At 38.7% G+C, this 268,283-nt stretch overlaps 14 protein-coding genes, 3 long non-coding RNA genes, 1 other non-coding gene and 19 gene segments (V, D, J or C); 14 read left to right on the top strand and 23 right to left on the bottom strand.

Annotated features, from left to right (window-relative positions):
• Nucleotides 1-820: 820 nt before the first annotated feature.
• On the bottom strand, nt 821-35,168 carry LOC122786303 (solute carrier family 45 member 4-like). Its single transcript, XM_044052502.1, has 14 exons — nt 34,221-35,168; nt 15,333-15,521; nt 12,197-12,376; nt 11,844-12,034; nt 11,563-11,749; nt 10,251-10,706; nt 9,143-9,414; nt 8,508-8,669; nt 7,918-8,017; nt 7,738-7,818; nt 7,523-7,653; nt 6,839-6,907; nt 6,590-6,744; nt 821-5,658 (listed from the first exon to the last, which is right to left on the bottom strand). The coding sequence occupies exons 1-14, from the start codon at nt 34,522-34,524 to the stop codon at nt 5,475-5,477; spliced, it is 2,661 nt and encodes an 886-aa protein (XP_043908437.1). The 5' UTR covers nt 34,525-35,168; the 3' UTR covers nt 821-5,474.
• Nucleotides 35,169-35,186: 18 nt separating this feature from the next.
• Nucleotides 35,187-51,601, bottom strand: LOC122786301. Its single transcript, XR_006362429.1, has 3 exons — nt 51,465-51,601; nt 49,972-50,052; nt 35,187-35,415 (listed from the first exon to the last, which is right to left on the bottom strand). It is a non-coding gene; the product is annotated as an uncharacterized LOC122786301 (long non-coding RNA).
• A 1,608-nt stretch (nt 51,602-53,209) lies between these two features.
• On the bottom strand, nt 53,210-102,677 carry LOC122786588 (DENN domain-containing protein 3-like). Of its 2 annotated transcripts, none has more exons than XM_044052993.1 (30): nt 102,520-102,677; nt 77,014-77,106; nt 76,675-76,830; nt 76,397-76,532; nt 75,186-75,301; nt 74,967-75,115; nt 74,746-74,857; nt 74,485-74,604; nt 73,305-73,403; nt 73,080-73,199; nt 72,332-72,447; nt 71,372-71,527; nt 71,192-71,288; nt 71,003-71,106; nt 69,890-70,095; nt 69,641-69,800; nt 69,387-69,543; nt 68,196-68,418; nt 65,447-65,526; nt 64,714-64,893; nt 64,380-64,550; nt 63,064-63,193; nt 62,752-62,859; nt 60,119-60,216; nt 57,451-57,605; nt 56,703-56,769; nt 56,123-56,195; nt 55,907-56,025; nt 55,652-55,789; nt 53,210-55,097 (listed from the first exon to the last, which is right to left on the bottom strand). In XM_044052993.1, the coding sequence occupies exons 2-30, from the start codon at nt 77,092-77,094 to the stop codon at nt 54,903-54,905; spliced, it is 3,822 nt and encodes a 1,273-aa protein (XP_043908928.1). In that variant the 5' UTR covers nt 77,095-77,106; nt 102,520-102,677; the 3' UTR covers nt 53,210-54,902. The 2 variants fall into 2 exon arrangements, with proteins under 2 accessions (XP_043908928.1, XP_043908929.1); XM_044052994.1 differs by having other exon boundaries at nt 74,967-75,097.
• On the top strand, nt 93,836-94,689 carry LOC122786590. Its single transcript, XR_006362460.1, has 3 exons — nt 93,836-93,847; nt 94,163-94,297; nt 94,570-94,689. It is a non-coding gene; the product is annotated as an uncharacterized LOC122786590 (long non-coding RNA).
• A 1,350-nt stretch (nt 102,678-104,027) lies between the features above and the next one.
• On the top strand, nt 104,028-104,099 carry trnah-gug. The gene has a single exon. It is a non-coding gene; the product is annotated as a tRNA-His (tRNA).
• A 2,373-nt stretch (nt 104,100-106,472) lies between these two features.
• Nucleotides 106,473-108,625, top strand: LOC122786086 (transcription termination factor 1, mitochondrial-like). Its single transcript, XM_044052109.1, has 2 exons — nt 106,473-106,535; nt 107,348-108,625. Exon 2 carries the CDS (start codon nt 107,398-107,400, stop codon nt 108,547-108,549), a length of 1,152 nt encoding a protein of 383 aa, XP_043908044.1. The 5' UTR covers nt 106,473-106,535; nt 107,348-107,397; the 3' UTR covers nt 108,550-108,625.
• A 1,702-nt stretch (nt 108,626-110,327) lies between these two features.
• dus3l (dihydrouridine synthase 3-like (S. cerevisiae)) lies at nt 110,328-117,086 on the top strand. Its single transcript, XM_044052007.1, has 16 exons — nt 110,328-110,345; nt 111,424-111,526; nt 111,632-111,902; nt 111,996-112,344; nt 112,593-112,660; nt 112,782-112,877; nt 113,084-113,125; nt 113,260-113,412; nt 113,544-113,660; nt 113,954-114,019; nt 114,207-114,317; nt 114,433-114,529; nt 115,310-115,385; nt 115,818-116,006; nt 116,318-116,446; nt 116,536-117,086. Exons 2-16 carry the CDS (start codon nt 111,450-111,452, stop codon nt 116,606-116,608), a joined length of 1,914 nt encoding a protein of 637 aa, XP_043907942.1. The 5' UTR covers nt 110,328-110,345; nt 111,424-111,449; the 3' UTR covers nt 116,609-117,086.
• Nucleotides 117,087-117,919: 833 nt separating this feature from the next.
• LOC122786715 (zona pellucida sperm-binding protein 4-like) lies at nt 117,920-121,091 on the top strand. The gene is made up of 10 exons (XM_044053192.1): nt 117,920-118,176; nt 118,889-119,242; nt 119,334-119,456; nt 119,530-119,702; nt 119,914-120,011; nt 120,114-120,262; nt 120,371-120,548; nt 120,638-120,773; nt 120,894-120,968; nt 121,040-121,091. The coding sequence occupies exons 1-10, from the start codon at nt 117,990-117,992 to the stop codon at nt 121,046-121,048; spliced, it is 1,482 nt and encodes a 493-aa protein (XP_043909127.1). The 5' UTR covers nt 117,920-117,989; the 3' UTR covers nt 121,049-121,091.
• A 1,435-nt stretch (nt 121,092-122,526) lies between these two features.
• On the top strand, nt 122,527-130,186 carry cndp2 (carnosine dipeptidase 2). The gene is made up of 12 exons (XM_044053346.1): nt 122,527-122,659; nt 123,765-123,845; nt 123,954-124,097; nt 124,240-124,402; nt 126,111-126,199; nt 126,684-126,884; nt 127,010-127,094; nt 127,228-127,388; nt 128,217-128,381; nt 128,651-128,792; nt 129,729-129,876; nt 130,052-130,186. Exons 2-12 carry the CDS (start codon nt 123,786-123,788, stop codon nt 130,116-130,118), a joined length of 1,425 nt encoding a protein of 474 aa, XP_043909281.1. The 5' UTR covers nt 122,527-122,659; nt 123,765-123,785; the 3' UTR covers nt 130,119-130,186.
• A 1,142-nt stretch (nt 130,187-131,328) lies between these two features.
• On the top strand, nt 131,329-142,668 carry ptpn2b (protein tyrosine phosphatase non-receptor type 2b). Its single transcript, XM_044052913.1, has 10 exons — nt 131,329-131,567; nt 132,363-132,453; nt 132,576-132,676; nt 134,561-134,659; nt 136,053-136,190; nt 136,770-136,979; nt 137,055-137,216; nt 138,032-138,240; nt 138,747-138,842; nt 141,762-142,668. The coding sequence occupies exons 1-10, from the start codon at nt 131,511-131,513 to the stop codon at nt 141,781-141,783; spliced, it is 1,185 nt and encodes a 394-aa protein (XP_043908848.1). The 5' UTR covers nt 131,329-131,510; the 3' UTR covers nt 141,784-142,668.
• A 402-nt stretch (nt 142,669-143,070) lies between these two features.
• Nucleotides 143,071-146,261, top strand: LOC122786034. Of its 2 annotated transcripts, XR_006362392.1 has the most exons (4): nt 143,071-143,177; nt 145,352-145,484; nt 145,857-146,008; nt 146,118-146,261. It is a non-coding gene; the product is annotated as an uncharacterized LOC122786034 (long non-coding RNA). The 2 variants fall into 2 exon arrangements; XR_006362391.1 differs by having other exon boundaries at nt 143,073-143,177; nt 145,857-146,261.
• psmg2 (proteasome (prosome, macropain) assembly chaperone 2) lies at nt 144,724-148,076 on the bottom strand. Its single transcript, XM_044052031.1, has 7 exons — nt 147,849-148,076; nt 147,043-147,214; nt 146,416-146,474; nt 146,110-146,228; nt 145,845-146,024; nt 145,350-145,470; nt 144,724-145,172 (listed from the first exon to the last, which is right to left on the bottom strand). The coding sequence occupies exons 1-7, from the start codon at nt 147,903-147,905 to the stop codon at nt 145,092-145,094; spliced, it is 789 nt and encodes a 262-aa protein (XP_043907966.1). The 5' UTR covers nt 147,906-148,076; the 3' UTR covers nt 144,724-145,091.
• Nucleotides 148,077-148,656: 580 nt separating this feature from the next.
• On the bottom strand, nt 148,657-155,005 carry zgc:136493 (uncharacterized protein LOC692276 homolog). 5 transcript variants are annotated; one of them, XM_044051970.1, is made up of 7 exons: nt 154,792-155,005; nt 154,596-154,719; nt 150,893-151,271; nt 150,206-150,377; nt 149,813-149,991; nt 149,622-149,718; nt 148,657-149,235 (listed from the first exon to the last, which is right to left on the bottom strand). In XM_044051970.1, the coding sequence occupies exons 2-7, from the start codon at nt 154,710-154,712 to the stop codon at nt 149,079-149,081; spliced, it is 1,101 nt and encodes a 366-aa protein (XP_043907905.1). In that variant the 5' UTR covers nt 154,713-154,719; nt 154,792-155,005; the 3' UTR covers nt 148,657-149,078. The 5 variants fall into 5 exon arrangements, with proteins under 5 accessions (XP_043907905.1, XP_043907904.1, XP_043907907.1 ...); XM_044051969.1 differs by having other exon boundaries at nt 154,596-154,717; nt 154,789-155,004; XM_044051972.1 differs by having other exon boundaries at nt 154,596-154,713; nt 154,789-155,004.
• Nucleotides 155,006-156,489: 1,484 nt separating this feature from the next.
• LOC122786725 lies at nt 156,490-157,113 on the bottom strand. The segment is given in 2 exon segments: nt 156,490-156,935; nt 157,038-157,113. Coding segments are annotated over 2 exon segments (411 nt in total).
• Nucleotides 157,114-158,431: 1,318 nt separating this feature from the next.
• LOC122786734 lies at nt 158,432-158,956 on the bottom strand. The segment is given in 2 exon segments: nt 158,432-158,786; nt 158,881-158,956. Coding segments are annotated over 2 exon segments (399 nt in total).
• A 67-nt stretch (nt 158,957-159,023) lies between these two features.
• Nucleotides 159,024-160,783, top strand: LOC122786797. The segment is given in 3 exon segments: nt 159,024-159,042; nt 159,340-159,474; nt 160,307-160,783. Coding segments are annotated over 3 exon segments (477 nt in total).
• Nucleotides 160,784-162,326: 1,543 nt separating this feature from the next.
• LOC122786732 lies at nt 162,327-162,823 on the bottom strand. The segment is given in 2 exon segments: nt 162,327-162,653; nt 162,748-162,823. Coding segments are annotated over 2 exon segments (399 nt in total).
• A 1,783-nt stretch (nt 162,824-164,606) lies between these two features.
• Nucleotides 164,607-165,130, bottom strand: LOC122786731. The segment is given in 2 exon segments: nt 164,607-164,960; nt 165,055-165,130. Coding segments are annotated over 2 exon segments (399 nt in total).
• Nucleotides 165,131-167,122: 1,992 nt separating this feature from the next.
• LOC122786727 lies at nt 167,123-167,660 on the bottom strand. The segment is given in 2 exon segments: nt 167,123-167,490; nt 167,585-167,660. Coding segments are annotated over 2 exon segments (411 nt in total).
• A 1,808-nt stretch (nt 167,661-169,468) lies between these two features.
• Nucleotides 169,469-170,031, bottom strand: LOC122786722. The segment is given in 2 exon segments: nt 169,469-169,836; nt 169,931-170,031. Coding segments are annotated over 2 exon segments (411 nt in total).
• A 391-nt stretch (nt 170,032-170,422) lies between these two features.
• LOC122786739 lies at nt 170,423-171,889 on the top strand (the record flags this gene model as incomplete). The annotated part of the segment is given in 2 exon segments: nt 170,423-170,564; nt 171,413-171,889. Coding segments are annotated over 2 exon segments (465 nt in total), but the record flags the coding sequence as incomplete, so codon positions are not given.
• Nucleotides 171,890-173,236: 1,347 nt separating this feature from the next.
• On the bottom strand, nt 173,237-174,361 carry LOC122786738. The segment is given in 2 exon segments: nt 173,237-173,829; nt 173,982-174,361. Coding segments are annotated over 2 exon segments (363 nt in total).
• A 618-nt stretch (nt 174,362-174,979) lies between these two features.
• LOC122786735 lies at nt 174,980-177,434 on the bottom strand. The segment is given in 3 exon segments: nt 174,980-175,304; nt 177,163-177,280; nt 177,383-177,434. Coding segments are annotated over 3 exon segments (375 nt in total).
• Nucleotides 177,435-178,532: 1,098 nt separating this feature from the next.
• Nucleotides 178,533-179,720, bottom strand: LOC122786737. The segment is given in 2 exon segments: nt 178,533-179,023; nt 179,176-179,720. Coding segments are annotated over 2 exon segments (363 nt in total).
• Nucleotides 179,721-180,247: 527 nt separating this feature from the next.
• LOC122786728 lies at nt 180,248-180,793 on the bottom strand. The segment is given in 2 exon segments: nt 180,248-180,615; nt 180,718-180,793. Coding segments are annotated over 2 exon segments (411 nt in total).
• Nucleotides 180,794-183,163: 2,370 nt separating this feature from the next.
• Nucleotides 183,164-185,611, bottom strand: LOC122786796. Its single transcript, XM_044053294.1, has 4 exons — nt 185,536-185,611; nt 185,122-185,441; nt 183,700-183,784; nt 183,164-183,605 (listed from the first exon to the last, which is right to left on the bottom strand). Exons 1-4 carry the CDS (start codon nt 185,609-185,611, stop codon nt 183,286-183,288), a joined length of 801 nt encoding a protein of 266 aa, XP_043909229.1. The 3' UTR covers nt 183,164-183,285.
• A 486-nt stretch (nt 185,612-186,097) lies between these two features.
• LOC122786740 lies at nt 186,098-187,548 on the top strand (the record flags this gene model as incomplete). The annotated part of the segment is given in 2 exon segments: nt 186,098-186,227; nt 187,072-187,548. Coding segments are annotated over 2 exon segments (453 nt in total), but the record flags the coding sequence as incomplete, so codon positions are not given.
• Nucleotides 187,549-189,781: 2,233 nt separating this feature from the next.
• LOC122786736 lies at nt 189,782-190,280 on the bottom strand. The segment is given in 2 exon segments: nt 189,782-190,134; nt 190,229-190,280. Coding segments are annotated over 2 exon segments (372 nt in total).
• Nucleotides 190,281-192,296: 2,016 nt separating this feature from the next.
• LOC122786733 lies at nt 192,297-192,822 on the bottom strand. The segment is given in 2 exon segments: nt 192,297-192,652; nt 192,747-192,822. Coding segments are annotated over 2 exon segments (399 nt in total).
• Nucleotides 192,823-194,639: 1,817 nt separating this feature from the next.
• Nucleotides 194,640-195,185, bottom strand: LOC122786726. The segment is given in 2 exon segments: nt 194,640-195,007; nt 195,110-195,185. Coding segments are annotated over 2 exon segments (411 nt in total).
• A 1,327-nt stretch (nt 195,186-196,512) lies between these two features.
• LOC122786730 lies at nt 196,513-197,040 on the bottom strand. The segment is given in 2 exon segments: nt 196,513-196,870; nt 196,965-197,040. Coding segments are annotated over 2 exon segments (411 nt in total).
• Nucleotides 197,041-198,992: 1,952 nt separating this feature from the next.
• On the bottom strand, nt 198,993-199,534 carry LOC122786729. The segment is given in 2 exon segments: nt 198,993-199,356; nt 199,459-199,534. Coding segments are annotated over 2 exon segments (411 nt in total).
• A 923-nt stretch (nt 199,535-200,457) lies between these two features.
• Nucleotides 200,458-200,962, bottom strand: LOC122786724. The segment is given in 2 exon segments: nt 200,458-200,792; nt 200,887-200,962. Coding segments are annotated over 2 exon segments (411 nt in total).
• Nucleotides 200,963-208,050: 7,088 nt separating this feature from the next.
• Nucleotides 208,051-224,048, top strand: LOC122786618 (neurocalcin-delta B-like). 2 transcript variants are annotated; one of them, XM_044053057.1, is made up of 5 exons: nt 208,051-208,259; nt 219,397-219,493; nt 220,593-221,034; nt 222,353-222,458; nt 223,508-224,048. In XM_044053057.1, exons 3-5 carry the CDS (start codon nt 220,657-220,659, stop codon nt 223,600-223,602), a joined length of 579 nt encoding a protein of 192 aa, XP_043908992.1. In that variant the 5' UTR covers nt 208,051-208,259; nt 219,397-219,493; nt 220,593-220,656; the 3' UTR covers nt 223,603-224,048. The 2 variants fall into 2 exon arrangements, with proteins under 2 accessions (XP_043908992.1, XP_043908991.1); XM_044053056.1 differs by lacking the exon at nt 219,397-219,493.
• A 4,885-nt stretch (nt 224,049-228,933) lies between these two features.
• Nucleotides 228,934-252,383, bottom strand: grhl2b (grainyhead-like transcription factor 2b). Its single transcript, XM_044053286.1, has 16 exons — nt 252,200-252,383; nt 249,267-249,456; nt 248,199-248,266; nt 246,778-247,144; nt 245,460-245,518; nt 245,204-245,357; nt 244,049-244,160; nt 239,764-239,858; nt 236,485-236,643; nt 235,612-235,669; nt 235,203-235,342; nt 234,334-234,371; nt 234,088-234,182; nt 231,000-231,085; nt 230,837-230,901; nt 228,934-229,854 (listed from the first exon to the last, which is right to left on the bottom strand). The coding sequence occupies exons 1-16, from the start codon at nt 252,217-252,219 to the stop codon at nt 229,740-229,742; spliced, it is 1,821 nt and encodes a 606-aa protein (XP_043909221.1). The 5' UTR covers nt 252,220-252,383; the 3' UTR covers nt 228,934-229,739.
• Nucleotides 252,384-261,336: 8,953 nt separating this feature from the next.
• znf706 (zinc finger protein 706) lies at nt 261,337-264,418 on the top strand. Its single transcript, XM_044052864.1, has 3 exons — nt 261,337-261,452; nt 263,149-263,294; nt 263,450-264,418. The coding sequence occupies exons 2-3, from the start codon at nt 263,160-263,162 to the stop codon at nt 263,543-263,545; spliced, it is 231 nt and encodes a 76-aa protein (XP_043908799.1). The 5' UTR covers nt 261,337-261,452; nt 263,149-263,159; the 3' UTR covers nt 263,546-264,418.
• Nucleotides 264,419-266,613: 2,195 nt separating this feature from the next.
• LOC122786503 (14-3-3 protein beta/alpha-B-like) overlaps nt 266,614-268,283 on the top strand; it is a 6,716-nt gene continuing 5,046 nt past the window's right edge. The window contains exon 1 of the mRNA XM_044052863.1: nt 266,614-266,703. The gene's annotated coding sequence lies outside the window, so the exon portion shown is untranslated. The remainder of the gene's footprint in view (nt 266,704-268,283) is intronic.

The following is a 268,283-nucleotide window of genomic DNA, read 5'->3' as shown; positions in this document are numbered from 1 at the left end:
AGGTCAACTTTGGGTTACATAAAAACTTTTGACATGAATTTGTTACTTATTGTTATTAGTAATAATATCTGAACTGGGACTGCAACACTTAATCAGTTTGAGTGTTTTTCATAAACAAAATTATTTGATTTAAGTTTCTTAGTTGTGAATATTTTCTGGATTTCTTTGTTCCTATATTACAAAGAACTATTAGTTATAATTAGTTTATACATAAAAACAACACATTTGAGGTGTCATCATTTTAAGGTTTAGAAAAACTATAATCACTGTTTTCTGACATTTTGTGGACCAAATGAACAGATAAATAAATCATGAAAATAATGTTTTTTTGCAGCATTAATCTGAATAATCTTCCTGGATATACGCGTAAAGTAATTATATACAAAGTAGTTCCACAATAAAACAACGTGAAGGTTTATATCATGTTTTTGACGTGTGGTTGAGAGCGGGTAAATAATGCAACGAGTCACTGTCGGGTTAACTTCTGAGTAGATTTTTTTTTTTTTTTAGAGGTGAGTTTCATACAGTGTTCATCCAGAGTCCTACATATGGAGGCTCAAGCATATTTACAGAACACAAGATTTATATATATATATATGTATATATGTACAGTCTTTATATAGAAAACAAAAACCTCCTAACAAAAATAATCATCTTTTTTATAGCAGCAAAAAAAGAAGAAACTAAAAGAGAAGTATGTATATGTACATTGTTTTTACCAAATAACAAGGCATATATATATATATATATATGCATATATATATATACACATATATATATATGTATATATATACACTTTGCATACTTGCTTTTCCCAATCTTTAAATATATACGCATCTCACTCCTCCATCATTAACACAGTTTACAAGAGGCAGAGCCACACACACACATACACACACATACACACTAACTGACACTGCTGCCACTGACAGCTGCTGGCTGGAAATAATAAAACTGCGTCACCACAATGGCCACATTCATTCATTCAGTGATCGGGACAGTGGAGCCAAAATGGCTGCCAATGAAACCAGGGTAAAGGCCAATCTGCTGCGTGTGGCCCTGCCTCAAGTTACAAGAAAAGATTAAAAATAATAACAATAATAATCATAATAAAGACATTTACTAGTTGAGTTAAAACACCAGAGCAGACAGACAGAGTGGAAAGAAACCTCAGGTATTGCAGCCATTGATTCCGGAGTGAAAGTGTAAACCAGGTGATTTGCAGAGAACAGAAACGCAAACACTGAGATGACATTTTGAAACACACCTTTGCTTCTTTTTTTTTTGCTTTACACGTGAAAAGCTGTGACGTGACTGCTCACACAAACACACTGTTCCATCTGTGACAGCGCACAGCATAACGTTTAAGTGTGAAAATTGTCCTTTTCAGGCAAGAAAACTCAAAAATAAATATCCACACTTAGTTTGTTTTCTTTCGCAACAAAGCTCTACTGACTGGTTGCCTTTTGTCTCAACTTAAAAATGTGCAAGTTCTGTGCAATGTCAGACTCCCCCTGGCATGTCATACATGAAAACAATAAATGACTTCCACTGAAATCATCTCACATTCATTGACCTTTTTTTTAAAAAAAAGAAGAAAAAAAATGAAAGAAATATCTTAAGTGTTTAAGTCACCAGATGGAATCAAAGGTAAGAACTCAAATCTCCTCCGAAGCAGGCCAAGCGAGTGGCCGCGGTGCCAGAACATTCCAGAGACACAGACGAGTAAGAAGGCTTGGGATATTAAGAACAACCCCCTCAAAAAAAATGAAAAGAGAAAAGTTTTCCACTGCATTGGAACAGAAACACTCAAGTTGCACTTCAAGTATTCACGGCTTGGGAGTTTCTCACCGATGCTTTTCCATCCACACGTGCGTTCAAAAAAAACAAGATGAGTGCAGCCTGGAACTTTACAACCCACAAATGTGCAAAAAAAAAAAGTCCGAAAAGTCACACGATGCTTGTTAAGAGTGAACTGAGCCGGACCCAAGCACGATGCTTCAAGAGAACAAGTTGGTCTTTTTTTTGTTTGTTTGTTTTACACACTTAAGTTTCAAAACAAAACAAAAAAAGGACATAAACATCCAGCCATGCATTAGAAAATACATCCCTGACCTGATTAGGCCAATAAAGGAAAGAGCTTGAGTGATTATACTTTGGTGTTCCACACATGCATTATCGCTGTTCTTGCATGCAAACCATCCATAAACCAAAGAGAAAAACTTCACGTTTGTCCAGTCAAACTGAAGTTTCTGTGTCCATTTTTTTCAATCCAGAATATTTTATTGCCCCAGTGGTCACAGAAGCCGTGCAAAACCAAGGCACCTGTACCTCCTTGTCTTTTGTTCCGTCCCCTATTTTTTTTTTTTTAACTGACCCAGAATCACAGTCAACCCAAGAAGCTTCTCTTCTCTTTACTCTGCTCTGGAACTAACTGAATGTACCTGAAATTCTGGAAGGAATTTAACTTGTTTGAACATAACAACCCCCCAAAAAAACAATAAAACAGGGTTAAACTGTACAGCAACACCTGCTCATATGAGGGAAAAAAAGCATCATAAGTCAGTAAATTGTTTTCAAAAACTCCCCCAAAAACATCCTGCACTAAATTCTAACATAATGCTTTTTCTTTTAATAAATGAACCCTTCACCTTTTACATGTCCATTCCTTTCAATTTGTATGGTTCAGCTGATTGAGCTGAAAGGAAAACTGACCCCGAATCCACAGCTTTTTATCCTGAAAAATGCAGGAAAAACAACAAAGAAACCCTGCTCTTCCCGCCACAAAACCTCCCACAGCTCACCTGATTCACAGAGGCCGATATTTGTCACAATACAAACAATCAAATCTTTCATTTCACTCAAGATTTTTTGTTCTTTTTAAACATCCAGCTTTGTCAGCTAAGAAACATTCTGAAGATTAAGATTATATAACCTCAGGCTCGAGACTTTAATATCCATTTTCTTTACCACGTCTCCTTCTGAGGGTCACAGGAGGAGACAGAGGCTGCACTTGAATGAAAAATGACTTTGATTAATATGTGTTTTAAATCGCTGTAGTTTTACTTCCTCATCGTTGTCTCTGCTGAAAAAGTCAAACTGAGTGAAGCTGTAATTGTTCTGGGTCTGCGTTGACTTTGTGACAACAGTAGTGTCAAATGTTCTTGAGTTTGAACATTTAAAGCAACTCTTATCAAGTCTACGATAAATATGCAGCTAAAACCAGCGGCCCATTAGCTTAGCTTAGCTTATCTTAGCATTAAGACAGCCGGTATCTGCCCAAAGACAACAAAACTCTGCCGACCAGCACCTTAAAGTATTACTGATTAACACCGTTTTAAATTAGTTTTTTTTAAACATGCATAAAGACCAAACATGTGTTGGTGGGAGGACGTTGTTATTGTTGGACAGAACGAGCTCATGTGACTGGCGATAGCGTCATATTTACCACGCAGACAAGCAGAGTGGTAACAAGTTTCTCCACTAACCACAGAGCAAAATAAAGCACATTTTTAAGTGTCAAACTACTGTTGTCTTTAAGTAAATACATTTCTTCACATCTATTCCCTCTTAAACTCCAGTTCACCAAACCACACACTGCAGTAACTGGCAGTTAAACCACTACTTTATTCGATTCTCTTTTAAAGTTCAACCAAAGCAGGACCACAGTCCTCCACCGAGGCTGAAGCAACAAGGCCCTAAAACAGTGACGATCTCTTTTTTTTTTTTTCTCCAAATAACCAGGATCCATTTATAAATATGATGGTGTCCATTTGAGACACTGGTCATTTCTGGTATATTTACTGGATCCACTGGAACAGCGCAGTGTCAGGGAACTCCGCCCCGCTGCTCACGCACATAAGACAAACAAAACCAAGACGCTAAAAGTCCTCAGATGCTTTTCTGATTAAACGCCGCAACGCTTTCATCAACAACGGCTCAGCTAACGTGCGATTAGTAACAAACTTTGTGTTAACAGCTTTTCATGTTAAAAAAAAAGAGAGAAAGAGAGAGAGAAGAACTCCACATCTCCATTCTCCTCTGCTGTTTGGTTTGTTTTTCTCCGCTCCTCTAACATGCAGCAAGTAGGTTTGTCTGATTTTTCAAAATAAACAGAAGCATCGTTGTCATTATTGTCTCTGACTGCTCCAAAACAACACACATGAAAATAGTATTTGGGATTTTAATGCCCTGTATGCCGCAGATATTGCATCTTTGCTCTTTCACTCGATAAACATCAACCTAACACTCACAAAGAGAGCTTATTTAACGCTGTCCATTTCTTTTTTTTGTCCTGGATTCAAAGCTAAATGAAAAACGCTAGGTCTTCTGTTTTGTGACGAAAGGCAAAAACAAAACACCTGTGATCTGCAGAATCTCCTCCAGGAACCAGACTCCGGGGCCTTAGTTTCACAATTTGCCGTTTTCCAAAAGTCTCGAGAGTCTTAAAGCTACTGCAAAGTCGAGTGTGTTCGATTTATTTTGGTGAACGCTGTGACTCCAACTTGAGATGTCAAAGTCAGTGATCAGACGCACACACACTCTCTCTCTCGTCCAAAAGTGTCCACATCACGAGGCAAAGATTCGATTGAAGCCGTTCCACAGCGAGGAAGAACCTTTTTTTTTTTTAAGTGATTGCAGCTTCAAAGAGTAATGTTCATCAACAGCGTTCATTATTTAGGCGTTCATACGATTCAGATGTAGAGGTGTGCGCGTGTGCATGCGCGTGTGCATGCGTGTGTGTGTGGGTGCGTGAGAGTTTGTATAAGTGTGAATCCCCTGAAGTTTTGTGTCCAGGCGGCTGCTCAGTAGCACCTCCTAGAGGCCCTGAGAGACGGAGTAAACCTCACCTTAAAGCAACATTATGCAACTTTGTTTTAAGTTAAAATAACAGGTTTCAAATAATGTTGTCTTGACTTGTTATAGGGAGAATGGTGTTTTTCCTCATTCTCAAACCAGGCCCGTGAACGCCTCTTTTCACTGCACTGAGTAACTTCATCTCCAAGTATGTAACTTAATGATGTTGAGAAGATTGTAAACTGATTAGAAAGTAGCTTTCATCTTTGAAATTAAGCGAGGAAACCTAAAACTATGAAGGGATTAATAGTCTTTGTTTTAAGTGTCTTACGTGTCTGGATGCTGAGGAGCAGAGGAAAAGTTACATAGTGTTGCTTTAAAACAATGACCCGTGAGTGACTCACTTATCGTCGATGTGAGGTTTAAGTGGAAGGAATTTTCAGAGACAGCTGAAACAGCAGCGCTAGGACCAGAATGATTTCTTCTTTTTTTTGCAGGGCACGAGGGTCTGGTATGACACTGGTCCCATGTCGGATTGAGTTGTTTACTGCGGCAAAGTCCGAATTATAGAAAGCAAGGACAGACTTAAAGAGAGCTCCATCTCTTTGTTTTTTTGTGGGTCATCCTTGTGTCTTTTTCCAGCAGCACTGGTGATGAAAGTGAATTCAGCCAGCCAATCACAGGGCAGACTCGTTTTCAGTGTGACAGGAAGTGGTGGTGGTAGTGGCTTTGCCCTTCTTGTTGAGTTTCAGAAAGCTGGGTTTCTCTATCGCCACGGCAACAGCCGCTTCACCACTGCTTGGATTTTCCGCCGTCGTCGCCAGGGCTCGCTTCTCGGACGCTTTGGCTGAGTTCCCCTCCCTGCCAATCACAACAAGAATCACAACTGTAACAAATGGAAAAGTTCCACATTTGGCTTATTTCTTCACTTTCTTCATCAGGTGATTATCATCTGTGCAGGTTCATAGGCTCATTGATGCTGTCGCTCAAGTCACGTGATGTAACACAAGTGTTTTCCGATCTCAGATCTCAGAGGCAGAAAGGACCGATCAGATTAAACACAGCCTAGGTAACGCTGCTCTGTGCTGGGCACTTTGAGCACCGAGCGTCTACATTGGCGGAGCTGCACGCCTCCGACAACATCGCTGGTGCAAAAACCACATTTTAAAATTCTAAATGATTCATTTCTTGCCTCAAATGATCTTAAAACTACATTCCGCGACAGAGAAAAAGTTGTATAAGTATATACTAAGTCCCGCCTCTAAAATCAGAAGAAGTTGGTATTATGGTCTGTATTTATATAGAGCTTTTCTAGTCTTGATGAACTGCTTTACACTATAGTTTTCACCCATTCACTCATTCACACGCTGCAACATGGGGTTTAAGTGTCTTGCTCAAGGACAAGGACTAGCAGGGCCAGGAATTGAACCTGCCACCTTCCAATTGAAAGACAAATCACCTAACCACTGATCCACCATGGCTCAATGCTCACTCTTCTCTTTTTTAATACTTTTACTCCTAAAACTTAAGTACATTTTATATCAGTAAAATGACTTTGGATACCGTCATATACTTGAAGACTTTAACTTAAGTAATATTATAAAAAGTGACTTGTAACATACTTGTTTTTAATCAAGTGTCCTTAAGGCAGTGTTAAATAAGCCTTAAGCCTTTAAGAATGATTTGCATGTGGGTCAATAACTGTATAATAACTGTTGACCTTGGAAATTAGCCTAAAGGTCTACATTCAGTTTCCACAAAGCAAATGACTAAGACCAGGTGGTGTTCTCACCCGCTGTTGGGAGATGGGTAAATGACCAAAAAGCACGCAGTGAAGAATCCAAGGAGGGAGCCCCCAGAGGCGACAAGGGGAATAACACGGACGCTGCCAACAGCTTCCACCACTGCACCCAGAGCTGAGGCCACCAGGATCTGACTGATGTACACCTGCACAAACACACCAGGTGAACTGAAATCAGACAGACTTCTTAGCCAGTACACAGTTAGTGAAACCTTCTATAGAGACAATGTGAACACACACCTGACATGATAAGATGGCACAGTCGATACCAAAGCCTCGCCGGGAGTTACCAGGACTGTGATGGATGTACTGCAGCACGCAGAGAAACATTAACTCAAAACTAATACGAGTTAAGAACAAAGATTATTTCAAAGTTTTAACATATCACCACCATAGTATGCTTTAAAGCAGAGTTTCCCAACCCCCGCTAGAACACACCTGATTCAAATGAATGGCTCGTTATCAGGCTTCTGCAGAGCTTGATTGAATCAGGTGTGTTGGAGCGGGGCAACGTCTAACGCATGCAGGGCAGTGTTCACTGAGGACCAGGGTTGGGAAACACTGCTTTAAAGGTCCAGCGTGTAACTTTTAGGAGGGTTTATTGGCAGAAATTGAACAAACTAACCAAAAGCATGTCTGTATGTGAGTGTGTAATCGCTTAAAAATAGAAAATGTTGGGTTTTGTGTAGCCTTGGAACCAGCCAGAGTGCATTTTGCCTTTGAAGGGGAAGTTTACAACACAAACAAAGCAGAACAACATGTTTTCTCATGTGTGACGGCCAACACAATGCTTAGGTAAAGTTCTCCATTTGTTACAATCTACAGTCTCACCATTAGGTGTCAATAATTCTTACACACTGGACCTTTAACACACATATTTGCGCACACTAATGATCAAACATGTGATACCAATTCTGCCAGTACCTCTTTCATTTCGTGATACTGTCCTAGCAGAGCGTAAGGGCAATAGGAGATACTCATGGAGATGATGCCCATACTACTGATCATCACCATGGCAACATACACGTTAGGGAAGATTGCCATGACAGCGGTTCCTGTAAAGGGGAAAAAACACTTATTAGCTGCTCATATGTATTAATACAGATATTTTTCTTTCTGTACTGTGCAGTGGTTTGTACCAATAGAGAATCCAAGTGTTCCAAGGATGTAGATGATCTTGATGCTCAGGTCAAAGTTGTCAAGGTACTTCTGAAGGAGAGCTGGAAACAAAAAGCACTAGTTGTTATTTTCACAACTTTACAGCCAGAGAATGAAAATAATTGCAATTTAACATGACAAGTGAGACTGTGAGCTGTTACCTGAGCACGTAGCAGCAGTCATGGCATATATAACCAGTCCCCAGCATCCCATCTGAACGCCTCTGTGATAGTTATCCAGCAAAGTAGAGTTTGTAGGAGCCTGAGAGAGAGAGAGAAACAGACATCTCTATATGATGAGCCAACTTCTATCCTACTTTGCCAAAAAAGTCATTAGCTCATTGTGGATTTTCCAAAGAAACTGATGTCACTCCACCTGCAGTGATATGAGACATCATCAGCTTGCTGATATAAATCAAGTTTATCCAGTATACAGTACAAGGTGACTCTTCTGTTGTTTTTTCCTGAATCTGTAGTGGGGTGAACACTGACATGGCACTTTTTCTTTTAAACTTTGCACCACTGAAGTATAGAGGAAGTGAATGTCCTTATTCTGTCAGACACAAACACATTTGAAGGTGTCTACTGAATTCAAGTCAATTTTCAAACTACTCTGAATTCATTCAAATGTGGAGAGCAATGTAATCAAGTACAAACCACACAATTCCACTGTATTGTGTTTTTATACACAACACACTTCTCACAAACTGACACATATAAGCTTGATAAGTATAAGCTTTAAATGCTCGTACGGTGGGATCTCCGTGGTAAATGACTTGTCCCATGAAGTCGGTGAAAAACACGGCCTCGGCGATGATGGAGAACCAGGTGAACAGGTGACAGGCGCACAGTCGTAGAAGCTCCGGAGGCATCTTCAGCATGGAGAGCCACAGCAGCCGCACAGTGGTCTCAACCTAAAGTCGGAGAAAGAGAGGAGAATGATTGTTACATTAGGCAAAATCTTTTTATGAAAAATCTTTAAATGGTGAAAAGATGCCTCTTGAATTGATGGTGCGTTCTACTTGTAATCGTAAATTGAAATTCCCAATTTGGGAAAGTCATGGCAACCTCTAACCTCAATAATTTCAGTGTTAATTGTGTTTCTGTCTTATTTGTTACACATTTTGATTTCTATTGTGTTATTGACAGGTGCTGAACAACAACGGCTAACTAATAATGGCAATGTTTTCTTGCGACTTCTCAATTGGAACGCGGTCGCCTTGGAGGTGACGCCAGCCCCCGTTCTGACTTCTGGCATAAATGGAACGCACCATAAATGAGTCTAACCTCCACTATGAGGACGACTGCCTGATTACCAGTACATTACCAGTAGCAGCAGTAGTATTAATAGCACCAAAGTGTGTTATTCGGCTTGTGAATCCCTCACCTCGCCCTCTTCACTCTCTGTGTCTCCGCTGGAGGAGTTGGTGTTTCCACTGCGGTGTCTGTTCCTCTGTCTGCTCCTCCTCCTGTGTCTGGCCTCCACTTCGTACAGGTCGTTCATGCTGCGAGACGGCTTGATGAGAAGCGCGGCGTTGGCGCGGCGGTAGCGGTAGCGGTGGCTCCCCACTCGGCCGTAGTAGGAGAAGGTGCATGACGGCTGGCGGTAGAAGGTGTGTCGGTAACGTGACTGCCTCGTCGGAGCTCCAGTGCTGGCAGCTGGAATAAAAGATAAGATTACTGAGATGAGTAATTCAGACAACATTTTTTTTTACCTTTAGCAACAAACTTTGACATATTTTTCATCGTTGCTTCACATCTACATACATATTATTGTAAATATATTGAATCATTTTTTGACAGGGCAGGAACATCCTTGGGAAATTGCTGCGGGAATAATACACAACTCCTTATATGGACATCCTGGGGTGTGTGTGTGTTTATAGGTCACATCTCCAGGCTTTAAAAAATGTTTTTTTTGTCTTCTTATGTGTTTACGACGAAGTATTAGTTCCACATTGAGGGAAAAAAAAATTCACAGACTTAATTTACGAGATAAAAGTTGTGAGAATAAAGGCTTAATTTAAGAGATTAAAGTTATACATTTAGGAGAATAAATTCATAATATTCTAATATGTTGTTTTAGAAGAGGAAAGCAAGAAAATCTACCTATTCTAAAGTACAATTCCACGGAATGCTCCACAGCCCTCATTTTAACAACTCTCCTATTAAACAAAAGTTTAATAATTGTACAGAAGTCACAAAATAAACTATATTTCTTTTATAACTTCTTTTAAAACTTTGACGAATATCCAAATTTAAGAAATTCAACACTCAGGTGTGTTATTATGAAATGAAAAGAAATGTTTTTCTTCATTTCGCTATAGGTTGTGCTGAAAAAAAGGATATAAAAATCTCTATATTGCACATTTAACATAATAATCGGAAAAAAGCAAATTAAATGCTCTGTGTTCTAAGGGTTAATAATTCATCAAAATTGTTATTATTATTATTATAAAAAACAAAACCAAAAAAAATACTCAAAAGATACCAACCTTTGACCATCCCAGCCCGATGGGCCTGTCCTTTAGAGCTCAGGCTGTTAGTGTGAACTCTATCAGCGTTGGTTCCACTGGCTAACAGCTGCCCATTCATGGCACGCTGCTCATTGAGCTGGTTGTGAAGCAGAGCCTCCTGTCTGTCTTCATTCTCCATTTCTTGTAAGAAAGAGGTGAGACGGGAAATCCTGGGAGTGACGGCGTGTGTTTGGTGGTTGTCGATTTGAGCGCGGAGAAGGTCCTGGCTTCCCGCGCTGCTGCTGCGTCTGATGTTGCTATACCTGGAGGGAGTGTGATTGGGGTGGAATAAGTAGGATGTCGGCGGCGGCGAGCCGTGATAGGGCGAAAGGCGGTCGGCAAAGATGGACGGCTCAAGGTGGCACAGGAAAAACGGATCATGGTCCAAGTGGTCGAGAGTGCAGTCTGCCATGGCGAGAACGCTGTCACTTTTACCTGAAGACAGACGAGGAGAAGACAGTTTAGAAGAGAGCAAACGAGCGGAGATACGACTGTAACAACATACTCATACTGTGAGATGCTTGAGAACCATTTGTAAAACTACAAATATTCTCTGTTTTATTAGGTTTTGTGCTTCATCAGAACATTTTGGTGATTTCTATTTATTATTCTGCTTCTGTTTGGCCTGTTGTGGTGAACAGAAGTGATCAAGCAATACTATCAGACCTGACTAAGAGAGCCCTTGTGTGTATAGCATGTCTATAGCAGCAGTGCAGGGGCAGGAAGCATTTAACCTGTGAAACTGCTCAACAACCGGGTATTTTGAGCAATAGAATCCACTTCTGACTTCTTGAGCACTTGTTTTTGTTTTCGGCCATACCTTCAGTAGTTAGCTGTAGGCGACAGGACGTGCTTGAGTTAAGCTGATGACAGAGGGGTGAACGATCAACTTAACGACTCTCTAGACAGAATTCAGCCTCAGAGGTTTTTTCAGAACTGAAGAAGCCTCTTGGATGAGAGGTGAAACATCTTTAACTTAACTCAAGCAGGTTCAGTCGCCTCCAGCTGACGACAGGAGAAAACCATGACCTGGATCTATGACCTACACTGATATTCCGTCATACCTGTTTGCAGTCGTCTCACTTTACTAGCACAATATTCCTGTTGCTGTTGTCTGTCTTAACATAAAACACATGGGCTACGTGGGAATGTCGCCAGGCAACTCACTCGAAATGGAAATGTGTTTATATTCAAAGGTTAAACACTACATTTTTAAATACTACTTTAAATGACAACTGTGACCACACATTCCATGTACAACATGAAGGAGTTTTCCTTTTCTCAGACTTACTTCTCACGAGCTCCACCTCTAGAAAGTCCATGTCCATATCACCTGGCTCTGAATGGTCATCTTCATAGGGGTCATAGAGGTTGTAGCTGTCCATCGTGTCATCTTCTCCGATCATTTCCAACTTGGGAGCGAGAAGTCCAGTCCTGCCGTTGGCTGATAGTTGCTGGTTGGCGGGATCTGGACTCTCCTGGTGAGAGAGGAGGGTGTTTTTGTGTGATGTTAAGGAAACCAGGACAAGTTTTTTGTGTGATTTACTTTACATTTTGACGACATTGGATTACCTGGTCCAGTCTGTCATTTTGGGGAGAGTATTGCTGCTCTTCGATGCTGAAGAGATGCAAAACCACAGACGCAGAGAAGAGGATGGCAGCAAAGAAGAACAGGATCTGCTCCTGGGACTTGAAGGCTGCTCCGAGGAAGGTGTGAGTCCAGTCTAAACCGCCAAGAGCGTAGCCAACTGCGCCGCCAAGACCTGCACATAGAGTCCAACACACAGGTTGAGCCGACATGAGCCCAAACATACTCCACACTGGTTTTTACTTTTACCTTCTGTACATTCAGTGGCTACAGGACTGTGAATGTATTTAACAGGGTAAAAAAAGTGAAAGATGTACGTGTCAGACATCAGCCATACCCGCTGAAGCGGCGTGGATGTTGAGCGCCATGTCTTGCTCCTCTGTGTCCGCCACGTCTAGCAAATACGCTCGGATTGGTCCCTCTGTGGCGTCTGCACAAAAGTCCAACACCACGACTCCCAGCACGGTGAGAACAATGCCAATCGGTTGACTTCCTGGCTCATCGCCAAAAGACAGACCTGATGGAGAATGACGGAACATTATTTCATCGCCTGTAGAGCGATTAAATAGTCTGGGTCCCAGGCAACACAGAAACAGAAAATACTATTGACAGCATAGAGTAAACTGCTCAGATCAGAAACACTATGTGATCATCAGATCATAATTATGAGAGCATTTTATGTTTTAAGATATTTTTACAGTAGCTATATATTATTATTATTATTATTGCTTCTAACAAACTGAAATGTAAATGTTAAACCTTTATGTAAACAAATTGATGCAAAGAGCAAATACAACAACACAAGTGTAAAGGTGCTGTCACTGCGCTCAGAGCTGTACATTTGATCAATACATTATTCCTGAGGTCACATTTTCCACTTTACTGCCTTGCCGTGTACTGTGTGTGTGTGTGTGTGTGTGTGTGTGTGCGAGCGAGAGCGAGAGTAGTAGTAGAAATATTCGACAGTGTGACACACAACATGCTTCAGAATCTGAAATCAATTAACATAAAGGAGACATGTGTGTTTTATGTGTGTGTGTGGGGGGGACACAATGGAGTCACACTACTCACTAGCAACTAGGCAGACAGACAGGAAGTGAATTGTGATTGGCTGTGAAGGAGAAGCAAACAGGAAGCATTTCCCTGTGAACTGCCTGCTCCTGTGTTCCCATGTCAATACACACACACACACACACAGACACACACACACACTTATTCACAAACATATACAGGTTAGACCTCGTTTCCCATGTCAACCCATGTCGTTCACACACATTCAGATATACACAATCATGGAAATGTGCACGTCACGTCATTGTATCACCTTATTTCTCATATCCAGGTCATTGATTCACCCGTTCCCATCTCTCCCTCTCTCTCTTCCATGTGTATGTGCACATGCACACACACACACACACACACACACACCCTAAAGTGACCTGAGTACCAACCTCTGGGCAGAAGAATGAGGTGGAACATAAATGAATAGAAACCAAATTCAATTTGGTGAGAGAAAAAAAACAGTTCACACAGTCTTATTGTTATTTATAGCTTTACTTTGTTCTATTAAAAGTCATTTAAAAGGTCCGGTCTGCTATTGTGGCACAGCAGACGTTTGACCCATGTGGTTCACATTTGAAAATGGAGCACGTAGAGTCATTTACGTCATTTAATTATGTGGGAAAAAGCTCAAAATCAGCAGAGTCTAAAGTCTAAAATTGAGGACAATATCTCAAGGTAGGGCTGCAACTCAAGGTCATTTTTATTATCAATTAATATGTACACAATACACAGTATTTGATGGTTTAACTGTAGAGTTTTACTGAAATGTCACAGCGACTGTGTGCGCACGCATTCGCATGTGTGTGTGTGTGTTTGTACAGTTAATCTGTAACAGTAGTGATCCACTGATTACACAAACCTTCCCTAATGAGCGTGTGTGCATGTTTACACGTGAGCAGCAGCAACACACGGCTAATGACAACGCAATCCGGAACTACGCTGATAAAGTTAGTGCTCGATCAATATCCGTGTTGGCAGCTGATCAATTTACTTTGATTAAATGAGATGAAAATGACCTTGTCATGACATTTGAGTGACACAATAAGCCAAGGGCTTGACTGAGGGCAATGTCCCCACAAGGATAGGACACTCAGATTGCGATGCTTTGCAATGTTCTATTTCGGATTCATTTTTTATCTTTTTAAAGTGTGTTTCAACAGTTTTAAAACTGTGTTAACTGCAATGTCACAACGTCATTTTAACTTCTCCTGCTGTGTTTAATCATTTCTTGTAAAGCACAATGGATTGCCTCACTGCTGAAATGTGCTATAAATGTGCCTTAGGGAGGAGAGTCACGATGTTACTTCTGTGGGATGAAAGCAACATTGTTGTTATTGTTTTTCCACTGCGGTGCTGTCAAACTATTAAACAAGTTAACCAGCACATTCAAGCAAGAATGTAAAAACAATATTTATGGAATCAGAGCGTCATTTCTTGGCATTCATTTGATCCCCAAGTTACATTGTTAACATAGATTTTAAAACTGCTGTGAATTGCAAATCGAATTGCAAATTTAAACATGTGATACATTTGTGATTAAATTTGTGATTACGTATTTACATATGCTACTGTTTGAAAATGAAATATGTCTCGATTTGTCTTTCTGAAAACAATTCCCGTCAGTAGCACGGCTCTCAGTAAACTGCATGTAACATGTTACTCATCCCACGTGCAATAATCTGTAATTTCAATATACATGTTCAATCCTGTTTATACTGTGAATATCAAGCCCAAGCTGTATGCTGGTAACTTAATGTCTATAACGTTCTATTTTGTACCTTTTTGTAGTCTTATAGTTGTACATTCACAGATGTGAAAACGCATGTTTATTATTTATTACCTTTAACTTTACTGTCTTTGCTGCTGTGGAACTATTTTATCTTATCCCTGAATGCTTTTTAAGAGTGTAGTGGTTAGCACTCTTGCCTTTGCAGCAAGAAGAACAAGGGTCTTCCTGCATGGAGTTTGCATGTTATCCCCGTGAGTGTGTGGGTTTTCTCCGGGTTCTCCGGGTTCTCCGGGTTCTCCGGCTTCCTCCCACATTCCAAAAACATGCAATATGGGGATTAGGTAAATTGGACACTCTAAATTGACTGTAGGTGTGAGAGTAGGTGGTTGTTTGTCTCCATGTGTCCCAGTGATGGACTGGCGATCTGTCCAGGGTGTGATCCCACCTATCACCCTAGGATAAAGCGGTAGAAGATGGATGGCTGGATTTTTAAGAGTGTGGATTATTAATCACTGTGATTAAACTAGGATATTGTGCATGTGAGATTTAGCACCATCCAGAGCATCTTGTCAAAGAGTAATGCAGAAAAAGTGGCGACAATTAAAAGGGACAATAATCAGGACAAAGAAACACACACTACACCGTTGTGTACGTTCTCACAGACACGCGCACACACACTCACCTATCAGTGATCCATTGAGAAACAGAGCCACTCCTAACAGCGTGCCGATACAGAGAGCCAGGATGAACGGTCTCCTCCTGCCCCATCGCAGAGTGCAGCGGTCGCTGGCCGAGCCGATCAGAGGAGTGAACATGAGGCCGAGCACTGGGCTGAGGAACCACGTCAGGCTGTAGTACTGCTCTGGAAGACCTGGGGACACAAACAGAGAGTCTACGTGTCAGAAAATAACCAGTACACACCATGAGTTTGTATGTTGTCCACAAGGGGGTGCAAGTTACATCCACAGTATTTGATCAGAATAGATTGAGGTGAATAAACAATGGTAGAATCATCAGCCTTTAAGACAAAAACAATTAAATTAATTAACCAGGAAAACTACTGTTTAGTAATATTACTTTATTCTGCAATACTAACTATATGTATTTTTTTATTGGATAAGCTACTTTATTATCCTCTTGGGTCACTCCATGTACCATGTATCCATGTACACCCTTATCTTTGCATTTAGATGTTAACTATCTAAATAGTTGAGTTCTACGTCGACAGGTGTCACATGACGAAAACAACATCAAAAGGTTTTAAATTTCATTGATATTGATAATTAGCACTATAATTAAAGACTGATTTTGGCTGCTTGAAGAATCCACTTAATACTTATTTTCAAACTTCTTTATGGACAGAAAAGACTTCTTATTAAACACAGACATTTCCCACATTTGTGTGTTACATCTCAAAGTGTGTATGGACAATTCATTATTTATATAGCAAAAGTTCAATATGTCGATATAATATTTATACACTGTACGTTGGTTGTTTTCTTTCAAATAGTGTCAGAACTAAAATTTACTTTGTCTTCCAATTTCACTCTAAAAACTAATTTTCTTCGGATTTATCCTCCACATGATGGTGACGTGATCATGATCGTGAAGTTTCCAGTCTTTATCATCCAGTGTCGCTGCAGGTCTATAAATACAGAGCAACACACTGTATATTGGCCATTGTGTTTGTGTTTGTGTTGTCACCTCAGTTACCTACTTGTCTGACTTCTGTTAAAACCCCAAACAAAGACAAAGAGAGAGAGGGGAAAAGCCATGGCAACCGTGCAACACACCAGGATTTAGCTCAGGTCTATTGAACGTAAGTGTGTGAATGTTCACCCTGGATTATCGCACAAAAGGACAGCAACATCAACTCCCGTGTAAAGGTTAATGAAGAGAAGGAGAGTAGACATTCAGCGATCATGTTTCCTAGAGGGTTTTTGTGAGTAACAGAGACGATTACAGGGGGATTTGCCTTAAGAGCATGAAAGCAAAGGCTCAATCAACATCTAACTGCTTCAATTGTGAGACCAGGTTTCCCTGAAACGCTTGCAAAAAAGAAAAAAGATGATCTAGGATCAGGTATAATAAAGACAGATAGGTTTTTATATTCCATCATACACACTTATGATGCCTCAGAGACACAGAACCATGGTTTTTACTGAGCTGCTGAAAAGAGAGAGAGAGGAGTGGGAGGCAAAGTGAAGTCAGCTGAGTCACACATTATTGGATCAGAACTTTATCATCGTCTCACTGTCAAACTGTCACTTAATGCAGCTTAATGAAAATATATTGACTGACCATTTGGCTGCCGCACAATCCAGACAGGAAGAGAGACGGACACATAAAGCGCTTCTAATGGAGTCCATTTAAATGTTTTATTCAATCTGCAGCATCGAGACAGCAGAGATGTGGAAATGTTGAAGAATAATGTGAGGAATATGACACTGATGATTAACGTCTTAGGGAATAAAAGAAAGTGATGGAACTGAAGACTTCAGATTAGGACCTGGTAATAACATCTGTCTCATGTGATCATAACAGGGCAGATGTGTGTACAGGTATGAACCCACTTAAAATGCAGTGAAGAGCCATTTGAGACACTTTGAATTTACATTATAGTGTGAATTTAAAGAAAAGCACCTTTTGCTTGCTCAACAGCACAAAAGACAAAAAAACTTATTTGGTTGGTAAATGCAGGAAAATCTGTCCTTGAGCTTGAAGCTGATGAAGCTAAAAATGTGTGTGGGGGGTTCCCAGGGAGACTGGACGTTTGTCTGGACAGTTGTTTGTGTCTGTCATGTGAAATCCTAACTGCTGCAATCACGGTATTCCTCGTGTTTTTACTGCAGTCGATGAATCACATGTTTCTCTCAGTCAACAACTTGAAGTGAAGCGAGTGAAATATGTCTGCGGCAAACACACCTATAAAAACACACTGAACAAAAGACATGTACCTGCCCTGTACTTGAGAGCAATGCATTTTCATGCATGGCAAAGTGTTCAGATTGTGTGGCGCACAGGTGTTCGGTAAACAGATTAATGGTTTTGACAAGCATTGTTTTCAGGAAGGCAAACCCGTCGTCAGCATTAACTCAACTGGTGGTTATGCAGAAGTGTCAGGCCACTGTGACGTCAGGGTTGGTAACAGAAGGGTTCATCGTTTTCTGCTTTTTCAGCTTCTTATAAGTGAATATTCTCTAGTTTCCTGCTCCGTATAACAATAACAATGTAAGAAATCATAAAACAAGACATTTTTGTTTGTCGACAAAACAACACATTGGAGAACATCATCACTTACAAGTTTGGTAAACACTGATCAACATTTTTTAACATTTTACGGACCGAACGATATCCGATGAATTGAGAAAATGATTGAGAGATTAATCGATTAAATGAAAATGATGGTTAGTTGCAGCCCTATAGACCATACCATCATTAAATATCTTTTTAAATAGACAATCTGAAACTACAGATTGTCATATTGTCCACTCATACATCTATTTACCGCTAAATCGGAACAAAATTTACGAAACTGACATCATGTTCTATTGAAAAAGACCTGGAACAAGCGATTGAGATCATTAACTCAAAGATATAAATCAAGTGAGCACTAGAATCTTTCCATGGACTCCATGGAATCACCCCCTGGTGGCTAACTGATGCTCTACTTTTCAAACCACAGTCTATGCCCATTTCTTCAAATGTTGTAATTTTTTTATTTGGCATAGAACAAAGAATCATTAAAAACAGAACAATTAAACTGCACCCTCTTTCTTATTGTGTCATTTTCGATAAACACTTCAAGACAATGTTTATTAAATCTAGTGAGAGGCATTTTCTCATAGATTAAATACAAACACTCTTTTTACCAGTGGAATTGCCCCCTGGTGGCCATTTAAGATAATACGGGTTTTAGGCATGTGCCTTTTTTCACGACAGCCTATAATTAGGCATCTGACACTACAAGACAAGGAGGACATACAAAGCTTTGTGGTTTATTTTACAACATGCCTTTGTTTCATTGACCCTCAGCTGAAGAAAAAAACTGCTCAGCAGGGACAGATTTCTAAAGAAGCATGAGATTGAGAATAAGAGGGGGGTGTGTTGGGATTGTTAGTGTTTTTGTGAGAGCCAAGTGAAAACCATCATGCAAAACAAATGGATTGTAAACCCTTTCACTGTGACGTAGGCTGCGGCGAGTTCGCCTAGTTTTTAACCCCAGTTAAAAAGTTCAAATTCAGATTTTGTCAAAAGACTGAGAAAAGCGCAGGTGGTTTTCATAAAGCAGCATCCACACGCAGGTTAGTGAAGCCGAGCTTTCACGGGAGCGCTGCAAACCTGAGGAGCTGCACGTGAGAATAAAACAAAATGGATCTGACTTCACAGCAGCAGCAGCAGCAGCAGCGTGCACTGCACAGTCCGCTCTGCACATTGACCAATTGTGAATAAAGAGCGGCATTGTATGGGGGATTCACAGAGAGACTGGGTATGTTGATCTATCATGTGTGCGATTTGTGCTGTAAACACAACACAGTGTTGTCATTGCAGAGTCAGACTAAATATGAAGCAACTCAGCAACTTCTTCAACAAGACGTCAGCGGGTCGTCTTCGTCCTCAGTGTTTTGGTACAGGTTTGTTTCTGGGACAGTGTTTGCAGTTTGATTTGCAGAACAAGATGATGACACTGTGTGTGTGTGTTATTAGCTTTAATAGGTCATAGATAGTCTACTTTTGGTAGACTTTTTTGGGAGTAAAATGCGACACTGTAATTGTCATCATGTGGATAAAGTGTGGTGTGTTAGGTTATAGTGATCATTTCTGCTTCTATCCGCTCACAGCATGAATAAATGCATTCTTCTAAGTGCAAGAAACATTTAAGAGGTGTGTCTGACTGTCACAACAACCACTGAGCCCAAAAACACACTGACTAGATGTTTAACTCTTTACATGTGAATTTTGGTGTCACCTAGATGTGTTTTTACAGTGATATGGATCATTTGTTTCGTCGAGGGAGAACATTGGGACAATGGAAAGGGACAGGACTGATAAAATAACAACAAAAGCAGGAAAAAATTACAGTGACTGTCTGGCTAAAGTGTCACAAAGTACAGAATGTGGCCCCCCTGTGGCTTACACTAAATAAAATGTTCTTTCTTTTATACCTCAAGATACAACAATAGGACAGAAAAGTGAAGCCTAGGAAGTAGGACAATAAATAAGGACACATATGAGCAGACACCAGTGTCCTGTAGGTGAACTGACATGGTGCCGGACAAATTGCAAATCTCAAGGTTTCACAACAGCAGTTTTGTTTTTCTGGTCTATAGTGTCTATGCTCTGACTCGCACAGTGCATCCTCCTCTCTTTAAACATCGCAGGCCATGTTTCCGTCGAACCTCTCCATTCAGACAGCCATAAACAGGGCTTGACCCTTTGTCGCCATGGTGACCAGGTCTTGGGAACCGTGTCACCACAGGGACTCCATCACCTTTGCTTCCCGGTTCCTAATATGGCTGTGTCATTCACACAGAGCTTCCTGTTGTGGGTTGTGGTGGTTTGTTCAGACGAAGGAAAACTTTGTTTCTCTGTGTGTTTTTTTTTCTCTTCCCACCCTTTCAATCTTTTCTTTCTGCCACACACACACACACACACACACGTAGGGCTGCACATAAACCTCCGTAGGCATTTGTTCATGGATGGAAAACAAGGCACAGTGTAAACACACATGCACGTTCAAATTGTACACACACAATAACCTGCCAAACCAGTGACACGGCCGTAAAGCTGGAGACAAAGTGGCAGATAGAAATCTGTCTGTCTGTAGGTCTGTCAACATCAAAACAGGAAAACAGTTTGTAGTAAACAGTTCCCACACAGACACACACTCACAAAACACAGTCAGAGGCAAGTCAATTAAGATATGTCTACGCTTCCACACACACACACACCTACAAAAATTAAAAAAAAAAAACACATCTGAGTTCCCACACTTTCCTTGTACTGTCTGCAGACACACACACACACACACACACACACACACACACACACAGGGGGAACAATACTGAGAGAATTGAGATGCAGGAAGTATTTTAGAAAGAGAAATGAACACAACCAGAGACATGGGAGGGAGAAAACTGGGAATGAAGGAGTGTGAGAAAGCATTAGCATCAAATAAATACAACAAAAATGGCAGGAGGAGGCAGACAGAGAGAGGGAGAGAGAAGGAGGAAGAAATGTGAAGGACAGAGAGAGGAGGATGAGCTGATAGGATGAAGAGACATACAGAAAGAGAGAGAGTGGAGATGATTCAGTGTGGGAAAGAACAAACATTTTCTCCACACACACACACAGGTGTACTTGTATCACTGTAACCACCCATCACAACTAAATATCTGACCCTAAATCCTCGAGTCGTCCACAATCCTAAAAACTAAGTGTAGCATACACACACACACACACACACACACACACTAAAAAAGGATCTCGGAACACAGACTGTCCATTCATCACCACGTCTGCAGACCTTGTGCGTTCCTCCACACAGCAGGGGCAATTGAAAACTTTCAGCGTCTCGCAGTCAGTCCGACCGCTTCAAACCACATGACCCAAAGTGACTCCCATTTACCTGAAGAATAAATAAATAACTTTAAAACGAATGACATGGCATCATTTCCTTCTTCAAAGGGATGTTTGAGATCAGTTGATATGAATACTATGAGTCAGGCTGCATATTTTCACAACAGTCCTCTCCTTGTTTCCGCACAGAACCTGAACAAGGATTACTGCATGTCTGTTTTTGCTCTCGTACAATTACTTTTGAAATTGTTTCCCACAGTTTCATGAAGTGTGGGGCGGGAGGGAGGAAAAAAAAAAAAGAAACGGCAAAGAAAGTTGCAGAAAGTGGTCTCCGGATTTGACTGTTGTGCAAATGTTTTTGCTCCTGAAATAACACATCATTAGTATTATTATTATTATTATTGTTATTACTGTTGGAACACGATGGATCCCATGACAATATGGTCCATCAGCCGACCTCACAGGAGAAAGACTGGAAACATTATTGCCAGCTGCGTGTGTCACAGCAACAGAGTGAAATATGTAACCATAAAAACATGGGATGTACAAATTTAATCCAGATTTATGTCCAATTAATAATTCATAAATGCTGTGTGTGTTGAGCTGATGATGACGTCAGAAACAGATGCATTATTTCCGGATGGTCACATGATGATCACGTTTACCTTGCTCTTGGATGAGATGATTACTGCAGTGAAGTAAAGGCTCTTTTACACTTAAATGTGCTGGCCCACCTGAGATCTTTAAAGCCGAGTGACGCTGCTGACAAAAGGCAAAAAGGTGTTTTTTCCAGTGACATCACAGATGCACCAGACACAAAACAAGTCCGAGAAAGAAAATAAAATATTATGGTGGTTACTATCTCAGATTAGATTAGAGGAGTGGTTCTCAGACGTTTGAGAAAATATTGAGCTCTCACAGTAACACCATGGTCACCAACAACGTTAAAATACAGTGGCGCAAACAGGTCGTGCAACCAACTTTTGACAGGAGGCAAATTTATTCCCAATAAGATAATTTGCCCTCTCGTCATCCTCCTCTTCCTCACATATACTTCACACGCTGGTATAGTGACATGAGATTAAGATGGAGCGACAGATACGGCTCGCCTCGGTTCGTGGCACGTGATTGGGCGCTTTCCGCAGCGCTGTTGCTAAAAACACCAGACTCCCATGTTAAATGTTGACATTTTAGAAATGTCCTTTGCTAAATGTTGGAGATTAACGCATGCTTTCAGGATTTTTAAGTCTTTTTAACTGATCTAGAGTTCGACATTGTTCGCTTTGATTCTTGTGTCGGACGTCGCGCTCCTGACTATTCCAGGCAGTCTGACCATGTCACATTTTGGTATCGGCTCAGCTTGCTTGGGACCTCGTCAGAGCAGGTACTAAAATTAAAAGTACCAGGTACCACGTACTATCGCTAATGGTAAAGCAAAAGAAGGTGCCAACTGTGTAGTGGAAAAGCGGGACATGACAACCATGGGTTTGAATGATGCAATAAATGACACTGAGCTAAGTTCTAAAAACCATGGATCACTACAAAAATGAACATTAACAGCTAGAACATGAATGGGCATTGTAGAGTTGCACTCAAAGTTAGAACAGACAAAGAATAAATTGCGTTCCCTCTGATGCTGATCAGAGCTGAGGCTGCTAAAAAAAGAGCCTTTTGACCTGGGAGCTACTGCAGATGAAACACATTATTACAGGATTATTCTTATCTTAAAAAAAACAAAAAACAACAACTTAATACCAAAGTGTTCTTTCTGACAAGTATTCTGCTCATTTGTCTTATTCCTCGGTGCCAAGGAGCTCCATTGTTGTCTAAAAGCTATTAAAATAACATTAATGAGTCACACTGCTGCACTGAATGCATGTTCTTTTTTTGTTGTTCTTTCTTCTTTTTTTTTTCCACATATACGGATGCTGCTGCATGTGCTGCATAACCACTGTTGCACTCTGTGCGTGTGTATGTCCACTGTTTTGGTTTAAAATTAAACTCAGCCACTTTGCATCAACTTTGCATTAATTAGCATCAGGCCAAGGGCTGTGGATACAAACAAATCCTCTGTTGGTTTAGGATTTGTGAAAGAACATGTAAAATTCGATGAATATATAATATTGCTGATATTATTATACGTTTCCTTGCTGATTTTTCCCTTTACTTTTCATAAACATCTCAACCCACAGTGATGTCGGGTGTCAGTGTGGACACAGCCTTTCTGACCTGACTAGAAAACAAACAAGTTCCTAATTACGGAGCAAATAAAAGGACTTAACTGTGAACAGGTTGCTCTGAGCTATGCAGGTGAAATAGATGCCGACGGCTCCCACTCTCGTTTCCTTCCCTCTGCAGCAGCTGACCTCATCAACAAGGTCAGAGACTCCCACTCCCACACTCCCCTCGCGCACATTATCTTCACACATTCTGTCACAGTTTCTCCTTCACCAGTTCTTGAAGTCTTCGGCTTTATTTTTCTTCCCCCCCTATTTGCTCAACAAGATCGTACACCGTTTTTTAAATTATGCCTCGGCAAAAGGATTCAGTTGTTTCCACATTATCCTCCAGTGGGTTCTATCACACTGTGCGTCCCTTTGGGCTGCAAACTTCATCAGAAAAGAATTGTGTTTTAAGTGCAAAAAAGTGTTTTGTTTGTTGACAACAAAGTGATAAGTGATATAAATATATAAATATTACAAATGCAATATTTGTAGAAACAACAGTAATGTGATTTATTTTACAATGTGAAAGTTAAGAGTCGAGGGATCTTTTTATCATTCAAAATACATCATTTTCACACTATAAAATAGTCGTGTGTGATATATTTTTGTAGTTTTATTACATATTTTTTCTTTTTTTCTTTTATTTATTATTGCATTATAATTATTTCCAGATGTGAGTTATTTCTGCCTTCATGATGTTGATTATTCTTGTCCTTTATTGATATTTTTCTTCTGAAGTCTAAATAAAAAGCAATTCTGATTCATTGTGAATCATAGTTTTTTTTAATTAATTTTCATATTTCTCTCAAACTTCTCCTCAATACAATGAACTAACATGTGCATCTTCTCCTCCTCAGTAAACAACAAATCTCCTTCTATCTCCCATAAACTCCAAACGAAACAATCTGACCTTGAAGAACGAAACAAATGACACCTTCACTCTCTCCTCCTTCCCCTTCACCTCCTTCTCTCCCTCTCCCCCCCATCTGTCCCATTCCCATTCTCCCATAAACACAAAACAATCCTTTCATATCCTGCGCTGGCGTGAGAAAACCAAGAGAAAAAATGATAAGCGTCCCCGAAAAAGAGCCGGAGAAATGGTGTGAAAGTGAGAGTAGGGCAGAGGTTGTGACGGGAGAAAGTGGGCAGGAAGGAAAGAGGGTGAGAACGAGCAAATGAAAGACAGAGGATGAGGAAAGGAAAGGAGGAAGCAGGTGTATCATTCAGAGGGGAAGACAAAAAAAAAGAAGAAATGTTTGCGATAGCTGGTCTTCAGCATCAGATTTAAAATATTTACTTTAATATTATTATTGATTAGCATCTGGGTGCTGGTTTTACACTAAAACTGAGAAAACTGCGTTTTACTGAAGGCTGATCCTTCAGTAAAATCTGGAAAAATAGGCAAAAGCACATTTTCTGGCCCTTTTATGGTTAAAATTAGCAAAAAAAAGTCAGACACTTTGAGGCTCAGATGTTAAAGGGTTAGTTAGATGTGTGTCGCTAAGAAAATCATTAAACTAATCAATTAGTTAAACAGCAGGAATTCATCTATTTGATGAAGTGATTTGTTCCACGTATCTAATAGTTACTTATTAGTTGCATTTACCAGAGGATTAAATGTTGGGGTTTAATTCATCTCTTTTTTCGGTATAAAGGACGGTACATGAAATATACGGTTGAGCTTAACGTCCTCAAAAAACATCCCACAGATATTTGTGAAGGCCGGAGACTGCAGAGAGGAAAGCAAACACAGAGGTAGCAGCTTGTGCAACACACTAACTGTAACTTCAGCCAGTAATTACGCTCTCAAGGATAATAGATTGAGAGAAGAAATGGACAGAGACAGACAGTAGGGGAGAACTGAATGAGTCATAGTACAGTACTTCCCAGCAGCAAGCGGTGGTGTGAGCATCAATCACAGAAAGAACACACACAAAGGCAAAAACAAGGCGTACACAAGCTGCAACGCCAAGGTCGTCATTAACAAAGTGCCTTCTCAAGTCAAATACTGAGTGATGTATGTGTGTGTGTGTGGCACAGCTGATGAATGGAGGGAGAACAATAGTGCAAGAGCACTGCAAAAGAAGAAATAGATTTTTTTTTGTTAAATATTGGAGAACAATGCACTAAATAACTACAACCTGCATACACACACACACACACACTACACCAGGCCAAAAGTGGTATTGCATTCATCCTTTAAGCTCATGTAATGTGTGATAGCCACTCAATGTGTGTGTCGTGTAATGAATATAAAATACAAACCACTCCTCTCTATGTAAAGGGTGGCATTAAAATTGCATGAAGCCTGCACACATGCACACACACACACACAGCTGCTCCTAGTCAGGAGAGTTATGTAACACCACTGCAGTAAACTGACCTCATACAGGCAGAGTAAGAGAAAGAGAGGCAGACAGGCAGACAGACAGACAGACAGACTGAGATACATGTGAAAAAATCAGGCAAACGCCTCCATAGATGTATTATTTGTGCACTGATTTAATGCCTCCACCATCTGCTGGTTACTTTAAAGTACAGCCATATGTGACTGACAGCAGGGAGGCGGGGCTCAGTCTGTGGCTGACCTATCACGTGCAGGAAGCTCACAACAGCATAACTTACTGCCCTTTCACTAATAAAGTGGGGATCAATAGAGCTGCCAATCAGTCGCTAATCCGACTCAGCCACAGGCGCAGTCGAGTCAATTCAAAATGTCAGGACGAATGAGAAACGTGAGTGGTGATACACAAGTTTATTTGCCGAGTTCATGGTAAAAGTAACGACAACAACAACTCCCTCTTCTCAATAATTATCTCTGACTGGAAGAGGATTTCATAATCAAACATTATCTTATAAGTAACAAGCTTAACTTTGACATTTTGGAAATAAAATCACTATCACTATAGTGACCTTTCACCCTATGTCAGCTGGGACTGGCACCAGAGCTCCCTGCGACCCTCATGTGGAGGATGAAGCGGTAGAAGATGAGTGAGTGAGTGAGTGAGTAAGTGAGTACTTTATTAAACTTTGCTTTCAACCCTAAAATATATATATAAATAAAGTAGAGTGGTGTGAAAGCAAAACACAGAAAAACTGTATTACAAGGTTCCCACACTGCTGACACAGCTTAAGATTGGAGGGCAACCTTTATGAGTCGCTTCGTCCATGGCGTCCACTTTTATGGATGTGCAGCACACTCAGCATGTGGGCAAGTGATTGTTCTTTGGATCACTGTCTGTAATTTTCTTTGGTGAGACAGAGATCTTGGAATTTTCATTTCCCAGGCATCACGTCATTTGCTCTCTCTTGCTAAACGTTACTCGCTCAGTGTTCTGCACGGAATCTCACGTCAACGGGGGCAAGAGACATGGACAGTGTCCACAACACCGCTCGTAATTATGAATAGTGTTTGCTTGTTCGGTGTAGGTCTTGTCTACGTGCGTCAAGCAATGCAGGGCAGGAAACAGTAGGTGGCGTTGTAACAAACAAGGTTAGACATTTACCTAAAACTCAACTGAACTTCTTTCTTGCACAAAATCCAAGCACTTTCAATGACCCATGTCTATTTAGGGCGAATTTCAAAAACATTCAAGGGCCTTGACATTTTTTGTTCAAATTCACAAACCTTCAAGGATTACAAGGACCTGTGGGAACCCTGTTATTAGTATGTCATTATTATAGCTGAAAATATGACTGAACAGGATAAATCTGTCAGTGTTCATCCATCTGTCTTCTCAATTATGTTCTGTCAAAGCCATCAAGTGTCCACATGTGTTTTTATCTGCTCCCTTTAAAAATAGACACACACACACATACACAAACAATAACTTGTGTTAAACCATTACTGACGCACTGGCTGGCTTCTATTTGATTTTCTATTCACTATACACTGACTATAAAACAATGAAACAGATTTTAAGTTTTTGGCAAAAAAACATTTATATCGTGATGAAAGTACAACAGAAAGTTGGGGAACATAATTTTTTTAGATGCGTTTGTCATCTTTAATGTTGTAATCATCTCTTAAACTATCACTACAACTAACACTATTTTTTTTCAGTGCACTCATTTCACTACACTTTGTATTTTCTTTTCACTGCTGCTCAATCCATTACAATGAACTACATGTTTGATTCATCTGGACCATAATGACCTTTGTTTAAAGAATTTGCTTCCCCTGATATTTCCATGTTCCTCATCATCACCTGAGAGCACTGGTCGTGGTGGTGGTGGTTTGTTTTTGATGACTTCAGCTCCCTGGGGGGCGTGGGGTTAAGGGAGCAATGTGCTGACAAACAAATGCACACGCACACACATTCACTTCGGCATTCTTCACATATCTTAGCATCCAAATACCTTGCTTATTGCCTGTTGCGTGGAACAATGCATACACACTGCCGTAAAGCACGTCTTTGTCTCACAGACTTGGGCATTTCGCTGACTCTGAATATTACAAGTGCAAACAAAAACACCTGAATGTAACCGGACTGCCCCACTCATGGTTTCAAAAGCCAGGTGGAAGAGTGATAAATGAAAACATGTTACAGCAGAGATTATATAAACCGTTATAAATAGAAAGGCTTTAAATAAGTGACTTGACTGGTATCACTGCCTCACTCTCTGCAGTGACATATACCCCCATGGTGAAGAACCATGTTGAATTTCCTGTTTAAATGGGTTCTTTAAATGTCTTTAATCAGCATTAACTCCCAGGTCAAATAACTCTGCAATGCAATGGTTTTAGTGGCTTTGGCTCCAATTGGCATCAGTGGGAACATAAGACTCACCCGGGTGAACGCATTCATTTCTTCTTCATTTGTTCTATTTTTTTACAAAGAGAGCTGCAAAAAACTTGGGACCACACATTGTCATCTAAACCAGGGGCGGACAATTATTTTCCCCAACGGGCCACATGAGAAACATAAAATATTCTTATGGGCCGGAACAATGGGCTGAATTAATTTTATCTCTTTATAAAAAGCAGTAAATTGCATTGTATTTGGTGTAAATTGTGCAGTTTACAAACACATTATGACAAAATTGAGAGAAATGCAGATTGTATTCAATTTATGACTAACTATGTTGAAAATATCAAATTACTACACTATATAATGAATACTATTATACTATAGTATACTGTGGCGTAGTGTAGTGAGTATATTGTCTGAAAAAAACAGGTATATCCACTAATTCCATTGTGAAAGAGGCTACAGACTGAAGTGTAATGCTGTGTGTCCATCATGGTACGGTTCAGTTTGGTACAGTACAGTCCCGGGTCAGACTTGCGTTTCCACTGAGAACAGTGCTTTTACTTGGTGGACGATGGCTGCGCCAGTGAGATACATAGTGTGACATCGTACCAGTGCGACAACAAGGAACGACAACATCGACCGCGATACAACAGACAAACAATAGAGTTTGTTCCAACAAGAGAAAGACAGCCGTAAAAACAGGAAATTCTGTTGCCCAATCAGCTGACTGGAGCGGTCTAGGTCCATTTCACTCTGGTATCTCCAAGGGAAGGGTGCCAAAGAATGGAACACTAATGGAAATGCAAAAAAATGCGTGCCATAATGTAACCGGAGCGCTCCACTCAATGGAAACATGGTTTAAAATGATAACTGAGGTTAAAGAGAAGATTGAGGTTAAAATACCTCACAGTCAACAATTCCCACTGTCAGTGACTCCTATTTTTCACTTGTCACTTTGTCTCTACATGGGGGAGTTCCAATATAACTCAACTGTGCCTTTATATAACAACCGTTTCTTCCACCACTTGAAAAAACACATTTCGTCCATCCTCCTACCTCTATCCTGCCTCATGAATGACTGGGTCAGATTATGGTGATTAGCCTCTGTGTGACACTCATTTATACAACCCCGTATTACACTCACTGCAAGGTCATCTGCTCGATTAGACCATCCACCATGATGGGATCACTCGGTGGATTAGGATACCTGGCACACTGATGCAAACAGTGCAAGATCAACCTGGTTTTTGCACAGTAAACAGCAGGAATTCTTCATTATGTAGCTTAAATGAAAAAATGTAAACAGGTAGCAGACATTTGAAAACAGTTATTAGTTATTAATGTTAGCTTTGCGAGCTCATAAAAGCAGAGAAACATTCACTGAGATATGAAAAGATGTTTTAAAGCTACCAAGTTCCAGAACATAATGTTATGCTTTGACCTGCCAGTGGTTTTGAGATGTTTAGTTGTGGGATACAAATGCTTTGTGTTTCAGAAGAGTGACAGATTTATCCAAGGACATCGAATGAAATAACGGTGGTAATACGAAAGTCTGAGGCTTTCAGCCACCGAACTTGAGTAAATAGGGGGCAGTTGCTGTTGGATTGTAGTAATCTCCTTTAGTTAAGCCAAGGAGGCCTCCACAGTTGAAGGGCTGCCAGGTCTGGACCGTACCACCTTGGTGGCTTAGCTAGCAAAGCAGAGAAAGACCATCTTCACCTTCTCCAGCAGAACATGAAGAAGCTTTAACCAAATGATCTTTGACAATATATGTACATTTTTGGAGAAAAATCACACTTTTCCTACTGTTAGCGACTACAGTTTTAGTGGCCAATGAAAAGTGTCACTATGGTGATGCATTTCAAACGCTATTCAAATTTATATCGTAAGAATGCCATTTTATTATACTTAGTTTTGTCATATGACCATGAATGACTGATTCATCTAAGAAATTTCATGTTTTTTGTTACAAAAGTTAGTTTTCACTTCATAATGGCGTCATTATCCGATGTACAGAAGCTTTAGGTCATGCCAATAATCCCAACGCACAAAGAGATGCCTCCAAACTGCAGAAAACAGTTAACACAGGGAAATAAACAATAGTTTTATTGTTTGTTAACAGTTTTTTGTCTTTTTGATTGATCTTAAATCCCTGTCATGACACTTGAACATCTTTTTTCAGTCACTTAGAGCTCAGTTCCGAGAAAGCTCATTATGCAATGTACTATGTTCCAAACAAAGAACCACACACCACGCCATCTGCACTCAAAAACCTCCCTCCTTGTTCCACTCTCTCTTTTCAGAGGCTCTCCTCTCCCTCCCACTCGTCCACTTCTATTCACTCCTCTTTTCCTCCCCATCATCTCTCGTAATCCCTTTTCCTACCACTAACTCCATCTCTCTCACTTTCAGCTCACTTAGGTGCATTAGCTGCATTAAGTCGTTCGGTGACGTGAAGGCAAATATAGAATGAAATAGGTAAAATGAATCAGAGCCACTGTAAAGGGGGCCAAATCGCTACAATGCATTTGATCTGTCATCACGGCGTCTTAATGGGAGAAAACTTAATACTGCAATCATCCTCTTAATTAGATCTACACCATTATCTTCCAAAGATACACATCACATTTACCAAAAGTCTCTCACCACAACTGAGTCAGAGGTTTCATTTGAGCACTCAACTTTTTGTGTGGCTCTCAACCGTAGGCTGTTTGAGGTGATTTTAAAATAGGTGGTAAAAACCTACGACAGATATGGAGCATTCAGTTTGCGCATGTCATCTAAAGGCTAATGGGCTTAATCCCATTTCATCACTCTGTTTTGTGCATTCATATCTAGGTGACCCGATTCTTGCATTGTAGAGATGTTAAGTCCTTCAACTTATGAAATATTTCCGGGAATATAAGAATCCAACAAAACGTATGTTACTACACTACACTAAACACAACATAACATGTTCATGCAGAACGTCTATGGCCCATGCAACTTTTTGATTTGTTTTGGGGTTTTTTGACAATGGGATGTTTATTCTTTGGCAAATAGGGTTAGACAATTGGGGTTTGATCTCTTTGTTAAAAGGTACGACAACTTGTCCCCATGTTTGTTGACAGACTGCAAACCCTTGTCCTTCTCCCTCTACCTGTGCCACCATTGCCCTATCATCATCTATCAACTATCATCAGCCTAATTATTGTAACGAGAATCCCTGCATTCAGAGAAAAGACCAGTATCCTGGTATGAGTGACTGCTGCAGGATGTCAGACACACAAATTAGCTCCACGCAGACGTCCTACCTTGTATGGCAGACGCTGCTTCAAAGCTGGGTCAGTGCCGGTTCCTTGACCAGAACAATCTGCACACACTCACACAGAAACACTCACTCCTCTTACTTTGACCCCAGTGTTGTGGGTTTACACACACAATGGCTTCACTTAGGCCGAGCCAGCACAGCCAGCTTATCAGCTGTCCAGCACATTCAAGTAGCTGGAGTGAGTTTCTGGCAGGCATTGCCACAGTGAAGGTTGATACAAGACCTACCTTTGTGGCAAAGCAGGTCACAATGAGGTTAAGGCAGAGCAAATGCAGACAAGTTGGTTTTACATTTAAAAAAGGCAAACAATGTTGACTTTCCTCACCCAGAGAAAGTTGTTTTTTTCTTCATTTGTTTCTGCATTGCTTCCTCCTCGTTTGTTCTTTCAACAGCTTTTCAGATGTGTTACAATGGTTCCGACAACACTTTTACAATGGTGTTTTTGGACCACGCAAGAGTCCTTTGTTGTCCGTACTACAGTTGGCCACGGAGACATTTTGGCAACAAGGATTATGCCATGCATAAAGCGGTTTATCATAATACATCCATGGTGCTGATCGGAACACAAAGGGAAGAGAAAAACTCTAAATCATAGGTCAAATCTCATACTGGGCGACTGTAGCAGCCTCATCACATTTTCCTTGCACAGTTAAGTATATAACTATACTAGCACAGTATACAAGCATATATTAGGTAGCTAGGTGGCAATACACCTCCATTCAGCTTGTTAATAGTAGTAATAATAGTAGAACTTAAAAAATATTCAATTTTTTACGATGTTCCGGCCCAAATTTTACCATATTTTTGTTAATGTTGTCTTCTCTGTTTCAACTGAAGATACATGCAGCAGCACCTTGACTCCCAATTACATTATCTAAATAAAAAAAAAGATATTTCACTTTTCAGTCCATTAAAGTCCTGCTTTAGCCAGATTACCACAATATTTATTTTTTTCTAATATCATGTAAATACACAGAGCGGAACATTCAGGTGCTAGCCAGATATGTGTTGGTCGGGACCAAGAAGGAGAGCTTTAATTGGACTAAAATCTTTCAGGTGACCTGAAACTAATTCAGCCTTTAGTCTGGTCCTACAACAAACTAGGTGCACTGTGATTTTTCAACAAAGACTTAACAAAAGCTGCAATCTGAACAGATCTACTGAATCGTATCTGATCTGGGGTACGGTCAAGCAGCTTGATAGCGTGATCCTGATTGTGGTCTCGGCATTGCAGAGTGCAAGCTACTACATAATTCATTTGGATGAAAAGCAATCCTCTACACCCACGATCAGGATGAAGGGTCACAATGAAAGTCAATTAGCCTGACCCAAAAAAAAAGAGACTGACATGACTGACGGGATTAACTCTCCATGACACAAATCTCATCTAGACACCAAATTCACATCCGTCTAGTTTTTTATTTCCGCTGACTAATGTAGCAGTTATGTGACCCAGCATTTCCAAAATTATACTAAGAAGGGCTCAGCCATGTCCTGAAGTGAAATAGGTTAGGACAGTTAAAGCAGGGGGAAAATTGAAATAAAAATAGCACAGCGTGTTGATATGTCAGAATACAATTTTGGTTAACACAATTCTTTTAGGAGGGACTACTGGTGGTGTAGCATTTGAGATATTTAAATTTTAAATGGAGCTTGAATCTTTTCAGTGTCAAAAACTTGGCAGATCTTAGACTTGTCCTTTAGAAGTACATCTCTGAAAGCCTGGTTCTCTGCAGTGGCTCATCCTGGGAGAGTGACGGTGACCACAGAGCGACCTGCCACTCGGTTATGTAAGCGAGAAGATCACTTGACATCGCGGGGGGGGGAGGAGGAGAGACTTGGAGAGGAAAGACAGCCAGTGGGGATTCCACGGATAGTGACTTTAAATTATAAATCAGGTAACTGCTGCTGCGGCCTTTTATCCCCCACTTTCTTTAGCCTTGCCATTTCTCACTCTCCTGTTGTTCCCTCCTTCCCTTCCTCTCTTTTCACTCTTCAAACCCTCTGTGCATTGGGGCTGCAGTGTACTCGAGACAAAATTGGACTTGGCATGTTCTCAAAGGCAACGCTGGGTGCAAATGACATTACACTCTGTGTGCAACCGGAGGTGCGCGTGTGTGTGTGTGTGTGTGTGTGTGTGTGTGCGCGCGAGTGTGTGTGCACATCCTGTGATCCATAGTTCAGTCTTGTTAATCCCTTGGCAGATGCAGTGGAACTCCACCACAGCAAGTTGAACAGGAGGTGGCTGCCAATGTGTCTTTTTAAATGTCAGAACAACATTGGTACAAACACAACTCCCTGTTGCCCACAAACCATTTTATGTTCACGGCTTCTTATTAAACCTTCTGACTTTGACTTTGACCTTGAAGTCAGTCAGTACGGCCAATAATTGAGCTTAAAGCGTGCCGTCTGACCTCAGCAAGGAAGGGATTTGGTGCTGTTCTGTTTTCATACATAAATAATTGCATACTGTGTATAAATTATTTTAAAATACATCCTATCTTTGACTTTGAAAGGTGTAATGGGCATTCTGAGCTGAAAATATTTCTCCATTTAAATCTATAAAAAGTAAATGTTTTCACCGTGTTGGTTGCATCACGCCCTTCTTAGCTAAAATACATTTCGCAATCAACAGATGGTGTTTCCACATTTGTCCTGGAACGTGTGATGCAGATTTGTGCGTGTGGGTGACGCTCACTCACCTATCTGCAGCAGTACAGGTGTCACCAGCGCTGTCTCCATGGCGTAGCAGAACTCACGGCCGAACATCACAGCCCCGTGCATCACCCATCTCTTCAGAGTAATGCCTTCTATCGATCCTTCGCTCGCCGACTCCTCCCCGCCACGACCACCTCCTCCCGATCCATCCACCTCGCCACCGCCGCCTCCTCCTTTCTCCTCGTCCGTTCCTGATGCCGTGGAGTTTTTGTTGTGAATTCCATCCACGAGAGATCCGACCTGCATAGCGTCAGCCTCTGTGTTCTGGGGAGGCATGGTGGAGGGCATGCACGCAACAAGAAAACAAGCGCACCACACGAACAAGCGCAACCCCTTCTAACAAATCTGACAGCAATTGCCGCAGGTTACCTGAAATGACTTTAAAACTAGTGGTGACGTCCAACAAGCCACCAAATTACAATCTTCACAATGTCTGTGTTTGTAACTTTCTTATATAACTTGCTTTACAGGTGGTGGAGTGCTGTAACTGTAACAGAATTTCTTTTCAAAAACACAAATTTAAAACTGATTTCTGTTCAAATTAAAAAGGCTGTGGACAGTGAACAAATCAAAAAAAAAATATATATATAATCTGATCATCAAGCCTGAATCTCTTTTTTCCAGATTAGCATACGTAAGGGAACCAAAACAATCTATCAACAATCATTTGTTCACTAAACAAATTGTCCAAAAACACTTCAAATTCAAAACATTTCTCTCTTTTTTTTATATCCTCTTCTTCGCGTCACGTAGTTTTCCTCAAACAGTGGAAAGGACAAACTCAGATTTCCAAACGCCTTTAGAAATTCTCCAAAATGAAGGAAGCAGTTGACTTTTCACAGGTAGAGTGTGCAGTACATTCCAAGATAGTGTGCATTTGCTTATTGGTGTGTGTTTGTACGTGTGCATGTGTGCATGTGTGTGTATGTGTATGTGTGTGTGTGTGTGCGTTTATGGCTTTTTTGTCTTTTTTGTCATTGAGGTTTCTCCCTCTTTCCTTACTGTCTATTAGAGGCAGTAAAAATCCATATAGAAGACCATTCAGTGAGTTCCAGAGTCATTTTGTGTATGGAGGGCTGGACAGTGGAGCGGGCGGGGGTGCGGGTTGCGGGGGGAGGAGAGCAGGCAGCGGCGGTGGGCGGAGCTCCTCTGAAAATCCCCATCGATTGGCTGATTAATCTGTCAATGCCGACGTCGCACGGGTCGAGAGGAGGGGTGAGTTGAAAGGAGGGAAGGAGAAAAAAGAAGAACAGTCATGAGTCACAGGAATTTAACTTTAAAAACATTATGTTGACCTATTTTTCCTGTCAAGCCAGTCCCTCAGGTATGTCAATATGGACATATGAGGTGTATTAATGAGTCTACCTCTACATACATGTTAGAAACATTTTTTTTTTATTAAATAAATACCTTAAACACTGAACTGAAGCTTCAAAATATATTGCAACTGAAACAAAAAAAAATCAAAGCATGCAATGTGAAACATTCTCACATTCAGACTGTTTCAAACAGAGGGGCTTGTGTGTGATGAGAGGAAATGAGAGATATGATGACTGAAAAAGAGAGAAAAAGGGAGAGTCCTGTGTGTAAGCAGTGAAGGCCGAAAGAGAGAGAGAGCGTAAAACAGACTGTGTGGATGTTTGATACGATTTCCCACAGAGTTAAATTTCAAAGTGTGTGACTTTGAGCAGAGCCACCCGCTGGAATATAAGCCGTGGAGTCGCCACATTTCGTCACAGCCAACAGCACACACACGAATGCTTGGTTATGTTAAAGACACACACACACACACACACGCACACTTTATAACTAGAATTATTACCCCTCATCAAGCCTCTTAGGAGGAAAGTGAAGTGGAAAACAAAATGAGAGAGGATGGGAGGAAGATAGGAAGGATGTAGGGGTTGAACAGGTGGAAAAGGCTGAGAATAAGAACGATTGCTCCTTTCATTTCTCCTCTACATTCTCTGTATCTCATGTTTCTGCATTAACATGCAAGATACACACATGCAGGCCCCCTACACCTGACCTCACACACACACACTGCAGCAGATTACATAACAGCCACACACACACACACAAGTACTCATCCTCTAACTTTAGAAAATCAGAGAACAACCACAGACGGGTGTGTCACAGCATACACTGCAGCAGCAGCAGCAACAACAACATGTTTGGATGTGTTTGTTTGGCAATCATGGGGACGTCCAAGCAGGGTGGAGACACTGCAAGCATGGTCTTAGTTATAGTGATGCATTTTCATATCGTACACATATTTTAATCTTAATGGTTAACAAACAGCACAGAGAATAGTATGGAGGGAAAACGACGGGCCAAATCATCAAAATAATGAAATTCAAAGTGTTTACTCTAAATCTTTGGTTTTCCCTCAGGGAATACAAATACCAAACAAACTTAACTGAACTTAAACTCATTGTAAACTCTACTTTAACCAGCTGTGGATTGACAAACTTATTAAAGTTTACGTTTTCCTGAAATTGTGATGAGATTCCTACAAGACAAAAACACACTTAAGTCAATGAATCGATCTTTCACTGATGAGTTATTTGAGGACAGTTTAAAGCTGCTGTCAGTGACATTCTTTGGCAAATTTCCTGTCCAGTATTTACATTAACATTCACCCTATAAACAGGTTAGGTGGGGAAGGGGAGTAATTTATTCACTGACAACAGCCTTCACTCATGAGTAGAGTAGAGGAGCTTCTCTCCTGACCCTTGAGACTAGTGTCACTGACATGTTAGACCTACAATCATGGGTTTTAATGCCATTTGGTGGAAATTGCTCTGTCAAATAAGAATTTCTGTCACGCACAAGCACATTCATCAGTCTCTATTTAAACTATTTATCACAGAAGCTTTTCACCTTCACTTGTTAAATATTTGGTTTCTGCTGTGTCGTGTGAAACCTTTTGATGTTCAAAGATGAACTCTGTAGGTCAGGTCAGGCAGGGCAGCGCTAAAGTAACTTTGCGTGACAATATGTATACCGAAGGCTTTTGTTTATTGCATTTAAGAGTCCCACCCCTTTGAAAACAAGCAAACTTGAAAAACATCACACGATTTGCCTCACCTAAATCTTGCAAATCTAATCTAATGTCCTGGTGCATGAACCTTACTGACCTTTAGTCAAGGAAGGAAGTTTCCCATCTCCACTCCCATCTTATATTATTTAATAGACATTCATTATGGATTCATTCAATCTTTTTTTTTTACCATCTGGTCAATTCTTTTCCCCTCACCGGAAAAAAATGTCTTACATGTTTCCAGAAATACAGATTACTGTAAGAGAGGACCAATAGAAACCAGGAAATACACATTTAAGAAGCTGAAATCAAAGACGTTGCTATTGTTTGGTGATTAATTTAGATCATTTTAATTAAACATGAAGCATTTTGAGCTTTAGAGGTCATTGACCCTCCCACATGGCTCATTGATGTGAAAATTAAAAGACTAAAGAAATCAATAAGACAGAAGAACAAAGACATGAACCCTGCCAGGGTTCACAGTGACAGAAAACAGAAGCTAAATACATTTGAAACCTTTTGTAACCATGAAGATTTATTGATTCTCCACGGAAATTAGCCTGTTAAGTATAAGCATCAAGGCATCAATTTTAAGTCGTTTGTATTCTGGTGTAACAGTTTGTGTGCCGAGTCATGCAAATGTTTCTGGGTTACATGTAGATAATGTCAACGTGAACAAACATCGTTTTTTTTAAAAAAGAAAAGAAAGAGAGGGTGCTGCCATCCATCTGCACACCTTATTCTCTCAGCTGAGTGTATGTCCTACATAACACACACACAGTGTTGAATGCTATCTGATGTTTGCTCAGTGCATATGCAGCATCAGTCAGCTGTGCCATTGTTTCGGTGTGTTCACGCAAGTGTGTGCATCTGTAACGTGAGCTCCTCCGTTTGCTCGTACAGAGTTACACCTCGGCTGTTTCTGGGTGACAACATAAACAAGGCGCACACACTCACATGAGCGAGGACAGGTATGGAAAAGACGGAGAGGACGGAGCTGAAGCAGAGAAGTGAGTGGAGCGGACAAACAGACAAAAACACAAAAGAATGGAATTAGGATGCAGGAAGGTTAAGAGGACACTTATTTTTTTTATTTTCACATGACTGGAGATAACTAAACCTGGAAAGTGCTGCAATAGGACAAACCTCCGACAACAATAAAATCTAGATCGTTAACGAGATACGCACCAAATTGAATTTGTCCCTGGATATTGCCACTCGTGGTCTCTGTATTATTTCTTAAAGATATAATAAGTAGGGCCGCGTGGTTGGTGTAGTGGTTAGCACTCTTGCCTTCGCAGCAAGAAGACCTCGGTTTGTGACCCGGTTCGGAACAAGGGTCTTTCTGCACGGCGTTTGCATGATCTCCCTGTGTGTGTGTGGGTTTCCTCCGGGTTCTCCAGCTTCCTCCCACAGTCCAAAAACATGCAATTAGATGTGAATGTGAGAGTGAATGTTTGTCTGTCTCTATGTGGCACTGTGATGGACTGGAGAACTGTCCAGAGTGTGTCCCCGCCTATTGCCCTATGTCAGCTGAGATTGGCACAGCTCCCCCTGCGACCCTCATGTGGAGGATAAAGTGGTAGAAGATGAATGGATGGATATAATTAAAACATCTAAGAAAGACAAGACTATACTTTTATCAGCCAAAACATGACCAACATTCTTTAAATCCATAATAATCCATAGTTCTATTCAAGGTACCAGACTGATAGAACTTCCTTTTGTTTATTTAATTCACTTTAAATGTGACCCTATGTGGCCCTATGATGGACTGGTGACCTGTCCAGGGTGTACCCCACCTTTTGCACCATGTCAGCTGGGATTGGCACCAGCAACCCTCAAGTGGAGGATAAAGCATTAAACAATGGGTGGGTGGATCATGACTACTCATTGCTGTTTGGCGTACTTTCTGCTATCAAATGTAAACACACGGAGAACCAAACAAGACAAGAATTCCCATGATCCCACGCTGCTTACCTATATCATCAAACCCGACCTTTCGTTACTGCCTGACGACAGAAATGACACATTTGTATTTTAGAAATTCACAAAAAAATGTTGAAAATGGAAAAACAATTCCAGTGTTCACTACAAGTTAATGAGTTCTTCCTCGGGGCACACACTCAAAAGAGTTTCAAAAGCAAGTTCTGGCATAACTCGACCAACAAAAACACACAAAAGGAAAGACTATCAAACAGCACTGAAAACGTCTCCTCTCGGACAGAGAGACACAGAAGATGAGAGGAAAAACAATGGCAGGACAGACGCCGAGGAGATGCTTATAAAAGTTCAAGGTAACAAATCACAAGTCGGGTGTCTCCTGTGATTTGCAAAACATCACGCACACTCACAAACGCACTTCCTGGATCTGCTAACACATCACCCAGGTCTATTTTAGTGAGTGTTTATTCTTGTGCGACAGACCAGATTATCAGTAACACCACCTCAGAAGCTCAGTCTCTCTCACTCTATGTTCTCCTTCTTTCACATGTTCACGCAGGTGGGGACACAGACGGTCTAGCTCCTGCTGCGAGTCTGATCGTGTACACAACATGCCATCAACGTGCAAATAAGCAGGGAGAGGCACATAACTTGTCCTGGATGCGCTTACGCTGCCCTGAGAGAGGCGACATGACTCATCTCTGCAGAGCAAAGTATAGATAATCAGGAGGGTGGTTTTAGTTCACCGCCATCTTGTCAGTTCTTCAAAGCCAAGACACCTCAGTTTGGCCTCAGGGGTCGAGACAAAAGATTGGTGAGCCTGTGGCAACCACAGAGCATAAAGTCTGCTGTCACATATATCTGTCAATCAAAGGAAATGCCTCCACATGGAAACCAAAGATAAAGCAGATATATTCACTTCAGGGGCAGAAAATCAGATGTTACAACCTCCTGCTGGGAGCAATTTCCATTCTGTGCACTCAACATCAACAGTCAAGGCCACTTATCAGTTCAGTCTGACACATACACATACATACATACATACATTTGTGGAGATCAGCTGCATTTACACTGATCAGCACAATGCAGTTCAGCTCACCATGGTGCACTGTGGAAGAGTAACCCTTGATCTGGCTTTGCATTTCCACCACTAGGGTGTGTGTGTGTAGGCCAGATGGCAAGCTACATCAGCGGCAATAATTGCGTGACTCAGTGTAACAAACCAATAAATTCACCCAAAAAAAAAGGCTGTGACCGCTGCTGTGTGCTGACATTACTTGTTAAAGGAGAAACACAAACAGCCTTGAATCCTCTCTAATGCATCATTTTGTGGTGTTTGGTTGGTGTTTTGGTCCCATTCCCTTGCCGTTATTGCCTGGAAGTGACTGTTCACTGTGGACCAATCAATGTACTTCAGAGTGTCCAGTTTCGACCTTTAGGGACAGGTCGCCAGTCCGTCACTCACACACTCACCTATGACCTATGGTCAATTTACAGTGTCCAATTTACATGTGGGCAGAACATACAAACTCCAGCCAGAAAGACCCACACCGGGATGTGATCCGGCCCTCCTCTACGTGCTCCACTGTGTGACCATAACTGCTGGTGTCAAACTTGGTGGAAATGCAGCATTTGTGAGTTTTCTTTGCACGATATCCGTTATGGGAATATGTCTTATATAGACTTAGAGCAGACCTGTAGTGTAGTCTATATGATTAGGTAGATGCTTAAGTCAAATGTATATTCAGAGAGATATATACACTAAGTATATGTAAGACTGTTCTTTTAGGACGTTTTTTCATCACTGCTTACATGAAACTCGACAAAGCAATGACCCACATAGCAGAGGATAGGGATCACAGGGCTGAAGACCTTAGGATCAAGTTCACATTCTGATGGGACCTATGTGTTTATGACCTACATGTTTATGTTGTGTCTGTGCATAAGAAAGACGGAGAAAAACACTGGTTTACTTTGGTGCTTTATTTGCTTTAGATTAAGCAGATATGGACTTGACCGCCTCAAAATCAGGTAGAGCAGATACTAATTAACCCCAGGAGCAGAAATGAAGGAGAGAAACTACAGTGATCTGACTTAATTCATGGCCACTGGAAGAGAGAAGAGGAGGATAATTTCAGTTCAGTCTGATCCCAAATGTAACAGGATTTACACATGATTCGAGTATTTATGTTCAAAGTGTGTCATACTGTGCCTTATTCTCTGTCTTTACAATGTCTGGTATTGTGCGTGTATATACAGCATACTTGTATGTGAGCTTACAGTGCATTATATGCCATGAATGCTTTACTTGTAATGCTTTTGCATGCGGTTGCTACTGCCGAAACCACTCTCTTTTCTTCTTGATCTATGTTTTTGTGCATTTTTACTTCACATTATGTGCAGTACGGACTGAATACTTGCACGTGTATACAGTATAGACAGAGAGAGAGAAAATTCAGCTCAGTGTCCCTGACAGATGTTGAGGTTTTTTTTACACCCTTCTGGGACTTTATCTGTCTTACACTGAGATATTGACTACAGAGAGTCGTACAGTCTTTTCTCTCTTTTTAAACACAAACACACACACACCCACACACACACACAGGCTGCCTGATATTCCCACACAGTGGATAAAATTCCCATGGAAAACGACAATATTCCCAGACATAAGAATCAGAGAGAGGGGGGAGAAGTGGGTGGTTGAAGGGACTGGACATGTGCATCATGGTGCATTGCTGCTGCAGTGCAGTGAGTCCAGGGGGGCACATGTGTATCAACGTGCACCAGTGTCAATGACAAATCCCTTACTCATAACACCGGGCTTTATCACTATCTGGGCAGGGTATGAATATGACGTAATATACCCTCCTATTCACATAATATGTGTACTCTCTACAGATACATAATGTACATACTCGACTCACACTGATGTGTTTCATCACCCTGAAAATGGCCCCACACTGTATATTCGTTTGTAGGACATATTTGGATTCCAACAGAAAGTCAACATTATAAATAAATAAAATAGCTCCAACCAGTTAAACAAGACAGTATGTTGTCCACATATCACTGTTTCCCTTCACTCACTGGCCACAGTGACACATATTTGTCTGCATACACTGGTTGTCATGGGTGGTTATTTGACTTACTGCTGCCTTTCATTTCAAACCAGTCTGATCATGTGACATTAACAAGGCATTTTCCTCCAGGGGACGGTCGCTTACTTGGACATTTTCACTTCTTTTTTTTTTGAATAATTCTTCGTAAATCCTAGAGATGGTTGTGACGGAAAATCCTAGTAGATCAACAGTATTTCTGAAATAATATCTGTTAACAACAACCATGTCACATTTAAAGTCACTTACGTCACCATTTTTGATGCTCAGTTTGAACTTCAGAAGGTCACCATAACCATGTGTACACAACTAAATGTGTTGAGTACATTAAAATCAACATGTTTTTTTTTAAAGAGTTTGCGTGCTAAATCACTTCAGTTCCATCATGTATACTTCTGATTACAATCATAAGTATCAGGTACCAGTAGCAGTTTACTACTTAAAAACAGTTATTAAACTGGATAATATTTATCCTTCTACATCTGATAATAACAGAATCTTACATCACTAAAACAAATAACAAATAAGGGACACGACTTGAACAAACAACATGAACCAGTATTTAATACGGTCAACATTATGAGTTCAGAGTTATAAATTGCAAGATTCTATATGAAGAGTTTTATAATTTCAAGAGACTTTCTAGAATATTGAGACTAGCATTAAGTTGCTGCTAGTGAGTATCCACGTTAGTTGAAGGTCGGGAAGTGCAAAACAGGGCATGTTGTGTAATAATATGGTTTCAGATCAATAATCAGTCAAAACATGTCAGTCTATCTGGATAAAACAGGGATGAATCAAATAAACTAATTCAAAAAGCACTAATCTGATCAAAACAATTTTCTGGAACTGAAATGTTCTGCAGTTTCTCTGTGTTTTGAAGGAGTTATATGTGTATTGTGAACCTGCCAATGTAGGTGCATCAAACGCGCCGTTTAAAAGTACTGTGTCACTGACTTAAGAGTGGTCTGTTAGTGAATGGCCAACAATGCACCTGACCACACCTCATTTTAAGACCAACACACCCACTGATGCACTGATGGGCACAGGTGCCAGAGTTTTATCAAAACACTGCAAAGTATACAATTCAAAAGACACTGTTGTTGTTTTGCTATTTTAATAAGGGCAGCAGTCTAGACAGTCAGTGTCAATGAAGGATATATAGAAGCATCTTTCTGCACAGCAATGACTCAGAGGAATGTTTGTTTTTAGTCATAAATGATTATCTGAGACCCCTCGGGTAAAAAAACTGTGTTCACTTCTGCAGGTCTGACTGCCTACAGCAAGATACTGAGGTTTTGACAAGCTGCTGACAGCAGCCTTGGCCTACTTCTACACCGGAGTCACGTTGCTTGACGTGTGTAACTCTGTCCACATAACCGCACACACACACAGAACTCAAACTTGCCACCTAAGACCCCATCTGTGCCCCCCCTCTGACTACAGTACCCCCTACCCAACATCACATTACTGCACTCCCCACTTGCATCCTGTCTTTCTGACCTCATGGGGCCCAACATCAGGGCTGTGTATGTGTGGGTAACCAACCCCTACACTGAGGCCTTAAACCAAAAGCGAGCTGCACTGCAAACAAGAAGATGCAACAACCACAGAAAAGAAGAGTGTGTGACAATGTGATATGGCTCTATATTATGTATCTCACCATCTGTCTAGTTGTGTGCGCCTGTGTGTGTGTGTGTGTGGATATATAGTAGCTGTCGTTGTTTTGCTGCCATCAGAATAAAGATGGTGATCCTGATCATGCATGCATGGAATATTCCACCGCGCACACACGCACCAGCCTCCTCATACACACACACCATACATCAAACTGCCCTGCACTTCTCTTGCAAGGACCTACAAAAAAACACAATAAAGTCAAATAGTCGTCATCTGCCCTACAACACTGTGCCAATACCTGTTATAATTACATGTAAAACTGCTCGAGCTGCAGCTGAACAACGTGCTTTTTTTTCCATTTCCTGTCGGACAGCTAATAAATAAAAAGCCATAACGTTTTAGAAATTCATTAAAGTCAGGCTTTCTTCCTTCTCTCTTCACATGTCGTTTCTCAGAGACGCCAGGGTGAGAGTGAAGACTGGCAGACGGAGCAAATTTATTTTGGCTTGTGTCCAAATCACGTGTGTCAAACTCTCTCATCAAACCTGAAACACTCTCTTCAAAATAAAAAACAACTCCCAGCCTCTTTGAAATAACACGGGCTGCTGGATCACTGTTGTTGTTATGTCTACAGTATAAAGACTGATCTATGTGCAGTGTAAAAAAGAACTGCACTAGCTACATTAATACACTTCATTCATTCATTCATTCACAATTTTCCTCATATGATTTCCACAACCATCAGCAACAATCGACAAACAGCTGTGTGTGCTGTGTTGTGAACCTGAAGCGGGGTGAGACACTGTCATCTCAGTGACTGGATGAGCAACAAATGAGCTGGAACTGACAGAAACGCCTCGACTGACTAGAATCTACAACCTCGGAGTCTGCAATCAAAACACGCTAACAGGCACATGGAGTACAAAAACAAAACAATTATCAAATTACAAATCAATGACTGGGATGCACAAACATGCAGAGCTGATTCAGCTATTTGGCGGAACGTTTTTATTTCCAAATATCATGAGCGGTCACATTTTCTTGTATATTTGTTACGTCACAATGAAAAACCTGTAGCTCTGGCTGGGCCTGACCAAACATGAGCTCTATAAAAACTGCACAGCCACAGAACGAGACAAACACAGAGACAGAACGTGAAAGGCAGACAAACATCGCAAGGTGCCTCTTTGAGCAAACGAGACACTATAACACTAATCTGGTTATATAAGATTTTTGTGTGATACAGCACATGTTGTACAATAAAGTAAGTAATGTCAAAGGTCAACCTGCTGATGATGTGATGAGCTGGCTTTTATTTTGAAAAATGCCTCTCTAAGTTAAATCCTCTTTATTCTATAGCTGCTGGAAAAACAGCTCAAAAGTGAACAAGTGTGTGTGTGTGTGTGTGTGTGTGCGCATGTGTCCATTACTTTGAGTGCAGCATTACTAACAGTGTTAATGGCATTACTGGCACACAGCCAGACATTCTGTGTTTGTGTGTGTATTTGTTACCACTTTAGGACCTTTTTCTGGCATAAACACTGATCTTGTCGGGACCAGTAGTCCACGTGGAGACCAAAACCTGGTTCTAATGAGAAACTCCTTTCTGAAAAAACAGTTTAATTTAGTGCTAAGATTTGAATTGTGGTTAGGTTAAGAATAGGGTTAAGCATCAACTGGTTAAGATCTGCAAAAATGACCCAGCAACTACTTTGATGAACAGCGAATCGCCAAGTCATTCTTCGGCATCATTTGCAATTTCTCAAATGTGAAAATGTGATGGTTTTGCTGTGAAATTAAACTGAATGTGTTGAGGGCAGACTTGAATTGTGTAGACCCGAAGAATAAACAACCATTACATGACAAATTAAAGTCTACTGCAAAACACCGAGAGAGATTCAGGTGTGTCCCAGCACACACATGTATGTGTGTCTTTGTGAGAACCAGTTTGACGACCAGACTGTATGAAAGGAGGATATTTTGATTAGGTCGTACTTTCTGACACACCTCCAAAGCGCTGTTTAAGGACCTGTTTGGTGGTTCAGAAGTCAGATAAGGCCGATAATGCTTTGAGTCGATAACTGTCCTCACAAAAACAGAAATACGATTAAACACCACTTTTTAGGGACAAAACATACAGGTTGTGTCCCTTCTTTAGAGTTAAGGTGAAAACACGGGGCGGGGGAAGGGCAAGCAGGGACCATGATCTCTTAAAATGTATCAACTGGTTAAACTGCCTCCATCAAATAGATGCAAGCTGTGCAACTATACTTCTCCTTAACTTAAGCAGTCTCTGAATGAGGCATGTTTCAAAACATAATAAATTATTAATAAATAATAACATGGAATTTGTCAGTGTTTGAAGTGTTAAGTTAAATGCTTTTGTGGACCAATCTTTCACATCAGTGACAGGATTTCACCTTCCTTGTCGCTTTTATTTTTCAGATTATTAAGAGAATGTGTGTTGCTGATGAAACAGAAGATGGAATTGAAGAGAGAAAGAGGTGTGACCTGGGTGTGTTGTCACCCATAACACACAAACACCTAAACAAAGTGAATATGACTTGCTGCCTGTCATTACTGGCTCGATTAACTCATCAGCTCTCTGGTGGATTATTGTCAGGGCACGGCTTCAGTTTTGTCTGGGGACATTTTCTCTCCAGTGTGAGTCAGAAAGATTGGCACAGTGACTTGGTCGAAAACCCAAAAAGATGCCGTAGACTAGAAGTGAAGTTGGATCTGATTTAAAACTGCGGTATACGATGACTTTGAAACAAACTTTGGCAAAGTAAATGAGGTGGTGCTGAACTGTGTCTGCTCAACATTTGGCTCAAAGTGCATTTGCTTCATCAGGACACAGCTCACTCATGGGGACATTAAAATTAACCACAAGCACATTTCAGAGTTATTAGCTCAAGCTTGTCATGCTGTCCAAGTCCGAGCCAAAGACAAGAATTAAACCTTCACCAAACATTTGGTGCATAAATCAAACTGCACAGGGAAAGATTTCAGCAGCTGTCCAGAAACGTCATTGAGAAATGTCTATACATTTTACCCCTTACTGCACTAAATGTTTTAAGAGGTCCAGAATGAACAATAGAATCGTTCACAAGACTGGAAAATTCACAACTGAGCAAGATTATAGGCTTAAATATTCTTCTGAAGATGTGTTTACATTGTGTTTTGTGGCTCTGACTCATGCTGGCTTTGCTGCATTTGCACTTCGGTCCAGATCAGACATTCTTCACACTTTCTTTGAGCAGATCTTGGCACAGGATTTAACACCAGCAACTCTTTCTTAAAAACACCAGGTGAAACACAGGCAGAGGAGGGTAAAAGCCTGATTTAGGCGTAGTGGATTTCTATTTATAGAACTGCGACCACAGGTGACCTCTGAGAGTAAAAATAGCAACAAAACACTGGGAAAACTGAAACTACTTTTCTTGCTCCAGTCGATGGTTAAAATATTCACATGTTTTGAAATGACCTGCTTTGTGAGTTTAACTTAAGTTTGCCCAGCTGTTTTCTAAACAGCAGAGACTCCATTTTAGGGTTGACGGAAACTACTACTATTTGTTTTGGCTGATACTCTCAGATTGTTTTAAAAAAACTTAATTGTTGAAATGTAGTCTTTTCTGAACAATTTCAAGGGCTTCTCAGTTGAGTTTAACCACCTGGAAAACAATTCATATTCAAGAGGAGTAAAAATGAAAACTATAATATGGGAGGAAGATAAAGACAATGGAAAGAAACTAATAAAGAAAGACAGACGAGGACAGATCTCAAGCAAACAAAAGGGGAAAGTTTCCATTCTTAGAAAATGTGTTGTGTGTGTGTGTGTGTGTGTGTGGCATTCCCTCTTGTTGTCAAGTGCATTTGTATGTGTCTGTTTGTGCCCTCTAACTGAAAGCCAGGGCTAAATACAGTCCAGCCTTCTGATATTGACTTTGATAACAGTCCTCCACCCCTAGAAAACAACCAGCCATGCATGCAGTGTTGCTGATAGTCTCCACACACAACGTTGAAACACAGGCACTAGCCTGCAGATACATGTCAGCATAAATATATTAGACTGCAGATGAATCACTATTTTAATTAACTTTCTTTTCTTCCCCTTGGTATCTTGGGCCTTTTATTCTGTTTTCCACTATGTGAAAAAAAGACTCAGAGACGATAACTTTGCGCAACCACCAGCCAAAATCAAGTAATGGAGTAGTTTTTGCCCACATAGAAATCAACAAACCACCAGCCTTGTGAAAAGCCGTGCCAATCACATTTCAATGTGCCTGTTGTGTCAATAATTAGAATTTTAAAAAGCTGTCTCTCAGCTGATTTCTTTCGGAGAGTACGATAAGAAGATTTCATGTCGTTACATTTACTATGAAGCTGCAACTAGCAAGTGGTTAGCATAGCTTAGCACATAGAGCGGAAATGAGAGCCAGGCTAGCTGTGTGTGCTAGCATGTTTTGAAACGTATCTGTGATGCTAAGCTAATGGGCTAACAGATGTAGTTTCATGGAAGCTGAACTCACAAACTTGTGTTTATGACATGTAAAGTTATGAACACATCAGGCTTTGCATTCAGATGACTACGTTGAGAAAACATCATTGCTTGGCAACAGAGATGGCAGTTATTTCTGGACAATTATTATTTTGACTGACATAATGCAAGGATTTAAGGGGGAAAAAAACAACAGTTTGGAAATTTTAGACAAATTTAACAAATCCAAACCCTAACCCAGTTAAAATTACAATAGATTAGCTTAGCATGATAGCATTCACTGAGAGAAAAACACACCGTGGTGGGCTCGACAGCAGCAAAAATGTCACAATGATAGAAAATGTGCACAAATTGTGTGATAATACGATTCAGATGGACACATTTCAACCCTGTTTGAAGACACCAATTGTACAATTATTAGCATGATAGCATGTTTATCCAACTCTAGAAAAAGAAATTAGTTTTGTTCTAGTTTTCACTTTACTTCCGTAGACACTAAGAGAACATCGATAACAGAGGATACGTGATGAGCATCTAAACCTCTTGTCCTGCAGGAAGACACCTTGTTATTTTGAGGAACCTCAAAGGTTTTTGTTGTGTGATATGGAAACTGCTAACTAAACAGTTCTGGATTCACAGCAAAGAGTGTTGGCTTACATTGCAGTACACAACAGCAGTCTACAGCAAAATAGTAAGATCGATCTAGAACTTTAAATTCAACTGGCCTTGGTGGGTGACAGAATATGTTTTTTCAGTATTTGGGCCACAATCCAACCTTTAAAACCCCTTCTTGAAGTTGATATCCCTGACAAAAATGATTTATTTCAGTTCAAAACCTCTAGCTTGTCCTCACTCATCCCTTATACATGTTTATGTATGGGGTGTTTGCCAAGTTGACATAATATTATGTGCAAATGTACGTCTATGTGCATGATTGTGTGTGTGTGTGTGTGTTCATGTGACTGTCTGCATGTGATTCTCGTGTGTGGGTAATAACACACTGCTGACTCAGCAGCGGTGGATAGTCAGCTAACATTTCATCAAGAGGAAGTCAGTTTCTTTCACTTCAGCTGAGCCAGCCGCTCTCCTGTGTGCAGTGAGCAATGAATTGCATCGCAGTCTGTAAAAGACACACACTGTGATGCAAGACAGAAAAAAACATTTTTGAGGAAGACGCGCTTGCACTTGTGCATGTGCATGACTGCTGATCCCGTCAGGTCAAAGACCGTGATCAGTTCACACTGAAACCACATACTGCACATCAATTTACTGTTGTTCTGCCAGTAAAGGTGGTGGTTTTCAGCACAACTGACACTTTAGCGAGTGAACATATGTTGTCCATTCGCATCTCTGCGGAATATTTGTTATGTTTTTCTGCAGATTTACTACACCACACAGCATAATAACATACACATGAAAGACTTTAAAATGCAGGGATGAGCATGAGTAACACAAAACAAGTGCGACCCTGTTGGTGTGTGCATGTGTGTGTGTGCATATTTCAGACTCACCAAAAGGCCTTAAAAGCTTCATAAATGTCACTGAGACGTTGATTTTTGGTCCAGGCAGCAATTTCAGCCCTGAAGATGTACCTAAACATACATACACACAAGATCCAGCAAATTAGGGCAGTGCACGCACACTGACACTCATGCAGTAAATCTTTTCATACATGTACAATCAATACAGCACATGCGCTCTAATGCGCTTGTGATGCACAAGCATAAGAATAAATCAACAGATGCCAAGCTACCGGAGCTCACTTAAAGCTACAGTGTGTAACCTTTGGTGTTTGTAATGATACAGCATTATTTGTATGCTGCTTCCTTCATCTGAAAACAGGTTCTGTCAATGTCAACACATCACACATGCAAGAGCAGGTGGAGACGAGACGTCTTCATCCAATCAAAGTGCTTAACGACCGGGTTGCCTCGGTCTGTCTTGACATTAAATATTATTGTGTATGATGTGTGAATGTCACCGGGCGACATTAGATCTAAACACTGCAATTCTGAGAAATGTGGAGCTGTCTTATTCAGCATTGTGTGAACTCATCCTTTAATGGCATGAATCTAATGGACATTTGTTTACATTAATATGTTTTCAACATTTTAACATAATATCATGGTCTTGACAATAGCAAATCTATGAGGGGGTTTTTATGACGGCAAACAGGTGGATAAGCTCTGATGTTGACTTGACATCTTAATTACCTGTTATTTTTGAGTTTAACTGCCCATCTAAAATGCCAATGATAAGTATTATAAGAGGCTGTAATCAAACCAATATTCACTTAATTTTGCTTTAAACCAGACAATTATGATAAGTGCCTTATTTCTTTGTTTATGTTCAAGTCAAACATTTACAACAATGACATCCAAAGCCCCTAAATAAAGCACCATAAGCCCTTTCTATTGGAAACATAGTTAAAAAGTAGATTACAGACAATGACACTGACCATATATTCTTTGTTTCTAATTGTCAAACCAAGCTGACAAGAAAAACAACCCTGCACCTGTTTCTGTTTGTTTCATGTGTATTGTTTAAATTGTTTCCACAGTCACAGGTGACTTATTGCATTAAAATATGTGCTCCGTGTTAAAAACGTCAAGCAAATGAGCATAAAGGATTATTCTATAGCACTGATGTCCTCAACTGCGACCCTCTTCTGTTTATAACTAAGCGTTTGACACCTTTCAGAACAGCTAATTATAAACACTGTATGATCAGAGCAGCCTAATTATAACCCTACTCTGTCCCGGGCTGCCTGCAGCAGCAGCCTCTGTCTTCTTTTTGTTTTTGTTTTTGTCACAGGCCTACTCAAACTACTGTAAACGCTTCCTCCTCCTCCTCCTCCTCCCCCCCATCTCTCTGCAGAAGCAGCAACCTGAGATGCTGGTGCTGCTGATGCCGCTCTACTATTATTCCGCAACAACAGCGGCGACAAAATGTTCCGTATCCCTGCCCAGTGCTAGCCGGTGTATCAGCCGCACACGGAGCTCACCTCACCGGGTCGTGTCAGCCGCCTTCTACGTGTGTTTTTCCGCTGTCGCTGGGCTCCGCGGCAGCTTCAGCTGCATCGGTTCTCCGCTGCTCCTGCGACTGAAGCCAGGGCTTTAAATATGCCCTTAAAGGAATATGTGTCGGAAGAGGAGACGTAGCGCTGCCTTCCGCCGACGACACGGCTCATTTGCATAACTGGGCGGGGTCTTGGCGGTGGTATACAAAACAAGCAGAGAGGCTTTTTTTTTTTCTTCTTCTTAATTTAAAGGGGACGTTCACCCAAGTACACCATTGTGATCAGGGGCGTTTGAAGGGAGTTTGGGGGGACAGGCAAAATGGTCCTGGGGGCCCCAACATCAAATTAAAGGTACATTTCAATCATTTTCAGAGGTGGCAAGTAATGAATTACATTTACTTGTGTTACTGTAATTGAGTATTTTTTTGTGTGTACTTCTGTACTGTTTACATCCATTACTGAGTAAAAAAATGTTGGCCTTAATTTAAAAAATAATAATAATACATGCCCCAGCAACTTTGACAGGTGGATTATGAGGACAGGTGAACAATGAGGACAGGTGAATGATGAAAACAGGTCAGGACTGAGCTGGGAGCAAGAAATGGTCCTGACATTTTTGCCCATGGCAGCCCACCATGATTATTTATACGATATGTGGAGGCACATGACATACCAGAGGATATATGCGCACAAAAAATAAAATAAGGTGCAGTAGCCTACATAAACACACACTGTTGCATACTTTTAGCCTACAATTTCCCCAGGTACTATTTAGTGAAGATGTACACTCATCCCAAAACATTTTTCATTGTTAATTCCACGGGGCTGTCATAATTTCGGTGTCATTCCCTTGTCTTTCTATCTGTGCGTGTGTACCTGACTGTCTGAGCAAAGGAATTGCATAGGTTTGCTTGCTGTACTGCATCAAGATTAACAACACCTCTGATCATTTTACACAAAGCTATTCTTTTTAGGACACTGCATTGACTTCCATTTATTTATACAGCCTAAACAAAGCAATGACCCTAACCATAACGAGTTAATGTCTAACCCTAACCTTAACCTGACCGCAATTTAAATCCTAAACTTAGAAATGAGGTTCTGCCTCATTAGGACCAGGATTAGTCTCCATGAGGACTATTGGTCCTGACTCCTGACAAGGTCAGTGTTTATGCCAGATAAGGTCCTAAAGAGGTAACAAATACACTCACCCACACACACACTTGTATTGTTAGGTACACCTGTTCAACTGCTCATTAAACAAACCAGTGATTGTTAGTCGACAGCTGACAATCAACCAGTGCTGAGTCATCAGTGCATTATTACACACACACACATACACAGGTTTTCAAAGATATTCTTGTTCTGATTCTGCTTGACATACAGCCACTTGTACAGCCTCATTTATTTAATATAAACATTTAATCAGCCAATTACATGGCATTTAGGCACATGGGCATGGACATCAACCTGCTGAAGTTCATACTGAGCATCAAAATTGGGGGGTTTGATTTAAGTGATTTTAGACATGGCATGGTGCATGATATTAAGAATGAAGTGTAAATGAATTGTATGTGCATTTCTATCGCAATGTGTGAAAATCATTTCCAAAAAAAAATCACCATTTTCTTCAGTTTTCAACCTGCTGTTAATGAATATTATATGTCATATATAAGACCAGACCATGTAAGAGAAAAGGAGAGGTCAAAAAGATTGAGAATATACCCAAATTGTTGGTTTTGACACTGTATTTTTAAGCAGTAGCATAAAAAACAATTATATTTACCCCCTTAAATCTATCACTTCCAGAAATTGAAAAAAATAGTGTATTAGAGGAAACTAATGAAGACCTAAAACATCTTCAACTGCTGCACGTCACCAGGAAAATAAAATGGAACTTGTTCATTCTGTTCTAAAAAAAAGGTGTTTTCTTTATGAATATTACTGTAGTTCAATACAGACTTCTTACAATGATATTATGATTGTCTGTCTTCTACTAAAAGTAACAATTATCAAATGATGCCCCCTTTTGGTGAACTCAAAGAAGTGCACAACAATTTTTATAGTCATACAGTACAAATACTGTGATTCAAAAGATGGATTATGTAAATTAAAAAAGGTTTATTGCATATTTTTCTATTTTGTGAGATGTATAAGTTTGAATAATCTCACTAGAAAGTCATTTGAAACTTAATCCGGCAGAAAATCAAGACAAACCCAAGACTTACTTTAAATAATGTATTGAATTTCTTCACTGTTGGTTGAAACTGGTTCTTAAAAGACCTTAAAACAATATATTGTGCATGTTTACAAAACATGCATAGAAAAAAAATAACTGAAGTGGAAAAAAAAAAGAGTGATTGCACAGAAATACATACTCAGACACTGTAAATATGTGAGTATTGTTTTAGATCCCACTGGCGATGGTGTGATTAAATGTAAATAACACATATTCACACATTCTTTCCAACGCTATAACGCTGTAACATGTTTTTATATACTGTATGTGCAGAATCTGTTAAAACCACTCTGCCTAATTTCACTTTGATAATATACAAAACACTAACACTGTAATTACAGATTATAAATAGATACAGAACATTATGTTAGGGGCATTTTATGGCTTGTGTGATAAATAATGACATTCTTTATTACAGCCACTGACTTGGACGTGTTGTGTTCAGAATGTTCAGATCATCACATCCTTTCAGTTTAATAGCAATCATAAAAAAAAATCCTTCCTTTGCACAGGCAATTGGTTCAAAACACTATAAAAAAATACTAAATGGAGAAGAAAAATGGAAGCACTGTTGAAAGGTAATGTCAGGTTAGTGTGGGTTTTTAACTGTTGAAAAATTCCAGATACTGCCGGACTTTGTGGTGTTTCTCTGAAACACGCTTCACCGCGCATCACATGTCAACATTTGTATCTGCTTTCACAGTGTTTCCCATCACACTCCCTCTGTATGTTTTCAATTTAAAGGATAACTTCCATCAAAATAAGCTCTTGAGGGGGGACCTCCCTCTGCGTCTGTGGACTCTCCACTGACGCAAGTTTTATTTTCAAGGTATTTCGAGCTGAAGAATTCACCTCGCATACACAGTGGGAGGCGAGGCTCAGTCACACAGTGTTCCCACAGAATACTCGTGTGATCATAACAAGGTGCACAGTAACAGGATGTATGCTATACCTGTGATATAAATAAGAAAAATGTACAACAGCCTTCAGTAAAGTCAATAACTTTTCTTTTTCAGTCTTCATATTCCTAACATGTTAGTACTAAATGGATACGACTGACATGTGATTCCTTCATATCTCTGTGACGCAGTGGCAGGTCGAGGTTGTGAATTGGAGTTTCTTTGACAAGTCACATGACAACGAGGAAAAGTTACTTTTTCTCCTCCTCCTGTCGATGTACGCGTCTACTCCACCTTCCAGATGGCGATCTTTCCATCATGTTTGCCAGCTCCGCTGAGGACGTAGCGATCCTCTGCCGAGCAGAGCGCCGTCACCTTGTCACAGTGGCCGTGAAGCTCCTTCATCACCTGGTGGCGCTCAGTGTCCAGGATGTAAATCTTTCCTTTGGCAGAGCTGCGGCCAACACCGCCAACCCACACCTGGAGAGCCAAATTAAAAAGAGGAGGTCAGATAGTGAGGTTTTACTTCATGTCAATACCAATATTTTAATGCATTATAGGTGACTTGTGTATTTAAAAGTGTAGTGTATCTCATTAAAGACTCATTCATTCAGTCATTAGAAGAAAAGCAAACTTTTAATTGCGATTAATCTAAATGAATGAATTTCATAATGTGAGATTAATTAGTAAACCCTAGTTAATCTCCAACATTTAGGAATCAAATCTACTCTAAAATCTAATCAGAGGAGTCTAGCGACAGCACTGCTGAAAGCCACCGATTATGAGCCGAATCGCAACCTGTTCAGCCGTATTTCAGTTCAGTGACTGTGTCAGATGGAGTCAGTTACACCGAAAAAAACACTAGTTTGTGTGTTTGTGTTGTGTATAAAACAACGTCACGGCACCCACATGAGTAGAGTAGAGCCAAGTCGTGCAAGAAGTGTATCATGGAAAGGAGAAGACTTACCAGAAGTTTCAAACTGGAGCTTTAAATGTATGTTCTGTGTCTGTATGCAGGGGCGCTGTGTAATAACCTGATTTTTCACTTTAATCATGCAGTAACATCCAGTGCAGTCCTGCAGCGTCACACGGTGGAACGGTTTGGTATGGTCTTTCATATGCCAAATACACACTTCTCCTGAGTCTATGCACGCGCTCCACAGCTCCTCCCTCTGGAACACACACACACACACACACACAAACACACAGTAAATATTTTACTTAAGTATACAGTAGAATAACTGAATCACTGAGTAAAAAGACAGTGACAGAGAAGTAGAAACAAACACCTCAGGTAACAGCAGTATGGAGCTGAATGTAGCTGTGGATCCTTTCTGCTGCTCTGGCAGATTGAGACGATGTTTCAGAGAACCGTTCCTCCAAACCTCCATGACACTGTCCCTGGAACCTGGTGGACACAGACGTCATTCAGTTATTGCTACTCAGTTCACAGCTTTGAACAACATGAACAACATGAGTTATTCATGCAAATGTGTGAAACTCACTGCACCACAGCGTGCTGCTCCAGCTGTGGACAGACAGCAGACGATCACAGGACAGACGGAAGTGCCTCTTCACCTGAGTGGTTTAAGAGAGAAATGACAACATTTATGCAAAACAGAGCTAAGAATGTTATAAGTGAGAGGAGAGGGGAGTCAATGAGGCTTTCATGAGGGTTTATTCAGTATAATGAAATTCTTTGTGCTTAGTGTTGCTTCAACTTTACAGAGGAGTATAAGAGGTAGAGTAGAGAATGATGTTGTATGGAGAAGGTATGTACAAAAAAATACAAAGCAAAATATGTATATTAACATAGGATAGTAAATTATAAATCAAGTAGATCTCATTTTATGTGTTTTATTCAATGTCCTGTTTATGATTATTATATTTAGAAAAGAATAGAATAGAATATTTAAAAGTCGATCCTTGAATTTGTCAAACTAAATCACTATTAAAGCTAAAATCTATAAAACAAATACTATTTTAATTAATTAAATAACTATTATTATGATTACTAGATAGCATTTTAAGCTGAAAATGATGGGCACAGTTTTCAGGTTGACTAATTGCAGGTTCAAAACTGACCTGAAGTGTCGATACGTCCCACACCATCACGGTTCCCTCTACGCTGCAGGAGTACGCCACCTTCTGGCTAAAGAACACAGGTACACTGGTAAGTAACACTTCACTATTATAGTTTACAGGTTCAGAAACAAAAAGACTGTGATGTAATTCAATTATGATATAATTCAGCATGTTTGATTTGGCAGAGATTTTACACTGGACGCCCTTCCTGAGACAACCTTCCCATTTATCCGGGCTTGGTACCGGCACAAGGATGTGGACGTGGCCTTCCTCGTGGATGGGGTCAATTTAGAGTGTACAATAAATAATGCCAAACAGTGCCAAACACACATTTAAACAACCAGATACATAAACGACAACACAAACACAACACAAACTACCATATTTATTTTTATCCCTGACTGTGTTTATCTTGTCTGTAATCTGTTGCCAGGATAACTACCTGTTTCTATTGTTTCTGCAAAATGACAATAAGTCTTCATTTATAACAAAGGTTAGGTTACTTTTTATGAATACTGTTGCTATGGTGACCAGCAGTTCAACATAAATCAAGTTTTTCATTAATAACATAACTATTGTTGCACTCAGTACACGTCTACATAACCTTCTTAAACTGTATATGGTTTAATAGATGATGGTGACATACTGTACGTATTGCACATTAGGATTTATGAACATGATTTCTCTCTCTGTTATTCAGGTTGGTTCTTCTTATACTGAACATAAGCAGACGTGTGTGTTTTGTTACCTGTATTTGTCTGTGTCGAGCGCCAGTCCCGTGACCTCTGCCCTGTGCTCGGTCAGCTGTCTGTTACACACCATGGCCACCATGCTGATGATGTAGATAACTGAGTCCTCGGAGCCCATCCACACCTGATCCTTGTCAACTCCCAGCATGCAGTTCTGAAAGAGAAGAGACACGTGACTGATCAGGAGTTGTGTGGATACAGAGAAAAGTAAAGTTTTCTTTTCCTGGTATATTCCTGGAAAATTCCTGGTAATGCCACGTATTGGTGAGCAGCTATTGATGAGTGATTTTGAAGTTTATTTTTAACTGAAACCATTAAAAAGAATAATGTCAGCAGAGGGAATATTACACAGGGTTCCCACACTTTGGTTGACATCAAATTCAAGGACATTTTTAAGACCAATTCCCTCAAATGCAAGGACTGAATGTGCTAACACAGCTTAAGATGGGAGGGCAACTTGTAAGAGCGGCTTCTCCCATGGCATCCACTTCTATTGATTTGCAGCACACTCTGCATCTGGACAAGTGATTGTGCTTGGGCTCTTGGTCAAAGTCAGTCTTTGTCATTTCCTTTGTTTTGCATGGAATCTCACGTCAATAGCGGAGAAAGACAGTGGAAGTGGACATTTCCTTCAATGACCCATGTCTAGGGCCTTGAAAAAAGGTTTTCAAGGACCCGCGGGGGACCTGATCATCGTATCTTCAGTTAGATTTAACATCTGTGACTCGTTTCAGGTGGAGTAAGAGATTAGCTGGTGTAAAAACTCTATATAGCTATATATATATGTATATGAATATGTATATGTATATATATATACATATACATATACATATATATATTATATATAATAGTTGAACTTATTCATATAGAAAAATAACACATTATTTGCTGGTTCTAACACAGGGGACTGTCTTTATCCTACATGATAGTGAATTGATTATCTTAGGGTCACATGAGACTTCTCCACAAGGGGGCAACATTGTTCCTAAAGAGTTGCACTGAGCTACAAAACCCTCTGTCCTCTTCAACACTGTTACAACTGGTGTCAAATTCTACATTTATTGTCATTATAAACAAATGAGAATGTGTAGAAAATGTTTTTTTGCTTGTCCACAAAATTTCAGCATCTAATGTTACTGTTCTTCACCATTGTGCTTCAGACAAAGTACTGTATAACACATGACGTGGTAGAGACGAGTTTGCAAATATTCTGGTTGCCTCCACGGAAAGCGCACGCTCTATCTTTCTCACACGCAGATAAGTTGACGTACAGTACTTCATGTGACTGTGACCTGCATGCTTGTAGTGCAGGTCAGTGATTAGCACAGTCCTGAGAAGTTAACACTCAGCCTTAACCTCATTTACAGCCTTCTCCTCAAAGACCTTAAAGACAACTTTTACTCGTGAATGTTTTCTTGTGTTGAAAAGGTCGGGGGGACTGAAAAGAATTCAAAATACAGATAACACTGGCACAGTTGGACATCAAGCAACGGGAGCAAAAATGTAAACAACTTCAACATAAAGGCAGAACAACAGTGTCCACCATTCTGTGTTAGTTTGCACAGGAGGACAAGGATCCAGATGCAAGATTACAAGGAGCTAACACTAATACGTACATAATGCTTTGTTTCCCTGTATTTTAATTTTAATTTCTTATTGCATGGAGGTAAAGAAGGAAGAAGCTACACCAAATGGGTGGCCCCCCTACCCTCTTCACTTTCAGCTGTCAAAACTCCAGTCCAGCAGAGCAAGACACAGAAGTAGAGGGTTGAAAAACAGTGAAAAACTGAAATATTCCACTCCAAATTTTCCCCTCCAGCTTTTCTTTTTGGTCTCCATTAACCTCCTAAAAGTACAGTGTGTAAGATTTAGCAACATATATTGGGGAAGTTGCATGTTGCAGCTGAATATTCCTCACCTCACACTTCCTTTCCAAATGTGTTGGAGGACCTACAGTATGTAGTCTTCAGTTTGCATTTAAACTGAAAAGATGTTAAGTCTGTTCATTGTGGCCTCCATAGAGCCAAATGGTCCTTTCAGACCTTTTGTTAACAGTAAATCTTACATACAAATGCACTGTTTTACAATCATTTTATTTTCATTGTCACAATTATCAGTTATAACCAAATCTACACCACAGAGGCTTAAAAAAAATTCTGCCTTTCTTTCACATCTTAAGTCAGATATCATAATAACATAAGGAGGTGGTGGAGGTGAATGCATGAATCTGTCTGTCACGGCTGGGTTGCGAATCCGGGAATCTGATTTGTGTAACTCCTTACCAGCTGAGCTAATGAGGATGACACGAGACTGAAGACGATTTTCTGTCCCACTTGGTCCCTTGCCATAAATAATACATTATAAAACCAAAGCTACGGCTGTACCAAATCTGACAGAGGGCCGGACTTTGGACATGCCTGCTCTTAATTGACCGTAGGTGTGAATGTGAGAGTGAATGGTTGTTTGTCTCTATGTGGCCCTGTGATGGACTGGTGACCTGTACAGAGTCGATCATGCCTTTGGCCTTTATGACAGCTGATTGGCACCAGTGAGGAGAATAAAAGTGGTAGATGATGAACGAACATCGTGTGATCGACTTCATGGAGCTAAATGTCAGTAACATGACTAACTTGTATTTTGTGTGTGTGTGTGTGTGTGTTTTCTTACCAGCCTTGCATTCCCAACATGACAGGTGTGTGTGAGGGACCAGCTGGAAGCGTCAAATACCATCACCTTCCCTCCGCTCACAGACACCCACAACTGACCTGTGAGAAACACAAGGAGAGTTATCCCTGCCAGCTAAAACCATGGTGATTTATTAACAAACACCACTTAAAAGACGTCCATAAAGCTTATATAGGTGGTACAGACTTTTATTTTGTAATATGCACGACAGCAAGCGGGAATGGGAACCTCCTCCTGCGGGGAGTTTTCCCTCTGCTACGATTCAGCAGTTTGAGTGAAAACACCCTGTGTTCAAAAGTGACTCCACCCCGGCTTCACCTAACGGTCAGATTTCCTCCAGCACACATGCCGCTACTTTCAAGCACCACTGATGGAAACAAAGAAAGTAACATCCTGTATTTTTGTGTGAGAAACACAGCGGGTTGGTGTGATGTATCGTAAAAAAGAAAGACCTTGGGAGAGTGTGTTTGTTGTAGAAAGTGACAAAACTACAGAGCAGGGCAGGGAATAAAGAGGAGAGCAGGAGGGGGGGGGCAGAAAAGAGGGAGTGTGGTGGCCATGTGCCAGGAAACCAATTCAGTGACCTATATTCAAACTAAAGAGAGTCGGAGAGAGAGGCAGGGCCGGAGGATCTGAAAGGACAGATTTGTTCTTTTTCCGTCAACAGAAATCCAAATAAGAGGGGACGGTCGCTGCTGTGGAAGAACTGAGCAGCGTCTGTGCGCGTGTGGACGACAGAGAACGAGTGAGCATGTTAGTTAGTTAGTGCTGGGGGTCAGTGTGACACCAGCCAAGCAGTTAAGTGGCCCCAGATGGTCTGTCGCCCGAAGCAAAGGGCTGTGTCGTCTGTTTGAAGATGGTTCTTATCAATCATCCCGCCAAATAATGCACCAGTCTGTCTGTCTATCACTATAAGTCTGTCTGTCTATCATTATAAAATCAAAGGATGAGTGCAGACATCACATTCTGTGACCTTCCACACTCGGAACAGCGCTACAAGCAGAATAACCAGCTTTTGGAATGATTTTATTAAACCTTATTTATATAGCACTTTTCTTAACAATGTAACAAAGTGCTTCAAATCAAACCAATTTAATTATCTCAAGGGGCTATATGATATGATCAGTTTTGTGTTTTTCACATGCCTGTATTCAGGGGAAAGTCACAGTGACAGAGAAACCCAGTGTTGCTTAGAACTTCTTCAGATTTGTGCATCCATCGTTTACCCCTTTATCCTCCATATGAGGGCCACAGGGCTGACATAGAGCAGAAGGTGGGGACAACACATAGAGACAAACAACTATTCACTCTCACACTCACACCTACGAGTGTTCAATTAACATCTGCATGTTTTTGGACTGTGGGGGGAAACCAGAGAAGCTGGAGAAAACCCCCCACACACACGAGGAGAACATGCAAACTCTATGCAGAACCATGTGTTTTTGCTGTAAGGAAACGGCGCTAACCACTAATTTCGCCATATGGCCCTCTTCAGATTTATACTGTAGGAATCAGGAGTTGTCTTCAAATCATGAGCTCAGTGCTCTGCTGTCACTGGTGTATTTTTGTTTTCTTTTTTTTATTATTATTTATTGATTCTTCTCTTCTTATTTTCCCTGCTTATTTCTATCTATTAGCATTTGAGATTTTAGTCATCGCTGACATTGCCTGAGTTCTGCTCCTGTTATTATACTATTTTTGTTTTATCTGCTTTGTGAGCTGGTGACAGGTAATGGGCAATTTTTATCCCGTGACGCACTTTGAGTTACATTCATTTGCATAAACTTGAACATGAACACAGTTGGATTGATTAATTGATGGATTTAAAGCCTCTTTACGTGTTACCACTTTTTGGTCTTTTTATTTAATTACTTTTCTTTCTTTTCTTTTTTTATTCTCTTCGATTTTTGAAAAAAAGTAGAGCTTTGTGATTTACAGCTTATAACAAAAAAAACTTTTACAATATTCTCCAAAATCAATTGGACATTTTCACACAATTGCTGCAAGGTAAAAACAATTACTGAAAATATTTAATGTATAAAAGTTCCCCAATTCACGTTATCGAAACCATTCCCAGATGACACAATATACATTTACTCTGTACTATTGTGAGTTTCTCCAGTTTTGAAAACACTTGCAGGTTAATCATTATCAACTTAATAAAGAAACTGAACTATTCAGCTATTCAGGGAGGTTTTGCAGCTCCATTATTATTTTGTTTTTTTCCAGATCTTTAAAGGTTTAAAGTCAACACTTTATCATGATTTAGATCAGGCAAAAACATGTTCATAGGTTAAGTGTAAGTGGAGATACTGACACTTTTAATTCATATCATCTGTCACTTTATTACACAGTCTCTCATTGGAAAGGTTATGCTTTTTGCAAACTTACATATTTCTACATTCACCATCTCACTTCCTTTTTTAGTTGTCCAATAAAGGAGAGCAGCAGAGGAAGTGTTGAGAAACCTGACATGCAGCTTTATGAGAGTTTAAACCACACTCTGACAGACAATTTTTACAGGTCCCGAGGCCAATTCATCCTGCTTTGCGGCGGTGGTCAATGCAAGTCTTGTATAGCACGTACTCATGTGGAATGTGTGTGTTTGTGTGTACCTGGTGTGTATAAAAGCACATCCACAGGCTGAGGGGCAGCCAGCTCCAGCGAAGGGTTAATCTTGTGCTTTAGCGTTTCTGCCGTCGTCTTGGGAACCATCATCGGGACTGCAGAAACACAAAAGATAAGTCCGTGACCTTTACCAGGTGGTGAATGCACAAACGTGACACTGGAGCCCCACAGAGCAATAAAACCACAACCACACACACATAACCTCCAAGTGAATGAGTCTTTAGGGACATTAAGTTTCCAAATTAGTGCACACAAGAAAAACAACATTATCTATAATGAGCGGTGGCGTCTTCCTTTACCTTCCATCTTAATGCGGTCAAAGTGAGCCAGCTTCGAGGCAGCGTAGATGGCTTTGCTGTTCTGAAGGCTGCCCACGACTGCGTCCATTAACAAGGCATTGGTCAGGGCCTGCTGCATGTACTGGGGGTCCTGGAGGGAAATAGATTTATTTACAGTCACAGCAAACAATGCATAATGAGACAAGACACAAAGTTAAAATCAAAACCAAGTGGGGATAAATTATGGAACATGGTTATTTTCATTATGAATTAATCAATCAAGTGGTTGATGCTCAAAATATCAGCATATAGTGAAAGACATAAAATGACTTTTCTAGAAGAAGCAACTCATTCACGTGTTGTGCTGTAGAAGACTAAAAGTATCTTATTCGCTGACTATTTATATGTAAATAATATTTACTCAACTGATTAACATGATTTATCTTAAAAAAAATAGCAAGGCTTTAAAAACCTGGAATCAGAGCACTTGCATATATTGTACATGTGCACAGACTGCATATAATTGAGAAATGGGAGACTAACATAAATAGAAATGGGAGAAACAAGAGGGACAATGGGGGGAGGGTAAAAAAAAAAAAAAGAAGAGACATGAGACACAGATTGTTACATTTACATCATCTGGTTTCACAAAGGAAACATTCCGTCTTTGTTCGCACTGTGTATTTATGGTAATGTGTGCCTCATGGAATGTCAACCACACCCACAAAGGTCACTGTGGTTCACTGACACACACAGTAACTGATACCCAGATAAAGCCATAGAGTGTTTAAGAAAAATTCACTAAATTACTTACTTAGGCATTCATCCATCTATAAATGCATTGAATGTCTGCCTGTCTGTTAATCACATAACTGTCAGAACAGGTCACTTGACAGGTTTCAAATGTCGTGGGTGATTTATGGCACTTTTCCGTTATACATTTCCAGCACTACTGGACTCCACTCTACTCGGTTTAGTATCAGTCACTTCATTTTCATGTCATCATCGCACTGCTGCATGAAACTGCAGTGACGTAGTTTTATACACGACACAAACACACAAACTAGTGACGTGCAAAGCAGTTGTTTGCAGTGTAATGGAATCATTCGAATCAGTTCATTAAAAAGATGAGTTCAGTACTTTCTGCATGACCGATAAAAGCACCAGGTACCAGGTACTATCCCTAATGGAAAAGCAAAAAAAACAATTATGGTCGAATCGAGAAGCGGTGGAATTATATAATGGAAAAGCGCTGTTACTCTGACTTTATTTAGATTAGAAATGCAAGTCAAACCCACAATCACACCCTTATATTCTCACTTCAGTTCCAGCTCTACCTTGTGCTGGTCAGCCATGTTGCGACCGGCCCACATCTCTTTGACCATCAGGTTCCAGAGGTCAGTCTCTGTTTTCAGATTGGCCTCAAACGCCTCCTTCCTGCCGCGAACACGTAGCTTCAGGCTCGGTATCCGCAGGAGCAGGAACGGAGCCGAGGACACCTTCACCTCCTGAAGGGAGACGGATAAAGACGAGATGCTGATCACCATTACACGCTCAATATACTCATCTGATTCTGGCTTTAAAGTGTGTTGTCCTGATGAAAGCTGTTTTCTCTCACTCAATTGAATCATTTCAAAAGCAAAGGACCAGCGCCCGACTCATTTGTCTCACCTCTAAATCGCGGTACTGCGCCACCTCCACGTATCCCGGTCGCCCGTCGGTCAGCAGGAAGAGCCGGCGCTGGGTCATGGCGATCTTCCCGACACCGCGGCTCGTTTTGACCGAAGTGGAAAGCTTAAAGACACATTCGCTGGGTTCAATGTGCTCCAACACGGACGCAGGCAAGCACACCTAATAAACCAAATCACATTAATGTGAGTATAAAGTGTAAGAGCGTTTTGAGCTGTGTTACTACTGTACATTGATGCTGGCCTGAATTTCAACGTCTCCTGATACGTCAAATTTAATAAAGATATGTGTCGTCTCCATCGTCCCCGTGTTTTGGCTGAATGACATGCTTTCTACTGCCAAATTGGAACAGATTTGGTGAATCTGAAGCAATTTGCAAATTAATTTCCAGAAGGTTCGGAATGCTTTTGAGGCTGCTTAATGTTGCTGCCATGTTGTATTTGCCAAAAATCGTGTACTAACCTACTTCACTTGTACCTTATCGAAAGCCAGAGTACTATGTATGCTTTGTGTAGTATTTCGTATTAGTCTACCGTTTGTTAAAAGGTTTTTGTTTAAAGAAAACATGGTTGAAGCAATAAAAACATAATTGTTATTATTCAAATTGGCTTTCAAATAATGAACTTTATCTTCACCCCATCAGTGTTTTCAACATTTCAGTTATTGTATGGTAAGTTTGAGTCATTGCACTGTAAAACATATAGTACATACAGACCTCCTGTGCTTCAGCCTCAGTTTCCTTCCAGATGGTGTAAAACACTCTGAACAAATCTGGACCGACCTGCTTCTGATGACCTGCATCAAACACAAGCAAACTTAGAATAAATACATTCCATTAGGTGCTGAAACTGAAAAATATTCTCATAATCTGTGACAGGTAATTACTTTCTAGATTAAACAATAAATGGTTTGCTACATAAAATGTTGAAAAATGTTGGTCAGTGATGAAATTGATGTCTTGTTTTGTCCATAAAAGGATTTCTTTGTTTTGTGGAGCAAAGAAACCAGAAAATATTCATTTAAGAAGCTGAACAATCAACAAAACCAGAAAACCTTCAAGACAAATCAAAGACGCAGAAGAAAAGGGAAAAGATGAACTAGACGGAAATTGCAGAGATTAATAAAATAAAGATGAAGGGAAAGGAGAGGGAAAGGGAGACAGGCATGCAACATTACCAATGCCAACCCCATAAAACGCCAAAGAAGAAGAAACATGCGCTCACTCACACACATACACTCAAACATATTAGTTCTGACGTAACCAACGTCTCCTCATTCCAAGCAGTTAACAGTGCCAGCGTGTCTGCAGTGTGAGAAGTTGGGGGTTGGCATATTTACTGTATGTGTACAACAATGACTGCATACAGTGCAGTATGAGTGTGCACTGCTGTCCCCCACACACACACAGCCCTCTGTCAATGACCACACGGAGAAAGGAGTTCACAATTCACATAGAAACAAAGTCACGAGGCAAGTTAGAGCCTTGTATTAAAACTAACCTAATTAAATACATGCTTTTTAAAAGGTCACGGTGAACTGGACCGTTGATGTTTGATCATATACCTTGTCCTGGTATATACAGTAGAAGAATACAGTATTTCTGATTTTGAAGTACCACCAGAGGAATATCATCACAGTCAGAGGTCTAATTGAATCTCTGCACCAAATTTGAAGAAGTTCCCTCAACGCTTTCTTGAAATATCAAGATAATAACTAAAAGGACTTCATGTTGACCCACACCTACTTCTGTTACTATATACAAGCATTGTACAGCCCTTTAACCCAGAGCGTATCGCAGACGAAACGTACGCACAAGCACATTTTGCATTACTTTCGAATTACACAACGGTTTGTGCTATAGGAAACATTCCCACAGTTTCTGAAAGCTGAGAATTTGCACGCCAAAAGCCAACTTATGGGCATTTCGGTGATTTCACTCATGCTTTGTCACCAGAGAGGGAAAAACGCCTGTACATAGCTTACATTTTGTTTGGCCTGTTTTTGAACATGGGGACACAAAAAAAAAATACTGTATATATTTTTAATATGTTTTATACTGTTCAAAATTTCAAATTGTTAATACACTATTTTAACATGCAGTATATTGTAAATAGAATGGCAGATATTGAGATAAGTATCTGGAAAAATGGGCAAAAGCACTTAGTCACATGACATTTGGCCCCTTTTATGGTTAAACTGTAAAAAAAACCACAACAAAGTTATTCAGATAACCAACGCTGCCATCATTTCCATCTCCTATCATGACGAAGGGGATTCAAAAGTATGAAATGCTATAAAGCCCACCTCAGCAGAGGCCTAATACCTTCAGCCATCTCCACTTTAAACAAAACAAAGCCATATATGTAATGTATGTTATATGTTTTTTCTTTTGTGTCTGATCTTTATATGTCCTCTAGATTTTTCTGCTGTGATTACATGCAAATGTACCGAACCTGTGAAAACGAAGTTTCCCAAGGGGAACAATAAACTAACTGACTAATCATGTTCACAAGAACGGAACAGATAACCTGAAAAATAATAATGCCAGGAAAGGATACATAAAAAGGTACTTTTATATCATCTCATTGTCATTATAGTGGTAGATTAACATGAACACTGCATAATCTTAAATATTTACCATCTTGTGCATCAGAATCTAAATGATTCATCACTATGTCATCACCAACATCTTGGATTAACAGGAGATAATAGAGACCATATATTTCACAAGACCTCAATAAACTGCTTCATTATAGCTTCAGTACACACAGAAGGACAGTGATGGTGAAATCTTTGTACCCCACCACCTCCACACCAGTGGAGGAAAGGAAAGCTTGCTCTAGATATCAAACAGGACATAATGTGGAGGACATGATAAGCTCTCACTCCAGTGTTAAATTCTTGCTTTTCCAGCTCGAAACTTCCCCTTCTGGAAACATTTTTCAGCTTCTACCAGTTTCCTTCCTCTCCTACGTTCTTATCTTAAACACAAATATTCCACTTCACACATGTATCACATATATTTTCTTCTGCTCACACAGTCATTTGGCAGGAATGTTGTCAGGTCACGCTCGGGCCTCACACTCTTAAATGAACAACTCGGCTCAGACCCAGGCGAGACGTGTTTAAATTAAAGTAAATCAAAATAGTGGAAGTAAAGATGTAAAGGGTGGCAAAAGAAAGGTATTTTCACAAAACTCAATATGACCCATCATCATCAGTGTTTAAATGATCACTGAAATGATTTCCGGGTGCACTTACCCTGGTCACACTTACAACAGGACAAACTCTGCTCCTTCGAGAGGAAGAGGGGTTAATGATTAACCCGAGGGATAAATGTTTGCCCGGAAAAAAGAGAGAAGGAGGGAAAAAAGGGAAGGGTACAGCTGCCTGGTACAGCATTTAATGGACCAGGGTACTAAGTACGGCACACATGTAGATGTTACATAGACTGCAGTACTGACCAACAGTTAGAGCATCGAAGAGTCTGTGTATCGTCCCTTGGTCTTTTACAATCCCAGACTCCTGGACACATTTCACAAACTCCTCCAGTGGCATGTATTTCTTGGGCAGCTGGAAGCGCTTCACGGCACCTTCCTCGTGGCTGTTTCCGTGGCGCGCTCGCTCCCGCTCCTGGTCCCGCTTTACTCGGCTGATGAGACGCTTGAGCTCCGGACGTCTGTCTGCCTGTAGAGACATTCATAACCAGTGGTATTTCCACAGCTGTAACCACCGAGTATTTTCAAATGGTATCTATAGACTTGTTTGGTCTAGTAAACGCTCCATTAATCAGTTATTATCAAAACAGTAGATGTTTATTTCTCAAATTGAATCTATTATAGAATTAAGTGACAACAGCAGCCCGTGGCCAAGTGTAAAGGGAGCTTGGCTTGTAACTGGAGGGTCACTGGTTCAAGTCCCCACCAGGTCAAAAGGGCTGAGCAAGGTACCCAACCCTCATTGCTCCCCAGGCGCTACTCAGTGTGGCTGCCCACTGCTCCTAATTCTAGGATGGGTCAAATGCAGAGAAATAATTTCCCAAAGGGGATTAAGAAAGTATAAGATTTAGAAGAAGAAGACAGCACTATGACAGAGATTGAAAATTGCCACCTGAGGCACTGAAACCATTAATATACCTAAATCAGGGCTGTAACTAAGGATTATTTTCATGTTGATTATTTTCTCAGTTAAGAGTATATGTTTGACGCACAAAATGTCAAAAAAAAATTATAATCATTGTTTGCCAAACCTCAAAAAGATGATGTTCTTAAATGGCCATAATTTGCTCATAAAACAAAATTAATCAATTTCAATGATTGCTTTGTTAATCGGAGCAAAGAAACCTGAAAATATTAACTTTTAAGAAGCTAAAAAAAAAAACAAATCAAATCAAAGTAGTTGATGATTCATTTAGCAATTGATTAATAATCGATGGATCATTGAAGCCCTAACCCAAATTCATCAGATCAGTTACTTTTGATTTCTGAGTTAATTGTTTGGCAGATGATATTTAACTCTACGTGCAGAGTTTGAGTTGAAAGGAAGAAACAACTAAACTGTTGACTTGAATGTTTTGCGGCTGTGAGATGTAATTCAATGAAGTGAATCCTGGAAAGAGCAGATACAGCATATGACTTCATTCAGTCTGGACTAACCTGTAAGCGTTCACTTTCTGGCATAGAGTCAACCAGTGACTTCACCATCTGAGAGGGGAAGATATCCGAGTCCGTCTTATAGAGACTCTGGAAATCCTCCAATGCATCCAGACGCTTGTTGGACACAGTGTTCACCAAACCACGCAGGTAGTGATACCTGAAAAGAAAAGACAGGGGGATTTGATTGGATGTCTAACAAAATAAAAGAGTCTTTTTATCATATAGCAGCAACATTTTCGCTCTGGATCAAGTACCTCGCCAGGAGAGCAGACTCCTCAGGTGGTGTAGCACTAATAGCCTTCCCCAGTGAAGCCACCATGTCGGAATAATAGTTCTGCACATAATGATAAGCCAGAGGAGGTGGGAACTCTGGGAGACGGAAAACCTTCACTGTCTTCTGGAGGAACTTCAACCCTGGAATTAAAGAAATGTAATTAAAACATTAACTAGCGAACTCATTAATTAACTCTCATCTTTCCCCCTACTCCTCCACTGGTACTGACCAATATCAGGAGTCATCTTTCTGAGGGAGGCTGGCCGGCTGCAGCTGATGCCGGTCACAGTGTCGTTAGCAGACTGCTCCAGGTTAGGCAGACTGGCTCCGAGCCTCTTACTCAGTCTGTCACTGGGGTTAGTGTAGCTGTTGTAGCCACTTCTGGACAGTTCAGACATGGGAGGACGACGGGGAGACTCGGTCATTGCTCGATTCCTGCACAGAGGCGAAACAAGAAGACAGATATCGAGGGATCGATGAAGAGCGCTCAGGATTGTAGTAATCAACGTTTACACTGGGACAGAGAGAACGATGGTGGCAAGGCAATGTAAAAAAACTTACTCCAAAAGGTACAAAAAACAAACAAATGTTATTTTAAAATGAAATAAACCTGCCTAAATGTTAAACACTGGGCCTTTAATCAATTGGAGGTATGCTGCCTAATAAAGCAAGGTCAACAGTTTTCCTGGAAACATTAATTCAATTTTAATTACTAGCTTTGCAGCAAACCTCACCTGTTTTAGCTCCTGTCTGTTTGTTTACTTTTCAATGGAACTTGACAAACAACTACATTTAATTGCTAAACTAAATCATACCATAAAACATGACTGGTTAAAGAAGCAGATACATTTTTGGGCACTTTCTCTCAGTGTTTTTGCAAGTTTCCAGGGTTTCAATTTAAAGGGGCTATATGTGAGAAGTGCCCGAAACACCTCCTCATGGAGGCGTCCAGGAGGCATCCTAACCACATGCCCGTACCACGTCAGCATGTCCGAGCTCCTCAGCCTATCTCTAGAGCTGAGGAAACGTATTGCGGTCGCCTGTATTTGTTAATCTCAAACTATCTGGCAACCTTAACTCTCCAATATTTTTAGTTTGAATTGCAGTATCCAATTTTAAATTTAAAACTCTAGTTGCATACCTTACATTTTGCCCCTTTAACACTTTGTCATGGATACAAATGAAGAGACTAGAAAAACACAGACTAGAAAGAAAAGTAATTCTTGCAAATATCAGTTATTATATTTTAAAATTGCTTATCTAGAGTTGGCAGAAACAGAGTTGACACGTTTTATTTCGCCAGTGTTACCTCGGTCCCTCAGTTATGTCATCAGCCTCATACCTGGGTGCATTGTTACGTGTTTTCTGCTCCATGCGACTGAAGGTGTCCTGTTTCCTGTTCAGCCTGTCTCGCAGGAATGAGTGGAAGATATGAGTGTCTAATACCTGCAGACAATGTGCAGTTCAAATAGTTAGCATTTGTTTGTGTGTGAACATGACTGTGTGTGTGTGTGTGTGTGTGTGCGTTTACCTTCTTGTAGAAGCCCTGGTCTGCTGGCTCCCTGGTCCTCAGAAACTCCTCACTGTTAAAAACTCTGTGTTCATGGTTCAAAAAGTCCTGCACGCCTCTGATGGAGTGACACACAGAGATAACAGTGTGATCCTGAGAAATAATAAACTCGGTGACCACAGTGCAGTGACGGAGCCCTACCTGAAAATGTTGACCACCAGCTCCAGGGCGATGTTTTGTATCTGTGTGTTCAGTCGTCTCTGCCAGTCCCGGCGTTGGCACCGCAGGGTGTTGGCATCAGTGCCCGCTCCGAGGTGACACAGTTCCAGGTCATAATGAAGCTGAAGAGCCTCAGCTCTGAATATACACACAACAGGTACATGTATGTAAGTATGTAAAACAGATGTGACCTGAGTTTGCTGTTCACATGTGAGGAAAGCAGCAGAAAATGCACATGATCTCAATTAATATGAGATTAATCTCAGGTATAGAGAATCTCTGGGTGCTTTTTCAATTCAATTCAATTCAATTTATTTGTACAGTGCCAAATCACAACATACATTATCTCAAGGCACTGTACATAGTAAGGCAGAAAAAGGAAAAATGGGGACAGAGGAAGGGAAGGAGGGGGAGAGAAAGGACAAGAGGGCAGTGAGGTAGAGACAAAAGAAATAGACCAGGAGCAGAAATACAACAGTTGTATCAAGTTTTAGGTTTAGACAAGACACAAGTATGTAAATGGACAGAGCAGACATTATTCCAGACCTGCAGCACTTTCTGATTGACTTTTCCTCAATAAAAGCCTGTAAAATATTACTTATTTAAGTTCATTTTGCACTGGGAGTCTGTAATCTGGATGCAAACTCCACTCTCCAAACAAATATGTGTTGCCAGTAGTTCAAAATCACTTCACCTACACTTCTTACAAGTGTGTTTTATAGAACATCTGCCATCCTCTGTGTCTTTGGTGATCTGGGAAAATACTTCTATCCACCATCTCCACTTTTTATGAAATTTGCCTGGTAAATATGTTGTCTGTTATACGTCATATGTCTAAGAAATATATACAAACAATAATGGAGCCCATTTTTACAACAAGAAAGAAAGTATGATAATGAATTGTACCGCACAGTGAAGTGCGCTGCGGTGTTAATGTGTTACCTTGACATAAAGCACTCGGCTGCAGCCAGAGGAATATACGGCAGGTCAATGGATTCAGACCAGGACGACTGAATGCTGCCATCGTCAACATTCACCAGGATAAGATCTTCTGTCTCCTATACAGTAAAACAAACACACAGCCACAGCTGTTGTAGGTACAATGGGCACAATTCATTTCGACACAATCTACACTGAGTCCAGCTCTGTTAAGATGAACAGGCTGCTACTGTTAAATGTACTGTTCGTGTAAGACTCAGAATAAAGATGAATGCAGTGGCGAACAAAGCAGTTATTGTTCAATACCTCATATGAAATTCATTATATTGGACATTTGATTACACTTCCCATTTTGTTTTGCAAATTAAAAGGGCAAAAAATCCTCTAATTTAAGCGGTTTTAACCATTGTTACATGTGTAAAACAATAAATTATGGAAAATAAACAGCATAGGATCAAATTGCTGCCATACTATCTCGTCACTAACCAAAATCCAACAATATTCAACACTCAAAAACTCTCAAAGTATTGTCCAAAGTAAGGACTAAGACTGTAATCCTTGATGATGACTAAATAAAAAATAAATAAATGAATGAATGAACTAGAAAAAGTACTCAGAGAGCACAAACCTCAGTTTCCCACAGTGTCAATATACTCCCTTATCTTGCTAAAGCTAAATAAAATCCAAAAACATAACCTCCTTGGCGAGGGTAATAAAAGAAGACTTTAGTCAGTGATATTTGGATACCCACGGCAGCAACTTCTTCAAAGTGATTGATGTGGCAGCCCATCAGGAAAGCAGTGGGAGCCATGAGGAAGTCCAACATTCCTCTGGCTAAGACGGGGACGTACGGGTGCTGCCAGGACAGAGGCTGAAAAGGAATGTCAGAGCATTAATACAGTGGTACAACAGTGAAGTTCATTCTACAGCCATTGTCCTCAGTGGGTGAAGGGTGTGACGTTAGTTTCTCGCTGACCTGCAGGTACAACAGAACACACTCTGCAACCAGAGTGAGTCGAGCCCAGTCCGACGAGAAGAAGACCAGTCTCTGTTCTTGGAGAAGGCAGGAGAGCACCTGGAGAGGAGACAGCACCAGAACTGTCACAAAGCAGCGTGACATCCAAACCAAACTGGACAAATCAAACAGACATTTGACAGCTAACTTAAAGGGCTGTTTCACCCATGTTTTTGTTTCCACTTGAAGAATATACTTCATTAATCATTATGATGCTGCTGGGTTTGTTTAATTCACATTCTACTGCAGGGTTGGATTTAATTTGACCAGTTTTTTTAATTGAAAAAAAAAATTCAGATCTTTTATTTATAAAACGTTACTTTGACATTGACTTTTTGTCAATTTAATTTATTTTTTTGCGGGAATGAGACAGATCCACTGTCTGATGATCAAATAACACATTTATCTCTGAACATTAGTAAAAAAACTGTATTTTCTTTGGGTGGACTGGCCATTTAGAGGTCCCATATTGTACAGAGGACATTTTAGGATTGTTTTTAAACAGTAAAACATGTTGGGTTGCTTTAAATCAGTGGTCAACAACATGGTGCCTGCGAACACTTGGTAGGCTCACTTGACTTCACCTCACTTGCATGTATCCATATGATCACTCAGCAAAATATCATTGATATCATTTACAAAAACTGTGATAATTGTTATGAGTAAGCACTGTAACTGACGTGTATGCAATTGAATATTCATCATTTAAATGGTAAATTGAATAAAATGTTAATATGGTAGCCCTCTATATTATTCTCTAACCTAGCCAGGTAGCTCTCGGCCTCAAAAAGGTTGGTGACCCCTGCTTTAAGTTATACCTTGGAAGTGCGAAGAAGATTCATAGAGAAAGTCACACAGCCTTTGTTATACAACTTTGGGATGTCACAACAAACAGTCACCAATTCCAGCTTTAATCAAAGCATGTAACAACTGGACCCACAATCCAACCTTTGATTTGATTTCTCTGAGTCATATCTGCTTTATATTTAATTCATAATTAAATCTCTATTAAGGACAAACATTTATTCCAATTTTCATGAGATCCACTGTTCATTCCTCCACTCACGTTTGTGCCTTTATAGATTTTTATTCTTTCTACTGCCATACATTAGTGTACCAGGCTCTGTGTTTTTCCTGTTACCTGGAGGAGAGCTGCATGTGTGAAACAGAGGAAAGGCAGATGCAGGTCGATGTCGATCACTGGACTGTCCTGATCGTCTCTGGATGGAAGAACCACGTGGAGAGGACGGAGACTGAAGGACTACAACACACACACACACACACACACACACACACAAATTACAGTTTCTAGCAAAAATCAAAGACAAAGGCAGGAAAAAGTAAGTTGGCTGGAAGGAGGAAAAGGAAGCAAGAAAAGAAAGATTGAGGGTTTTTTTCTGACCACATGTAGCTGTCCAGGAGGCGGTAAAGGGACCAGTGAGAGTTTGGCGGAAAACTCCTTGATTGTTTCCTCAAAGTCTGTTTGTCTTGCAGGCCGTAACTGGACCAGGAGACTGAGTGAGTGAGTGAGAGAGAGAGAGGTCGTGAGACAAATATGCAGAGAAATGTCTGTGTATTACTTAACCAAGGTCAGGTTATTAATCATTGAACATAAATAATTACCATGACAAGCAGTCTCTTAGAGCATTGTAATAGGGGAACTTAGAGATGACACACACAGCAAAGGGCGCGTAGAGACAAGCTTTTGATGAATTCCATCTGTGGCCGTTATGGACAACGCCTTCATGACAGGACTGACAAAAACAAACCGTCTTCATTTACTGGACTCAACATGTTGTTCCTCAAAGTTCTGCACATGGTGTGTGTGTGTGTGTGTTGTACCTGCACTGCTCTGTAATACTGCACAACAACGGCATGGGTCCGGTTCCCAAACAAGTCGGTAAAAACCAGGAAGTGATAACTGTCTTCCCTCTGCTCAGTGGCTAACTGAAGACCACCTGTGAAAATCAAGCAGAGGACTGTGTGACTAGAAAGAGCAGAGCCATGCGCTACATTCATGTGACATTGGCGTTACTGTAAATACCAGTTTTGAACACATAAATATCATAAACTACAAACATTTCAAGCTGAAATAAAAAACTAGTCATTTTGCAGAAGCTCTGAGTCATTCCACTTTGTTCTATGAAAGACTTAGAGTAGTGAGGCAAACATGTCTGCCTCTGGAAATGGCATCTCTGCTTAAGTAGATAATAATAGGTAATAATAGGTTAATCCTCCTTGATGCACTAGAAATACACTCACGGGCCAATTTATTAGGTACACCTGTTCAACTGCTTGTTAACGCAAATATCTAATCAGCCAATTGCGCAGCAACATGGTTCAAGACGACCTGCTGAAGCTCAAACTGAGCATCAGAACGAGGGCGAAAAATGATTTCAAAGACTTTGAACATGGCAGGAGGCTAGAAATTGCTGATTTACTGGGATTTCTATGTGCAATCATCTCTGGGGCTTACAGAGAATGATCCAATTAAAGAGAAAATATCCAGTGAGCAGCAGTTTCTCTGGGCAAAAATGCCTCGTTGATTCTAAAGGAGATGGCCGAGTTATAAATAACCACCTGTTAAGAGTTAAGAGTGGCAATAAACTGTAAATAAACTGTAAATACAATAAAATAAAGTATCTGCTGTATTACATGCTTAAAATATGTTTAACTTTCATTTCACATAATAACTGCTTTATTTCTTTGGCTTTCTTTTGGCAGAGAAATTGATAATAAATATGGTAAAATTCTGTTACGACACAAATAATGAAGCTACAATAAGCCTATAAATAAATATAAAATAAATATAATGTTTTTATAATCTATGTGTATATAATATGTCATTTATAATTTTTAGTGTGTTTCACTATTTTACACACTATAATAAATATCATGATCATAAAAGTTTTTAAAACCAGGAGAAATCATCACAAATATCATCATAAATATCACATTAGGTGTCCTATGTACCTAATAAAGTGGCCAGTGAGTTTAAAAGTCCATCCATTTTATTTAAATATGTAATGTCACATAATAAAAAGTCATCATACCAGGGAAACATAGCTGGGGCAAAGCAATGAGGTCCAGGTCCTTTGGAACACTGATGTCCTCTGTCGCTGACGATACTTCTGCACGACTGGCTGTGTCTCCATTTAATAAAGGCTCTGGAGCACGATCTCGCCTCTTCTGCAAAAAAAACAAAACAAAGAAAAACAGACTCAGACTCACACACACATGACACATTTATCCTGAACACTGGAAGAAAATGATTGGACAAAACTTCACCCTTCTAAATACAAACAAAAACAGACAATAGAAGTGAGGATACCTTCTTAATAAAGCTCTTCCTCCTCTGGACACGGCTGAAGGCCGGACCAATCGCCTGGCTAGAGTTGGTCTCCTTGGTAACAAAGGGGGGTGCGTGGACGTGCAGTACCTCCGCTTCTAGCGCGCTGTGATCGTTTAACTTTGTCTGCTGATGATTCTGCAAGACAGTTTGGAAATTTAACAAGATTTTATTGGAACATGTTTGCGACTGTACACGTTTCTGCTTCCAAAGAGATATTTCAACACATATAATACAAATAATGTCTGAAATAGTAATGGTGCCACATTATGAAGAAGTCAGGATTAGTGAAAATGAAAAAATTGTGATGGGAATTCATACCTGATGAAGGTCTCGAAGTTTATCAATGGGGGCCCCAATCACAACACATGCCTCCAGCAGTCCAGATGGGAGGTCAGCCATCACAGTTGTTCACTGTGAGAAAAAAAACAAACACACTGTGTATTTGGATCAAATTTAATGATGATTTCTTCCTCCATAACGGCACCAATCGCTGCGATGGACGGACTGTATCCACTCGGAACTCTTTGAGTACACTATTGAGAGCTTGGCCATGCACGATAACTCCAAAAACCTGGTGTGAACACATTTTGTGCTACAAATAACGAGTGGGAACCAGCAATCTTCTGCCCAGACGGACTCTGTTGACCTCACCTTCTTTTGATCTGTATGCGAGTTTCCACGACAACCATAGAAGTGGCCACAAGTATGTTTGCAGGAACATCACACAGCAAGTTTCTGTCCCACCCCAACTCTATTCTTTTCTTTCTTTTTTTTAGGGCCAATTGATCCATGATGATAAGCTGCAAAAGTCAGTCATCGCAACACCTACTGGCAACAGGAAGAACTTCTTCAGTAAAAAACATTGTTTCATTTAAATGTGGTCTACATTTGTTATACTATGACATAGCAAATGGTTGGCGGCCTCTCTAGGGCCATGCAATGGCCACTGTGGTTGCTCAAGGTGCGAGGACCCGTCCAGCCCTGGTTTTAGTTTTTAAAGACAGCAAGACACTTGAAGATGTTTCCATTTTGAGGTTGTTTTTTTTAACAGTTTCTGACGTTTCATGGACCATACAACTGCTACATTGAGCAAATAAATGACATATCTATCAATAAACATTATCATTATTAGTCCCATCTTTAATTAAGAAGAAATAACATTTATGCTGAGACGTTTTCTCTTAAATGTCTCTGCTGGGGGGGCAGAAGATGGTGCACTTTGCCTCACAACAAGAAGATTTCCGGTTGTATGTTCTCCACATGTGCGCGTGGGTTTTCTCCAGGTTCTCCGGTTTCCTCCCACAGTCCAAAAACGAGCAGGGGTTAATTAGACACTCTGTGAACGTGTGAGAGAATGGTTCCTCGTCTCTGTGTTGGACAGGTGACCTGTCCAGGGGGTACCCGGCCTTTCACCCTATGTTAGCAGCTGGGATTGGCTCCAGCGCCCTCAGTGACCCTCATGTGGAGGATAAAGCAGTAGACAGTGAACGTCTCAGCTGGTGTTTGACCAGCGGAGGAAATGGTGCAACACAGCTGTTTTCAGACAGAGTTACACCCGCAAGAGTGTGGTCGACTGAGGAATCTCGTACGAAATGTCCAATGTCTCTGAATTTCTAATTAGAGGGCCATTTAAATTGGTATATAATCAAATATACTGTGATCATCATTCATCACCCTTGTTATAGTTACAGAGCACCACTTGTGAAGTAATACAACACGAATGACGTCAATGGCAGGAGCAAGGCCACAATGAAGTTTACCGTGATTTAAATTTAAACTATGAATCACAACAGATTCGAGTCATGTTTATCAAATGACTAAACTGGGACTTGAGTAACACTGTAGTTTTTATTTATGATCACTTTTAACCACCATTTCCACCCATGAGGGTCAATTAAATGTTAAACTATAACATTAACGAGATAAAAATTAAGCAAAATCTACAGTAGTTCTTTCTTACTGTCAGGAGATACACACACCAAGACAGACTTCTCCTTTCCCACAAACTCCTCCAGATGTGTGTCAACACACACACACATACACACACACACAATTTCACAATCATGAGGGCACACACACAACAGATGTGAGGTTTGGTTACCGGTACATGTTTGTCAGCAGCGCTGACTGCACTAAACACTCCAGCAGCACTGTTAGTGGTTTTTACATTTCATATAAATGACTCACACTGGATTTGTTAACCATCTTCAGTATTGACAGTCCAATCATAGGAGTTCTGTGCTTCATCAATGAAACCAAATGTTGGGTGTTTGTCAGGCCTGTTCCTGTTAGGCCTTTGACCAAAAATCCATAAGCAAATATTGTGAATTTTGATCCGACTCAGTGGCCTCACCTTATTTGTCCAAGCTGTTGCAGCCTCACACTCAAGCCAAAACTCTGAGGTCAACAAACTAAACAACTGCATTTGAATGTACCTGTGGATCCAGGCTCAAAAACAGAGGCCTTTTTGGTGGCTGCTAAGCTTTGGAACAGCTTATTCTTTTCAATGTGAGAAAACCAGAGTGCATGATAATCATGCAATATATTGACAATATCTGTGTAAATATTATATAGCAATTTAATACTGGTAACATAAATATTATCCTCATCCACACTTCATCTATGCTTGTTCTTTTCTGAGACTCACATGAGGAGCTACAACCAATCCCAGATGGCGACAGCACGTGTCACACCCTGGATAAGATGATGAAGATAATAGTGATGATGATAATTGTCATTACTGATAATACACTGCCTGAAAAAAGTCACCACCTGGATTAAACCCATGTGTGAGTATCATCACGTCCACACAGAGCACTGTCTTTATTCATCTACATACTTGCACAGTGAATCCGTCTATCCGGGTGAACACATCCATGAATAAACATCTGACTTGCATTAGTTGCTGTTATAGGACAAACCCAAGGAACAGCAATGTTTTGGTTTGTCATCTCTTTTTTTCTCTCATACATTCCTTCTCTTTTCCTCTCACATCACACCACACTGACTAATATATGAACTTTTCTCTCACCTTTTACCTCCTCTTTCATTTGTTCCCTCCTTTTGTCCCTTTCATTGACATTTTCTCTCCTTTCTCCTTCACCTTCAGCACACTTGCTCTCTTTCTTTCTCTCCCTCGCTCAGTCTTCAGGCCATTCCAGCCTTTGACTAACTACCCTGCTGTGTCACGGAAACACACACATGCACACTTAGGTCATCTACTCCCTGAAATCCCCTCATTCTGCAAGAACCTGTGTGTTAACGACGTTGTGTACGCATGTGTATCAAGCAGTTTTACAGCTATTTTAGACAACAGTCTCTTGTGCACAGACACGTACACACATTTTTGATAAAACTAAGATGTGATGAAACATGAATGTTGATAGTTCGATAGAAAGAAAGAATAAAATGAGCTCTACATTCCATATCATGCAAAAAACAGCAGCAGGGAGGGGTGGGGGGAGGCCGGCACTACCCCTTCTATCATTATACCTAATAAAAATAATAATAATAATGAAGCTGGGACTTGAGCAGCAGGAGCAGCAGCTTTGAGGAGGTAACCCCATGCTGAGGCATCCACAGGCCACATGTGCAGGACCTTTAATGAACAAGTTTGGCCTCATATCTCGCAGAGGAAGTGACTTGGATGTAAATTCACGCAGCAATAACTGGCAGCATGCGTTTTGCATGGCTTAAGTGACAAAGGAGGAAGGATGCTTCCAAAATAGATGTGGTTAGAAGACAAGCAGAGCGATCAAACAATAACATGGACAGTCGCAAATTAGTGTTCTATCACTCACAGTGTTAACAAGTTGATTATACACGCTCCAGCTCCCTGTGGAGGATAAAAGCGGTAGACAATGAATGAATGACTTCAATCATCAATATACTGTTTATGTTTCGCACTAACACGTATCAGTTTGAATATATATATCACACTTGTCCATATTATCTTCATAAAAAAGTTTAAAACCACATTTCCAACTTAGATTTAGGATAAAACTACTCATTAATTGCCTGAAGGAAGTCACTGGACCAAAACTCTGGACACTGACTCTATTTTCTACTGTTTTTAGGAAATATATGCCTATAATATGCCTTATTTTGTATGATGCTGCTTAGTGGTTGTCTTTTCATCATAAACAGTGAAGCCTCAAACAACAACAACAACAACAACAAATTAAAATCACAAACACTGACACATTTTTTATTTTTTTTACTGAGCTGTTCAAAGAGGAAGCAGGTGACCTCTTAAATGAGTGAAATGCCCCTTTAATAGACACCAGACTTCCATTTATAAGGTTCAATCTTTCCAGACTGAAAGCAACTGATAAAATAGGGGAACACATAGTACATAGAAATAGAGCTTATTTTGTCAGCTCTTTTAAATATTACTCTGCTTTTCTTCCCTCAGTTTGGAAAAACTGTTAACCAAAACTACATTTTATAAGAACTCAGCCACAATCTGCATATCATCTTCATACTTTTAATAAATAAATTAATGTGTTGGTTTTAATATCAAAATATATGTTTTGATATTACATTGTTTATTCAACAGAAATAGAAACAATACATCTGCACGAGTGGTTCTCAAATTCCAGATTTATCCATTATATTGTATTGATATATAGGTCTATAGGTCTCTTTCACCTTTTTAAACAAATACTGAATTACTTCAAAAACAGTTCATTACTTTCTAATCCCACAATAAATACAGATTTTCTTAGCAGAGAAACACATCTCGAGCATTTATGACAATGATGCAGGTAGAACTGTGATTTTACTACAAAGTATGTGTGAGTCAGCGTCACAGTGTTCCCACAGTGTGCAGCTTACACTGCAGAGGTGAGCAGGTTGTACGTCAGCAACACAATCCACACTGATCAATATCAAATCACTTCTATTGACAACGAGCACCAACACACACACACACACACACACAAGCGCGCGCGAGTGAAACTCGTTCAGACCAGTCGAACAAGATTCTTCATTTTAGCACTGCGGTCAAGTGAGCCGTCATTCGTCTTCGCGTGGTCAAGTGAGCCGTCATTCGTTGTTTAAGTGCGCCCGTGCAGTCGAACTTACGGTGAATGCTGGGAGTCGGCTGAGAATCAGCGCTAGTTTGATACCGGCGCGATCACTTCCGGTTTTCAAAATAAGACGTTACTAATACAAGGGCAATCAATCATGCTGATTTTAAGACATTGGGTCACATTGTCCAGAAGCTGTTGAACTAAATATTTTCCCTAATTTATTTATATTTTTACTGTACAATAACAACACATTGGCTCATAAGTTCTGACAATGGTTGACACAATTGATCTCAGGAGCATGCTGACTACTCCCTCACTTTTTATCAAACATTTTTACTGTATCATTTTTGAGAAATTAATACTCAAAGTTGTCTTTTTTTTTCTCAGAATAAGGCCCAAAACTCAATTTTTACTGTACAATAAAACCACTTTGGCCCATAAGTTCTGACAATGGTTGGTACAGTTGACCTCAGGGGCATGCTGACTACTACCTCACTCATTATCAAACATTTTTACTGTATCATTTTTGAGAAATTAAGCATCAAAGTCGTCTTTTTTACTCAGAAAAAGGCCCAAAACTAAATTTTTACTGTACAATAAAATCACTTTGGCCCATAAGTTCTGACAATGGTTGGTACAGTTGACCTCAGGAGCATGCTGTCTACTACCTCACTCATTATCAAACATTTTGACTGTATCATTTGTGAGAAATTAAGCATCAAAGTCGTCTCTTTTTTTCTCAGCAAAAGGCAGAAAACTCAATTTTTACTGTACAATAAAATCACTTTTGCCCATACGTTCTGACAATGGTTGGTACAGTTGACCTCAGGGGCATGCTGACTACTACCTCACTCATTATCAAACATTTTTACTGTATCATTTTTGAGAAATTAAGCATCAAAGTCGTCTTTTTTACTCAGAAAAAGGCCCAAAACTAAATTTTTACTGTACAATAAAATCACTTTTGCCCATAAGTTCTGACAATGGTTGGTACAGTTGACCTCAGGAGCATGCTGGCTACTACCTCACTCATTATCAAACATTTTTACTGTATCATTTGTGAGAAATTAAGCATCAAAGTCATCTCTTTTTTACTCAGAATAAGGCCCAAAACTCAATTTTTACTGTACAATAAAACCACTTTGGCCCATAAGTTCTGACAATGGTTGGTACAGTTGACCTCAGGGGCATGCTGACTACTACCTCACTCATTATCAAACATTTTTACTGTATCATTTGTGAGAAATTAAGCATCAAAGAGTCGTCTTTTTTTTCTCAGAAAAAGGCAGAAAACTCAATTTTACTGTACAATAAAATCACTTTGGCCCATAAGTTCAGTGGTACAGTTGACTCAGAACTTGTCTTTGGCTACTACCTCACTCATTATCAAACATTTTGACTGTATCATTTGTGAGAAATTAAGCATCAAAGTCGTCTATTTTTTTCTCAGCAAAAGGCAGAAAACTCAATTTTTACTGTACAATAAAATCACTTTTGCCCATAAGTTCTGACAATGGTTGGTACAGTTGACTTCAGGGGCATGCTGGCTACTACCTCAGTCATTATCAAACATTTTTACTGTATCATTTTTGAGAAATTAAGCATCAAAGTCATCTCTTTTTTACTCAGAATAAGGCCCAAAACTCAATTTTTACTGTACAATAAAATCACTTTTGCCCATAAGTTCTGACAATGGTTGGTACAGTTGACTTCAGGGGCATGCTGACTACTACCTCACTCATTATCAAACAGTTTTACTGTATCATTTGTGAGAAATTAAGCATCAAAGTTGTCTCTTTTTTTCTCAGAAAGAAACAGAAAAATCAAAATTTACTGTACAATAAAATCCCTTTGGCCCATAAGATCTGACAATGGTTGGTACAGTTGACTTCAGGAGCATGCTGACTACTACCTCACTCATTATCAAACATTTTTACTGTATCATTTGTGAGAAATTAAGCATCAAGTCGTCTTTTTTTTCTCAAGAAAAAGGCCAGAAAACTCAATTTTTACTGTCAATAAAATCACTTTGGCATAAGTTCTGACAATGGTTGGTACAGTTGACCTCAGGAGCATGCTGACTACTACCTCACTCATTATCACACATTTTTACTGTATCATTTGTGAGAAATTAAACATCAAAGTCGTCTCTTTTTTTCTCAGAAAAAGGCAGAAAACTCAATTTTTACTGTACAATAACATCACTTTGGCCCATAAGTTCTGACAATGGTTGGTACAGTTGACCTCAGGAGCATGCTGACTACTACCTCACTCATTATCAAACATTTTTACTGTATCATTTTTGAGAAATTAAGCATCAAAGTCATCTCTTTTTTACTCAGAATAAGGCCCAAAACTCAATTTTTACTGTACAATAAAATCACTTTTGCCCATAAGTTCTGACAATGGTTGGTACAGTTGACTTCAGGGGCATGCTGACTACTACCTCACTCATTATCAAACAGTTTTACTGTATCATTTGTGAGAAATTAAGCATCAAAGTCATCTCTTTTTTACTCAGAATAAGGCCCAAAACTCAATTTTTACTGTACAATAAAACCACTTTGGCCCATAAGTTCTGATAATGGTTGGTACAGTTGACCTCAGGGGCATGCTGGCTACTACCTCACTCATTATCAAACAGTTTTACTGTATCATTTTTGAGAAATTAATACTCAAAGTTCTCTTTTTTTTTCTCAGAAAGAAACAGAAAACTCAATTTTTACTGTACAATAAAATCACTTTTGCCCATAAGTTCTGACAATGGTTGGTACAGTTGACCTCAGGAGCATGCTGGCTACTACCTCACTCATTATCAAACAGTTTTACTGTATCATTTTTGAGAAATTAATACTCAAAGTTGTCTTTTTTTTTCTCAGAAAGAAACAGAAAACTCAATTTTTACTGTACAATAAAATCACTTTTGCCCATAAGTTCTGACAATGGTTGGTACAGTTGACTTAGGGGCATGCTGACTACTACCTCACTCATTATCAAACATTTTTACTGTATCATTTTTGAGAAATTAATAATCAAAGTTGTCTTTTTTTTTCTCAGAAAAAGGCAGAAAACTCAATTTTTACTGTACAATAAAATCACTTTTGCCCATAAGTTCTGACAATGGTTGGTATATTTGACCTCAGGAGCATGCTGACTACTACCTCACTCATTATCAAACATTTTTACTGTATCATTTTTGAGAAATTAAGCATCAAAGTCGTCTTTTTTTTTCTCAGAAAAAGGCAGAAAACTCAATTTTTACTGTACAATAAAATCACTTTGGCCCATAAGTTCTGACAATGGTTGGTACAGTTGACCTCAGGAGCATGCTGGCTACTACCTCACTCATTATCAAACATTTTTACTGTATCATTTGTGAGAAATTAAGCATCAAAGTTGTCTCTTTTTTACTCAGAAAAAGGCAGACAACTCCATTTTTACTGTACAATAAAATCACTTTGGCCCATAAGTTCTGACAATGGTTGGTACAGTTGACCTCAGGGGCATGCTGACTACTACCTCACTCATTATCAAACAGTTTTACTGTATCATTTTTGAGAAATTAATCCTCAAAGTTGTCTTTTTCTCAGAAAAAGCGAGAAAACTCAATTTTTACTGGCAATAAAATCACTTTTGCCATAAGTTCTGACAGTAGTTTGGTATATTTGACCTCAGGGCATTGCTGACTACTACACCTCACTCATTATCAAACCTTGGTTTTACTGTATCATTTTTGAGAATACTCAAAGTTGTCTTTTTTTTTCTCAGAAAAAGGCAGAAAGCCAATTTTACTGTACAATAAAATCACTTTTGCCCATAGAGCGCAGCAATGGTTGGTACAGTTGACTTCAGGGGTATGCTGACTACTACCTCACTCATTATCAAACATTTTTACTGTATCATTTGTGAGAAATTAAGCATCAAAGTTGTCTCTTTTTTTCTCAGAAAGAAACAGAAAACTCAATATTTACTGTACAATAAAATCACTTTGGCCCATAAGATCTGACAATGGTTGGTATATTTGACCTCAGGAGCATGCTGACTACTACCTCACTCATTATCAAACATTTTTACTGTATCATTTTTGAGAAATTAAGCATCAAAGTTGTCTCTTTTTTTCTCAGAATAAGGCCCAAAACTCAATTTTTACTGTACAATAAAACCACTTTGGCCCATAAGTTCTGACAATGGTTGGTACAGTTGACCTCAGGAGCATGCTGACTACTACCTCACTCATTATCAAACATTTTTACTGTATCATTTTTGAGAAATTAAGCATCAAAGTTGTCTCTTTTTTTCTCAGAAAAAGGCAGAAAACTCAATTTTTACTGTACAATAAAATCACTTTGGCCCATAAGTTCTGACAATGGTTGGTACAGTTGACCTCAGGAGCATGCTGGCTACTACCTCACTCATTATCAAACATTTTGACTGTATCATTTGTGAGAAATTAAGCATCAAAGTCGTCTCTTTTTTTCTCAGCAAAAGGCAGAAAACTCAATTTTTACTGTACAATAAAATCACTTTTGCCCATACGTTCTGACAATGGTTGGTACAGTTGACCTCAGGGGCATGCTGACTACTACCTCACTCATTATCAAACATTTTTACTGTATCATTTTTGAGAAATTAAGCATCAAAGTCGTCTTTTTTACTCAGAAAAAGGCCCAAAACTAAATTTTTACTGTACAATAAAATCACTTTGGCCCATAAGTTCTGACAATGGTTGGTACAGTTGACCTCAGGAGCATGCTGGCTACTACCTCACTCATTATCAAACATTTTGACTGTATCATTTGTGAGAAATTAAGCATCAAAGTCGTCTCTTTTTTTCTCAGCAAAAGGCAGAAAACTCAATTTTTACTGTACAATAAAATCACTTTTGCCCATACGTTCTGACAATGGTTGGTACAGTTGACCTCAGGAGCATGCTGACTACTACCTCACTCATTATCAAACATTTTTACTGTATCATTTTTGAGAAATTAAGCATCAAAGTCGTCTTTTTTACTCAGAAAAAGGCCCAAAACTAAATTTTTACTGTACAATAAAATCACTTTGGCCCATAAGTTCTGACAATGGTTGGTACAGTTGACCTCAGGAGCATGCTGGCTACTACCTCACTCATTATCAAACATTTTTACTGTATCATTTGTGAGAAATTAAGCATCAAAGTCGTCTCTTTTTTTCTCAGCAAAAGGCAGAAAACTCAATTTTTACTGTACAATAAAATCACTTTTGCCCATAAGTTCTGACAATGGTTGGTACAGTTGACCTCAGGGGCATGCTGACTACTACCTCACTCATTATCAAACATTTTTACTGTATCATTTGTGAGAAATTAAGCATCAAAGAATTTTTACTGGGGTGCCAGTCAAGTGAAACCAAAAAGCCCAACTTTTTTGGGAAAAGCAACAGTTGCAGTGGACGTTATGAGCTCAGAATTATATATCAATATGCGTATTAATTCCTTTTTCATAAGTACTCTATTGCCTCGTGTGAGCTTTTCAGTATTTTACTTATTTTTATTATTATAATAATAATAATAATAATAATAATAATCATATTATAATAGTACTTACTCTGTACAGCACCTTTGTCCACTGTGTTTTTGCATGTACAAGTACAGTTGGAGTGGATTAGATCATTTCAAAATATAATTGCTTGTTGTAATATGCAACAATAAAAAAAAAACATATTTATGATGCAAAAATCTATTCATTTAAACAACAACAACAACAACAGTTTCAACTTGAAATTGTTTGGAGGGCCACATTAAATCGATTGGAGGGTCATATGTGGCCCCCGGGCCGCAAGTTTGAGACCACTGCTTTAAACAATTGTGCAGTCCCACATGAAAAGCCTCTGCACTTGGTTGGATTGGAAGAATGGCTGCAAGAAAAGGGTAAGTGTGCCTTTCACATATTTTCCAAGGCTACTTGGCTAAATTGACTTGGGATTCTGAAATTCATATATAAATTGTAAATTGTAAGGTTAGGACCAAGACTAATATTTGTGCTGTAGCACACATGGCGAGGTTAATTAGCCAATTAGTCTATAGCTATTAGCTGTAGCAGAGTGTGAACAACAGGTTATCTATTATTTATTTTAATCAGTGCAAATGCCAGAATAAGGTATTTTGTTAATAGGTTACTGGACGAAGTAATGTTACATACCGTAAGAAATAAATAAATAAAGAATGAAAGAAAGAAATGAAAGAAATATATATATATATATATCACATAGCCATGCGAGGTTATACCCGAACGCGCTGTTTTATTTAGCCTCTTAAATATAGCTTCATATACCGCCGAACCACAGTTAACGCTGGCGTGTCGGACTGAATTGGGTCCGGGATGAAGACCCGCGTACCGGGTCGCCAGCTCATCCTGTACAGCCAATTATGTGTGGTGGAAAAAAAAAATTAAAAAATATATATATAAAAAAAAGTATATAGGCCTATTGCGTTGACCGGCCCCGCTAGACTCTGGCTCACTGGGAAAAACTCCCGGTACTCCCGATGGCCAGTCCACCCCTGGACTGATAGGATCTGCCTGCAGACCAATGATTGACACAGGAGGATGACAGGCAGACCCGCTACCTTATAATTATAAAAAAAAAAATAATAATAAAAAAAAAAAAAATTCTGAGTTTCTAAGTTAACACAGCATGCACAGCTGATGATGCGCAGTTGCCATAACCTAACATAATAACTTTGTCTTTTCTTCACTTTAGTGTCCTTGTCTTCTCTGCATTTGGAAAGGTAAGTGAGGACCATCATAAAGTATGCTCACTTTTAATTTATAAATGTTATCGTTTTCTGATAAATAAAAAATTATGTGAGTGTGAATCCTTCTTTATATCGCTTTCTGGGTGTGAAGATTTCTACAATGTGATTTATGCGCTGACAAATTTTTTTTGGGATACAACAATCAATTTGCCTGGCATCGATTTTTGTTTTTTCAGCACTACGGTGCTACACAGCTCCTATTAAGACAGGTGCTGAGCCAGTGGCTCATTGCAGAGGTGACGGGAACCTTCAGTGGGCCCTTTCAGCCTTTATTTCAGCACCATGGTCAACACCATGGATTTGTTAATGACCAGCTGCCTACTGTTATCTCACCACTGTGCCAATTGGCTATTTCAGCACCATGGTCAATGCCAATGACCAAGTCACACAAAATCGATTCAGACATGACAACACACAAGTGACACTGGGCCGTCTCCCTCGTCCGTTGTTACAAACCTGCAGTGCGCCAGAGCCTCTCACACTCTGACTGGCAGCTGAGGCAAGACACTTACAGGACCAGTCATCCAGGCCTAATGACCAAGCCTCTAGAGCGGTCTGAAGTCCTTAATAACGCTCTTTACTCTAACACCAGTAGGCCTGTAATGCATCTAAAAATGTTGTAGCTCATCATGTGATGTGTTGTAATGACATATTGTCTTCTTGTTTCCAGTCCAGAAAACTTTCAAAAAGCATTGAGGACATTGTTGCTGTTATAGACAGGCTTCATGCCTCAGCAATATCTGTTGGTCATGAGGCAGAAATCAATCAGGATACATTCTGGGGTGAAGTCTGCAAAGACATTGGAATTTCTAATGTCAAGACCAACAGGACAAGGCTCAAGAATGGGTATCTCAGACATAAAAAGGTAATGGTTTCACATTTATCACTTTGACATTTATAAAAGACTGTGGATACGAAGCTTTAAATTGTAAAATTCATAGTTAATATAATTTCAAAATGTTGTATGGTCATTAGTGGTCTTCACCTGGTCAGTGGCCCATGTTGCATGTGGATTTCCTGAAGCTCTAATATTTGGTACAATGGATTAAATCTGCCAGGATTATGGCCTCTGAGTCTACTTGTTTCTTGTAGAGTGTTATGTGGACTGACAGTTGAATCTCCCTCTAGAAAAATGTGGCGGCTGCCACGAGTACAGCCCAGTCTGCGGTGTCACCTCACACAGATGCGAGCGAAGACACTCCTGGGTCTACGCCCTCTCATGATGGCATGACCACAAGTCCTGCACAGGTAACACTAGAGTTGAATCACTGAGTAGTCTGACTAGAAAGCGTGGAGCAGGGTGGGACAACACATGAAAAATAGCTGAGTCAATTACATTATTTTGGATTATGGCCTCTGAGTCTACTTGTTTCTTGTAGAGTGTTATGTGGACTGACAGTTGAATCTCCCTCTAGAAAAATGTGGCGGCTGCCACGAGTACAGCCCAGTCTGCGGTGTCACCTCACACAGATGCGAGCGAAGACACTCCTGGGTCTACGCCCTCTCATGATGGCATGACCACAAGTCCTGCACAGGTAACACTAGAGTTGAATCACTGAGTAGTCTGACTAGAAAGCGTGGAGCAGGGTGGGACAACACATGAAAAATAGCTGAGTCAATTACATTATTTTGGATTATGGCCTCTGAGTCTACTTGTTTCTTGTAGAGTGTTATGTGGACTGACAGTTGAATCTCCCTCTAGAAAAATGTGGCGGCTGCCACGAGTACAGCCCAGTCTGCGGTGTCACCTCACACAGATGCGAGCGAAGACACTCCTGGGTCTACGCCCTCTCATGATGGCATGACCACAAGTCCTGCACAGGTAACACTAGAGTTGAATCACTGAGTAGTCTGACTAGAAAGCGTGGAGCAGGGTGGGACAACACATGAAAAATAGCTGAGTCAATTACATTATTTTACATTCTGAGTAAACTGTAATCCATATTCCAGAATAACTATTAGATTTTAATAGTGTATTGTTGTTATTTGCAGATTGGATCAGTCTCTTCTGATGCAGAAATTACATCTGATGACACTTACTATAAAAGTTCATTGCCACCCCCGCCTTGGTTTTTCTTCATTGACCACAAAGATTGGACAAAGCTTCGGAAGAGACAACATCTTCACCGTTTCCAAACACTGAACTGGACGTCAGTAATGGCAAATGGTATTAAAAGCATACATCCACTTTGCAGTTTTGGATTTAAGGGACACAGAGTCAAATCCATAAGCTCCAGAAGAAGTGGTCCAGTCTTTGTGTGTTCGGGCTACTGCCTGTTTGATGACTGCCCGGTAGAGGTGGACATTATAGTCCAAGAGGAGTCATCCCTGAAAGCCATGGTCCAGTTCCGTGGTAGTTTTGTGTGCCACAGATGGGACCAGCTAAAAAGACGGCCAGTGCGAGGCAAGGAAAGGGATGCCCTGTCCCAAACCCTTACAACGAAAATGCCCAGGAGTGTCTACCTAGAGAGCATTGCAAGGCTTGATGACACTGTCATGGCATCAGGTTGCAGGGACCAGGTCCCTGCAACTGGTGTGATGAAAACTGTGTCGTGGAGCCAAAAGGTTAAAAGAAGGCGGCATAAAAATGAGCTAATCAGCCTACAGAGGATGCTGAAAGAAGAAGAGGAAGATCCTGAGGAAAGGATTATCCAGAAAGTCGGCCTTCACCCAAAAAGTTTAATGCTGTTTAGTCTCAAAACACTCAATGTCTTCTTTGACAGATGCAAAGAAGACATTGTTTATTTTGACGCAACAGGCAGCATTATAATGAAGGGGAAAGGCCAAAGTTCACCTTTCTACATATATGAGGTTGTTGTTCGACACCCATCTAAAGGATCTTCCCCTCTTCCTGTGGCCACATACATAACCAGTGACCACACTACAACATCTGTTTCGTATTTCCTGGGGTCTGTGGTCACAGAACTGATCAGACAACATGGCCCAAAAGCCAAAACCAGACCGGTTATGTTCATTTGTGACGGCTCAGTGGTCCTCCTACAGTCACTGTCATCGAATTTCTGTGGAGTGAGTCTGCAGGAACTCCTCTGCAGGTATTTCCTGATTGTGACTGGACAAGCAAAGGATGATGCCATTGGTCTTCCCATCCTCCACAGATGCTTGAGCCATGTGATGAAGAATGCGAAGGAGCTTTGCAAAAAACAGTAAGTGGTGACTTTATGTTAATATGCTTAAGATTTCAGACATTATGTAATCTCTGATCATTGATTTTGTAATTTTCCTTTGTAGTGCCTCCAAACATTACAAGTTGGCGATGCATGTGTTTGGACGGATGACACAAGCATCAACATTGAGGGAACTGGATGAACTTGTCATCAGCACCAACATGGTCTTCTCCAGTTCCCACAGTGGAGAAAATGTAGAAAAGCATTTTATAAATCTACAAATGCAGCTCACAAAGGGAGGACCATGTCCTGAGGACTCTACAGTCACAAATCAGGACTATGAGGTATCTTTCTCTTTACTGTAACTATTACATTCTTGGGTTGGATGTAACTTTTTGCTGTTCATTACTCAGAAATTTGAAACTTCAGACACATTTGGCTTTTTAAATTCAAGCTTTAAAGTGCTTAACACTGGATACAGATAGGCTACAGGTAATAAAAAGTTGTGAACAGACCCAAACCCAAAAAAAGGTGATCAGAAAAAGCAGGCTGGATGACATGTTTTAGTATCCCATTCATCAGCTGTTTTTGGGTCAGAATCTTGCAGTGTCTAAGCACATTGTGAGCTGTCAACTTTGCTAAACTTTTTTCTTGTGTTCACGAGCAACTGTGGCTCGGGAGGTAGAGTGGATCCCCCACTAACCAGAAGGTTGATGCTCCTTGGGCAAGATACTGAACCCACACTTGCCCCCCAACGTGTCATTGGGACTGTATTATTGTGTGTTGGAAAGGGTGAATGTGACAAACAGTGTAAAAGTGCCATTTACCATTTAAATTTCGACTTATTTAGGATAGCCCCTTGAGATGCAGCATCTTGTTTTAGTCTTACTGTCATCTGATGTGTGAAAAACATCATATTTCCACACCTTCCTTAGTCAGCTACTCTGGTGAGGCACCTTCCCTGTACTCTTTATAATTTCTGAAAAAGTCTTACAGTTTTATATAATGTTTTTCTAGAATGACATAGGACCGACACGATTTCAACAACATTTTGAAGAGCTGATTGCGAGGGAAGACCTTGACCAGGAAGGTGATGAAAACACCTACTATTGTCCTACTTTCATCCCTACCTTGATGAGGTACTTTCTTCCTCAGGCTGCTCTGTGGAGTAAATTACTCCTAGGTGAGTCCTGTTTAATTTATATAATTATATTATATTTATATATTTATAATATTTATTATTTATATATATTTATAATATTTATAATATTTATATTTATATAATTTATATATATATTGGTATCTTTAAGTAATAAAAAAATGTATTCTGCCAGGTGATCTAGGTCGTCATGGAACAGGCCCAGTGTATGACAGCCTGAGCAAGAAGTATAGTAGAGCCTCCAGTAAATCGACACAGGTACAATAAAGTTGAGCATTGAACACTGAATGTTACTTGCACATTTCCATGCTGGATATTACATATGATAAGATAAACCAAATGAATGAAGACATTCAACTATGTTTTGATAAAATGTTATCGATATGTCCAACTCTAGAATTACACCCAAGATAACCAAACCCAGGGTATCATGGAGAAGAGCCAGTGGGACCTGAAACAGATCCGGTTCCTGCGAAAAAAAATGTCAAGGCTTGATGACTTTGTTGATACTTATAAAGTCACTCTCAAGGCCCTACTGAGGGAGTATGCAGACTCCAAAAGGAGAAAGAAGAAGGTAAGAAGTTCATATATTGATCATAAATACTCTAAGCAAACCCCACCCAAATGAAATGCTCAGAGTAAATTCATATTCAAGAGGATTGCAGGAGGATGCAGAACAACTTTTTTGATTTTTTGATTGTTAAATGTAATGTGATATGGCATGACATGTAACAATGCAATATTGTGCTTCAGTGATACTATTAAATTAATTTGACATTGACAGTATTATTCTGTTGATTAACTTTAGACACATCGGGTGGACGTGGAACGGTGGAAGAATAGAAGACAAAAAAAACGAGGGGTTTATGTGTCGAAACTGTCCAAGCCTTTTGTCTTCAAACAGCAGAAGAATAAGGTAAGTTTTTTTGAGAGACTGGAATGCCATAAGTGGAAAGTACAAAATAAATCTGGTGTGTCTGTTTATTTTTAGAGAACATTGGACAGAAAACATTCCAAAACATTGGAAAATCGTTCTCCATCTCAGGTAATTTGTTGAGGCAAAAACCTATAAAAGCATCTTATGAGATGATGAATTGCAGTTGATTGCAATATTTACTTTAACGACTATGATAACACTGCTACTTCTCTCCATAGAGTCCACAAGGCAAAAAACAACCTCCATCTGCATCAGTCAGTGACACCTCAAAGGATCTTAAATCACAAGTATGACCAACACTCTCTAATGTTATATTTATCAATTATATTTCATGTTTTAAATTTATTTCATTTTAGAAAAAACACACATAGAAAGGAGTGTTTCCTAGCACAAAAATAAGTAATTGCTTTTTGTGATTGGCAGGTCACACAACTGTGGAGAAAAAGTGACACAGAAGTGGTCGTTTCTGTGGTGCCCTCTCAAATTATCGGGCACAACTTTGTAATTCACCACAGTGAGTTTAGAACACTAAGGCCTCACCAGTGGCTTGTAGGCGAGGTAAGTCCTTTCATTAAAAAAACTGAAACACTTACAATTAAAGCTGCAAACAGCAATGACCAGCCCTTGTAATGTAGATACCTTTGAATTTTCATTTGGATTACAGACTCAAAGTATGTGATTTAATTGTCATTTGTTTTTGTGTTCTGTTCATCTTTTCTGTTATGTATAATAACAGAGAAGATGAACAGTAATCCATGAGAATCATATTTTATGAATTTTAAATTAATGTATGACCTCTCACGTTTTCTTGTGTGTTTAATTCTCTGAAGGTCATTGAAAGCCTCCTTCACCACACTGCCACTAAACTTAATTTGGGAAGCACCATTTACATTCTAAGCCACTATGTGGCTGGGGTGATCCTCTTTGGCAAGAGAGAGGATGTAAGGCGACACAGTCTGTCTAAGGTAATATTTGTATCAGGTACAGAAACAAAGTACAAAAGTGTATGTGTGTGTGTGTGTGTGTGTATGTGTATTCCATTATGACAGGCCATTTGAGAAATATTTCAGTCTTGGTCTCACATGTAACATCATACTCTATCAATATCTCACACACTACTATACACACACTGGCACACTGTTACACGCACTACTATATCCTCTGCTCCCCTTACCCGCACTTTCTTCAATTTCGGGATAATAGGTCTTATTTAAGGAGGTGGCACAGTAACATCCTGTTATGTCTTTCAAAGCCAATCAGAAAATAAGAATTAAAGTTCACTTCTCTTCAAATCAAACTCTTTCAAGCAAACTATTATTTTTGCACACATCGTTGCTATCATGCTGTTCCATCCATAATAGTGTGTGTGTGCGAGGACGATGTTCCATGTGAAAGAAAGACATTTTTCTCAAATGTTCTATCATATTCCAAAGAGCCTCTCATTTATTATTTCATTCATAGCAGAAAATACTTATTAATTATTTAGTGATTTTGGATTTTGTTACAGATCGACTTTGACAAATATAAGGCCATTGTGTCATTTGTTAACATCAGTGATACTCACTGGAAGTTTCTGGTAGGTCATTAATTCATAACTAACAACTGCCTTCAATTCTCCTTTGAATGTCATTAGTAATATAATGAAATATTATCATATTTTCTGTTTTGTTTACAGTACGTCAATGCTGCAGAGACTTCTGTCTGTCTGGTCGATCCCGCACGCAGCACAACTGAGCAGGCGGACTCTGACGATGCAGCAAATAGATTGCGGTAATTAAGCTATTCTACCTGTCGAGTGCAATTATAGCAATTTCAAACGCTTATGTGTTTGCAAGACTTGCTTTATTTCAGAAAGTATTATAGTATGGATACAATGCTGTAAAAGAGGCTTACATGTATGCATAGCAAACAAATGCTGGACAGCAACACAAGCAATATGCAAGAAAATAGTTGTCCAGTGTCCCTCACATTAACTACGTCACCCCTGCTAAACACCAAACAAAGTAGGAAGAGACTTCTTACCACTTGCGTAATGTATGTGTACGTATTCATTATATTAACCACCTCCAAACTTTTCTGATACAGCGAGTACTTCAAGATGAGGAGGACGTGTCATGGAAAAAGTGACTGGGTAAATGTCAAGTGGACAGGCGATGTTCTGCAACACCCATTCCAGAGAGATGGGTCCAGCTGTGGAGTAGTTGTCATCAAGGTAATAAGAATGTTGCTTACTTTATCGAAATCATAAACATCCATTATGATTTTTTGATCGATTTCTGTTTTTATGCAATTCCACTTGCCGTGTTTTGCAGACTTGGAAACTTATGCAAACCTTGTTTAACTATTTAGATGGCAAAGGCAGTCATGGAGGCTTTTCCCAACAGAGCGAGTATGACATTTGGGACAGCTCCAGGCAAGATGGCAGAGGAAAGGAAGAAGTTGGCAGTTGAAATTCTGCAAGCCTCAGGTATGTAACAATGGATCTTAAATTTACAGTGACACAGTATTACCGAAAACACTTTACAAACTTGTTTGTCAATACACTGTAATAGGAAGATGTTTGTTATTGTTATTAAAAGTACAATAAGTTGTTGTTGTAAACCTAATATTTCAAACTTCATGTTAGTGTTTAACACAGACACCAGCTGTGCCATGTGTGCAGCAGTGAAACCGCCACTTCCAGGGCCTGCCTTCACAAACTGGGTGAGTTAGTGTCTTTTGCGAACATTTTCTATGCCTTACTTTCAAGTGGATGACAGCGAACAAGGGCAGAGCATCCTGAGTTTCACTCCCTAGCCATAAGGATAAGTATGTATTCCTATAAAGAATTCTGACAAAAAGGTGTGCATTAGTTTGAGATTACAACGATTACAAGATTACAAGATTTTGATCTGGAGAATAATCAAATATAGATAAGTAGTCAGCAAAAGCTATGCTATGAAACGTATTGTTATGAAAGTAGCCGACATAAATACTTCGTGATTTCCATGAATAATGCAAAAGCAATGGTCAGGTCAACCTTGTAATGCCATATTTTTCACATCCATTATGTATTGTATTAGAGTGTGTGAATACATTTCTACACAGTGGAATATCTTGATCACTAAATACCAGGCTGTGAAGCTATCACCATATGTAGAGCAAGATGACAAAAGATATCTTCATCATGTCTTTGAAAGATGCAACTATGAAATAAAGAATATTACTTTGAATATCATGATTATCTTATGTCCATACTGATTAAAAATTAACATTTATACTTGAATGCCTTTTACAGATTCAGTGTGACACCTGTTGCCGGTGGTTCCATGTGGAGTGCCTTGCCATGGACTCTGCCACACTTGAGCAGGCAAAAGGTGGTGACTGGAATTGTGCACTCTGCTAGAAATAAAACACCACCTTCGTTCTGCAGCAAGGGGTTAGAAAGCCTCAACAACCCCAGTTAAAGCATTATTGTGCAAAATGTATGTAATGTATATAAATGTTCATAAAACCAACTGATGTTGTGATTATGTTTTGATGTGCATACGTACGTCTGACTGGCCGTTTCTTTTCACTACTCTTTTAACTGCAGCTTGGAAAACTAAAGCCTCAAGTGTTGATGAATGTGTCATCTTTTGACATTAAGTTATCCTGTTTGCATATTGGGAGAGCAGAGACGTCAATTTATGGAGTTTGGGAGATAAGTGTTGTGTACCCACAAGGCCCTGCACTGTGAAGTGTCACGTCCCAGCTGGTTAAGAGGGAATTGAAATAAATGCTAAATAAATAAGGTGGCATGCGGTAAAATAATTTATTTAACAAAGGAGTTGATAATAATTTACAATATGGGCAAACAGAAAAAGGGCAGATGATGCTGTTCAAATAAAACAAGAATCAAATGAAAAAGGACTCTTCAAAAGGAGGAGCTAGGTTACTTTCTCAGTACACAATACAAAATGAGACTCCACGTGTCTCTACTGAAATGAAAACTGCAAACAGAATTTTTTTTCAATAGCCCTAAGCCCAATTTCTAGGAAGCCCAACATACAACAATATGCCACTAAGCATTACTTGAGTTTAACTATCGAACACAAGATCACAATTCCTAACGCAGCATGAGGCGCTCTGAGGCTCTGACTCTCAGAGGCGCCTGGTGTGGACTGGGAGCCAGCATCTTCTTGTCCTCTTCTGGTAAGTGGTTTGTATTTATATAGTGCTTTTCTAGTCTTGATGAACCCTCAAAGCTGCTGTACACTGCACTTTTGCCATTCACCCATTAACTCACATTTACATACAGCGCATCTATGTGAGCGCAAAAATGATACAGTAAAACTGTTTGATAATGAGTGAGGTAGTCAGCATGCCCCTGAAGTCAACTGTACCAACCATTGTCAGAACTTATGGGCCAAAGTGATGTTATTGTACAGTAAAAATTGAGTTTTCTGCCTTTTTCTGAGAAAAAAAGAGACGACTTAGATTAATTTCTCACAAATGATACAGTAAAAATGTTTGATAATGAGTGAGGTAGTAGTCAGCATGCTCCTGAGGTCAACTGTACCAACCATTGTCAGAACTTATGGGCCAAAGTGGTTTTATTGTACAGTAAAAATTGAGTTTTCTGCCTTTTTCTGAGAAAAAAAGAGACAACTTTGATGCTTAATTTCTCACAAATGATACAGTAAAAATGTTTGATAATGAGTGAGGTAGTAGTCAGCATGCTCCTGAGGTCAACTGTACCAACCATTGTCAGAACTTATGGGCAAAAGTGATTTTATTGTACAGTAAAAATTGAGTTTTCTGCCTTTTTCTGAGAAAAAAAAAGACAACTTTGAGTATTAATTTCTCAAAAATGATACAGTAAAACTGTTTGATAATGAGTGAGGTAGTAGTCAGCATGCTCCTGAGGTCAAATATACCAACCATTGTCAGAACTTATGGGCAAAAGTGATTTTATTGTACAGTAAAAATTGAGTTTTCTGCCTTTTTCTGAGAAAAAAAAAGACAACTTTGAGTATTAATTTCTCAAAAATGATACAGTAAAAATGTTTGATAATGAGTGAGGTAGTAGTCAGCATGCTCCTGAGGTCAACTGTACCAACCATTGTCAGAACTTATGGGCCAAAGTGATTTTATTGTACAGTAAAAATTGAGTTTTCTGTTTCTTTCTGAGAAAAAAAAGACAACTTTGATGCTTAATTTCTCAAAAATGATACAGTAAAAATGTTTGATAATGAGTGAGGTAGTAGCCAGCATGCCCCTGAAGTCAACTGTACCAACCATTGTCAGAACTTATGGGCAAAAGTGATTTTATTGTACAGTAAAAATTGAGTTTTCTGCCTTTTTCTGAGAAAAAAAAAGACGACTTTGATGCTTAATTTCTCAAAAATGATACAGTAAAAATGTTTGATAATGAGTGAGGTAGTAGTCAGTGCCCTGAGGTCAGCTGTACCAACCATTGTCAGAGCTTATGGGCAAAAGTGATTTATTGTACAGTAAAAAGGTTTTCTGCCTTTTTCTGAGAAAAAAAAACGACTTTGATGTAATTTCTCACAATTACAGTAAAATGTTTGATGTGGTGAGGTAGTAGCAGCATGCTCCTGACAACTGTACCAACCATTGTCAGAACTTATGGGCAAAAGTGATTTTATTGTACAGTAAAAATTGAGTTTTCTGCCTTTTTCTGAGAAAAAAAGAGACGACTTTGATGCTTAATTTCTCACAAATGATACAGTAAAAATGTTTGATAATGAGTGAGGTAGTAGTCAGCATGCTCCTGAAGTCAACTGTACCAACCATTGTCAGAACTTATGGGCCAAAGTGATTTTATTGTATAGTAAAAATTGAGTTTTCTGCCCTTTTCTGAGTAAAAAAATGACAAATTTGATGCTTAATTTCTCAAAAATTATACAGTAAAAATGTTTGATAATGAGTGAGGGAGTAGTCAGCATGCCCCTGAAGTCAACTTTACCAACCACTGTCAGAACTTATGGGCCAAAGTGATTTTACTGTACAGTAAAAAATTGAGTTTTCTGCCTTTTTCTGAGAAAAAAAGAGACAACTTTGAGGATTAATTTCTCAAAATTTATACAGTAAAATTGTTTGATAATGAGTGAAGGAGTGGTCAGCATGCTCCTGAGATCAATTGTGTCAACCATTGTCAGAACTTATGGGCCAATGTGTTTTTATTGTACAGTAAAAATTTAGTTTTGGGCCTTATTCTGAGAAAAAAAGAGACAACTTTGATGCTTAATTTCTCAAAAATGATACAGTAAAAATGTTTGATAATGAGTGAGGTAGTAGTCAGCATGCTCCTGAGGTCAAATATACCAACCATTGTCAGATCTTATGGGCCAAAGTGATTTTATTGTACAGTAAATATTGAGTTTTCTGTTTCTTTCTGAGAAAAAAAAAAGACAACTTTGAGTATTAATTTCTCAAAAATGATACAGTAAAACTGTTTGATAATGAGTGAGGTAGTAGTCAGCATGCCCCTGAAGTCAACTGTACCAACCATTGTCAGAACTTATGGGCAAAAGTGATTTTATTGTACAGTAAAAATTGAGTTTTCTGTTTCTTTCTGAGAAAAAAAAAGACAACTTTGAGTATTAATTTCTCAAAAATGATACAGTAAAACTGTTTGATAATGAGTGAGGTAGTAGCCAGCATGCTCCTGAGGTCAACTGTACCAACCATTGTCAGAACTTATGGGCCAGTGGTTTTATTGTGCAGTAAAATTGAGTTTTGGGGCCTTATTCTGAGTAAAAGAGATGACTTTGATGTAATTTCTCACAAATGATACAGTAAAATGTTTGATAATGGTGGGGTAGTAGTCCTTTGTCTCCTAGGAAGTCAACTGTACCAGCCATTGTCAGAACTTATGGGCAAAAGTTTTATTGTACAGTAAATATTGAGTTTTCTGTTTCTTTCTGAGAAAAAAAAAGACAACTTTGATGCTTAATTTCTCAAAAATGATACAGTAAAACTGTTTGATAATGAGTGAGGTAGTAGTCAGCATGCCCCTGAAGTCAACTGTACCAACCATTGTCAGAACTTATGGGCAAAAGTGATTTTATTGTACAGTAAAAATTGAGTTTTCTGCCTTTTTCTGAGAAAAAAAGAGACGACTTTGATGCTTAATTTCTCACAAATGATACAGTAAAAATGTTTGATAATGAGTGAGGTAGTAGTCAGCATGCTCCTGAGGTCAACTGTACCAACCATTGTCAGAACTTATGGGCCAAAGTGATTTTATTGTACAGTAAAAATTGAGTTTTGGGCCTTATTCTGAGTAAAAAAGAGATGACTTTGATGCTTAATTTCTCACAAATGATACAGTAAAAATGTTTGATAATGAGTGAGGTAGTAGTCAGCATGCTCCTGAAGTCAACTGTACCAACCATTGTCAGATCTTATCGGCCAAAGGGATTTTATTGTACAGTAAATTTTGATTTTTCTGTTTCTTTCTGAGAAAAAAAGAGACAACTTTGAGTATTAATTTCTCACAAATGATACAGTAAAACTGTTCGATAATGAGTGAGGTAGTAGCCAGCATGCTCCTGAGGTCAAATATACCAACCATTGTCAGAACTTATGGGCAAAAGTGATTTTATTGTACAGTAAAAATTGAGTTTTCTGCCTTTTTCTGAGAAAAAAAAAGACAACTTTGAGTATTAATTTCTCAAAAATGATACAGTAAAACTGTTTGATAATGAGTGAGGTAGTAGTCAGCATGCCCCTGAAGTCAACTGTACCAACCATTGTCAGAACTTATGGGCAAAAGTGATTTTATTGTACAGTAAAAATTGAGTTTTCTGTTTCTTTCTGAGAAAAAAAAAGACAACTTTGAGTATTAATTTCTCAAAAATGATACAGTAAAACTGTTTGATAATGAGTGAGGTAGTAGCCAGCATGCCCCTTAAGTCAACTGTACCAACCATTGTCAGAACTTATGGGCCAAAGGGATTTTATTGTACAGTAAATATTGAGTTTTCTGTTTCTTTCTGAGAAAAAAAAAGACAACTTTGAGTATTAATTTCTCAAAAATGATACAGTAAAACTGTTTGATAATGAGTGAGGTAGTAGCCAGCATGCCCCTGAGGTCAACTGTACCAACCATTATCAGAACTTATGGGCCAAAGTGATTTTATTGTACAGTAAAAATTGAGTTTTCGGCCTTATTCTGAGAAAAAAAGACGACTTTGAGGATTAATTTCTCAAAAATGATACAGTAAAACTGTTTGATAATGAGTGAGGTAGTAGTCAGCATGCCCCTGAGGTCAACTGTACCAACCATTGTCAGAACTTATGGGCCAAAGTGATTTTATTGTACAGTAAAAATGGAGTTGTCTGCCTTTTTCTGAGTAAAAAAGAGACAACTTTGATGCTTAATTTCTCACAAATGATACAGTAAAAATGTTTGATAATGAGTGAGGTAGTAGCCAGCATGCTCCTGAGGTCAACTGTACCAACCATTGTCAGAACTTATGGGCCAAAGTGATGTTATTGTACAGTAAAAATCTAAATAAGTTAAGGAAAATATTTAGTTCAATAGCTTCTGGCTATCAGCGCGATTGATTGCATTTGTCTTATTTTGAAAACCGGAAGTGATCTCGCTCGGTATCAAACCAGCGCTGAATCTCAGCCGACGCCCATCATTTACCGTAAGTTCGACTGCACGGGCGCACTTAAAAACGAATGACGGCTCACTTGACCACGCGAAGACGAATGACGGCTCACTTGACCGCAGTTTTTTAGCCGCAGCGATGTAAAAAAAAGAGAAGAAAAAAAACAACACTTACCTAAAATTACTGTATCATCTCCACAGGTGAGAAGCTAAATCCAACGTTACTGTCATTAAACAGTGAAACTGGTCTAACTCTTCATTAACAAAGTCCTCGCCTGTGCTTCCACTGACTTCTACAAAGTCCACTGATTCAAACACACACGAACACCGATGTTGTCTGTCAAACTGTCACACCGTTCACACTTCCTGTTTCAAAATAAAACGATTTCCTTTTGGAGCTCCACTAGCTGCATCAAGAGTTCCAATGCCGCCATCTAGTGGAGGCTTCGTGTCGCTTACTGCTAACATCGTTTCCTTCAGTTTTGACTTAAAATCACGTCTGAAAACACACGTAATGTTGTGTTTTATGACATTTTGTTTTAACTGTGTACTAGTTATACCCAGTATTGTAACAAAGTACAAATACGTAGTTACTGTACATAAATACAACATTCACATATATGTACTTTACTTTATCATTTATATTTGTGGCAACTTTTACTTTTACTCCACTACATTTTCTCTAACTATATTTGTTGCTCGTTACTATTAAATAAAATCAGAAGAAGAGCTGGTATTATGGTCTGTATTTATATAGTGCTTTTCTAGGCTTGATCTTTCATATGCTGCAACATGTGTCTTGCTCAAGGACACATATAGACTCATGGCTCAATCCTAACTCCTCACATTTTTGAGGCACTAAACGTTGTTGAAAACTGTCGAAAATTGACACCCAAATTGGAACTGAAGAAAAATCTGAGTTGACAATGTTCCAGTTGAGAATTCTTTTTTTTTGTGAAGTGTGTTTTTCTACTGATGTGAGTGGCAGCTATCTTGATATTTAATGTCAGGATGTGTGAGCTTACTCTGAATGTTTGCGTTGGACAACAAAGTTGAAACTTTCAACTAGAAACTGGGAAATACCGACTTCCAACTACAACTGGAACACACCATTATTTACATGTGACCAGACTTTCAACCAAATGTTTCTGTTTCTACAAAATACCCCTGTCTTGCAGAAATTACAACTTAAATGTGTTATTTTTGGGGCGGCATTATTACACATCTAATGTATTATGGTCAGGGGGCAAAAGGGCAGGATTCAAGTTCATGATTATACCATAAGTATTATAACCATTGTTTGAAGTGGGCCAGGACTGTCTGGTTATGCAATAGTGGTACTTCTTAATTTTATGTTTCAATATTTTGTTTTTTTATTTTTTTTATCTATCACATTTCAATAATGACATTTATATGATACACATCACATTTATACATAATACATACCAAAATAATTGATTGATTCAAAACAATTCAATAAAATTGATTCAATAAAAATATTCAATTTACTGTAAGTGATAAACTGAACATTTGAATAAGACAATGTCACACATATCACTAATCTTTCAAGATGCACTTCTAATACATAAATCAATCCATCAATCTAGCTATCTATCTCAGATAAATAAAGTGTGAGTGTTGACAGACATTTTCACAACAATTTCACAACAATTTCACAACACAGCCGTGATCGTATAGTGGTTAGTACTCTGCGTTGTGGCCGCAGCAACCCCGGTTCGAATCCGGGTCACGGCACGTCTTTTACAGTGATGAGCACAAGACCAACTCGTACTTAGATCATCTAAAACGCACAAAATATCACTCACAACCATATTTCTAATAGTCTAAGCCAAAACGTTTATTATTAATCTTCAAGGATAAGTAATAAAAATATGTCTCTTCTGTCGTTTTAAATCCATACCCTGAGGAAATGTAAATACACTGCACTTACGCGTAGTGACCACCAGATGGCAGCCTTGAACCAGGGTGGAAGAGAAACTCAGCAACCAAAAGTAAAGTAGAATTCAAACTAGATTCATTAGTGAGTCATGTCTTCTTCCAGTAAACCGAGTTTACAGTGAGGAAATGAAACCGTCTCCTGTTTAATAGTATCAGAATGAATTCAGGAAACACGGACAATCAGAACATACAGAATTGTATGTTTTCATTGTCAGTACTTCAGAAAAAGAGCTGCATAGATCACTGACTTTGGATTATGGAGTTATATTATGCAAATGTTCTTTGATAAATTTATGCTGTACTGACATATTGAGTTATTTATGTATTTTTGATCATTGTTACAGTCGAAAAACCAGGCACAGAAATTACAAATCAGCCTTGGCTCGAAATCTTTTGCATTGTCCCTGACAAATAAACGAGTAGATAAATAAAATAAATGTTTTTTTGGGGGGAAATATATATTTACTAAATTATTAATTTATTATTAGAAACTATAATATCTACAGCAGACATAATAGGTTTTCATAAATAGTTTAGTCCATGGTCAAGTAATGGCCTTTTTAGAGGAAAATAATATCCTTGAGATTTTCCAGTCCGGTTTTAAATCACTGCACAGCACAGAATCAGCACTTTTAAGAGTTTTTAATGATATCTTTTTAGCTACTGACTCCGGTGACTGTGTAGTTCTTGTGCTTTTAGACTTAACTGCTGCTTTTGATACAGTGGACCACAAGATCCTGATCTCACGTCTGGAGGAGCAGGTCGGCATCAGGGGCACAGCTCTGGAATGGTTCAGGTCATACTTGGCTGATCGAACTTTCTGTGTCAGCCTCGGTGACTCGACATCCTCCTCGGCTCCTCTCACCTGCGGGGTCCCACAAGGCTCAGTTCTGGGCCCCCTTCTTTTCTCTCTGTATCTGCTTCCACTTGGCTCCATTCTTAGAAAGTATGGCATCTCGTTCCATTGCTATGCAGATGACAGTCAAATCTACATGCCTATTAAAAAGAACGATGAATACTCTTTTAAAATTTTACTTCAGTGTCTTGATGACATAAAGGCCTGGATGGCTCTGAACTTTTTAAATTTTAATGACAAAAAGACAGAAGTGATGGTGTTTGGTGGCACCACCGGGGCCCCCCAAGTAGATCTGGGCTGCTTGGCTCCGTTTTTAAAACACACTACCACAAACCTGGGGGTTAAAATCGACTCTGATCTGAAGCTTGACAACCAGATCAGGTCCGTTGTTAAATCGAGCTTTTTTCAGTTGAGGCAGCTGGCCAAAATAAAGCCAATTCTCTCGAGGCAACATTTTGAAATTGTCATTCACGCCTTTGTCACCACTCGGCTGGACTACTGCAATTCTCTTTATGTGGGGGTTAGTGCGTCCTCCATTGCTCGTCTTCAGATGGTACAAAACGCTGCCGCACGTCTTTTAACTGGCACGCGTAAATTTGAGCACATTTCCCCCATTTTAGCTTCACTCCACTGGCTGCCCATACACTTCAGGATCGATTTTAAAACAATTTTATTTGTTTTTAAATCCCTGAATGGCCTTGCCCCGCCCTACCTCTCTGAGCTTCTACATCCATACTCACCCGCTCGCTCTCTCAGGTCAGCTGATCAGCTGCTCCTGAGTGTGCCTAAAACCAAGCGGAAGCTCAGAGGGGATCGTGCCTTCGCTGTCGCAGCTCCAAAACTTTGGAATGCTCTGCCCCTCCACATAAGACAGGCCTCGTCCTTGTCTGTTTTTAAATCCCTTCTTAAAACCCACCTTTTCTCTTTGGCCTTTGACACTTCATGAGACGTTTGGTTTTATTTATTTTACATATTTTAATTTGAATAGAATTTATTGTTTTTTATTGTATGCTGCTAATTCTTATTGTATTTTATGATTCTAATTTATTTTAAGCTGTTTTATCTAATTTTGAACCTTTTATTATTATGCCTTTTATTTATTCTGTACAGCACTTTGGTCCATTGTGGTTTGTTTAAAGTGCTTAACAAATAAAGTTGGATTGGATTGGATTGGATAAATATTCAAAAAGAAATGTCTTTGCTTCGATCTGGCAGTTGAAAGTGAATTAGTGCCTCCAAAACACTAGGTGGCGGTAACTATTAAAAGTATACACATTAGGTTTGTCTCAAAAACAGCGAGGTTCCACGTTTCTTTCCGGTGAGTGTGTGTCGTTCAGAGCTGTGAATAAGGAAACTCTGAAATATTGATATTAAGGGTATGTTTTTGCTTGATTTCTTTTAAAGCACTGAGGGTTTAGTTATATTAGAATCTATGATAAAGTGTTCGTGGTGTAATAGAAAAGGCTGTTACTGTCACGTCCAGTAGGACTTTACGTTCAGTTAGTTTTTAATTTGCTCAATATTTGCAAGTGATATGTTTACTGGGCTTTTAACGTATCCAGTGAGATTTCATATCAATGTCAGTGGGACTGTTTCACAAATTGTGTCACAAATGTTAAATACACAAGTGAGTGCTAGAATATCATCTCTCAAACCAACTGCAACACGTAAATGTTTCATTGTTGGCAAACTCAATTATTACAATCCACAGGGGGAACTAAAGAAACAAAAGCAAATGGGAACAACAACAACAAAAATACATATACAAAAACCGTGAAGAAACGTCTCTGATGGGGATTTAGGCACAACATTAAAATATTGCAAAGATGTCAGTATATCAGTGTTTAATTCAAGAAGGATTATGTAAATCATACATACATTTATTGTTATTATTTTTTAAACCTATAACAATGAGAAAGCTTGTCGTTTATTTCCTGTATTAGAGGTTTTATTTAGTGTTGTATTTTTGTTTTAAATGATTTGTTCAGGATAATTATCTGTGTGTAGGCTCTTAACTTGTGTAATAAAGATTTTAGCTTGTTCTTAATTTTTTTATTTTTTTTAAGTAAGCCTTGTTTTTGTGCGTGGGCAAGTAAAAGTTAGTTTCCTGTAAAAACAAAAAAAAAATCATATCCAAGTGATTATGACTACATGAGTTCATTTGTTTGTCTCCCTTTTTTTGTTTTAGCTCAACTGACACTGGAGGTGACATGACAGTGTCACCCTTTTCATTATAAAATGGCAGCAGTACCTGGAGTGAGGGCGTTCCTCAGTCTCCACAGGTCAGTGAGCTTTGGGCTCATTCAAGTCCAGCTGAGATTAACCTGCCATCCTGTGAAGCTTTGTAGCACTGTTACAGAAAGTGATATGCCCCCGAAGCCACCAGTGAATCCAGAGAATGAATCTCTGCTGGATAATCTGAATCTCATGGGAGTGGACGTGAAAAAGGCGCACCAGCGTCAGCCCGGCGTGTTCCGTAAATCCTTCACTAATGAGCAAGGCGTCGCTCAGTTCCTGCAAGGCAAAGGTGCCTGCCGCAAAGTAATCGCCAGTATCATATCCCGTTATCCCCGTGCCATCACTCGCTCGACTGATCACTTGGAAAAGCGGTGGCAGCTGTGGAGAAACATTTTCACGACAGATGCAGAAATTGTGTCCATCATGGATCGCTCACCCGAGTCCTTCTTCCGTACCAGTGATAATGAGAACCTGGAGAAAAATATTGCTTTTTTGATCTCACTGGGACTGAGCACCAAAGACCTCCACCGGCTGCTGACCACAGCCCCACGCACGTTCTCCAACAGTGTGGAGCTCAACAAGCAGATGGTGGAGTTTCTTGGAGACGTCTGTACAGAGCTTGGTGGGAAGAATCCAGAGCAGTTTGCCAAAGCGGTCATATCCAGAAACCTTTACATTCTCATCCGAAGCATAAAAAGAGTCAGGACAAATATTGATATGCTGAAATCATCTCTTAAGCTAAGAGATTCAGACCTGCTGGCTTTTCTGCAAGGTTCAGGAGTAGACATTCTGGACCTGTCAAATGAGTGTGTGAAGAAGAATTTTAACAGCCTTAACCAGAAGATGACCTTACTCGGCTGTCAGAAATCTGACATAAAAAAACTAATCATGACCTATCCAATGGTTCTGTACATTGGGACAAGCACACTGAGCTCTAAACTGGACTGTCTCCTGAATGTAGGAATAACAATGGATCAAATAGTGGAGAAGCCCAAAGTTTTGGACTACAGTGTACAGAACATAACGGGGAGACTACAGGAGCTGCAGAAAGTTGGATACAACTTCCAGAAGAATGGCATCAACATCCTGGACTCTAGCCGAAAGAGATTTGACGCAAAGATAGAAAAACTTTCTGCCCCACCAGAAGAATAAATGTAGTTGCTTGTAATATGAGACAATATAAAAGGCTTGACTAAATCATTTGTCAGTAAAATATTATTTTTGGTTATTCTGGTGTCTCATTCTCATTTCATAGGGCTGCAACACACATAATAATCTGTTCTTTTTTTCCGATCTCTTTCAGCCTGTCTAGGGGTTGCCAGAGTGGACATTTTTTTAGATTATCTTTTTAGATGCTCTTCCTGACATACGGTAGCTCTCCCATTAATCCGGGCTTGGGAACGGTTGTGTGTCAGAAACTGATTTGGGTGTGTACACACCGCCTGTTAAAAGTGTATCATGGAGTTCATATGACATGTACAGGTGCTTTTTCCTAGATGAAACCATCATAACTTGCAAATGTATTTTCTGTCTGTGGTGATAGCAAAGACATATCTTTGGTTTCTATGTTTGTTTTGCTTGTTTATGCATAATGCCTGAATAGTAACATGGGTTAGGTTTCAGTGGCCAAAAAGTGATTTGGATCTCTACCTTTTAGCTGGGAGGATATTTTTGTGTTTCATTGGCGTGTGACATATTCTAAGCATTATAGCCCTCTCAGCCCCTTCTACCCATCAAAATACCTGTAAAGGGCTAATGCAAATAGTAAATGCACTATTCCAGTTGCCAAAAGGTAATTTGAGCTCCCACCTTGTGGCCGAGGGGATATTTTTGCTTCAAAATCACTTTCATTTCATCTGGGGGGGCAATATCTTTAACACATCATAGCCCACTCAGGCCCTTTTACCTGTTGAAATATTTGTATAGGGCTATTGCAAATAAAATAAAAAAAACTGAAAATCTTCAAAATTACTTGGTTTCATTGGGGTGTGACATATTTTAAACAATATAGCCCTCTTATCCCCTTCTACCTGTTGAAATACCCTTAAAGGGTATACAAATAGTAAAATGCAGTGTTATTATTGCAAAATAATAGTTCATGGTAATAAAAGAATACATTCAATAAATGGTAAAATAAACAACACACTTTTTTCATTTAAATTTGACACGTCTGAACTTCCATACACTCGGTCTTGTTTTTCTGACTTAACTATTATTATATTTTTTGTTTGTTGAAGGTAGTAAGGTGACATTGGGCAGATTAGTATTCATATAATTAATATATTTATTTATATATACGCTGTATATTTATCCTTTATGGTTGTCCGGTGCCCCTCCAGTAGATGGCGCCTTGTGTGCGTATGTGCACTGTGCTAAGAGTCAACTCAGTGTAGAGGGCTAGCACCAAAAGTAAAATACAGTATTCCAGTTGCCAAAAAGTGATTTGGGCTCCTAACTCTTAAGGGGATATTTTGTATGTCAAAATCACTGTGTTGCATTGGGGTGTGACACAAATGTAAACATTACAGCCCTCTCAACCCGTTTACCTGTTGAACTATCTGTAAAGAGCTAGTGAAGTTAGTAAAATGAAGTATTTCGGTTGCCAAAAAGTGATTTGGGCTCCTATTTTGTTGCCAGGGGAATATTTGTAATATGCCCAAAAATAAATATGTAATACCAAAATACCCAACTAATAAATGTATAAACTACAAAATGCAGCAGCCACACAATGTATCAAAATAAATGACTGTATTTTTGTATTTTTATATACTAAAAATATTTAGTAGATTCAAGGAACTCGTCATCAGTATTAGTAATTAGTAATTAGTTTGTTAGATGGTATTTCTGAAAATGCACCACATGCCACGGAACCAATGTGTGCAGAGAGTCCTCCACGGGGACCACTTATTATTGCTGCACAACAGTTCATTGTCACGCTGCTCAACGACGTAAGTTCAGGCTGAGATATGTTGGAGAAATATAGGTTTTATTAAACCAATATTGTTATTTTTGACTTGATTTTAAACAGCAGAAAAGAATAACACCAGTCTCTAAGGTGTTGCACGCGTCAGCAGTGCTCTGTTAGCCGTTAGCTTGCTAGCATGGTTGGAGTGAAGAGCTTTTACTGTTGCAGCAGCAACAACATGTCACAGTCATATTTAACCGTGACAGCTGAAGGAAAGACACAACAGCAACTCAGCTAAACATGACTTGATCAGCTGGATCATACAGCTAATGATGTGGAAGTTAAATGAAAAAATGCGAGGCTCAATGAGGTTTTAATTAAATAGATCTTACTGGCTGAATTGTAGTACTGTATTCGTTTTTCTGTTGTTATTTTATTTTTGAGTTAGCTGTTTGTATGTCTCAAGTTCAGATTTCTGCAATGCAAAACATACCTGGCCAAGAGAGAGGATTCTTACTCTGAAAATAAATATCTTTTTCATTATTTGAGGATTTCTTGTTAACAGTGTAATAGCTGCTACTAATCACGATAGATGGATAGCTAGATAGATAGAATGTAGATGAATGAAGCGGAAACTAAATAAATAAATATTGCATCGTTATTGCAACCTGCTCATTGTTTGGGTGTGGGGGACAGATCAACAGTCACTGTTAAAAAGCCTGATGGCTGTGGAAACAAAGGATTTCCTGAACCTTTCAGTCTGACAGTGCAGTGAGATGAGCCTCTCACTGTGGCTGCTTCTCTGTCCAGTCAGGATGTTGTGGAGGGGGTGTTTGTCATTGTTCATGATGGCATGCAGCTTCCTCCTCATCTGCTGCTCCACCACTTTTCTGAGAGCACCCTGCCTAGCACAGATCTGGCCCTTTTCACCAGTTTGTCTAGATGTCAACAGTTTTTGTTAGCAATGCAGCTCCCCCAGCTAACAACAGTGTAAAATAGTGCATTTGCCACAGCCGATTGATAGAACATCTGCAGCATGTCAGTGCAGACATTGAAGTTTGATTAATGTGATGAATATTGTTGGTTTACTGTATTTTGATCTTAAGTCATCACCCGCACAGAGAGAGAGGCTCGAGGTGAAGGTGTGATGGAAAAAGCAGCAGAGAGCTCAACCGGGAAGGCAGCAGATGTGGTTGTAAAGGGTGAAGCTGCACTGAAACCTGAGTAAGTCATACAAACATGAAATTACAAACAAGACAAGGGTGTTGCTCTTGACACACTATGTGAAACATCAGGATGATTTGATTTCCTGTGCTCCTCTTGTTGCAGATTCATAACCACAAAGGAAAAATTTCATGAGTCTGTCGACGCTGAGTGGCAGCGCTCAAATGGAAAAAAGGCCAGTGATGAAGACACATCTGTGGACAAGAATGAGAACTGCACAGCAGAACCTGAAGCTAAAAAGTTTAAAGCCGATCCTGAGGAAAAGACTCAGGTGGAGAAGCCAGATGGAAAACGATATAGAGGTCAAAATAAGTCAAGGCCACACATAAAACCTACTACCTATGAGGAAAAACGACTGTGCCTTTCAATCATTCAGGTATGAAGCTTTAATTTACCTTTCACAAAGCCACCATAAACTAATGTTCTCTGGCTATGGCAGCTAATGTCATGACTTGTCACATCCGTCTAGGATAGAGAATGTCCATTTGGCGACAAATGCCGCTTTCACCATGATGTTGCTGAGTACCTGGCCTCTAAGCCGGTAGATATTGGGGAAAGCTGCTATCTCTATGACACGTTTGGAAAGTGTGCTTACGGCCTCATGTGTCGCTATGCTAAAGCGCACACTACACCAGACTTCAAAACCATGGAGAACAAAGATCTAGTGCAGGCTTGTGAAGGCAGGAACCCAGTGAAGAACAGTTTGAGTAAAGACCTTCAGAATCGTCTGAGGAAGCATTCAGTGGCCTTCAAAAAGTCAGCAGAGTACCTGAAAACACTTTCAAACAACAAGGACAAAAAAGAACAGCAAAAGAACGGTAAGGGAACTCATGTGTTTTTAGATTTACTTTTATGGATTTACATGAGTATATACATGATCTAATTTACACAAATTCTCCAATGATATTTTTAGTATTTCTGCTTCTTCTTCATCATGAAGCATGTTATTTTATTTTATTTTATTATTGGCTTGTGTTGATCTGATGCTGATGTATTTAGAACAGGCGTCCATCTAAACCTTGGTGATGGAATGAAGTTTGATGGTTCTGTTCTTTGAAACACACAGGTGAAGCTTGTGCTGCTGAATTATCGACCGCTCTAAAAGAAGTGGAGCAGAAAGAAGCAGAAACACAGGTACAAACTTCTTCCCAGAACTCCACCTCTTTTACACAATCCATCAGGCATCTGAGGGAGGCAGATCATTGTGGTGTCATACAGTGTTTTACAATTACCTTTACACTTTCTTTGTGACAAGCTTCAGTCAGTCCCAGATAAAGAGCCCCCAGTGAAGACTGTTGGCCCTCTGACTGATGCTGATGTCATCAAGTTGCGCCCGTGTGAAAAGAAACAGGTACACCTCAATCATTTATCTCATTACATGTCATTTCTCCAAAATTATATTTTCGTTCATTGTAGATTTCAAAAGGAATATAATCTAATCATCTACTTGCTAAACACATAATTAAAAGCAGATTTTACAGATATATATAAAAAAAACTAAGTATGTGTATTAGTAGTGTGGGTTCAAGGAGTATTTTTTGTGTTTCTATATTGAAGGTGGACTTCCAAGACAAGCTCTACCTTGCTCCTCTAACAACTGTAAGTACTACCAGACTGAATTTAATGTTGTGATAATCCTGTGATAGTAAGCACAACTAATATCAAACAGGTTACATAGACTGTTGAGTGAAGAAGTAGTATTACATGAATGCGCGTATTTGTGCTTCCCTCAGTGTGGAAATCTGCCTTTCCGTCGTGTGTGCAAGCGCCTTGGTGTAGATATCACCTGTGGAGAAATGGCAATGTGCACAAACCTGCTACAAGGGCAGCAGTCAGAGTGGGCCCTCCTCAAGAGGCATGAAAGTGAAGATCTTTTTGGCGTCCAGGTAAGTTTGACTTAGAAAATTGTGAAATGCTCAGAACTCATGAGCGCTGTTGAACGATTTGAGCATTGTCTGTAAGAAAAGATGGTTTTGTGTGAGAGTGAATGATGACTTAGTCCGGACTGTGTCTCCAGGTGGAGGGCTGCTTCCCTGACACCATGACAAGGGTCGCAGAGCTCATCAACAACAACACTGATGTTGACTTTGTGGACATTAACTCTGGATGCCCCATCGATCTTGTCTACAAGAAGGTAAAACCTTTATCGAGCCTTTTATATATGAGAAAAGTGGACTAATATTAAAACATTTACTAATAAAAGCATGAAGAACACACAAAAAAAGAAGACTTGAGGAAAGAATGTCTCCTCAAATGTTAACACACTGTCACGTTTTCTTAGGTAATTGCAGGATGTCTGTCCATGTGATCAAACACGTTGCCATGATGAAGTTTCATGTTTTATTGGATGAGAAGCGCACGTAGGAAATGTTACACAGAATGATGATACTCTTTGACAGATGATGTTCATTTGCTTTTTCTCATCAGGGCGGAGGCTGTGGCTTGATGACACGCACCAGAAAGTTTGAACAGATCATCAAGGGAATGAATTATGTGAGTGTTTTTCACTGTTTCCTGTTTTTTTCCATGAAGGTGCTGTTTTAGAGGAGTTGTGTATTTTTTGGGTTACCGTACAACAAGTGTTACACAAAACAAAAATGTGTGTCAGAAGTCTTTTGCTTGTCTCACAAGCACAGTGGTTCTCCAATAATTATACATTTAAAGGTTTTTCTTCTTGAAGGTCCTCGATGTCCCGTTAACAGTAAAAATCCGAACTGGTGTTCAGGAGAAGAACAACATCGCACACAAACTCATCCCAGAGATGAAAAACTGGGGTGTCTCTATGATCACAGTAAGTGTTTAAATAGCTGAAGCTTTAATTAGTATAAAGATGTATAAAGACATGGTATAGTTGTAAATGGATAGTGTTGAAATAATGATAAGTCACCGATGCTGTTTTCTTACAGTTGCATGGCCGATCCAGAGAGCAGCGCTACACTAAGTTAGCTGACTGGGACTACATCAAGACCTGCTCTGAACTGGCCAGTCCTATCCCTCTGTTTGGTATGTGGGTTTGTTAACATGGCTGCTCATTCATGTAAAGACCACTGATGAGAGCCAAATGTTCATACTTGAAAATCAACTAATTCTACTGTGAAAAAAACAGATACTCTTTTTTTTTTGGTTATATTCTCTATTTATTAAGGTGCTGTGTTCTAAAAGAAAAAAAACACAGTACTGTTCCTGTTCATGGATTAGACATGGATTTACATGTCAGCCCCTTCAGCTCTGCCTCCTGTCCTGACACATAACATACAGACAAGAACACGCACCTGTGCCTATATCCATATTTACATGAGACAAATGTTTGTTCCCACATTCGACTATGTACAGATATATAGAGTTGGAAAAAGTGTCACCATTTTGTTAGTGGCACATCTGTGGTGAGGTCATGAGGCTGGCACCAAACCCACCAATTGTCCACCACACCACAGTCTACCACAGCAGAACATTTACTGTGTTAAGATGTCAATTCCCATAAGTATCAGAATCCCATCATCTCAAAGATGCAATTTTTCCCATCAATTTAGAAATGCTATATTTCGTAGTTACATTTTGGATGTAAATCTCTCTATTTTACAGGAATTAAAATGGTATCATTTATATAGTGTTTGAATGCTTAACCAAACACTATTATAATGTTACTAATATCTTGTTTATTACTGCCTATATTAATATCAGAACAGTTTGTATATTGATTATTTCTTTCTTTTTCTATTTCCAAAACTTTTAAAAAGTGAAAAGAATATTTGCCATTCCTGTGGTCTGATTTTGTTCCTCCAGGAAATGGAGACATTTTGTCATATGAAGATGCCGTGAGAGCGAGAGAGACTGGAGTTTCAGGCATTATGATTGCAAGGTACATTATATTGATAAAGAATTTATATCAACACAATTTTAAACTAAATGCTATGTAAACGTATTACTTTTTTTTACTCTAAACAATGACTTTCCATCTAGCTGACATTGTTTTATTATCATTAGCTTTTTATGTTTTGTTTCTGTAGTTTTGAAAGTCTTACTGTAGTTGCTATGATTTTTATTTCCTGTTTGTAATGCATTGTTGTCTTCAGTAGTTATAGCCCTAGGTTGAGTTGCCTACATCATGACCTGGATGATACAGACATATACACCATTAGCAGTGTGTTTCCTGAGCTTTTGCACTCACTAATGGGAGCGAATCTACATACAGTATATTGTCAATTAGAGGATGCACTCCTTATTACAGATACAAATCAACTTTCTACAGAACACTCAAGTTTTGCATGTTTGGCTTGTTTTCACTCTTCAGGGGGGCTCTCATCAAGCCCTGGATCTTCACTGAGATAAAGGAGAGCAGACACTGGGACATCTCGTCCACGGAGCGGTTGGACATCCTCAGGGATTTCACCAACTTCGGTCTGGAGCACTGGGGCTCGGACACTCGAGGGGTGGAGAAGACCCGCGCCTTCATGCTGGAGTGGCTCTCCTTCATGTGCAGGTGGGCACCGTCATGCACCTCACCTATACAGTTTTAGGGCCATATGAACAATGTAAAGTGACTCTTATCAGTGTATCTTGATTGGGAATCAAATGAATGCGAATAAAGTTGTTTTATGAACTTGAATTAAGATTTATTCAATTATATCTCTTTAAAAAAATTAACTGCAATAAGCCTGAGTCGGTGGGCAGATAAATTAATCTGCCTGCAGCGTTAACAGAACTAAACAGACTGACACAGAGTTATTCTGTGAAAAATAATTTATTTTCTAGTATTTATTTTCTTTTTCCTCGTCCGTCGCCCTCTCCCAGGTACATTCCAGTGGGCTTGTTGGAGCGAGTGCCTCAGAAGATCAACGAGCGTCCTCCATACTACCTGGGCAGAAACTACCTGGAGTCTCTGATGGCCAGTCAACATGTTGGGGACTGGGTGAGGATTAGGTGAGTAGAAAACTTGTGCAAAGCTCATTTAACAAGCTACATGGAGGTTAAAGAGTTACTAACTTGTCCTTACTTTTTCCCTTCTCCAGTGAAATGCTGCTTGGACCTGTACCCAAGAATTTCAACTTTTTGCCCAAACATAAAGCCAATGCCTACAAGTGATGTTCTTTTACTCCCACCACTAAAAAGCATCCAGGTTTTTTTTGTTAGTTTTTAGAAAGTATGTTTTATTTTAAATGATAAAGACAATTGTTTTTTTTTCTTGACCTTAGGATGGGTGTACACTTAAATGCAATTAAGTATTTGGTCGCACTAAGATATTTACATTTTATACATAATATTACTTTATAACAGAGAGGTTGTGATTGATTGTCTATCATTATGGAATAACTGCATAACTGACACAAAACCCTGTAAAGCAGAGGTCTCAAACCTGTGGCCCCCCCAGTTGATTCAAACAGCCCACCACTTAATGTCAAGTTATAATAAGGAATTTTGGTATTTTTTTTATTATTTTCTTTCAATTTCCAGATTCATTTTGCATCATAATTAAAACATTTCTGATCGTGAGCTATGTGTCGTTTCATGAAATTATGTGAAATATTGTCACAAATAAACTTGTAAACAGTGATGATTATCAGTGTTGCCTCACAGAAAGAACATTGATTTGAATCCAGTTGAGACTAAACTGTAAGACGCTTTAAATCTCAATCTGATAATAAAAAAAAAGTTAATAAAATAAAACCATAATAGAAAGCTTTGTGAAAGTAAAGTGTCTGGATGTTTCACGGGTAGATTCCACGGGTTGGTCAGAGGGAATATATGTTTCTAGTTACTGGTCACAACGGGTGTGACTTGATACTTATTTTGTATAGATTTATAGGCAAACAAAACAGCAACAACATATTTTATTTACACTGTCAAACTTGATAAGTGATAAGTGGCAAGAACTAATTTTGGTTTTTATTATGGGCAGGACTAATGTTAGTTTTAAAAGTATCTCATTTATGGTTTAAAATACAGCAGTTTAAGACATTTTTGCCACTTATGGTGCTAAGTGTTACTGCACAAAAAAGTAATAAAGAAAACAAATAAAATCAGTGTTGCTGGTAATCAGTGACATATCACAGATTGTGAACTAAATTAAGTACTTGTTGCATATTTTGTATTTATTTTTTGACAAAAAAATCACTTATTGTGTCAACATTGGTTTGAATGCTAACACAAATCAATACAACACAGTGACAGTGAAAATAAACAATATTTAATAGGATTTTATAGAGAGTGTACATTTTTACACTAATGGTGATAAACTATAAACTTTATTTTAAACGGTTGTAATGAAGTGTTTTAGCTCCATTTTAACCCTTCCCTCCACAGCCATTTGACGGTTTTAAATTAAAACACCATGCAGCTTTAATTGGCTCTGCACGTGCCAATCCCAGGTGCAACTAATTAAGTCCACACTGGTACTTGTAGCGCGGCCGGAGGCGGCCTGTTTATCGGGTGTCCAGCAGCTACGACAGACCTTTTACTCGGATCCATGGCTGGGCTCAGACTGGAGCTTCTACCGCTGTTGGTGGTCGTGGTGTTGACTGGGCCTCTGCCTTCGCTCACGGCTTCAGCTCGAGGCTGGGAGTGGATCGACAACGCTCAGCTTTCCACTCTGTTAGAATCAGGAGAGTTGGGCTCTCCCAGTGTTTCATCATCGTCTTTATCATCATGGACAGGTGGACTGCTAGCTCCTAAACAATGACCTGCTTTTTTCACTCTGTGTTTAGACTCAAACTTATTGTTTACCAAGAGTGGGGCCTTAATATTTAATGGCAAATTCATCATGCATCATGACATTTTGGGGGGGAGCTTAACAATTACATTTAAGTTTAATTCAAAATGATATCCTTGTCTGTCCAACACTGTATTTTAGGAATTCAAGTTCAATCAGCCTTCACCTCAACTTTCTCATATGATTCCTAAATATGTGTACATGTAGTGTGCCAATGTACATTTCTAGTGATTTACTGTGTAAGAACCTCAGTAAGTGCAATTTTAAGATTATTTTTCATGTAAATTTATTTTTATGTTTAAACCAAGGCAAGCCATGTGTTTGGTCTTTTTTTGTTAAGTGTGAGACAATTTTAAGGTTTTAGAATATCACAATATTCTGAATAGCACTTATTTTGTTCTGGTTAATGGTGACATTGTGTTGTCCAGTATTATTACGAAAGCTACTTGTAAGTAGCTTTTGCAATAATGCACTACATTTTTAAATGTGTCTTTTGTTTTGCTGACTCGCTTTAAGAAATCTTCTTGGAAACAAGTTATCTATCTTTGTCATGGGTGCACCTAGTTAAACATAAGTGTCAAAATACTCAATTTTTACCATGGTAAGATTTTTGTCTTGGCTACAATAATTTGTTTTGTCACAATTTTCCCGTCCAGATGACGGCAGAGGTGAGGAAGAGGAAGAAGAGCTAATTCCTGAGGATGAACTCCCAGAGTTTGAGGAGGAGGAGGAAGAAGAAGGTGTTGCCACTGGCAATTTGAATGCCAACACTGACCATGGATTCCAAGTGGAAAGTGAAGACTCAGAATACTGGGCCAACATTGTAGATGGTGGATTCCAGATGAGTTTTGTGGACTCTTCAGAAGATGGGACTGATGATGATTTGGACTCCACTGAGACCGATTCTGACCGCTCAGAGTTTGACTCCAGTCCATTCCCTCGCTCCGTTGATCAACCCAAAGTCAAGGAAAAGTGCACCAAGCCAACGACGGAACCATCCAAAGCTCAGAGTGTGTGCAAACTAGATGTTGTTCAAATTAAAACAGTCTTGTTGTGCAAAATGGCTTCTCTTTCCATAGTGACCACTATTGTGGGTTTCAGATTGTGTTGTACCTGCGGGAGAGCAAGTAACTTGTGGCGATTCAGGAATTACCACTGCAGACTGTGAAAAGATGGGCTGCTGTGTTTGTCCGACTTCATCTGCTTGCTTCTATCCACTGGATGGTAAGGTTTCTCTTCTGGTGCTTTATCTTTATAATATCCTGAAATTGTAACAATTTTTTGCTGTCTTATTTAGAGTGCACAGGGGATCAACACTTTGTTTTTGCCATTCGCTACGACTCTGCCAACATCCCTGTGGACCCTACCAAGCTCGTTATTCCTGGAAATACAGACTGTAAAGCAGTCATTGTTAATGACAAGGTTGCCATCTTTAAGTTCAAAGTTACTGAATGTGGAGTTCGTGCTTATGTAAGTGATCCTTTTTTTTTTTTTTTTTTTAACTTGTTGCAACTTCAGTTGAAATTTTACATGGTCTGCTTTTTTAAAAAAAAATGTTTTATGTCAGATTGTAGTTTGTGGCTAAAGAACTGCAATATTGCTTTCTCCGGCAGCCGGTGCAGCATCTATAGATGCATGCTTAACCTGAGTGACCTAATGCCCTCAAATGATTTCTCTGCAGGAAGTTGGTGAGACAAAGATCTACCTGGCTGAAGTACAGACTATTGTCCAAGCTCTCAACCTCAAGTATGGTATCATTACTAGAAGTGATCCGCTCAGGTTAGTGGCTTGTACAGTACACTTAAAAGTGCTGGCTAACTATTCTAATAGTTCTGACACTGATCATCTGTAGTGTAAACCCTAATCCCACTGTTTTCACAGATTCTTGGTAGAGTGCCGCTACAGCAAAGACGGCTCTGCTCAGCAGGGACTGGCCAGTGCTGGCGTCATGGTCAAAGTCCCGTCTTCCACCTTGCCGTCGTCTATAACCTTGGGTGGTTTATATGCCGTTCTGCTAAGGATTGCCAAAGGTCATTTGTTTTCTAAAAAAATGCAATTGTCAATCTAGAGTGAGATTGTATGAAATTGGCCATTAAGTGGTTACGTTGAATTGAATTTGTTCTTTATAATCCCAACAGATAAGACTTATTCAAGTTTCTTGCCCACTTACCATCAACCATTACGGTTGCTCCTTGGCAAACCAGTTTATCTTGAGCTGTACCTGTATTCTCCCGTACCATATGCAACGGTACTTGTCAACTACTGCCTAGCTTACCCTCGCTCTGCAAAGAATGCGTTGTTGCTCATTTATGAAGGGTAAGCATGAGTTTCTGAACCCACAGCATTTGCGTTGTAATATCCTGACCCTCTGGCCACTCATCCACATCTTTTGTTTCCCTCTGTAGCTGTGCCAATCCTTTGGACAAAAGCGTGTCCATCCTTAAAGTCAGTGACCTTCCACAAAATCGCAACAAGAGGCGCTTCTTAGTCACTGCCTTTCAGTTCATGTCTCAAGTGACAAACCAGTACCTTAATGAAGAAGTAAGTAAATGCAATCCCTATGACTGTCTGAAATTTTAGAGCTTAAATGAGAATTGCAATGTGATCTTGTTCTCCTTTCCCAGAAGTGTAGTTTTTAATGTAAGTTTCTTTTGCTTGCAGATTTATTTCATGTGCTCTACAGATGTTTGTTTCTCAAATGAGAGGTCATGTGAAGAGCGCTGCTTTGATGGAAAGGTGAGTCTCTGAATTTGGAAAGTTACAACCGCTTCCTCTAAAATGTCTAATTCTTTCTTTTTCACTTGCAGACCCCATAAGGACTTTATATGAACTGAAAATAAACCTTTTTATAATACAGAACTGATGGTGTGATTGTCAAACTCTGTCTGAGGAGGTTTACATTTACAAACACGTGAACCCAGAGGATATAAGCTTGTTGAAACAGTCATTGGTGCTGAAATATTTGCACTGCAGCCTTTAACGGATCACTTTTGCAAATATGTCAATTTGCCTTCTGTACATTCAAGGTGCATTTTGTCACTGTTATAAATTATGTTTTAATTTATGTTGCATTTTTTGCAGAAGCTTAGCCTAAAATCTGAACTAACTTGACTGAAATTTAGTGAAGTGCAGGAAATGCCAGTTGCAGATGCAGTTCATGATTACTAACACTGCAAGGGCAGATTGGACATTTGTTTAAAACTCCATTTAAGGAAAACCTCAAGACTGAATGCTGTCTGACATTTAACCCCTAATGTCAGACATTATGAAAGTAATGTAACAATACAGGAAAAATCCTAACCTAGTGTTCAATGAGCACTCAAAAATCAAGTATGATCAGTGGGTATGAAATTCATCCCAAAAGTGTATGACAAACCCATGCATGTATCACTCTAGCTGAAAGTGTCTGTGTTGTTGGGAATAGTTCAAAATATTTGCAATGCAGAATGAATCCAAGGGGCAGATGCATGAAACTAGAGGGCTGCACGTGCAACAATGCTTTAGAAAATTGGGCTTTGGAATTCACATGCACAAAATGAAGTTTTAGGAAACAACTCTGTTTACCTTTTCATACTCTTTGCTGTTGGAGTAATAATAGTAAAAATAGAAAATGTTATGACACGGTGAGATTTTTTTTCTACCAAATATTACCTAACTCCAGCCTATTCACATGGAGCCTGTAGCCAACTTGGTGGCCCAGCCTGTGGCGCCACCAGAAACACAGAGAAACACTTTTCACTGTCCTATTCCTACAGGAGTCTGACAGGTTTGATAGCATTGATAGTTTTTCCGTTTTCTAGTTTTTGTATTATGAGCACTGAGATGTTTGTGGGTCGTGTATGACGTTTATTTTATTAAGACAAACCAATGCAAAACTGCAAACTAATATTGTGCACCTTTTTAGATTTCATGCACTTTACGACCCACCTGAGATGACAAAATCATTCATTTTTTATAGGAAATAGTTACAGCTAATACTGGGCACTTTTGTATGCACTTTGAGGACTGGTATGACCAAAATAATTGTATTGCTAGTTCTTTTATTATATTTTTTTTATGACTTTTTATCTTTTATTATAACTAAACTAAACTAAAGCCTTGTCAAATCTTGCTTTACAAACTAGAATATTAACTGATTAATTGCTCTCCAGTAAATGTCATGTGACTGGGACAGAATGTTTTAGAAAATGATGAATGAATAATAAAAAAGGAGAAGGCTGTTTTCTTTTAGCACAGATGACAACGCATTCACAGATCACCCACAATCCCTTGCGTCCGGGGTATTTAAACCAATGACTTGGCAGCAGTTTGGTTTGAACGCCTTCACTTTTGACAGAAGTCGGTGTTCGTAAACACAGCAGCTGACTTTTACAGCTTCGAGGAGTAAAGTCGCATGTGTACACTAGCTGCTGGGGAATAAATACAAAGTAAGTTCTACAATCTTCGTACAGGTTTGTTGTTTTTGTATTTCTTTATACGTGTCACAGGAGTTAGCAGGGAAGGCTAGCAGGCTAACTGTGTGTGTCAGATGAGTTACATACATAGGAGAGTCAAACATGTATTATTTAACCAGACAATACACACGATCTAATGTTTGCACCACCACTTGGCTTCAAATGAGCAGGGTTTTGTTTAAAGCTATATGTTTATATGCTCCAGCCTTACAGGGACACTTAGGTGTTGTCAATTAAACGTATTTACTTTGATGTACAGCTCAATTATACATTCAGTATCTTTTACTTAAAATAATTTATCGGAAAGTTTATTTTTTGTCTTTTTAATTTCTAAATTAACGAGTATGGTTTTGGTAGATGTAGTACTGTGCAATATAGATACGTTTTGATTTAAATTCATGAATATCATTGTCTAAAGATAATACCCCAAATCTTTCTGGGTATTAATTATATCAACAAATATCCTCTTAAAGCTGCAGTGTCATTTTTGTAATAAACATTACATCCAAATGTAATGAAGTGCTGATGAAGTCAGCTCCACATAACCTGGATGTTCTGCAGTTTGATAAATGCTTCTTACCCCTACTTGCTGAACACACAAATTCTCTCCAAGTTAGGTTTGATAGTATTGCATTTTTTCAGATTAAAGAGATGGCATGCAAATAAACTATAGTTATGTGTATGCATGTTGTATTTAATGGGGCTGCAGCCAAATATTGATTTCATAATCAATCAATCTGTCCATTATTTTCTTGATTAATCAACAACTTTTTTCATCCATAACATATCAGACAATTGTTATAAATATGGATCCATTTTCCCAAACCTCAAAACAATGATGTCCTAAAATGTCATGTTTTTAACCTTTGTCATATGGTGCAAATAAAACATCAAATATTTAGCTCCACTTTCTCATGTGAAGTGCATATCTGTCCCTCACCAATAACAGCATGCACTTGTTAGAGGAAATGAAAGTACAGCCGCAGTCAGAGGAGGGCGGGTTATCTGTCTTCCTTCCTATAAAATAGCACAGGCTTTGAGTTTGGTGCTCACACTGTTCTTCCTGTTGTAACCTCAGCTTCTCCTGTGGCTGGCAAAGATGGCTCACCTCGAAGCACTTTTCAAGTATGTGGACGACAACCAGGATCTGTACGTGCAGGTAAGCCCCAGCTTCACTTACTAATAAGTCTTACACTACTCAAACATATCATTATGTCAAACACCAGTCATGTATTATGTAGAAGATGATTTTTTTCGTATTTCCTAGCGCCTTGCTGAATGGGTTGAAGTCCAGAGTGTGTCTGCTTGGCCAGAGAAACGTGGAGAGATCAAGAAGATGATGGAAATGGCAGCCAAGGACATTGAGAGACTGGGGGGCACAGTGGAGATGGTGGACATTGGCAAACAGCAAGTGAGTGTACTGTTACTGTTTGAATTACTGTCTGACTAATGTCTGAATAATAATAAGTGTGTCTAAATGTACTTAACTACATCTGAAAATCTTCATGGCTGTTTTATTATGATACATTTGAATTTCCATTTTGTTAATGTAGCTTCCCTCTGGTGAGGAAATCCCTCTGCCTCCTATCATCCTGGGGCATTTGGGGTCAGACCCTGGTAAGAAGACTGTGTGTATCTATGGCCACCTCGATGTCCAGCCAGCCAGTATTGATGACGGCTGGGATACAGAGCCTTTCACTCTGGTGGAGAAAGATGGTAAGTAGTACCGTACAACTTAGAGTAGAGTACAACTTTATCAGCTATGTTGGACAAAGATTTGCCCTGGAGCTGTTTTTGCACAGTAAAATGAGTTGATTTTTCTCGTTAAAGGAGTATTGAATTCTGTTTTGGAATGTAAGAAGAGATGCAAAGTGACACACATTGAGTTTTCTTTTCTCATTCTTTTGTTTTGATTTTCACTTTTATTTTCATACTTTCATTTTCATTTTGCAAACTTGCAGAAATGAAAGCTCAGTATGTCTGACGGATGTGCATGTTTATATTGCATGTTTATATTATTATTAACTGTAATCTCTCTTGGTGCTTAAGTTGTTTCCATCACTGTTATTTAGTTTAGTTTTAATGTTCCTTATGCTTTCATCAGCTTTGTACTCGTACAATGTAGGGATTGATTTCAAAGTCCAGTTTAGGAGAGCCACATTCTTAGTCGTGTCTTATCTTTGGGAGTCACAGGTCAAGTTAAACCAGTGATGTTGTTTTTTAAGAAGGGTCAGTAATAGGCTGAGCTTTCCAAAGGGCAAAGGTGACACATTAAACCTAGTGTCTTTACCACACAAAATGTGTGTTCACTGTTTTTGTTTATTCTATTCCAGTTATTGTTTAAATGGGTTGTACTTCAAACAGTCGCAGTGAGAATAAAACTATTGTTTTGTTTTGCATAACTAAGATGGCATTCTTGCATTGCCTCTTGCCCCTTTATTATGCTCTGCACAAAATGCAGATGCTGCACCTTTTAACTCAGAGGGTGTGGTAATCATGTGTTATACAACACAGAATGTCAAGACTCAACAGTGAGCAAGGTCCTATGAACTCTTTAACTACAGAACTATCCACCCAAACTGTCAGTCAGCTTCCTTTTCCTCTGATGTTAATAGAAAAAGCTGCAAAGATTATTGTCCTTCTCTCTTAATACATTATAAAGCCACATACTCTGTATTGATGGTTCACTCTCAAAACACATATTTTTCCCTCTGAATTTTTGGATTTATTTCCATGCTTATACCAGTACCTAAAAACGGTCTGGTGGGTTTTGTAGTGACGTCAGCTGACAAAAAGTCCCAAATCCTCTTACTGCTGTCTCCTTCCTGTCTGTTCAGCTCTATTTTTGCTTATGTCAGGTTTAATTCTGTTTCTTTCTGTTTGTTCACACACTAATAAGATAAGTGCTGACACACCATAGGTCTGCTTTCCACTCTTGTCATGAATGAGTGGCCTATAGCTTTGGATTCCTTCAGAGCCCCAACATGTATGTATAATAATACAATTATTAATATCAGTGTGACAAAGTGATCTACAGAGGAGAAATAAAACCACTGGAGGTGGCAACATGATACCAAGACTAAACTGTATGAGCATAGGAAATATGAGATCAAATAAAAAAAATGAATAAGTATTTAAAAAAAAGAGTCTGTTTGTACCATTTTAAAATGAATGGAATAAAAAGAAGCTACAGACTTCGTCTAACTGCAGAAATTGATGACTAGACAACTTATGTGTCACTGAATAAGTGACATAAGATAAATATACACACTAAACACACTCTATTCGAGTGTGTTTATCTGCTGGACAGCGACCTCGGACACATGGTCAGACAGATTTTAGTTAAAACTCACAGGGAAGGAAAAAATATTGCATCAATCATGACTTTAAACCAAAACGTTTTGGGTTTTTTTTTTCTTTGCAGGTAAGCTCTATGGAAGAGGGTCTACTGATGACAAGGGTCCAGTGTTGGCCTGGTTTAACTGCATTGAGGCCTACCAGAAGATCCAGCAGGTAAAGTTACTGTCACATTTTGGCTTTTCGCAGTGATATGAGAGACAAATTACCTCAGTATTTGGAGGACAGAGTTGATCACTTGTTTATCATGTCAGTCATCAGCAGCGAAGTGATCAAAGGTCTGTGTATGAAATTGCTGATGGTGTTGCATGTCTTATATGGCCGTCACTTAATGATTAAACCAAGTTACGTCACCCTTTACTTTTCCCACTGTGATCTGTAGCTAAAACAGCCATGGTTGAGTACATTTACATCTACATTTGCAATTTATGCTTAACTTTAACTGGAGGTTTCCAGCTAACAAAGCAATTATCTATTGTATCATCAAGAATGTAGTTCTGATATCAGAAGATGTGATGGTCGTTGTGAGAATCGAAGCTTTTTTATTGAGCTTAATTATCAGTTGAACTTGATCCAGTCTTGCAAATAACGCCTGATGAGATGGTTTACGTTTATTTTTCCCTTTTTCTTAATATTCTAGGAGCTTCCCATCAACATCAAATTCTGCTTTGAGGGAATGGAGGAATCTGGATCTGAGGGCCTGGATGAACTGGTGATGTCTCGTAAAGACACCTTCCTGAAAGACGTGGACTATGTCTGCATCTCTGACAACTACTGGCTGGGAAAGAACAAGCCCTGCATCACATATGGTCTGAGAGGAATCTGCTACTTCTTCGCTGAGGTCAATATCAGCAATCTACAGCGTGTCATACAGTGTTTCAGAATGACAACAGTGTACTGCAAAATTTTGTGAAAACTGCGTTTTGATGCAGCACATCAAAATAAGAGTTGCTCTTAACTTTAAAGGTGGCATGCGGTGAAAAGGACCTGCACTCTGGTGTGTTTGGTGGCTCCGTTCATGAGGCTATGACCGACCTCATCGCACTCATGGGCAAGTGAAGACTCTTTATCAAATCTAACGTTGCTAAAACCATTTAAGTGCACGTTTACAATCAGATTTTTCTCACACAAATGTGTTTCCATGACCTAGTTTTAATGTCTTGTGTTTGTCACTTTTTTAACAGGTAGCCTGGTAGATGTGAAGGGAAACATTTTGATTCCTGGGATTAACGACAGTGTGGCTTCTCTGACAGTAGAGGAGAAAAAGCTGTATGAGAAAATTGATTTCGACTTGGCTGAGTATTCCAAAGATGTTGGAGTTGAAAAGCTTCTGCATGACACCAAGGCAAGGAAATGATTATGATCAGTCAAACAAAAAATATTCTTACATTTAGTAATTACTAGTGCAGTGCCCACGCAACATTTGTTTTTGTGTGTGTTTTTAGTAATTGTTGGTTTGGTGTGTCTGAGTGCTCATTGTTACTATTACACAGCAAAAGTTCAGTGAGATTTTTATTTGTGTATGGTAGAAAGCAAATACTGATACTGACATAATGGCATACAATAAATATGGAAAATTGAACTACATGGTTGCATAGCAGTTGGTTGGTTGTCAGTGAGATGCAGAGCTAGAGTTCAGTAGGGTGACAGCTGCAGGAAAGAAGCTTCCTCTGAACCTGCTGGTTCGGGTGCGGCGAGACCCGTGACGCCTCCCGGAGGGGAGTGGGGTGGACTGTCTGTGGTTGGGGGCACTGTGTTCGGTGCCTTGTCTCACTCACACTGCTGCGTGAGCGAGAGCGGGAGTGGCTACAGTAGAGTGGCGAAAGCCAATGTGTACTTCTTTTACCAATATCTTTTGCATTACTTACAAACTTGACACTGCAAGTTTTAAATCAATTGGACCATCGGTTCAAAAGATATGTGAGTAACACACAGACAGTCGTTCCTGGAATTTATAAATAGATGTTTTATGTTATTTATGACATTGCATATTGCACCATCTCACTGTTAACCCTGTCTGAGATTTCAGCACATTTGAACCTCTTTTTAAAATCTTTCAGCAGTTTCTCCTCACACTTGTTGAGGTTTGAGGACAGATGATGTGGCAGTTGCACTCCTATGAGGCAAGTTGTGGTTTGTAAAATGACAAAATTGATTGTTTTCATTTCTATAGGAGAAAATTCTAATGCACCGCTGGAGGTACCCATCTCTTTCTCTCCATGGTATTGAGGGAGCGTTCTCTGAAGCAGGAGCCAAGACTGTCATTCCCCGAAAGGTCATTGGAAAGTTTTCCATCCGTCTTGTCCCCGATATGGACCCCAAAGTGGTGGAGGAGCAGGTAGACACTGAAAGACTGTTTTTGTCTCAAACAAACTGATTATATAATCTGGTTGTTTTTTACAAAGTGGTGTGGATAGTTAAAAGTTGATGACTTTGCCGTCTGCTTAAACCTCTGCTTGTGTTTCACACACTGATGAGTCATGCTGTTTTAGAACAATATTTTGTCTGTGGTTTGGCCATGAATCATAAAATGTCAGTAATTTTAATAGGCTTTTAGTTTATGGTAATATATGCAACATTAGTCTCAGGAAAATTCTTATTTTAAAGGTTATCAGCCATCTGGAGAAGACATTTGCTGATCGGGGATCCCCCAACAAACTGAAAGTGTACATGGGCCATGGAGCAAGAGCCTGGGTCTCTGACTTCAACCACCCACACTACATGGCTGGTCGAAAGGCCATGAAGACAGGTAAAATGGAACGACAGAAATGTACATCATTCACTCTAAATATATAGTAACTTTTCAGAAACAAATGGCTCTTGCTACTAAGGATAATCTGACGTCTCTGTCAGCACTTTAAAAGGGGCAGTGCATAAATGTGAGACAGGTCAGTGTATGGTAGCACTAAATAGGACATAACATGTTGTGTATTGTAGCTATGTTTGACAATGATTTTTAATAGTGTATTTCATTTGTGAGCGCCAACTCCTGGTATATGAAAGTAGGGAGGTTTGCCTTGGGTCTTGGTGAGTTGTAGCATTTCTGAATTGCACATAATTCAGTTAGCAGTAATGCTAGTTCACAGCTACACTGCCAACTTCTCACATGCTGCTGCAGTCACAAGTCTCACTTTTGCTCCCACACATTCCTGTCATCAGCTGGTGATGCACACCAACTCAGCTTCACTACTTATGCTGATGGTACACAAAAATAATAATAACTTGCTGCACTTCTCACACAGAGATAAGTCAGTATGAGATATTTGCTTATATATTCGCAAGATATCTGATCTCAGCACAATGCAGGCTGAGTCACAAGCAGCTGAACGAGTGCTCTTGTCTATGGCATTCATCAGAGATCCCAGTTTTGATCCTCAGTGTGCTGAACAAGTCTCTGCACTCCCACAAAATAACAGAAACAATGTAGTAGATGCCACAGCTCAAAGTCAAGCTGGTATACTGAGACAACAGCCTGCTGCCACCACAAGAGGGCAGTAATATGAAATGAATGCACATAGACAGCATCAGATCTTTTATGGGACATGTTGCTGTTCGGAGGTCAAATGTCAGGAAAGAAATTGCCTGCACTTCAGTGTTGTTTAATTGCTTCACATGAAAACTGTCAATACTTTTTTTTTTTAACAGTCCAGTGATTGATTTATAAATGTTTCCATCTTTGGTTAAGTGTTTGGTGTGGAGCCTGACCTCACTCGTGAGGGTGGAAGTATCCCAGTCACCCTAACGTTCCAGGAGGCCACAGGTCGTAACGTCATGCTTCTTCCTGTTGGATCCAGTGACGACGGCGCTCACTCCCAGAATGAGAAAATCAACAGGTATAGTTACAGTGCACAGATGAATTTACTTTACCACCCATTCAGATCTGCAAATAATGGTCAAGAGAAGGTGTTTTTAATTTTAATAATTTATCTACACAACTTGGGATAAATAAAATAAATTGGATTGGATTACAAATCAAACAAGCTCATTATTTTTGTGTTTTTCTTTCAGATCCAACTACATTCAAGGAATCAAGGTGCTGAGTGCATATTTCCATGAGGTTTCCCAGCTGCAATGAAGCACTAAACCATAGAAAATGCAGTATCTTATTCACACTGCCTTCTTGCAATAAAGTGTTTTTCTTTGTCATGTTGTCCTGCTTCATTAACACCTTAACAGTGTGTATTATTATTATTATTATTATTATTATTATTATCATTAGTGGGAGGAATTTGGGTGGACTGTCAATTTTTTATACACACTGCATTAAAACATCTATCTTTTTAATCAAGTACAAACATTATATTATTGGCACAAAACTCATTGATCTTTCAAAGAATATAAACGGGTGATGTACTAAATTAAAATTACAATAAAGGTGACATTTTTGCAAATTAATACAATATGTTAACCCAGTGATTATTATTAGTGAATACATATTTGTATCATAAGCCTACAGAGCCTACATAGGCTTACAGTATGCTACAACAGGATGAAGAGGCAAATACACATCCAGTCAAACAAGCACTTTCCTGTGTTGCCGTGGGCATTTGACACAAAGTGAGCTGTATTTAAGATTAAGATGTCACCAGGGTCATCAGTGCTAGAAAAGAAGTCCAGACCTGCATTATTTTCCTTCTTCTTTTGACTTCTCTCTTTTTGGGGTAACCTCAGTGGATTGTCTGCCTCCATCTTGCCCTATCCCTTACTATCCCTCAAGTCCCTCTACACTAATTTAACAAAAATGGCTGGAGCAAAGGTCATGATTCAAACAATAAAACAAAAAGTACATTTTAATTGCAATGTATAGTGTCGTTAATAGCATTGTTTTCTAAAGCTGTTTTTCTTTTCTTTTTCATGTTTAGATTCAACACTTCCCTTTTCATTCACATGTATATAATTGTCCACCTGGAGAGGCCAGGAGTTATCGTCCTCTATTATGTAAAATAAGACCATGGCAGTTTAGGTAAAAAATGGAAACAAAAAAGGAAAAAAGCAGCCTGATTTCTGAGATAAAAGTTCGAATTTTGATTGAAAATCGCAGCATTCCGAGAATACTGATTTTTTTTCTGGCAGTTTTTTAATTTTTATTAATTTAATAATGTGTGAAAGTACTCGAATTCTGTGGTTACTCCCTAGGTAGGATTGAGTGAAGTGATTGTGAAAGTGAAAGTAGTGACTTTTGTCTTGTGGATTCGTCGATCTCGGCGGTTGATTGAAAATCTTTGGAGCGTTTGCTTTGACAGCCGCTTAATCTGCGCATGCGCACACCTCACCCGCTGCTCAGGCAAATAGTGCACCAGAGAGACACAACGAACAAACACTTTAGCAGAGGTCGCTAGCGCACGGAAGCGGTGTCAATTCTCAGACCAAAAAAGCTTCTCTCGTTTGAATAAAGTAATGAGGTACGACGTCGGACAGCTAACTACCTTCACCTTGTTCTGAACAGACTGGCGTCGCCACAGTGAAAATGGACCAGGAGTTTGAAGACATAGACTCGGAGGGCCGGTGGCAGAAAATGTACTTAGTAAGTGTGTTACCATAGTTAGCATGAAGCTAACACTGAGTATCATTTATATTGAAACGCGCATTTAATTTAGCAAGCTAACAGCTAGGTTAGCTTACACTATAGCCTTTTAGTCACCGTTCATGCTATTTATAATCTATTTTATGGCTGTTGTGAATGTTTTTAAGTTTGTTAGTAGACACTGCAACACTTAATTTTATTGGCAACGTAACTGTCAGTGTAAGCCCCGTCTAATATAAAGCATGAGGTGAAAGAGCTTCATTAAGTTAATTATGCACTTTTATTCACCACAGCAGTATGTCAACGTGGAAAGTTTTGTGTTCAGAGATGAGACAGCTGTGTTTACATTGGTATTGGCAGATTATTTATTGATAATCTGTTATTGCTTATTAATGTAAGTTCATACACCAATTGCACATCATCTTCATTCCTCCAAACACATGTTAATTTGTCAAAGCTTAGCTTATTATTATATCATTATTTTTTAATGCTGTGCAGACACAAAATTTAGTTTTGACGGGATAGACCGTGAATATTGTTCAGTTAAAAAGGTTAATTTGAATGAAGCAACCTTGTGTGTCAGTTGTTACTGTCATATTGCAACTTGATTTTGTCATTTGTCAAACCCATATCTTTTGACTTAATGCACAGTAAAACCAGCTGAATATCATACAATGGTTGGATCCACAAATGAAAGACAGATTCATTTAAAAAAGTCAAGAGCGAAGGATTACATGGAAATATTTAAGTCCTACCACAGATTACTGGTGACATTTACTGAGTTCAACCTTCCAGGAAATCAGAAATCAGTCCCAGGAGTGTTCCTACAAGGTGGCAAAGTATCCAGAGAATCGTAATCGAAACAGATACAGAGACGTCAGTCCATGTGAGTAAACATTAATGGGAAATTCAACGTGTTTGTACATGTGACATTTCTGCATGCCTCTGACTGTGTTTGTCACTTTCTAATGGCTCTAATGGATTTCAAAATACTCTCGCCGCCTGCAGTTGACCATAGTCGGGTAAAGTTGAAAAACACAGAGAATGACTACATCAACGCAAGTCTGGTAGTGATGGAGGAAGCCCAGAGAAGTTACATACTGGCTCAGGCAAGTCCAATGCTTTTTATTCAAGTAATAGTCATCATAGATACAGCTCTATAAAGTGGTAACTGTGCAATCAGTCAGTTATCAAAAATACCTTCTGGTTTTCTGTCGTTTTATGTAATACCAGTTATAAACAAACTACTATAACCTAAAATATTAATTATACCTATTAACTGTAAAGTCACTTATTAACCCCACACCTTTAGTTGTCCTAATGTAAAATCGGTTGGTTTGTCAGATGTTAGTTTTGAATTATGTCTATATTTGTTGAGCATGTGGATGTGACTTTGCTATTGTTATCAATCATTACGAGATTATTTAAGTCTCTGCATTGTTGCCTCTGCCAAAGAGTTTATGTTTTTGTTACTCTGTCTCTCTCTCATTTAGCAGAATTACTCAAACACTACTTACCCCATTTTTCTTACATTTTTTGAGTGGTTGGTTAAAGACCCAAGGAAGAACCCATTACCTTTTTTGTAAAAATCACGTTTACTGGATAAATTATTTTATTTACTCAACAATGTGAGATTGAGCAACTTTATGTATGTGTGGACTGGAGGCACAGGCTCTAGTCACACTTTCAAGTTGTATAATGTTTACTGTGGCAATGTGTGTGGTTTTGGAAAGTTGTGTATACATGTGCATTAATGGCTGTGTAGCTGAATGTGTGGTGTTTTTGATGCTATATACTAGAAGCCATCACTACTGCCTTATTACCTTAGCAGTTTCTTTTTTTCATTTTTATAATTAGTTAGTAGTTACTACTTAAAATTGTATTTGAGTAATCAGCCTTGAAGTATGTCATATGACTGGTTTCCCACTCTTGCCTACAGACAATCTTTGTTGTTTACAGTAATGCATAACATCACATAACAAACAGTAGCTGTATTCAGCACACTATTGAGAGAGAGCTGGAACCTGTGTTTTTTCAGTAGATACAAAGCTGATATCTTTAGGGGACCCGCTGTCTCAGGACCACCCTTATTTGACTTGACTATTTGACGAGATGATGATACTGGCTTGTTGAATCAGAAATGCCTCGCAGGTGTCTTCCTTTATTTTAAAAATAACTACTATTAAAAATTAGTTTGTGCATTGTTTAAAACCACAATTCAGAACTGCAGTTTAACTTACAATGTTTCTTTGTTTAACCAAATAGAAGTTTTAGATGATGGCAGAATTATTCAGTCTTTTCTATTTACATTACTATTCTTTATTTGGTCTGATCTATAATTTGACGCAGAGTTTTCGGTGATATCTTCTGTGTACTACTTGCCAATGTAATTTTTTAGACATTATGATGATTATTTTGGCTCATATTTGTTGCTGATTTTATTTTTTCCTCCATCTGATAAAGTATAACCATTGAATGATGAGCATTTTTCTTAAGCAACCAGTAATTGAGCAAGACTGATCATCTGTCTCTCCAAACTACAGTTTCTGTCTGCACAGCAGTGCCATTACATGCAGTATTTTCAATACAAATGTATAAAGTTAATATAAAATACATGGTAAAAACAGGTCACAAAAACTTGTCCCAATTCAGTAATCATAGATTTCATCAGAACCAATATCCTTCTGCATTTGTTTCATAGTTAATATATGTGCATCAGCAATACATTGCTGTTCATGGTAATGTTTCCCATAATCCTTGTACTGATGAACTTTATTAGTCAAGTAAAACTGGGAAACAATACTTTAGTATTTTGTACTGTCCGTGTATGTTATCTTCTCTTTTTTTCTGGCAGACATTTGAAATGCAAAGTGCCATTTTGTTCTACTTAACCACATCATAACCATTGGCACTGGCACGTAGTTCATCAGTTCATACTGCCTTCATGTGACTTACCAAAGTTTGTTGTTTTTGTTTTGTTTTCCTGTTCACAGGGCCCCCTCAGAAACACTTGTGGTCACTTCTGGCTCATGATCTGGGAGCAGAAGACCAAGGCGATCATCATGCTCAACAGGGTCATAGAGAAAGGTTCAGTAAGTACACATTGTATACATCTAATTGTCTGGTTTGACATTTGTGTGGTGTATATACACACCCACAAACACACTGCTGAAATGCAAATATATAGACGTATAGACTAAATCATCCACACACCACTTTCTCAAAGTTTGCACTCTGCACACAGTGTGAAACAAGTTATGCATCTTAGTATTGTTACATAGTGAATCTCCCCTGTACTGTTGGCAGGTTAGGAGTGTATGCGGAATAGAGATGGTATCCAACTTTTTTAACTCATTTAAAGGTCCAGTGTGTAACTTTAAAGGGTGTAGTGGCTGAAGTTTAATCCTCTGATGTGTTGCTCAAACGCACACTAAAGCACCAGCTCTGTTTTTAGATGTGGTATCAACATCCATCTTGGATAATCTTAAGTGGACAGACAGGAAGTCCTTCAGTTCACACCTGCTATTAGAATTAGAGTGTGTGTACACCTGTGTCTCTAGTGACAACAGGAGGTCAAATTTCACTTCTCCTGCTCTTATGTTCTCAGCCATTACCACAGTGGCAGCTCTGTTGTTTTCATGTGTGTTTGTGTGTGTCTGTGTGTGTGAGAGGAAAAGGGACAGACAGACAGACAGACAAAATATATCAAAGAAGGAATTGGGTGAATTACTGTTCTGCTGTTGTCAGAGCAGCTGAAAACTCTTTCTCCGTAAAGCAGCTGGAGTGGATCTTCCAGGAAATAAAAGATGAACAACATCTACTGCACAGATATAGACCTCACAAGGATCGTTTATGTAGGTCATCTCTCCAATCCTCCAGAAGGAATCTTCATAATGGACTTAACCTTAATCAAGTTATCCACTGTCATTGTCGGTTTACTAAGAAAAACTCAATAGTAAGGTCTTGGTTGCTGGAATAACTTAATAATAATATTACATTTTGGTAATTGAGTAATCAGGGTGTTTTTTCAATAATGGCAACAAACTGATTTTCCAGCTTCTTAAATGTGAATATTTTCTGGTTTCTTTGCTCCATGTAACAAAGAAATCATTAAAACTGAATAATTTTGGTTTGTGGACAAAACAAGACATTTGGTTTGGTAAACACTCAGCAACATTCTTCTGCCAAATCTGCCATTTTACTTATATATATATATACATATATGTGTGTATATATATGTATATACATATATGTGTATATATATATATATGTATATATATATATGTATATATATGTATATATATATATATGTATATGTATATATTTTTGCGTTTTTATAATGATGTCAATAGTAGTAGTGATAATGACAAATTCATTTATGTCAGCTATTTGAAAGAATGCCTACATGTTAAATTACAGTGCTTCTGCTTCTCATCAGGTGAATTTCTTTCATCTGATGCTATTTTTTTCCTTCCTCCATCACAGGAAAAGTGTGCCCAGTACTGGCCTACATCTGAGGAGAGGGAGATGACCTTTAGAGACACGCGCTTCTTGGTCACGCTATTGTCAGAAGATACCAAGTCTTATTACACCACCCGAGTGTTGGAGCTGCAGAATGTCAATGTAGGCCGGAGGATTATTTGGTATAAGGGGAATTTCCAGTGAAAAGGTGGCAAAGGAGAACTAAAATGTTTTCTGGTGTCGCTGCTGCAGATGCTTCATATTTAAATATTTTTTATAGCTAAAAAAAACATTATTTATTGCCAAGTCTTTTAATTATATAGACACTGATTTTTTTTAATATAATTAGAAGTGGTGAAAACCAGATACATATCATCTATCATGTTACCCAGATAGCAGAAGTAATTAATCTATTTACTGTTATATTTAACAATAAGCTGTAAAATGTTTTTTTAAATCAGATTTAAATCCATACTTTACCACACTGGTTCTTCTTTTGTGCTATAATTAGCACAAAAGAAGAATCAACTTGTAACTGATGTCGCTGATTTGTTGCGTTTGGTTTATTGCATGAGTTAAATGAATGTAAACTGAAACTGAATGTAAGTTTTCCCTTTAACTGTTCAGTTCAGTTTAACTGCTGACACTCAACCACTACAGACACGAGCTGTCCCCAAGGACTTATCCCAAATATGAATTTAAATACTTTTTCTACCTGCTGACGTGTGCCTGCTTTCACAGACGGGGGAGAAGAGAGAGATCTACCACTTTCATTACACCACATGGCCTGATTTTGGTGTCCCAGAGTCCCCAGCCTCCTTCCTAAACTTCCTTTATAAGGTGAGGGAGTCAAAAGCGCTGGGTGTCGACCACGGGCCAGCGGTAGTTCACTGTAGTGCTGGAATTGGACGCTCTGGGACATTTTCGTTAGTCGACACATGTTTAGTCCTGGTAAGCCTTGTCGCATTGTTTCACGTCTGATTTATTTCTGTTAGTGGAGCTAAATTTCACTGCTGTGCTCTGCAGATGGACAAGAGGAAAGGCCCGTCATCCGTGGACATCAAAAGCATCCTGCTGGACATGAGAAAGTACCGTATGGGTCTGATTCAAACCCCTGACCAGCTACGCTTCTCATACATGGCTGTTCTTGAAGGAGCCAAGTACATAATGGGAGACTCGTCTATACAGGTAATGAAACTACACACAACATTTTCTTTATAACACCTGATTACACTATAGATGTAAAGAGCCTGTTTTTGGACGTCATTGAGCAGTTTTTAAGTGACGCAATTACAATAGAAGGCTGATGTGTCTCCTCTAAACCTGTTTGTATGAAAACTTGTTATGGTAATTTACTGTGGCATGGCATTTAAAACGCTTGGTCATTCATTGTATTCATTATCACAGTAGGTAAACACTACAGGCTTTTTGTAGACATTTCTACCAGTGACTAGATCATGCACAACTTTATTGTCCATGTTGTTGAAAATGTTTTTAATTTTTAATGGGCCATAAACTTTTACCTCTATTTCATTTCACCCCTTAGCATATACCTTTTCTTTAATAAATGTTAGGCTGAAACTTCGAGTGATATTGTTTCATCTCTTCCTATGCTTCTTTTGGGCCTTTCTCCCAGAATATCTTTTTTGGCTTTGTTACCTTTGTCAAGAATGTGCGAATTCAGCAAGAAAGTCAAATTCCAGTATTATGTGTGACTGTTCTGAAAACTTGACAGAGCAGCAATGTTTCTTGGTTGGGACTGGCTTGCATGCATCTTGCATGGTAAAGTTAATAATAATAATTGTTGGTGGCTACATTTTCATCACACAGGACGTTTTACACTTGATTTCATTATATAAAAAACAAAGCAATCGGTTATGCTCTTTTTGCCAAAGCCAATTAAATCCTTAATCAATCCCTCTGATTTGTATATATTTATTACATCATTAAAAAAACTGCTCCACGTCTCTCTCCCCTGTTCACCATCCTTCTCCCTACTGTAGAACCGGTGGAAGGAGTTGTCCAAGGAGGACCAGGAGCCATCGTCGGCGTCTCGCCCCTCAACTCAGCCTCAGGTCAGGTGTCCAGGGGAGCGATGCAACGGCAGCCAGCGGGTTGGTCAGTTGGAGGAAGGGGTTGACTACAGGCAGGACGGCAAAGCACCGGCACAGTCTCCCTGCAAGGAACAGGAGTTGGACAGCAGCACATCACAGTCAGTACATCACTATCAACATTTAAGTTCTTTAATCATTTATATGTAGATTTATACACACCTGTATACACCCTGATAATATCAAAATAGCTGTTTTGTAATATTCTTCTGTGTTTTTTAGAGGTTCCTATGCCCCTGAATTTGCTTTGAGTTTTTTGATGACTCCTCTCATCCTCAGGAGAGTAAACAAAGTTGCATCCAGTCAAGCACTGTATGGTTCTTTTAATGCTGCGCCCCAACATGACATACCACTCAGATGCGTCAATTCCGTTGCAGGGATGAGCCTGTGTATCAGCTCAAACATATATTCTAGAAATGTCCTTGAAGCTTCCAGTGATCCAAGACAAGCTTAATGAGATTACATTTAAAACGTTTAATTCTGTGAGATGATTTGTGTTTAGAATTTAATTTATTATTATTAATTAATTTAATTTAGTTGTAGCAGAGTGATTCATACTGTGTACAGACAGTTGTCATGCTGTTGCTGTTCCTTGTGTTTCTTGCAGCAAGCGACGCAGAGAAGACAGTATCTCTAAATCAGGGACAGCCAAAACATCCCAAAACAAGCCCAGGACAAGTGACTCGGACAGGAAGAGAAAAAGGTGATTATATCTTTTGGCTCAAACCAACCACCTCTTCATGTTTTTCGTACATCAAGCATCAGGTTACTATTGCATTCCAGGAGGATAGGTCATTCCCCAGTACACTACTTATTTTGTATTCAGTGCACACTGTAATTAATACTGACAAATCTTCTACAGCTCTCCCATTGTACAAAAAAGAAATCAAGAAGGAAGGAAATAACAATAATAATAAGAATAATAAAAAAATATCAGTCAGTTGTCAGCTTCATTTTTTTTAACCACACAGTAGGAACCCAGGCTTTCCCAGGTCATGACTCAACATCCCAAATAGCAGAAGTAAGGCCTCTTTCTTTCAATTTCCAATAATCTCTGTCCTCCTCTCTCACTTGGTGTGAGGCCACTAGTTTAGAAATGTTACATTTATTTCGTTTTCTCATAAAGGCAGACCTGCAGAGAAGCACCCCCCACACACACACACAAAAGAAAGAAAGATAGAAAAAACGTCTCACAAAGTCATTTCTGAGAAGTCTTCCCTTTGTTGTGTGACATGTCAGTGTTGTTCCAGTAATACGGACGGCGCTACATCCTTTCTGACGAGGTCTTACTCTGCTGTTGTGGTTTTCCTCGGACAGTTTGGGCTGCATTTGCTGCACATGACAAGAGCTGGCCTGTCCAGTGGGGGGCAGTATATCTGTAACCCCTTCTGAGACAGCAACAACTGCCATGAAGAGCACATTTAGAGGAGGAGGTTTACCCACAGCTTTTAAAAAGAACACCCACCCTTGTACGTTGAGGTGTGTGTGTGTGTGTGTGTACTCGGTGTCTGTTGTGTTTTTCTCTTGGGGTTTTGCTCGTCTCTCTTCGTGATTCACTTGGCTCCTGCGGTTTGGAGGTGTGTTCACTTTGGCTGCACTCTAGCATGGTGTGTGTGTGGTGTGTGTGTATGTGTGTATTCTTGTGGTTAATGGTTGTTGAAGTTCTGAAATGTCAGGTTGACTTGGAACAATGCAAGATGCAAATTGGTCCTGTGCATAGTACAGAATATTCAGATTTGGAGACAGCTCTCAAACTGTCAGTTTAGTCCCCGTCAAATGTTAAAGGAATAGTTGAGGTTTTGGTTGAGGTACAAATGCATACTTGGCACAGACTCTGCCCTGCGTGCCCCCATGGTACAGCTGGTACCCATGGTACAGCTGGTACCGGGAACCATCCTGAGACACAAACACGCACCCTCACTGACAACATGCCTGCCAGCAGGGACAGGTAAAATAGATTTTGTTTGACTGAATAAAAGCCTGATTCAAATGGTCAGCTCGTCACCAAGCTCTGCAGAAGCCTGATAACGAGCTGTTCATCTGAAGCAGGTGTGTTGGAGCAGGGCAACATCTAAAACATGCAGGGCAGTGTTCCCTGAGGACCAGGGTTGGGAAACACTGGTCTACAGTATCTTAAGAATATGTTTGCCACTTTTTCTTACCATAGACATCATTTTCCGACTTTGTATCTCATTGTGAATGGCTCTCATTGATCCACTACTGTGTTTGGCTTTGAAATCCTTCATTTGGGTTCAACTAAGTCACACAAACTAATCAAGTGAAGTAGCTGTGGACTACAATATCCTGTTTTCCCATCAGGTCAAAATTTATTCTTTAGTGCAATAGATGGTTTCCAGTTGGAAAAGGTTGTCAAATGGCAAGCTGCAAAACATTTCTGATTGCATGTAGGTTTTTGTCAAGTGTCTAAAATCTGCTTTTCCTTGTGTCCCTGTTGACAGCCATGTTTTCAGTGAGTGCCAACATCTATAGCTCATAGTATTCCCACAGTGACTATACTTCAGGATTTCATACAACTACACCTTAAAACTTAGTTTAAAACTTTAATGACTTAGTCCACGGTACAATGACATTAAACTCTTACTATTAAATTGGGAACTCGGATGGTTAGAAGTAAGAATCTCAAAATATCTTTACCGGTTTTGAGGCTGTGGCTAAGTCGATTATATAAAACAAACTCCTAAAGGTTTGTTGCATGGTTGTGTCTGGTTCCTCTAACCTTCAGAGATGTGTTGTGGTGAGGTTTATACATTTCTTCAAAACTTTGTCACATCGCAGTGTTGAAGTTTGAATTGAAGTCTTGAGTGATTTCCGTTTTTATCAGGAGGTTTATAGTCAGGTGTAGCAGTGTGTCTCATGATCTGTTGAACTGTCAAAACCTTCTCTTGACTGTTTTTTCTCGTGATTCAAACATGGATGCCATAGTGCTTATCTCATGCTCCCGCAGTTACTGTTTGCCAGACTAATGGTGTATTTCCACTGGCTGTACTTGCCTCTCCATGGCATGGCACGGTTTAAGTAGTGTTTCCACCTGCATAGTACCAGGTACTATTTTTAGTACCTGCTCCAGTGAGGTTCCAAATGCGTGCGGTGTGGGTACTATGCGATGATTGGTCAGACTGCCGGCCACTGACAGGCCAGAGTGCTTTCACAGGAAGACGCCTAAATTATTAGTTTTATAAAACCTCTTGCTTGTTCATTTCATATGTTGAGTGTGCTCAGTTATCATCCTTAGACGTCTCTTTTCTCATCTTACTGATAACCGCATCTAACCTTCCGCTCTAACTAAATGGAATTCTTGTTGAAACGGTTAAATTTTCAGCTGAAAACATCTGACACGTTGTGACATGTTGCTTTTCAAACACAATGGCTGCTTTCGCTGCATTGATAATCAACCCCATGTTGATTTGATCAAAGTGATTACGGACATCTTGTCACGACTAGCTGTGGAGATTTCCGCTTGTTTTAAAGTCTTATCTTGTAAACCTGACCAAAGTCATGTTGCCACAAATTCCTTTGATCAATCTTTGAGCTTCACTGACACTCGGTGAGAAAAACATGCTGTAGTTCAACCCCTTTTTTAATATTCTGTGTCTCGTGACAGGGTGAAAACCAGCGACTGCTAACCACCTCCACCCGTGGCCACGCAACTACAGCTTTTGGCGACAAAGCCACCATCGGCAGGGATTTCCAGCTCTCTCCTCTGAGCTCTGTCCTCCACAAGTCCAACCCACCTCATCCCTCTTTTATTTTCTATCACTTATTTTATTGTTTTTTTCCCCCTGTGTCTCAGCCCAACAGCATTATTTAGCCGCAGTTCGCCTCTTATTACATGTCACTCCTGCTTCCTCCTTAGTTTTGTAGCGTATCACAGCTGTTCCCTATCACCTCTTCCTCTTTCAACTGTTTACAGAAGATACTTTGACATTCTTTGAAGCCCCCACCACCTCCTCCTCTTCACCTCAGCCTAAACCTCATCCACCACCTGTGTTGCTCCTGGAGTCAGAGGACAATGTTTTTTTGCTTTCATAATAATATTATTATTTTCACTTTCTATTAAAAGTGTCTGAAATTAGGACAGAATATAGGGGTGGCTCTCCACTGCCAGTTTGTAATGGTGTTCATATTTGTATTTTTAGAAAAGCTTTTTCAGAGACAAAAAAAAAATGGAGAAAAACAAAGTTCTATTTTTTATAAGAGATTACTTGAAGTTTTTCACAGTGATGTGGGGAGTTGGTTCAGTAAGAAGCTCTGCCGCCCCCCACACGAGAAATTCAGTGGCATGTAATGTTTTCATGATGTACATAGTGTTCTTTTTAAAAATGTGTGTGTAAAAAGACATATTTTGTTGCTTGTAAAGGAAAAAAAAAGAAATGATGTTACAGATTTGAATACAGTAGAAAGCTGATTTGATGACTTGTTTTTTTTTTTTTAAATGAATTTGTCTTAAGCTCTCTCTCTTTCTTTCTCTCGAGTGTAATCTACAAATAAAACTGGTATTATCTAGTTTACTTAACAAACCTCTGTTTTACTGTTTCATTAACACAAATGCACAACTTCAATCGTTTTAAGAGGAACCCCAGAATTTTCCTCAAGTAAACTCAATTAATTTGAGATTGGGGAAAGTACAATTTCTGGTCTATAGTTACATGAGAGAATTGAGTCAGGATTGAAGTTATTTCATTGTGATCATGAAAAGCTGCTGTCAGTTATGTTGTCTTTTGACTTATTTTCTGTCTGTTGTCAGTCATCAGTATTTAGCTGTTGGCAACTGAGGTAATAGCATCTGAAGGCATCTGAAAGTGTTTACCAAACCTGGTCCTCAGGGAACACTGCCCTGGTCCAACACACCTGATTCAAATGAATGGCTCGTTATCAGGCTTCTGCAGAGCTTGATGACGAGCTGATTATTTGAATCAGGTGTGTTGGACCAGGGTTGAGGAAATGCTGCTTTAGTTCACCTCCTGTTGAGCAATGGCTTCCTCCACTCCTCTTTCAAGCAGTCTTTCCCAGTCAAAATGTGAGTATTCTCATCAAGAGTGTCCCTTGTCCTTCAGATGTAGGTGGACAGCTGAGTCCTGTCCAGTTGAAGTGTGCCATGTGTTTATGCAGTGGTTGTTTGGTTTCCCCTATGTTAAGTTCAGGACAATCTTCATTATAGCGCACTGCATAAACCACATTGCTCTGTTTATTCCTTGGAGTTTTGGCCAGAGTTTTGTTGCAGGGTTTGAAGTGGACAGGTATGTGGTGTTTGTTTGGGAGAGTCCAGCAATATACGGAATAACAAAGCCCAGTTTTGGTAGCCACGTTTCACGTGCTTCCCTGATGTGTTTCTGTTCCTTCTCCTTTCCGGCTGTTGTTGTGAGTATGTTAGTGGTGCAAAAAACTGATGACACAGAGTTAAGTTTCTTGTATGCTCCAATGTTAAGGTTTCCGTTTTCTCCCGTGTGCATGCACTGTCAGGAAGGCCAGACTCAAAAGGTTTCCAGCTCCTGTGTTCTCTGATCTTGAACCAGGGGTCCAAAAGCAGTGGTTTGATGCAGTTCCTGTGAAAGAGACCAAGGCTCTGCGTTCTACCTCTTCCATGTAGAGGTTAGCCACTATGGGAGACAATGGTGACCCCAGACACACCCATGTTTCTGCCTGTAGAAACATTCATTATGTTGAAAGTAGGTAGGTGGTCAGGTCAGAGGTCAAGCAGGGAGCAAATCTGATCAGCACTGAGGTTGGTTCTGTTGGAGAGGGTGGTGTCTGTCTCAACAAAAACATTTTCCTGGCTGCAGTTTTAATGTTTTGCTGGGGTAAGAGTTTGGCTAATATTCTGCTGGTGATTATAGTAGACATTAAAATAGGTTTGATGTTACTTTCAGTTCCCAAAGATGATTTTCTTTCACTTGTGTACACAAGGGGAAAAAAAAAACAAAACATTACAAAGAACCCATACAACCAGGATTAAATCAAGTTATACAGTATAGGGCAAAAATCAAATGCATTTATATTGCACATAAGGTCACTCAATGTGCTTAACAGAAATAAAGACCCATTTAAACCTAAAATTACACATTTAAACCATTAAAAAGTAAGTGAAATAACTACAATGTCCTGCAGACACATTTAAATTTACATTTTGTTAAAACCTAGCATGTTAGTTCCCAAAAATATCAAACAATTCCTCTGTAAAGAGTTATAAAATACAAAATCTTTAGTTCAAGTATTGTTTTGAATATTTTTTTTTTTTGGACCAGCTGTTAGTGACTCCTGTTTTAGAGCCAAACTTTTCATTTTATGGTTTCCCTTTTAACGCCGTCAGGACATTCCTTTCCCAAGAGCAGCCAACACAGAAAACACCCCAAAAGGGAAAAAACCACAGACTCTGTCAAACGGCTCGATCTTCGAGGTCAAAGCATGAATCAGACAGTTGTCTTCTTGTCAACACCAACGTAAAAATGTTGGTCAAATGTAACGTGTTGTAGAGAGAAATCAAATTACAGAGGTGGGACTGCCGGGAATGAAACATGGCGCCTGGCCAGCCACTTTCAGTTAAGCAGCAGCAGGAGGAGGTTCAGTCAGAGTAATACAAACAAAGTCTTTATTTTTAGATACATTCAAACTGGTTTCTTGTAGAATTTTTTTTTTTTTTTATTGGCAATAACATTCAAGTGCTGGAGTACAAGGAAACTGTTTTGTAAATGACGTGATATTTGAACATCTAACGTTTATTATCCAAACTAAGGAAACTCTGAGTTTAATGAGGTCATTGAGCCAGAGCAGGTAAACTCAAAATATGTTTTATAGCAGACCGTCCACAACCTTCACACATAAAACTAGATGTGAGCTTGTTGATTTACTGATTTAATGTCTGAAAAATACTAAGTTTGTTGTTGCCACAAAATAATTACCAGCTCAAAAAAGACAAAAACTTAATGTGTGTGTATCAGAAGAGTGCAGGAGGGATGCCACTGCCAAAGAGAAGACTCCAGGAAGGAGGGATCTTCCATTTGTTTGCCTCTTGGCTCTGAAACATGAGCGACATAAACTTATGATTACATACTTGTTATCTTAACATCACGGACAATACATTTTTTGCTAAGCTGTATCCGTTTTATAAAACCTTCCAGTCTCTCCATGTTAGCTTACATTCTGTAGGAGCAACAACACAACTGCAATATTAGGGCAACTCTTTGTCACTTACAGGACTGTCCAGCAGGTGGAGCCAGTCATTCAGGTGGTTGACGAGGGTGAAGGCGTCTGGGATGTTGTCGCCCTCTGAGCAGAAGAGCAGCAGAACAGCCAGTGGAAGATCCTCAGAGCAACTAAACACACAAATGTAAAATATGAACCCAGTCAAACACTTAACCCCTTTTAAAGCTGTTATTTATTTACAGTCGGTTAATAAAACATTTTTTATTGTAAAATTTAAAGTAAAAAATACATAAATAAATCAGTGTCAACTTTTAAATTATAAACTTTCCACACTATATATTATGCACTTAGGTTCATACATGCAACTGCCACTTACATATATTTGGGTCTGTATTTTTTTACTTAATGAACATGATTTTATATATATATATATATATATATATATATATATATATATATATATATATATATATATATATTTTTTTTCTTCCTTCATGTTCTTTCATGATTTTCAGTGTCATTTACCAGCGTTTTTGTTCTCTACCTGTCTGAATAGAGTCCTTTAGTGATTCCTCCTCCGGGGATGCAGAGGCGTGGCTCTGCGTTGGTGTCCGTCATTCCTGGGAATGCTGGCACTTGCTCCATTTCCCTCCAGCCCAATGACTTCAGAGCGTCCTCGCTCACTTTCAGCAGGGACGGAGTGACCAGGTACCTCAGTGGCATTCTACGATACAAGTACACATTAGACTTGAGATCTGACCAGGTTAGGGAGAGAAATGCAGAGATGACGTGAAATACAATATTGTTACCCTTTCAGCTGTTGGTCATCCCTCTGGTAGGCGTGGCTGCTGGACAGAATTACAGTCCTGGAGAACCCGCTGGACTTGAGCCAAGACACGATCAGTTGACGAAACTTTTTGAACTTTGTCTGCAGTTTAAATTAAAGTCATTAATATATAATGATAGTTCCAGTCTGGGTTCATTGAAACACAAAATACATCATCATGGACAAAAAAGATGTCATAAACATTCTCTTTCATCGCACATTGGGGATTAAAACAAAAACGATGTCATTCAAAATGTTCACAAAATCAAAAAACACTGACTGGTTTTACCTGAATTATTGGTGCTCTGATCTGAAGAACTGCTAACTTCAGCTCTGGTGCTGTATAAACTGTGGATGAGAGAGGGTTGACAGACTGACTGATGATGATTAGATTCTGGGAATATGTTGCGTTTTCTTTTCACTGCTAATGATGTGTCATCACTCAGTTTTCCTTAAGTTGCTGCAAAAAACGACTGAGAAAATGTGAGTTATCACAGTTTAAGCAACACGCACACACACACTAAAAAACTTAAACCAATGCAACTGACAAGAAGCAGAACCTGTTTATCAGACATTAGAATACATTTGACTCTTTACTACTTTTAAAGCTCCAGTGTGGAACCTATCGTCCCCTGTGGATTTCTAAATAATTGCCAAAACAGTGTGGTCTCTAAGACCCTATGGTCTGTGGTATGACCTAGTTTCTACTCCCTGGCCACACACACACACACACACTGGTACACACTTTCCTTCTCTCCCACTTGTTGTTTCTACAATTCTTTGGCAAGTTATGTGTTGTATGACATCCAGGAAACTTAATTGAAGCTGCACCACAATGAGGTGGCCTCAGTGGTAGTTTAATGACAACTAAAATTCACTCAGTAACAATCAAATATTCAGGAGCCACAGACATTACCTTCTGCTGGAGTGTGCAGCTCCTCAGCATCGTCCCTGCAGGTGGTGTAGGGGTTATTTCCAGCCATCGGAATGAGACAGTCTGTGTGGACGTAGCCAACTCGCTTCATGTTCAGAGTAGACACAATGAGGTCCACAGCCAGCTGACCCACATTACCGACAGCCACAGCTGGCTGAAAGATCAAAAAAACAAACAAATATGAGAGGATGTGCTCTAGAGCTGCAACTAACAATTGTTTTCACAATTGATTAATCTGTTTATTTTGTCGATTAATTAAAGGCTTGTTAGGTCCGTAACAATGTCAGAAAATGTTGATTGGTGTTTGAATGTTTTGTTCAAACCAAAATTAATCAGTTTATTTCTATTTCTTTGAGTAAAGAAACCAGAAAATATTCACATTTAAGAAGCTGGAAAAGGACTGATGACTGATTTTATTTGCTCTTTTTCAATGAATTGGATAATTTTGAAGGTTGTGGACCATTGGTTGGACAGAAAAAGCGAGAATAAGATAAAATTAGCACTCTAAGTGAAATTTGCAGCAGAGGTAGTAAAAAAGAGCACGCATTATAAATACCAGGAAGAATAATAAAATATAACATAAATTCACTACAAAATATATATAACGCATTGAAATAAGACAGATAAACAAATGAAAATGCTGCAACGATTGCTTACAAACCGATAAATAAAAGAAATAGTAAGAAAACTTAATAAAATTATGGAATTCAAACAATGATATATTCACTGGAGCATATTATATCCTTAGATAAATAACTTAAATGTTGAAAACGAAAGCTGAAACTCACCATGACGAGGGTGAAACCTTTGAAAGAGCACAGCGAGTTTTCTACAGGGATAAACATGATGCTATTCTCAGAGTCAAACTGAGTAACGGGTTTTTAAAGAAATTTGGATTTAAATACAACTATATTTAAACTATATTGCAAAGAGTAATTTTCAGTTATGTTTTCATGCCTGTGGCTGATGTTGAGGACCTTCTCTCACTCGCCGTCGATTGTTGATGATCGGCCGAATTTTTTAGTAGATTCTTGAAATGCCTGAATTTAATATACTTTTTCGAAACAAAAACATTGACAATTAATAAAAAAAAAAAATAACAGTTAGTTTTCGTTTTATCTTTCTGTGTGTTTTTTGTTTTTCGTTACAGTGTTTTAGACGTTTACATTGTAGTCAGGCATTTAAAGGGCTACACATGGCCTCGCAAAGATGTACTACGCAGTAGAGATGTGCTACTCAACAAAACAAAACTGTTGATGAACACGTTATATTTCTGTTCACGTTCACTTTTATTCTACTTTGAAAAAAATATTGATTGGTTTTACTGAATATGTAAACAATAAAAAAATATTTCCTGGCCTTTCAGGTTTTATCAAACAATACTACACGTCTGTAGTTTTAGTATCCCAATAAAAAAAGCTGTTCAGACTTAAAACCCGTTTAAGCTTTACAACGTTTTTCTCTAACATTATTTTCTCAATTATCAATTCTTTTTTTTTAAATGTATTATTAATCGTTTTAATTGTCAATTGTATACTTTGATCATTTATCATATATCAAGTGCTATCAGATGACTCTGAAATAATAAGCAATAAATGATATTGTCAGCTTTATTCTTTAACATGACAATAATAATATATCTCCTAGATTTGGGGCTATCCCATTATTAATAACGCTAAAAATTTTTACTATACTAAGAGTGATGCTATAATATTTTAATAAGAGTTTAGTACTGTGATGTTCCTTATGACAACAATGTTTTTTGTACCATTAATTCAAAAACTCACCAGTGGAAACAAATTTAAAAACAGCATTGAGATCTGACTTGAAAGAAAATGTAACATGATGGATAACAGTTATCTGATCAAAATAACACAAGACTTTTGTTTGAATCAACCAACAGAGCAACATACAGACAAAAAGATAAAACGTATTCATATGGAGATTAACACATTATACAGTATATCTTTCTCTCTGAGACATTTCAGCTCTTGTACATTCACACAATCAATGTAATGTCATTTTGGCTTGACTTCATCTGGAATAGGTTGACCTTTCAGCACAGCCACAGCATTTTCTATCATCCTCTTCACCATCCTCCTGCTTGTTGTGTAGGTGTTGGTGCCGATGTGGAGGGTGATCACCACATTAGAAAGACCAAGTAGAGGATGATCCCTGCACAAGATGAAGAGAAGTTAACAGAAGTCGGCAAAGAAAGGTCTGATTTCTAATATGAATTTTGTAAACTCTAAAGACGGTTGTGCATGAAAATCTGTTACCAACAACCATGCCAAATTAGAAGTCACTTAAATCACCTTCCTTCCCCATTTGGATATTCAGTTTAAACTTCAGCAGGTCGTCCTGACCATGTCTTTCTGATTGAATGCAGCCATGTGATTGGCAGATTAGATATGTGCGTTAACAAGTGGTTGAAGAGGTGTGCCTAATAAAGTGGCTGGTGAATGTATAATGTGTGTAAAGATATTGAGTTTAACTACAAATGTAATCATTTTTGCACAGTTCATGTAAATGTCTAGCGTGTTCTCTCAGACAGGTAAGACCTTGGTAAAGGTTCAGGGTGAGTCACGTCTAACCCCGCCCCTCGGATCTTCCCACACTGCAGAGCCTTGACCAAGGCGTCCTGGTCCACAACCAGACCTGAGACGCACAGCAAAGAGAACAAAATGAGACAAAAAAAAAAGGACAACAGTTTCAGAGTATCTAATGCTTTAGTCTCTTTCCACTCTTTCACCTCTGCTGACGTTGACCAGTGTTGCTGTGGGTTTCATGAGGGACAGCTCTCTGTGGCTGATCAGACCCGTGGTTTCAGGGGTGAGGTTCACGACCAGGACCACAAAGTCAGACTCTTTTAGCAGGTCATCCATGTTCTGACAGTAACTCGCTCCCACTGCCTGCTCATCCTCAACACTCCTGAACAGCAGAAGGGAAAGACGGTGATTGTGCATATTATCCTTTGTCTCCAGATGTTTTCTTTGGGCCATTTCAAATGATGACAATAGTTCTGGCTACTGATGTTCAATAATGTTCTTAGGATTTGAAACCTTTGATCTTCAAATGTTGAGCTGTTATTAAAATTTCCAACATGCCTTATTAAATCTGCATTTCTTTGACTTGAAACCTTTACCTCCTGTTCCGGTTGTGATACAGGACCTTCATGTCAAATCCCCTGCTTCTTTGCGCAATTTTATATCCAATACGTCCCATTCCAATGATCCCCAGAGTGGCCCCTGTGACTTCGTCTCCCATAAAGCACTGTGGTATATGAGTGGTCTTGGGGTCAACAGCTATTTGGTGAGCTATGAAGAGAAGGACCCAAACAAATGTGGAAATGAGTTACTAAATACCTTTTAGCCTAGTGTATGGTTGTACATGTATCACATTTGTGTCATTTTAAAGGTCCAGTGTCACATTTATGAGGCACTGGACTTTACTGGCAGACTTTACTGGCAGAAATGATATATAATAGGTAGAAATGTGTATCAAGCTTCAGTACTTTTGTGGTATCTGGTATCAAACTTGCTCTGTATCACTTTGTTTTGTCATTTCATATAAAATGTTGTCAATCATGCTGTTTGACAGAAAACTAACATGCATCTTAAGACTTTTACCATAATGTACAATGTAAGTATATTTTAAAATAGATTTAATTAGAATGTATGCATCAATGTCCAGATATCGATAATGTATCAAAAACCCCGTCTCTGCAGCTATAATTGTGTGGTTTTGTAAAAAGAATGTGTCAGACTGATTGGTAGACACTCAGGCCCTACACTTTTAGTGTAGGGACTATTTCAGACTATTTCAAGCTCACCCTCAACAACCCTCCGCGCTGAGGACAGAAGTAGAGCCATGGCCATATCTGCCGTGGCCTCGTTCACCACACCGGGGGTGTAGGTCACCTTCACCCCGAGGCTGGAGATGTACGGCACATCCAGGTGGTCGATGCCCACTCCTCCGTTGGCCACCACCTTCAGTGATGGGAGTGAAGTGAGCAGTGACGGCTCAACTGCGGGAAAGCTGTTCCACACCAACAAAGCCTGGACTTTGTGGCCGTATAGTAGAGGGTTGAGCAGGAAGTCTCTGAGGCAGACGATCTGGAAGTGTGGTTTTATTATATCAGTCAATTCTTCCGCATATCCCTGGTCGCCAACCTCTGAGATCAGAGCCCATGGTTTTTCCTCTTCCATCACCTGCAACAACAAGACGCAACTTATTAGACACATGGAGTTACACGACCAGGAGTTATAGACAGCTTTACAGAATAAAGAAAAAAAGAAAGAGGGAGAGGAAGAGACAGTTAATACTTAACGTCACCCAACAAGGTAATAGAAAATAGTCCGAGGTGGGAAGAGCAGAAAAATCACCCCCTAATAATACTAATAGTAATAATAATAATGATAATGACAATAAACTTAAATTTTCTTCATATTTCCAGGGTTAAATAGCTTGAAATGTGACAAAACAAGGAACATTTTAAATTAATCTTTTACCGTAGGATGTTGCAGTTATCATTGAACTTTGAGCTGAATTAGCCAATTGTTTGAATCTTGTCATTAATAGTCTGGAGGAAATAATAATACATTGAAAATACAGTTCACTTTATCTTTAGATATTAATTATCTTTAAAAAAAGAACACTTGAAATACACCGACATAGAAAAGATCACATTCATTAAGAAACTGGAAAAGTAAGCATCCATTATGTTCACTTCTGTATGTTGTTGATTTGATTTGTTCGTCCTTCTTGCACCGACGCCGTAATACGCTGATATTCCCTCACTGTTAAAACACACACACACTCAAACTCACAAACACTTAAAAAACTCTTTACACAGCTTCTTTAAACAGCTATAGGCGATATTACGGTCGCACTTTACTGCTCTGTCTGCAAACACGACTTAGCAGCGCCTGCTCTTCACCCAGGAAGGACTATTTGTGGGAGAATTTCAAAATAAAAGAGGCCACGATTCTATTTTATTTATGTTCTAAATGATTGTATACCATAATCATTTCCAAACAGTCTGTAGCGCAACGTCATATTGATTTATTGGTACATTTCATGCAGAGTTATATATAGTTTTATGATGATCAGAATGCAATACTTCAAAACTATATATAGTGTAAAGCAGTTCATCAAGATTAGAAAAGTGCTATAAAAACAGACCATAATACCAACTCTTCTGATTTTATTTGGTAGTAACGAGTAACAAAGATAGTTAGAGGAAATGTAGTGGAGTAAAAGTAAGAGATGCTAGAAATATAAAAAACAAAGTAGAGATACCTGGATTTTGTACTTAAGTACAGTAATGGAGTATTTGTATTTTGTTACATTACAACACTGCCATCATGATATTGCATTTCACAGTTATTTCAACAGAATTTCAAAATAAAAGTGTCTGTGTTGACATGCAACAGTATATAGTTCCCAATAAAAATGTTTTTTGATGCAAAATAATAAAAAAAGAATCTGGATTATAAATCAATTAATAATTAAGTGGGGGGCCACATGAAATTTGAGACATCTCTGCACTTCTTAATACTGTTGCACTGTTTGGTAACAATATATATATTCATTCATTCATCATCAACCACTTTATCCTCCTGGAAACTGGAGATCCCGGAGAAAACCCACACACACATGGGGAGAACATGCAAATTCTATGCAGAAAGGCTGTTCAAGGTAATTTTTTATTATTTGTAAAAAGATTAAAAAAAAAATCTCTTTATCTCTTTGCAAAAACAAAGATATGGGACAGGGAGTTGTCTCTCGGTATTTTGTAGTTTCCTCCACCTGCTGCTGTTCACCTGCACACCTGGCTTCAATCAAGTCATCAAGACTCAACAGCATGGAACGCCATCCTTTACCAGATTGTTCAGCCCTGCACGTGGTATTGACACTTAAGCGCTGTCTTGTCATTATTCATCTCCTGAGACCATTTTTAAAAAATATATATATTTTTCCCATGGTCCACCTCTTCCTCTTCCTCTTCCAGCCTCCAGTCTGATCATTACCTCTAATCGTCCAGTCAGTCAGTCCAGCCTTTCCTCCACTGACCAGTGCACTAATGTCAGGGAGCTTTTTCTTTCTTTCACAGTTTTCCATTCAAGTTCATTCAATTTTAACTGTGAACTGAGACTCTGCCTCTGGGTCCTAACTTTGAACTTGTAAATGCCTATGTTGTTTATGAAAAATGCTCCAAATCCACTTTCTCTCTGCTCTTTTGGTACATTTTATTTAAACCCTTTGTCATGATTCCCCCTCACAGTTCTTCTCTCCCTCCTTCTCTTCACCTACCAGCCACTCCCTCCTCATCAGCTCAACTCCACTCACCTGTTCACAGCAGCTGCCCCTGATCACTAATCAGACCACTATACACCAGCTGTTTTCGGAGTAACGGCGTTATTTTTTTCAGTAACGGAGTAATCTAATTACTTTTCCTATCCTTGCAACGCCGTTACCGTTACTGAGAATGTAAAGTGGCGCGTTACTTACTTGCCCTGCTCACGATGCCTCACTGTACGCTCTAAGACAATGGCGACGAGCCAGGGAAGCATAGCGTTTTTTAAGTGGAAATATCGACACTACGTCTGCCTTACCGAGGTAAAAGGAAAGAATGTATATGCAACGTGTGTTGTGACTTATGTCAAATTCAGATACACGCAGTTCCCTTGGGAGCTTCTGCTAGCCACACTTTATTTGTTTACATCCTAGCATGTCATGACGTACTTCTTATTTCCGGTGTATTAAAATAAAAGTCAGTAGCATAAAACATTACAACGTGCACACAATGTCCGGGGAAAAGGAGTTTGTCCACGTCAACCTCGAGGAACTGTAACTTAATGAAGCATGTGTGTGTATTGGTTTAGTACTTGAATGCAAAGTGTGTGAATATTGTTTATTTTACTTTACTGAATATTTAAGAGTTGGATAGTGCCCTGTTTATTGTGCAATGGTATACAGATACAGAGATTTGCACTACTGAAAGGCCAAATTTTGCCTTTGTTTCTCTTTACCCAAGTTAACATTTGTGTGTCAATTGTGCCCTTCAATTCAAAGTTCAAACAAATACCAAATGCTCTAAAATACTGTACATAGGATTTATAGTCTTCATTCAAGTATTATAAACATCTTTGACATATAGAATGTTAAAGAATGTAATAGCGTTATAGAACATAAAAAATAATGTCAGTTACTTTGCTGAGTAACTCATTACTTTTACAATGTGGTAACTGAGTTACCAACTCAATTATTTTTGGGAGAAGTAATTTGTAACTATGCCCAAGTAAGATGCCCAACACTGCACAACAGATATACATATTAAAGAGTGGTATATTTTGTTCCTAGAGTAGTAATCATTGTAAACAGTAGAGCAAGTTGGTCAAGTCATTCTAATTCAGCATGCCTCTGCACGCAGATTAAATTGACACAGTGTAAATATGATACTGGCACAATAATACAGTAGCAGTATGTTACAAGGATATTAGTATTTTTACAAACACTGAATTGAAAAATACCTTTGTATGTTTCAGGTGGCAAGCAGATCCTTGCAGCGTTGTCCCTTTAAGAAACCTGGACACTTGTCCTGAATCCCACAGTTTCTTTACACATCGGGCATAGAAGAGACTTCTCATGCTATCTGAAAAAGAATTATTGTTATACTAAAAAAGAATCAACTACAAGACAGAAATGATTCCAAAGTGAATTGACCTTTTCAGCTGAGACGTTTAACTCAAACGTATGCTTCTTCCTGGCTCTGGAAAAGAAAGAGGAAAGATGTAGAGGAAGACCTGTTTCAAATGTGACCTCCCATTTGATTGAGTTTAAACGGATTTAATTTAAGATAGTAGGCAGTCTACACCCTGTGGCAGAGAGCATGTATTCATTAAACACACAGTGAAGGAGGCAGGTAGAAGCTCCAGCTTGGTGATTGGAGCTGTAAACTACAGCTCTGGGACTGAGATCAAGGTTCAACAAATGACACTGTTCATAAAGAGACAGTGCAGGAAACTGGTCATGTTTAGTTCACTTTTTCCAGTCATATCTCGTTTACGCTCCCTTATATATATTCAGTAGAGCTCTGGAGTTTAGTGTACATTTAGAATGATAAAATATGAGCGTATGTGTACTTTTTTACCACTCATGTTTTAAACTGGAGGCTATAGATTAAGAAGACATGTTTATTGTGCTATAGAAAATGTGTTTCACTTTGTTCTTATTGCATTTTTCTACACAGAAGAAAAAAATTAAACAGTCAGGTTGCATACTCCTGTCTGGTAAATATCCAAGGCTACTATTGGAAAATGTAAACATCTATATATAATATGGCATATATATATTTATGTACTGACATCTTTTCATTTTCCTTTTATCTAGAAATTGGTTGGTTGAGATTTAATACTCCAGATATTTTTAATTAACGTTTTCTTGTAAATGTTAGCATTTTAGCTCAATGGCTTCCAGGTGATGTGACCTAATGACTGAAAATCAGGGCAGGATAATATTACTACAGTGGCTGGTTAAGGTACATTTTTATTCCATTTTAATACTTCTGTCTTTTTAATTGAATGAAAAAAAAAAAGATTTATCTCATATTGGATCACATTGACACGTCGCTTTTTATTGCCTTTTAATTACCCACGTTTTATTTTGAAAACCGGTAGCTGGTCCACACTGTAGTATCCTCACGCTAACTTTCTCAGCAAGAAGAACAACCTAAGTTATTTTGTTTTTGTTTCCTTCCATATTTGATTGTTCCTTTCAAGCTCAAGGTTTTTTCGATATGTGGCTCAAACAGGAAAAACAAATACAAATCGAGTAGTTTTTTTGTGACTTAGTTTGAATGAACGGATGATACACGGACCGTTACGGCGTCTTGTTTTCACTGTTTTCTGGAATTTGTAGTGACTCTAAACGTCCACTGGATGGCGACAAATACCCATCACTGATTTTACACACAAATAATGGCTTTGGTTCAAAGGTACAAATATATTGAAAGCCCTGAAAGATACATGCAAAATGCCAAAAGTAATAAAAATCAGTCAGTGCATAATTTATTGTTGAAAAGATCATGTGATCCGAGAGTAAAAAAGGAGTGCAAGAGTCATTTTCTTTCAAAATTGGTTTTAGATATTTGATCATTTATATTATTTATGTGAAAATGTTATTTACTTAAGAACACCTGTGCCTTCCCTCATGTTTAAGCTGCATGTTTCTGTTAGTCTGTGTCTACCGAGTGTTTGCAGTGAGTTTTTTTTAGTGTATGACTCAGTTTAAGTATTATGTATGTAGTCAATTCCTTATTGTTTTTTTTTTGTTTTTGTTTAAATTAAACTGAGTTTCAATATTAGACAAATGGCTCCCCCATGTATATGTACTTGTATTTGTAATAATGTATATTGTCTTTTCAGCTTCACTGAAAAAGTGGAATGAAGTTTATTAAATCACTGGTGTGTGTCAGTCTCTGCAGTCACTTTAGTTTCTGTTCACTCTGACTGAAGGAGGTTTTTGTACGAGGCTTTTTCACTGTGTGAACCAATCCCACTTGCTAGTATCAAATACACCCAGACAGTAGTAAACTGCAGCATCTTCAGCCTGGACTCCACTGATGGTCAGAGTGAAGTCAGAATTTGATCCACTGCCTGTAAAACGACCTGGAATCCCTGATGCTCGAGTGGAAGCATAGTAAATAAGGAGTTTAGGAGATTCTCCATCTCTCTGTTGGTACCAGGATAGTAAGTGGCCGTAGCTACTACTATGATAAACATTCTGACTGGTTCTACATGTGATGGTGGCAGATCCTTCCAGAGCAGATGTCACTGCTCCAGACTGAGTCACTGCGACCTGTTCTCTGGACTCTGAGGACACAGAGACAGAGACATAAAGCAGAGTCATGGTTTTGTCGGCTTCATTTCAGAGGGACAGATGTTGACAGATGAGTTTGACTCTCTGGATTTTACCTGTGAGGCAGCAGCAGAGGAGAGTCCAGATGAGGACGGAGGTGAAAGTCATGATTTCTGGGTCTTGTGTTGTCATGAAGGACAGCTGTCAGTCCTCCAGTCTTCAACTGTCAGGACTATAAAGTGTCCCAGAGCACTGGAGCATGGTGCTGCTGATGCAAAGTCACTCTCTATGGAAATGCTCTGACTCACTCCAACAGGTTTTACTCTATTCTCCACATTTCTGTCGTCTAAGAATAAAACAAAACAATCAATAAAATAATGTTGATTTATTTGAAACTTTTTGAGATAAAAAATAAGTTTGAGTCAAACAGTCAAAACATTTATCTGTGGCAGAATAGTCAGTATATTAAGATGAGCCAAAAAAATCCAGACCATGTTAAACAACATTTAAAGACATTTTCAATATTTTATTTGTAGCAATCTTTTCAAATACTACTGAAATAAATTAACACGTCATCAGCATATATGGAAATGAAATGGAAGCAAGTCATACATTTTCATTTTATATACTTAGTAATTGTAAACGTCATGTCCCATTCTGTCCTTTAAGTTATGTTATTTGTTTTTCTGTTCATTAATTGGTTCCTGTTTTATTTGGTACTCATGTCTTGTCTAATTTTAGATCCACTTCCTGTCAAGTTTCCCTTCTGTGTGATTACTGGCCCCACCCTAATGTGTTGCACCTGTGTCTCATTTTCACAGAGTATTTAGTCTCTGTCTTCCGCCCCAGAACGTGTTTGCTCTGGTGTGAAATTTTCCAGCGTTATTTTCTTGATTCCCAAGTGACCGTGGTTTGATCGTAATTGTTTTTTGACTTCTCTTTTGCCTGCCGATTTGGACACTATTGCCTGTTTTGGACAAATCTCTGTGTACCAACGTCTGCACGATTAAAGACCCTGAACTGTTTTTCTGTCCGGATTCTGCTTTGAGAGTTCATCATTGCTTGAGCCTGATAGTAAATAGTAATTCATATTTAAAATATATTTATTGTTGATTTCAAAATATATGGAAATGTTTGTCGCACATTTAACATAATAGGACTGCTCCCCCTCCCAACAAAAAAATAATAAACAAGAATGATCAGATTAAAACATAGAAAATATAAAATGTGGACGTTTTACATCATAGAAGGTCATCAGCATAGAAGCTGATTTATTAATGATGTGAGTTCAATAATCTCTGAACTGCTGATGGATTTTGTTTTTGAATCTGAGTTTGAATACAAATGTGAAGACTATGAGACAAATAACTTATTTTTAAATAATAATAATGTATAATCACTTGTTACAAGTGAGCTTCACTGAAATAGTGTAATAAAGTTTATTAAATCACTGGTGTGTGTCCTCAGTGAACTGTATCAGTCTCTGCAGTCACTTCAGTTTCTGTTCACTCTGACTGAAGGAGGTTTTTGTACGAGGCTTTTTCACTGTGTGAACACATCTTTACTGTTGATGTAGTGAACACTCTGACAGTAGTAAACTGCAGCATCTTCAGCCTGGACTCCACTGATGGTCAGAGTGAAGTCAGAATTTGATCCACTGCCTGTAAAACGACCTGGAATCCCTGATTCTCGAGTGGACGCAAAGTAAATAAGGAGTTTAGGAGATTCTCCATCTTTCTGTTGGTACCAGGATAGACGGTTTGAGTTGTAGACATTCTGACTGGTTCTACATGTGATGGTGGCAGATCCTCCCAGAGCAGATGTCACTGCTCCAGACTGAGTCACTGCGACCTGTCCTCTGGACTCTGAGGACACAGAGACAGAGACATAAAGCAGAGTCATGGTTTTGTCGGCTTCATTTCAGATGTTGACGGAGGAGTTTGACTCTCTGGACTTTACCTGTGAGGCAGCAGCAGAGGAGAGTCCAGATGAGGACGGAGGTGAAAGTCATGATTTCTGTGTCTTGTGTTGTCATGAAGGACAGCTGTCAGTCCTCCAGTCTTCAACTGTCAGGACTATAAAGTGTCCCAGAGCACTGGAGCATGGTGCTGCTGATGCAAAGTCACTCTCTATGGAAATGCTCTGACTGACTCCAGCAGGGACTTTAATCAATTTCATGATCCTGTCGATCAATTTATCAATCACTTTATCAGAGGATTGATCAGGATGTGATGACGCTTTTTGATTTGATCTTTTTCTAAAATTTAGATTTCCTTCATTTTAAATGACATCTTCCCAAACTTAGATTTTCCTTTAAATTTCATATATTAATGTTAAAAATGACTTCATTGAGTAAAAACTGTGGTTGTTTTTCATCATCATATTTTAAAATCAGCTGATAAAACTTTACAAACTGACTCATTCTGGTGAGTTTGTTTGTTTCACAGTCACAGAGACGTGTGTCTCTACAGTCAGAGGTTTTTGTACGACGCCTCACAGACTTTGTATCACTGTGGTGGACGTTTGGTGGAGGAACCAGACTGGAAGTTGGAAGTAAGTTTTTCTCAAATACAATCATAACAATATTTGTGTAATTATCCAATTTTGTAAGGTTTGCTGGAGGTCAAATCTCACTTTATTGTCTTTTTAAAATATTGATGTTTTTATTTTGTCTCCTTCATTCTGGAGCTGAACTCTGAGCAATTTTACTCGACACAGTCCTGTCAAGATTATGTTTGTATCATAAAACTTCAATTCAGTTATGAATTAGTTTTGTTTTGATGTGATTTAAAAAGTTTTGTCATTACTACCTGAACTTTACACGTAGAAGATTTGACAGGTTTTTACAATTTTCCATTAATACTAAAGTATATTTAATATTTTTGATGATTTAATGAGAAATATTTGCAATTTTACTTAACATATTCATGTTTGGCTGGACTTTAAAACTGGAAATGTCACTTATATTTTTTAAATTCCATTAATACTTTATTTGTTTAACGTGACTTGAGATTCAGAAGCAGCATAATCTGCAATCTATTGTGTTTCATGGTGTTTCCATTATAGTTTGAAGTCAGTTCTTTATTCACTTGTATTTAAAACTAAAGTGTTTCAGTCTCCCGATGTTTGATGATTGGATTAGAAATGTTACAAGTGTTGTAAAAATCAGTTTCCAGTGTAGTTTTTCTATATTTCTTCAGGTCACAGTGTCTCTGTGCTGATGTGCATGAGAGGCTTCTTACAGTGAAGTGAAACCATGTGACTGGTGAAGCAGAAAAACCTTGTGACACAAAATCAGCTCTCACACAGGAAACATGTCCGAGTGTGTGGCGTTCCACCGACAGCTGTGTCCTCTCTGTGCTCTAAACTGACTCTTGTCTCCTAGGTGACGTCAGTCCCACTCTGACGGTGCTGCCACCCTCACGTGAGGAGCTGGACCAGGGGAAGGCCACGCTCATGTGTCTGGCCAACAAGGGCTTCCCCTCAGCCTGGACTCTGTCCTGGAAGTTGGACGGCAGCAGCAGCAGCAGCAGCAGCTGGGAGCAGAGCATGAGCCGCGGGCTGCTGGAGAAGGACGGTCTCTACAGCTGGAGCAGCATCCTGAGGCTTTCTGCTGACCAGTGGAGGAAGGTGGGCTCTGTGACCTGTGAGGCCACCCAGGGCTCCCAGATTCTCTCAGAGACACTGAGGACAGACCAGTGTTCCTAGTCCTGACCTGACTCACTGACACTCTGCTACTGGTTTTACTCTGCATTTCTGTCTCTTTTCTCACAATTTAAAGTTTGAAAACTTCTCGCTCATGTTGATCCTGACTCTTTCAACTTTTTCCACATAATAAAGTTGTTTGTGTTTCATTAAAAAATGTTTCCATGGACTTGTTATTATGAAGTGACATTTTAACGACACCAGGGTGAAATAGGATGAACAAACATGATCAGTGAATGTCATTTTAAACAACTTTATAGAAATAAATCATCAACAATTTACAAATGACTTTTTGTAATGTCAGGAAAAAAGACATTTTATATCATCCACACAAATAAAGATGAAAAAAGTAAATCTTAAATCTTGGATTGGACTGATTAAATCACATAACATGATAGCTATTGATACATTTGTTTTTTAATGTTTGTATACATTAATAAAATAATGCAAATACACATTAAATATATGTTGTCAAAAATAGAAAAATATCCTAATTTTGCAAATCATATCTACATTATGAGAGAATCAAATCATTTTGACAATTCTTTTTCAGTTTTGTTGTGACTGTGGGCGTGGGAGTGGCAGCTCTGATTCACCTGCACAGCTGCACCTGATTTTGTTAATTAGACCTGCTACTATTTAAGTGCAGCTGTTACCTCAGTCAGTGTCAGATTGTTGGTTTACTTAGAGAGAGATAGAGAGCCACTGTGTTTGTTTCCTCATGTAGAAATTCTCTAGACTTCTGTGTGGTTATTTTTGGATGTAGTTTTATCAGACAAGTGTTTCGATTTTGGTTGTAGTTTTTTTTTGCAGTGTCCAGACCTGCTCAGCCCAGAATTTTTCACTGGAGTCTTTTGTTTTCTTTTTGTAAGCCTGTTTTATGTTATTTGCTTAGCACCTCTGGTTTGGGGATAAATCCCTGTTTACTTTTACCTGGCTGACTGAGTTTCTATTTTTTGGGTCCCGTTTCCTGCGACATCATGACAGAGTTTGGAAAAGAGAGTGTTTTAGTTAATTTGTTATTTGGAATTTTTACCATTTTACCATTATTCTTTTTTGAAAAGTCTTAAAACTGTGGAAAGTTTATTCAGACTCATTTTATTCCTTTCTGTTCTTTGATAAATTGTAAATGCCTTTCATGAATAGGGTCATATGGTATGAAAGCAATTTTGGAATATCTATATAAAATATAGAAATTTGTACTTGTGAATAAAAAAAACTGTTTGCAAAGTATAATTATTATAAGTTGTATTGTAAATGGAATTGTCTTTGATTTGAGTTTCATATGACATGAAGAATATTTGTCAAAAATGTAATTAGAACATATTCCAAAATACATAAAAATGTTTGTAGCACATAAACAACAACACCAATAGATAAATAACAAGAGTGATCATATAAAATGTGGAGGTTTTACAAGTAACATAGGGCGTCATAAGCATAGAGGCTGATTTATTAATGATGTGAGTTAAATAATCAATGAACTGCTGATTTTTGAATCTGAGTTTAAATGAAAATATAAAGACTATGAGACAAATAACTTATTATTAACCAATAATAATGTGCAACAAGTGAGCTTCCCTTAAATAGTGTAATAAAGTTCATTAAATCCCTGGTGTGTGTCCTCAGTGAACTGTATCAGTCTCTGCAGTCACTTCAGTTTCTGTTCACTCTGACTGAAGGAGGTTTTTGTACGAGGCTTTTTCACTGTGTGAACACATATTTATTGTTGATGTAGTGATAACTCTTACAGTAGTAAACTGCAGCATCTTCAGCCTGGACTCCACTGATGGTCAGAGTGAAGTCAGAATTTGATCCACTGCCTGTAAAACGACCTGGAATCCCTGATGCTCGAGTGGAAGCATCGTAAATAAGGAGTTTAGGAGTTTCTCCATCTCTCTGTTGGTACCAGCATAGACGGTTTGAGTTGTAGACATTCTGACTGGTTCTACATGTGATGGTGGCAGATCCTCCCAGAGCAGATGTCACTGCTCCAGACTGAGTCACTGTGACCTGTCCTCTGGACTCTGAGGACACAGAGACAGAGACATAAACCAGAGTCATGGTTTTGTTGGCTTCATTTCAGATGTTGACAGAGGAGTTTGACTCTCTGGACTTTACCTGTGAGGCAGCAGCAGAGGAGAGTCCAGATGAGGACGGAGGTGAAAGTCATGATTTCTGTGTCTTGTGTTGTCATGAAGGACAGCTGTCAGTCCTCCAGTCTTCAACTGTCAGGACTATAAAGTGTCCCAGAGCACTGGAGCATGGTGCTGCTGATGCAAAGTCACTCTCTATGGAAATGCTCTGACTGAATCCAACTGGTTTTACTATATTCTCTACATTTCTGTGTCGTCTAAAAATAAAAGAAATATCAATCATATTATTCTTAAAAATAGTGTTGATTAATTTTAACCTTTTTTGGAATAACCTGGTCTTTGAGTCAAAACTATTTTACAAATTTTCTGATTTAAACTGACATTTTTCAGTGACAGAATATTCAGAATAATCTATAATGAGCCAAAAACATCAAGATAAGACCATGTTAAACAATCTATAAAGACATTTTCAGGATTTTATTCATAGCAATCTTTTCAAATACTAAATTATCATATCATCAGCATGAATGGAAATGACATGCAAGCGAGTTATACATTTTCATTTTATATACCTTACTATGATAGCAATTAACATTTAAATGGAAAGTGAGGTAATTTTATTCATAAAGCTTTTTTCATCCACAAGGTGGATTTAATGTTCTGTGATTTAAATATTTAATATTTAATATTTAATTTTAATTTTTAACAGCAACTTAGAGGCCAACTTGAAAGAAATCAATAGAAGGTTCAAATATAAAGTACAATCCTTATTTCAAAATCATCACGAGAACCAAACTTGAGTTGTTATGCCAATTTCTCAACTTGGTTTAATGTTGATTCCAAAATTAAAATGTGTGTTACACATTTAAAACAAGAGGGACCTCCCCCCAAAGAGAGTGAAGAGATTAAGAAGTAAAAGAAAATGTGGATATTTTACATGTATCATAGGATGTAATCTGCATAGAGGCTGATTTATTAATGACGTGAATTAAAGAATATCTGAGCCGCGATTAACACATTTGAAGAATATTAAAAAGAATAACTTGACCATGTCTATTGGACATTTGAAATTATATGAACATGCAAAACAGTTGAATACACTGTATAAAATCACTGGTGTGTGTAATAAGAAAATAATACATACATGTACCAGTGTAGTTACTATATAAATACAGTTCATATAATTGAGTATATGTTTAGTAAAGTAGTTCAACACTGTTAATGTTTGTTGGACATATAAGAATGTGAAATGACTGATGTAAAAAACCTCAAATTCACAAAGTGTTAGTTCATAAATCAGATGTTTTCTATTAAAACTGAATGAATGAAGTTAAACAGCTGCTCTGATTGAGAAAGTGCAAGTCAAATAATGTATTTTCTCTGTTTTCCTCAAATATAGAGAAACACAATCCAAATTAATTAAAATATGAGATATTTTTAAAAATTCAATTTGGTTTAATGTTGATTGCAAAATATATGAAAATGTTAGATGCACATTTAACATAAGAGGAATGCTCCTCCCCCCCAAAAAGCCCAAAATGAACCAAATAATGAATAAACAAGAGTGATCAGATTAAAATATAGAAAATATAAAATGTGGATGTTTTACATGTATCATAGGACGCTATCAGCATAGAAGCTGATTTATTAATGATGTGAGTTAAATAATCTCTGAACTGCTGATGGACTTTGTTTTTGAATCTGAGTTTGAATGAAAATGTAAAGACTACGAGACAAATAACTTATTATTAACTAATAATAATGTATAATCACTTGTTACAAGTGAGCTTCACTGAAATAGTGTAATAAAGTTTATTAAATCACTGGTGTGTGTCCTCAGTGAACTGTATCAGTCTCTGCAGTCACTTCAGTTTCTGTTCACTCTGACTGAAGGAGGTTTTTGTACAAGGCTTTTTCACTGTGTGAACACATATTTACTGTTGATGACGTGAAAACTCTGACAGTAGTAAACTGCAGCATCTTCAGCCTGGACTCCACTGATGGTCAGAGTGAAGACAGAATTTGATCCACTGCCTGTAAAACGACCTGGAATCCCTGATGCTCGAGTGGAAGCATAGTAAATAAGGAGTTTAGGAGTTTCTCCATCTCTCTGTTGGTACCAGGATAGACGGTTTGAGTTGTAGACATTCTGACTGGTTCTACATGTGATGGTGGCAGATCCTCCCAGAGCAGATGTCACTGCTCCAGACTGAGTCACTGTGACCTGTCCTCTGGACTCTGAGGACACAGAGACAGAGACATAAAGCAGAGTCATGGTTTTGTCGGCTTCATATCAGATGTTGACAGAGGAGTTTGATTCTCTGGACTTTACCTGTGAAGCAGCAGCAGAGGAGAGTCCAGATGAGGACGGAGGTGAAAGTCATGATTTCTGTGTCTTGTGTTGTCATGAAGGACAGCTGTCAGTCCTCCAGTCTTCAACTGTCAGGACTATAAAGTGTCCCAGAGCACTGGAGCATGGTGCTGCTGATGCAAAGTCACTCTCTATGGAAATGCTCTGAATAGTTTTACTCTATTCTCTACATTTCTGTGTCGTCTAAAAATAAAAGAAATATCAATCATTGTATTCTTCTAAAAAAATAATGTCGATTAATTTGAACCTTTTTGAGAATAAACAGGTCTTTTAGTAAAAACTATTTTACAAATTGTCTTATGTAAACTGACATTTTTCAGTGACAGAATAACCAGAATAATCTATAATGAGCCAGATCATTAAGATTAGACCATGTTAAACAACCTAAAAAGACATTTTCAATATTTTCTTTAAAGCAATCTCATCAAATACTACTAAATAAAAATATCATATTATCAGCATAAATGGAAATGACATGGAAACAAGTCATACATTTTCATTTTTATATACTTTAGTATGGGGTTAGCGCCCTTGCCTTACAGCGAGAAGACCCGAGTTCGAGCCCCGTTTGGAACAATGGTCTTTCTGCATGGAGTTTGCATGTTCTGTGAGTGTGAGAGTGAATGGTCGTTTGTCTCTATGTGTGTGTGGCCCTGTGATGGACTGGCGAACTGTCCAGGGTGTACCCCGCCTAATGCCCGATATAGCTGAGATTGGCACAGCACCCTCCATGACCCTCTGGTGGAGGATAAAGCGGTAGATGATGGATTGATGGATGGATGGATGGATGGTTACTTTACTATGATAGTAATTAATATTTAAATGAAAAATTAGGTAATTTTTATTCATAAAGCAATTTTCATCCACAATGTAGATTTAATGTTCTGTGATTTTAATATACATATTTGGAAATCATCACAAGAACAAAACATGTGTTGTTATGACATTTTCTCAAATTGGTTTAATGTTGATTCCAAAATATATTAAAATGTGTGTTGAACATTTAAAACAAGAGGGACCTCCCCCAAATAAGAGTGATGAGATTAAAACTTTAAATAAAATTTGGATGTTTTACATGTATCATAGGATATCATCAGCATAGAGGCTGATTTATTAATGATGTGAATTAAAGAATCTCTGAGCTGCTGATGGATTTTCTTTTGAATTTAAATGTATTATCAGACTTGAAAAATATTAAAAAGAATAACTTGACCATATAATACACTTTATGAAATCACTGGTGTGTGTAATAAGAAAATAATAAATACATGTACCAGTGTAGTTGCTATATAAATACAGTTCATATAATTGAGTATATGTTTAGTAAAGTAGTTCAACACTGTTAATGTTTTTTGGACATAAAAGAATGTGGAATGACTGATGTAAAAAACCTCAAATTCACAAAGTGTTGAATGCAGATGTTTTCTATTAAAACTAAATGAATAAAGTTAAAACTGCTGCTATGATTGAGAAAGTGCAAGTGAAATAATGTATTTTCTCTGTTTTCCTCAAATATAATAGGGAACACAATCCAAAGTTTTCCAAATGAATTAAAATATAGATAAAGATATAGAGATCATTTTTTAAAATTCAATTTGGTTAAATGTTGATTCCAAAATATATGAAAATGTTAGATGCACATTTAACATAAGAGGACTGCTCCCCCTCCCCCAAAACCCCCCAAAACAAAACAAATAATGAATTAACAAGAGTGATCAGATTAAAACATAGAAAATATAAAATGTGTATGTTTTACATGTATCATAGGAGATCATCAGCATAGAAGCTGATTTATTAATGATGTGAGTTAAATAATCTCTGAACTGCTGATGGATTTTCTTATTGAATCTGAGTTTGAATGAAAATACAAAGACTACGAGACAAATAACTTATTATTAACTAATAATAATGTGTAATCACTTGTAACAAGTGAGCTTCACTGAAATAGTGTAATAAAGTTTATTAAATCACTGGTGTGTGTCCTCAGTGAACTGTATCAGTCTCTGCAGTCACTTCAGTTTCTGTTCACTCTGACTGAAGGAGGTTTTTGTACGAGGCTTTTTCACTGTGTGAACACAGCTTTACTGTTGACTTCGTGATAACTCTGACAGTAGTAAACTGCAGCATCTTCAGCCTGGACTCCACTGATGGTCAGAGTGAAGACAGAATTTGATCCACTGCCTGTAAAACGACCTGGAATCCCTGATGCTCGAGTGGAAGCAAGGTAAATAAGGAGTTTAGGAGATTCTCCATCTCTCTGTTGGTACCAGGATAGGAAGTGGCCATGGTTACTATCATAATAAACCTTCCGACTGGTTCTACATGTGACGGTGGCAGATCCTCCCAGAGCAGATGTCACTGCTCCAGACTGAGTCACTGTGACCTGTCCTCTGGACTCTGAGGACACAGAGACAGAGACATAAAGCAGAGTCATGGTTTTGTTGGCTTCATTTCAGATGTTGACAGAGGAGTTTGACTCTCTGGACTTTACCTGTGAAGCAGCAGCAGAGGAGAGTCCAGATGAGGACGGAGGTGAAAGTCATGATTTCTGTGTCTTGTGTTGTCATGAAGGACAGCTGTCAGTCCTCCAGTCTTCAACTGTCAGGACTATAAAGTGTCCCAGAGCACTGGAGCATGGTGCTGCTGATGCAAAGTCACTCTCTATGGAAATGCTCTGACTGAATCCAACTGGTTTTTACTATTTTTTTACTATATTCTCTACATTTCTGTGTCGTCTAAAAATAAAAGAAATATCAATCAAATTTTTCTTAAAAATAGTGTCGATTAATTTTAACCTTTTTTAGAATAACCTGGTCTTTGAGTCAAAACTGTTTTACAAATTTCCTGATTTAAACTGACATTTTTCAGTGACAGAATATTCAGAATAATCTATAATGAGCCAAAAACATTAAGATAAGACCATGTTAAACAATCTATAAAGACATTTTCAGGATTTTATTCATAGCAATCTTTTCAAATACTAAATTATCATATCATCAGGATGAATGGAAATGACATGCAAGCGAGTTATACATTTTCATTTTATATACCTTACTATGATAGCAATTAACATTTAAATGGAAAGTGAGGTAATTTTATTCACAAAGCACTTTTCATCCACAAGGTGGATTTAATGTTCTGTGATTTTAATATTTAATATTTAATATTTAATTTTAACTTTTAACAGCAACATAGAGGCCAACTTGAAAGAAATCAATAGAAGGTTCAAATATAGAGTACAATCCTTATTTCAAAATCATCACGAGAACCAAACTTGAGTTCTTATGCCAATTTCTCAACTTGGTTTAATATTGATTCCAAAATTAAAATGTGTGTTACAGATTTAAAACAAGAGGGACCTCCCCCCAAAGAGAGTGATGAGATTAAAAAGTAAAAGAAAATGTGGATGTTTTACATGTATCATAGGATGTAATCTGCATAGAGGCTGATTTATTAATGACATGAATTAAAGAATATCTGAGCCGCGATTAACACATTTGAAGAATATTAAAAAGAATAACTTGACCATGTCTATTGGACATTTGAAATTATATGAACATGCAAAACAGTTGAATACACTTTATAAAATCACTGGTGTGTGTAATAAGAAAATAATAAATACATGTACCAGTGTAGTTACTATATAAATACAGTTCATATAATTGAGTATATGTTTAGTAAAGTAGTTCAACACTGTTAATGTTTGTTGGACATAAAAGAATGTGGAATGACTGATGTAAACAACCTCAAATTCACAAAGTGTTAGTTCATAAATCAGATGTTTTCTATTAAAACTGAATGAATGAAGTTAAACAGCTGCTCTGATTGAGAAAGTGCAAGTCAAATAATGTATTTTCTCTGTTTTCCTCAAATATAATAGGGAACACAATCCAAAGTTTTCCAAATTAATTAAAATATGAGATATTTTTAAAAATTCAATTTGGTTTAATGTTGATTGCAAAATATATGAAAATGTTAGATGCACATTTAACATAAGAGGACTGCTCCTCCCCCCCAAAAAACCCAAAACGAACCAAATAATGAATAAACAAGAGTGATCAGATTAAAATGTAGAAAATGTAAAATTGGGATGTTTTACATGTATCATAGGACGTCAGCATAGAAGCTGATTTATTAATGATCTGAGTTAAATAATCTTTGAACTGCTGATGGATTTTGTTTTTGAATCTGAGTTTGAATACAAATGTGAAGACTATGAGACAAATAACTTATTATTATTAACTAATAATAATGTATAACCACTTATAACTTAAAGTGAGCTCCACTGAAATAGTGTAATAAAGTTTATTAAATCACTGGTGTGTGTCCTCAGTGAACTGTATCAGTCTCTGCAGTCACTTCAGTTTCTGTTCACTCTGACTGAAGGAGGTTTTTGTACGAGGCTTTTTCACTGTGTGAACACATATTTACTGTTGATGACGTGAAAACTCTGACAGTAGTAAACTGCAGCATCTTCAGCCTGGACTCCACTGATGGTCAGAGTGAAGTCAGAATTTGATCCACTGCCTGTAAAACGACCTGGAATCCCTGATGCTCGAGTGGAAGCAAAGTAAATAAGGAGTTTAGGAGATTCTCCATCTCTCTGTTGGTACCAGGATTGGTAGTGGCCGTAGCTACTATGATAATAAACATTCTGACTGGTTCTACATGTGATGGTGGCAGATCCTCCCAGAGCAGATGTCACTGCTCCAGACTGAGTCAATGTGACCTGTCCTCTGGACTCTGAGGACACAGAGACAGAGACATAAAGAAGAGTCACGGTTTAGTCTTTTTCATATCAGATGTTGACAGAGGAGTTTGACTCTCTGGACTTTACCTGTGAAGCAGCAGCAGAGGAGAGTCCAGATGAGGACGGAGGTGAAAGTCATGATTTCTGTGTCTTGTGTTGTCATGAAGGACAGCTGTCAGTCCTCCAGTCTTCAACTGTCAGGACTATAAAGTGTCCCAGAGCACTGGAGCATGGTGCTGCTGATGCAAAGTCACTCTCTATGGAAATGCTCTGACTGACTCCAGCAGGGACTTTAATCAATTTCATGATCCTGTCGATCAATTTATCAATCACTTTATCAGAGGATTGATCAGGATGTGATGACACTTTTTGATTTAATTTTTCTCCTAAGATTTTATGTCCTCATATTTTTAAGATAAGATTGTCCTTTATTTGTCCTACCTTGAGGACATTTGCAATGTCTTCTGTTAATATCAGCTTCTCAAATTTCATATATTAATGTTAAAAATGACTTCATTGAGTAAAAGCTGTGGTTGTTTTTCATCATCATATTTTAAAATCAGCTGATAAAACTTTACAAACAGACTCATTCTGGTGAGTTTGTTTGTTTCACAGTCACAGAGACGTGTGTCTTTACAGTCAGAGGTTTTTGTACGACGCCTCACAGACTTTGTATCACTGTGGCTCACGTTTGGTGGAGGAACCAGACTGGAAGTTGGAAGTAAGTTTTTCTCAAATACAATCATAACAATATTTGTGTAATTATCCAATTTTGTAAGGTTTGCTGGAGGTCAAATCTCACTTTATTGTATTTTTAAAATATTGATGTTTTTATTTTGTCTCCTTCATTCTGGAGCTGAACTCTGAGCAATTTTACTCGACACAGTCCTGTCAAGATTATGTTTGTATCATAAAACTTCAATTCAGTTTTAAATTTGTTTTGTTTTCACGTGATTTAAAGTTTGTCGTTACTGTCTGAACTTTACACGAAGAAGATTTGATAGGTTTTTTACAATATTTAATATTTCTGATGATCGGATGAGAAAGATTTGCAATTTTACTTTATATATTCATGTTTGGCTGGACTTTAAAACTGGAAATGTCCCTTATATTTTTTAAATTACTTCCAAACTTTATTTGTTTAACGTGACTTGATATTCAGAAGCAACATAACAGAGTGAAGATTAAGATGAGATTTAAGAACGTTGAAAATCTGCAATCTATTGTGTTTCATGGTGTTTCCATTATAGTTTGAAGTCATTTTTTTATTCACTTGTATTTAAAACTAAAGTGTTTCAGTCTCCCGATGTTTGATGATTGGATTAGAAATGTTACAAATGTTGTAAAAATCAGTTTACAGTGTAGTTTTTCTATATTTCTTCAGGTCACAGTGTCTCTGTGCTGATGTGCATGAGAGGCTTCTTACAGTGAAGTGAAACCATGTGACTGGTGAAGCAGAAAAACCTTGTGACACAAAATCAGCTCTCACACAGGAAACATGTCCGAGTGTGTGGCGTTCCACCGACAGCTGTGTCCTCTCTGTGCTCTAAACTGACTCTTGTCTCCTAGGTGACGTCAGTCCCACTCTGACGGTGCTGCCACCCTCACGTGAGGAGCTGGACCAGGGGAAGGCCACGCTCATGTGTCTGGCCAACAAGGGCTTCCCCTCAGCCTGGACTCTGTCCTGGAAGTTGGACGGCAGCAGCAGCAGCAGCAGCAGCTGGGAGCAGAGCATGAGCCGCGGGCTGCTGGAGAAGGACGGTCTCTACAGCTGGAGCAGCATCCTGAGGCTTTCTGCTGACCAGTGGAGGAAGGTGGGCTCTGTGACCTGTGAGGCCACCCAGGGCTCCCAGATCCTCTCAGAGACACTGAGGACAGACCAGTGTTCCTAGTCCTGACCTGACTCACTGACACTCTGCTACTGGTTTTACTCTGCATTTCTGTCTCTTTTCTCACAATTTAAAGTTTGAAAACTTCTCGCTCATGTTGATCCTGACTCTTTCAACTTTTTCCACATAATAAAGTTGTTTGTGTTTCATTAAAAAATGTTTCCATGGACTTGTTATTATGAAGTGACATTTTAACGACACCAGGGTGAAATAGGATGAACAAACATGATCAGTGAACGTCATTTTAAACAACTTTATAGAAATAAATCATCAACAATTTACAAATGAATTTTTGTCAGGAAAAAATACATTTTATATCATCCACACAAGTAAAGATGAAAAAAGTAAATCTTCAATCTTGGATTGGACTGATTCAATCACATAACATGATAGCTATTGATAATTTTGTTTTAATGTTTGTATACATTAATAAAATAATGCAAATACACATTAAATATATGTTGTCAAAAATAGAAAAATATCCTAATTTTGCAAATCATATCTACATTATGAGAGAATCAAATCATTTTGACAATTCTTTTTCAGTTTTGTTGTGACTGTGGGCGTGGGAGTGGCAGCTCTGATTCACCTGCACAGCTGCACCTGATTTTGTTAATTAGACCTGCTACTATTTAAGTGCAGCTGTTACCTCAGTCACTGTCAGATTGTTGGTTTACTTAGAGAGAGATAGAGAGCCACTGTGTTTGTTTCCTCATGTAGAAATTCTCTAGACTTCTATGTGTTGATATTTTTGGATGTAGTTTTATCAGACAAGTGCCTGCTTTTGGTTCACATCAATTTATACTACATTTTGGGCTTAGATTGGAGTGATTATGTCACATGGCATGAAAGCAATTTTGGAATATCTGTACAAAATGTAGGAACTAGTACTAGTGAATAAACAAACTGTTTGCAAAGTATAATTACTATAAGTTGTATTGTAAATGAAATTGTGTGCTGCACATTAACAACAACACCAATAAATTAATAAATAAAAAAAGGAGCAAAAATGATCATGGTGATCGTATAAAATGTGGATGTTTTACATGTATCATACGACGTCATCAGCATAGAGGCTGATTTATTAGTGATGTGAGTTAAAGAAGCTGCTGATGGTTTTTCTATTGAATACTTTTTTTTCAACAGATGAGAAGAATTAAAACAAAATACTTAACCATGTCTATTGGACATTTTAAATTACAGTATTAATGTACAAAATGTAACAAAATTAAAATGTGTGTTACAGATTTAAAACAAGAGGGACCTCCCCCCAAAAAGAGTGATGAGATTAAAAAATTAAAAGAAAATGTGGATGTCTTACATGTATCATAGAATGTAATCTGCATAGAGGCTGATTTATTAAAGAATCTCTGAGCCACTTTATAAAATCAATGGTGTGTGTAATAAGAAAATAATAAATACATGTACAAGCGTAGTTACTATATAAATACAGTTCATATAATTGAGTATATGTTTAGTAAAGTAGTTCAACGCGGTTAATGTTTGTTATAATTGGAAAAAATCCTCTAATATTCTCTTCTTGACTCACATGTCAACTTAAAGACTTGACCTCAGACTCAGCACATAAACATTCTCTGTAGAAACATGTGGTCAAACATCTAAGTGATTTTATTATTAAAGGTGTTATTATCACGTCTGAACTCTGCACTGTTTAAATGTTCAGTGTGAGAAAGATGTTCATTGTCTACTGTGATATGTTAGTGTGTGTGCAGCTGTTGAGTCACATCAGTTCCTCTGCAGCTGAGGGAGGTTTTTGTACGACGTTTTATCACTGTGTGAGCGGGTAGCTGTTTCCCTGCTGACAGTAATAAACTCCTCCATCTTCAGTCTGAACATCTCTGATGGTCAGAGTGAAGTCAGTCTGATGATAAGTTGCACTGAAGCGATCTGGAACTCCAGACTGACGAAGTGTTGTATCTGCAATCAGGAGTTTAGGAGGCTCTGCAGGTTTCTGCAGGTACCAGTTAACATCATCACCTATAAGTTGACTGGATTTACATTTGATAGAGACAGTCTGTCCTGGAGCAGCAGACAGAGATCCAGGAGACTGAGTCATGGTGATGTCTCCTGATGAACCTGAAAACATATCAAACAGGAGAAACGTTACTGAGACAAATCAAAGGTGGAGGACGAAGATCAACGTCCAAACAGAAGATGATTGTTTCTTTAACGTGGAGAACAGACAGAAGATCAGGTTTCTCCATCAGGTTTTCAGAAGAGAGTCTCACCCTGAACAAGGAGCTCCAGAGTGACCAGCAGTAGAGTCACACACATCATCATCATTGTGCTGCCAGTGAGTCAGTGTCTCTGAAAGACCTGGACACTCACTGATCAACACTGGACTCTTAACGGCCAAGAACAAAGAGGGAGGACACATATGCAAACACACAGAGTCAGTCAAGTGCAGCTGTCCTCAACATGTCCTGCTGTGTCCCATCACCACTGACACATGTGACTGTGTACATTCTCTGCAACATGAGCAGGAATAAATGTTGTAAACTATAGTGTAGGAAACATGTGATTACCAGAAAACAGCTGAAAGTCTGGAGTGAATTCTGTCATGGAAGATTTTTCATGTTAAATACACAATACAATTATTTCAAGCATCTTATCAGTGATGTTATATTTTTTACCTTTTTCTTTTATCAGAGGTAAGAATGTGGAATGACTGATGTAAAAAACCTCAAATGAATAAAGTGTTAGTTCATAAATAAAGATGTTTTCTTTTAAAACTGAATGAATTGATTTAAAACAGCTGCTCTGATTGAGAAAGTGCAAATTAAATAATTTATTTTCTCTTTTTTCGTCAAATATAATAGGGAACAAAATCCAAACTTTCCAAATAGCTTTAATTATGAGGTGTTATTTTGTTATGTTTTTTAAATTCAATTTGGTTTATTGTTGATTTCAAAATATATGGAAATGTTTGTTGCACATTTAACATAAGAGGACTGCTCCCCCTCCCAACAAAAACAAAAATAAACAAGATTCAGATCAAATCAGATTAAAACATAGAAAATATACAATTTGGATGTTTTACATGTATCATAGGACGTCATCAGCATATAAGATGATTTATTAATGATGTGAGTTAAATAATCTCTGAACTGCTGATGGATTATCTTTTTGAATCTGCGCATGAATTAAAATGTAGAGACTATGATGCAAATAACTTATTTCTAAATAATAATGATGTGTAATCACTTGTAACAAGTGAGCTTCACTGAAATAGTGTAATAAAGTTTATTGAATCACTGGTCTGTGTCCTCAGTGAACTGTATCAGTCTCTGCAGTCACTTCAGTTTCTGTTCACTCTGACTGAAGGAGGTTTTTGTACGAGGTTTTTTCACTGTGTGAACACGTCCCACTTGCTAGAATCAAATTCACCCAGACAGTAGTAAACTGCAGCATCTTCAGCCTGGACTCCACTGATGGTCAGAGTGAAGTCAGAATTTGATCCACTGCCTGTAAAACGACCTGGAATCCCTGATGCTCGAGTGGAAGCATAGTAAATAAGGAGTTTAGGAGTTTCTCCATCTCTCTGTTGGTACCAGGATTGGTAGTGGCCGTAGCTACTATAATAATAAACATTCTGACTGGTTCTACATGTGATGGTGGCAGATCCTCCCAGAGCCGATGTCACTGCTCCAGACTGAGTCACTGTGACCTGTCCTCTGGACTCTGAGGACACAGAGACAGAGACATAAAGCAGAGTCATGGTTTTGTCGGCTTCATTTCAGATGTTGAGAGAGGAGTTTGACTCTCTGGACTTTACCTGTGAGGCAGCAGCAGAGGAGAGTCCAGATGAGGACGGAGGTGAAAGTCATGATTTCTGGGTCTTGTGTTGTCATGAAGGACAGCTGTCAGTCCTCCAGTCTTCAACTGTCAGGACTATAAAGTGTCCCAGAGCACTGGAGCATGGTGCTGCTGATGCAAAGTCACTCTCTATGGAAATGCTCTGACTCACTCCAACAGGTTTTACTCTATTCTCCACATTTCTGTCGTCTAAGAATAAAACAAAACAATCAATAAAATAATGTTGGTTTATTTGAAACTTTTTTAGATAAAAAATAAGTTTGAGTCAAACAGTCAAAACATTTATCTGTGGCAGAATAGTCAGTATATTAAGATGAGCCAAAAAAATCCAGACCATGTTAAACAACATTTAAAGACATTTTCAATATTTTATTTGGAGCAATCTTTTCAAATACTACTAAAATAAATTAACACGTCATCAGCATATATGGAAATGACATGGAAGCAAGTCATACATTTTCATTTTATATACTTAGTAATTGTAAACGTCATGTCCCATTCTGTCCTTTAAGTTATGTTATTTGTTTTTCTGTTCATTAATTGGTTCCTGTTTTATTTGGTACTCATGTCTTGTCTAATTTTAGATCCACTTCCTGTCAAGTTTCCCTTCTGTGTGATTACTGGCCCCGCCCTAATGTGTTGCACCTGTGTCTCATTTTCACAGAGTATTTAGTCTCTGTCTTCCGCCCCAGAACGTGTTTGCTCTGGTGTGAAATTTTCCAGCGTTATTTTCTTGATTCCCGAGTGACCGTGGTTTGATCGTAATTGTTTTTTGACTTCTCTTTTGCCTGCCGATTTGGACACTATTGCCTGTTTTGGACAAATCTCTGTGTACCAACGTCTGCACGATTAAAGACCCTGAACTGTTTTTCTGTCCGGATTCTGCTTTGAGAGTTCATCATTGTTTGAGCCTGATAGTAAATAGTAATTCATATTTAAAATATATTTATTGTTGATTTCAAAATATATGGAAATGTTTGTCGCACATTTAACATAATAGGACTGCTCCCCCTCCCAACAAAAAATAATAAACAAGAATGATCAGATTAAAACATAGAAAATATAAAATGTGGATGTTTTACATGTATCATAGAAGGTCATCAGCATAGAAGCTGATTTATTAATGATGTGAGTTCAATAATCTCTGAACTGCTGATGGATTTTGTTTTTGAATCTGAGTTTGAATACAAATGTGAAGACGATGAGACAAATAACTTATTAATAACTAATAATAATGTATAATCACTTGTTACAAGTGAGCTTCACTGAAATAGTGTAATAAAGTTTATTAAATCACTGGTGTGTGTCCTCAGTGAACTGTATCAGTCTCTGTAGTCACTTCAGTTTCAGTTCACTCTGACTGAAGGAGGTTTTTGTACGAGGCTTTTTCACTGTGTGAACCAATCCCACTTGTTAACATCAAATTCACCCAGACAGTAGTAAACTGCAGCATCTTCAGCCTGGACTCCACTGATGGTCAGAGTGAAGTCAGAATTTGATCCACTGCCTGTAAAACGACCTGGAATCCCTGATGCTCGAGAGGAAGCATAGTAAATAAGGAGTTTCGGAGTTTCTCCATCTCTCTGTTGGTACCAGGATAGACGGTTTGAGCTGTAGACATTCTGACTGGTTCTACATGTGATGGTGGCAGATCCTCCCAGAGCAGATGTCACTGCTCCAGACTGAGTCACTGCGACCTGTCCTCTGGACTCTGAGGACACAGAGACAGAGACATAAAGCAGAGTCATGGTTTTGTCGGCTTCATTTCAGAGGGACAGATGTTGACAGAGGAGTTTGACTCTCTGGACTTTACCTGTGAAGCAGCAGCAGAGGAGAGTCCAGATGAGGACGGAGGTGAAAGTCATGATTTCTGTGTCTTGTGTTGTCATGAAGGACAGCTGTCAGTCCTCCAGTCTTCAACTGTCAGGACTATAAAGTGTCCCAGAGCACTGGAGCATGGTGCTGCTGATGCAAAGTCACTCTCTATGGAAATGCTCTGACTCACTCCAACAGGTTTTACTCTATTCTCCACATTTCTGTGTCGTCTAAAAATAAAAGAAATATCAATCATTATATTCTTCTTAAAAATAATGTTTATTAATTTGAACCTTTTGTAGAATAACTAGGTCTTTGAGTCAAAACTATTTAACAGATTTTCTGATTTAACTGACATTTTTCAGTGACAGAATATTCAGAATAATCTATAATGAGACAAAAACATTAAGATAAGACCATGTTAAACAACCTATAAAGACATTTTAAGGATTTTATTCATAGCAATATTTTCAATTAGTAAAATTATCATATCATCAGTATGAATGGAAATGACATGGAAGCGAGTTATACATTTTCATTTTATATACTTTACTATGATAGCAATTAACATTTAAATGGAAAGTGAGGTAATTTTATTTATAAAGCACTTTTCATCCACAAGGTGGATTTGATGTTCTGTGATTTTAATATTTAATATTTAATATTTAATTTTAACTTTTAACAGCAACATAGAGGCCAACTTGGAAGAAATCAATAGAAGGTTCAAATATAGAGTACAATCCTTATTTCAAAATCATCACAAGAACCAAACTTGAGTTGTTATGCCATTTTCTCAACTTGGTTTAATGTTGATTAAAATGTTGAGTAAAAGAAAATGTGGATGTTTTACATGTATTGTAGGATGTAATCTGCATAGAGGCTGATTTATTAATAACGTGAATTAGAGAATCTCTGAGCCACTTTATAAAATCACTGGTGTGTGTAATAAGAAAATAATAAATACATGTACCAGCGTAGTTACTATATAAATACAGTTCATATAATTGAGTATATGTTTAGTAAGGTAGTTCAACACTGTTAATGTTTGTTATAATTGGACAAATTCCTCTAATATTCTCTTCTTCACTCACATGTCAACTCAAAGACTTGACCTCAGACTCAGCACATAAACATTCTCTGTAGAAACATGTGGTCAAACATAGAAGTGATTTTATTATTAAAGGTGTTATTGTCACGTGTGAACTGTGCACTGTTTAAATGTTCAGTGTGAGAAAGATGTTCATCGTCTACTGTGATATGTTAGTGTGTGTGCAGCTGTTAAGTCACATCAGTTCCTCTGCAGCTGAGGGAGGTTTTTGTACGACGTTTTATCACTGTGTGAGCGGGTAGCTGTTGTGCTGCTGACAGTAATAAACTCCTCCATCTTCTGTCTGAACATCTCTGATGGTCAGTGTGAAGTCAGTCTGATGATAAGTTGCACTGAAGCGATCTGGAACTCCAGACTGACGACTTGTTGTATCTGCAATCAGGAGTTTAGGAGGTTCTGCAGGTTTCTGCAGGTACCAGTTAACATCATCACCTATAAGTTGACTGGATTTACATTTGATAGAGACAGTCTGTCCTGGAGCAGCAGACAGAGATCCAGGAGACTGAGTCATGGTGATGTCTCCTGATGAACCTGAAAACATATCAAACAGGAGAAATGTTACTGAGACAAATCAAAGGTGGAGGACAAAGATCAACGTCCAAACAGAAGATGATTGTTTCTTTAACGTGGAGAAGAGACAGAAGATCAGGTTTCTCCATCAGGTTTTCAGAAGAGAGTCTCACCCTGAACAAGGAGCTCCAGAGTGACCAGCAGTAGAGTCACACACATCATCATCATTGTGCTGCCAGTGAGTCAGTGTCTCTGAAAGACCTGGACACTCACTGATCAACACTGGACTCTTAACGGCCAAGAACAAAGAGGGAGGACACATATGCAAACACACAGAATCAGTCAAATGCAGCTGTCCTCAACATGTCCTGCTGTGTCCCATCACCACTGACACATGTGACTGTGTACATTCTCTGCAACATGAGCAGGAATAAATGTTGTAAACTATAGTGTAGGAAACGTGATTACCAGAAAACAGCTGAAAGTCTGGAGTGAATTCTGTCATGGAAGATTTTTCATGTTAAATACACAGTACAATTATTCCAAGCATCTCACCACTGATGTTATTGTTTTGTGGAATGACTGATTTAAAATACATCAAATTAACAAAGTGTTAGTTCATAAATTCCATGTTCTATTAAAACTAAATGAATGCAGTTACAACAGCTGCTCTGATTGAGAAAGTGCAAGTATTAAATAAATATTTAATTTTCTCTGTTTTCCTCAAATATAATAGGAAATAAAATCCAAAGTTTCCCAAATTTATAGAAATTTGAGGTTTTTTTTTTAAATTAAATTTGGTTTAATGTTGATTCCAAAATATGTGAAAATGTTAGTTGCACATTTAACGTAAGAGGACCGATCCCCCCTCCAAAAAATCCCCCAAAACAAAATATGTATATGTATATATATATTATATATATTAACAAGAGTGATCAGATTAAAATATAGAGAATATAAAATGTGGATGTTTTACATGTATCATAGGAGATCATCAGCATAGAAGCTGATTTATTAATGATGTGAATTAAATAATCTCTGAACTGCTGATTATCTTTTTGAATCCGAGTTTGAATTAAAATGTAAAGACTATGATGCAAATAACTTATTATTAAATAATAATAATGTATAATCACTTGTAACAAGTGAGCTTCACTGAAATAGTGTAATAAAGTGTATTAAATCACTGGTGTGTGTCCTCAGTGAACTGTATCAGTCTCTTCAGTCACTTCAGTTTCTGTTCACTCTGACTGAAGGAGGTTTTTGTACGAGGCTTTTTCACTGTGTGAACCGTTCCCACTTGTTAACATCAAATTCACCCAGACAGTAGTAAACTGCAGCATCTTCAGCCTGGACTCCACTGATGGTCAGAGTGAAGTCAGAATTTGATCCACTGCCTGTAAAACGACCTGGAATCCCTGATGCTCGAGTGGAAGCAAGGTAAATAAGGAGTTTAGGAGATTCTCCATCTCTCTGTTGGTACCAGGATAGGTAGTGGCCGTAGCTACTTTCATAATAAACATTCTGACTGGTTCTACATGTGATGGTGGCAGATCCTCCCAGAGCAGATGTCACTGCTCCAGACTGAGTCACTGTGACCTGTTCTCTGGACTCTGAAGACACAGAGACAGAGACATAAAGCAGAGTCAAGGTTTTGTCGGCTTCATTTCAGAGGGACAGATGTTGACAGAGGAGTTTGATTCTCTGGACTTTACCTGTGAGGCAGCAGCAGAGGAGAGTCCAGATGAGGACGGAGGTGAAAGTCATGATTTCTGTGTCTTGTGTTGTCATGAAGGACAGCTGTCAGTCCTCCAGTCTTCAACTGTCAGGACTATAAAGTGTCCCAGAGCACTGGAGCATGGTGCTGCTGATGCAAAGTCACTCTCTATGGAAATGCTCTGACTGAATCCAACTGGTTTTTACTATTTTTTTACTATATTCTCTACATTTCTGTGTCGTCTAAAAATAAAAGAAATATCAATCATTGTATTCTTCTTAAAAATAATGTTGATTTATTTTAACCTTTTTTAGAATAACCTGGTCTTTGAGTCAAAACTATTTTACAAATGTTCTGATTCAAACTGACATTTTTCAGTGACAGAATATTCAGAATAATCTATAATGAGCCAAAAACATTAAGATAAGACCATGTTAAACAATCTATAAAGACATTTTCAGGATTTTATTCATAGCAATCTTTTCAAATACTAAATTATCATATCATCAGCATGAATGCAAATGACATGGAAGCGAGTTATACATTTTCATTTTATATACTATATTCTTATTATAATTATATTCTTATACTTATACTATGATAGAAATTAACATTTCAATGGAAAGTGAGGTAATTTTATTCATAAGGCATTTAATGCATTTAATGTTCTGTGATTTTAATATTTAATATTTAATTTTAACTTTTAACAGCAACTTAGAGGCCAACTTGAAAGAAATCAATAGAAGGTTCAAATATAAAGTACAATCCTTATTTCAAAATCATCACGAGAACCAAACTTGAGTTGTTATGCCATTTTCTCAACTTGGTTTAATGTTGATTCCAAAATTAAAATGTGTGTTACAGATTTAAAACAAGAGGGACCTCCCCCCAAAGAGAGTGAAGAGATTAAGAAGTAAAAGAAAATGTAGATGTTTTACATGTATCATAGGATGTAATCTGCATAGAGGCTGATTTATTAATGACGTGAATTAAAGAATCTCTGAGCCACTATTAACACATTTGAAGAATATTAAAAAGAATAACTTGACCATGTCTATTGGACATTTGAAATTATATGAACATGCAAAACAGTTGAATACACTATATAAAATCACTGGTGTGTGTAATAAGAAAATAATACATACATGTACCAGTGTAGTTACTATATAAATACAGTTCATATAATTGAGTATATGTTTAGTAAAGTAGTTCAACACTGTAAATATTTGTTGGACATAAAAGAATGTGAAATGACTGATGTAAAAAACCTCAAATTCACAAAGTGTTAGTTCATAAATGCAGATGTTTTCTATTAAAACTGAATGAATGAAGTTAAAAATGCTGCTCTGATTGAGAAAGTGCAAGTGAAATAATGTATTTTCTCTGTTTTCCTCAAATATAATAGGGAACACAATCCAAAGTTTTCCAAATGAATTAAAATATAGATAAAGATATAAAGATATTTTTAAAAATTCAATTTGGTTTAATGTTGATTGCAAAATATATGAAAATGTTAGATGCACATTTAACATAAGAGGAATGCTCCTCCCTCCCAAAAAAACCCAAAACGAACCAAATAATGAAAAAAACAAGAGTGATCAGATTAAAACATAGAAAATATAAAATGTGTATGTTTTACATGTATCATAGGAGGTCATCAGCATAGAAGCTGATTTATTAATGATGTGAGTTAAATAATCTCTGAACTGCTGATGGATTATCTTTTTGAATCTGAGTTTGAATGAAAATGTAAAGACTATGAGACAAATAACTTATTATTAACTAATAATAATGTGTAATTATTATTACACAAACAAAACAAACACTACGAACTAAACAAACATATGTCCATAATCACAACCCACTGAAATGTGCAATAACCACAACAATAACAACATAATAACATGTGCAATAAAACCTTATAGACAGTGCAATAAAACCCTGGGCAATACGGGGTAACTGTAGCTGTGTGTGTACCTGTGTGTGTATGTGCATATATGTATATATGTGTATGTATGTATGTATATATATATATATATGTGTGTATGTGTATATATGTATATATGTATGTGTATATGTATGTATGTATGTGTGCATGTATATGTGTATATATATATATGTGTTGTGTGTATGTATGTATACATACATATATATATAGCATGGGTCATTTACGTTTGTATTTTTATATTTTCTTAGATTCTTATTTTTATTTTATCTTTATTTTTAGCTCATCTTATTCTATTCTATATTTTATGGTGTTTGGTAACTGGGGTGTTTCTCTTTCCAGTCTCCTGTAAAGTGTGACTCTAATCTTAACAGTGCTGTGTGCTGATGTTGGATGTTGGAGCTGTTAATTTCCCCGAGGGAACCTCCCAAAGGGATCAATAAAGTCGTCTGTCTGTCTGTCTGTCTGTCTGTAATCACTTGTAACAAGTGAGCTTCACTGAAATAGTGTAATAAAGTTCATTAAATCACTGGCATGTGTCCTCAGTGAACTGTATCAGTCTCTGCAGTCACTTCGGTTTCAGTTCAGTCTGACTGAAGGAGGTTTTTGTACGAGGCTTTTTCACTGTGTGAACAGATCCCACTTGCTAGAATCAAATACACCCAGACAGTAGTAAACTGCAGCATCTTCAGCCTGGACTCCACTGATGGTCAGAGTGAAGTCAGAATTTGATCCACTGCCTGTAAAACGACCTGGAATCCCTGATGCTCGAGTGGAAGCATAGTAAATAAGGAGTTTAGGAGTTTCTCCATCTCTCTGTTGGTACCAGGATAGGTAGTTGCTGTAGACATTCTGACTGGTTCTACATGTGACGGTGGCAGATCCTCCCAGAGCAGATGTCACTGCTCCAGACTGAGTCAATGTGACCTGTTCTCTGGACTCTGAGGACACAGAGACAGAGACATAAAGCAGAGTCATGGTTTTGTCGGCTTCATTTCAGATGTTGACAGAGGAGTTTGATTCTCTGGACTTTACCTGTGAGGCAGCAGCAGAGGAGAGTCCAGATGAGGACGGAGGTGAAAGTCATGATTTCTGTGTCTTGTGTTGTCATGAAGGACAGCTGTCAGTCCTCCAGTCTTCAACTGTCAAGACTATAAAGTGTCCCAGAGCACTGGAGCATGGTGCTGCTGATGCAAAGTCACTCTCTATGGAAATGCTCTGAATAGTTTTACTATATTCTCTACATTTCTGTGTCGTCTAAAAATAAAAGAAATATCAATCATTATATTCTTCTAAAAAAATAATGTCGATTAATTTGAACCTTTTTGAGAATAAACACGTCTTTTAGTAAAAACTGTTTTACAAATTGTCTTATGTAAACTGACATTTTTCGGTGACAGAATAACCAGAATAATCTATAATGAGCCAGATCATTAAGATTAGACCATGTTAAACAACCTATAAAGACATTTTCAATATTTTCTTTAAAGCAATCTCATCAAATACTACTAAATAAAAATATCATATTATCAGCATAAATGGAAATGACATGGAAACAAGTCATAATTTTCATTTTTATATACATTAGTATGGGGTTAGCGCTCTTGCCTTGCAGCGAGAAGACCCGGGTTTGAGCCCCGTTTGGAACAAGGGCCTTTCTGCATGGAGTTTGCATGTTCTGTGAGTGTGAGAGTGAATGGTTGTTTGTCTCTATGTGTGTGTGGACTGTGATGGACTGGCGAACTGTCCAGGGTGTACCCCGCCTAATGCCCGATGTAGCTGAGATTGGCACAGCACCCTCCATGACCCTCTGGTGGAGGATAAAGCGGTAGATGATGGATTGATGGATGGATGGATGGATGGTTACTTTACTATGATAGTAATTAATATTTAAATGGGAAATTAGGTAATTTTTATTCATAAAGGACTTTTCATCCACAATCTAGATTAAATGTTCTGTGATTTTAATATACATATTTGGAAATCATCACAAGAACAAAACTTGTGTTGTTATGACATTTTCTCAAATTGGTTTAATGTTGATTCCAAAATATATTAAAATGTGTGTTGAACATTTAAAACCAGAGGGACCTACCCCCAAATAACAGTGATGAGATTAAAACTTTAAATAAAATTTGGATGTTTTACATGTATCATATGATATCATCAGCATAGAGGCTGATTTATTAATGATGTGAATTAAAGAATCTCTGAGCTGCTGATGGATTATCTTTTTGAATCTGAGTTTGAATGAAAATGTGAAGATTATGGGACAAATAACTTATTATTAACTAATAATAATGTGTAATCACTTGTAACAAGTGTGCTTCACTGAAAAAGTGGTATAAAGTTTATTAAATCACTGGTGTGTGTCCTCAGTGAACTGTATCAGTCTCTGCAGTCACTTCAGTTTCTGTTCACTCTGACTGAAGGAGGTTTTTGTACGAGGCTTTTTCACTGTGTGAACAGATCCCACTTGTTAACATCAAATCGACCCAGACAGTAGTAAACTGCAGCATCTTCAGCCTGGACTCCACTGATGGTCAGAGTGAAGTCAGAATTTGATCCACTGCCTGTAAAACGACCTGGACTCCCTGATGCTCGAGTGGAAGCATAGTAAATAAGGAGTTTAGGAGTTTCTCCATCTCTCTGTTGGTACCAGCATAGACGGTTTGAGTTGTAGACATTCTGACTGGTTCTACATGTGATGGTGGCAGATCCTCCCACAGCAGATGTCACTGCTCCAGACTGAGTCACTGTGACCTGTCCTCTGGACTCTGAGGACACAGAGACAGAGACATAAAGCAGAGTCACGGTTTAGTCTTTTTCATATCAGATGTTGACAGAGGAGTTTGACTCTCTGGACTTTACCTGTGAGGCAGCAGCAGAGGAGAGTCCAGATGAGGACGGAGGTGAAAGTCATGATTTCTGTGTCTTGTGTTGTCATGAAGGACAGCTGTCAGTCCTCCAGTCTTCAACTGTCAGGACTATAAAGTGTCCCAGAGCACTGGAGCATGGTGCTGCTGATGCAAAGTCACTCTCTATGGAAATGCTCTGACTGACTCCAGCAGGGACTTTAATCAATTTCATGATCCTGTCGATCAATTTATCAATCACTTTATCAGAGGATTGATCAGGATGTGATGACACTTTTTGATAAATTCTTTCTCCTAAGATATATATATATATATATATATATATATATATATATATATATATATATATATAAGATATATTTATGTCCTCATATTTTTAAGATAAGATTGTCCTTTATTTGTCCTACCTTGAGGACATTTGCAATGTTATCTGTTAATATCAGCTTCTCAAATTTCATATATTAATGTTAAAAATGACTTCATTGAGTAAAAACTCTGGTTGTTTTTCATCATCAGATTTTAAAATCAGCTGATAAAACTTTACAAACTGACTCATTCTAGTGAGTTTGTTTGTTTCACAGTCACAGAGACGTGTGTCTCTACAGTCAGAGGTTTTTGTACGACGCCTCACAGACTTTGTATCACTGTGGCTCACGTTTGGTGGAGGAACCAGACTGGAAGTTGGAAGTAAGTTTTTCTCAAATACAATCATAACAATATTTGTGTAATTATCCAATTTTTAAAGGTTTGCTGGAGGTCAAATCTCACTTTATTGTCTTTTTTAAAAATATTGATGTTTTTATTTTGTCTCCTTCATTCTGGAGCTGAACTCTGAGCAATTTTACTCGACACAGTCCTGTCAAGATTATGTTTGTATCATAAAACTTCAATTCAGTTTTACATTTATTTCATGTGATTTAAAGTTTTTCGTTACTGTCTGAACTTTACACGAAGAAGATTTGATAGGTTTTTTACAATATTTAATATTTCTGATGATCGGATGAGAAATATTTGCAATTTTACTTTATATATTCATGTTTGGCTGGACTTTAAAACTGGAAATGTCCCTTATATTTTTTAAATTACTTCCAAACTTTATTTGTTTAACGTGACTTGATATTCAGAAGCAACATAACAGAGTGAAGATTAAGATGAGATTTGAGAACGTTGAAAATCTGCAATCTATTGTGTTTCATGGTGTTTCCATTATAGTTTGAAGTCATTTCTTTATTCACTTGTATTTAAAACTAAAGTGTTTCAGTCTCCAGATGTTTGATGATTGGATTAGAAATGTTACAAATGTTGTAAAAATCAGTTTCCAGTGTAGTTTTTCTATATTTCTTCAGGTCACAGTGTCTTTGTGCTGATGTACATGAGAGGCTTCTTACAGTGAAGTGAAACCATGTGACTGGTGAAGCAGAAAAACCTTGTGACACAAAATCAGCTCTCACACAGGAAACATGTCCGAGTGTGTGGCGTTCCACCGACAGCTGTGTCCTCTCTGTGCTCTAAACTGACTCTTGTCTCCTAGGTGACGTCAGTCCCACTCTGACGGTGCTGCCGCCCTCACGTGAGGAGCTGGACCAGGGGAAGGCCACGCTCATGTGTCTGGCCAACAAGGGCTTCCCCTCAGCCTGGACTCTGTCCTGGAAGTTGGACGGCAGCAGCAGCAGCAGCAGCAGCTGGGAGCAGAGCATGAGCCGCGGGCTGCTGGAGAAGGACGGTCTCTACAGCTGGAGCAGCATCCTGAGGCTTTCTGCTGACCAGTGGAGGAAGGTGGGCTCTGTGACCTGTGAGGCCACCCAGGGCTCCCAGATTCTCTCAGAGACACTGAGGACAGACCAGTGTTCCTAGTCCTGACCTGACTCACTGACACTCTGCTACTGGTTTTACTCTGCATTTCTGTCTCTTTTCTCACAATTTAAAGTTTGAAAACTTCTCGCTCATGTTGATCCTGACTCTTTCAACTTTTTCCACATAATAAAGTTATTTGTGTTTCATTAAAAAATGTTTCCATGGACTTGTTATTATGAAGTGACATTTTAACGACACCATAATAAAAATAGGATGAACAAACATGATCAGTGAACGTCATTTTAAACAACTTTATAGAAATAAATCATCAACAATTTACAAATGACTTTTTGTAATGTCAGGAAAAAACATATTTCATATCATCCACACAAATTAAGATGAAAAAAGTAAATCTTCAATCTTGGATTGGACTGATTCAATCACATAACATGATAGCTATTGATACATTTTGTTTTAATGTTTGTATACATTAATAAAATAACGTGAATACACATTTGTGATGGCCCCTCATAACTGACTGACCCAACATAAGTGGCCACATGAAGACTAGGGGGGAGCTTAATTAACTGGACTTGTGGTTAGATAGCGGGGAAATTCCAAACCGGGTTGAGGATTATTTTCAGTGCACACGGGTAATCGCTGTGTCTGTGGGGTCCGGTTGTGTGCGTAAAATTTGATTTTTACATTACATTACATGTCATTTAGCAGACGCTTTTATCCAAAGCGACTTACAAAAGTGAAACTGATTTGCTCAGTTTCTCAACTTTGTACACATTGAAAATGTCTGACATTAGAGACTTTATTGCTGCTCCATCTCAGGAGTTATTAGATTTGTTTACAAAGGAGCAGTTGCTCATGGTTGCTGAGCATTTTTCAGTGGTCATTGTCAGAGACAAACGCCTTAAAGAAAACATTGAAGCAGCTATAAAAACAAAATTGATTGAGGAGGAACTGATGCCTGGAGACAAAAGGGAGTCTCCAAGTCCTGCTGCTTTACATTTTCAGACACAGGGGTTAACTTTCGAGGAGCAAAAAGAGATTTTGGTTTTGCAAATGGAACATAAAAAAATGAAACAGGAATTGGAGATAAAAAAACAACTTGAAGTAGAGAGAATCCGCCTCGAATCGGAGAGGGCAAAATTAGACCTGGAGAGGCAGCGCTTGGCTTTGGTCAGAGATGGCATGTTGTCTGGCGAGGATCAGGGCAGACAGGTGGCCAGCTCTTCTACTCATCGCTTTGATGTGAATAAGTTGCGCTTGTTACCTCAGTTTAATGTCAGGGATCCAGACACCTTTTTTTCATTATTTGAACGTGTGGCTAGAGCTAGAATGATGCCTGATGCAGACTGCGCCCTTTTGCTGCAGTGTGTCCTCTCAGGGAAAGCGCAAGAGGCTTATTCATCCTTGAGTCTTGAGGATAGCTTTAGCTATTCTAAAATAAAATCTGCAGTGCTGAAGTCATATGAACTCATGCCCGAGGCATATCGCCAACGCTTTAGGTCCTGGGAGAGGAAAAACAGCCAAACATACGTAGAGTTTGTTAGGGATCTGTCAAATCACTTAAAACGGTGGTTATCTGCGCTTGATGTCACTACGTTTGAGAATCTGTGTGATTTGATGATTCTGGAGCAGCTTAAGAATTCTCCTCCAGAGCGCATTGCGAAATATATCACAGAGCAGAAAGTCACTACCGCTGCTGCTGCTGCAGTATCAGCAGATGGGTATACGTTGCTTCACAAGAACAGTTTCAGAGAGCGCTCTGTGGGGCGTGATGTTTTTGGTTAAAACTGTGGAAGGTTTATTTGGGCTCATTTTATTCCTTCCTGTTCTTTGATAAATGTAAATGCCTTTAATAAGTATTATTTTGGCAAATATACACATTTTTTTTTGAGAAAAACTCTTTAAATGCTCTCAATTCCAATGAATATACTACATTTTGGGCTGAGATTTCAGTGATTATGTCACATGGCATGAAAGCAATTTTGCAATATCTGTATAAAATGTAGGAACTAGTACTAGTGAATAAACAAACTGTTTGCAAAGTATAATTACTATAAGTTGTATTGTAAATGAAATTGTGTGTTGCACATGAACAACAATACCAATAAATGAATAAATAAAAAAAGGAGCAAAAATGATCATGGTGATCGTATAAAATGTGGATGTTTAACATGTATCATACGACGTCATCAGCATAGAGGCTGATTTATTAGTGATGTGAGTTAAAGAAGCTGCTGTTGGTTTTTCTATTGAATACTTTTTTTCAACAGACGAGAAGAATTAAAACAAAATACTTAACCATGTCTATTGGACATTTTAAATTACAGTATTAATGTACAAAATAGTGTAATAAAGTGTATTAAATCACTGGTGTGTGTCCTCAGTGAACTGTATCAGTCTCTGCAGTCACTTCAGTTTCTGTTCACTCTGACTGAAGGAGGTTTTTGTACGAGGCTTTTTCACTGTGTGAACATATCCCACTTGTTAACATCAAATCGACCCAGACAGTAGTAAACTGCAGCATCTTCAGCCTGGACTCCACTGATGGTCAGAGTGAAGTCAGAATTTGATCCACTGCCTGTAAAACGACCTGGAATCCCTGATGCTCGAGTGGACGCAAAGTAAATAAGGAGTTTAGGAGTTTCTCCATCTCTCTGTTGGTACCAGGATAGGTAGTTGCTGTAGACATTCTGACTGGTTCTACATGTGATTGTGGCAGATCCTCCCAGAGCAGATGTCACTGCTCCAGACTGAGTCACTGTGACCTGTCCTCTGGACTCTGAGGACACAGAGACAGAGTCATAAAGCAGAGTAATGGTTTAGTCGTTTTCATATCAGATGTTGACGGAGGAGTTTGATTCTCTGGACTTTACCTGTGAAGCAGCAGCAGAGGAGAGTCCAGATGAGGACGCAGGTGAAAGTCATGATTTCTGTGTCTTGTGTTGTCATGAAAGACAGCTGTCAGTCCTCCAGTCTTCAACTGTCAGGACTATAAAGTGTCCCAGAGCACTGGAGCATGGTGCTGCTGATGCAAAGTCACTCTCTATGGAAATGCTCTGAATAGTTTTACTATATTCTCTACATTTCTGTGTCGTCTAAAAATAAAAGAAATATCATTCATTATATTCTTCTAAAAAAAATATGTTGATTAATTTGAACCTTTTTGAGAATAAACAGGTCTTTTAGTAAAAACTATTTTACAAATGTTCTTATTTAAACTGACATTTTTCAGTGACAGAATAACCAGAATAATCTATAATGAGCCAGATCGTTAAGATTAGACCATGTTAAACAACCTATAAAGACATTTTCAATATTTTCTTTTAAGCAATCTCATCAAATACTACTAAATAAAAATATAATATTATCAGCATAAATGGAAATGACATGGAAACAAGTCATACATTTTCATTTTTATATACTTAAGTATGGGGTTAGCGCTCTTGCCTTGCAGCGAGAAGACCCGGGTTTGAGCCCCGTTTGGAACAAGGGCCTTTCTGCATGGAGTTTGCATGTTCTGTGAGTGTGAGAGTGAATGGTTGTTTGTCTCTATGTGTGTGTGGACTGTGATGGACTGGCGAACTGTCCAGGGTGTACCCCGCCTAATGCCCGATGTAGCTGAGATTGGCACAGCACCCTCCATGACCCTCTGGTGGAGGATAAAGCGGTAGATGATGGATTGATGGATGGATGGATGGATGGTTACTTTACTATGATAGTAATTAATATTTAAATGAAAAATTAGGTAATTTTTATTCATAAAGCACTTTTCATCCACAATGTAGATTTAATGTTCTGTGATTTTAATATACATATTTGGAAATCATCACAAGAACAAAACATGTGTTGTTATGACATTTTCTCAAATTGGTTTAATGTTGATTCCAAAATATATTAAAATGTGTGTTGAACATTTAAAACAAGAGGGACCTCCCCCAAATAAGAGTGATGAGATTAAAACTTTGAATAAAATTTGGATGTTTTACATGTATCATAGGATATCATCAGCATAGAGGCTGATTTATTAATGATGTGAATTAAAGAATCTCTGAGCTGCTGATGGATTTTCTTTTGAATTTAAATGTATTATCAGACTTGAAAAATATTAAAAAGAATAACTTGACCATATAATACACTTTATGAAATCACTGGTGTGTGTAATAAGAAAATAATAAATACATGTACCAGTGTAGTTGCTATATAAATACAGTTCATATAATTGAGTATATGTTTAGTAAAGTAGTTCAACACTGTTAATGTTTTTTGGACATAAAAGAATGTGGAATGACTGATGTAAAAAACCTCAAATTCACAAGTGTTGAATGCAGATGTTTTCTATTAAAACTAAATGAATAAAGTTAAAACTGCTGCTATGATTGAGAAAGTGCAAGTGAAATAATGTATTTTCTCTGTTTTCCTCAAATATAATAGGGAACACAATCCAAAGTTTTCCAAATGAATTAAAATATAGATAAAGATATAGAGATCATTTTTTAAAATTCAATTTGGTTAAATGTTGATTCCAAAATATATGAAAATGTTAGATGCACATTTAACATAAGAGGACTGCTCCCCCTCCCCCAAAACCCCCCAAAACAAAACAAATAATGAATTAACAAGAGTGATCAGATTAAAACATAGAAAATATAAAATGTGTATGTTTTACATGTATCATAGGAGATCATCAGCATAGAAGCTGATTTATTAATGATGTGAGTTAAATAATCTCTGAACTGCTGATGGATTTTCTTATTGAATCTGAGTTTGAATGAAAATACAAAGACTACGAGACAAATAACTTATTATTAACTAATAATAATGTGTAATCACTTGTAACAAGTGAGCTTCACTGAAATAGTGTAATAAAGTTTATTAAATCACTGGTGTGTGTGTCCTCAGTGAACTGTATCAGTCTCTGCAGTCACTTCAGTTTCTGTTCACTCTGACTGAAGGAGGTTTTTGTACGAGGCTTTTTCACTGTGTGAACACAGCTTTACTGTTGACTTCGTGATAACTCTGACAGTAGTAAACTGCAGCATCTTCAGCCTGGACTCCACTGATGGTCAGAGTGAAGACAGAATTTGATCCACTGCCTGTAAAACGACCTGGAATCCCTGATTCTCGAGAGGAAGCATAGTAAATAAGGAGTTTAGGAGTTTCTCCATCTCTCTGTTGGTACCAGGATAGATAGTTTGAGCCGTAGACATTCTGACTGGTTCTACATGTGATGGTGGCAGATCCTCCCAGAGCAGATGTCACTGCTCCAGACTGAGTCACTGTGATCTGTCCTCTGGACTCTGAGGACACAGACACAGAGACATAAAGCAGAGTCATGGTTTTGTTGGCTTCATTTCAGATGTTGACAGAGGAGTTTGACTCTCTGGACTTTACCTGTGAAGCAGCAGCAGAGGAGAGTCCAGATGAGGACGGAGGTGAAAGTCATGATTTCTGTGTCTTGTGTTGTCATGAAGGACAGCTGTCAGTCCTCCAGTCTTCAACTGTCAGGACTATAAAGTGTCCCAGAGCACTGGAGCATGGTGCTGCTGATGCAAAGTCACTCTCTATGGAAATGCTCTGACTGAATCCAACTGGTTTTTACTATTTTTTTACTATATTCTCTACATTTCTGTGTCGTCTAAAAATAAAAGAAATATCAATCAAATTTTTCTTAAAAATAGTGTTGATTAATTTTAACCTTTTTTAGAATAACCTGGTCTTTGAGTCAAAACTGTTTTACAAATTTCCTGATTTAAACTGACATTTTTCAGTGACAGAATATTCAGAATAATCTATAATGAGCCAAAAACATTAAGATAAGACCATGTTAAACAATCTATAAAGACATTTTCAGGATTTTATTCATAGCAATCTTTTCAAATACTAAATTATCATATCATCAGGATGAATGGAAATGACATGCAAGCGAGTTATACATTTTCATTTTATATACCTTACTATGATAGCAATTAACATTTAAATGGAAAGTGAGGTAATTTTATTCACAAAGCACTTTTCATCCACAAGGTGGATTTAATGTTCTGTGATTTTAATATTTAATATTTAATATTTAATTTTAACTTTTAACAGCAACATAGAGGCCAACTTGAAAGAAATCAATAGAAGGTTCAAATATAGAGTACAATCCTTATTTCAAAATCATCACGAGAACCAAACTTGAGTTCTTATGCCAATTTCTCAACTTGGTTTAATGTTGATTCCAAAATTAAAATGTGTGTTACAGATTTAAAACAAGAGGGACCTCCCCCCAAAGAGAGTGATGAGATTAAAAAGTAAAAGAAAATGTGGATGTTTTACATGTATCATAGGATGTAATCGGCATAGAGGCTGATTTATTAATGCCGTGAATTAAAGAATATCTGAGCCGCGATTAACACATTTGAAGAATATTAAAAAGAATAACTTGACCATATCTATTGGACATTTGAAATTATATGAACATGCAAAACAGTTGAATACACTTTATAAAATCACTGGTGTGTGTAATAAGAAAATAATAAATACATGTACCAGTGTAGTTACTATATAAATACAGTTCATATAATTGAGTATATGTTTAGTAAAGTAGTTCAACACTGTTAATGTTTGTTGGACATAAAAGAATGTGGAATGACTGATGTAAACAACCTCAAATTCACAAAGTGTTAGTTCATAAATCAGATGTTTTCTATTAAAACTGAATGAATGAAGTTAAACAGCTGCTCTGATTGAGAAAGTGCAAGTCAAATAATGTATTTTCTCTGTTTTCCTCAAATATAATAGGGAACACAATCCAAAGTTTTCCAAATTAATTAAAATATAGATAAACATATAGAGATATTTTTTAAAATTCAATTTGGTTAAATGTTGATTCCAAAATAAATGAAAATTTTAGATGCACATTTAACATAAGAGGACTGCTCCTCCCCCAAAAAATCCCAAAACGAACTAAATAATTAATAAACAAGAATGATCAGATTTAAACATAGAAAATATAAAATGTGGATGTTTTACATGTATCATAGGAGATCATCAGCATAGAAGCTGATTTATTAATGATGTGAGTTAAATAATCTCTGAACTGCTGATGGATTACCTTTTTGAATCTGAGTTTGAATGAAAATGTGAAGATTATGAGACAAATAACTTATTATTAACTAATAATAATGTGTAATCACTTGTAACAAGTGTGCTTCACTGAAAAAGTGGAATAAAGTTCATTAAATCACTGGTGTGTGTCCTCAGTGAACTTTATCAGTCTCTGCAGTCACTTCAGTTTCTGTTCACTCTGACTGAAGGAGGTTTTTGTACGAGGCTTTTTCACTGTGTGAACACAGCTTTACTGTTGACTTCGTGATAACTCTGACAGTAGTAAACTGCAGCATCTTCAGCCTGGACTCCACTGATGGTCAGAGTGAAGTCAGAATTTGATCCACTGCCTGTAAAACGACCTGGAATCCCTGATGCTCGAGTGGAAGCATAGTAAATAAGGAGTTTAGGAGTTTCTCCATCTCTCTGTTGGTACCAGGATAGGTAGTGGCCGTAGCTACTAAGATAATAAACATTCTGACTAGTTCTACATGTGATGGTGGCAGATCCTCCCACAGCAGATGTCACTGCTCCAGACTGAGTCACTGCGACCTGTCCTCTGGACTCTGAGGACACAGAGACAGAGACATAAAGCAGAGTCATGGTTTTGTCGGCTTCATTTCAGAGGGACAGATGTTGACAGAGGAGTTTGACTCTCTGGACTTTACCTGTGAGGCAGCAGCAGAGGAGAGTCCAGATGAGGACGGAGGTGAAAGTCATGATTTCTGTGTCTTGTGTTGTCATGAAGGACAGCTGTCAGTCCTCCAGTCTTCAACTGTCAGGACTATAAAGTGTCCCAGAGCACTGGAGCATGGTGCTGCTGATGCAAAGTCACTCTCTATGGAAATGCTCTGACTCACTCCAACAGGTTTTACTCTATTCTCCACATTTCTGTCGTCTAAGAATAAAACAAAACAATCAATAAAATAATGTTGATTTATTTGAAACTTTTTGAGATAAAAAATAAGTTTGAGTCAAACAGTCAAAACATTTATCTGTGGCAGAATAGTCAGTATATTAAGATGAGCCAAAAAAATCCAGACCATGTTAAACAACATTTAAAGACATTTTCAATATTTTATTTGTAGCAATCTTTTCAAATACTACTGAAATAAATTAACACGTCATCAGCATATATGGAAATGAAATGGAAGCAAGTCATACATTTTCATTTTATATACTTAGTAATTGTAAACGTCATGTCCCATTCTGTCCTTTAAGTTATGTTATTTGTTTTTCTGTTCATTAATTGGTTCCTGTTTTATTTGGTACTCATGTCTTGTCTAATTTTAGATCCACTTCCTGTCAAGTTTCCCTTCTGTGTGATTACTGGCCCCGCCCTAATGTGTTGCACCTGTGTCTCATTTTCACAGAGTATTTAGTCTCTGTCTTCCGCCCCAGAACGTGTTTGCTCTGGTGTGAAATTTTCCAGCGTTATTTTCTTGATTCCCGAGTGACCGTGGTTTGATCGTAATTGTTTTTTGACTTCTCTTTTGCCTGCCGATTTGGACACTATTGCCTGTTTTGGACAAATCTCTGTGTACCAACGTCTGCACGATTAAAGACCCTGAACTGTTTTTCTGTCCGGATTCTGCTTTGAGAGTTCATCATTGCTTGAGCCTGATAGTAAATAGTAATTCATATTTAAAATATATTTATTGTTGATTTCAAAATATATGGAAATGTTTGTCGCACATTTAACATAATAGGACTGCTCCCCCTCCCAACAAAAAAATAATAAACAAGAATGATCAGATTAAAACATAGAAAATATAAAATGTGGACGTTTTACATCATAGAAGGTCATCAGCATAGAAGCTGATTTATTAATGATGTGAGTTCAATAATCTCTGAACTGCTGATGGATTTTGTTTTTGAATCTGAGTTTGAATACAAATGTGAAGACTATGAGACAAATAACTTATTTTTAAATAATAATAATGTATAATCACTTGTTACAAGTGAGCTTCACTGAAATAGTGTAATAAAGTTTATTAAATCACTGGTGTGTGTCCTCAGTGAACTGTATCAGTCTCTGCAGTCACTTCAGTTTCTGTTCACTCTGACTGAAGGAGGTTTTTGTACGAGGCTTTTTCACTGTGTGAACACAGCTTTACTGTTGATGTAGTGATAACTCTGACAGTAGTAAACTGCAGCATCTTCAGCCTGGACTCCACTGATGGTCAGAGTGAAGTCAGAATTTGATCCACTGCCTGTGAAACGACCTGGAATCCCTGATGCTCGAGTGGAAGCAAGGAAAATAAGGAGTTTAGGAGATTCTCCATCTCTCTGTTGGTACCAGGATAGATAGTGGCCCCAGCTACTATGATAATAAACATTCTGACTGGTTCTACATGTGATGGTGGCAGATCCTCCCAGAGCAGATGTCACTGCTCCAGACTGAGTCACTGCGACCTGTCCTCTAGACTCTGAGGACACAGAGACAGAGACATAAAGCAGAGTCATGGTTTTGTCGGCTTCATTTCAGATGTTGAGAGAGGAGTTTGACTCTCTGGACTTTACCTGTGAAGCAGCAGCAGAGGAGAGTCCAGATGAGGACGGAGGTGAAAGTCATGATTTCTGGGTCTTGTGTTGTCATGAAGGACAGCTGTCAGTCCTCCAGTCTTCAACTGTCAGGACTATAAAGTGTCCCAGAGCACTGGAGCATGGTGCTGCTGATGCAAAGTCACTCTCTATGGAAATGCTCTGACTGACTCCAACTGGTTTTACTATATTCTCTACATTTCTGTGTCATCTAAAAATAAAAACTATATATACTATATTTTTCAAATTTTGTGATTTAAACTGACATTTTTCAGTGACAGAATAATAAGAATAATATAAGATGAGCCAAAACATTAAGATAAGACCATGTTAAACAACCTTTAAAGACATGTTCAATATTTTATTTATAGCAATCTTTTCTAATACTACTAAAATAAATAAATAAGATAAGATAGTCCTTTATTTGTCCTGCAGTGGGGAAATTTACATTGTTACAGCAGCAAAGACAGTGAAGATAAAGATAATAAATAATAATAATGCGTTACCAAAAAAGTACAATATATAAACACATATACATACAAATACATTAACACTAAGACTATAAAAAAGTTAAAATAGCATGTAGAATGTATATTATAGAAATTTTCCAGAATATATACAGTATGAATTTGATATGCACTGTATGAACAAAGATTAAACATGGGATAATACATGTATATTGCACTTGTGTAAAATTACAGTTTATTGCACCTGGTACAGAGGAATGAGGAGCCTGCTTGGTAAGCCATTCTTCTCTCTCCCACCACCTCCACTAGGTCAAGGGGACATCCAAGGGCAGAGCTGGGAAAGTTCAAATCCAGAGCACAATCCAAAATTTCAAAATTATCACAAGAACAAAACTTGAGTTGTTATGACATTTTCTCAACTTTGGTTAATGTTGATTTCAAAATATATTAAAATGTGTGTTGCACATTTAAAACAAGGGGGACTTAGACCAAAAAGAGTGATGAGATTAAAACATAAAAGAACATTTGGATGTTTTAAATGTCTCATAGGATGTCATCAGCATAGAGGCAGGTGTATTAATGACACGAGTTAAAGAATCTCTGAGCTGCTGATGGATTCTCTTTTGAATTGAAATGTATTTACACACTTGAAGAATATTAAAAAGAAGGAAAGGAAAAGCAAACAACTGGTCATTATACAACCGGTATTGCACAACAACACTTAGAGTTCAGAGCCACTGCGACTGAGCGCGCTAACATTCTAACAAGTTTTGATGGTGGGAGGAAACTGGAGAGCCCGGAGGAAACCCACACAGACATGGGGAGATCATGCAAACTCCACAGAGAAAGGTCCCAGACCAGGAATCAAACCCACCACCTTTTTGCTGTGAAGCAACAGTGCTAACCACTACTAACCACTATGGAACCATGCCAGAATAATTTGACCATGTCTATTGGACATTTGAAATTGTATTAATTTACAAAAGAGTTTAATGAACTTTATTAAAAAACTGGTGTGTGTCATAAGAAAATAATAAATAGAAATAAGAAAGACCTCAAGTCAACAAAGTGTTGGTTCACAAATTCAGATGTTTTCTATTAAAACTGAACGAATTAAGATAAAACAACTGCAATTTGCTTTAGTCTTGATTTCAAAATATATGAAAATGTTTCTTGCACACTAACAAGCCCCCACAACTAAAATGAATAAACAAGTGATCAGATTAAAACATGGAAAAATATAAAATTTGGATGTTTAACATGTATCATAAGACGTCGTCAGCATGGAACATGATTTATTTATGATGTGAGTTAAATAATCTCTGAACTGCTGATGGATTTTCTTTTTGAATCTGAGTTTGAATGAAAATGTAAAGACTATGATGCAAATAACTTATTATTAAATAATAATAATGTATAATCACTTATAACTTAAAGTGAGCTTCACTGAAATAGTGTAATAAAGTTCATTAAATCACTGATGTGTGTCCTCAGTGAACTGTATCAGTCTCTGCAGTCACTTCAGTTTCTGTTCACTCTGACTGAAGGAGGTTTTTGTACGAGGCTTTTTCACTGTGTGAACACAGCTTTACTGTTGATGTTGTGATAACTCTGACAGTAGTAAACTGCAGCATCTTCAGCCTGGACTCCACTGATGGTCAGAGTGAAGTCAGAATTTGATCCACTGCCTGTAAAACGACCTGGAATCCCTGATGCTCGAGTGGAAGCATAGTAAATAAGGGGTTTAGGAGTTTCTCCATCTCTCTGTTGGTACCAGGATAGGAAGTGGCCGTTGCCACGAGCATAAAAAACATTCTGACTGGTTCTACATGTGATGGTGGCAGATCCTCCCAGAGCAGATGTCACTGCTCCAGACTGAGTCACTGTGACCTGTTCTCTGGACTCTGAGGACACAGAGACAGAGACATAAAGCAGAGTCATGGTTTTGTCGGCTTCATTTCAGAGGGACAGATGTTGACAGAGGAGTTTGACTCTCTGGACTTTACCTGTGAGGCAGCAGCAGAGGAGAGTCCAGATGAGGACGGAGGTGAAAGTCATGATTTCTGTGTCTTGTGTTGTCATGAAGGACAGCTGTCAGTCCTCCAGTCTTCAACTGTCAGGACTATAAAGTGTCCCAGAGCACTGGAGCATGGTGCTGCTGATGCAAAGTCACTCTCTATGGAAATGCTCTGAATAGTTTTACTCTATTCTCCACATTTCTGTCGTCTAAGAATAAAACAAAACAATCAATAAAATAATGTTGATTTATTTGAAACTTTTTGAGATAAAAAATTAGTTTGAGTCAAACAGTCAAAACATTTATCTGTGGCAGAATAGTCAGTATATTAAGATGAGCCAAAAAATCAAGACCATGTTAAACAAAATTTAAAGACATTTTCAACATTTTATTTGTAGCAATCTTTTCAAATACTACTAAAATAAATTAACATATCATCAGCATATATGGAAATTACCTGAACTGTTGCTCTGTCCTGATTCTGCTTTGAGAGTTTATCATTGCTTGAGCCTGATAGTAAATAGTAATTCATATTTAAAATATATTTATTGTTGATTTCAAAATATATGGAAATGTTTGTTGCACATTTAACATAATAGGACTGCTCCCCCTCCCAACAAAATAAATAATAAAGAGTAATCAGATTAAAACATAGAAAATATAAAATTTGGATGTTTTACATACGTATCATAGGAGGTCATCAGCATAGAAGCTGATTTATTAATTATGTGAGTTAAATAATCTCTGAACTGCTGATGGATTTTGTTTTTGAATCTGAGTTTGAATGAAAATGTGCAGACTATGAGACAAATAACTTATTAATAACTAATAATAATGTGTAATCACTTGTAACAAGTGAGCATCACTGAAATAGTGTAATAAATTTTATTAAATCACTGGTGTGTGTCCTCAGTGAACTGTATCAGTCTCTGTAGTCACTTCAGTTTCTGTTCACTCTGACTGAAGGAGGTTTTTGTACGAGGCTTTATCACTGTGTGAACACATATTTACTGTTGATGACGTGAAAACTCTGACAGTAGTAAACTGCAGCATCTTCAGCCTGGACTCCACTGATGGTCAGAGTGAAGTCAGAATTTGATCCACTGCCTGTAAAACGACCTGGAATCCCTGATGCTCGAGTGGAAGCAGAGTAAATAAGGAGTTTAGGAGTTTCTCCATCTCTCTGTTGGTACCAGGATAGGTAGTGGCCGTAGCTACTATGATAATAAACATTCTGACTGGTTCTACATGTGATGGTGGCAGATCCTCCCAGAGCAGATGTCACTGCTCCAGACTGAGTCACTGTGACCTGTCCTCTGGACTCTGAGGACACAGAGACAGAGACATAAAGCGGAGTCATGGTTTTGTCGGCTTCATTTCAGATGTTGACAGAGGAGTTTGACTCTCTGGACTTTACCTGTGAAGCAGCAGCAGAGGAGAGTCCAGATGAGGACGGAGGTCAAAGTCATGATTTCTGTGTCTTGTGTTGTCATGAAGGACAGCTGTCAGTCCTCCAGTCTTCAACTGTCAGGACTATAAAGTGTCCCAGAGCACTGGAGCATGGTGCTGCTGATGCAAAGTCACTCTCTATGGAAATGCTCTGACTGACTCCAACTGGTTTTACTATATTCTCTACATTTCTGTCATTTCTCTTTTTTCATGTAACATCAATGTTTCTCTTTGACTCAAAACTCTTTCAGCGTGTCTCTTCTACACTCATGATAAAACAGAAAATCATTGGTTAGCCTTAATTTGCCTAAAAAAACACATTGTACTTTTAGCTTATCGTATGAGGGAATAAATAAATATGAAAAATAAATAGAATGAATGACCCTCCGGTGGAGGATAAAGCAGTAGATAATGGATGGATGGAATTAAAAATGGGAAATGGATATATAAATAATTTATTAATTATATATATAAAATAATAATTTGCACATTCATGATGCAACTAAATAAAAGCAGTGACATAATTATATATGTCTTTAAATACATTTAATTCATATTTTAATCATTTAATGACGACAACCTTAAAAATGCTTGAAATGCGTTGAGAATGTGATTGTCTTCGGGGACATGTTTGTTTGTGAGGACATGTTTGGTATGGGTTAGATAATGGGACATGTAATAAAAGTCATGTGCTAATGAAGATGAAATATGAAACTGTTCAACTGTTGATGCATGAACATCAGCACAGATGCAGGTGAAGAAACTGAGACATGGACAGGAAATAACCTTCACATTTAAATAACTGGTAGTTTCACTTACTCTTGTTCCTGGAATCTTTCATAAATACCAGCACTGGTTCAAAAAAAGTCCCTGTTCATCGCCACCAATTACCATCTTTATTATCATTATTACTATTTTTAATAGCATTATTGCATATTATATTACATTCTTTTTTCACATCAATCCAAGCAGATGCATTTAAAACTGAATTTCTGCAAAGATTTTTGTTGACACGCAGTAACTGTATGTGTTCTATAGAGGAGCAGCGCCATCTGCAGCTCATGAGTGGTTATTACACCTGTCCGTGTGTGTGTGTGTGTGTGTGTGTGTGTGTGTGTGTGTGTGTGTGTGTGTTTGTGCGGGTATTACTAATGTTGTGGGGATCTAAAACTGTTTACACAGTCATATTATGGGGACTTGTCTTCCTTGTGGGGACAAAAATCAAGTCCCCACAACGTACATGACTACATTTTAAGGTGAAGATATGTTTTAAGGTTAGGTTGAGGTTATGGTTAGGGTCAGGGTTAGGATTAGGCCAGTAGTAATTGTGGTTAAAATTAGAGTAAGTCTCCAGGAAATGAATGTAAGTCAATGCAATGTCCCTACAAGTCATGATTGTCCAACTCTTGTGTGTGTGCGTGTGTGTGTGAGTGTGTATAAACTTTTACATCTCCATCATGTGAAAATCGTCTTCTTAGAAAACACCTGGACTGCTACTGCTTCCTGTCTCTTCAGTCACATTGTCCTCTCATCCTTTCATCTCCTCCTTCTTCTTCTTCTATGGGGTTTAATGGCAACTCGCATCCACAATGTGCCATTGTTGTGGCAAAAAGACAGCCATCTTTTCGAAGTGTAGGACACTCCTATACCACCTAGTTGGCCTGTCTCCTCAGTCTCATCCTCTCATATGCTTGCGTCTCATCTTCTTCTTCTTGATGGTGCATTAGTGCCATCTTGTGGAGTTAGAAAACTCCTACACTAACCAGTCTGCCACACTCACTTCCTTTTCTTCATGATGTGGACGAACAATGTTGCATTAGTGCTTCTGTCTCCTCAGTCTCATCTCGGCATTGTTTGGTCTCAAATCAAACCGAACAATGCCGAACTGTAGATAAATTAAATAGTCTTAAAAACTATGAATACATGCCTTAATCTCCAACATTAAGCAAGGACATTTCTAAAATCTCTATATTTAACCGATTTAGCCGAATCACAACCCGTTCAGCCGTATTTCAGTTCAGTGACTGTGTCAGACTGAATCCGTGCTCCGGTCATGCAGGAAGTACTTCTTAGTGTTCTTTTTAATGAACTGATTCTAATGATTCAGCTACACCGTTACACTCAGTTACACTAATTTGTGTGTTTGTGTCGTGTATAAAACCACGTTACAACAGTTTCGTGCAGCCGTGCTACGACGGACACATTGCGGAGGAACTATAGTAATGGTCATGTCATTAAAAATGTTATACGCTGAGTTGCTGAGAGCTGATGTATCAGCTTTTTTCAGAGAAGTAGTTTAGTTCTATGGGTGATGGACCAGGTAAAATGGATGATGTGGAGAGGAGCATTCAGAAGCTGGCCTTTCAGCAAAGTGCTGACTCACGTGGAATTACATCTCTGCTTCATGACACGGCATCGTGCTTTCCCCTTAATCAATACATCACAATAAAAAATGTGACCAGTTACATACTGCATCCCTTCATCATTGTTTTCACTCAAACTAGCATTATCATATCTTTCCCACTGATGCATCATGAATCTGTTCTGTTGTCTGCTGCACATCACAGTCACAGACAGGTAAGCGAAAAGTCCATCAGTGAATTGCGGCTCTGAGTCTTGTAGACTGCTCACATGAGTGTGCAGACTCATCCTGACTTGGCTTATTGACAACACGGAGGTGTAGCTGCCTCTCACTCAGATAAAAACAAGACTCTGAAGACTTTGCTGTGCTGTCACATCTACTGAGGTTGCAGTAAATTGCAGTGAAAACATGCGGTTGAATACAGTCGTGATAAAACGACTCAGCATTACTCAGCAGTACTCTGTGTTATAATATCACTTGCAAATACTTTTATGTTGTGTTAATCATTCAATTTGGTTTTTAAATTTGTATGAATGCACTATAGTATAATATACTCATTCTGTGTTCTGTGTGTGGATTCTTAATTTTTAAATTAACCAGTAACCAAAGGGTAAGTGAAGTTAAAAAGATAGTATTCTTCTCCAAAGTGGTGTAGTAAAGAAATTAGTGTATGACACAAAAGGGAAAAAGCTGTTAGATATTAGTGTAATTTCTAAACCCAAAGGTTTCATCCAAACCTGTAAAAAATACTTTAAACATCCTTTTACTGACATTTTCTTTGCAGAAAACAAGAGGAACTAGGACTGTGCGCAGTCATGAAAGGGCCCTCGCGTCCCCACGTAAGTCGGGGAGTGCAGCAGTTCCCTGACCTCACTCAACAGTCTTCACTTTTATTCGTTAATCTCCTCGGAAATTACCGCAAAGCCACAGAATATTAATAACGTACACTTGTTGACGGCCGGTTTCTTGTTTCATGTATGACTTTTAGTGTGTCATGTAATGTGTAATGTATGGTAAAGTTATAGGTCTGTTTCGGCCCATGGCGTTCGTGCTCGGGCCCTAATGAGTGTTTTTTTTTTTTATTACAGTTGGTCTTTGTGCTAACACCTTTACGTCACCTGTCTCAGAATGTAGATAGAATGTGTGATATAACAACACACGACCTCACAGTGACTCAGTCTTCCACGTTTGTTTTCGTATTTTCCTCATACAGTATGTTGTTCCCTGGCAGGTTCAGAGGATTTTCCCCTTCAGCAGGTGCTGAAACACCAAACAACAGAACAGAGGCCACATGTACAGGACAGTTGACACCTGTGTCTCTAATGGTTCTGAAGCAGCTCAGCACGCAACTGTCAGCATGTTCTGGTTGAGAATAAATTCACCTGCTGGGTAATCCAGGCAACCTGAGCATTAGTCGGTGACTCATGACGCACACGGCCCGGTGCAGTTAAGCCACAGGTCGACTCAGTGGAGCTGGACTCTGATTGCTGGAAGATCACCTGCCTGCGTTGTGCCATCACACAGGAAAGACCCCGACCTCTGTCATCACTCACACACACAGGCTCTGTCGCCTAAGATGAGATAAGATGTACCTTATTGATCTCCCGTAGACAGATTCCAATTGACACAGCAGAACAAAGGGGAGCAGCAACAAGAGATAAACCAGAATACAAAGAAGAAAATGTCGACAAAAATGTAGAATAAATAAGAAAAATATAGAATAGAATTACTGTAAACAATAAAAAAACAACAATGTACTCTATGGCCACTTTATAAGGTACACATGGTCAACTACTTTATTTTTTATCATTTTATTAAAGCATTCAGTTGATGGCACAGTGTGTGAGAATTTGTGAAATCAGTGTTACTGTAGTGTGACATCTCATTATCCTGTGGACTTTGTTTGGGTAGTACAAACTGGACCTTTAAGAGAATCTGCTGAAGTTTGACTTTGACCAGTGCATGGTCTGCTGAGCTACTGGGAAATTCACACACAATCATCTCCAGGGTTCGCAGAAAACGGTTGGAAGACGGGGTTAAATATAAAGTGAGTGACAGCATTCTCTCGATGATTAAAGCCTGAGGGATGACGCACAGCACCTTGAAGAAGATGAGTTACAGCAGCAGAGGCCACTTAATACCTAATAAAGGGGCCAATGAGCGTGTAACAACGTAAAAAAGTGACCATGGTGCAAAAACAGTCCTTTGATGAATGGTTTTATTTGTGTGTGCAGTGAATAATGCATGCTTACATATCACACTTCACATTCTGTGTAATTCTCATGATGGCATCTTTGCTCACCTCAGAACCTGTTGACCACACTCTTCAGCATGTTCAGAGCAGCACAAGGTTAGCTCTGTCTGGTTAGGTAACAGATAATCAGTGAGAGGATGGTGATGGCCCTTGACTGCAAGGCTCTGTGGTGTCTCCTTCCAACACTGGCTACTTAGCTTCGCCTCTAATGCCGCTGTTAATGGCAGAGCCCGTGTAGAGCCATGGGCCAGCTGATTTAGAGGACGGCTCTGCAGTTCAAAGCCTCTTGGCATTAGAGCTGGCGGTGATTGCTCTTCGGTGGACAGCCAGTCACATCAATGTTATGCAAAGCTATTAGTCAGGGGTTGCAGAGGTGGCTCCACACAGTACTCAGGGACTGTCCCTCAGGGTCAAACTCACTGATGAGCTATCACGTCTGTAAAGAGTGAATAACAATGTTTGTCTGCTGGTTAAAGGGCAACAACAGTGACACTGCACTAGTGCAGATGCTATGGCCTTTTCTCACTATTTCTCATTGTTACCTTACATTTACAACTATTCTCCTTCCCTTGTGTTGGGAAAATGTTTAATTCGAGTAATTGATGTGCATTTAATTCATGTTTTCCATTTTTATTCTATTATTTAAATGTTTATACATTGAATGCAATGATGGTGCAGGTGCTGTGTCATTTTCTCAGTATTTCAAGCATCAGTGTTTCTTGTTGTAACCTTAGTTTTGCACCAAAGCAGGCCCCATTATTATTTCAAAATCTGCAAGCTCATTTTTTGTAAATGTGTTGTTTTATATGGATTTCACTTAGGTTGGGATCATGGGTGTCTTGATGTACTGTTGTGTTAAATAAACTATTTGAAAATATTTGATATTTGATTTTTTTTCCTCAGGCTGACTGGTTTGCACAGGTGCATGTCAGTGTTTTTATCTCTTTTAGCCCAACACAAATGTGTGCAAACATAATAATCAAAATTTTATCAAGCTCATTTTTTGCATGCATTGTCTGTGTTGAATTTTGTCATGCACACACTTCACAAACCTCATTGTGCAGCCGCATTCACGCTTACAATTTCTCCTTTATGCAATAATAAATAATATGTCAACATTATGAGCCATTTATTTTGCCATTATTTTGACATGTTTATCAAACATTTAAAACCTGTCTTTTATGTTTGCTTTTTGAATGTAATGAATGATTGGGCATTCTCTCCACCGGTGTGGCAGGGAGTTTGCTGACTCAACAGCAGGAGAGGTCTCTCGCTCAGTGTACTTGATAAGGCCATTAAGAAAAAGCTCCCAGGAGCACTGGCTGAATTAGCTCTGTGGCTTTGACTGCCACTAATCATCTTAGGCAAAGCATGGCTCTCAATGTGCCTACATGTGAACACCTGTACCTGTAACACCTGTACCATAAGCTGTCTCATCATCATGCAATACTCAGGATTAAATATGCTTAGTATTATATTGTCAGTGCAGCAGAACATTTTAACTGGAGGTCAATGCAAATAATTAGTCTGCTAATTAGCATGATGGAAAACGATGGTTAGAAACAGCACTTGGGCAGATAAGCCAAGGACTCAAGCAATGCAGGTGTATCTGTTTTCTTGTTTTATTTTTTATCTACAACAACCTGCAACCTCATTTCTGATATATATATATATATATATACATATATATATATATATATATATATATATATACAAATAAAGAAAGACTATATATATATATATATATATATATATATATATATATATATGTATGTATATATATATATGTATATATATATACATATATATATATATGTATATATATAAGTATACAATATTTGAGGTTCTGCTGCAGATTGGATATCATGGTGCTTGGTGTCCACTTTAATTTGCCTGGACTTCATACAGCAACACAGTGACTTATTTATTTAGTTATTGGAGCTATTGATTTCTTCTTTAAATCAATAGCTCCAAGACTTTAAATGTATGTTCTCAACCCCTCAGCAAGTGCTATGCTATGTGCACAACTTGACAGGGTCAGTTCATCATGTCATGATTATTGGCTTCGAAGTAATTATTGTATTGGATGGTGATAGGATGTTACATACTTACCTGATTGTGTGTACTGTACTGTGATGAAACAGACCATCAGTGTAGTCAGATCATCCGTTTGAATGTTTGCCGATTCATTGTGGGCTTCATCTGTTACTGAACACCAAGAAAGTAGATCAACAGTTCCTTGAGTCAGATTATTTTTATTATTTTGAAAATTAGTTACATGGTGTGGCTTCTGTGTTTTGCAGTTTATTTATTATTATTGATACATTTATTATTTGAGTATTTGGTATTTTATTTTAAAATACATTATTTTGATATATTTTTGCCTGATTTTACTTCAATCCAGCAGATAATATATGAACGCGAACACATTCGTCGAATAAAGCGCATACTGACAACGCGGCTTCCCATTGGCCCGCCACTCTACCACGTGACGAGCAGCCTTGACGTCATTGCCTGTGAGAGGCTGGTGGTGGAGCAGAGCGGAGTGAAGCTGCTTGGGAACAAACCTGCTGGAGTTTGAAGTGAGAGCAGCCGGCGAACTCTTGCTCCTGTGCGGTTCTTGCTACCTGTTAAACCCGCTCTCTTCAAACTGTCCAACCGTCCGCCCCGGTGACGCGAGCCCATGGACTACTAAAGACACTTTTAACAACAACTTTACAGCGAGGTAAGTTGTCGCTACGGTGCCTGTGACTCTGCTCCCTCCCTCGTAGTTTGTCCGCTTCCTGTTAGTTTTTGTTTTTTTGTCTCGCAGGTGAGTTGGGTTCACAGGTTGGAGCTGCTGAAATGTAATATGTCTGGGTGAAATTACGGGAAACACTGTGTTTAAACAACATTCTCCTCCACGACTTTGCCGTACGGCGACTCTAAGTAGATGATGCTAGTAACGGATAAAGCTTCACCCACGTTTGTTATCCCGTTCTTCTGGGTGAATCTCCAGAGGAGCTGTGTTAATCAAAAGCTCTTTTATCCATGAAGATCTAGACTGGTTCGTATATTGATACAGTTTTTGCTATTCACATTAATGTCATTCTTCTCAGGATAAATAACGTGACCTTTTCCATTCACGTGTTAACACAGGCATCATTCATTCAGTTGAACATGTGTCACACGTTTGTCATATTCATCATATCATCCTGATTTCTCACCATTCCAGATAACTACAATTACCCTGGAATTACAACTGGTCACATATCCTTATGTTCACCTTCGCAAACTGCCAAATACAGATAAACCAAACTAGAGATGAAATGACAACAGTTTGAAGTATTGAAAAACAACACACACTGTCCTTAAATTTTAGTAGTCAAAATTCCACTTCAACATAAATTCAATTGCCCTGGAATTATAACTGGTCTTTAAGGTATTTGAAATGACAAACCTCATGAAATAAGAAAATGTCACTCTAAATTATGACTATCCATAATTCCATTGTGAAGTTTACTCAAGACCGCTCAACATTTTAGTTAAAGATATCCTAAATTCCAATGGAAATTATGACTCCTCAGAATGAAGTTGTAGATATAAATGGGTATATTTGTAACAATTTCTCATTTATAATCATGGATATCCGAAATGTTCATTTTGACGGATAAAATCAATTGTGATTATCTGTAATATGTATCTAGACTAGCTATTTAATATTATAACATTGTGTTTACTTGATGACAGGAAACAAAATTGCAGTCTTGAGGCAGAGTATCTCAGTTGATTTGAGCAGGAGAGCAGAGACTTGTAGACTTATTGAACTGGTGATTATATATTACAACAACAAATGTTTTCCTGTGAACATATGTCTTGGCGACTGTACACGGATATGTGAAGTTACAGTGCATAAACAATGTAGAAGCATCTAAAGGGTTTAAGAAGAAATACAATATAGCATGCATCTTGATTATGTGCAATTAATGTATTTGTTGATTAGTTATTGTGTATTAATGGAGTGTCTAAGTGTATGTACTGTTGACATTCTGCAGACACTGTTTATTCCAAGGCAAGTTTCCCACGGAGACAATGAATCCTTTCTTATCTTAAGTTTTATTCAGGTTTAAGTCATTTATCCAGCCAGACTGCGTTATTATTCTAAGGTGTCATCCTCCAAACTGAATTGTTTTCGCGACTGAAGCTATAAATAAGCAATATTAATGTTGCCTTATACAAATTACAGTGTGAATTGCAATATAATTCTTATAAGTCAGGCTTTAGTTTATCATACACTGTGCAATAGATTTATAATATGATGGATCTTTAACACATTTCACCATCCAAATACTAACCACTGTACTCTAAGGCAATTAAATGGAATTTATAATAAAAGCTATCAAACATTGTTTGACATTGTTTTGCTCTATATACTAAATTGTCTTTTTTTTTTTTAAGCGTATATTGGTTTGACCCTGCTGGTTTCAGGTTTTGACCAGGCAAGCAGCTTAAGTATAGCTGAGGATTAAAGAGACTGAAGATGAGATCGCTGCTTCTCAAAGTTACCTGCACGAATTGCATATTTACTCTTTTTGGCTGGTGGCTTGTTGTAATTGAAAGCCATTGTGGTTTGATGTGGGAAGTAAACAAGTGTAGAAGAGGTGATGAGAGAGGGCGATGGTGTTAAAAAGGCACAAGTGGACACAGATGGAAAAAATAAATGTAAACAGTGGTGAGGAGCTGTGGGTCTCAGGCCCCTGACGAAAATCTCATATCAAAACTGTTCAGTCACAAAGGAAACAGAAGTAGTAATGACACACAGACGATGTAAAAACATGGTGTCTGTGAATCTCTGTGGCTTTCAAATATGTTTTTAGCAACTTTCTAAATCAAACCAGCCAATAGAACACAGGAAGGAAAGTTTAAAGACCTGTGTAGGTGCTGACACAAGGGTGGAGTCAGGATAATAGCCGCCTTGGTGTCAAAACCCTCCCTGCAAACATTTCAAGATGCTAAGTGCTTACAAATGTTTGCTAAATTTGAACAGATGATCTATTTTTGATGATGTGGGTGTCTTGCGGTTTCAGTCTGGGCCACACTGGCTATACTGGCTACATCCTCTATAGTTAGGCTTGTCTGGGTTGCAGTCAACTCTCATCTGCATTGTGTTAGACTTCTCTTCATTCTCACTGGTCAAAAAACATGTTTAATCCTGGCTTGAAATGGGGCTTTCGTCAGTGGGAATGTGTTTAATCGGCATTTACTCCCAGTTCAGATAAGACATGCAGGTTTTTATCTGCTTTGGCTTCGATCAGCATCATTGGGTGAACAAGCTAATTAGAGCTGGACAATTAATTGATTTAATGAGTCACTGCGATTTCTGTAGACTTCTGTAGTTTATGTTGATACAGCACTACAGCCCATCTTAATGCTTTTCCTCAGAGAGACTTAACACAATGGCAGCAAACAGTGAAGAGTTTGTTCCCACAAAATGCTCATAGGTTTGGTTGCACTTTAACCCCAAGGGGAGATTCATGTTCAAAATGTAATTATTGAAACAAATGCAGACATTAGTATGAAGTTTTTTTTAAGAATATAAAATTGTAAATCCAGTGTGGTACATCTTTATTTTTTAGGTCATAATTCCCAAACATTAACAGCACGGGGCTGGTCAAACACTGGTGTTTATCGAGGAAGAAGCCAGGGAAGGTGCTTTTTACTTATTTATTGAATATTAATACATTTGTTTACAAATGAGAGCAAAACTGAGCTCCAGATTCAACTAAAGGAAGGAGGGGGAGTTTCAGAGATTCAGATTGAGACGGAAATACAAACGGTTTCTCGCCCGTCACACAGATAATATTTTGGACTGTATACCACATTTCAGTGGTAGATGAGTGAGAGTTGTTCAGTCATGGGACAGATTGACATTTCCATCTCTGCAGCATTTGCCTGGCTGTTTCAGGGAAATACACATTTAGATATCCAGAGAAAGGCAAACAGAATCCTCCCTGTGTAATCAGTGACACTGTGCTGCATGTGTGTGTGTCCAGAGTAGACCCGAGTGTGTTGCGTAGCTCTGCCTGCCGTCGTGCAGTTGATGATACGTTTCTTTGACAGTTTTTATCTTGTTCTCATTCACTGCCTCATAATGGCCTCTCTGTCATGAGCTTGTGGTTTTCTGCAGTGCTTTGATGCATGCAGCACTCTTGGCTGACAATGCCAGCTCATGTGTGCTGCATTATGATTAACTTGCTGCCTCAGGTCTGTCAAAGAAATGATAGATGGGATTTTTAGTCATCACTTTTACCAAAAATTTCTAATGACCCATAATTCGCTTAAACAAAATTTTAATCCCCTCTTACAGATCTCCTGATTTGATTCCGATTCACAATGTATGATAACATTATTTGATATCAATTAATTTAAAGATATTAATTAAAATTAAAATTCTTTATTAAATGTAATATGACTGCACACCGCAACTTTACAGTACATACGTAGGTGATAATTCAAACTCAAACCTTAAAAACATGTTTGAATTCCAAATACACAGTCTAGAAGTGCATCAGATTGAAGTAATTACTAAGTCATCCGGCAGAGGGCACTGTAAATGATCTGTGGGCTCAGAGCTTAGCTATAAGCTTCAACAGCTCACAGTCATGTGAGACTTGACTATGCAAGTCTTGCAACAAATGATTATTTTAAATGTTTTAACCATCAGGTTAAAATATTTTCTTAATTAATCATTTAGTTCACCTAATTGTCAGCTGTTGTATACTGACTTTGACACAAACCCACAAGAATGTTATAGTCAGATCAGCAGTTGTTGTTTGGCAGCTGTGATTTGGTAAGACTGTGTGAACAAACCTGTGTTGGTAACTGTTTGTTAAGAATAGAATGCTTTGTTTACACTTTTAGGTGCCACTAATCTAATAGCTGCAGTATGTGAGGCAGCACAGTACTGTAAACTAGCAGAGATATACTTGTATTGAGCTGATGATCTACATTTGATCCATATTTTTTGGTTCATAGTAGATTATGTCGTCCTGAATTACATGTTAATATTATTATATAATGTTAAGGATCTTTCTTCCATATCAAAAGTAACTGTCTAACCAAATCTAATGTCATGACCTCTGCCTGAGGAAATGATTTTGACTTCGTCTTTCATTCTGAAGAACGAGCTGGTGTGGATGAATTTAAACAATTCATTGAAAAAGATGAACATCGGCAGACAAAGAAACCATGCTTGGATGAATTTCTAATGACCTGTAATTCGCTCAAACTATTTATCCCGATAGTGATCTTCTGATTTAATTCCGGTTCATAATGTCCGTTTAAATTATTTGTTGTCAATTCATTTAAAAATATTTATGTCTGCACTAAAAATTTACCCCAAAGTTGTTACATAAATGCTCCTTTTATTTAATATGACGGCACACTGCAATTTTACAGTACATACACAGTCTAGAAGTGCATCAGACAGAAGTAATTACATAGTTATCCAGCAGAGGGTACTGTGAATGCAGCTTGGACGATATTTTGTGACTGAACACTGAATTTAAAGTGTCTTCTGATGTTCATCTTTTCATTCAATTGAAGCTAGACGTAATTCATTTTTTGAAATTGGCTAACTGACATCTTCTTTTAGTTACACCATATTTATGCTTTTATAATCCTGTTGAAAAGCTTAAATAATTGAAAATACCTTCTTGACTGCCGAGTGATGGTGTTTGAAAGCAACATCTGAAAGCCTGCAGCAGACGATGTTAATTTTCTCAGAGCAAGAGTTGTCCAGCAGCTTTGACCTTACACTAAATAAAACAGAAGATAGAGTTTCAGCCAGATATTCAAGGAGCCGCTTAAGCACGCTACACTGAACAGCGCTGATAATGATACTTGTAATGTGAGCTCTGCTGCTCCCACAGCTATGCCGCTCAGCCGCAGTGGTTGACGGTGGTCGTCACGTGTTGGCTGATCAGACATGTGATCACAAATGGGCTGTAGCTGCAAGATGAACAGAAGGGGAACAGAAGTAATGTAGTGTGACTGGATAAGGATGAACACTGCAGGTCATTCGTTTTTTAGAAATCGTAAAACATCTGAGCCAAAATGGCACAGATGAGAAATGAAGTAGTTTGTCATACAGACCAGATTTGATGTGACTCATTGTGAGTCACACACTGTGATATTTAACTTAGCTTTGTGCCTCTGTTCCCTGTCTTTATAGAAGTGTTCTGTTGCAAAGTTTGACTTGGTTGACACAGCAATGTAACTCTGAGGTGAGTGTGTGAGGTAAAAACGAAGCAGATGCATTTAGCCAGATACTGCATTTGCGACTGGAACGAATATTGGGTTGTTTTTGTGATTAATTATGCTGCCCTGAAATTGACTTCTAAATGAAGTGCCAACTATTTTGATAATGAACATTTTAATAATTAAATTTTTTTCCTTTTCTACTCTGTGTATCTTTTCTTTTGTGGATAAAACGATTATTTTAGGACGTCATAATTTTGAGGCTTCTGAAACACCACTCAGCTAAGTTGATTATGAAAATAACTAATTTGTTTTAGTGTTTTCATAACTAGTGTTTGTGGAAAGTTAGCTCCACTGATTTTGATCTCTTGAAATGAAGAAGAAAGGTTTCCTTTGACGGTTGCACTGCTCAGGTCTGATGATACACCAAATGTCAGACCAGTTTTTCATTTGCGTCAAAATAAAGTGACTGTGAACACAAACCTGATTAAGAATGTTAAATAAATGTATAGCAGTGTTGCAGGACTCCCAGCTGCTTGAATGCAGCCTGGTGTTCCCCTGTCGTTTTGAAATATGAGCTGCCCCATCCCTGCGATCCCTCTGACATTCACAAGTCCTGTGTCACAGAACTTAAAATAGATGTTTTCAAAGTATACCTTTCATTTACTAACAGTGTGGTTTGTAGCACATTGATATGCAGTATCAACCTGTTAGTTATTGTTGAGAGATTATAAGTTTACACCTAATGGCCACTAAAATAGGTACACATGACACTGAATGAAGTGGTAAGAGCAGCACCCTGTTTGGTCTTCTGTTGCTATAGCCGGCCTGCCTCAAGGTTTAGTAAACTTGAGGTTATTTGAGTTATTGTTGCCTTTTATATAATTTCCTCCTTTTGTCTTTTGACATCAGCGAGAGGCTGATGACTGTCTGTTATCAACCTGCCAAGAGACATGAATTCAGATGCTCAAAATCTCACTTTTTTTTGCATTATAACTCTAATTTAAACCGACTTATAACCAGCAAATGCAACTATGGTTTTTGTGGCAATATAAACAAAAACAGGTTGTGGTTAATTACATGGTTAATTATGTCATAATGAAACTAGAGGTTTTTCTTTTAAAGGCTCAAGAACAACATATAAATAAATTAAATCATGTACAAAAATACAAAAAATGAATGATGTAAACATACTCGGTACAGAGAAGGAAGTTGCTGATATATTTCTTAGATAGTAGAGAGAAGAAGGAGGGTGATGACAGGCATTGAAATCCTCAACATCATGCCTCTGTGTGGTGTTGCTTCAAATCAAAACCACATTTTACTTTGACTTTTGACGCAGCTTAAAAGAAACATCATTATTTTACCTGCAGGTGAAATATCACATTACAGATGCCTGTTAGGTGAAGGGTGACTGACCCCAGCTCTGCAGACTGTTGACAGATGGATTATATTGCATTATGAATGTTTCATTCATAACCTCACTGTCTTTGATAGAGGCTCGTTTTCAGCCATTGCAGCTCTCTGCGGGCCTCAGGCTAGCTCTCTTTTACTCTCTGCTCTGGGATTACTGTGGGATTCCAGGGTTAAGATTTACCTGCAGGATATAAATGGAGACTCCTGCATGTTACATAAGCAGGCAACACGATGTACTGGGATGAACGGCATGTGAAGGGCTTTTGATTCACGAGCAAGCATGGACAGACTGTTGCACTGCAGACTTTTGTTGGTATGGATGTATATCGACTGCAATGAAAATGGACGAACACCTTGTCAAGTTTTTATTTAATTTTACCAAATAATTAATCCAGAACGATTCAGATTTAAGATAACAAGAGAAGCTCTTCCTCAGGCTGGTTAAAGCTTCGATAACAATAATAATAATTTTGTAGATTGAATATATTTGGTTTCGGAGCCATTGGTTGGACTAATACAAGACATACCAGTGAAAATCATGAAATTTAACGAGAAAATAAATAACTGCCGATTTGATACTTGCTTATTAGAAATGGGCATTTCAAATGCTATTCAAATAGTTATAATTGTATTGCGATTATAGATAAGATGCATTCAAGAAACTTTGTGGTAATACATGCACCACAAATTAGGTTGTCATTGGAGAAGAAAGAAATTTTTTTAGTGTTTTTATCATAATCATGAACAGATTATTAATCTGTTGTCAAGTCACCCATAACAATCACAAGTGGTGGTTGTGTCACCTGCAACCAGGCCCCTATTGCATAATACCTACCTGCTGTCAATCACACTGGTGTCCAATCATGTGCTTTGCATCTCTTATCTATTTCCCTCTAAGTGGAGACATGATTTACTGAGGAAGACCCAAAAAAAACAACAACAACAAAACAGAAATAGGATAATTTTTCCATGTACTTCAATTCAAACGGGGTTCTTTTTAAACTAGTGGAATTGCCCCCGATGGCATATATGTATATGTGTATATATATATATATATATATATATATATATATGTATATATATGTAGTATTATTATTATTATTATTATTATTATTTTTAAAATACAGTTTATGCTCAAAGTAGTTGGATTATTGCATTTATCTTTGATTGCGTACTACATAGTTATGTTTGACTTAAATAGAAAGATTTTTCATGAAATGCTGTCAGTTGTTGGATGAGGATTTGCCTCCAGGAGCTTTTCTCTTGGTGGCTTTAGGGTTTAAGCCTGTCTCAGAGCCTAACAGGTTGAATATGTGATAATTATGTGTGTACTGCCTATTAGGTGTCATTAGAAGCTGAAAGTGACCGTGTGTTCTTGTTAATACCCGACCATCAGGCTGAGGTCACTGCCATTATATCAAGCCTGCTGTGTTCTCAGACGCGCTCAGGAGGTTTAACCAGTGTTCACTTTGCTTGTCCTGACCTCATGAGATGGTCGTGGTAGAAACTTGACCACGTGAGCTGTGCACTTGTCAAAGCCGTGATTATGTAACAATGTCATCACAGGTCTGCCAGCAGCAGGTAAGAGTCTTAGTGGTTAATTGTGGACTGTGATCTCAGGAGAGACAGAAATAGCCAGGTTCTTAAGGTGACTGTTGAGAAGGGATGCTCAGTCGAGTTCTGTCTTTGCTTCTTTTAAAACACACAATGACTTTTACCCCAAATTGCAAAGGCTGCAATTGAATTTTTGATTATTCTGTGTCCTGTGCCAGTTTAAAAAAAAAAGAAGAAAAAATGCAGTATATACATGACAGACTCACAAAGTTGTCATCCTTGCATTAGAGTATTGAAGTAAATATGTAGATGATATGTCATAAGGTAGTGCTCTATCTGGTTTTAATTGTAATTATTTAAAAAAAGTTATATTGCAATTCAAATTGCAATCAAAATATTTAGCTTAAAAAAAACCTTGACATCAGAGCACTGAATAATATTGCTTTAGTGTTTTACTTTTGTAAAAAATAAAAACATACTGTATACACACATACTGTATATAGCACAGCAGAAGTTTTAGTGTTTGCTGAAATTGAATTTCACATAATATTATTTAAAATAATTAAAGCATGCTGTAAAGGGGGGCACACTTAAATGTATCCATAGCATAAATATAATCAGTATTTAAATGGTTTATAACACATTAGTTTCAAGTTGCTGTTTTTTTTTACATGAATGTATTAATATACATTCATGTAAAATTCCTATGGACATCAGTAAGTAGAGACTGGTGTATAAACAGATGCTGAACAACAAGAATAAAACTGTTCTAAAAAGGATCATTTAGTTGTAAACCTTGGTCTTGTTGATTGAGTAATCTGTGATTAATGAAGATGTGATTACCTTAATCTTAATCCATTTAAGTAAAAGGTAAGCTGAGGTGAGATATTGAAACAATGTAATATTTAAAGATTGCATAAGAAAACTAAGAATCTAGCTCAACTTTGCTGCTTGAGTTTGATTTATATTGATCGATTGAAGATTGTATTTATTTTTCATTTATCCTTTATTTAGCCAGGAAGGTCTCATTGAGATACAAGATCTCTTCTTCCAGGGAGACTCGTTTCAATTCGATTATCAGTAATAGCTAAGCAGTGTTGACCTTTGGTTTGTTTCCTGTTTTTTTTAAGTTGTCTTTCGTTTGATGTGACAGGCTTAACATTTAATCAGTGTCTATCAGATCACTGACACATTAAGAGCAATTCATTAATCTTTTTGGGTTGATTCCATCAGTGTAACATCTTAAGAGAGATTTACTGTCCCAGGACAACATGTTGATTGTAAACATTACACTGTTTTTCTTGCAGCCTACTTTATATGCTAAATATGACTAGGAACATTCTTGGTCATTTATTAACAGAAATGCCAAACAGTCCTGGTTGATAGTGTTTTAAATATTAAACTCCTGCCTAAATACAGCATGTAACTCGTGCTGTTTTGTTATTTTGTAAAGCCATGGAGACCAACACTAATTAACCTTGTCTTTCTCATTCAGAGTAATGTAGCAAGGGAAGGCCTTTAGTCTCCTCTGTTTCTCCACATTAACTAATTAATTAATTAATTAATTAATTATGAAAACATTGTGTGTGATTAGAGCTGCAGCTAAAAGCAATTAAACGAGATGACACTGTGTTCACAGCAAGTAGTTTTACACTCCACTGTGACACCGATGCTATATGTAAAGTGATGTTTTCTTCTCTACGAGTTGTGACAAAGAGGTATATGTATGGTCAGTTGTCATGACAACGTAGCCCCAACAATCATGGAAGTGGTCCACTATCCATTAAGCACTTCAACGTGCGATTTCAGAGTATGTGACAGACAAAGAATGAATTTAGGAATGAAATGAATGGCGGTGGCCAGGATGATGTGGCTGGTTGATTAGATTTGTGTGTGTGAATGCTCACACAGTGGTAAGATGATGATGGTGGTGGTGTTGTTTCTGTTTCATAGATCCCACGCTGCTTTTGTCAAGGCAAGACAGGCAAAAGCTTTTGGTGAATAAAGCCTGGTGCAGTGAGGATGAGTTGTTGAGTGCAGCCTGTTTTAAACTTTAGTGCACAGAACAAAAGCAGACCATAAAACAAGGATAGAGCAATCATGCAAATAAATTAATGTTGTTTTTTTCAACATTTTGCGATCCAGGTGGGCTTTTTTTTTTTTAAAGGTAACTTTAAAACTTTTTCCTAATGTAATAAAAGGTGGAGCCAGATCATATGCACTTAATAGACGACAAAAGGCAGAAAACTACTTATAATAGTCTTTGTATCCATCACCCTCTCCTCGTCGAGTGCCTGTAAATGTTTTCCTGAACTTGTCAGTGTAGCAGCACTTATTATGAATGTTACATTAATTTTTTATTACCAGGAAAAGCACATTTAAACTGTAGCACCCACTTACCAGGGAAGTACTGTGCGTATGATGGCTTTTTCTCAGTAAGCCTTGATCAAACAGCTTAATGACTGGAAGAATGTGATGGATGGCTGTCTTAGCAAGTGTTTTTTTTGTTTAAAGGAGGGAAAAAAAAGAGTTTTCTTTTTTAACTCTTCAAATATTGGCAGGAAATAAAAATCTTTACGTCCCTTCCTGCCTGGAACGTGCTTCCGTAATTTGCTTTGGCCTGACCTGACATTGCTGATTTTATCTGTCCACAGCTAAGCTTGGAACAGTTTCCCTCTTGTCTTCAGCCTGGAGAGCTCGGCAGCAGCTAGCAGCCTGACAAGAGAAAGTGTTAAGCACATTAACTGAAGGGTGAGACGATGAGCTGTGTCCTGAGGAAAAACTCCCCCGTCGTCCCTCTTGTTTTAGAAGTTTGTGAATTTTCTGGAACACACCATTTCTGATCATCTTGACTTTTATTATGAAACATAATTTTCTTTTTCTTTTTTTTACATTAAAACTGAAACTGTCTCCACTGTTAATATGAAGGATGTGGATTGTGTGTGTCGAGGCGTTCCGTGTTCCTGCAGCTGCAGCAGAGATGCATGCACAGCTGAACATGGCATGTGCTGGGGTTATCTGCAATATGTTTCACAAGTGTAGGTGTGGTTGTGCATTTGTGGTAGTTTTGCACCCTGAGAACGTTTGGTGGTCTCGTGCTGCATGTGCATGGTGAGCATTTATCAACCTGCTTTTGATTCATCTCGCACACTGTCATAGTTTTTTCTGATTACTGTGATTTGCATTTATTTTTTTAAACAGAAACAGACAAAATGACAACAAGATATATAGATTCAGGTTAGCTAGGACTGTGTTTCCCAAACTTTATATATCTGGAGCCACTTTTTAAAGATGATGGGTGTTGTGACCTAATAGGAAATGTGTGCATGAACATTTCTGACTATTTCTATAACACCTAATATCATTTTTGAATAGGTAAACTAGCCATTTCCAAGAGATATGTTTATGATAAATGATTCACCACTGTATTCATAAGTAAATGTGTAAAAGTAAAAAATCCTTCACGACCAAGTCTCTGAGAATGACCAATTCCCATAAGTCTTGAGGATGCACCAATTTAGCAACAGCAATAGCTTTTACTGTGTGAGTCCTTGTTTTGTTTCAAAAATACATGTTTTTTTATCATGTAGGGTGTGGTAATCCTACAGAAATCCTTTCCCATCATTTCTGACAACAAAATAGCTCAATCGTGGCATCTTATGAACAGAAATAACATCAGAAGAAAAGTTATTTTTATGAACAACAGTACCTGTTACTAATTTCATGACATCGAACCGTGTCTGGACTTTTACTTTTCATTGCCACAGCTTTGTGCTTCCTCCCTCTAAAAGATCTCTTAACAACCTCTTTCCTTCTCTCCTCTTTTCTTTTCTTTTTTTTGCACCTGCAGCAGTCGAAAGCACCGCCGCACCTTCGCCCGCACGTCAGCCACAGCCTCAACAGAAGCAGCGACCATGGGCAAACAGAACAGCAAGCTCCGTCCTGACGTCATGCAGGACCTGGTGGAGAACACGGACTTCACCGAGCCCGAGATCACCGAGTGGTACAAGGGCTTCTTGAGGGACTGCCCCAGCGGTGCGCTGTCCATGGAGGAGTTCAAGAAAATCTATGCCAACTTTTTCCCCTACGGAGACGCCTCCAAGTTCGCGGAACACGTCTTCCGCACGTTTGACGCCAACGGCGACGGAACTATAGACTTCAGGGAGTTCATTATTGCTCTGAGCGTGACCTCACGCGGTCGACTGGACCAGAAGCTGAAGTGGGCGTTCAGTATGTATGACCTGGACGGCAACGGATACATAAGCAGAGCAGAGATGCTGGAGATTGTAACGGTGGGTGTGTGCTTTGTTGCTTTCTGCTCTCTCATCTTTTCAGTCTTTCTGCTGTTCTGGTTCCATGTAGCCCTTGAGGTTTTTCTGTGATCATCGCACGCCATCCGGTTCCCTGGTCTTTTGCTCAACCATCCACACCAGCTGCTGTGACATATATCCATATGCCTCTATCCTCCAAACCATTTGACTTCCCACAGCATGAAAACCAGCTGCTGTGTAATTTTAGACAGCAGCAGTAAAGACCTCTCATGTCCAGGGACGTCCACAAATAAGAACCAGCTCCGGTGTGTTTCTTTAGGGATGGGGCCTTTTCCTGATCCCCACTCTGATTCCAAATAACATGGGTCACCTGCATCGTCTCCTCAGCACCTCTACTGTCTCACACAGTGCTATAAACGTGTATAAAAATTGATGTAGTCTTCCAGTTTCCTCCAGGAAATAAGAATATATACATCACAACATGTCACCAGGCCCCACACCTTAGTGCATACATGTCTCTGACTTCTGTCCAAACATTTTAGCTGCACATATTTATTTGTAATCATTAAATTGATATTTTTGTGACATTTATTCCCTTAAATTGTTAAATATTACTGTCAAGTGAACCACAAAGTAAGATGGGCATAAGTATGTGTCAAAAAATGCTGCTTCTACTATATAGATATTGACCACCAGTAATTTGATAATTCTATAATAATCAGTCTTTCATTTACTGGTTTGTCCTTCACTAAAGTAAGAGGAGCTGCTTGATGACGTGCTTAAGATGTTCCTGTTTGCTAATCAGTCCTTTGTCATCTTCAAACAACAATCCTGTAACTAACTAACTAGTTCATGAGTGTTGATGAATACCTGCTGCCTTGCATGTGTGATGCAGATTAAAAGCAGCTGCTCTGGTTCATGTTTACTGTGTTGACTCTTGAGTGTGGAAAGTGTCATCAGGCTCTGTGCTTGCAGTGTTAGTCACACAGATCACAGGAGTGACAGGAGTGATTATGTATCAGTGACAGGACTGGAAATGATAGTTTGTTGTCACTGGGTTTGAAATGATTCTTCACAGCAGCAACAGTGTTTTTTAGATGAAGACATTTCTACTCCCCTTACATAGACCCGCAATATTAACAACAAATATTTACTAAATAAGTACTGTGCTTTAGACTTTCACACTTCCTCTTTGTTACTGTGCAGTGTCATCAGGCAGCAGAGACTCACGTGAGAGTGATTATCCATCTCACTTCCTCCTCACTTGATCGAATGATTGTGTATGCGTATACATACATCATTTTTCTCATTCCTCTGCCTCTGTTCCTGTCGGTTTCAGGCCATTTACAAGATGGTTTCCTCTGTGATGAAGATGCCCGAGGACGAGGCCACACCTGAGAAGCGCACAGATAAGATTTTCAGGCAGATGGACACAAATCGAGATGGTAAGTCTCTACAGGTGTACACTGTGTAAGAATTAGTGACACATAATATTTATTATGTAATAAAGTAACAAGTGAAGGAACCTCCCGTCATCTGTCCTATTACCAAGCTCTTCAGGGAACTGTGGTGGCCTTTGCGTACCAAAAAGGATTTTATTCTTCCTTTGCATAATAAGCTTCAACATGTGAAATGCACTTTTACCTGGTTTGTCCATTCAGGCTACTGTAGAAGCATGGTAGTGGCACAAGATGGCGTCCTTCATAAAGCAAGTCCCTTGCCTAAAATACATATTAAAGCCTTATTCTAAGGCTATGAAAACCCTTAAGGCAACTACAAAATGTATACAAATATGTTTAGGGGTAGTATCGATTACTAAATTAATCGCTAACTATTTTGATAATCAATTAATCAGTTTGAAGCTTTTTTCATAATTAAAACAAGATTTCCGATTGTTTAAGCTTCTTAAATGTGAGTATTTTATTCATTTCAACAAAGAAATCATTAAAAGTTAATCATTTTGGTTTGTGGACAAAACAAGACATTTGAGAACATCATCATTCTCAGGTTTGATGAACACCGATCAACATTTTTTAAGGTTTTCTGATATTTTATGGACCAAACGATTAATCGAGAAAATAATCAACAGATTAATCGATTATGAAAATAATCGTTAGTTGCAGATCTAGGTTTTATGTACCGATTCTGCCAATAAATCCTCCTAAATGTTACACACTGTGTCGGTGCATTGCTGGATGGAGGAACATATCTACTGTTATTTTTCAATGTAAACCAATCTGTGTTGCATTGTCAAATGAGTTCACACAATGCTGACTAAGTCGATCAGCTTCACATGACTGAAGTGAATTCGACTGCTGAAAAAACCCAGATGTTCAGAAGTCTGATGGGATAAATGCTGCGCTGCTGCTGTATACACACGCACACGCTCCCTCACTCATGCAACTGTACATGAAGACCAAACTGAGGCAGAACTCACTTTAAACTATTTTTTGATCATGTTAATCATGTTCTTCTCTCTCTTCCTCCCTCTCAGGTAAGCTGTCACTGGAGGAGTTTGTTGAAGGAGCAAAGAGCGACCCCTCCATTGTGCGACTGCTTCAGTGTGACCCCAGCAGTGCTGGGCAGTAAGAAGCTGGACTTTTCCCTTTTACAATGATTAATTCAACAAAAGTTCAAAATCTCTCCCGATCGACCCACCTGAGATTATTGAGACATGAGCTATAGGGGCACATGCACATACACACACAATCACACATAAATGCAGCAGTACATACATGCACTTGTAACGCACACATTGTACATGCGCCGCTATGCCAGGTCCAAAGCAGCAGAAAACGTGGGTCACCTACGGTACAAAAATAACCCGCGGGACTGAAATCCCATCATGGACTTGTTAGACACTGAATCAGGGCTGTGTTGTCTCTGTTGGAGAAGACAAACGGCGAGGATAATCCCACAGATTCACGAGGAACACTGAGCCGAATCCAACTTTGCCATTTTATTCTTGTCATTTCTTTTTATTTGTTATTTTTGGAAGCATTCTTCCTGATTTTAAATGCTCTGGGTTTTCTCCCTCTCTGTGTCCGACACAAAGTATTGAGATCTAACTCCATGTTAACACTGAATGAAATGAAGAACATGAGACGGGGACTGTGCTGTGTTTGCAGCTCACATTATGACCAAGTCTGGCTAGGAGACCTGGACAAGTGTAGTTTTTAAATCAAAAGAATTTAGAAGGGATGAATAGCAACGACGACTTCTTTTTAAATGTATATCTTTGGAGAAATGTTACTTACAACCAAAACTCACTCAAATTTCTAAATGAAGGGCAAACTTCTGACCACAGATGATGTCATCTGTTTTTTGAAAGTGACTTTTTATGCCAAGTTTTATGTCCACGGACGACATTTTCTCACACGCACACACTTCACTGATCAAAACTTGACATTTGCATAAAAACCGAGCTGTTTTTTTTCTCCTCAAAATATGGTTAAACAAGTATATAAGCAAAATCAAAGAAGTTAGATGTTCTAAGAATACATAGTATATGTATTTGTATATTCTTCTACTGTGTGGTTACACTGTGGCTGAGATTCACTGATAAAAGAAACGGTGAACGACGGATAAATTATTGGACTATGATGATTAACGTTTTATTTTTCTTTGACTTGACGAATACGATATGAAAAAAAAGTTGTACAGTATATTCACTCATATTTATGCTAGAAATGTTTGATTTCTTGTTTTTTTTTAAACGAGAGGACCACACATTTGTGCTATGGATTCAACTATGAACATCTTCTCTCGCTCTATCTCACTGTGGATTTACGATTTCCCAGGAAACTGGTAAAGATTTGCAGTCACTCTCTGTATCCTGCGTGTTCACTAGGGAAGAAACTCCATCTCACCAGATTTGGAAAAACAGATTATATAATCAAAACGCTTTTCAACTTATCAGATTTTCAATGTCTCATTTTCACATTTATATTCCAATCTTCTTTTTATTCTTTTTAATACAGAATGTTCTTTATAGTCGGCATGCTCATTTCCAACATTTTGAATAATTTGTGGTTAAAAAAATATCAAATAGATCATCTGGGATATGAACGGTAATCCACTTTACTTTGTGTATCTGGATGTTTAATGTGTCTTTCAAATTTTACCACATTGAATATATGTCATTTTAAAAATGCCGGAAAATAAAAGTGAAAGTGAGATATTAAAATTCAATTCAGACGTGGGGCGACACGGCGTTGCAGTGGCCGGCATTGTCGCCTCGCAGCGAGGTCAGCGGTTCAGATGCCGGTTCAACTGAGAACCTTTTCAGTGTGGAGTTTGCATGTTTGCGTGCATGTTTTTCATTAACCCAGAATGAGCCTTTTACATTTATGAGGCGCCACGTCAAGTCAATGGAGTTTTTACAGTAGCCCACAATGGACAAACTTAACATCTTTTGAGTTTTTGATGCTAACTGAAAGCTATATACTGTAGTTTCTTTCATTTGCTGGTTTGAAGTGAAGAGGGAGGTGAGGAATATTCAGCTGCAACATGACACTCCACCAATATAAGTGGCAAACTTTCATAAACAACCTTTTTTTTTAATTGGCGTTTACAGTTTTTATAATATCTAATCCAGTCATTTGGACCAGTACCAGTTCATCCCACAGCGTGTAAACGATCTAATGATGTTTAAAGTGCAGTGGAAATGTCTGAAAATCCCAAGTCATCTTCTTCGTCCAGAAACGTCCACATCCACCAAGCCCGTCATTTACCCATCAGTTTTGGACAGTCACATGTTCACAGGTGGACAAACACATACGTAAAGATACTGTGGGTTTGTGCACATTTCATATAGGTGATGAGGGGACTCCAGTCCCACCTTTCACTTCACTAGCATCTTGTGGTCAAGTGCCAAATACACATGAATCACTGAAAGGAGGAAAATAAAAAAGCACAGTATTATTATTATCCCTGTATACACTGTACAGTTGTTACTACCTGTTGAACAAAAACAAGGACTTTGTCACTGTATCATTTTTGTAGATTTTGTATTGTTACATTGCATCATCTGTGTAGGACGCCCATTTTGTTATTCAAATAAAGGCAAAGTGGGAAAACGGCTGACTGTCTTTTTAATATATAAGCGTAACGCTTCATCTAGTAGGTGTAATTAGTCCACAGTTACCACATTTGTGTTAAAACTCCAGATATGGACATAGAGGATAGTCCCCAGATAATTCAATCAATTTGGCACAAACATAAGTGTCAGACTAGAACCTTTTGGACATGATTTTACAAATACACCTTAGAAAGGTGCATGTTGACTAAGAAACACATTCATATAACAATTTAATGTAAGATACTGTATAAACCAAACCAAGAAACACTGCTCATCCTTGAGCTCTTTATAATGGCAGCATTGTTAATATTTTAAATATTCTGATCTCTAAATTGACCGTAGGTGTAAGTGTGAGAGTGAATGGCTGACCCTCATGTGGAGGGTAAAGTTGTAGACAATGAATGAATGAATGTAAGAATATAAATTATTTTGAATCTGAAATGAAAAGTCAGTGAGTCTTTCTTATTTTGCTATTGTATCTAGCTGGGTTGTTTGACTTTTGACTTGTCTGTTTAGTTAAAATGAAAGTTTGTTGTTGATATTTTGTCTGCTAAGTCAAAGAGAAAGTTGTTATTGTTGCTGTTTTGACCTAGTTTCTATTGAGCCATCACCAGGTGTGAAGTTTCATTGGCTACAGGGGCGTGGCCAACACAGCTGTAACCAACCAGCTCCTAATCAGGTGTTCTTTTAAAAAGCAGCATTCATTTTGAAGCGGCAGACTCTTCAGGCAAAGACAAAAGAGTCTACACAGGAGTCAAGACTCAGGAAGACAAAGACAAAAGAGTCTACACAGGAGTCAAGACTCAGGAAGACAAAGACAAAAGAGTCTACACAGGAGTCAAGACTCAGGAAGACAAAGACAAAAGAGTCTACACAGGAGTCAAGACTCAGGAAGACAAGACAGACACAGGAAGACTCTTCACAGGAGTCAAGACTCAGGGAAGACAAGACAAAGAGTCCACAGGAGTCAAGACTGAGGAAGACAAAGACAAATGAGTCTACACAGGAGTCAAGACTCAGGAAGACAAAGACAAATGAGTCTACACAGGAGTCTAACAAGGAGGCTAATGAGGTACCTGTCTGCAACTGTTTTCTACCTTCAACATATGAGCACTTCCTGTTCATGTTTCTTCTCGTAGATATTACAAACCTCACACTCACTCACAGCACCACCGTATCGATCCCACCCACTCCACACACATCCAGCACCTTGTCGCAGGGGGCCTGTGGAAGTGCCAGTCAGCTACCTACAAGACTGAGTTCATCTCTGGCTTTGCTACAGAGCAAACATTGGCTCTCTCTCTCCCTCCTCTCTGTCCTCAACTGTTCTATCAGCACTTCCTTCAGCTGACTCCTTCTCCCTCATGCATCCCAACTCTGCCCCTGACACCTTCCTCTCTACTCTGTCCTCCCTCTCTTGACTCCCTCTGTCCTCTTACTTCACGCCAGGTTTGTAAGTCTTTCCTAGCCTCGTGGCTCTGCAGCCAAACAATCTTTCTATCAGAGTAAAAATCAATCCTCTTTCTCTAACCCTAAAAAACGGACCTCCTTGACTCCCCCACTCCCCGTCCTCCCTTCTACCAATTCAATTTGTCAACTACTGTCAACAAGTAGATGACATTCGCTCGTCTCTCTCAACCCCACCTCCTGATCTCACCACTCTACCAACCACAGATTCATCTCCTTCGCTATCCTCTTTCACCCCTCTATCTCATGATCAAATTCTTTCCCTAATAACCTCTGCCCGACCCACCCCCTACCCCCTTGACCCTATCCCTTCTCACCTTCTTCAGTCAACCGCTTAAGGCAGGGGTGTCAAACATACGGCCCGGGGGCCAGAACCGGCCCGCCACAGGGTCCAATCCGGCCCACGAGATGTGAGATTGTTAAAATTTCACACTACGATTACAATCTAAACGTAATGTCAAATACAATATTTTTCTCATCCAGATACCTGTGACTAAATGCTGTGCCATTTTAGATCCAGTGTGCTGTGTAAATAGTACATTTGTGCACGATATTGTTGAAATTGCACTTATATTTCTCAAGAAATTTCATGTTTTGTAAAAATATCGTTCATTAAATGTAAAACAAAGGAGAAAAAAAGCAAGGAGTTCTTGTTGTTCATAGGTTATTATGCTATTATTTTACTATTTTTACTGGTCCGGCCCTCTTAAGATCAAATTGTGCTGTATGTGGCCCCTGAACAAAAATGAGTTTGACACCCCTGGCTTAAGGTCTTCTTCCTTTCATCACCCATCCAGGCCAGAGTGACCCCCCTCCTTAAAAACCCACCCATGACCCGTCTGAAGTAACTACAGACCTGTCTCTCTTCTTCCTTTTCTTTCCAAAACTCTCTCTTTAATCGACTCTCTTCCTACCTTCACCGGAACAACCTTCTCGATCCTCGTCAGTCTGGTTTTAAGGCAGGTCACTCGACCGAAACTGCACTTCTTGCTGTCACTGGGCAACTCCACACTGCCAGGGCTGCCTCTCTCCTCTGTGCGTTTGACACAGTTAACCACCAGATCCTTACTTCCTCCCTTCAGGAACTAGGCGTCTCAGGTTCTGGACTTACCCTACTCTCATCCTACTTCAAAACCAAACGTACAGAGTAACCTGGAGAGGATCTGTGTCGGAACCCTGTCCTCTAACTACTGGGTTCCCTCATCATCCAAATTGCTTTGGATAAAAGCGTCTGCCAAATGACATGTAATGTAATATTATTCTAAAACATACAATCTATCGCCTCGCTTTACCAAAAACATCTTTATTCCTCTTTTTTTTTTAAACTCATGGACATACACAAGTGCCATTGATTGACCCTCAGAATTTACAAACTCGGTTCATTTTTTATTGACTGGTTACAATGTCACTTAATGAAAGCCCTACAAATAAAAAGTTTGGCTATTTGTTAGCGTGTAAATAATACAACATGGCTGCAAATTAGAGATGAACCTCTTACACACGTCACTGTGAGCGAAGTCACTGAAATGCAAAGGGTTTGAAATTCCTGTGGAACCTGCTATTGAAATTGAAATGCAACATATTTCACCAAATGCATTAATAATAATAAATAATAATAACACATTTAACAAAAGCGAAGTGTGGCATGCAAAGAATCTGCTAATGACTTAGGACCAACTAACTCAAGTCGTGACTATACACACACACAGCACATCAGGCACTTTTCTACCTTAACGTGGCTACTCCTGATGTGTTATTTGGCAAATAAACACAAAAACACACACACACACACACTGTACAGAACCAAAATAAACATACAAATTCTTTTATACAATAAAAATATTCCAAAGAAGTGGAGGACATGGATCTGTATTATTTCACCTTATAACACAGAGGAGGAGAACGGGCAAGTAAATATCACCAGTTCATATAAATTCTACAGAATAATGTCCTCTCTTTTTTTTTTATTTATATCATTGTCCTGCACAGAAAAATACGACTTGCTTCATAGTGTAACAGTGTTGAGTTAGAGCGAGGGAGCAGGTGGGCCACTGTTCCCAGTGTCAGTCAGCTTATCAGACAGTCAGTAGCAGCCTCGGGAGAAGATCTCAGCCGTCCAGTCACAGTCTCAGCGTCTCTGTCGTCCTGCAGTCCTTTCGGCCGCGCTGCTGACGAGCCGTCAGATCTCCGTCAGCGTGACCTTGTAGGCGTCCGTGTGGCTCTCGATGTTGAGGATGAAGGTGTCTTCGTTGGAATAGTGCTCGATGATGTTGTCGTCCATGTTCACGAGGATCCTGAGGAAACACAAATGAAGCCTCGCGTTGGTTACTCTCGTCCATCTAAGGTCGTGTTTAGACTGCAGCCCACATCCAGAATCTGATCTTTCGGACCAACTGTTCACATTGCCTATTGCAAATGTTCAGATCTGATCCGCGTGCGTCTATATAGACACTGTCTAGTCTAGTTTTCCACATGGATTTCTATAGTTAGAGGCCACGCCAGAAGACACTTGGAAATCACTACGTGAGCGTCTGAGACGCTCCGACTGAAACAGATCCGTAAAAATCCGATCTGAATCGCATGCGAAACCACCTCGTATGTCGTATCAGGCTTCACGACTCTCTTCCCTCCATTATTTCTTCCTACACTGATGCTGCCTCACAATCTGCACGACTGTCATGCATTTATCACCTTTTTTTACATCTGAACTCTACAGATTTGGCTCTGCACACTGCGTGGAGTTAGCTGTTAACCACCAAAGTTACTGTCTATTGTTATTCAGAGTTTATCTGAATTCTTACCTGAGTTTGTACTGTAAGGACAGAGAAAATGATCCTTGTCGATGTTGACAGTGAGCTCTGCGTTTACATTAATTCACTGTTAGATACACATCAATAAACACGTCACTCACTCGCCTTAGCAACACAACTCCATCACCCTAAACCCTCTCCTGCTTCCTGTGTGTCTGATAATACTATTGATATATTCCAGAAGTCACTGCTGTAAAATTGTAAAGGTTTCTGCCTGAAAGTGTCCAGTGAGAGTAAAAGTAGCTACTCTGCTTTGTCCAGGTGAGATGAGTTTGTGACAGCGGCACGAGGAACCAGGTGAGAGGGTGGAGTCTCCTCTCTTCCTCCAGAGATTCTCCCGCTCATTTGTTTGGCAGGAGAGTCTCCTGAGTGACTTTGCATTCACACGAACAGATCATCGTCCTCACGATCTCGCACCATCGTCTGCTGATTCCAGTCTGAGAGCAGTTTCACGTATTCCACTCACCCTTTTTTACTTTTCTTGTAGACTTTGGTTATTCTCTCCATGGGCACGCCGTACTTCTCTGATATCTGCGAGTGAATTAAGACATTTCTGTAAGTGTCCGGTGTTGTCTTCTGAAAACAAACAAACGCTCTCACGTGTACGTGGAAGACAAACGTTGACTCACAGCGTCGATCAGGCCTCTGAGTGTGGGAGACTTCAGCATCAGAGCGTCAAACACCTCGTCCGACTCCTTTCTTACATACAACAGCACTGCAGAGAAAGCATCAGTCTTCTATATTAGTTCTCTTTATATATTATTTCTACATCTGTGTGTGGAGTATATAGAGATTATTACAGTGTCGTATGGTTTTGGCTTTATGTTTTCATTATTTTATATTCTAAAATGTAGATTATATTTTATTTGTCAACTTAATAACAAATGACATGTTTCGTTTTATGTATTTGGGTTAAAAAAACAACAAAAAAAGATTATAAATAAGTGCTGGACTTGAAATTCTATAACAAATCACACAAAAAGTTGAGCTTAATGTAGGGTTTCTCAATCCTGGTCCTTGTCCTGGTCCATGTTTTCGATGTTTCCCTGCTCTAACACACCTGGTTCAAATGGTCAGCTCATTAACAAGCTCTGATAACGACCCATTTATTAGAATCAGGTGTGTGGTGGAGCGGGGAAACAACCCTCTGCACACACACACACACACACACACACACACTTTAGTGAGGACCAAAGCAGCTAAACCTCCATGTTGAGTTTTTCTCCCGAGTATAAACATTAACGCTCAGGAATCAAGCATTTCGGTGTCAGTTTAATGACACAAGCGTGCACAGTCCCGCTCTCTGTCTCCCTCTGTCACTCTCAGTGGTACTGCAGCCTCACAGCAGGAGTCTGCTCTTCTTTAGGTCTTTTATATAAAGTGGCAGAGCTTTTGTTTGTGTTTCTGCATCCAGGGAAGACGCATTTTTAAGACAAATTTTGCCACTTTTCACATCATAAAGTTCTAGCACGGCTACTGCTCGTCCATGTGAGCTGAGCCAATGAGTGTGAGCCAAAGAGAACAATGTCGAACCGTAGATCAGTTTAAGTTATAGTTAATCTCAGTATTTAACAGAGGAGTCTGGTGTAGTTAGAGACAGCGCTGCAGAAAGCCGGAGATCGTGAGCTCAATCACAACCCGTTCCGACGAAGTACTGAACTCATCTTTTTAATGAACTGACTGTAAGATTAACTTTGCATTAACTAGAACTGTATCATGGGAAAGGCAGTAGAGTTGGCGCAGTTATGTTTTACCCACGAGTGAATGGTCAATGGTTAAATGATAAAGTCCATGTTTGAGGAAGAGTTCGTCTAACTATAGCTCTGGTGCATCATCGAACCATATTTTAGACATGCTTAAAAAATCCTGAACAACTCTCCCATCTTCCCATAATGCTCTCCATTAGTAATTACTGTGTTATGCAGAGGTCTTGGGACACCACCAGCAGCTTTGTTGTTTTTCATTCATTCATTCATTCATTCATTCATTCATTGTCTACCTCTTTATCCTCCTAGTGAGTAGCTGAAGCCAAACTTTGTTGTTTTTTTAAGTCAAATTCTGTTTGTTGTTATTTGAAGTGGAAACATGTGACTGACATATTAAACTGTCAATGACTTTAACTCGCTCAAGCACGTCATTAATAAACCTGGTGTAATAGACCTTTTTCACAGCAGATGTGTTTCATCATGTACAGTAATAGTCAGACAAACACAGTTACAGTGTAGTAACAGGGAGTCAGGGTGGTGTTATTGTTCAAGCGTAAGTGTACTTCACACTCAATACTTCAATAACTGTAGGTGTGTGTGTACCTATATGTGTGTGTATGTACATATATGTGTGTATATATATATGTATGTGTATATATATGTATATATATATAGCATAGGTCATTTTTATTTTTATTTTATTTTATTCTATATTTTATGGTGTTTGGTACCTGGGGTGTTTCTCTTTCCAGTCTCCTGTAAAGTGTGACTCTAATTTTAACAGTGCTGTGTGTGGATGTTGGAGCTGTTAATTTCCCAGAGGGAACCTCCCAAAGGGATTAATAAAGTCGTCTGTCTGTCTGTCTGTTTAACACCCTTTAACCCCGAAGAAGGTGTTTGTATCCTGAAAAGTGTCATTTTATTGATATGGTTATTATGGTATTTGCAAAAACAACAAATCTAATCTAACCTAAGACTTTTGTACAGTCCTGTATATAATGGGTGACGAGGAGAATCCATTTGCATTAAACTGTCTTTAAACGTGATCGTTTATAACTTTCAGAGCATAAAGCAGTGAGTAAAAACCTGACATTCAAATTTCCGTTGGTATAATGTAAGATTTTCAAACTGCGTCTCTGTTTTTAATCCCTGAATGTTCCTCACTGTGAGGACATCATAATTACAATATGACAACTTCATGAAATATCACACACTGACTGAGCGTTGAATTGAGTCTTAAAACGTTTTGGGCCGTTGATCTGCATTTTGGGATGTAATCCAGACTGGTTAAACATGTTTTTAATCAATCACAAACCAGTTTTCTATTTGGAATTGTCATAGTTTTTCTTTATTCTTTACCCTGGGATTTTTAGTGCTTTGTTTGTGGTTTTCTGTCTTATTTAGTAGTTTTTCTTGTGTCTTGCCCCGCCCTAACGAGACTCACCTGTGTCTGATTAGTTTCACCTGCTGTGTCTGATTAGCTCTGCCTCTCCAGTCTATTTAGTCTCTGTGCTCCTCAGTGTCTCTTGGTTTGTTTGGGGTTGTGTTTTGGTCTGTTTTCCTTTCAGTCTCTCCTGTTTTAAAGCACTTTTCAGCACCTATTTAACATTTTGGTTTAATCAAAGCCTCACTTATTTGTTTGCCACCCTGCATTTGGGTCCTAATGTTTGTTAAAATATCACAGTGGGATGAGTCAGTCCGAGGCTCCAAAACGTGTACTTGTATTATAAAAGATGAATTTATGTCATGACTGCATGAGTTATGTGTCAAATATATCATCAGCTGATGGTCACATGGGAGAAGTTCTAAGCAGAATGTGTTGTTTTTTTTACCCTTTTTCGCCGCCTTAAATGACAGTTTCACTGATCTCAAATCATCGTAAACGTCTGTTGTCTGCCCCTGCGTCTAAAACAGTTTGAGGCAGCTGATTGACGGCTCTTCTTTGACTCAGTCAGTTCTGCAAACTGACTGATGAAGATGAAAAAGAAGGAAGTAGCCGGCCATGTTGTACCTCTCTTGTGCGTCTCCTCTTTGATCTGTTTGTGAGGTGACGGACACAGGTCTTCATCCGACGGCCTGAACATCCTCTTCACCAGCACGCCGCCTCTGAAAAATAAACACGTCGACATCATATGCATTCTCTTTGCATGTGTGGTAAAGAGCGCGGTATCTGTACCTGCTGCTTTTGCATACTTGTTTGTGAGACCCTGATGTAAATGGAAATGATTTTCCTGTTCCTGCCGATGCTCACACTCACCCTTCTCTCCCTATTTCCTCTGTGTTGAAAGTAAACACCTGGAAATGAACAGGAACATAAGAGTACTTAGTTTAATGCAGAAATTAAACAATTTGTACCAACTTCTTTTGAAAAAACAGAAGAGATCAGGAGTGTCAAACTCAAAATTAATATTCCATCATAATACCACAATAAAGATATTTATAGAGATATTTCACAGACTTTCAAAGTAAAAGTGCTTGGTGTGTGCTGTACTTCACAATAAAAACATGTTTATGATGCTAAATGAATCCAAAATCAAGTAAATAATAATAGTGCTGAATTGAATAATGCTGAATTCAACTGTATTGAAAATATTTTAGAAATCTTTCAAAAACCTGTTTAAAACTAAAAATGTTATTTTATTTATTTGGCAAATAACAAACTGAATTCACCTTTTTATACCCAAATTTGAGTTCAATATGCGTCTCTGAGAAGTCCTGAATTATTAAAACATGAATTCAACCACTAAAACTGCTTTTTCCTGCAAGTTTTTGCAAGTAAATCACTATAATTTGACATATTAATCAAGAAATAATAATGTGCTTTACTATTTTCTCAGTTTCTTTGTAAAAAAAAAAAATGTGCACTTGAACATTCATGGATTGCTATAATAATAATTATATTTTAGAATTAAGAATATAATTTCGGTTAAAGAGTTTCTACATACTGGTGTAAAAATACTTTGATAATTACCAATGCTGTTAATTTAGAGCAGCTGTGGCTTTGGATGGTGGTCTAATACATTTGTTAAACACTGTATATTTATTATTATATTCTGTCAGGCCGTGTTTCTGATTAGAGGAGCTGCACCAGTTCAGACATGATGTGTGTGTGTGTGTGAGACGCACCTGTCCGGCCCTCTGCAGGTTACCGAAGTGAACATCAGGGATGAAGAGGACGGGCTGAGCCTCCAGGTCCGTCAAGGTCTTGAAATTAGTGGAGTCGGCCTTTTTGGGAACAGTTATCACGCCTACACCTCCGTCCTTCCCTGGAGACCAGTGAAGAAGAACAGGCAGACAGATGGAGGGGGGGGAGAAAAATCATATGATTTGTCAATTATTTTAGAGGCGTGATATACACTCACCGGCCACTTTATTAGGTACACCTGTTCAACTCAAATATCTAGTCAGCTAAATACATGGCAGCAACTCTAAGCATCAGAATGGAGAGATTCCTAAATTCATGTTAATGTAAACAAGAAAGCTTTATCTTTAAATATGTTTTTAATACGACACAAAATTGTCCTGCAGCTCACACCTTTTGACTTCTTGCGGAACAGTTTTCTCTCCTCGTCCCTGATTTTCCTCTCTGCTCCCTGCAGCAAGAAACAGCAACACAACATGTGAATAAGAAAAAGATCTGAGATCTTGTTCAAACGCACACGGACTTTGTGAACAAACAGTGATCTGCACTCAGGTGTATTTACAGATGTGAGAGCTGTCGGCTCACTGTGCAGAAGACACCACTAGAGGGCGCACTGGTGTCAATGTTGAACACACGTTTATAATTCAAACATTTGCACTTACTGTCATTCATGTCAAAGACTTTCTTAATCCATTTCTGTATCATATGGATTATGCTGTTAGTTGATTATATACATATATATATGTAGATACTTTAGGATTAAAACATTTTTTATTTAATTTAAAGATTCGGTAAACGACTGAAAGTTCTTAAAAACATTCAAAACATTGGCTTTGATGTGCATTTACACAGTCTTCTGACATTTTATAGACATTTTATGTGTATAATCTAAAAATAATATGCATTTTGTTAGAGGATACATGAATCACAGCTAGAGCTGAAAGGAGATCTATGAAGTCTGTCAAAGGACAAGTAATCTGCAACTGGAAATGTAATATTATTAGATTTATTAGATTACATCATTATGATTGTGAAGAATTGGTGATGTGTGTTACTATACTGAATAATCTTTAACTTTTAAATAAAACATTTTAAATTAATACCATCATGAGGGAAAAAAATGATGAAACTATAATCACATATTCTTCCTTTTAGACGACACATTTGAATCTGCTTTAAAGTGACTCAATTCTACTATGAAGTTACACAAACATTTTTACACAAACACTTTTGTCACAGGTGGAGCAGTGGGCGTGTTTTTCTCACCTTATCACAGAAGACCTTGATCTGTGAATACGCTCTGTGCAGCGGTTTGTTGCTGCGGTTGTTGTAGCTGTACGTGTCGATCTGGATCATCAGAGGAAGACCCTTCACGCCTTTCTGCGACGAGAAGTCTGTGCTCAGACAGTTGACTGTGATGAAAATCTGCCCGTCAACACACACAGAAGCGGAGAACAGGGTTAAACCTTTTTCACAAAATAACCCGCACGCAAAATATTCTGCGAGAGAAAAAAAAAATACAATCACAAAAATGTGTTTGCAATGTTACAAAAACATAACATTCTTTGGTGGAAAAACATGGATATTATTTAATAGTCTTCTTGTTTTGCCCTGAAGCAAACCAGGAAATAGCGATATATTGAACAGCCAGCAGGGGGCGCCACAGAAAATAACTCTGTTTCGATGGAAGTTTATGGAAAAATTAGCTTCTACTTGTCATTTCATATATAATCAGTCTTGTATAAAGTAACTTAAAAGTGATAATTGAGTAAAAGTTAAAGTATGTGACCAGAAAATGACTTTGGTAGAAGTTGAAGTCACTTTTTTTTATAACATTATTTAAGTAAAAGTCTTAAAGTTAATGACATTTACTGGACTTAAGTATCAAAAGTCTGATGTAAAATGTAGTTAAGTTTTAAGGTAAAAGTATTAAAAAAAGTGTGGAGTTAGGATTGAGCCATGGTGGCTCAGTGGTAGGGCGAGTTGTCTTTCAAGTGGACGGTTGTCGCTTCAATTCCTGGCTCTGCTCGTCTATACTTAACACTTAACCCCATGTTGCAGCGTGTGAATGGGTATCACAGATCGTCAAACACTAGAAAAGCTCTATATAACTACAGACCATAATACCAACGTCAAAGTTGCTAGAAATATAAATAACAAAGTAAAGTACAGATACGTGAATTTTGTACTTTGTTACATTATAACATCAGTGAACACTTTCCGGAGAAGGTTACGGTCTCAATCACTAGTTTCAGATCATCTATAACAGAACATGATGTTACTTTTGTAAATGATATTCACATTAAGAGGAAACTAGAGACTACATCACGGCACATATGAGTGGACACCAGTGTGACTGACAGCCGTGACTGTACGTCGGTGAGCTACACAGCGTTTACAAATCACCCACATGAACTATTAACGATTTTCCCAACTGTAAATTCACCACAGTCGACCTATTGTGAGTGTTTTTTTGTTTTTTGTTTTAATTATGGGTTGTGATAATAGGGGACGAGTCAAAACGTGTCACACTTGTTAAATAGACAAAACGTCAACCTCTAACCTCCAAACAAGCCTGAACTGTTTCTCTTTATTGGAGCCAAACACTTTATCATGACAAAATGTTCATATCAGTTAATAATATCTGTACTTTTGTGATAAAATTACATCAGTTTTGCTTCAAAGTGATTTTTAGCGACAGAAAACAACATGGAAACAATAATATATGTAATATATATGTTATATGTCACTATATATATATACTATATATATATACATATATGTATACATATATGTATATACTTTATATATAAAGATATATATATGTGTGTGTGTGTGTACATATATATATATAGTAATTGAGCCGTGCTCTTTGTTCTGAGGCTGTGCCTTTAATGAAAATCAAGTTACGTTCACGTCTATTCGAGTGGCACAATAGGCTCGGCGTGAGCACTGAACGACCTGGTCGTCGCACCTGTTCCCGCTCTGCAACAGGTACATTCAAGCTTCATCGTCACACACACATTAAAACAAAAGAGGGGGATGGAGAGAGAGAAGAAAGAAGGAAAGAAACGGAGAGAGCGAGTCAATATTGGCCGAGAGAGAAGTGTGTTTGGACGGCCTCCAGCAATGTCTTTGTCCCCGGGCTGCTATTAGAATGAAAGAGACACACACACACACACACAGAGAGTCACTCGCATTCACACAGAAATGAGGGCAAAACAAACAACAGAGGGTGGGGACAGGGATCGGTGTGTGTCGGCCCTCGGGGGCCTATGGAGTTCAAACAGCGACAAGGTTCCTTTTAAGGAGCGGCCACAAAGGAGTGGGCGACGTAAAGACAAAGAAGACAAACAGGGCAAAAGTACACAAACTGCTGCTGCTGCTGCCCACAAGTTAGACAGTCGGCAACATGAGATTTGTGTCAAATACGCCATTAAACACATTCAGACTGGTCAAACAAAACCCGTTTAATCCTGCGTTAAAACAGGTTTCTCACCAGTGGGGATGTGTTTAATCGGAATTCACTCCCAGGTCAAATGAGGTTTTTATCAGCGCCGCTGCCTCTGATCTACGGCTGCAACTACCAGTTATCATACATTCAATCGGTCCATTATTTTCTATGATTAATCGAGTACTTGTTTGGTCCATAAAATGTTGAAAAACGTCGATTGGTGTATAACAAACCTGGAAATGATGATTCTCTTGAATGTCTTGTGTTGTCCACAAACCAAAATGATTCAAGTTTTAATGATTTCTTTGTTAAATGGAGCAAAGAAACATGATAATATTCATATTTAAGAAGCTTAAAACTTGTACAATTACTGAAAAACACTCAAAAATGATTAATTGATTCTAAAAAATCTGAAATCTCTCTATTCCGATCACTGGGAAATAGACGCTTATTTGGTCTGGCACCATTTAAGGTGCAACACTACATAGGGCATAATGTCCTACAGCTGTTCATGTAGTTGTGAGCATTCAACTTTAGGCAGCTTTTCTTTCACATCCCCAAGATGTAATCTCAGGTCAGCAGCTCAGAGGCTATTAGTGGTTCCTAAAACAACGTATAAATGTAGTAGCACCTCGACTTTGGAATGCTTTACCCGCTCACATGGCGCTGCCTAAGTTGTGTCCAATTTACTAAAATAAAATAAAAAAAGCAGCTGAAAACCTGGATTTTTAAACAAGCCTTTAGTTGAACTAGGGTTGTTGGTATTATTATATTATTCTATTTTTATTGTGATGTTGTATCTGCGAAAAGTGCTATATAAATAAAATGTACTTACTCATTAGTGACGTCTCTGCTTGAAAAATACCTGCTCATTTGAGTGTAAAGAGCGCGTGTGATAGGTGTATGTCATGTGCAGCGTCTGTAGCTGACATCACAGTCAAAGGACGCTTCATTTGTGTCTGAGTGCGTTTGTTTGCCAAGAACTGAATCAGCACAAAAAAAAAACCAGTCCCACGGCTTTTTCCACAAACATCCACAACAACACACCTCCAGTGTCAACCACTGACGAGGGTCATATTTGAGTGACGCACCTTTGCCTCTTCGTTGACGTCCCAGGTGAAGGAGATGGCGTTGTAGGCGATTTCCTCGATGTTCCCGATGGTGTTGAAGCTCTCCTTGTAATCGGCTGTGAGGACAAACGGGGACACGGTGTTGTGTGTCTGTGATTAATGTTTGCACAAAAAAAAGATTCTCAAACCTTTTCTACAAATATAATAATAATATGTGCACAAAAAAAAACCCAAAAAAACAAAAACAGTGTCTAAAGGAGAAGGATTGGTGATTAAATGACACAAGCAGGTAGCTATTGTTTGTTTGGATAAGCAATCGAATGGCACGCTTCAATTTTATAAGATAAAACCTTATCTGCTTGAGCAAACACACTCTCGGGCTTCAAAGGCAGCAGCAGTAAAGACGGGAGGTTATTTGCCTCAGCAGGTTGTTAGAGAGACACTCAGACACAGACAGAGAGTGAGACAGAGACCTGGCTGGGTCTTTGTTGACCTGCGCGAAACTAGTGGAGCCTTTAAAAATGAGTAGTTCACTGGAATGCTGTGGAAACAGCTCCGTGTGTGTATGTGTGTGTGATTTCTTTTCTGAATGAAAAGAACTCCGGCGACTGTGATCCGAGAAAATCTCTGAGTTTGAGACCCCTGATTTGGAGTGTCCAACTACCAATGAGCAATGGGGATTGGGTACCTTGCTCAGGGGAACCCCAACCCTTGACCTGGCAGGGACTTGGACTGGCAGCCTTTAGATTACAGGCCACCTTTAATTAAATTCAATTTGAAAAAAATAATAAGAAATCAGTGGTCTCCAAATAAAAACCAAAGAGGCTAAAGTTTTGAAGTCATTTTAAAAAAATAAGAGCCACAGCAAATGCATATTTTTAATCCTACTTGGTTATAATTTCCTCATCCATACAGTAGGGGAACATGCTCTTTTATTAACACTTGAATTAATGTATGTCTTAAGCTCATGTGTCCACTCATTGCTGTCAATGAGAGTGAAGTGATTCATGAAATCACCTCCTGGAATTGTTCTTATAATGACAGGATGAGATACAGATATGATCCAAACTGAACATCTGTGAGGAGGGAGGAGGAAGAAGAAGAAGAAGAGGAAGAGGAGGAGAGAGGATAGAGGATTTAACTGCTACTAAACACCACCGACAGCCGCCCAGTGTCCACTGTGTCCACTGTGTCCACTGTGTCCACTGTGTCCGTGACCTGCTCCATCATCCCAACTGCCGTCGCACGGACACATCCTGGTTGTTCAGCAGGTGCACGGAGCAGAAGGACAGGCAGCAACATAATGCTAAATAACCCCCATTCAAATCACATCCATTCACGAGTCCCCTCCCCCCTCAAACCCCCGTCTGATAAACCCTCCACCGCTATTCAAATCAGCTCTCTGGTTCAGGTTACAGGCCGCGTCCAGCTACAGGCAGAGTGGAGGGTCTGTCATCTGACCCCAACCCCCCGACATGAATTAACCCCAACCCTCTGTTCACAAGTTTCCTCAGACATTTTCTTCCTTCCATGTCACTCGAAATCTCAAGCGTCACAATCGGCTTTAGTTTGAATATCACTCTTCAAAACAGAGACTGGAAATTCCTGTTCCCTTTACAATATTTTAAACAGAGAACATAGTCACTGTAACCTTAAAGTCCATGTAAAGTGATAAAGAATATCTTTTCTGACTTTGTCACCTTCAGTGACTTTAAGTGATCGATTTGCCTTATTATTGCTGCCTTGTGCTTTGTTCTTTATCTATACCAGAGGTCCCAAAGTTAAGGCCCCTTAAAATCAAGTTATAATTACTTGTTTCTCTCAGTTTTTGTGATTTATACATTCATTTTGCGTCATACACATGTGTTTTTCAATTGTGAGCTGTGTAGTGTATGTCGTTCCGTATTGGAAAAAACACTTTTATTATGAAATTCTGTGGAAAAATCACAACAAATATAATTATTGCGATATCACGATGGAATATCGTGATATAAATCTAGTCCTGACGAGACTCATCTATACTATCTCTTTAGATTTGCACAATATTATCAACACGATATCGGTATCGGCAGATATTGGCTTTAAAGTATATTATGGGACATTGGTAAACACGACGATATTACTAATGATTAAAACAGTAGCCTGAATATGCTGCAACCTCCTTCACTTCTATGCTAGCGCCCTCTACAGCCATAACTAATTATGTTTATTTATTTATTATTGATTATCAGCCCATGCGTTCCCGTTATATCCCGATATACTGGATTTCAGCAAAAAGTCAGATCCCTAGAGTCGTGTTTTCTGATGTTATTTGTCGTTAACTAGGTTGATCTATATTCACGTATATGATATTGCTAGATCTCACTCAATTTTAGTGAGACTTGAATAAAGCAAATAAAGGTTTAATAAAAACACTGCACCTATCATCAGTAGAACTGCCTCTTCACTCATCACTCCATCACTTCTGCAGCAGCTCCATTAGTTACCGATCATATTTTGCATTAATCACAAAATTCTTTTTACTTTTAAGGTCAATTATATCCATTCTGATCGCATATTACCACACACAACCGTACTTTAAGGACATCATCGTCCACTCATCTCACTGTTCCCCCTTGTAGGTCTGACCACTATGAAGGCCAGAGCCCCCTGCCTCTGGAATTCATTGATTCTCTTTCCACCTCCAAATGTTTTGCTGTAAATTCACATAATCTTATATTGTTTTAAATGTACTGATTACTGTTAATTAAATTAACACATGAATGCTAAACAAGCTGGATGTGAAAACTGACCGAGGTGAACAAGACAACACACTTTGTGCAGGATTTTGAGAGCTGGGTTATATCTTTAAATAAAACTGATGCTGTCATAGTTTGATAGCTGCTTATAGCTTATTGCAGTTACATAGCATGTTGCTATGACTGCGGTATTTACTGACAGATAGTGAACTGCAGTTTGTGGTCTTATGTGGGACTGGGTTACAAGTCAAACTGGTTCTTGTTCTTGAATGTTCAGCATCCTTGTTTTTTCATGCTAAGCTAAGCAGACTGCCTTCATGAGACACAGTGATGCCTTTTAAAAAAACAAATCTCAAAATACTCCTTACAAAAAAAGAACATTTAGGAGCCAGGACATGTACAAATACATCCAGTTTTAAAAGAAACAGCATTAGATTTAATATTTGTTGAGTAATATTTAAAAAAGAAAAGACCAAACCTGGTAAAGACACTGGTGCTTTTCCTGTCATATATTTACTAGTAATAACTTCATAATCTTTAGTATGGAGTTTGTGTTGCCATAATTTTTTAACCCAAAATACGCACGTTTGTCACCAAAAATCAATATAAATACTAATGACATCATAATGACGCGATTAAGACACAGAGTTGTCTATTTCCACCTTAGATGAATCTTTCGATGACCTCACTGACAACACGTAAAGATGTGTGTGAACTGCCGGGTGACGACTTGTCCTGGTTTACTTAATATAGACTATGAAAATCCAGATCTAAACTGGGCAAGAATCCATTTCAACAGACCAGGGTGAGCCAAGGAAACACAGGGGCCAGCATTCCTCTCCCTGTCCCAACAAGCCGTGTGCAAGCGTATGTGTGTATGTGTGTGTTTGTGTGTCTTCCATCCACCCCATGACTCTCACATACCTCTGAATCTCTGCCTGTAAACAGGCCCGAGCTTGTCAGATGCAAACTGCCGACCAGCTTCTCACACACACACACACACACTCACTCCGCAAGCTGTAGAAAAGATTGGTTCGCATTCAAATCCGTCAACCGAAAAAACACAGAGCGACATAAAGGTCAAATGTGTTGTGATATGATTATGAAGCGGCAGCAGATCCACGCACACATACACACACGCACGCACGCACACACACACCCTGTTGGAGTGGAGTGTTCTCACAAATAAGTGTTTTACTCAGTGATTCAAGCATTGTAGAGGAGATTACAGGACTTATGCTGTGTGTTGCAGCAACATCTTGACTTTTAAAGATTAAGGTATGTGTGCGTGTGTGTGTGTGTGTGTGTGTGTGTGAGGACGATGGTGGGTGACTGAGCAGCCCGAGGCAGACAGCTGGGTGGGGGCTTGTTTGCACTCACTTTGGTCATGCCTTGTTTAATAGCTGAGGACATTCCGGCATTCACACCAGCATCAATCTGTCACCAGCTTCTTCTTGTGTATGCGTTTTCATTCATTCATTTTCGACTGTTTCTGACTTAACTGTTGTGTGTAAACATGTAAACCGTGGACACTTTGGAGGGAGGAGCGAGGCGGCGGGAGGTCTTACCGATGTCCAGGACTCTCTGTTTGGCTGTGTGCTGCCGCGAGTGCCAGTACTTCCAGTATTTGAGCTGCTCGTCCCGGTTCTTGTCCTCGCTGAACACCACCATTATCACACTCTGAAAACAGCGGATAGGACACGTTCAAGAGGAATGCTGCAGCTGGTATACAGGACTAAGACAAATCCGGTTTCAACCTTCTTGTCTATATTGTGCCCATTTTTCCACTAATATGTCGTTGAACTCTAGAAACTGTCATTCTCCAGAGTTTAATGATGAACGCAGAGAGACATTCTCTAAGAATGTGCACATCACCTAGATGGAGGTTAGGAGGTAACGCCTGACATGTGCATTCAGGAGGACTGACATTTGCTATGTGGAGCTTTTTTTTTTTTAATGTTTGCTTAAAAGAATATGGAAGGAGAGGTTACAAAAACTGTTCATGGTGACTTTTAAGAACATTTGTACGCTTACATACAGGGATTTTTCCAAACTTTAGTGCATGTCTGAAAGCAGTTATAGTGGCTCATCCGTGCTACCTGTAGAAACCAAGCTTATTGAAGTCTCAGAAACAGAAAGCTGGGAGCAGCTAAAATGCTCTAGAATTATCATCAAAAACAACCTTTCACACTCATCAAATCATCATGGTTTTGTGGACATAATCTTCTGGTTTGCTGGCTGAAGCTCACCAGGAAATAAGAATATACTGAATAACCAACAGGGGGCGTAACATGAACTCAGTTTGAAATCTATGAGGAAATTAACCGACTTCTCACTTGATTTACAACATCAGGCCACAATTTCATAAAGAGTTAATGGTCTCAATCACTAGTTTTGGGTCTGCTTCAATACAACATGACGTCAAGTTTATAAATTATGTTCCCATTTTGAGGAAAATAGATGGTAAAATAAGGAGTGGACAGACACAAATGTAGGAATTTCCAGTTGCAAGACCGCAACCTGGTCCTGGTGCCAGTCACATGGTAAATTCAGAATTTTCTGAGCGACGTCTCAACCAGTTGCCTCTTGGTTTTACGAAATAAACATTCTACAGGTCCGGTTAGTTGTTGTAGTGTCGTACATAGTCCTCAACACTTGTGAGTGACCAGTCATGGAAAAGTAGTGAAATAACAAAACTGGGGAGACAGAAATGGCCGACTCACCCGCACTTTGCTGATAGGGTGACGGAGGCGGTTGTTGGTGCTGAGCTCGTTGAGCGTCACGGCATAGAACTGGCCTTTGTTCAGGTACGTCATTGGTCCCTCGCCCTGTTTCTGACGCAGTGAACGAGTGGCGTCCAGCGTGTAACGGAAGTCACTGTGTACACACACACACACACACACACAGGGGTGACGTTAATTTGGCAAATGTTTACATTCACTGTATTTGCGCCGAGTCATTGTACCGTCAGCGACTTACACTCTCTCCTGATGAAATAAGAAGTCATCTGCAGTCAGAGAGGCAGGAGTGTGGTACTTCTGTAGAGAATGCACAACAGCAGTGTTACACAACACTGTGAATGAGAACAAAAACACACTGTATGCTCAGCATTTAGATTCCCATAAATTAAGGGTCAGAACAACAGTGTTGGGAGTTCTTGACGTGACAAGCTCAACAATGAACCTTTGGACTCGGTGAATCATATTTAAACGTAGCGTGACGGCTCCACCCAGCATATTCTCCTGTATGAGTTGTGTTTTTACACTGACCATATACTGTATATTCAGACGTGGTTTGGAGAGGTTGATACAAGAAGGATAATAAAACTAGAGACAAGCAGTCAGACAGTGAAAACCTCTGCCAAGGCCGCTCAGTTTAATTATGCAGATCACCAGCAAAATATAATCATTTCTTCCTCGAGTCTGAGCATAAATCACCCAGAATGGAATCAAAACATGTTCTTTAGAACACTTAAATTTGGTTGGTTTTCCATTACAATATATTACCTCCTCAACGTGGGCGGAGTCATCACTGCACGGCTGCATGAAACTGCAGTGACTTTGTTGATGTGTGCGACACACACACACAAAAAATAGTGACTTGTAAAGCAGCTGTTTTCTACTGAATCATTAGAATCAGTTCATTAACGGTCTTCTTTAACTGATCTACAGTTCAGCGTGGTTTCGCTTTGATTCTTGTGTCTCGTCCTGTGACGTCACTCTGACCAATCAGTGGCCGGCAGTCGGACGACGTCACGCATCGTGTCAGCTCGGCTCGCGTGGAATCTCGTCCAAGGAGGTAGTAAAAAAAAAAAGTACCAGGCACTATCGTTAATGGAAAAGCAAAATAACCAACGTGCTAGTGGAAAAGCGCCATTAATTGGAGCTGCGTTGTGAAGGAAACAGCAACAGGGAGCGTTTGATTGCTGCTGTTTTCAATTTCAGACAATCACATCCACGAGAAGCCAAACTCATGAATGTGATTCAAATTTGAAGGTGAAATCCTACTGTTTATTTTTAGCAGTAGAACCTGAGTGCTTCTTTGTTGTCTTGCTTTATTAGCACTGCGCGCTTCTTCCACCTCACCTGCTTCTCCCTCAGTCATGATGCATCACTGAGTGCAGTGCAGGAACGTCTGCAAATACTGATAAATACTGATAATAAGAGAGAGACTCGTGTGCAGCTGATAAGCTTAAACAACATCACGTGAACTCATTTTACAATGGTTTGAGTGGTTGAGTCACTATTTTGAGTGAATGTTTCCTTTAGGTTAATAACAGAGTGTCTTCCTCTCTCACCCCGTCTCTCTCCTCTTCATACGGACTGTCAGGTGGACTCTGCTGGTCTTCTTTCACATACGAGCTGTGACTGACGGTGGTCACCTCATACGGACTCTGTTCGTAGATCACCCTGGACTGCTCTTCTCCCTCCGGCCTGTAGTGAACGGCGGGCACCGTCGTGAAGACGGACGTGTACGCCTCGGCCTTCACCACGGCCCCAGACACCGCGCCCGCCCCCGTCGAGCCACTGAACTGCTCCCGTTTGGCCTCCTGGTGCTCGGTGTTCAGGGACAAGTTGACGGGGACAGATTTGAGCACCTGAACTCGATTGTCCACCGTCTCCACCACCTCACCTTGACTGGTGGGGTTGCTCTGCAATGTCGTCCTGAACAAAAAAGGAACCGATTAAAACTTGTATCTTTTATCAACGTGTGTTGAAGTTGTGTCGAAGTTTCTCAAGGAGAACAAGAAAATCTAGCGTGATAAAAAAATAAAATGCATCTGCAGAGATTAAGAGGTGTTCACTTTGAAAGAAAGTCCTAGATCCCAGCGTTAAGGGGCTCCATAAAATACAGTTAAGAGACAAATTTAAAAAAGCATTACTAGCATTAGCAGTCTTAACATCCTTGCAGGAATATCAAATATGTATTAGTTGCACTAATTAGCCCTAATTATTTTGACCAATGTTAAAAACTGATTTTGTTTCAGATGATATACTGTTTATTATTTTTTTAGTAGTTCAGGTTTTTGGGGGTACAATTTGAAAAAGTTGAATTGGTTCAAGTTTTTTTGTGGGATTTGTTAAATTCCATTGGAAAGGAATCTGAAATTTTAACCTAGTTTTAATCTTTTTTAATCCTTTAGAATAACCACTTATTTAGTCCTACTTTAATCATGTTAAAATGTTGTTATTTTGTTTAAGAAAGCACCACAGCTTGTACGTTTTATGTTTTTCTTCAGTTTGAGTCTTTTTGTGGTGTTTGTTAACAATACACAGTATATAAAATATCATCAGCCCTCTTTAATAGTGTGTTGCTTTCCAGTGAAATCATGTCTGTAATTCTACACCAGTGTTAAATAAAATGGACAACTATTTAAGCAGACCAAGGAAATGTAGTAGTGTTTCACAAACTACAGATCAGTTACATTTTTTTATTAACCAGCAGAGAGAAAGAGAGATTAATATCAGGAAATATTTGTTTATATCTGGAGAGATTTTTTCATTACGTGTGAGTGATTCAGGAAAAACAGGAAAGACTGTTATCCTCAGCACACGCTTCTTTGTCGTGTAAACTGTCGTGTTATTAGGAAAAACTGAAGATCATTCATGTTAAATTGTAATTTATCACACTGGCCACAAGTCAAACATGTTCTGCAGGTATTTAGGATTGAGCTGCTCAGTGGTTCTCTGTGTGTGTGCATGTGCGACCTTCACTGACCTCTTCTCCTGTTCCTCTGTAATTTCAGCAACTTTGGGAACTGGCAGGAGTCTCTTTTCTTTCGGCACCTGAGAGGTGAAAAGGGGCAACATCAACATCATCAGCAGACGTCACGCAAAACCAAAACAGGAACGACATGTATATCTTATTCTTTCTTATTCACAAAGAATGCACAACGTTTTTCCACTTTTTGATTTCCTTTTCGGCATAATGGATTAGACTCATGCAACTTTAATCTGCATGTTTAATCTTAAATTTGAGATATTAGGATTATTCTCATCATCGATTAATCTGTCGATTATTTTTTGTTGAAAAAAAACAGATTTCATTCACTCGAAATGATGACCTTCTCAAATGTTTTGCAGCTTTGTCCACAAACCAAAATGAATCATTTTCAGTGATTCCTTTGTTACATGGAGCAAAGAAACCAGAAAACATTCACATTAAAGAAGCTGAAAAAACACTCAAACCGGTTAATCGAGTATCAAAATAGATGATGATTGATTTAGTAATCGATTCATAATCAAATAATTTGTTGCAGCCCTAAATGGATGTTCTACTAATCTGATGCGTGTAGAGTCTAAATGCGAGTAGAACAATAAACACGAATTAAAAGCATGTCAGTCTGGGCAGAGCCTTTCAGAGATGGAAAGATTGCCTCAGGTTATGTATGAAATAAATCCATCTGTCCATGCTCATTTGGTGGGAGGAGCTTAAGATGAGAGAGCCCCCCCATCGCAAAGCGTAAGGATTTTAATAGCAGTGGTACTGGATCAGCACAGTCTATATGTACACGTGTTGCTGGGCAACATATTTAACCAAATATCTCCTCACGGCAGCATGTGAATGGGAAAAACAACTATGAGTGCTCATCAAAACTAGAGAGACATTAGTCCTTTATCATTAGCATCAAAGTAAATCTCTGAAAAAGTGTCACTTAATCTTGTACAACATTGTAATCCACTGAATAATATTATACTGTCACACTTCCTTGCTCACAAAAGCTTGTTCAGCTCTGAGTGAGTCTGTCGCGCTCGCCATGATAAGAGGAGACGGGCGGATGTGAACCTTGTAGTAGTCGTAGAGGAGGCCCAGAGCGTTGGCGCTGTCCTCGTCCCCGTTGATGCTCATCATGGCCTTGGTGGCAGCAGTCAGTGGGTTCTCCAGGTACGACCTCCATGCCTCGTCCTCACTGGTGTACGCCCGGCGCACGGCGGGGAAGGAGCTCTCGTTGGGGACCACCACCACCAGACGTTTACTGACACACACACAAAAATAGATTTTATTTGTTTATCCACAGGTTTTAATCCATGTCTTTTCTCTTATGCTTCTGTTTTCAATTTTTCTAATGTGTTTTAATGTTTTTTTAGTACACGATCATGTACTATGGTGTCCTGCATTATGTTAATCTATTAACACTGATTTATATTCTGTTTCATCATTGTTCCACCCACTTAAGAAATGTCAAGTTTTGTTGTTTTTAGGCCTCTCGGTCGACTCTGTCTGTCAATATTTAACTAAACCAACAAATAAATAAAGTTTAATGTCATTGCCTGAATCTTTACGTCAAGTTTTTTTCACCTCCTGGTGATTAAAAAATACAAAATTCTTCTGAATATTAAAAAATCAACATTTCTTAATCAGTTATCCAAAGATCTTCAGCCCATACAGCTGTAGCATTCATGCCTGTTTGTTTGTGTGTGTGTGTGTGTGTGTGTGTGTGTGTGTGTGTGTGAATGGATGGTTGTTGGCCCACTTAAGTCGAGATCACAGACCAGCTAAACACACAGTGTTGTCACAACACCTATTTCAACTCGGCTTTTACCACAGGAGGCTCTGAGTGTGTCAACCCAGGACTTAGAGGAGGTTGTAGAACAAATGACATCGGCATCTTGTCACACCTTTATGAAAACAGTCATAAAAGGCGTTGGTGATTATGTCGCAGCCACATTACAAGTTCATTTTCTCTGAAAAGAAAGGAACCGTGATTACTTTACAAAAAAAGGAGGGAGACACTTTTGTCGAGCCGTGAATTTAAACGGAAAACAAGCGATGTCTTGCTTTTCCTGTCTTGACACAATAGTGTTTCCCAGACAAATAAAACGCCGCCCCAGTCTCTGATGTCATCGTGGTGTAAACCTCCTGAGCGAAAGATGTAAGGCAAGAAAAGAGGAAGCACAGGCAACAGCAGGGAGACTCCGTCCCACCACGTCTGCCTTAGATCATCACGTCATGTGTCTATTTTTAATCTGACGTGATGTGGTTGAGGACTGTCTTTACGCAGACTTAAGTTGTAAACATGCAGATACTCATAAAGACTTCAGGCATATGCATGAAACAGGAACACAACTACTCCCAAAGCATAAAATGCAAACATGGCATCGGCTATGACCCCGAAGGTCAGCGAATCAAACTTGTTCTCACGTCATGTGACCGACCACACAGCAGCTGCTGTGTACCATAAGTACAGTAAAGTGTTAAAGGGCCACAGGCAATGGAAGACATTCAAGTGATTGTGTTTGTATTTAAAAAACAACAACAACAACCTTACGCTGTTGGATGTGCCACTGTGTGCAGACACCTGCTGCTTCCACAGCAGCGCTGAAGCGGGACGCGTTAAAACAGCAACACGGCACAATCACTGAGAAATTAGCTTTTATTTTTTAATTATTTGACTTATCTCAGGGTGGATAACTATGTATATATACATTAGGAATCACTGCCTTGCACTGATCTGCCATTATTAAAAAAATATCTTAAAAACTATTTTACTACTTTTCATTCTCTCTGTCAACACACACCACTGCTTTTTCTGATATTTAATACAATTAAAATGAATTGAATGAATCCGTAAGTGGAATTCTATTATATTCTGTCATAGAACAGAAAATAAATGTAGTTTGTGGACATTAAAGATAATGATAATGATTTTCTCCAGGACTGGGGCGATTATTCGATTCATCGATTATTAATCGATGACTAAATTAATCGTCAACATCAATTAATCAGTTTGAGTGTTCTTTTTGTTTGTTTTTTTAAATCAAAACACTATTTGAGATTTTTCTGCTTCTTAGATGTGAATATTATCTGCTTTCTTTGCTCCATATGACAAAAAATATTTTTTTTTTTTTATAAAATATGACATCCTCATTTCCAGGTTTGGTAAACACCGTTACAAATTTAAGTATTCGATTAATCGAGAAAATAATAATAAAGCTTCATTTGTCTCAGTTGCTGAAACTATATCTATAATATGATAAAAAAAAAAACTGAAAATGAAAGGATATGAATACAGATTGCATTCTATTCCACAATCATATTATATTATAGAATAGAAACGAAATAGTGTTTGGACATTCAAGAAAGCAATGATAGTCTCTGTTGCTGTAACTCTGTTACTATGATGTAACATTCAATGTTACATCATAGTGCAATGCTGTAATTGTATATAAAGCCTATAGAAACACTATAGTGTTACAGACCAAACCAGTTCTGACACAACAAAACCATAAAATCAGATCCCGAAGGCCTAAAATATGAAAAAGGTGCAGTGCAATGCAAAGGTCAGGCCTCAGACGCTTTCAATTTGCACAAACTGGATGAATGATAAAAAGTGCAGTCCTTGCACCTTGCATGTTTTCACAGTCCCATCAGTCAAAAATGGCGAATTCAGCTCTAACGACGGCGCCAAGTCATCTGTGCGTGTATGTGTGTGTGTGTGTGTGTGTGCTGCAGCAGGCCTGCAGGAATGATCCAGTCTGAGACATGAATCTAAAGAATCCTGCAGCATCACACACGCACACAAAAGCACCCAAACTCTCCTTTTTCCACTAAACAGACGGACTGACACATTCAAGGCAGACTGTGTGTCGATTAACGACTAAAAACAAAAGAGTTGTTGTTGGAAGAAGAAGAAGTAGAAGAAGGAGGAAAAAAAGAGGGTAGTTTCCTGTGAAGTTGAAATGATCAAAGATCCTCTCTCCGCTGCCTCGATCACTTACTTGTCTGTCTCCTGTGACATATTCTGCTTCCTCTCCGAGCCTTTCCTTGTGAAACTGGACTTTCAGGTCGGAGCAGGTAACAGAGTGAATGAGTTGCCAGAAGTTGGTCTACAGGTAAGTCGACTTTTCTCGCCCCGCTTCGTCTCTCTCTCTCTCTCTCGCTCTCTCTCTCCACCACACCTGGCAGGTAAAGTCTCTCACTCACTCCTCTCCTCCTTTATGTTCAATTAAAAAGAAAAAAAATAACAATATTCACACAAACTTCAGCATATGCTGCCATTAATTATATGTGCCTTGGCTCGCTTTAATGGCAGCGCGTCAACTTTGCGCGGAAATTCTTTCACTGGGAAAAGAAGAATAAAGTGAAGGCGAGCGGGGCCGACGATGGGCTTCGCGCTGATTGGCCGCCGCCGCGCGAGCGGGAGCTCTGATTGGCTGCCGAGTCACAGAGAGGCAGGCAGGTATACGTGAGGCCCACCTCACCTGCGAGAGAACAAGGCACAGACAAGCAGTGACTCAGAAAACAGGAAAACGCTGCAGCAACAGCATCACAGGGCCGCTCCTACACTATATATGGACCCTCTTATGATGCAATAATATGATATCAGTGTCATTTTTGGTCAAAAATCTCTGCTGCTGCGTGTATGAAGGACATTGTAGTTCTATAAACATGTCAGAACTGTCCTGTCTAAACTTAGAACTCCATCTTGTCCTTTCTCTCCTCCCTTCCTCTCCTCTGTCCTCCATTTTTCCTTTCACCCCAACCTGTCTTGGCAGATAGCTGCACATCTTTGAGTCTGTCAGAGGGAGTTTCTTTTTCTCCACTGATGTCTAGTGTTTGCTCATTGTTGGGTTTCTCTTCTCTGTATAATATTATGAAGGTGTTTGCCTTACTGAAACCACACCCGTTTAAAGATATTATATGTAACTTCTCTGGGTCAAAACAACTAAAATCAACAGCTCTAATGAATGTTCCCTGTGTTTCACCTCACGTCAGCTGGGATTCACTGCAGCTCCTTACTGTATGTTATATATATATTTTTTAATAGTGATACAGAGCTGAAAGGCTCATCCGGAATATAAACTGAGTGTAAAAATGGACGTAATCTGAAGACCAGAAAGACCCATTTCTCAGGGTGAACTACGTGACTTTCGCCCTTTCTCATGAGAGTCTAGTCTTTGTTTCTAGTGTCTAGTTTTTATTTTCACTGTTAAACTAGAACATTATCTATGAATACCCCTAAAGGGAGAATCCAAAAGAAGAACAAGAAGAAGAATATTAAAAGCTATATTCACTAACTTGAAGTTTAAACCCATGTTGGAAATGATAAAGACAATTTAAATAATATACAAGCTGGTAAGCAGGTTTGAGTTATTTTAATATAGACTAAATATTTACATAAATAGATGTTGTAAACGTCACAATGATTGACAATGATTTAGTAATACAGGCAGACACACACACACCTCATATGGATAAGGGAAGTATTGGCACTCCCACTTCACACACTTATGCTCTAGAACAGGGGTGTCAAACTCATTTTTGTTCAGGGGCCACATACAGCACAATTTGATCTCAAGAGGGCCGGACCAGTAAGAATAGTAAAATAATAGCATAATAACCTATGAACAACAAGAACTCCTTGCTTTTTTTCTCCTTTGTTTTACATTTAATGAACAATATTTTTACAAAACATGAAATTTCTTGAGAAATATAAGTGCAATTTCAACAATATCGTGCCCAAATGTACTATTTACACAGCACACAGGATCTAAAAAGGCACAGCATTTAGTAACAGGTATCTGGATGAGAAAAATATTGTATTTGACATTACGTTTAGATTGTAATCGTAGTGTGAAATTTTAACAAATTCATCCTGTGGGCCGGATTGGACCCTGTGGCGGGCCGGTTCTGGCCCCCGGGCCGCATGTTTGACACCCCTGCTCTAGAACGTGATGTCACTTTCTGTCCCATGTAGAGGTGTTTCCCCCCGTTTGCCTGAGTTTTCTCCGGGTTCTCCGTGTTTCCTCCAAAAACAAATACAGATTTGGGGATGAGGTAAATTGGACACTCTAAAATCTGTGAATTTCAAGTTTCAAAACTGCTGTTCAAATGGCAAGGGTTTCCCCAATAGAAGTGGATTACATCTATGTTTTATATCCAGTGAGTATGAATTACACTAAACTATTTAAAAAAAAAAAGTAAAATTTGCAAAAACCTGTGAACGTTAAATGCTTTTGGTGGATGGACAGATGGCACAATGATGAGACGAGATGACCTCACAGTCACACACAAATACTCTGATTTAGCCTCCCCCCTTTGTGTGTGTGTGTGTGTTTCAGGTAATCACAGAGGGGACAGAAGACAGGGAGGAGTCCTGTCATTAGCTGACTATGTGCCATTGTCCCCTTAATGAAGCTATTGTGTGGGTATCTCATACAATTGTAAGGGCACACTGTGTGTGTGTGTGTGTGTGTGTGTGTGTGTGTGTGTGTGTGTGTGTGTGTGTGTGTGTGTGTGTGTGTGTGTGTGTGTGTGTGTGTGTGTGTGTGTCTCCTGAGGTTGGAAACTTTTTGATTCTAAATAATACTTTTATTTATCTCTTCATTTCACTGGAAGTCGCATCAGTATTAAATCTCTTTTACATCTGAGACCAAGTCAAAACAGGGTCACTTATCAACAAGAAACACCACATAACAATAGCTAGATTATTTATTGTAGGTTTAAAATCATTAATAGCAATAAGGATTACAAGTCTGAGTTTGAACTGTGCCAGGACCGGGGATTATAGTAGTAAACACTTCAATTTGATTATTATTTAGTTATTATAATATGATACATGGTTACATTCTGAATGAATTATTAATTATTAATTATTTCACGTTAGCTGCTTTTAAATATAGATAAATACCCTCAATGTAGAAAAAAGTCATTTCTGCTCCGTTGGAGTTTGTTTTTTCAGATGCCATTTCCAAACAGGTTTGATGTCTTCTGAATGTATTTTGCATAACACAATTCTGGCCCTTTGCTTAAAACTGCCTTCAGGCAGCCAAATATGGAAATATAAAAATGATGTTTCAGATTCAGTTTAACCGTCACTGTGTGTTTGTGTGACGATCAAGTGTGCGTGCGTGCGCGTGTGTTTGCGCACCGTGTGGATGATACCATCCTCCCTTGTCTAATTTGTTTTACAGAACACCTGGTCCTTCTCGCTCTGTCTGTGTGAGTGTGCTTAAATGGATCGGCTAGATAAATACAGGCGGGGTCCTTTTCTTCTCACAACACACAGATAAAGAGACAGCAGACGGGATGCTTGAAATGGAAGTTTTATGTAAGAATGACAGGGAAAAGTGTAAAAAGACTGATAAAACTATATTTATAAAGACATGTATCATCGTTTTTCCCCTTTGACTTGGGCTGGATTTTAAAAGGGTCACAAAACAATAATGCCATCAGGATGTTAGGGCCACATGTAAAAAACACGTTGAACGAACAAATTAATTCTGAGATTAAAGTCTGAATTCTGAGGGAAAAAAGTCAGGCTGAAGTCAGGATTCTCAGAAAATAGTCAAAATGCTGAGATTTAAATCAGAATTCTGAGGAAAAAAGTCATATTAAAGTCAGAGTTCTGAGATAAAAAGTCATATTAAAGTCAGGATTCTCAGGGAAAAAAAAGTCTGATTAAAGTCAGGATTCTCAGAAAAAATTCCTGCAGTTTTATTGTATTGGCCCTGATACCTAATACCTGCGAGCACAAAAAGAGACACAGCAACATTTACCAGGTGTGTGGGGCTTCACAGTATGTGCCAAGAAGCCTGTTGTGTCACAATGATGAAACATTTTTGCATTAACTCCACTCAAACATAATAAGAAGTGTGTTTTGTTTTTTGTTTTTTTATTAAGCTCAATCAAAAATCATGGTTTTCTCTTATCTGTTCTTTTTGCCTTTATGATTACAGACCACTGGAATGTCTGCCATGTGACGCTCTGACAGCTGAGACAGAGCGAGGGCTACTGTACATGCTGCCACAAGCAGACTGCAAAGTCAAGGGCCAAGAGCCACAGAATACCTTCCTCTGCGTGCGTGTCTGTGTGTGTGTGTGTGTGTGTGTGTCAAAGAGAAAGAGTCCCACTCAGTGCAAGGGGTGAAAGGTGTATTCTACATACCTGGAGTGTTTTCACGGGGAGAAGCAGCTTGTCTGGACTTGGCCAGGATTGGGTATCTGAGTCCCTCTCTTTGAGCAGTTTCCTTTAATTTGTCATCCAGCTGCATGCATTCACATTAAATGATGCAGCACATGAACATCTTAAAGTGGTTGTTTCCATACTGGGGCTGTAGATGTACCTGAGATAAGAGAGCCATATATCTCTGGCATCTGAAAGTGGCTTTTTGTTTGGAGTTTTCCTCACACTTTCTGTATAAAACACAGGGATAAAGGAAGTATAGAATAAAAAATGTGTCAGTTTGTCAAATGGCACTTGTCACTCAACACTTCTTCTGTCATCTTCTCCCTTTAGGTGTCACCACAGCGGATCATCTGCCTCCATCTTGTCCTCTCCCTCATGTCCTCTTCAGTTCCACCATCTGTCCTCATGTCGTCCTTCACAACATCCCTGAACCTTCTCTGTGGTCTTCCTCTTTTCCTCCATCTTCAACATATTTCCCCCCTCACTGTATAAAACTGTGAAACAAATCTGTGCAATAATCTGCACATTTCCCTGTCACTTTCACATTATACATTATGTAAATATCTTGATAATGTGTTTAATATCTCCTCATATATTCATGTTTCTGTGTTGTATTTGTAATTTTATATTTGCTGACACTTAATGCTACTGTAACAAGTGATTCCCCCCCAGTGTTTGATGTAATCTAATCTAATCTGACTTGATAAATTGATACATTTTTGGAGGATGAACCTCAGTCCATTTAGCAAATTTATGGTACGAGCCACTGACGTGACACTAACATATCTTCACCTGATTCCTGCAATGTAAATATACTATATTTACATATGGTTGTGTATAAATCTTTATGTGACTATTGCAGCCACAGTTGTTGTTTTAAATCTGACATGTAAACCAATGTTGTTGATAACTAACAGTCACTTCTGGCCCACATATGAAAAACCTGTGTGTGTCTGGCATAAACACTGACTTTGTCAGGACCAGTTGTCCTCATGGAGACTGGTTAAGTTCCGGGCTATGAATTGTGGTTAAGTTGAGGTCAGGGTTAGGCATCAACTGGTTATAGGTAAGGTTAGTGGTATTGTTTTATCCTAACAGGAATAGCTGCGCTGACTTGTGTGTGTGTGTGTTTAAGTAAGAAATTAACCTCTCTCTGCCTGCAGGCAGAGTTTTCCCCCTTTTGATGTGATTTCCTAGAGCGCCACAAGGTCAGTTTTAATGAAAAAATGTATAAACGCATTTGCATTGCATAACCAAAAAAGAAAAGAAAAAAAAGAATTCTCCTCCTCCCTCTCTGTCAGAGGAAAGACCAAGTTGGCCGGGCAGCGCCAGACCAATTCACGTTTTCAAACAAACATGACTGCACTGATTTTAATCCGGTGTCCAGGTCAGAGGTCAAGTGCTGGGGTTTGTGTGATAGCGGTGGTTTAATTTAATTTACCCGTCCTTAAAAAACATTACATCCTCCATCACCTCTCTCTCTCTCTCTCTCTTTCTGTGTGTTTGTGTGTGTGAGTAAAATCATGTGGCGTGTAAAGGCAGCAGGCAAAGTTACCACCAGCATGTGGATGTGTTGTGACTGCGCTGTGTCTTGTGGACAGCCCAACTGGTCTGGCAACATTGTGGCATGTCATAGTATTGTAGCAGCAGTGAACTGTGGCAAAACCTGTTGGTTTGGACTGGGGGAAAAAAGGGAAAGTGTGAGGTGGTGTAGTACTGAGAGAGAGCGGGAGAGAGAGAGAGAGAGAGTGAGAGTGAGGAAGTAGCTGATGGGGAAGATGAAATCCATCTTCCTCTTCCCTCAACAGCCTCCAGAGAATGGAGGAGGACACACTAACCTCTGTGAACAAGTGTTTCTGCCTCACTGTGTAAACATTTGATGCCAGACATGTTGGAATAACTGTTGAATAATTATTCAACACTCATTCCATTTAGGACCAAATACACTGTGGAATAGTGTTAATTTTAACTCTTTTATGTTAATGTAACACTAAATATGGTTCATTTTAAAACTCTTTCAGAAACTATTTAACACTTTTATTGTAACTTAAAAACATTTAAAAGATTTCATGTTGGATTTTGTTGTAATTTGAACTGGTGTTGAATTGAGTCTTACTTTAACACAAAGTTTTACTGCGTAGCTGCAGAATTCACTCTTGAGCCTCGGAGTAAAGTCACTGACCTTAGTTTGTAGTGATAAAACAGAAAGTGTGGTGCGACAGGTAAATAAAAAAGAAAAAAGTAGCTTGGCTGAGCTGAAAGTGAACCTGAAAGCCCCTGTGGCGGGAGGAAAAGAGCAAAATAGAGGCCAAAAAAAGAGAAAGAAATCTCAGACTGACTGCGGCAAACCCCTGCTTATTCATATGTACAATGGACAACCAGATAATATTCTTCTCTCCTATTGAATAGCTGACACCTGGAAGATTTGTTTTCACACAGGCCCTAAGGCTGGACAACCCCACCCAAACTTAAGCCAGCAAGTCCCTGCACAACAACCTCCAGGGTGGGGGAACTTGAGCAATGCATAGCTTTTGTCACTCACACCCCACCCTTTTCTTTTTTTTTCTTTCACTTTTCCCTTCTTCTGAAAGCATAATCACATCCTTCTCTCTCTTGAGATATTTCCCCCCTTTGACAAAAGACAGAAGGAATTGTCTGTCTTTTCATATGATGAGAAAATAGAGGTGACGGAGTGTGTGTGTGTGTGTGTTGGGGGTGGGGTGGTGGGCACAATGGCGGACTTTTCTCACAATGATAAGATTTCCTTTAAGGAAGTTAAGACACCTGCATGTAATGAGTAACAGTAACCATATGAAAATAGTTTGGTAATAATCGTGTAATAGGCAAGTAATATTATGGTAACACTATATTATTAGCAGTACTAGCTTTGTAATAATGTTTGTGTGTGTGTGTGTGTGTGTGTGTGTGTGGTATGTAATACAGCTAAGTGTGTGTATATATATATATATATATATATACCTGTATTTATTCATGTACTTTTTTGTTTGTATATACAATTGTACCTCTTACAAGTTTGCACACACCTTAATTTGTTAACTGATTGTTGATGTTGATGTTTTTCATGACTGCTCTATGAGCCCTTGAATTGCCCAGGAGGACAAATTGTGTTTTTTTGTTTGTTTTTTTTAAACATCATTATATGGTAATTATCAAATTTGATTCACAAACATTTTTGATGAGAAGCTATATGATACTGATGGGAACTCATAGAAATTGTGATCGCCATGCCATTTCCTCATTGGAAATAACATAGTATTAACTCTAATAGTTTCTCCTTGTGACCACAGAATTACTACTGTTATTACCAAGATGGAAACTGCATTAGAGATACTATTAGAATGGGGTTACTATACTGTAGAGTGCAATGATGGTCAAAAACAACATCACAACAACAAAAGGTCTCACTCGGTATTGATAATCACAACAAATATCAGGTGATTAAAAATGTTGTATTGCTCTCACGGCATCTCACAATTAAACTATGCTGTTTATTTCTGACAGCAGGTGTGTGCTCGACTTCGCAATGTTGAATGTGTAGCACATTTACATATTAGCTGAATTTAGTCAAATACTGAGCAGAGGAGAACAGCGCCACTGTTCCCACCTTTCCCACAGACACAGATACAAGAGATAAGTGTCTGATGTTGTCCGAGGAATCACATCACAGTCTGCACCACAGGCCATAGCCTACTACTGCTGCTGCTACAGTGTTTGAGTAGATGTGATAAATAAAAAAAAAGAAAGTTAGTTCCTGAATGTTTAATGGTGAAAACGGGTGTTTCTAGGGCAGAGGCTCATGAGCAAGTCTTTAGATTGTGGTTATTATTCATTTGAACTGTTATCAATATCAGATTATTATTAGTTTTTAGCAAAAATAGTATGTCATATGTAGACATATATATATAGTATGTCACACCTTGAAGTTTGGCAGTGGCCATAGTGGTGATTTAACAGTCATGTATACAGTAGAGCAGTCTTCCTTCATACCTGCCCCCTAGTGTTACTTCTCAGACCAACAGCACAACATATAAAGTGCACAGGAATGCACAGTTAGCTACAATAATTTGGGTAGATGCGAGGAATGTGTTTACATACAAAGTTGAACAAATCTCCAGTAACTTTGTATCACAGTCCAGCAGTGAGGGTGGAAAAAGGTGAGAACTTGGAAGGCACACACTCTGTTTCTCAAATGATCTATTAAATCAAAGGACATATTGATATGTTTTGTTGCAAATGGTGAATGAAACAGTGGACAAAGCAGACATAGGGTGTACTTGTGTTCATTATAATACATGTAATCTATAGTTAGTTTTTCTTCACCAGGCCAGGATTAGGTGCAGCTGGGTCAAATCATGTTTGAGTAATTCGTGTCCATGACTTTCTCAGAACACAAGGTATATTTCTTGATGATCACTGAGTTACTGTCATTTGCACAGATTAACCTAGAGTAATTCCCTCTTTTCACTTGTTACAGTGAGCCATGTTATTTATTTATCTATTTATTTAAATGTTAATTATTTAATTGGTGGTAACTAAACTACATTGTATTACAATGTATATTGTAATTATAACTGAGAAGTAACTTAGGCTTAACATGCGGTAATGCAGTACAGTATGTATATAGACATGTATTAACCACCCCCTGCCGGTTGGGGGCAGCCTTGTCAGCATGTTATATCTGCAGCCTGGCAGTTAAACCGGTACATTCACTGACCCCACCTATAATCGTAAACTTATGCATTATTACAATTAGACATAAAAAAAAATCGTTTTTATTTAATTCACCAAATATGCGTTGATACAGCACACCTGGAATTAATATTTTATTTGTCGTTAAATGTGATTAATCCAGAAAACAAAGTATTATTTTGTTTAAACGCGTAAAACCGCACGTTTTTAAATGGAGTTGGAATCTTACGAGTGTCCATGGACGCATCATTAGCACTCGGCTGTGTGTGAACTAAGCAGCTGTCACGCTTCTGTATGTGTGTGTCGGGGGACTCCTGGTGAACGCTAAGCTAACGACGTGTACTCTTTCGAGAGGTAAGAGTGCGTTGCTTCTTTAAAACAAATACACGAAAAATACGACTTACAAATTACCGTTGTTGGTTTTCGTGAAGTGAGAGAAATGTTTATCAGGCTACTTAGCCGGTTAGCTAACAAGCTTGCCTGAGGGTTAGCGTGTGAGCTAACTATGTTACAGCTGGTTGACAATCAGATACATACATATGTGCTGGATTAAGTGTCACCTCAGTGACAATGAGCCAAGTATCTTGTGCTAACATTTTTGTCAATGGAACGCTACGTGGAGTTTAAACATGAAATTAGTTGGTGAAGAACATTTTTTAATATGGTTTATATACAGTTATTGCTAAAATGTCTCTTTTCCCTCCTCCTGTACTGATAATATAGTACATGCTAACAACTCTAATTAACATTAAACCCACTCCTGATTATAGCTGTAGTTAATAAGTAAGGCTGACTTATCATTAGGGTAAAAATGGGCAAATGCCCCAGGTCTGTAGACCAGCAGTGGCCCTTGATACTTCAGATTCAACCAGAGTGATAATTACAGTAAGTAACGTATGTTATGGAATGTACTGCATTACGTACACAACTGAAACTGAAATGATAAGGGTCAAACTATAGATGTTGCACTGTTGTTTGATGTTTGACTTCTGCTTTAAACTTCAAGCTCAATTTAATCCAGTCATAATTAAAACAATAAACTTCACCACCACCCATCTGACCCTTTATCAAGATATTGTGTAAAAGGAAGTGATGTTTTTGTAGAGGAGGTCGATTAAAACAGGTTTTAATGTGGCTGATCCATAGAAATCCACACAGTCAATTGCTGATGTACAACGTTGATTTTGTTTAGGTTTTTTGCTGATATGTATGGACAATTTTCTTTTTCCCCTCCATCTTACAAAAAATATAACACTCTAAGGATGACAAATGATACATAAAATCACGTAACTTATTCAGACATTAAGTTTAACAGACTACTAATGATCTGTTCTCTCCACTTTGCCGTATCCTCACCAGTGCGCTTATCTTAAATAAATCGTCTGATGATGATTATTAAAATTGACAAGTAAGACCTATTTCCTACACTCAATATGTGTGGGTCATTCTTAAATTCCTGAATATTGTAAGAGAAGTACTTTCCTCATCACCCTCTCAAAATGTTATTATGGTTGCTTGTAGGAATATGCCTATGTACAGCCACTACACTAAACATGTCTAATGCCTTGGTTCCTTTATCCACAGTGTTTTTCATATATTACGTAATCTCCGCCCTCATGAACGTTAATAAACCTGTTTGCAGTTTTTCCACCCTTAATACCTGCTTTGAAGTTGACTGGAGTCAGACTGAAACTTCATCTTGTTTGCTCTGCCTGACCTTCGCTGGTTGCATTTGTTGCTTTTAAGAGAAAAATACATTGTAGCTATTTCAAGGCCTCACTTTGGTCCAGTAAAAGAGTGATTCGACAACATACCGTAACCATAGACTCAGCATTATTTGTTGTTGTCCATTATTACTCATACTTTACCTTTTTAAAGTCACACTAATTATGTCATTATACAACCCTGCTCTGTGAAAACATATACAAACCTATAAAAAGGCTTTTACCAACTGATATGTATCAACAATCATTAATAGATAGAAATACCCACAACACTGCTGTTTATCAGTAAACATACAGTCTTTGTTTTCTGTCGTTATCCTTTTTAGACTTTGCAAGCATGGCACGTGGGCATCAGAAGATTCAGTCTCAGCAGAAAAATGCCAAGAAACAGGCAGAAATGAAGAAGGCCAAGGGTCATGATCAGAAGACAGCAGCAAAAGCAGCATTAGTGTTTACCTGCGCTGTGTGCAGGGTGGGTATGAAGCCTCAACACTCCGCAGCTTTATTGTGCTCCCATTTAACCACTTTTTAAATGTGATCATTTTTAACTCTTAGAATCCCTATTTTCATCCTCATGCAAGTTTCCAAAATGATAACTTTTTATTGTATGTATTCTTTATTCCGCAGTCCCAGATGCCCGACCCAAAAACCTTCAAGCAGCACTTCGAGAGCAAGCACCCGAAATCTCCTCTGCCGCCTGAGTTGGAGGGAGTGGAGGCATAGACGGTCACCCTGGATACCTAACTGAATTTGTTTTTCGGCCCTGCACCAATTCTGCACTTGTCTCAGTCTGACAGCAATGGATGATTTCATGTAACTAAGTGAAGCAGTTTCCATCATGTGGGCTTTTACAGGCCGGGTTGCCTTTGATGCAGTCCTTCCTCCCTTCCAGTCCTGTTTTTTGCTTGTGTTTAATTACACAACATTTGAAACTCAAAATGCTGGTTTTGATCAGGGTCACTGACAGTTTTTTTTATCATTCAAGTGATGAATTAAAATGTCTGCTTTCAGTCTCAGCTTCTGGAAAAAAACAACAATAATTATAATAACAATGATAATAATAATAATAAAAACTCACTGCCCTTGCTGTGTTGCACGCACAGGTTTTTTTTTTCTTGCTGCTAGCTCATGTAACTCTTAAAATAAAGATTTAATTGAGTGTCTGATTAAATCGTTATAGCCAGCATGCCACATAAAGTAATCAATATAGAGCAAAGCACAGATTTGGATGGAATAATGACATTATGACTTAAATGTCAGTTTTAGATTGTCGCAAATCTGTTTTTATTATTTGGCCTAATCCAGTTTAATTTGGCTTTGAATGCTGATTATTAAAATGAAGTGGAGGCAGTGAGATGTTTTTCTAACACCAGTCCACCCACAGCGCCGTTTGCCTATTGTACTGCAGTGTTTAATCAAGTCCATCACAATTTTATGTCGGGTCATAAAAATGTGAAATGTTAATTTCTAAGCTGCTACATAAACTGCAAGCTAAAGAAATTTTACTGGAGCTTCTCAAAAGCATTTGTACATTTGGAAAATGAATATGTGCTCCGATGTATTATAGCATTTTATTAAAATTTACTTTGTTGTATATATGCTTGTTTTTCACAGTTTTTTTATGATCTTACGATTGGTTGGATATGTTTTATGAAGAGCCAAGCTGCACATGGACCTTGTGTCTTTCAGGTGATGTAAATCTGTTGGTACGTGTGACTGAAACACGCTCTGTTATAGATTCAAATCTTCCATCTAAATTCAGTCTCTCAGCTGCTGTGCCCACATAGCCCACTAAATCTTTTCCGTCATCTATAATAACCTTGCATTCACCATTTCCTTACAGGCTCAAACTTGTATCTGCTTTATTAACACTGAGTCATTGTAGGATAAATAGGTCTCATGTTGAGACTCTCCGCTGGATGATTCACCAACCTCCTTCCTTCAATCTTGCAAATGAAAAAAAAACCAAAATATTCATTCATAAAGATACAGAAGTCTTCGGTACATCGATTTTTAATGTAGGCTGAAAACTGACGAGAAGGAAGGAAGACTGTACATGCTTAGGTTGTCTCAGAAGTAAAATCTTTAATTAGAAGTCATTGTAAGATGTTAATTTGGTGAAATAATAATTCAATTCCCACTGGTTTCAGTTAATCTATGTCCAGGAATATAGTAATTTGCTCTCATTGTACTGTGACAAAGTCAAACACTGGATTTATACTGTAAACCAAAAGCTAACGGTTTGCACTGGACTACAGTATATTGAGCATGTGACTCTGCCTAACAAGCCAGTGGGTTTGCTGATGTATTTAAGCCAAAGCACACACAAAAAGGAAAGGACAGTACTTTCTAACCACAAATTCCACCTAGAAGTTTTCTTACTTGGTTTATTTAAAGCTACAGTGTGTAATTGTGTTGGTTATTGTTGTTGCTGTTATAACTCTGCTTGTTTGGTCTTCATGAACAGAAACAATGAGACATAATTTGTCCTCAATCTAGAAACAGGCTCTGTCAAGCTGAACTATCAGAACTGAATGAGGGAGCATTTATGTGTGTACACCGGCAGAGCAGGGACAGACTGGGCAGGAACTACTGAACGAGGTTTTTTAAGCAGCAGAATTTTACATGTCATTTAGCAGAATTGAAATGTTGTCTTTTCAGTCATACTCCAACCCTAGCTGTTTTGCTTTACTACCCCAAATGTTGCTGTTACTTCCGTCTCTCCTGACATAAAATTAATCCCTTCCTGTGTGCAGTGGGGGAATGTCGCTGGAAGGAACACAATATCTAAACTCCAGCTATACTGGGAGACACACAGAGAGTTGTGTGAAGCTGATAGACTTTTTCAGCGTTGAATTACTCGTCTGACAATGGTTTGAATGTAACAGATGTGTTACATTTGGTACTACAGCTTTAAAAGGGACAGTGTATAGATATTATTGACAAGCAAACATGTGATGTGCTTTTATTTTTGATACACTGTACCAGATCATAGTTTAGAGATATATTACATCGGGAGTCCTGTGGCAGGTTGGAAGAAGACAAAGGCAGTGCATAGTACAGCAACATACTGTACAACATTTACTTACTACTGCATACAGTCGACAACAAGTACCACCAGATGAAGCTCGCGTACCACAGTTTGAGAACCATGGCTTTACAAAGTAGTTAATGTCCTGACTTGCAAAACACACTACAATGAAATTTACTAACTACCTCTGCCATGAGTCATAATGGGCGTTGAAGGGTAAAAGCTTAAGGGATATGTACTGTAGGCCATGTAAGCTCTTATTTGCTCTTATTTCCTGAAGAAAAAGTCACTCCGACTTACTTGTCTAAAACATTGAAACATAATAATAACATTTAATAGCTGTACTGAGCCTATAAAAATAGACACAACAACAACAAAGAGAAAAGTAATTCACAAAAAGATAAACCCTTTAAAAATATATTGAAAACTATTGAGAAAAAAACAAGATAATGTGTAATTTTAACTGAAACTGCCATGTTTTTGTAGGTAGATGGCAATTTAGATATTTCATTTCAGAGCTTGAGTGACCAAGCCTTTCAAGCTAGTCTTTGGTTAAATCAAATCATTTTATTGTTTGAAAAAAAAAAGTTATTAATGGCAGTCACTCCAAAACCTGCTTTGCTTGTAAAACGTATGTCAGAAAGAAATGCTTAAAATTTCCCCACGCTTATTTATGTATGTGTTTAATATGCCGTACTTCTGGTTACCCTAACAACCTCGTGACGTCATCAGTTCCGGGTGCGATTGTGCCGCTGTGTCTTTAATTTGAAGGAAACCCCGTGGATCAGTCGGAGAGATCGTCAGCTGAGTGCTCGGGAAGTCTGAACAGCGTCGTGAGGAAACACTTCAGGTCAGTTCACGTTTTATCTGCTGCTCACAGTCGGGTTAATGTTTGACCTGGAGTCTTTATTTCACTTTGAATCACTCATATAGCGCGAGTTTTGTGGTAGAAAGTCGGTAAAGGTCGCTGCACAGTCATTGTTCGTCGCTGACTGAATGGGACGCGTCCCTGCACTTAAAAGCATCTCGAGTTTTATTATGCTTTTCGTGCCCAGACAGTTTTATGCTATGCTATTACGCCAATTAGTTAATGTGTAAGAAGCGAGCTGGGGGAAAATGACAAATAATGCTCATAACGCCAGTAACAATGCTTTTGTTTCCGGGAAGCGAAAAAAAGGGCGTTTACTGTGGACTGAACTGTGCGAGGCTCTGTTCTGTTAACTTCAAACACTGTTCGTGATGTTCTGTCTGCCCGTTCAGTGGCGCTAACGTCAGACCTCTGCCGTAGTAAACAACGACAACATGAAAATCGTTAGTTTGAAAATAGTTTCGGTGAGATGAGGACTGAATTTCTGTGTGAGAGAGAGTGACATGAAACTGGATGACCGACATTCCTGAGAAGGGCGCAGGTGTCTGCTGCTGTGCTAATTCTACTACAAGTGTGGCCGCACACGCGCACATTGACTACTGTAGCCATTGGGTTAAAAATATGAAAAATATTGTAGCTGGAAAGCATTGATATGTAAATATTTATTTTTTATATATATTTTAAATATGTATTGTTTATATAATTTTTTGCCAAAAATGTAAATATGTAAGTATGTTTGTAAAACTGTATAATTCATTCATCTGTCGCTTTATCCTCCACATGAGGTTTGTGCAGGTTGCTGGTGCCAATCCCAGCTGACATAGGGTGAAAGGAGGGGTACACCCTGACTCTAAATTTAGCCATAGGTGTGAGTGTGAATCCCCAGATCTGAATGTCTTTGGACTGTGGGAGGAAACTGAAAGCACAAAAACCGATCAAAGTAATTTTGAAGCAAACTCTCCAAGCCCCTCTGATCCGTTTGGGAACCCGGGTCTTCTGCTGCAAAGGCAGCAGTGCTAACCACTACACACTGTATAATCACTTTAAAATAAATATTGTTTGTTTTTGTAGCCTTAGAATAAGAACAATAGATGAGGGTCTTGTTTAGCATAAGCAAACTACACAAACAGTCAATGACATTCTTTCTGACATTCTTACCACTAGATGTCACTAACTACACACTTTTTAAATATAAGTCTAATCAGAGCAATACTTTTATTGACTGAAGCAAAGACAGGAAATAAGTATCCAATAAGGTTTTTCTGTCAGGTAGTTCTTCTCTGTCAAATGACAGCAGTAAATTGTTAGGTGTGGTTTCTTTTCTTGAAACTGTCATGACATTATTCCTGAGTTGGATCAATTAATTGGTAGGTCAGTTTAATCAGATTGATTATTGCCATTTCTAATTTGTATTAGTACATTATTTAAACAGCCAGCTATTACTTATTGATGTTTTTAACTATGAGACTGATAATAAAGGTCATTTAGTGATTTTTGTCATTTACAAAAGAACTGGACAAATTTGACCAAAACAAATTGCATATTAGATCAGCCATTGGCTG

Source organism: Solea senegalensis, linkage group LG20 (assembly GCF_019176455.1).
Source record: "Solea senegalensis isolate Sse05_10M linkage group LG20, IFAPA_SoseM_1, whole genome shotgun sequence".
Taxonomy (NCBI): Eukaryota; Metazoa; Chordata; class Actinopteri; order Pleuronectiformes; family Soleidae; genus Solea; species Solea senegalensis.
Note: the sequence above shows the minus strand (reverse complement) of the source record. Positions and strands in the feature narration are given on the sequence as shown.

Bases quoted from the DNA above. Each gene is read 5' to 3' on its own strand.
- LOC122786303 (XM_044052502.1), bottom strand. From the start codon at position 34,524: ATGCCCTCCACCATGCCTCCCCAGAACACAGAGGCTGACGCTATGCAG. The intron at 8,018-8,507 runs GTACGAGCATTT...TCTCTCTCTCAG, and splicing joins TTTACCACGGAGATCCCACC to GCTCCTACAAACTCTACTTT. The intron at 7,819-7,917 runs GTAACAGCTCAC...TTTTGTTTCCAG, and splicing joins GACTGCTGCTACGTGCTCAG to CTCTCCTTCAGAAGTACCTT.
- LOC122786588 (XM_044052993.1), bottom strand. From the start codon at position 77,094: ATGGCTGACCTCCCATCTGGACTGCTGGAGGCATGTGTTGTGATTGGG. The intron at 75,116-75,185 runs GTACAACACACA...CAGTAAATGAAG, and splicing joins AGTATTACAGAGCAGTGCAG to ACGGTTTGTTTTTGTCAGTC. The intron at 55,098-55,651 runs GTTATTACACAG...TTGGCTCTCCAG, and splicing joins TGATTAAAGTGAAAAATCAG to GTGTGGGTTGGCGGTGTTGG.
- LOC122786086 (XM_044052109.1), top strand. From the start codon at position 107,398: ATGGCAGCAGTACCTGGAGTGAGGGCGTTCCTCAGTCTCCACAGGTCA.
- dus3l (XM_044052007.1), top strand. From the start codon at position 111,450: ATGGAAAAAGCAGCAGAGAGCTCAACCGGGAAGGCAGCAGATGTGGTT. The intron at 111,527-111,631 runs GTAAGTCATACA...CTCTTGTTGCAG, and splicing joins GAAGCTGCACTGAAACCTGA to ATTCATAACCACAAAGGAAA. The intron at 112,878-113,083 runs GTACACCTCAAT...TCTATATTGAAG, and splicing joins GCCCGTGTGAAAAGAAACAG to GTGGACTTCCAAGACAAGCT.
- LOC122786715 (XM_044053192.1), top strand. From the start codon at position 117,990: ATGGCTGGGCTCAGACTGGAGCTTCTACCGCTGTTGGTGGTCGTGGTG. The intron at 119,243-119,333 runs GTGTGTGCAAAC...TGTGGGTTTCAG, and splicing joins GGAACCATCCAAAGCTCAGA to ATTGTGTTGTACCTGCGGGA. The intron at 119,457-119,529 runs GTAAGGTTTCTC...TGTCTTATTTAG, and splicing joins TTGCTTCTATCCACTGGATG to AGTGCACAGGGGATCAACAC.
- cndp2 (XM_044053346.1), top strand. From the start codon at position 123,786: ATGGCTCACCTCGAAGCACTTTTCAAGTATGTGGACGACAACCAGGAT. The intron at 126,885-127,009 runs GTCAATATCAGC...TTAACTTTAAAG, and splicing joins TCTGCTACTTCTTCGCTGAG to GTGGCATGCGGTGAAAAGGA. The intron at 127,095-127,227 runs GCAAGTGAAGAC...CTTTTTTAACAG, and splicing joins CGACCTCATCGCACTCATGG to GTAGCCTGGTAGATGTGAAG.
- ptpn2b (XM_044052913.1), top strand. From the start codon at position 131,511: ATGGACCAGGAGTTTGAAGACATAGACTCGGAGGGCCGGTGGCAGAAA. The intron at 132,454-132,575 runs GTGAGTAAACAT...CGCCGCCTGCAG, and splicing joins ATACAGAGACGTCAGTCCAT to TTGACCATAGTCGGGTAAAG. The intron at 138,241-138,746 runs GTCAGTACATCA...TGTTTCTTGCAG, and splicing joins TTGGACAGCAGCACATCACA to CAAGCGACGCAGAGAAGACA.
- psmg2 (XM_044052031.1), bottom strand. From the start codon at position 147,905: ATGTTTATCCCTGTAGAAAACTCGCTGTGCTCTTTCAAAGGTTTCACC. The intron at 146,025-146,109 runs GTAACAATATTG...CTTGTATCGTAG, and splicing joins GATGACCAACAGCTGAAAGG to AATGCCACTGAGGTACCTGG. The intron at 145,471-145,844 runs GTAGAGAACAAA...TTGTGTGTTTAG, and splicing joins AAAGGACTCTATTCAGACAG to TTGCTCTGAGGATCTTCCAC.
- zgc:136493 (XM_044051970.1), bottom strand. From the start codon at position 154,712: ATGAGAAGTCTCTTCTATGCCCGATGTGTAAAGAAACTGTGGGATTCA. The intron at 151,272-154,595 runs GTATTTTTCAAT...TTGTTGTTGCAG, and splicing joins GCCACCTGAAACATACAAAG to GTGATGGAAGAGGAAAAACC. The intron at 149,719-149,812 runs GTGAAAGAGTGG...TGTGCGTCTCAG, and splicing joins ACTGGTCAACGTCAGCAGAG to GTCTGGTTGTGGACCAGGAC.
- LOC122786796 (XM_044053294.1), bottom strand. From the start codon at position 185,611: ATGACAACACAAGACACAGAAATCATGACTTTCACCTCCGTCCTCATC. The intron at 185,442-185,535 runs GTAAAGTCCAGA...CTGTGTCCTCAG, and splicing joins CCTCTGCTGCTGCCTCACAG to AGTCCAGAGGACAGGTCACA. The intron at 183,785-185,121 runs TGAAAAAGCCTC...GAGGACTGACAG, and splicing joins AGTGGGATCTGTTCACACAG to CTGTCCTTCATGACAACACA.
- LOC122786618 (XM_044053056.1), top strand. From the start codon at position 220,657: ATGGGCAAACAGAACAGCAAGCTCCGTCCTGACGTCATGCAGGACCTG. The intron at 221,035-222,352 runs GTGGGTGTGTGC...TGTCGGTTTCAG, and splicing joins AGATGCTGGAGATTGTAACG to GCCATTTACAAGATGGTTTC. The intron at 222,459-223,507 runs GTAAGTCTCTAC...CCTCCCTCTCAG, and splicing joins GATGGACACAAATCGAGATG to GTAAGCTGTCACTGGAGGAG.
- grhl2b (XM_044053286.1), bottom strand. From the start codon at position 252,219: ATGTCACAGGAGACAGACAA. The intron at 239,859-244,048 runs GTAAGACCTCCC...TTGTCCTCACAG, and splicing joins ACAGAGAGTCCTGGACATCG to CCGATTACAAGGAGAGCTTC. The intron at 229,855-230,836 runs GTGAGTGGAATA...GTGTTTCCTCAG, and splicing joins TACAAGAAAAGTAAAAAAGG to GATCCTCGTGAACATGGACG.
- znf706 (XM_044052864.1), top strand. From the start codon at position 263,160: ATGGCACGTGGGCATCAGAAGATTCAGTCTCAGCAGAAAAATGCCAAG. The intron at 263,295-263,449 runs GTGGGTATGAAG...TTTATTCCGCAG, and splicing joins TTACCTGCGCTGTGTGCAGG to TCCCAGATGCCCGACCCAAA.